This window comes from Lepidothrix coronata, unplaced genomic scaffold, assembly GCF_001604755.1.
Source record: "Lepidothrix coronata isolate B3197 unplaced genomic scaffold, Lepidothrix_coronata-1.0 Scaffold115, whole genome shotgun sequence".
NCBI lineage: Eukaryota > Metazoa > Chordata > Aves > Passeriformes > Pipridae > Lepidothrix > Lepidothrix coronata.
Window position 1 is genome coordinate 1377755 of NW_016690295.1, and position 288358 is coordinate 1666112.

The 288358-nt window shown below is 42.0% G+C and overlaps 2 protein-coding genes across 6 annotated transcripts; both read left to right on the top strand.

Moving 5' to 3' along the window:
• Window positions 1-27509: 27509 nt before the first annotated feature.
• Window positions 27510-184901, top strand: TEAD1 (TEA domain transcription factor 1). Of its 5 annotated transcripts, XM_017825021.1 has the most exons (14): window positions 27510-27621; window positions 80843-81096; window positions 138421-138485; window positions 141274-141336; window positions 141425-141487; window positions 149644-149655; window positions 150847-150981; window positions 151176-151222; window positions 152066-152127; window positions 154076-154200; window positions 165946-166119; window positions 177056-177196; window positions 178160-178312; window positions 179006-184901. In XM_017825021.1, the coding sequence occupies exons 2-14, from the start codon at window positions 80949-80951 to the stop codon at window positions 179117-179119; spliced, it is 1302 nt and encodes a 433-aa protein (XP_017680510.1). In that variant the 5' UTR covers window positions 27510-27621; window positions 80843-80948; the 3' UTR covers window positions 179120-184901. The 5 variants fall into 5 exon arrangements, with proteins under 5 accessions (XP_017680510.1, XP_017680508.1, XP_017680507.1 ...); XM_017825019.1 differs by lacking the exon at window positions 141425-141487; XM_017825018.1 differs by lacking the exon at window positions 141274-141336.
• A 42913-nt stretch (window positions 184902-227814) lies between these two features.
• Window positions 227815-229128, top strand: RASSF10 (Ras association domain family member 10). The gene has a single exon (XM_017824974.1). The coding sequence runs from the start codon at window positions 227815-227817 to the stop codon at window positions 229126-229128; it is 1314 nt and encodes a 437-aa protein (XP_017680463.1).
• The last annotated feature ends 59230 nt before the right edge of the window (window positions 229129-288358 follow it).

Here is a 288358-nt window from a genome sequence, read left to right on the forward strand (position 1 = left end):
GTTTGCAGCATGCTCATATAACACAAGGAGGGTGGGCCAGACTGATAAATTAATGAGGAGTATGTTCTGTGTGCCACCAATTGTCCAATGACTAATAGGTTAGTTTGCTGCTTTGGCAGGTTCCAGGTTACTTGCAGCATGGAGAGGAGAGCTGGAGGATAAAGGTCAGGTTTTAAAAGAGGCTTAGTTTGAGGGGCTCTGAAATGAAAACTTGCATATGGACCACTACTTCCTAGACTCCACAGTCCCACAGTTTAATTCCAGTGGCTCAAAGCACTTAATCGAGGTCTGCCTTCAGCTCTGCCTGCTGCCAGTTAGTCCTGATAAAGCCCTAACTCACCTCCTCATTGCCTAAGTGGTGACATTAGGACTTTCATAAGGGCGAAGAAATTAAAGGCACGTAGCAGACTCAGCTTCATTGAACCAGAGCTCCGTGTCCAGATTCAGAGATTTTTCTGTCTTAGAGGGACACTGTCCTCCCATGCAAGAAAGGCAGTGTAACAATAAATTTACAATACACGCTTCCCAATCACTGTAGAAACCTATCCAGTTGGTAGGAAGCCACTTTAGGGCACAGATTTATCTGCTGATATTTTGAACAGTTACTCTGCTTTTCAGGAACATGCGTATTCCTCACTTGGAAGTTTTGAGCATTAACTCCTAAAATCCCATTGCTGATAACTAGACCTTGCTTTTTATTTTTCCTTTGCCTCAGTGGATTTTTTTTATGTCTTCATTGATTGAGGTTGGACTACCAAATCTGTCTGGATTCCTGTTTTATGCTTACAATAATGTCCCTCCATTGGGCAGAGCTCCTTTGTATAATCATCTGCAAGCATTGTAGAGGTTCAGAGGATGATATGAAGGTAGGATACTAATGGGCAAGTTTCTCTGAGTCAGCTCTTCTCCTTTGGGAATATATATGTACAAGGAAACCTGCATCAAACCTCAGGATGTCCCTGTCACCATGTGTGCTCAGAAAAGGAAAAGATCCAGGGCTCTCCTTTGCTTTGTGGTTAGGGAAGTTATGTGTAGTTATACTGCTAGAAGGGAAAAGAAGCATTTGTACTCTGATGTGAGACAGAGGATGGATCTTACTGGGCAGTACAGTCCCAGCACCTTTATTAAAATCTTTCCTAGCAAACTTGTAACTTGTATTCTGAGCACTTTCAGGAAATCAACTGAACCATCTTGTGCTGCTGGGACTTTTGTATGCACCTCAACACTTGAACCCCAGAAGTCTCGTGATGCTCTGTCCTCTCCTCTAGTATGACACAACCTCACCCAGTAATTTTGGTGTCAAGACCGTTAACTTTTGCTGCTTCTAAGGCTTCTTTCCCAATTGCTCAGCTACCCAGGCAGACCTCTGGGGTAGGGAGTGAAACCGCAGTGAGTAACACCAACAGAAAACTGCTGTCTTAAGACAGACAAAATTTTCCACTAGGTGAATTCCCCCAATTAAAAATCAGAAGATTTGTTCCAAGGAATCAAGACACGCCTGTTATTTAAATGCAATTTCTCCTTTATTACTGGCTTATTAAAACTTACCATTCTCTATTAATCAGCATTTCTTAATTAACATAAAATTCCCAGGGTCTGGTACAATTCCACCACCCGCAATCCAGTTCTATCCTGTTGGTTTCTATTTAGACCACATATTGCTAGAGTATGCAGGATTATATTGCATGCTGCAATTATTTTCAGGGAGGACTGTGACACTTGGCCTTGATCTTGGCTTTCTCTATTACAGAGTGCTGTAAATATTCTATATTTATTTATAACTTGTTGAGGGGAACAACGGAGGCTGCCTGACACTGTGCACTCTCTTCTTTACATTATAATTCTTGGATGGGTCTCTCAGGATTTACAGGGAGGACAGCTTTGCCATTTGGAGAAAAGGTCTTAAAATTTAATCAGAATACAATTTTAGCCAACCAGCCAGTTCAATCAGCCAGTCCAATTATTGTGGGTTGAGCAAGACTCTGTGTTCAGGACTCCCTTGAGTTGTTTTTAGTTATGAAATAAAAATAAGAAATTAGGTCAGTTATACTCTATTGATTTCTAGTCATACAGCTTTCAAGAGTATATAGCAGCATAGTTTTGCCTCAGTTTATATTTGGCATCTCACTGCCATGACTAGGCTTTGCCACCACTTGAAAGTTAAACTGGGAGTGCTCATTCCAAATGGCAAATTAAATATGTGCTTGTCTCTGGACTGGCACATGTGGACATAAGTCATATGGACTTGCCTCTGGTTTTAATCCCTGCAGCACTGCAGGGGAGTGCTCTCGGTCCAGTGCTAAAAGAGCTGCATCAGCTCTCCCATCGCCATCTAAGAACAACAGATACTTTACTGAGTGCCTTGTCCTCTCCACTGGTTATTTCCTCCTTGACAGACTCTCCTGAGATCTTGTAGCCTTCGTACCAAATTTTTCTTAACTACTGTTGCCCTTCAAAAGTTCCCAGCTCCCAAATCCCCCTTCATCTGATTGTACCTTATGACCTACCTCATCTTCAAGCTGTCCCTTCTCCCTAGTTAAAGCAGCTGTTTAAGCCATCAAAATCATGCAGCTGTCCATGCCATTGTTTTACCAAAACCCCATTCTTTCCAAACTGTTTTTAAAAACTATGTCATTCCTGTTTCTTTTCTCCAAGCCACATTAAAGACTTTGAATGGTTTCTTTATCTGACTCTGTGTAACAACTGATGGAGCTTCTTCTTTCTATTATCAACCTCTTGTGTTCTATGGCCACACTCAAAACAATCTCTCACTCATCCTCCTGCTGTAATTTTAAAAGGTAGGATTGAAAGAACTGTACCAATCACTTCCTGCCACAACCCAGCACATTCTGCAACATGATTTGCAATACCTTCTTCTTTTCTCCTAAGGATTATTCTAAGAAAAAAAAATCTAAATTCTAACACAGCAAACAGCCTGTGGTCATTGCTTCTTTCATGGCTGGTCAAATAGGTGTCTGCTCATACAGACTGCAGTTTAGTGACTGCACAATATGAAGAGAATGGCTCCATGTCTCTGCAGAGCAATATTAAGCCAGAAATGTGCCAGGAAATCCTCAAAAGTGCCTGAGTTTGGATTCATCCCAAATGTTTTGGTTTCTTGTGTGCACTTACAGAAGTCAGAAGAGAAAACAGAAAGACCTATAAATGTGCTATTGTTCATTCCCTTCCCTTTAATTTTCTGATCCCGTCCTTTTAAGTGGCTGCAGTCTTTATTCACTCTTTACCCTTCACCCCTCCATTGCTGATGTTGCACTACTTTGCATACAGTGCCATGGAAGCAAATTGTTGAAAACAGCCACACTGCAAAGGGAACATGGGATTTGAGGAATTTCATATATATTAGCTTAAAAAAAAGAAAGAAACAAACAAACCCAAAATGCATGGACTTGACACATATGAAGGTTTGCAAGTTAGGAAATGAAGATATTACACTTCTCACATGAAGGTGAGTTGCATCTGCATATCTGTCTGTGTGATACTGTTGGTTTTTAAGCCCAGGTGAAACTAAGTTATAAAACTTGCTTCTTTACCATTAGTGTTCTGTGCACCCAAGGACAGCTTTATCCACTGATACCACTCTGAAGCTTCCCATTTTATGAAATAGAAGTTGTGTATTTGTATATATGGAATTAATTTCCCCTGCTCTGTGGAAGCAGAAGATGAATCTGCTTTTCTCTAAATCATTTTTCTTCTCACCAGCAAGTCGTGTGCTTTGAAAGCTTTGCAGGGTAACAGACTCTTCATCCTTATTGCAAAGCCAATGATTGTCCTTCCTCAGCACCACTGGACACAGGTCAGGCCAAGCTTCCTGAAAACAGAAATAATATTTTCTGTTGAGTTATCCTGTGAAGGAAGTAGATTATATGGTATGGTCTGAATTATTAAAAAACTCAGAGATATTTGTGTAGTGTAATGAAATAAAACTGTATCTAAAGAGGTACTTTGCTAAGTTTTAGTTAGATCTTAACATTTGAGAGTGATTTGGCATTTAGGATAGCATGAGAATTAATTCCAGAGACAAGATATAATCAGTTTACCTTTCTTGGCACTGTATCTTGCTAAATGTAAAAAAAAACTCTTTTAATTTACTATATAATTATCCTTGTGTATTCTTGAATGAAAGCATAGCAAAGATCACATTTCTGGCACATTTGGGAGCAAAACAGTTAAATTGCTAACAAATAATGTTTTGTAGTTTGTATGAGAGCCAAGAAGATTAATGAAATGTTCATGAGAGAGTCTGGCAAGTGGCCACATTCCTATGGGAACATTGCTGTAGTGAGGTTTAACGGAGCATGAGGGACATTAAGAACCAAATGTGTGGGAGTTTTAGGGTGAACTGTAAATGATAAGAATCTAGTAAAACTAGATATCGTGTATTTTGCCTTTGAGGCTTTCCAGTGGATCTCTGTAACATTTCTCATCCTTATCTAAAGCCTGTGAGGAAGAAGAGCAAAGTGCACCCTCCTTGGGTTTTTCAAGAGCAGCTGTCAAACACTTGAGCTCTGCTGACTTCTTTGAATGTTACAGCAGATGTAAACTCATTAAACAAATGGCTACAAAAAATAAGTCTTTTAGCCTGACTAGAGTTTTTGTATAGAAGCTCCTCAATTTAATGCTTAATCCGCCAGCCTTCCCAAAACTTCCGTAGGCTTTTAATTGCAAAGAGCTGTGGTAATTTCATTCTTTTAGACAAGCCAAGGGGAAGCTGCATTGCTGCAGTGTTATTTCTATTTCTGTTGTATCACCACCTCCCCTTTCACAGCAGTTGTCTCTGAAATACGTCCTTACTGACCATGGGTATCCACTAACATGCTGTATTTATATTAAGTTATTTAATGTTACATTTAATCAAAGGTAAGAGAACAAGCTAAATTTCCTCTGTTTCAGAAAAAAACCTCTTTTCAGTAGATTGCTAACAGCAGTCAAAACACCTCTCTTTATCATACCAAAAGATAAGTTAAACAGGAAGCTATTGATTTCCCTGAGAGCAGGGCAAGCATTGAGAGATGTGTGGACTCTAACAGTATGATTTCTAGAAGTTGTCCAAATTAGCTAAAATAATCTTAGATGATCATCATGGATAGCTATTTAAGTGAAGAAAACCTGTGTTCTTACTTACCTTTCCACTAGATGGCAATGGTACATGGTAGTTATGTGTACTTTAGTACAGGAAACCTTTAAAAACGAAAATTTTATTAGAGGTTTGAATAACTCTTTAAATGAAGTCTGTTGGACTATTAACATATGCTGAAACTCAGCTGTCTCAGCAGTGCCTGTCTCAAGTAGTAAAACTAATTTTCTTTTTTGCATAACAAATGCAATATCCTGATTCAGAAGTAACAGATATGGATAATAAGCCTATTCAAAAGCAAATACAGTGCTGTGATGAAGAGGCTGTCTAACACACCGAAGTTTGTGTTAAGTTTCTGCTTTATTGCTGGATGAGGCACTTTTCTGGTATTAAAACCAACAGACAAACCAAATCTTGAAGTCATTTCATTGACTTCAGAAGAGTTGCATTAGGGACGCATTTGGTTCAGGGATTTTGTATTACAAAATTAGGAGTGCACACCACTGTGTGAGGAGGAGAAAAGACTTTTTTTTAGTATCCAAAATTGGACTCCTCTGCAAAAGCTGCCCCCAAAGCCATTTGGAGGCTTAACATCCTAAAGGAGGTAATGTTGGAGGAGGGATGTGAGAGGGCGAAGAGAGGCAACAAAAAATACTTTTTTTTTAATGCACCCAAAGATCTGAAGAAATGCAGCAGACATTCAGAGAGATGGGATATCTGACCCAGGCTGCTGGTGAGTTGGCATCTGGACACCATTTGAGGCCTGCCTGTAATTCAGTCACGTTTTTCCTAAAACGTTTGTTGTGATGTGGATTAACCACGTTGTTATGAAAAGGCCCAGAGTGGTCCACCTGACCCCACAGGACCTGCTTTCCAATGGCTAGATAGAGAACGTGTGCATATTAAAGTGTTTTAGCTTCAGGAAGATCTTTGACGTGATCACAAATGCATATCAATGTAGAACATTTGTCCTATGCTAATCATGTGCTTCAGACTGAAAGGTTTTTAATAGATACCACCTACAGAACTTTCAAATTCATTTCATGACAAAACAAGATCAAATTCAAAATACAGAAGTTTAACTGCCTCCTAGCCAAAATGTTATCCCAGCAAGATTAACAACCAACCTTACATTGCTATATAGAGTTTTGTGTTTAATTACTGTTGTGACTTCATTTTGTACCAACAATTCATCATACGACTATTCTTATTTACATCTGTTTCTGGTTGCAGCAAGGAACCAGCCACTCACATTGTTATCAGTGAAACATTTTGAGATTTTTATTGGTTTAGTTCTTCCATTATGACTGCTTGTGACTTCTGAAATTAAGTACATTACTGCAGTTTAGGCATTGAACCATATCTCTGGCAAGAAGATGATTTCCTTTCCTTACTCTGTCACCCTCTTTCCCTGTGGAAAAGGCTGTGGCTAATTTACTTGGACATGTCAGATATGTCCACCTCACTTCCAGTGACAAGCATTCCTTACTGTCTGGCTTCAAATCACAGTCAAGCAGGAGCTTGAAGCAGTAGGATTGTGGTGGTCACTGGTCAAAGCAAATCTGCACCGCTGTTCTACATCTTTAAAGGCCTTGTGCCTGCCAATAAAAATAGGATTTAGGTGCCCCAATATCATGAAGAATTAGACTTTTGTTTGTCCATAGCCCTATAGATTGTTACTTTAGTGTCTATGGTGGTCAAACCCTTGGATATCCACATCTTCTAACATTTAATTCTTCACAAGTTTTATAGGATGTTCAGCAAAAACCTTGTCCTTTCACCCCTCTCCCAACCACACAACTCTGTTAGTATTCACCCTGGTAAATACCTGGTAAACACAGGGATACCCAGGGATGCCAACAGCCTGTAAGACACCACAGCAGCCTCACAACAACAGGGTATCTGTCAAGGAAAGGGGCTGCCCTCTTCCTCGGTACAGAGGAGCTCAGCAGCAAGCTTTGAAGATGCCAGTTGTGCTTCCATGGCAGGGAACTCAGAGCCATTCACATGATCCATGGTGGGTGTGCAACCAAACAGAGCAAAACATGCCACATTCCCAGTGGTACTGGCTCTTGCAGGGATAGCTGTGGTGTTTCCTGTATTGGTCCTGGTGGATGTTCTTTTGCTCTGTGTAGGTGTATTAGCAGCCTCTTCAGACCAGCTCCGGTATTTTGGAGGACCCTAAAAATGCTACATCAGAATCTTTCAGACTTGGAAGGTCTTCACAGGTTCCTTTTTTCCCTGGAGTGGTGGTTTTAGTCCTAAGAGAGAAATCTGGACACAGAGGCTTGTAGAGTCCCAGAGGTCCCATTGTGCTTTTCAGAAGCTTCATGGTTACAGCTGCATTACATCAATCCTTATAGCTGATGAAAAGTCATGTCTGCAGTTAGTGGACATGGCAAAGCCTCGTATTCTGATACATTTAGGAAAAAAATAGGGTTTTTTTACAGCTCAGCTCTAGTTGAAGAGACTTTGCAGAAGTCCCAAAATACTGTCAAACAGAACTAATATTATTAATGTTGTCAAGTTCAGAGACACAACTTCTTCAGGAAAGAGAAACAAGCAATTAAATCATGTGATCAGGTCCCACTTTGTCAGGTGAAGAGAAGTGGATTTCATTACCTGGTGTAATAGACCCAATTGCTCTTGTCTAATTGGAAGCTCTGGCAGTGCTTTAAGAATGATGTTGCTGGATTCTTTCACTTCTTGTTTTATTGTATTTTTTTGCATCTATTGACCTCTGATGGCAAATGAAAGATGCTGTTTGGCCGTGAGGAAATGACAATTTCCAACATGTTACTTTGACATTACCTAGATTGGTGCACATTGGGTACACAAAAAAAACCCCCAATTTTTCAATGTGTTACTAATGACTAGACACTTAGGCAAAGGAAGAAATCCTTTCTTCAGTAACTTCAGAGTGGAAGAGTGCCCCAAAACATGGGAGTTTTGTTTTCTGTCTCAGAAAAAAGATTGATACCTCTTGCAGGACCTGTGTTCTGTTCTTAATTCTGAGCATTGCTCTGACATGCACAGTCAGCCCAGAAAGCCAGAGAGCAAAGCTTAGAGCTACAGCCTTGCAAGGAAATCAGGAGACCTTTTGTAGCCCCACAGCTCAATCAAACATCTGAGGTGGCTGTTTGTAGTGTGGCCATTCCAGCCAAGCTCAGCCACTGGGCAGTGATGCTGAGGAACAAGAAAAACCTCTTTCTCCTTGTGTTGGGAAGTTTATTTCAGTATTTCCTCATGCTTTTTTCATAAAGTCTGTTTTTCTGCCTCACAGCCTGACAGTTTTACCTACTGGACTACAAAAACACTCCAGCAAATGATCTGTAGGAAATGCTGTGGCCAGGCCTTATTCTTGGACACATGTAAAGAACTCTGGAGTATAAAAAAAAATAATCACAAATGTAAGTCAACATCATTCATTTTTAAGGTCTGAGTCATTATTTTGCATACATGTCAACAACAGTCCTGCTTTTGATTTACTGAGAACTGTAGATTCAGATCTCTGTGTTTGATTTTGTCTTGTCTCAGCCTTACTGGAAGTGATTTCTAGTGTCAATACCTTCGTGTATTGATGGTGTAATACAGAGTGAAAACATAGTACCACACATAGTGATAGTTTTCTTCTTAAACTTCCTAGCTGAACAAACTATGGAAGCAAGCTTTCAGTGTTTTTAAGATTCAGGCACATTCTGTTTATCTTCTGTGTGTGTTTCTGTGCCAATTCATTGAGTTAAAGGAAATAAACTTACAGGCTTTTGGAGGAATATGAGCTAATTAATTCTCAGCAAACTGGCTGCACCTGGCCATAGCACGGAGAAGGAAAGACATGGAACTGATTCTGGCATCGTGTCTGGTATTTTCCAGCTCATCTTCCTGTCACTTTACTTCCAGAATTTGGGGCACAGGTATATTCCATACTCTGACTGGTGCATAAGTAGAGCATTCACTCAACTGCCCCTGAAGACTTCCTGGCACAGCTCCAGCACAGGGTTACACTTGGTTAGTCCCCCTTTGTAGAAGCTCTTAGGTACTGTGGTGATGAAGTCGGTAAGAGGGCGCCTGTGAGAGGGAATAACAGGTTTGCTCCCGGCGTGGCTGAGACTCGAGTTGCTGCAGGAGGGCGGCAGCCACAGCACCAACTCCTCGAGGCTCCGGGTCTGCTGTCCCAGAACTACCTGACACTGCTCTCCAGCAATGGTGCTCTGGTTGTTAATCCCCACTGTGAAGAAGAGGTGGGTGATACTTCTACAACTAAATCATTTTTACTAATTAGTCAAGAACAATGAATAAGAAATATGTTCTTCCCCTCAGAAGGCTGTAATCCCACTTGACTGAGCAGTATTAAGCAATCCTATCAAAGAGAATGTATTTTTGAAGCAGTCCTTAGGGCAAAATTAGAGCTTCAAGAATAAGAAATAATGAGTTGTAACGGGGAGAGGCTTTTTTTATTTTTGGAACAAATATTAAAGAAGAGCCTTTGCTTCTGAGTCAAGTTCCCATGCTTTTTCATTATGTTCTTTGGCTGAAGTGGTCTTTAGATAACAAATGTGTCAAGCTGTTCTGTCTCACTAAGTTAGAATTAGGTTATGTCTGTACAGAAGAAAGTTTTGGAATAGCTGCAAAAACAATTACAATGCTGCTTGATTCACTGATGATGTTAATTGTAAATCCATATTAATCTAGGGCTGGGCAGGAGTTGCCAGAAGGATTCATTTGCTATGTACCATGACAGATGCTTGTCTCCCTTTCCTTTTTTCTGGTGCCTCAGACCTTAGATATCTCCAGTATTTTCTGAAAGCATAAACAGTAGCCTTAAGCAAAGTTGCAGTTGATAGGAAGGTTGCAATAGCCTATATAAATCTCCTTACATGACTTCAGCTCTCATAAAAGCAGCTCATAATATTTTAATCATAATCTGGAAGTACTCGAATACTAACACAGGAAATATTGTACCAACAGCTAGTTTCTTACTTAGGAAACTTTAAGATGAGTATTTCTTTTTTTTTATGTGATTCTTAATAAGGAGCAAATGAAAACGGAAGATAATTTTTTTTTTTTAATCCATTTTAAATTTAAGGTAGAAAGTTGCTCTTTCCAGTCAGATGCCATGTCTCTTTCTGTTTGCAGGAGTCTTCAAACTCCTTGTCTCCTGCTGAGCTATGACAGGCTATTTGTGTGGGAAGTATTCCTGTTGGGAGCCGTGCGTTTGCAAAAGCTTGTCGATGCGTGTGCTACGGTGTGCGACTGTTAAAAGCTGCTCAGATTTTTACAAGTTGTTCTGGTGACAAAAAGAGCACGAAAAAAATACAGCATACTGCTTGATTTTGCCCCTTATAGATAGATGACTTGGCAGTTTGTCACGTGATAGTACCAATTTATAAGCAAGCTTGAAGATACTGAGGCACGGTGTGGGTGCCAGGAGCTGTAACTGTGGTGTGGGTTCCAGGTTGCTGGTGTCACTTCAGCGTGGCCACACTACCAGGGGTTGAGCCAGAGGTGGGTTATACAGCTGCCTAACTGAATGGAGAGAGTGGGAGTGATGTACCACAATCCCACAGATTCCTGCTTCTGGGGAGACCGCTGAGACGGAAAGAGCTACCGTGAGATTCCTGCAGAGTATAGAAACAAAGTGTAAAGTCCTGTGTCTGTGGCAAAGCCCACATGAAAAATTCGATTAATTTTGGTATATTGTTTAGAAATGAGTGGTTCCATGGCTGCAAGAGCAATGAAGGTACTGATCAATATGAACAGGGCAGTTCATATTCACAAGCCTCTTGTTAGGCTCTCCACAGACTCAGGAAGATCTTGCAGTTTCAAAATATGTTTGAATCACATTTTCTCCCCAGGCATAAGAGCTAGAAAGTTGGGGGAGGGGAGGGAAGTGGTTAATGAACAGCAAAGATGGGTGCAAATTCATGTCACTGCAGTTGAATAGAGATCACAGATCTTCCAGGCTCTTCTGTAGCTGGCACAAACAAAGGAACCACTAAATTGTTCCTGTGACAGAGACTGCACAGCCCGTGAAAGGGTCCTATTAAGTGTGCTTTTACCCAGAACATTTATGACTGTAATTGCTGATGCAAGTTACTTGGCACAGCAACTGACAGTTCATTCATAACTTGGTGGTTTCTCCGTTAATAACTTACCCCCTAATTAGTTCCTGTGAAGGTACTTTATGAAATCATAAAGTCATATTCTTGTAACTTCTCCAGTATCACATCTGCCCCATGCTAGCCACAAAGGACTGGAATTCACCAGTCTGCTGAGCTAGAGTTGGAAGCTGTCTGGAGATGGGAGAAGAAGGTGTCAACTGCTCTCTGTTCTTCTCAGTCCTAAAGTTAAGGGTTGAGCCAGGAACTGCATCAACCAAGGCATTTAGGCCCCTCCAGCACCCAGGTGGTTGGTGGGGGAGTGGAATGCATCACTGCAGTGAAGAATGACATAAAGACCATTAATTATGGTGATACAGTATCCTCTGTGGTTCCCCATACTCAGGTAAGATCCACATCTGTGGAGGTCCAAGGCTCTGACCATGATTTCTTTTGGTGGCTTATGTTTCCATCTAGTTCTTGTCAAAGAAATCAAACACATTTTCTACAGCTAATCCAAGGATAAACTGGCCTTCATTTTCTGCTGTGCTTCTTTAGCCCTCTTCTCCATATTCAAAGATAATAATGGGTTATTGATATCATTCCTTTGCTTTTGTTTTGGGTTGTTTAAATGAATTTCCAAGTCTATGGCCTTCTGCATTAACAGTAGCATCTGCTTGAGAGTGACAATTTCCTCATCTTGACAACCAAAGACCAAGAGTTACAGCTCTTTGCACTTCCTGTTACTGTGCAGCAAAAAGAGCCTCTTGGAGCAGAAAAAACCCAAACCATGTTTTTACTTATTGTAGTCACAATAATCCTTGATAGTGCAATGATATCCAGTGCTATCATCCAGTCCTAACTCACCTTTCAGAATAAATTCAGAGCTGACCATTATCTGCACTGAGACCACTTAAGCAGCATAGTGTCCTACAGGGACTGCACCATTTGAAATCAGTTAAATGGTGGTCTTTAGTCAGGCATTTTGCATGGGCTTTTTTCTTTCTCTGGAGTTAGGAATCTGAATTTCAAATCCAGTTAGGTCTGAAGTTATCTAAAGGCTCATCTCTGGCCCACCAAGTCCTACGAGAAATTTCTGAAGTTTGGGTAAGTAAATGGTTAGTAAAGATCTCTCATCACTGTAAAATGTATCCAAGTGTCAACATAAACCCAGAAATCTTTTGGCTGGGTCTTTTTTTTTTTTTCAGTCTCAGTCACAAACTTCCAGGAAATGCATTTTTCTAATGCTTTTCAGCTAAAGGTCCCATTTAGCCAAGTGCTTTGTACCTAAATATTTCTGTAATGACTAACTTAAACAGATGCACTACTACTACAGCTAGGTCTCCTTTAGTTAACCCAAGTTTCCTGCTGTCATGTTATTTATTAAGATGGTTATTTCTTGAATTGAAATTTGAGATACCTATTAACACATATTATGAGCTGAACAGATGGCTATATACTTCTAACTCAAAAATATGTTATGCAGCCAATACAGCTGTCCTGCCATCCAGAGGAGTCATAAAAATTAAAATCAACTAAACTTTACCTAACAGATTTATATTTTTCTTCAGTATTTATTCAGAATTTTCTGAAATGCAAATTTTATTGTCCTAGAAAAATGCTAACTTTCATAATACTTCACATGCTATAAAAGGTGATCCCAAGATAAGACATAACTGCAGATCAAATCTAATGACTGACTTGCAGAGCAGCAGTTTAAAAAATAGGATCTTGGCTTACACCAAATGATCAGATATGGCCATTACATTGACAGAGCATTGCATGAAGTCATGGCAAAGAGTAAAATGTCTTTTGCCTCATCAAGTGAAATTTCTGAACTTGAGTTGAGCAGCACAACCCAGAGGCACTTTTACAGCTATTGAAGGAGCCTCAGTTGAGAGTGGAAGAAGGGCTGGCTGAGAATTTCTCCTGGAAGGTGTGTGCTGAGGGACACAAGAGATCTGTCCAGCGTGGCCTAAGCCTCTTGATGAGCAGAAGGAGCATTAGTAATTTTGCTGTTTGTGACACTACACCTTTGGCAGTGCCAACTTGGCGCTTAGTATCAAAGTAACTGTTTCTGTAACATTAAATATTTTTATTATTTTTTACAACCTCAAGTTTCATGGGATTTCTGTCAACCAGCTGCAATCATAACGACAAAAAAATACATGTTTGTTTAGTGAATAGGGTGCTGGTAAAGGTCCTGTATTGGCTGCCGTTGGAGCTGATGCTCTCCATCTATCCAGGGAAGAGGTGTTGCAGGTCAGCAGTGGCCTGGCCAGCCTTGCTCCCAGGATAAGCTCAGCCCGTGCCGGCATGGCAGGAGCATAGAGGGGTTCAGTATCCCACTTCTGCAGCTGAAGGGAATTGAAACACAAAGGGGGTAAAAGATTCATTTGAAGTCAACCCTCCAACTAGTCCCAAAGCCCACATTTCACAGGAGTAAAGCCCACACTTCTGCAGGCTCCACCAGTGTGTTTCACAATCAGGCTGAGTTTTTTTTCTAATATCTACCGCTGAGAAATGCACTGAGACCTATTTGTGTGTGATTTCAATAAACCAGCCGCGCGACTCCTCGGGGAGGAAATGCACAGTGAAAAGTTATGGACTGCAGAACCTCATTACTTCAGTCACCCAGAGTGCAGCTCTGACCAAGGGCTGCTCCGCTGACTCCGGGGAAGGGAAATGCCAACTCTACTCCGATTCCTTTGGGACCGTTGTCTCTAGCACGGATGTGACACTACAAAAGGCTGACGGTGAAGTGTACACAAACTGAAGTTTCTTTTTCATCGTGGAAACTTGGGAGCCGGGCTACACTGCCACTGTAGAGGTCCCTGATATTGCAGGGGGTGGCAGGGCTTGTTTGAGTACCACATCCAGCCTGGACACAGCAACCCAAACTACCACATGGGGTAGTTACCCTGCAAAGCAGCTTCGTGGGATGACAGTGAAGCATTACCCGAGCCAGATTGCTCACCTGGCTCTCTCTGCTGCACTGCAGGTTGCAGCAAGAGCATTCTCATACTTCTTCTGTGGGGCAGCATGAGGACATTTGAACAGCTTTGGTTTAAAGCTGGCCACACTTCCATAGAGAAGGGACAGGAGAACTGTGGATGAACACTTGGCATGAACTCTGATTTTGGTTCTAGATGTTATGGCTGTTAAATCTGGAGCTCCACTGAGAAGCATCGTGAAGGTTCCTTCCCAACAGTTGTTGCTGTGAACCAACTAGAGATGTGAAACAAATAGGGGCTATTGTGCTCAGAAACAAAGGTAGCAGCCTCAGTTTAAAACTGACGTCTTTTGAGGAAAAAAAAAGTCTGCCATGTAGGCAGAGCTGGACTTGAAGCAGTTTTGGGGGAACTAATAGATGAAAGGAGGAAGCTTTAATTATATTTTTAAAAGCCCAGTAGAGGGATGTCCTTAGAATCACAGTTCTCAACTCAGCTAGGCTGGACAGGCTGGGGTAGCAGGAAGGGAAAATATGTTCACACTGTAGCAAACACAGAAGAAGAAATCTTAACCAAATAATGTGTGATATCTTTTCTGTTTGCTTTTCTTGTTGTTAGGAAATGGGCCAGTTTGAGGAATGTAGTTTTTAATTTTCACTACTATGGTGGGTAAACTGATAGCCTTTGCAAAAATATGGAGCAACGTTCTGGGGATAAAACCAGACCACACTGACTGACACACAAAGAAATTGTCTCTTTAGAAAACAGAAAGCTTTAGAACTGCAGGACTGTGAGGGATTTCAGAAAATCAATCTAGCCTTGCACTGAGGTGGGATGAAAGACTCCCAGACCACCCTGGCACACACACATCCTAGCTTCCCAAACACCTTCAACGACTGAGGCTCCTCTGGCCCACCAGCTGGTCTGTGCTGGTGTCTCACCATTACAATACAACATAACATAGCAGAGATTCAGAGCATGGCTGTGTTATGTTCATAGTCGGGACAAATGTTCACTGCTATGACTATGTAACTAATGGACTAAATGATTCTTGTGTGTCCCTTCCGGCTCATAATATTTTGTGACATCTGTGAAATTGGTTAAAGTGAGTTTTTAACTTAAACTTTAGGACCTTTTTACATTGCTGGAGCAATATAAAAGGCCCACAAATATAAGTGAAAGCAGGGCTCTCAGGTTCTGATGACCTTTCTAAGGCTATAGACTAGAAAAACTCCCCAGGACAATGACGGTATTGGCTGCATAAAGAAAAGTAGATCTTACATTTCATCTTTTCCTGATAGTGTTGTACACTGCCAAAATTTGAATTGTCTGGAAGTAATAAAAAGAATTGCATTGATAACAAGAGAGGGTGCAAGATTCTGAAACCATCTGTCATATATTTTAACACATATACAATAGACTTTTGATGTAATATAATAGGGGTTTTTTCCCATGCTTTCTGTATTCCATCTTCCTTAGTTTAACATAGAAGGAGTGTTTTCAGATACACCTATTGTGTGGTACATCCCACATCCAGATGAAGCTGCGCAGGACACTCCACCAGGTAAGCCTGCAGTAAATCACAGATTGCATTCCCTCTCTCTCTTGCTGAAAACAGCACAGCTCTTCTCCATTTCTCTCCCTGCTTGAAATCACCTGTTGATCTGCAGGCAGCTCCGGACCTGCATCTCGGGCGTTCGCGGAGCGGCCCTGCAGCTTCCCCTCCTGCGTGACCCCGCGGGCTGGAGGCAGCTGGTCGGTCTGATCCGTGATGTATTAACCAGCTGCGCTTGGCACACGGCGTTCTGGAGGCGAGGAGAGGCTGCAGGTGAGGGTGTGCCCCTGAGTGTAGCCCCAGGGCTGGGAGCAAGGCAGCTCTTCAGCTGCAGCACAGCGCTGGGTGGCCTCAGCTGTGCGTAACCGTATGCGGTGTCTCGCTCAGCGCGGCAGCAAAAGCTGAGGGGCCTGAAAATCTGTTTTGTTGCACGATGTACCATAATTGACAGCGAGGTATCTGGTCTTCTTCTAGAATGCCTATTTTTAAGGATGTTTTCTCGCTCGGCGGATTGAATAAACCAGTTTTGCAATTCGCTACAGGCCCCACCCTGCCTAACCCTGGCTAGTTAACCTGTAACAGATTGCAAAACTGGTTTGAGTCACACACTGAAGAAAGAGACATAAGTGAGGTTTTTGATGGTTTAACTCTCATCCTCACCAATAACATAAGCCATCAGTTGTTGACAGTGGTGCCATAGAAGAAGCACAGCACGTGTCATCCAGTCACTCCTTTGCCACACTGTAATGGATTTTTCATGGGTTTGGAGATTAAAAACCAGGCAGAAATAAAGGTCCCTCCCCAGTGCTGCAGCCTGGATGCCAAATTCATGATCTATCTGTAGGATTCATATAAATTCCGTGAAAAGCTCTGACAAAACTGAGCAGCCATATTTCAACTGATTATGCCTTGCCTTGCTAAGCCACTGCAACTGGCTTGTGTCTGAGCCAGTGCTCAGGAGATGGAGGTAAATAGCTACAAACCCTTTGAACCTGGGCAGCAGAACAAACCCACATCTCAAACAAACAGTTTTTATTTATTGTTTTTCACTGGCCTGAGTTAATGAGACATGTACAGGTTAGACAACAGTCACCTAGAGAAAAGAAAACAGAACAAAGAGGTATAGACAATGTTTTATATACGTAGGATGCTAATATTGATATGTTACTAAAACAACTTGATCCCACGCAAGTTTCTTTTCCCTGTTGGTTTTCCATGACGTGTGGTCAGAAGGAGCATGCATGCCCAGCTAGTGACTTGACATCTGAAGTCAATGAATGCTCCTTCTGAGCAGTTGTCCCTTCCAATTGGCTTTAGATTTCCTATTGCCTCTTTTATTGCAAAGAGGAGCAGAGTGAGGAGAAGTTATAAAGCAGAGATACCTTAATGCCTAATTCCAGTCCAGGTGAAACCAAGTAAGTTTTGCCCAGGTAACACTGAGGCCACACAATTGATGAAGCCCTCTTATCTGTGTGAGAAGGTATATGAGTGGCCATGCTCCTGGTCTCATGGAAAGGGGAGAGGACATGCCATTTCAGTTCTCAGTCTGGAGGGGAATAGCCACTACCGGCTTGCCCAGAAATGCTGGAAGAGACCCACATAAGGAACATAGTAAAATGCAATTAATAGCTCTGAAGGAGAACCCACCATTCTGCAACAGAGCTGCCTCCTCCTAGACAGTGCTCTCTCCATGGGGCTTGGAGGAGTGGATTTATCTTAGGCAGAGAATGACGCTAAACTTGAATTTCCTTCAGTCCTGAGTGGACCGAAGCTTAACCACTTCGCTATAAGGGAGGGAATTGCAACATGACCTTCTTCATCTGGCTGTAAAGTACAGAGGCCAGCTGTTAGTTTGAAAAGCAAGAGCAGAAACACCCACTCTCAGCAGAGGCCACTGGGGTCCAAATTGCAGGAGAACACCTCCTGTTATGTCAGACAAGGTGTTTTTATGCTGACAGAAGGCAGACTTCTAACTGCTTTCCTAGGGATTTCCATTTTAGCTGGTACTGGGTACCTCTGACTTACCTGTGCTGAGTGTTATTCTCAGGCATTGTCTTTCCCCATGCATTGTCCACTGCTTCCCACATGAAAGCAAACATGTAAGTCAGGAGTTGCAACACTGACTGTTGGGGAGGTTTATCCTTAAGAGCATCAGGTCTGGGGCCACCTGTTTATGCCACTACAGGGAAAACATTAAGGATGAAAAGACATTATCATGAGCAAAACTGAGGTATTTAAACCTAGCTGAGGTTTTATTCAGGTAATTTTTTTGTGTGAATGGTATGACTCAAATGAGCAGGGGGCTCATAGAGCATTTTTGTGCTGAGGGGCTGGCAGGTGGTGATGTTCTAGCAGAGTTCAGCTGTATACTACTTCTCTTTGCTAGTATGGACGAGATTAGTGGAGGAAACACTGCCCAAGGAAGGGGTTACAGGCTTCTAATTTTGTGTAACTACTACCCAGTTGTTCTTCTTTACTTGCCTTTGGCTGTTAGAAGTGACTCAAAAGTCTTCTCCTGCCTACAGCTCTGTATGTAAGGCCATTATTATTAATAAATCAAACTGCTTCCCTTTGTATGTGGTTGGAAGGAGTTTAGCATTGCTGAATGCTCTAGTGCAGCTGAGAACTCAGCCCTTCTGAGTTTTGGTTCTTTCCAAAAGTTACTGATGTCAGTTTTGAAATACCTCTATTTTACAAGCCATTTAATTGCTTACTTTAAAAATTCACCAAAGCTCAGCTGGGGCTTGATTTTCAGTGAACTTCAGTTCTGTACCCACAAGGAATTTAGATGACTCTGTGACCTCATATTAAGTGAAGAAATTAGAAAGATGATTTTTTAAAACTGTTGGTTGTACCTAACAGACATTTGAAATAAAAATATCTTAAGGCACAAAAGTTGCACTCATCTGTTTTTAGAGTATTTTGGAAGTTGATTTCTGGATAAATTGGGAGTTTGGCTCTTCAACTATACCAGAGACCAAAAAGTTGCAAGAACTAACCAAGCTGAGGAGAGGATTTTCATATGTAAATAAGACAGAAAAAAGAACTACTGGAGGGCAGTGTGGTATATGTGTTTGCATTAGGAAAGCCTGATGTGCTACAGGTGTAATTGGATGGCACTGAATCTTGCTGTTACCTTAGCTACTGTGAGGATTGCTTTGACTTCCCATTACAATTTCCAGTTGGCAAGAAGGAAATACTAATGCTTAGGGCATAGGGGTGGTGTGAGGATTGACTGCTTAGTGTTAATAAAGTGCTTTGAAAATGATAAATGTTATGTACATTGGGAAATGCTGACAGTCATCACCCATCTGAGACTGATTGTGAAAAATAAGAAATGAACTAATTTCTTCAGGATCTAGAGGGTAAAAGAAACATAAAACTCACAAAGGTGTGCAGGTGGTAGAGTAACTGCATTTGTGAGATCACCAAAGATGAAACCGTGTGTGAAATGAGGTCAGGATTCTCAATGTTTATGATAAACATTTGTCCCTTACATCATCTCATTGTTTGACACTCTTCTACCCAACTATTTAATGACCATTTACAGGCCCTGTGACTCACAGGTGTGAATGTGTCCCACTTCCCTGTGACACCCACTGCGGGCAGAGCACGTTGCCCCGTGTGCTCTGTGTCACACAGCCCTGAGCTGGGAACACTGGCTGGCCAGTAGGGCTTGTGGTCAGCCCTGTTTGTCCTCTGACAAAATCTGCTTGTTAAGACTGTACAGCTAATCCCCCCCATTTGGGAGGCATTGTTCTTCCTGCAGGATACTGGCTTGAGGTGTCCTCCGTTTCCATGGACCACTTCAAGCACTGGCAATGTGTCCCGACTGGCCCTCTATGGGTTGCAGCACATCATGAACATATGAGCAGAAAAGCCAGAACAAAGAGAGCATTTGCAGTCAGGATTAAACTTCATAGCAGCCAGACCATCCTCTGGAGCTTGCAAAAAAACCTGCAAAACTCTGATTTCAAACTCATTAAACAGTTGGTTTAATTTCAAGTAAGTAGCACTGTCAGTTCAGTTACTCTTTGTTATTTCTGGAACATGGCAGAAAGAGCAGTAAGAGCAGTCCAACATTAAAAGTGAGGATCTTATTCTGATGGGCTAGAGCACCAGCTTGTCTCAGTGGCATCTACATCTTGGGCTGACTTTTCTTTTTCCCCTGTTTCTGAACTGTCTTCCTAAATATGGGCTAGATGAAAAGCATTTGTGGTTTCCCCCTGGGAAGGATGAGGAAAGGTCAGAATTTACATGGTGATATTTACGACTACAAATTCTGTAATGGCCATTCCAGAAACTTGATTCAGTAGTTCTCATCCCTGTGAACTGAGTCCATCTAAATACATACCCATACACCATTATGATTTCCCAGCAGCTTTAGGCAATTTTTTCTTCTTTCATTACCCAATCAACTGCAAATTACTCTTTGTAATTTTCCTACTGAAAAGCCATGTAAACCTGGCCTTCAAGGATTACTCTCAGTAAGGAATGCATTAGCTCTCTTTAGATTTCCTGTTATACTCATTTGAACATCCAAATAGGCAAGTTTAACAGGAAATAGGTATATATTCTTCTAAGAGTCCCTTTCCTTCAACTCTCCTCTCCCACTTTTCCCCCTTCAAAAGCAGAAAAACTGAATCCTGCTAGTTTTGAATTGCCTTAGAACTAGTACTGTGCTCTCTCAGTTCCTCTGTTCTGTTCTGAACAAGCCCTGAGCTTTGCAGGTGGCTGGAACAAGTTTCTATGTCATGCCAGAAGAATATGCACAGAGAAAATGATGAAGCAAGAGGAACTCAGGTACTTTTTGCAAGTCTCATTATGTAGATCACATAGCAGAGCATGTGACAAGAGGACTTATCTCTTCTGACTTTTCCCTTTCTGAGCAATGTTGCCCTTAACACCTCTGCAGAGCTCAGACTTTCTCACTTCTCTTTTCTCCCAATTTTATTTCCCATGTGCAACTCTACCGGCATTACAAATGGAGAAATGGAAAAATCAGTGTAATATAAGAGTAATTATTCTAGTTGGGCCTTCAGTGTGCAATCTGTCCTACCTGCCTTGATCATATATCAGGTATCCCTTCCATTCTCGTGAAGTTCAGGTTTGTATTTATCAGAACCTCCACTGATACTTTGCATTTTGTGTGGATAAGGGATGTTAAAAAAGTCTTCCATGTCTGGGACAGTTTGTTTTCACTTTAGACACTGTCATTCATAGTTCACTGGTTTTGGTAAACTTTCCCATATCTGGCAAATTCTCCCTTACCATATGGCTTTCCAGGGATTAGGTGAGACAGCAGTCAGGGAAGTCTAAGTCTGCTGCTCTTGGTGTGACAGGGGAAGTGTCCTTGACACTCCTGACCTGGCGCTGAGGAGCCTCAGCTCAGCTTTTTGCCCAGATCAGGCAGGGAGATGGATCTGTGGGGCCCCCTGCCTTAGTGGTGGTGACAAGGTGGCCAGTTTGGGCTAACTTGGAAGCAGCAGTGTTAAGGAGAACAAAAGCAAGGCTTTCCCACATGAAAGGACACACCGCAGCCCCTGAGACAGAGGCAGGTGGTGCAGAGCTGGATGGGCTGCCACAGGGGCATGCTGGGACAAACTGACATGAGGAATGGTGTTTGTGTGTCCTTGGTGACTGGAAAAGGCCTCCTTAGAAATAATTCATTTTGGAAAGAGAGAAGTCTGGCCCCTTCCTCTCCCTGCAGAAGTCACCTGTGGAGTCATTTTAGTGAGATAAGTGGATGCTTGTGAAGGACCTAGTGCAACAGATCTTGCAGCAGATGGTGCTTTAAAGTGCTTTGAAATGTTCCTTGGATGTAGATTTTGAGCATGATCCAAAGGAAGCCTCTAACAGTACTTAGGTAGTTAAGATATCTTTTATTATTATTGTTACTGTTATTTTTATTACTATTATTATTATTATTCATATGTCTCGATAAGCATTAAGATTTCCCAGAATAGATACCCACCTAAAAAAACACTGAAATCAAAAGAAATTGGGTACTTAGATACTGAAGAGAATTAAAAATACCTGCACCTAACATCAAGCATCTAAATACTTCTAAAGAAGCCTAGGCCAAAATGAAGAAAGGGAACAAAATACACCATTTGCACATTAAGGAGTCTGAGAAATGCTCACAAACCTGAAATTTTTATGAATGAAAGAGATTCTTAGGGAATTTAAATGGGCAATTTTTTTTCTCCTTTTTTCTCCCAGCGGAAAATGATGGTAACACCACAAAATTTGTAGTGCAAAATATATTTTTAAAAGCCCAGCCACACAAGTGGTTTTGACAGCAATTTGTTTCAATCAGTGGTGCTAGGAATTATTGCTATCAGTAGAAGGAATAGGCTGCTGTGCCTATATTATTTGCTCTAAGGCAGGACAAGAGCCACACCATTTTGATGTTAGTGATTTCATCAATGGGGGAAATACTGGACTCTGGTCGTGTAATTTTAAAGGACTCTCAGTTCACCTTTCAAAATAAGCACCTGGGATTGTCTGAAATTATATATTTCCACTCTCTGTACTATTTTAACTCAGTTGGGCTCTGAGGCCGTGGTTCATGTCCTGGCTTCCTTTTGACTCAATTATTGTAATTCATTATTAAACTGTTATTTGTTTTCATTCTTTACACTGTCTGCTGCTTTACAAAGTTCGGCAGCTAGATTTATAATATGGAGAGCTCTGTTCCATTACATTACAGCATCCCCATAGTATTTTTGTTGGCGTGTTCAACGGCACATTGATTTGGGTATTCTTTGCACACTATAGATTAACCCAAATCTGTGCACTGCTTTTAAGCATTTCCTGAGATTAGCGGTTTTCCTAATCTGAACTGCAATCCAAATATGTAGTTTTAAAATTCTTTCAGTGTTTGTAACGAAAACGCCGATTCCAAGTGTTGTCGAGCTTTGAGGTTCATTCCAAGTCCAAAATGGGGCTCTGGATCTAGAATTTCAGAAGACCATCTTGTTTTCATCTGCCAGTACTCTCTGGACAGAGTTTACTTATTCCTAGAGTTTGTGAGGAATTCTGTTAACCCTGTGTCTTTGGGTACTTTTTCATCTCTTAGAGACTTTAAAGCGTCATCTGGTTTTGGGAGGCTGGGATAAAATGTGTAAGTTATGTGCCCTGTAACTAATGCCCCCTGCTATCAGTGGTCACATTAACGAAGACAAAAGTGGTTCCAATATGTAAACCACAGTCCAGCCTCCATCTTAAGTATGTTCACACTTGCCTGCACACCAGTCTCAATAGGACTTGCACTCAAAAGAGTATTTCACTGACAAATCAAGACTTGATAGTACTACAGACCTTTATTCTCTAATTGTGTTCTTTTGCTTGCTCTTTCTATCCTTCCTTACCTTACTCCTTTTGTGGTTAAGCTAATTCCCCTTCCTCACTGCCGCCTCCTGTTTCTACTACTTCTTATTTTTCTTCTCCTAAACTACGGTCTCCCTTGTTCTCCCAGCTCATTTCTCTTCAGCTGTTCTTTCTGCCCCACCAATTCTTTTTCTTTCTCCCTTCTCCATTTCTATCACCCTTTTTAAACTTTCTTTTCATTTTTCCTGCCTTCTTTCTGTAATCTCAAAAATTTCCTTCACTTTCCATTCTCTCCTCATTTCTGTGTCTCTCCTCTTTCCCAATCTCTCCCCCCTCCCCAAGTCTTTTTATCAGCATCCATCGCTTGAATCTCATTCTTTCTCTTTCTTAACACATTTTCCCATATTCCCCACTTGTATGTCTCCTTTCTAGCTGAGATAAGCATTTGTCCCCAGGAAATGCCCCTGTCTGGGCTTGTCCCAATGTCCCTTTGTTTTCTTCAGCTTCTGTAGTTCTCTGCGCACCTGTGTGCCTGGAGAAGCCATTCATCAATAAACAGAGGGCAGGCAATTCATCAGAGAAATTTCTGTCTGTGAATGTACCTTCCTGCTTTATCCACAGGGCCTCCAAAGCCTATCCTTGCATGGAGGCAGTGGCTGGACTCACAGGCTGGATGACAGTGATTCTGTTTTTTCCTCATCTTTACCCCATGTCGAAATGCACAGACCTCTCTCTCCCCCCAGCACACCATTTTTTCCTGCCAGAACTTCATGGGGATTCCAGGCATGTATTTTTTTAAGTGACTGCCAATAAGGGATGGCATGCCATGGCATGACATGACAACCTACAGGATATATGAGCCAAGAGGCAAGAAATACTTGATGGAGTTTCCCTACCTCAGTGTTCAGAGGATATTGGTTTTGTCTGGAGCTCTCTGGCCCACAGATCTGTGCTCAGCAAGGGCCATGGTTTAGTCACCACACTAGTTTGCTGTTCATGTTGGCCTCGGTTTTGGTAGTTTAATTGGTACGTACAGTTGCTTGTGAGCAAGATATTGTCAGGACTCAGCCTTGAGCTGAAAACTGTGGATTGTGGATGAACTTTTACACTGTGCTGATGGAAGACCTTCAGTCCTCCCCAGGCATTTGTTTTTGCATTTCTCCACAGATGCACAGGGAGCATTTCTTCCTGTGAAGAACACCACTGTAAAAACTTTCAGAACCTGAGAAACAGTCTGAATTTTGTGAGCCTCCCCTGCTGCTAGCAGTTAACAGCAAAATATGCAGGTATCAGGTAAATTCAATTATTCTTCTAGAAAGTTCTGAATAGCAAAAGAACTACTGAACTGTCTGTCTGCAGATAGAAGCAAACAGCTGCAGCCTGGTTTGAGTCTGATTTGTGTTCATCCACAGCGATGACTGCAGAAAAAATCCTCTTTTTTTTTTTTCTTTTCCACTAGGAGAGCATAATCCTACAAAATTTTCATCACTTCCATTTGTGAGAACTGCTCTAGGTAAGAAGTTTACAAACTCTATTTATCTATTCTCCAAAGATTTGCTACTCTCCCTCCACATGTGCAGAGCTATGATACCTTTTGGGCCCTGCACAGGCATAGAAGTTAGAATCAGTATTCTTCGTACTTTCTCTGCAAGCCTTAAGGAAAAAAAATCACATTCATTTAAAGACATTTCACATTTCTGTGCGTGCAGTGAACATAGTGGAATAAGTTTAAGCCTAGTGACTAAAAAATCTATGGTATAGATGTTAGGGGGCAATGTTTTTTCCCATTTTTCTCTTCCAGCTTTGGAAAAGAGTCGGTAAACTTTAAGTGCACTCAAGAGACTATGGCTTTTGTGTAGACATCTGCAAAGTGATTGAATTTTACAAATTGTGCAGGCACTCAGACACTTATTAGACAATATTACTAGAGCTATTTGGAAAGAAAGAGTGGAGGAGAAAAGAAATTATGCATGTGTGAAGGGGTTCCTTTAACCTACTTTGAGGAAGAAATTTTCCAGCCAGTGTGGAATGGTGTGGGGGAAAAAAATATCCTAAAATATGTTCATTTTTGCATTTTCGCAACCCTTTGACCAAGACCTGATCAAACTTTGGCTTTGTTTGATATTGTTGCTTCTCGCAGACTTTTTCTGTAGGGTTGAGTTTTAGCAGATTTCAGTCGATGTCATGTGAGTGACCAGTGGGAACCCTGCATCTGCTCACACTGCCTGTCACACACACACTGTGCCTGGCCCACAAACTTGCAGCCTCTGTGTAAACTGCAGTGTGAGCTTTAAGTGGCTAGTTTTCAAGAGGCTCTTGGGTCAGTCACAGGCTACAACGATGTCTGTTAACAGCATAGCTGTCTTACAAGACTGGTACTGGGAAAGCACCAGGGTGAGCTTGTTTCTGGTATTCGCAGAATGACATGCTCAGCATCCTCTCTCTAATGTCACACAAAGTGATATACAGGGCATTTATTGTGAATTCCACCAGCATATCATGAACTCACACGCGGTGTGAGCATGTTAATGCTGTCTGATGACACCGACATGTGGTTCTCCTGAGGTTGTAACGTGATTTTCCTGACATCTCCAGAAGCGACAGCCCTGCTGGGCAAACTTTCAAAGGTGGATAGAAATGTGTGTTTGCACATCAAAATAGGCAATTTATTTCACAAACAGGCACCAAGGTGTCCAGTTATCCATTTTGCTTATGCAAATACGAATTTTCACAAGCACAACAGCTGTGCCTGCCCTGACAGTATTTCCATAAGGTAGCGGATTGTTAACTGAAGGAGACGTGCCTTGTGATGCTGCTTGGGGAGCGCTTCTGGGGGATGGGTTGTGCCAGTACAAGAAGGGTAAAGACAGTCCAAGGGCACTTCAGCTCACAACTGGAATGGTGCAAAACTGGCATTGTGAAATCTGAAGCAGGGGACAGTTTTGTGAGAAAGGTCATGATCTGGATTCAGGGTGAAGAGTGTGGACCCCTGGGCCATGCTATGTGTATGTCGATTTGATGTGTAATGTACACAAAGCCTTCCTGCTCATCCCATGCCCCAGAGCTCCCTTGGGCCCTGGGGTGCCGCAGTGGCCTTCTGGGCACACATCTGCGTTTCCTAAGGACTGGTGGGCGTTTGCACAGGGCTTTGCCGGGGCACCCAAGGGGTTGGATGTGCGAGCGTGGGAACGCTGGGCTTCCCAGGGGAGCCTCACGATCCAGCAGCGTCCAGTGCCCAGCTGGATGCCGTGGCCCATCGCAGACCCCTACTGCCGCAACTCCGCTGCAAAGCATCTCACGCCCTGTTGCGGACCCCGCTGCCGGTCCGTCGCAGGGCGCTGCAGACCCCGCCGCGGGACCCCGCCACGCAGCTCGGGCAGCCACCCCGGAGCGCGGTCCCGGTCCCGCTCCTGCACACCGTCCCCGCTCCCTGGCCGCGGGGCCCCCTCCCGCGGGCTCCCCTATGAGGTCAGCGCGGCGCGGAGGCCCCGCCCGCCGCCCCGCCCGCCCGCCCGCGGCCGCAGGGGGCGGCGGGCCGCGCTCCGCCCCGCGGCCGCCCCGCTCCCGCGTTCATTTCATTCCTCCCCTCATTCCGCGCATTCCTCGCATCGCTGGCGCCGCGCAGCCCGGCCGGGAGCCCGGCCCGCCCCGCCGCCGGCCGGGCAGCAAACTCATCCTCCGAAGGGCTCCGTCCGCCGGCCCGCGGCAACCTACGGCCGCGGTATAAATAGCCCGAGCGGCGGATTAAAAATAGGCGCGGGGCCATAAATAGCCGGGGCGGCCCGGGGGGCGGCGGGCGAAGTTTGCCGTCGGAGCGCGGCGCGCTGGCGGTGCGCGGAGGGGGCCGCGGCGCGGAGGTAAGAGAGGGGCCCGCGGGCGCGCTTTGTGCGGCGGGGCGGGGGGGACGGTCCCGGCCCCGGGGGTCGGCCCGAGGGGCCCCGCAGGTGCCGGGGGCAGGCGGGACTGGGGGCCGCGGCGGGGGCGGAGAGGGGGGGAGAAGTTGTTTCCCGCGGAGTTCCTGCCGCTGCGGGGCCGCGGCCGGAGCTGCAACAGGCGGCTGCCGCCCGCCCGCCCGCCCCGCTCCGCTCCCCCGCGCCGCCGCTCGCACTTAGTTGCCTGAGTCACCGCTCGGCAGCCGGGCGCGCACACACCGCGCACACACACACACAACACACGCACACAGAAGACTCTCTCTCTCTCCCTCTCGCACACGCACGCACCGATCCTTGGCATTTTTCACATTTTTTTCCCGCGAGCCGGCAGCAGCCCCGCGCTGGGCGCACAGGCTCGCAGCCCTCCGGAGCCATCCCCGGGCCTTGGCGCGGAGCTCCCGCTGGCCGCCGAGTTTCGCCTCCCTTTCCCTCTTTTTATTTTCCTCTTAAAAGATGAAAGAAGGAATGTCCCTTTTCGCTGCTTCTTCTCCTTCTCCAGAGCTGCTGCTGCTGCTGCTGCTGCTGCCGCCGCCGCTGCTGGTTAATTGCACATTCAAGTGGAAAATTTTCGGGAGTCAGCAGAAACATTGTATCCAAAAAAGACAAAGTCGCAGTTGCAGCAACACCGAGGAGCTTGTCCCTGGAAAACTTCCTTTCGGTAGGAACCGCAGAGGTTTTTGTTTTTTTTTTTTTCATTTCTCGGCGAGGTTTTGAAGAGCTCTATCGCACAGCTGTCCCCGGCGCTAGTGCGGAGGGCCGGTGGCAGCCTTTGTTCGCAGAGGAGCGCTTTCAAAGGAAGTACACTTCCAAGGGGGAGGGAAAAGTTATACAGTGCGGCTTTTGTACCCAAATTAAAACAAAGCGGCCCCCCCTTCACACAGCCAAACAAAACCAGCTAGGAGATATAAAGCGAGAGGAGAGGAGAGGGGGGGGGAATATCTCTTATATTCACCAAGTTAAAAAAAAGTTTGCGCTGCTGCCTCTGCTGAACATAATCCTGGTCGTGATTTTTCTCCTCTTGAAATCTGTTTTAAGTTGAATGGTGTTACCAGTATAAAAATATTTATGAAACAATGAAATACCAGCCACCCACGTTTCTCAGGAGAGTTGTTAACTTATTAGAAACAAGTGCCTGCCTTTGATATGAAGAAATGAAAAGTGACCTCCAGAAGTGCTGGAAAGTTAGGGAGCAGTTCTGCCCTGCGCTTTCTGAATGTAAATGGCTCCCAGTATTTTTTAACTGTTCCTTGTTGAACACCATCTAGGAAATAAAGGCCAAGAATCATCAGATTACCCTGGCGTTTTCTGATGTAAAATAGCATACATAAGAAATGTAAGCTGAAATGGCAGAGCCTCAGGGAAAAAAGTACCTATGCAGTTGTATTCCTGTATTAAGTGAAGCATATTTGCTTTCCCTTCGTGCTGATAAAGTTTAGAAGCACAATATGGGCAGTTAGCGGTTTTACAGAGCTGTCGAACCTGAATAATGGCAAACTTTGGAGCTGTATGGATAACATACTCTTTTCTCTAGCTGCATGTTCAGTTATTATGCAGTACATCTAATATGGAAATCTCTGTGGGAATGCCTCTTAGGAAAATTCATGTAAATAACTAAGTGCTACCTGCAATTGAATATGAAAACAAAAATGATTATAATTACATTAGGACTTAATTTAAAATTATGTAGGATTCTTCTTACAACCCTAGATTGGGAATGTGTGTCTGTAATGTATGATGTATTCTATCTCTATAAATAGTTGGGGAATACCATTACAGGATATTAGATTGTACTGATGGTAAGATGGTGCTATTAAAAATGACACAGACCTGTATATTAAATTACTTCTGGGGCTGGGGGAGAAGCTTGCATGTTTGTTTGTATATGTGTGTTTATATATTTTTATACACATGCACACATATGCATCCTTTATTTGGGAATAGAAATACAGAAATTAATACAGTGGATGTTCCTAAAACACAGAATTGAAGTATTATATTTGAGTCACATTATGAACTTGCAAGTTTTCAAAATCAACTTCTTGAAATTATTTTCGTTAAGGGTAAACTTTTTTGAGGTGCATTTATTTTCACCTTCATGGTAAAACACATCTTTTCAACACTGCACTGGTTTTTAATGAGGTCATAAGGCGTTTTTCTATGCCAGTAGGGCTAATTCTGCATTTCATTTGCTCCAGGTTTTTATCAGCTGACCAAGCAGAAATTTTGGATGCAAGGGATTTATTCCAATTTTTGTTGTTAGTAACCTAGAAATACCTTTGGAAAGTACTTTATCGCTAAACACTTTAGGTGTATTTCGAGCATCAATTTTGCGTACGCTGCTTTGGTGAAGTAAATATTATTAGCCTTTTAACCCAGGAGAGTGTAACAACAGCTCTTGAGATTCAAATTGTGGTTTTATATTCTCTACAGTTTCTTAGTCGGTGCTGAGTGGAGTGTACACGAGCAGTGAAGCAGAGGAAGAATTTTGATTTGACAGGAGTCTTAGTAAAGACAGACTGTGCTTAAAGGAGTTTTAATTAAACAGCTAGAAAAGAACAACAGAAACTTAATTATGAACTAGACCCGCCGTGAGTTTCCAGCTGAGAAATGATAGCGTATTGTGATGTGTGGAGATGTGTGAGCATGTGTGTAGCATGTTGGGTGTAATTTGTAGCTAGTTTTTTGTTGTTGTTGTTGCTGCTGGACGGTGTAGTGGTTTTGGATATCATTAAAAGTGGTTTTTAGGCTTTGTTTGTCCATGCCTGAAAAAGTTAAGCTCAGCTGAGTCACATGCAGAGGAAAAAAAAAGATTTCTTCCATCTTTCTGTTGTAGATAATATTGTGAGCAAACTTTTAAGATATAGTACAGGCAATACTCTAATAAAAACTTCTGGAGCCACAGAGAAATTCTGGTGTCTTTCACTTCAAAAAAAGTGAAAGGTAAAAATATGTAGTTGTGTATTATGATATAGCTGTCAGTTTTCAGTCTATAAAGTAGGATAGTTACACTGTTGGAAGGATTTCACTAGAAGTAATCTGATTTTATTAGAAGGTGCCTAAGACCATTTCCAAAACATGAAGATTTTGTGTACAGTTCTGAATGTGTGTATTTGGGAGAAGGTTACCTTCAAACACGTTATGAACTCACGTCCTCTGACTGTGTATACACATGCATACATCCCTCTTTCTATCTGGTATTTCTTCATAACTCTAATATTAATGCTATACCTTTCCAGAGGTGGTTTAAAATCTGTCTTTCTATAGTGATTCCTTTATTTAAGGAGAAAATGTTTGCTGGATCCAATCCTTACTCAGGTTAAAGTGACCGGGATGACTCATAGGAATAAACATTTGCTGGATCAAATACTAAGATATTTACAGCATAGGCTTTATGTACATGGTTAGAATGATATCTGATGTCTAAAGAAGGACATCTTTGATTAAAATGATTGTCAGTTTGACACACATACTTTTTCGAATTTTTGCACAGGGCTTATGTTCTGATTTGCTTGTAATCTCTCTAAAACTTGAAGGCAAATTTCTCTTAACAGTTGATCACTCATTCCATTTGTGCCCTTATTCATAGCATGTGTAAATATGAAGTGAGGGCTGACTTTGTAGAAATCTGGTCTGAATTCAGGTTAATTCCATCAGCTTCATATGGCCTGTTGCAAGGTGGCATATTACGTTGGCTGTAATGAGGGCGCAAATTGGCCCTTTAGAAATGATTTTGAAGTCCCCAGTTGATCAAAGGGACCTACTTTTTCATGGGAGAAATAGTACTTATTTCTGGGATTTGAGATTTAATTATGGTTTTGCCACCATGTTGCACTTTGCCATTAGCGCTTGCCACAAGTAGGAATGTTTTGTATTCCTAAACTGCAGTCATTTACTATTAAAAAATAATTTAAATGGGTCTCAACAAAATTTTAGAACTTTGAAGAGGGAAATCGTCTCCCTGAAAGCAAGGGCTGCTAGAGGGTTTGTGATAGTTTATGCAAGTACTCTATAATTTAAATTGCATCCTGTGATATATGAACTGATTAATGGCATTATTTATTGTAAAGCCAACCGACTCTAAGCCATGATGAAGACACATTTTTAGAAGAAAAATCTCTGCAATAAATTCCCACTTTATGACCATATCTTGCTCTCTGTTCTTGCACAAAACTCTTTTTGACTTTTGCAAGTGGAACAAGGATGGAATAATATTTCCTGGAATAATTTTGTGCTTGGTTTTAACGATTGCTCATTTCCAAAACAGAAGAGAGTGAAAAGTTGCAGACTTCAGTCCTTTGAGGCAGCATCTTCAAATCTAATCCTCAGATCTGTCACGTAAAATTCAGCTACAAGTTTTCTGATTTAATACACCAAACTTCTCCTGTTTTTGTATGAAATCCTGATCCCGCTGCTGTCACTGTTTTATCTCATTATTGGTAAAGCCAAAATTTCTCACTGTGTTGATGCAGATTCAGCAACTTTTATACTCTATCAGCTTATTAACGTTCCACCAGAATTATATTAATTTTAAAATAGAGGGATTGAAGTCAAAATCTGTCTCGTAACAACTCATTTGAGACGCTCTACCCAGGAAGCCTGTGAATGTCTCAAAGAGTAACACATCATGTGCTACATACCCTTATTTGTTAGATGAATTTTTGTACATACGTCGAGAACGCGATGAAAATCCGCGGAGCGCCTAAAGGGTTTACAGACACTTGCCCGGTTGGCGCAGGGCTGTGACCTCTTTTCCTCGTCCCTCCAGCCTGTGCCTGGTTTGTCAGAGCCAGCCCCGTTTGAGTTTGGCTCCCGTCCAGCCGAAGGTATCACCTACAACTTTTTGTTCATTGTCTTCTACTCATTGTTTACCGGAACAACGTGATTATTCCCTCAGCATCCTGTTGTACCTTTGCAAATGGCCTTCTTGGGTTTCCAGCTCCTAGTAGCTTTTCACTAAACTTTCGGGTCGGAGTCAGTCTGGGCAGCAGCAGGAGCGTGTGAGCACAGAATACAAGTTTATTTGCTAGCAGGTCAGGAGGTAGAATGTGAAATCTCAGCGTGCTGGGAGGGGGAAGGGAAGGAAAGTCTAGGATTATGTGTAAAACTATTAAAATGCTATTGACTGGGAATCTAAAACAATGACGAGTGCTGTTGTTTTTACAGATACATGAACTGAAAACTGCTGCTAATGATGGGAAATGTTAATTATGTGAGAACATATTGAACTTATATTCTCTGGCATGAACTTTTTTAAATGCATCAACTGTGCTGCCTTTTATGCGCACAGCTTTCTAATTATCATAATTCAGTACAGCTCTGGCTTTTGGAAAGAGTTCAAGTGCAATCTCAACTTAACATGAAAGGAGGTTGTTTTTTTTTTTCTTTCTTTTTTAACTGAGAATGTTCAAGAACAATTTGAAAAGATAATCTAAAAATGCTACATATTTAGCTGGGTATAAGTCAGAAAATAAATATGTTCCCATAGCTGCCTATCAAAGGAGAACAGATTATTAGAACAGAAACTTGTCTGTTTTTCTTATTATGTCTTTCACACTCCTATAGAACACAGCCAAAAGCACATTTTCATAATTGAATACCATAGACACATCTACTATATATTGATTGACAGTAGTTTTTTATTTTGTCAATTTTTTTAAATGATTGAGTGGATTACTGTGTTGTTATGAAAAGATTTTTTTTCTCAAATACTAAGTAAAAAAGATTTCATTTTCTTAAATGAAGCAGGAAGACAACTTTCTTGGTTCTTTTGGAATTAACCAATCATGTTTCTGTAACATATTCAAGTCCCATTCTAAATGGTCCTTACTGGTCAGTATTCACACCTGGTCTTGGTGGAGCTTGAGGGGGTTGTAAATATCAGGTCTTTCTAAAGCTCTCAGAAGTGGTTTGGTTTTATTTTTTTTCGTTGTTTTGGTTGTTGGGTTTTTTGTTTGTTTGTTTGTTTTTTTCGAGGGGAAAAGAAATTTCATTTAACTTGCACTTGAATTATCCTTTCACAGATTTTTTTTTTCCCCTGTATGTGATCAAATTGCTAGTTTCCACATCACACCCCCCACAATTTTTTGTCTTTTCCGTTACTACAGTACATGCTACATTTCTGAAATGCAGAGAAAGCCTCAGTGAAACAAAATGACTTCATTTGAGCTGGCACTTAAGAGCAGAATTCACTTCCATAGTGCTGAAATAAAAGAAGCCAAGTGTTTTAAATAGCCACTCCCCTAGGCCAGAGTGTTTTTAGAAAAGCTCATTGTCTAGATTTGAGCTGTAGCAGTATGCCTGCCTCTGTTAAATCTCCTGATCCAGACAGCTCGATTTCTAAAGTTGACATCTGGTTTACTCTTTGTTCACCTGTTTAAAAAAAAAAAAATGCAAATAGGCGAGTGTGCCATTGCCCTAGAGCTCTGCAAAAAAATAAAAATGCTGTTGACAGTTTGTCAAATAGTGCTTCCAGTCTAAGACTGCAGTAGCCTATTGTTATGCCAGCAACAGGCAACAGAAGTTGTGGCACCATATGGCTAGTATATGCTTCAGATAAGCTATCTGTTAATTTAGCTTATCAGCAGCGTTTTGATATGCTTCGTGTTTGAATCGCCAACCGGTATGGCCTTGGGTATTTTTGGTGCCAAATTATTCCTTAACATTATAGACATCACAATTATTCCCTTGGTGGAATCTCTCACCAATCAGTCACCTCATGGTGCTGTGAACAGTGGTGCTTATTTTTGGAATTAGCTCGCATGGTTTTTTTACATGGTTGTCTTTCTGTTGGGAGATTATAATTCAGGAATGACATTTTGGTTTTGAGGGGAGAAAATGTCAGAACAGACTTTGGAAGAAAAGGTGAATTCATAGAGGTTTAGTGGATTAAAGCCTCTATTATGTGTATCTCAATTAAAAAAATATGGTGATTGAGGACTTTTAATTAATGAGAGGGAGGAAATTTTATTCACAATCTATCACCACCATGCATACATACCTTTTCATCCTAAAGCTGGCTTACAGTTTAAAATAAAAGGCAAACCCCTGTAAACAGTTTCATTTTCCACATCCTTGGTTTTACCTTTATTCTTTCAAAAAATTAACCTTTAACCACAGTTGTGTCCCTATACCTGCTGTCAGCCGATCTTTCAAGATTTTTTTTTTTTCCTGCTTTTTCCACAATCAACTGAAAGCCTTGTAGAAGACTTGAAGATTCAATGGAAGTTCCTTCATCTTCCCCTTACCCCTGCCTTTCTTTGGCTGTAATTATTTTGTAGCAGGAAAAGTCTCAAGCCATAAATACAGTCTTCCATTCAATGCCTCAGTGGTGTCCTGAGGGTTGGGTCTGCCCGCATTGCTCTCTGACCTTGCAGCACATTCCGCTGTGTCTTCTGCCCTACAGGCTCTGTCTTGCTGTTCCTTACAGGGCACCACAGCTGTCCCTGGTTGCCTGGACCTTCCTCTTTCCTTAGATATGCACAGAGTTGCTCTTGGGCAGCACTTAATTTGGCTCTGCTTCCTTTGGACCGTGGTGACTTTCTGTTTCCCTCCTTTTGCAATCCATCTTGCCAGGTCCTCCTTATCCTGTCTCTTGTGCTGCTGCTCACGGATGTGGTGTCACTGTTGGGTCCCTTTACCCATTGCTGTTGCCTGCTGCGTCCTTGCCCTGGCTATTGGAAAGAAAGGAACAGTTGTTCTTGTCATGTCTTTCATGTCCAGGATCCTTAATGGCCAATAGAAGGACCAGATTCTCTCTCAAAGAAATTTACAGTCATCTTCTAAATCTATTTGCTGACACCACTTTTTTAGTAATGAAAGGAGGTCAAAGAGAAGTAAATTTTTCTCCTGTCTCTTTGGAACAGAGAAATATGACAGTCTGAACAGTGGCCATTCTTTAACATCCCACTGAAGTCCACCCAGATGAACTGCCTGGAAAAAGGCAGGAGCTGATGGAGCACTCAGGGGCCAGCCAGGTGGGCAGTGAAGTGAGAGGTGATGTTCCCACCTTGCTGCTCTGCCTGATTTTACATTGACCTGCAGAAAACAAGAAATGCTTCCTGCCCTTGCCTCGGCATCTGAGGCTGCTAACAGGCTTCCAGTTTCTCTACAGGGATATGAAATGTGAGCATCTGTCCACTTACACCTGGTTTGGGGGTCACCTCAAATTTTAAATCTGTTTTAAATTCAGATTTAGAGTTCAGGTCTGTGGTGTGACTCATACAGTTTGATGATAATAACCTTTTTTTGGCTTCTGGCTCATTGCAGATTAGACCTGTAATCTCTCAATCTGTTGTGATTAGGGGGAAGGTAAGCAAAGGAGCTGGCAAAGGACAGGTGTTCAGACTTCCAGTTCTCTAAGGCATGTGTGCATCTTTCTTATAAGTAATTTCTAAGTGCTTAACTGTGAGAAGCAATTTTCAGTCCACTAATGTATCTAGTTATCACCCATAATGAGTATGGTTGTCTTCAGATTGATGGGTCCATTTAAACATGACAAATCTGTTTATTTGGTACAATAAGATGCATCTTTCAAATGGTTGGGGGGAGCTGATTGAACTTCAGAACCTGTGAAGTTTTAGTTTATTTGGTATCTGCTTGACTTGGCTTTACTAGTGTTTCATTGGTTCCAGTCATTGCTTTGTGATAGGAAATCCATGGTTCTGAATAATGTGCATTTTGCTCTTTAAATTGACTGTTACTTATGCATAGCAATTTCTTGCTGTGTTTCTTGGCATATTTACTATATGCTTACTGACCAGTTGTAGATAAGCTGCTGAAGGGGCACGTTTGAAAGACAGTTTTAAATGTGTGGTTTCCTATGCAGATTCACTTTAACCTCTAGTGTTAATAATAATTTTTGCCAGTGAAACAATGACCCATAAATAACTTTATCATCCAAAATCTCTAAAAACAATGCAAAGAAATCCAAAGGGTAGTATAATTATCATAGCTCTTGGTTGCTTGGAAAATTAACTAATATTCTGGCCTCTGAGATTTTGGAAAAAAATTAAAGAACCCTTTTTAAGGTAGCAGGCTGCTTTTAATGGTTCTTCTGTATTAAGGAGAGTACAGTATTGTAGGTTATTTATTTCTGGGCATGCAGTACAGGGTGAAGAGCCTGCAATTCAGCTAGCAATGCCTCTGTGCCCTGAGGTAAACTCTATTTCACAAAGGGAATTTTGATTATGGTCTACTGCTCTGTAGCATAGTGGAGGCTTCAAGAGGCAAGTGGTAAATGCTACCAAAGAAAAGCTGGATTGGAGCCACTGACGTCATCTAAGTAAATCTGCTGTAGGACTATAGCCATAAAATGACTGCCAGCCACTGAGCGCACTTTGGCCTTTTCTTGTCAAGTGTTTTAACTGCTGGTTTTTTCTTTTCCTTTTTTTTTTTTCTTTTTTTTCTTTTTTTTTTCCCCTCCGAGCAAGATGCATTTTGTTTTCTTTTTTTCCTTGTGCCAGTTGTGCACACGGTGAAATATAGAAACGCCAACGTCCCCCTCCGTCCCCACAACACTGCGCAGAGCGGGTGAGTGGCTGCAGCTCGCAGTTCAGAAATTAAAAAGTAAACCAGTACTTTTCCATACGTGAGCCTAGCAGAATTCAGCCTCCATCACAAGCTAATTTTTTTAGGTGCAAGAGCCTGGCAGTTCAAGTTACAGCATACTGATGAGATTTGTGTGGTGGGCAAAAAGCATTTTGATGCACTGGAAAGGCGTGCTTCCCTCTGGAAGAGCTAAATGCATAAAAAATGGCTGGGTTGGAATTCTGAATTAGCACAAAATGCAGGTGTGTGTGTGTGAGCAGTGTTAGTCATTGCTTTAGGATTGACCTCGGCAGTTTCAGTCACTCCTGAAACAAAACTTTCCAGTTGTTTCAAACACCCGAATATATTGTTACCGTCTTTGATGGTACTTTTGTACACAACTAAAGAAACCAGGTGCATTAACAATAGCAGCTCAAGGATTCATTGATTAGTACATAGCAGTCCTACGTGTACCTAAGGGCATATCTAAAATATCCCAGCTGTCCTCCACTCGAATTTCAGCTGTATCAGGGTTGCAACAAAAGTACTCCAGTTTTTGACAGTGGATTTTTAATTCATTGTCAACATTCTCTTGAAATGAATTTCCAGGAAGTTTAACATGCCTTTTTTTTTTTTTTTTAAACAGAGTTCACTGTAAAACACATTTATAATTATTAACCAGAGTGTCCCACGAGAATATTCGTTTACTTGATTTATGTACTTTTTCTTTTTTACTTTAAAATAGAAATTAAGCATCACTGTTTTTGAAGTTTGAGTCTTATGATCAGAAATATATTAAAACCAGTATCTTATCCATGAATCATTAGATGAGTCAGTTCCTGAAACCACTACAAGCCTCACAGTTCTTGGCTTCGGCTGAAAGCAGGAAATCCAGGCTTCAATAACTTCCTTTCCCAGTACTGGCTATAGCAGCGTTAGTGGTTAGTATATGCTGCTTTTGTAAGCAATAGGAAGATGTATGTCTGAGGAACAAAGGCACTCAAGTCAATTTGCTGAAACTGTTTATAATTTGTGGTCTTGATTTGAATGTCAGGATACATTGGCATATACTACATTCTGTGCTGCAGTACATTTTCCAGCAGTGATATTCAGAATATGAAATAGAGGGAGCACATTATGGCACAATTCTTGGACAAAACCCATCTAATCAGTTTTCCAGAGAACAGGAAGATATTTTAGTGAAGTCATCCAGCTCCTAAAGACTAATGGGAACGAGAGCTGAACACATAGGAGTGAATTTAAAATGTTTATTTAGCAGTTAGTTTGTCTTATGCTTGTGCAACAAACTATTTTTATTCTGTTTCAGTGCTCCAAAAGGGCTTGAAAAAAAAAAAAACCCAACCCAAACTTGGAACTTGTAAAATAAAAACACATGATTTGTTTTTCAGTCTCCTTTTTTGTAGTGAAAACTTTTTGCCTCCTCATAATCAAGGACACATTGATTGTCTCTATGTCAGTGGAGCACTGTTGGCTGGAGAATCTGTCCTTTAAATGTGGAGTGCCTGTACACTGTGACATCTGTGCAAGAGGATGCACTATTTACCTTTTTGAGCTAATGGGGCCAGACTCAGGCTTGGTACAATGTTGATCTTACTGTGTTTACACCTGGAAAGTTTACAACCCTTTATTTTTCTTAAATATTTTGAAAGATAGTTTGGTATCTTATTTGGTTAAATTAACTCTCTTAATTAATTAGCAGCACACAAAAGCCAAACCCACCTTCTTTAATAACTTAATTAAAATTCTTTTTATTCTTCCCTCCAAAACATCTTTTGTTTTTAACAAACTAGGAAGAGCAGGAATATCAAGAGCAATACATTAGTAGACACCACATTTTAAAAAAAAAAAAATCTTCTTTTGACAGCACTGGTTAAACTGTATATACAGTATTGATAAAAAACAAGTACAGAGCTCTCCATTTAAACAGGCAGAATGATTATTGCACATTAGGCAACAACACTTTTTGTAATAGATAAGATGTGAAATTGCTTTAATAAAGCAAGCTACAAGTTGGATTCTCTCTTATCTGGTGCAGTTCAGTGTGGTAAGTTGACCTCAGTGTAATGGTGGGCCCCTACATTGTGGAGACTGGTATCCATAACAGAGACTTTTGCCACCCCCTCCCCCTTTCTGTGCAACTCCATGCCTGTGGAAAGACCTAGAGAGGGTCAATGCCTTGCTCAGGCAAAGACATTTGAGCCTATTTTGAGTTGTGGGTGAGGTTGCCCGTCGGGGAGATGAAGAGGCTCTCTCCTGATTGTCAGGCTGGCATCAGCACGGTTTTCATGGGCTCTTCTTCCCCACAGTAGGGCTGGTAACATCCATCCAGGGAGAGGCCACTGGAAGTGTTTTGTCATAATGGCACAGTGCTTGAGGTGGGTTGCTGAGACTTTTGGCGTGACAGTGAGCATCCAAGCAAGCTGCTTTGTGAATTCTGTGGGATCAGGGTTTCCCTTAGAATATTTATTGGGATGCTAGTGGACCATAAAGGTGCAGAGAGCATTTAAAAAAAATCAAAACCAGCATAACTGGTCCATAACTGCAATTCTCACAGCACCAGCTTCTGTGGTAGAGGAAGTTTGTAGAGATCTCCAGGTACTTCCTGCTCTGCTTCTGAGGGCAAGTCTGTATCAGGCTGTGGAGCTCAGTACAGAGTCACATCACAGACAACCAGAGATCTGTGCCATCAAGCTTGTGCAGTGCAGAGCATCATGTGAGCAGAGTGGCTTGGGCTTAGCACGGGGTAGCTATATAAACAGTGAGACTGTTTTGGAGGCAAGCTGGCTTGTGTCACCCTGCCTCCTCTGTCACGTATGAAGAAGGAGCATCTTCTCCTTTGGAAGAAGAGCTGAATGCTTAGGAGACTCCCGGGAAGGCATGCATCATTTCTTCCTTTCTCTTGGCTAGTTTAAGTGGTGCTTGATTCACAGATGCTGTGCTGGAGCACCAGCTGTTTATGCACACAGGAGAAGAAGCCTCAGTCAGGTGTGTTCCCTCTGCTCTGGAGAGCCAGATGCTGATGCTTTAGGGATTGCAGTGTTCAGCATCACACCACCTATTGTGGATTTAACTTACTACATTGTAATTAACTTCTTGTAATAACAATAATTATAATAATTAACTTACTAAAATAACAAGGATGTTCTTCATGCTGCTTCTGCATGCTGATTCTGGGACAGAAATCTTTCTTCTTTCTTGTTTTCTGTGTAAGGCAAAACGTAAGGACTTGAGCAGTGGAGAATAGCAGTGGCTTTTCACGGGATCAAAGCATATGTAAAAGGCATTGTTCCTGTTTGAGATCATATGAAGTGCAATTTTCTATTAATTAACGTTAAACAACGGATTGTTTAAGAACAAAGGAAAAAAACCTTCAAGTGGAATAAGCATCTAAAGTTTAGAAGCAGGTTATAGTTGGGCTTGATTTAATTTTTTTTTTTCCCTTGCAAAGAAATGTAAATGATTTAATATTGCCTTTCTAGTTGAACAGTCCTGAATATAGGAATTGTAATGCATAAGATCTGGAGATACATTTTGATCAAGTTCATACACTTTAAATGTGTATGAACTGAACATCTTTGTGTTGCTATCGATCAGAGAGATGTCCTGTTGCTCTAATGTGGATTTTGGTTTGGGATTAGAGGCCTGGGGCTTTGAATTGCTTGCTGTCTGTAGACCAAGTCATCAGTGGCTAGTGATTGATTCATTAATTAAAATCAATTTAAATGGATTTGTAAGCCTCATGTAACAGATTATCTTATTAACAGCATGAGAAAGGCACTGTGATCTGCAAGGAATGTGTAGCTTTAGACAAAATATAGCACGATTTTATGGGAGAATTTAATGAATTGCTGTTGCTGTAAGTGATCTATGCAAATGGAAGAGCCTTGCTTAAATTCTACATTAAACAGACTCTTCCTGTTGAACATGTTTTTTTTTTTTTATTTTTTTGAGCCTCCTCCAAAAGACTTGACTTTAATTGCATGTGTGTGTGCATGCCTGTGTGTGTGTTTCTGTACATATTCATGGTCACAATGACACGTTAAGTATTGTCGAGTTTCTGATATATTCTGGTTTTGGAGATTTTTTTTTGTTTTGTTTTCTGTAGCATCTCCCTGACCCTATTCAAAAATATCCACGACGGGGAAAATAATTTTCTAAATTACTGAAAACAAAATGACAGAAAGAACATTTAATGCTCTTTAATCCACGGCCTGCTCAGCCGTGCTGTCTGGAGGAGACACTTTGGACAGCTGGAGGGGCCAGGCGGGCAGAGGGGAGTTCTGGCAGAAGTGAAAGTGTTGAAGAGGTGGCAATAAAAGCTTTCCTGGCCAGGAGAAGGGAGGCTTGTCTGTCATCCTTGCATTCGTTTTGTAACTTCTTTTTATACCAAGATGTAAGTGGATCCAAGTCATTGCAGGCATCTGTATGTGTATTATTAGGCTCTGTGATCAGGCCTCAAGAATATCTAAGCCAAGGTATCAGTAAAATCAATGGGAATTTTGAATTTATTTTCAAACAGAGCAGGGTTGTTGCCTCCAAATCATAGCCTTGCCCACAACTTTTCAGTAATCTCAATAACATGTGTGCTCCATTGTGATTTATTACTCAGATTTCTACAGGAGAGGATTTTAATTGTGGGTGCTACATTGTAGCATCACTTTACACCCTTCTTCCCTCATTTGTGCTCCCTGTGCATTTGTGATTAGGGAGCACAGTGAATTAAATTATGAGATCACTTTTCCGTTTCAATTAATCTAGTTTCACTTCATTTCCTCTGCTGTATTGAAGAAATGGAAGAATATCAACTGAAAAATTGTAATGAACTTCTTAAAAAAAAAACCCTGACAAAGCAAAATCACAACTGTCATGTAGCCCTGAATTGCCTTTGAGACATCATCCATTCAATGTGTGAGAAATTCTTCAAAGCAAAGCACTGTTGATGAGCTTTGTTTGTTAAATAATCTTACTGTCATTGGCAGTATAGATTACAAATCTTTAACCAAAAAAGGGTTCAAAACTGCATTAACATGGTAAAGGCAGTTGTAACTGCATTTTGGTGAAATTAAATGGACTGCCTGAGATGTGAGGAACTTGCCATGGTAGAAGCCTTTTTTTCTGCCATGGTAAAAGGCTTTTTTCATCGCTTGTGGAAAATCAAACAAGGTGTTTGGGAGATGCAAATCAAACAAAGTCCTACTCTTATTTTAAAATATTGCAAGCAAGCTGGGTAATGATGTCCAGTTTGCTCCATAGTTATCTCTTGGTATTCTTTGAGTCCTGACTGTAGGGGACAGGTGATTTGCCTCACCATGCATGTGGGCATGTTGCCAGCCTGTTGCCTGCTAATGACTCCAGTAAGAAATTTGGAGAACAACTTATAAGTGCGCAAGGAAAGTGCAAACTCTCAAAACAGCAGCTCTCGGCGCTCCTTTTGGTGTATACCTTCCACAGAGCCTGTGATGGCTTCTGCACTGTCCCTTTCCTTCTCTGAGTCTGTGGTAGGTGCAGATGTGTAAGTGTGGAGGTTTGTGGCTGTGTCCTGCTGGGTCACTTGAGCCTGGGAACTTGGAAGCCAGCACTGAAATTCTGGGCGTGATGAGTTATTTCGTCCTGGACACAGCCCTTGAAACCAGGGAGAAAGTCTTCTTGCCCTGGCTTACATTAGCCCTTACATTAGTGTGCCAATTTGAAATTAGAGTAGTCACATAATGATTACTTGTTTTGTGAACCCCTTGGTTTGGAAAGGAGCAAGGAGACTCTTGAACTTAAAAGAAATATGCTGAGTTGCAGCATTTTCTTGAGAAAGAGAGAAGAGAGTAAGGCTGGTGTGTTGCTTTTGGCTGGGATAGAGTTAATTTTCTTTATAGTAGCTGGTGTGGGGCTGTGTTTTGGATTTGTTGGCTGGGGTTAAACCACAACAGCAGGACATAGGCAGCATATAGACCCCTCAAAGCAGCAAACTTGCAGAGAGGTAGTTCCAAGGTGGCAGATACAGGCCATGACTAGTACCCCTCTCCACTAGTACTGAGTAGTATGTGCAAGTATAGTTCTTTCCTTCAGCTGCTTCATCTTACATATCCAATCCCTCAGTTGTAGAACCACAATTTCAATTAATTGACTTTCTTCAATTGAATTTCTACCATAGAGTTCTGGCTAAAAGGAAGAGGACATTGGTGACTAGCTTTTAAATAGCATACTGCATAACCCTGCCATTATGACTTCAGGGAATATTTTCCATTCTGCTTTTGTCTATAATGTGAATCTTAGTAACATTTGTCTTGTATTAAGGCTGCAAAGTTGTTTTTTTTTTTTTTTATGTATTTTACAAACCTTGTGAAATGTTTTTTATTCTTCCAAATTATAAATAGTTCAGTTGGCTCATCTATCCCTTTTGTAAGCACATGATTTTTTTGTAATAAGACATAGTTCTGGGGCAGTGTTGTACGAATGCAATTGAATTGTACAGGAATAAAATTTCCATGGTGTTCCATGAAGGTCAGTGGTATGCAATTAATTGGTGGACCGATGACAGGTGCTGGGTGGGAAGTGTTGCTGCCCTAAACACTAAATATAATAATTAAGCTCAGGGGCTAGTATTAAAAGCATGGAAGAGACATGACTCTCATTAACACAGAATTTGTGCTGTTATTTGTTATGACAAAACTATGGTAGATATAGATTCGTGGCTTAATGTTATGGTTGCGATTTATAGCTTGTGACAGACACAAGGGAAGTGTCTGTTCTGCAGCTTGGAGGTCCTAAGTAAGAGGACCATGTACTTAATTTGTGGCTAAATTTTTGGTGCATGGTAAGCCAGTCTTACTAAAGAAAGTTTCTGGTTATCTGTATATTCAGAGGAGAGAGCAGTGTGCCTTTGAAGGCTTCCTGAGGGAGGTCCTGGCCATCCACCCTCCGTGCCTGAGTTAAGGTGGATGGCATCTACCTTAGTAGGTGTAGTAGTTTCCTTGGGTGGGGGTAAAGCTGTCATTAGGTATGGAAATTCAGGGGTGGATTTGAGCATCTCAGTCTTTTGAATGCCCAGGTTATCTCTGGCTGTTTTATACAGTAGCTGCCCTTTGCTGGCCTGATGGAAGTATCGCTGGGCAAAGAAGAGGGGAAACCTTTGCAGAGTAAGGAAGAATGTGTGTTTGAAAGCTGCCTAGTTTAACTGCACCTGCAAGCTCTTTGGTTTTTCAGGCTCAGCAAAGTATTTTCTGTTTTACCTGAGGATATTTAGAAAAACTATAAGAAACAATCAAAACGTTAATGTTTATTTTCCCCCTCTTCTAAAATGCAGTCCTGTGAGAGCAGCCTGCCAGATCCCATTGTATTTAATTCTGCTGCCATGCCATGAGGCTCTCTTGGGGAACTGGAGAGCATTTAAAAATAAACTGTGGGAGATTGTGGTGCGTGAAACTCTTGTAGCACGTGTGTTATGGTGTGATGCAAACAAGGCATAATTGAGAGGAGCACAGGCTGAATATTCTGCTGGAATAGGCCAGATTGAACACAAGATGTCACAACTGTGAAGACTGGGGGGAAATCTTGGCTCCAAAGAAGTCAAAGTCATAAATGAATGGAGTCTCCTCCACTTATATTTACACCTTTATTCATAGAGTCTTTTATAGAAGCCTTCACTCACTGGCAAAAAAAGCGAAGAAATTAGGGAAAATTCTGATATTTGTCAGTTCAATGTCTCTCCCCAATTTTAATCAAGTTGACTTACTTGAACTCATAGCCCTCTTTAGACAAACTGCAAAAAATGATAATTGCTTGTTTCTCCTCTGATTTCAAATGTGCACATTTTATGGGAGGATCAGTTGGTATTAATGTGAAAAGGCCAGTTTGCCTTGGCTTAGTCCATCTTTGTAAGAACCATGACTTGGAAACTGGAGAATGGTTCCCTGTGGAATGCTGCTGCTGTTGAAGGCATTGAAACGTGTTGTGAATCCCTGTGGCTAAGTGGTGTGGGAAATCATGAATTAATGTTTCAACAGAGGATGTTCGTAGATACTTCAGTGGAACTAAAACTTTTAAAGTGATGTTTTAGGGGATTTACCATTCCTCTTGCAGGATGAACTTCAGTAAATAAAATTGCTAGAGATTCAAAATAAATAAAAAGCTAAAAATAGTTTGCAACACCTATCTATCTGTGTCTGTCTGTCTATCTATCTATCTATTTATCTCATATACTGATTCTGACCAACCCACATTCAAACTCATTGGACTAGAGCTCTTCTGATCTGGTGATTTTAGCGTGCCTGGGGATTTTTTTGCTGCTTCTGGGCAGGAAGGTGATCATGTGATTAAGGCACAAGTCAGGGAGCAGAGATTTGCATTTGGTTTCTGGGGCAGAGTTGAGAGAGGAAGCTGGGAGAAATGTTCATTGCTCAGATTACTGGTGTAGGGGCAGTAGGGGAAAATCAGAGAAAAATCCATCCCGTTACATTGAGAGTGCGGTTTAATATTTGCAAAGTCCTTTTACATACCTATGTGGAAAGTGCTGTCAGTGTAAGTGATTGTTTCTGAGATAGAGATTTCCCTACTTTTTCACTTTACCCAATTTTCTGTAATTGGCTTGGAGTGGTGAGATTGAGTGTAATTAAGTCTCATAACTAATTAATATGAGAAAGCCTACGCAAAAGCCGAGTAAGTATTTCAGATTCCATGATTTGTTCCTTCTGTAAAATTGGAGTAATAATACCTTGTTACTTAATGCTCTAAGCAATAATTGGCTAACAGTTATAAAGTGCTTTATTATGAAAATGTATGTGAAGAACCATTTTTAATTGGAGAAACAAATGCATAGGTCTCAGTCCTTGCAGACAAGCTGATTCTCCTCTGAAGTAACATGCTGAAACTGGTGTATCTCAGGACCAGAGGAAATATCAAGTTCGTATTTAAGGCTGCTCAAAGAATGATCACAGCTTTTTTGAAATACCTTTTTTTCTGAGAACTTGTCCTTTTTTTTTTCTTTTTAATTAAAATAATAGTTAAAAAATCCTTAGTTAGCGGTATAATAATAGTGATTTAGACTTCCCACTACAGTAAGTCACCAAACAGGCCAAACAATCATATACATAATTTAGGACATAAAATCTCAGAGCATGTTTTATGATGAACTGTTAATAGACTGCTTTCATCGCATGCAGTAATTCCAGATCCATGAAAACAAGGGAAGTTACAGAGCCCCTGGATCTCTTCTGAGAATGACCCACCAGCAGCTTTTCTTTTTTCTTTTGCATTTGTAGAATTGAGTACTGAGAACTGACCTGGGAATTCGCTCCACTGATTAGACACCAAGTGTAAACTGAGGGCTGCCTGCAAATGTCTGTCTGTCAGGCTGTGTAGAGGAAAAACCACTTGTGCTGCCTGTTGGGCAGATTTGTCTACAGGTGAACAAAACAAGGAACAAGCCAAAATCAGCTGCCCTGGTGGGACTGAGGAAACTAAGCAAAGGTCAATAGGTCTGTGCTGGCTGGTGCATTTCTGGGAATAATGCTTGGACTAGGGATGGGCCATCAACAACTCATTCTGATTGCTCCCTGGAAAGGTACTGAAAGCCATGAAACTTGGCCAGGACAGTCAGAGCCGAAGCTTTTCAGTGAAACCACAAATGATACGGTCGCTAAGCCAAGAGAAGGCAAGAGGTTCAGAGCCGTGCCCAGACCATACTTCTATCAGCTCTTTGGCTTTACAGTTCCAGCTTTGCAAAACTGAAGAAGTGCAGGGAAACCCCAGAGGAGGAAGGACGAACCTTAAGTAATTAGCCTTCCAACGGCACAGCAAAGAGTATTTGTGCCTGGCGTGAGGCCAGGCCATCAATACTGCGGGTGAGGACCTGGTGAATGAAGCTGCTTGAAGCAGTCCCTGACAGCCTTGCCTGACTGGCTCTTGGAGGTGTTCCCTGATCACTCATGGCACTGGTCAGGCAGTGGTGGGGCACTTCACTTTGTAACTCCCGGCACGCCGGTAGTGTCCTGGGTTAAGTGAGGTAGAGATACATTTGCCTATTGCTAATCTCAATAAGAAACCTCCAGAACTGACTTACCATGGGGAATATAGGAAGGGTATTTTGGAATATGCCTCCTGTAGATGTAGCACTACCGAAATTTAACTGGTATAAATGTAAGTTTTGGAAATGCATAATCTTGTATGATAAAGTTTGGCAGAAAAATGCAGTATTCTCTTTTATTGTTAGCTGCATCCTTTTTCCTGTGAGGGCTCATGAGAATATTTTCGTACTTAACATGTTTCCTCTCCTCACTATAGTTCATCTGCCAATCTGACCCTCCCAAGGAAAGTAAGCTGGCTCTGATTGCCAGATAGATGAAGGGAGTGTCATCAGGAAAAGATCAGGCAAATTTAAGGTCTAACCCTTTCTGTGGAACGGGGTTTGGCTCGGTGTGATGCAGAAGGTGAAAGTCAAAGGCCATCTGTGTGTCTCCACATCACTGTAACAGACGTCAGATAAATACACTGTCCCTTTTGTAAACTACTTAAGAGAACTTCAGAGCGAGCTGTTGTTTATAATGAAGCAGCGGCAGCTGCTGCATAGCTAAATCTGCAATTGAATTGCCAGAGTATATGAGCCTCTTGCTGTGCCCCTCATAAAACTGCCCTGAAAGAAAGTCATATTTATCTCAAAAGTGGCAGGCTTGGCATGGTGCCCTGGTAACTTTTTGCCAAGCAATCCTGAAGTGAAACCAGCTCACCCTAACCCCGCTAGATTTGGGTTCACCTAACCTCTTTTTGAGAGAGGCTGAAAGAAAGGAGGGGTGGGGACAGAGGATTACATACAGTTCTTTTAGATTTCCCTGGCACATTTCCACTACCCAACATGAAAGTTCTTTTTAAAATCACAGTGAAGCTTGAAATATATTTAATAATTAAATTAAGATTGTTCCTATTCAGTTTTGGCTTTGCTGAGTTTAATGCAGGAGTCAAATAACTACTGCAGACAGAAGAAAAACAAATGCTTGGCACTTTTCCCTACAAGGCTGAAAGTGAGTCAGTATCTAAGAAGGCTTCCCAATGGAAAAATGAGAAAATAATGTTAATAAAAAATTCAAATTATTCAGATGAGCTGCTTGTAAATTATGCACATAAATATAGGAGTTGCCACAATGAGAAACTTCTGTAACATTTTTGGCAGACATTACCTTGAAAATAAAGAGTGAGAGATAATTATTATTATTATTGCTACTACTGTCATTTTGGTTTGTGCTGCATTAGCATTAAGAGCCCCAAATGAGCATCCAAAATCCACTGTTCCAGGCTCTGCTCTACTGTAAAGACATATTCCCAGCTCAGGAAGACTTAGTTTTTAAATGCACAACACAGGCACAAGATAGGGTTTAGGCAACGGAATTTGGGAATCTTGCTCAAGCAGCACAGAAACTTGTGGAAAGATCAGGGTTTAATCCTGATCTACTAAATTCTAGTCCAGCCTTCTAACCAAAAGCTGCAGCCCTCATGTAAGCCTTTTGAATTCCTGAACAGGATGAGGCTTTACATTTCTTTAACATCAAGATAAGGTATTGACATCTTCTTAGGGAGGTTATGCCAGACTCCAGTTAAACAGATCTTTAGGAGCAGGTTGTGGGACATCAGGACGCTTCATGATTTTTTTATTTCTTTTCCCCCCTTTTCTTTCCCTTACTTTTTTTTTTTTTTTAATAATATCCACCAGTTTACTTTCTATTTTCTTTTCTGAGAGACTGCACCTCCCTCTCACAACTTGTCCCACATCGTGGAGTGTGGAGGTGCAGCATCCAGAACCAAAAGAGGAAATGTGCTGATTTTGGCAGTTGACCAAAATGACCTCATTTCTTTGCTATTGGAAGTTTGTGCACTTTTCTGGCAGGCAGCACAGTTGAAAATATGATTGCCTAGTTCATAGCATGTCTTCATTGAAGAAAATGCTTGCCAGACACTTAAATGCTTTCTTCAAATCCCTTCTGGTAGCAGAGTATACCTGATAGGCACAGGCAGCTGGACAGCCTGGTCAGAGGGAGCACGGATGGGATGATTGGATTTAGAGGGCAGAGGAAATGGGACAAACTTTCCATGCCTTGTGGATGAAGTCTGGTGCTTTTAGGGCTCTGCAGATGTGTGTGAGAGAGAAGCAGCATAATGGAACACCTGTGACCTTGCACCTGGGGCTTGTGTGCCATCTCTGCTCCTGCCAGGTTTCGGGAATGTTCCCTGCCTCCCCGTGGTGCATGGTCTGGCATCCCAGCAGCTGGGCTGCTGGTGAGCCATCACCCAGCATGAAACTCTGTGAGGAACTGTCTTTCATCAGAGCATTACTGCCTTCCTCTCCCCAAATGAAGCCTGAGACTGTGGAAACTTCTGGTGAGTGATGCAGGTGTATCACTAAATGAGAGATTGTTGTAGGAATGTGCTTTGGCTTTGGCTTGCCCAGAGGCTCTGGTGGGAACAAAACCTATCAGTGCAAAAGGACACAGCAGCCTGATAGACTGATGTAAAGCTGGCCTGAAAGAAAAATGGGAATTATTCAGAATTGTAATTGAAGAGTCAGGTGAAAATTAAGTCATCTCTTAAGTTAAAAAACTCCTGAAAGTGGTCAATTATTCTGGGAAGAGAAAGTAATAAAAATCTGCATGGAAAAATAGCTGTCTAGATCTAAATGGTGATTATGTGATTGTATCAGAGGCACAGATGTGTGTGTACATTATAGTCTCCTAGAAATATGTAATCTTCCCAGAAGAACCTGACTGCAAATCACAGAAATCTTCTTTTACTACTTTCCACCCCTCCTGAAAATGTTTCGGGTGTGTCTTGTGCATCAGAAGGGGATGAGGTTGTTGTTTGAAGGTTTGGCCTGGGAGAATGTAAAGGCCACTAAAATAGTTTGGCAAAGGAGTTGAGCAACAGCAAGCAGCCTATTTCCCTCCACCAGGTTAGTTGTGTAAGAGCTTTCTTTTGCCCAGCATGATTGATTCTTCTTCTTTGATTTATTTTGTGAGGATTCAACTTTTGGCAGCTCACTAACTATTTTGGAGACTGAAAATAAAGTGACAAAAGCAAACCTGCTGCAAACCTGCAGATGTATTGATGGACTTTTATCTTGCAAGGAGCTCTTTCTGGGTAGACTCCCAGAATCTACTTGAAATACTTGAGACTCTTCCTAGTAAAGACACTGCAATAAGACATTGCTGCTTTTGAGACATAGAACAGCTTTGTCATGATATTTGTTCCACTGTAGATGCAAAACTTTGACTTCCAATAACAGCTTCTTAAAGGTTGGTTAGATGCTAGCTATTTAATCATACAATTTTAGGTGTAACTGTAAATAGTTAAAAACCACAGCGAGGGACTCAGATATTTGAAATAACAATCAAAAAAGAACCCTGCTCAAAGCTGCTTTTGGGTTAACTGAGAGTGACTGTGGATTTGTAAACTGTGCAGAAACAGCATATTTAAATGAGTCATTTATCATATTGCATGCACCATATGATGCAGCTATGTGATGTTTTTAAAAGACAAAAATCAGATTATCTTTGGCTGTGTCACCAGATGGTATGTAATGGGCAACAGAATTGCGGATTATGAGACATAACTTTCACTGCTAGGTAACCTGACTGTCAGAACCTTTCTGCCTTGTAAAAACAAGACACTCAAGGACTGAGTGGATGGCAGAATTATTTTTTCCTACCCGCAAAAATTCCCCTTGACCAGGAAACAAGTTCCTACGTGTAGCCAGAGAAAGAAACAAGCAATCAAATGAAAATATTTCTACCTTACTCTTATTACTGCATTTTTTTAACATTAAAACCAAAATTGCTCTTAAAAAGGCTCTCTCCCTATTAATGTAGTTAAATTTCATTAATTGCTGTAACTTGAACCTTGCGGTGTTCTTTGTACAAATATAAACCTGGGGGAAAAAAAAACCTGTAATCTTAAAATGGAAGGCCAAGCTGTAAGTGATTTGGAAAAGGCTCTGGTTACCTGCATGTACTGGTGTAAATTCTGATTTAGCAGAAGCACTCGCAAGGACAGCATGAGCCAGAGCCAGCAGCAGGGAAGCTGAGTGGAAGGGTTTCTTTCTCTGGGTCCAGTCACAAAGTGGTCAGGTGCTCATCCCGAATCAGGAGAATTGCCAGCATCAATGGTTTGAAATGCCAGCGTGTTGGATTTCAATATCTGCATCAGGTCAGAGATCAGGGTCAACTCCCCCACCTGCCTGACACGAAGGTACAGGGGTGAAGTATGACACCCTGGCAACAGTGGGAATGGCAGCCTTATCCCCTTTTTTCCTGACAACCAGGAGACCTAGGAATAGGCATATTTTTGAAATGCACGCAAATTTAAATACTGAAGAGATACATTTTGTCACCAGAGAAGAGCTGCCTGCCCGGAGCACTGGCAGCACTGTGCCTTTTAAATTGATGCATTCACATTAAAGAGAGACATTTAAATAATGCAAAGGGGTAAACTAGCTTGAGTTATGTGTGGTTTGAGCTGGGTGACTCTTACTGCCTTTTATGGAAATCTCTCATCTAAAGTCCTGCACAATTATCCCCAAGGGCAAGTATTAACCCCATAAAAGAGAGGATATCTACAGTTATACATCAGACATTGTGTATCTGTGTGATGGCTGTGGTTGACTTTGGCCAAAGATGGTGCTTTATTAGAGCTGATGCTGGTAGCTGGATAACGGGAAGCTGGGTTGGCTTCCTTCATTCATGAAAGTGAGGGAAACTCTTTGGGCAGAATGATTAACCCACAGCACTAATTAAGCACTCCCATCATTCTGCAATAATGAGGCGCTGTTCATAAAGGAAGGGGGAAAAAAAAATGGGGACATATAGTGGCCTCAGTTTTGAGGGCCACGAGCCTGGCTGTGCTCTAGTGGGATGGAGGGGCTCAGGAGGGCTCCCCTGTGTTCAGGCCTCTGTTCCAGGAGGCAGAGTTGCAATCCCAGGGCTCTTTGTCACCTCCTGGTCGTGGTACTGCCATTGCTACCACGAGGATAATGTCCTTGACACCCTGCATGTCCCCCTGGCTGGGGGGCAGGAGCAGGAGCTCCAACACCTCCACGGTGGCCATCAGGGTTTGGTCTTTTCTTCAGTGGGGGCCTCGGGGCTTGCAGAAGTGCCTGTATGAACGGATGGTGTTCTTTGTACAGTGGGCTCGTTGGAAAGTTGTTTATTGGTCGAAGCAGCGCACAGAGCAGTGAGTTAGCATTGCATTATCTGGTACCGCGTGGCTGCCGTTCTCCCGCGGGCTGGCTGCCCATAGCCAGAGCTGCCAAACCCTCCTTGGATTTATTAATCAGGTGATGTCATGAGTCCGGGCCAGTATGTCTGCACTGGCCTCAGTGCCTGTCAAAACTGATCTCTGGAAAAAAACAAAGTACATGTGCAACGGGAGCAGTAAGCCACAGTCTGCTCTAAGGTGCGCATCCGTGTCTTGGGTCACACTTCAGGAAAAACAGTGGCCTCTGTGAACGTAGTTTGGAGCTTGTTGGGGAGCCCGCTGAGGCTGTGTCCACATGTGTAACACCACAGAACAGCTACTAACATCAGATAGCAGCAGTGTGCTTTCCTGAGGTAGGAAGAGAAGAAATACACTGTACTGGGATCACTGAGGCTTTGGACAGGTGGGAGCTGCTGGCCTTTGGCTACCAGGAGTTCTTTGCCTTGCCTTTCTCTCTGGCTTTTCCCAGCCCTGGGGTCAGAGGCCAAAGAGGTAGAGTAGCAATAACATACACTGCAGATATTTTTGAACCCTCACGTTTTACATTCACTCACTGTGTTCTCATTAATTAACAAGTTGCTTTCTACGATAGACTGAACTCAGTCCCTCTCATCTGTTCTTTTTCCTGTATTCTTTCTCCAGCTTTTCGATTTTCAGGAGGCAAAAACAAATACATAATTACAGAAAAAATTCTTTGAACTTATAAAATGCAGGTTGCTTAAATTATGCAGTTAAAGGATAAAGAAAATCACAGAGCAATTTTAACAAATTGCCCTTAACTGGATTGCACAAACAAACCTCTCATAAGAAATCTTAGAAAGGTGTGTTTGAGGGTGTAATCTTAGCTTGTGGCTAAATAGAGTTAAACTTGTTTTTCAAGTTGGTTGTGTATAACTTTCTCATGCTAAAGATTGTGAGCATTCCAGAAGGAAAACAGTTCATCTGTAGCAGGAGTTTGATGGTAAATGTTGATTATTTCCAGTTATTCTGGCCCCTGGTCCACGTACAGTACTTTACACGGTGACTTTCCTTTTGATCTGTATTCCCATTGGCCAAGTTGTAAAATATACCTGTGTACATTTTTAAGAAATAACCTTAATGTTTGCAGACAGTGCAGTTTTCAAATGAACCTGAATATAGCAGAGTGGACACAGTCCACTCACACTTCCAAATACACTTGCCTTTCTTGTCAAATGCAGGACAATTTGTGCATTTTGCATGCGTGGAATAGCGTCATACCCAAAATTCTCTTTTTAGTAAACACCACTACCTCAGTCTTGTGTTCCAAAATCCTACACAGTTTCTGAATAGTTTTGTAGGATGGCCAACATCCTACACACTCACTCCAACTTGTCTAATTTTTGGTGTTTATGTAGTGTGTACAAACTCATGTAAATATCCAAAGAATTACCACGCATGTATGTAAGGAACCATGATACCTGCAAAACCTTTCTGTGCAACAGCCAAGCTTATGTACATAAGAGAACTGTTGATGCTCTATTACAGTTTAATTTGTTAATGAAACAAGATGGACTGAGCTCCTACTACACCTCTTTGGATGTTTGAGGCTAGGCACAATTAATTTATTTGTACTGTCTGTGTAGGCGTATGCCAGCTAATGTACTGTAAGAGCTTTTATCTTTATGTTCATAATGAAGAGGGGCAGGTTTTTGGCAACCAGACAAGGATTTTCTGATGACTCATCCTCTCTGGATTGTAAAACACTTTCTTGTAAAATCAAAGAAGAAAAGTAGTTCCTATTAGAAGTAAGCTCAACCAGAGTAGTTTGTCCTTCAAAATGTAGCTGCAAAGAAGAAAGACTTACCTGCTTTCATTTAGCTGTAATTTGACCTCTGCTGAAAATTAAAGCATATTATTTGAGAGGATGTTCTCATACAAGATGTTAAAGCGCTCTTGGAGTAAATGGGCTGTAGGTTGCATTGTCAAGTAGCTTAGTTTATGCTCCATTGTCATTATACTGGTATTTTGATCACCTTGGCAATGCATTGGGCTTTTAGCTAAGTTGGAGTAGATCTCCTTCAATAGTTTGTGCTGTTTGCTTCCCTGCTATCTAGGAAGAAATATTGAGTCCGGGATTTGGTAGAAGCTGGAACAGGAGCTGGGTGTGAGTATCTGAGCGCAGAGCTAAATCCTTTTCAGTATAATATTTAGTATTGCTTTCAGTTTAAATGACACATTAATTAAATGTCAGTATCAGGTAAACAGGGAGTATGATTCATGTTCCTGCTAATGGAGGAGAAGCATGAATATAGGCTGTCCTAGGGACCTTGGGAGTAGAACAAGTAAGAATGCATGAGTAATTGCTCTGTTATGTGTGAGGAGAGAAATCCTGCTTTTAATGAAAAATTGTCATCACTATTTTACCTCATCATACCTGTGCATGTTTTTCTGTATCCACGCTCCTGTAAACACTTCCTCCCACTCAGGCATTTGCTCTCTCTCTCTGTGGGAGAATGAGAGAGAGTTTGGGCAGCAGAAGGATGTCCAGTAATGAACCTCCTCAGTCCTCCTTTGCACTCCATCACAGTGTTCTTCCTGAATGACTTCTTGGGTGATGAAGCTACTGCCCCCTCTTATTAAGGTGGTGTTTATGCAATCCAGAGTGGATTAATTTAAATCCCCGATTTTAATCACAATTTAAATCAACAAGCAGAGCACTTTGATTTAAATAATTAAGTGTAATCTTGTTTTGCATTTTTGCTTTCCAGTTACTTTCCTAAACAAAGGCTCAGTTTTATTGGTCAATATAATTTGCTAACCAGAGCTGTTTGGTGTACACAGTTGGGTTTCTCTAAATACACTTGTACTGCATGCATACATTTACTCATATTCTACATTTTTACACTCTACTTTTGCCAGAAAATAGTGAATCACATTCCTTGTTAGAAATAAGAGATCTTTTAATCTCATGTGATTCATGTGTAGTGAAATACTGTAGTTTGAATTAAGTTAAAATACATAAAAGTGATGTTTCAAGAACTGCTTTAGTAGTTTAACTATGTTTGATCTTGCATACAAGGAAAAAAATTATATTGGAACATGTTGTGCTTTTAAAACTGATCTGTTGCACACAGCTAATATCTACAGCTAGTGCACAGTGCTGATTAGTTCTGGAGACCAAGTACTTCAAAATTTGTGAGCCAAGTAGGCTATCATTGCACATCTGAATTTTATTCATGAATGCAAAGAGGAAAACAAACTTTTCTGCTTTCTGAATTTCTAACTGTTTCCCCAACTTACAATGAACATTACAATTATAAGCTGAACTGGCTGAAAATGAAGAAAACTGTTGCTGTAACTTGCAGAAAAAAATAATGTTGGAACAAAACCCCTGCATAAAGCTTTAACAAACTGTTTTGGATACCTAGACAGTGAAAGCTATCCATTCAGTGGTTAGCTTTCTCCAGAAAAGTTAGCAAATTGAATAGTGACACACATATAAAGTCACGTTTTTAGAATAAGATAAAATATGTTATCATAACTTAATGGTTTAATTTGGAAATACAGAAAATGCACTCAATAGAAGGGTTTGTGTTTTAGTAATATGCATTTAAACTTCTTTTGATATAGGCTTTTATATTCATGCTGGAGCACTCCTCATCCATAAGTGGGAAGTTAAGATTCCTGCTGTAGGTACCTTCACACCTACTTTCATAGCAGCACTTTTGGCACCAGATCACTGGCTGTGACAGCCTATCTTCCTCTAATGCTTTGCTCATTAGAAACATCATGGTCTGTATTCTTAAATTAGTGCCAGAGAGTTGTGGGTGGAGTCACAGAACAAAAGATTAAAGGATTATGTATTCCTAGCTGCTATATTGGAGCACATGGATCATAGCTACCACATAAGCATTAACAGCTCCATTCACAGAATGAGAAGGGCGATTTAAGGATTTGATATCAAGTATTTAAATTTTAAATTTAGATCCATCTTGCTCTAAATGAGAGAACAACAGCCAAACATAGATAGTATGCACTTGAAAACATTATTTAAATGTTCCCTTCCCTTATGATTACTCATAAAAGGACTAAGACAGCAAGTCTGTAATACTGCACTTGGGAATTGCAGTATTTAGTATCATCAAGGAAGTTGCACAGCAGAGATGGAAGCTCGCTCAGTTTAAGATGTCTGAATTTCCTTCTGTTTCTTTCCTAATTGTAGATTTTTCTCCTCTGATTGTGTAGCTAGGGAGTGGGAGGTTGATTAAATTTAATTCCGATTTATCTGAGTTCAGTCATGTTATCTCTTAAAATGTGTCTCTAAAGGTTAACAGTCCTTTGGCATTTTCATCTCTGCTTTCCTACCCCGAAGGAAAACTTAGTGGCTTGCATGTCTAGGAAGTCGAAGATAGCTGGTTGTATTTTTCCATATCTACAAAGGGATATTATATCTGGATTCATATCTGCTCCTGGAAAAATTTTTAGGCTTAATGTTTAATTTCCATATGCTTAAAAGGGAAAGTTGTTAAATCCCAAGGGTTTCATTTCGCTTTGCCTCCAGGCAGCCTTTCAGTCAAGGGAAAGGTCCAAAGTGCTGCACAACCAACCCCGTTTTGTGTTTTGCTTCCTGCCCCACGCAGTGTGGAATAAAAGCTCGGGACAAAAGGGAGCCTTGAGGGTGCACGTGGTGCCTTTGTGGTGAGGCCGAGGGGGACGGTGAGGGATGCACGTGGGGATGCTGGTGCTGCCCACACCAGCCCTGCAAGGTCCCCATTGTGGCTCTGCCTGGGGCTTGCTGGGCAAAGTCTCCTCATGACTCTCTACTGCAGTCAAGCAGTAGCAAGCCTTAGTAGTCCCACCACCTCTGAGCTTCCAGTAAGTAAAATTAACCACTGAAACTCTACTTTGGGACTTAATACCCCAATATCTCCATCAGAGGCAACTTGGGGCTTCACCCTGTAGTGGACTGTGCTTTCCCAGTCTGTGAGTTCTGCAAAAATACTAGACATCTGTAACATATTTTGAATAGATTTTTTACTTGTAAAGGGGTTTTCTTTCACCTGAAAAGAAAGAAAAGGCAAGTGAACTGATTTTGGGGTGTGCTTTTTTTTTGTCCCAGATGAGAGGGTCTGGTTTCCTTCATGATGATTTTTTTTTTTAAGTAAAATTCCAGCAGTCTTCTATAAGAAGACAAAATATTTCTGGAATGCAACACCTGCACAAAGAAAATGAATTACCATGTGCCAAAATCCTTCAGTAAATGCTGTGTTGTGTGGGTAACTTGACAAAAGTTTTGCAGCAAACCATAAGCATCTGCAAAACATTTGAAAATCTGGCCCAGACTTGGGGCTGCTTGAATTCTATGGCATTTGTAATAATTTACTGTTCCACAATATGTAATTATTTGTGTGCACCTTAGGACTAATTTTCTTGGCAAGAGTAGAAAAAGGTCTGTTTTATTAAAGATGTAAGAATGATATTCTTTACCTGTGGAACTCCAGGATCCATGCTTATCTTTTACCTCTGTAGTGCATTTACTTGTCCCTGTACACTTGTCTATGCAGCGTGGTTAGAAATGGGAAAGGGGCAACAGGTCCAGTCCAAACTATAGACATATGCTGCTTTTTTTTTTTTTCCTTAGGGAAACACTGAGAGGATTGAAGTCATTCAGCTAGCTTTGTTCAGCTGAGCTGAACTTTGAAAAAAACACACCATGTGTGCTTTTAGTGAACTCTGGGCCTAATCCTAAATCTTTTGAGTTCAGTGACAGGTTAGAGTGTCCAAGGAGTGAATCATCGGCTGTGCACTATCCGCGCTCTGTGTCCTCCTCGGCCCACTCGTGTGAATAATTACCTACAGTCTCATGCAGGGGTTTCAGCTGGGGCAGGTTCAGCCATGCACAGAGCAAAGAGACCAGGAGAGTCTCTCTCTTTTTTTTTTTTTTTTGGCACTTTTCTTCTGGGGGAACACCCAGATAGGTGGTTTCATCACGCAGTTCTTGCCTGCCCCAGCTTCCCGAAATGCTCGGTATCTGTGCTCGTTGCCAGATTGCTAAAGACCTCAGCTTCCTGGAAGGCACCTAAATAAGGGTCAGATTTTGAAAAGAGCTTAGCACCCAGCCTGCCCAGCTTTTCAGAAAATCTGGCACCAAGAGTCGGAGCTGAGCCTCTGTGGAGATGCTGGGAAGAACGCTGCCTTCCCACACGCCGCGCCGGCATAGTGCGGTTCGCTTTACAGGGCTCACAAAACATTGTTAAAGAGAACAAATAGCAACAGGGAAAAGAACCCCCCCACACACACTCTGTTTTAACAGATCCTGGGAGGAGGGGAGGGGGGAGAGGGTCCTTTCCCTTTTTAAAGATTCAGTTCAGGCATTGTCAAAAGAAATAAATAAAGCAACATCATTTAAAAGCTTTTGGAACAATAGTCTCTTCCACTTCCCTTCCTCATTGTGGAGCCCTGGGCCCAGCTTTTGTTTATTTTGTACTGCCAGGCTCATGGTGCCGGATTGGTCGGTGTCTGATTTCATTCCTATGGGTGATGTCAAAAGCTGACCCAGAAGTTCTCGGCAAGTTTGCTTTTAGCTTTCAGTTGTTGTTTTTGTGCGTGTATCCGTGTGCACAAGAGTACTTTTCAGTCCTAGGAGGATTCTGTTACAGGCTGAATATTATTCAGCTGCAAAACTAATAAGGAATAATATTTGTGTCAGGAACTGCACGGCTTGTTTCCTAAAATACTAGGAATAGCAAGCAATTCAGGCACTGTGAAATTATGGAAGTTGTAATTAATATTAATGACAGTTCTGGTGTTACTCTGGGACGTAAAAGGAAATTCACAATCCGTATGAGAATTTCCTAACACATAACTGAAAACTGGGATGATTTCACATTCATATTTAACACTACTACTGATTTTCTTTTTATAGAAAGGTAATGCTGTAATGCTGATATTTTTTTTTACTATTGTTTTTATTGGTTGTCAAACTGACAGTTTAAATATCAGTTTCTCACAGAGGTGTGCATGCCACTGACAACACTATTGCACGTTTGTTTTTATAGAAAAATAAGCTGTGTTTGGGGGGGGGGGTTGTGTGCTCTATCTGCAAATACTCCTGTCTTTGTTAAACTTTGTTTTCCATTTCTTTGGCCTTAACACTTGGGTATTTTTCCTTCAGCAGCCTCTGACCCTCTCCTGTGTTTCTTTTTGTTAGATAAGTAAAAGATGAGCATTACTTTATAAGGACATAGTTTCATACCCTTGTCCTCTCTTAGAGTACAGTCAAGTTGCTTGTATAAACATGAACAGTTTTGCTTACTTTTCAGTTTATTCGAATGCCAGTGTGAGGTTCTTGAGTTGTGTGTGTCCCCACTCAGCCCCAGTCTTGTCACCTCCTCATCCCCTTGCCTCTAGGGAACTGCTTTGTACAACATCTTACACACATGTAGTAGTAGTAGTAGTAGTATGTAACTAGCTCCTTGGGGCGGCTGTATTGATGCTTCCTACTGCATGAGAAAGTGTGTTTATCCTCTCTCATTACAGAAAATACTATGTTATGGTCTCTGGGAGACTGTTGTCAAACTGCCTTCTCTGTCTCTCTCTCTCTCCATATATTTATATATCTATATGGACTTGACAAAGGTTCATTATTGTGTCAGATTTCACAGCAAAATATGTTGATCAGAATTTTATTTAAAGAAAATGAAACATCCCTCCAGCTCTGCAATACTGCATCCAGCAAAACATCCCTTGTTTTCCTGCCCATGGTCTTTTTTTTTTTTTTTTTGAATTGTCAAGGCAAACAGAATTCTTGCCCTGAGTTTGCTTGGAAGCAGGACACTTGGAGAAATTTGGAGGCCTCAGGAATAGTCCAATAAAGAAGCAAAGTGCTTTTCACCTAAAGATAACTCATTGCACAGATTCAAGCATGTTATTTCAATGCCTGCAGCTTCTGTTCATGGTCATGAAGGATGCCATCCATTTAGGGAAGGCTGTACAAAGCCCACCAAAGCATCCAAGGGCTGAGATTTCAGAAGCTGGCCACTGGATCACGTTGTGTCCTTGTTGGGTCTCCTTTCCCCTGGTTGGGAGCAGCTTGCATCCAGGGCCCAGGGATGGCCTTGTTCCTCCCTCCGGTGCCTGCCTGGCCCAGCTCCAGCTGCATCCCAGCTCTGCCTCCCAGGTGCTCTGTTGTTTTAGGAGTGGCTACTTTTAGGGACAGCCTCCCTCATCATCCCTTTCTTTCCCTGAGCAAACACTGCAGTACAAGGGACATAAGCTTTATGAAGAATTTGTTAGCTGATGGTGCCCCCAGCTCTGGTGGAAATGTTAAGAAGGAAAAATGATTTTTATCTGCACTCTGAATCTGTTTTAAATACTGCACTTTTTATGATTTCCATATGATTCTTGGGGATTTTAACATCAAAAGACCCAGATTATCCTAATTGGTGTAAGAGGTTGGAAAGGTTTTCTTCATGCTGAACTTAAATAGGGTTCCTGCTTGGCTGCTTTTGCACTGACTTAGTCCTTTTGTGACATGAAAGCCAATTGCAGCCAAGCAGATTCCCTCTTTTTTCTTGTTTAATAAACTGAAATAACCATACTGTTAAGTATTAAAATGCAGAAGCATCATGCATTTTTAAACCTTCCAGAAATAGCCTACAACGCACTGCAGAAATTAGTGAAGCCATACATGTAATAAAAAACATTTGGTAATGGACTCTGGATCAGTTAGTAAGCTGATTTACTGCCTGCCCTGTGTTTTCTCTCCTCTCCATAAACTATCATTTACAGATAGTAACAGCTAGGATTTTTTTTGGAAACTTTTTTTTGAGGAGGGAGGAAAACCCCTTAGATTTAAACAGCGCGAGTAAATAGCTTTGTACGGCTTTGCTCCCGATGATTACTTTCCCTGTTTAGCAGAAAAACCAGCCTTTTTTTGTTGACGGTAGTTTTCCTACGGAGAAGGATCACGCCTGGGTCGCTGCTCCCGTACAATGGGTGTATCTTCCCCGCACAGATGGCTCGGCTCGGGTTGGTACCTGGCCCGGGCTCAACCCCCGCCCGGTGCCGGGAGCGCTCCCGCTGCAGAGCCCTGCCAGCCCCTCGCCCCCTCCCTGGGCTTCAGAGCCAGGCTCTGGAGGTGCACCCTGTGCTGTGGGATGTGCTGTGCTGGCAGAACGTCCCCCGCTCCTGGGGGAAGAACGAAACAGATGGGAGAAGAGTCCAGCTTTGCTGCACCTCTCCGTGTTTTTGGCTCTGTGGATTTGTGCCTCGAACAGCGTGTACTCCTTCCTCTGTGAAGTGGATTAGAAATCTCCCCTCCCCCTCTGATAGTTTGATGTCTGGGCATAAATGTCCATTTGAGAGGTCATAATTTCTATTTACTTCCTGGTGAATTATTGGGTAAACACTTGAGGTAAAAGTATGCTCTGCTGTTCCAGCAGTTGCCAAGAGTCTAAGACACAGATTTTTCCCCTTACTCCCTTTTTACACTCTGCCACGCTTGCTGAAGGCAGTTTCAGTAAACTTTGTTTAGCCTGCTCACTACTGGCAACACCCTCTTGAAAACCTGGGCACCAGAACTTGTTTTGGGACTGAAAAATTTGCTTTGCTCCCAATATATTTCTTTGTGGTTTTGAATAAATTTTCAAGCGAAAGAATAGAAGACAAAAAAGAAGCTGAGGGGGAGACATAAGGGGCATCTATGCACACAGGTTAGATTTTCAGCATTTAACTAACTACTTGCTTTGTTGTACTGTAGCTTCTAAACTATCTCTGTAAAACATTTACCTGTTTGGCTTTAATCGCACCCTTCCCTAAATGTTTGCTTTGCACATGAAACAAAACCATCCTTAAGACTGCAATGAAACCATTAGTTAGTGTTCATTAAAAAAAAAAAAGAAGCAACAGCCAAAATTAAGTTAAACATTCAAACATCAGTCAAGAATTAAAATAATAGCAGAGTTTCTAATGTGGAGATCTCAGTCTAAATCTTAAATAGAGTCTGCAATGTTCTCTGCAGGTTTTAACTGATTTTGGCTTCTGTGACCACAGGTCTGAGGTCACAGCAGACTCCTGATGTGTCTAACAAGTGACAGTTTCTATTATCTGCATAATATTCTCTTTATTTCTGATCTCCATCTCATTGTGTGTAGTTACCTGACTATTTCTGCAGTTATGTAGGTGTTTACTTTCATATTTGAAACTTGCTTTTGCCTTCCCCCTCCTTCACAGGAAAGTAAATCATTGAAAGGAAAAGAGTACCAAAGAGAAATAGATAATTTATATAGCAGAAAAAGAAGAAAAATAATAATAAAAAAATAAATAGAATCCTACAGAGTCCTTTATGCAACAACAATCCTCAAGAATGGAAAAAAGAATGGAGTGGAAAAGCAATTGGAATTTATGTGGAACTCTCAGTGGGCTCATAGACACAGATAAAGATTCAGTGCTAAATGCCTGGAAAGAACATTTCCTAATTTTTGCCCAAAGAATTGTTGTTTGCAGAACTTATGACATTAAAATGGTGAGAAAAAGACTCTAGAAAGTTGAAATAGAAGATACAGGGAACCAGATACTCTGATTTTGGCATATTTTTTCTATAGAGAAAGGTTTTCACTTCGTGGTGAAAACTGTGTGCACAGTTCCAAGTCCCTGGGAAAGAAATCTGGAAGTTTTACTGTGAGACAGAAAAGACTGACACAATTTGAGAAGTCTTAGTGAGCTTATAAAGCATGCCTGGGAAAGTCCCTCATGCAAATCATTCATAATCACGTTCATCCAATTGTAAAAGCCAAACTCCCTGAAAATCGGAGCAACTTTGTTGGAATAGGATACAGAAATTAAACATTCTGTGCTCCACTGTGAGTATGAAGTCACAGACAAGATCTGACACTTTCTTCACTTTGCAAGATTAAACTCATATTTTCCAGCTGTGCGTGAACGTCTGTGTGTATTTGTTTTTCCTTTGTTCCTTAATATTCCTGTGGAATCAGGCCACATATTAAGGAAGACTTTTGTGTGTTGCCAGTGCTGTGTGTGCCTCGGTAGCTGTGTCCCAGGTTAAGTGGGGGTGTGGGGTCCCTGATACTAAGGCCGTTCTTAGGGGGTATTGTGTCTGTCTTGGGCTGCCTTTCAGTCCTGTCAGATCAACTGTAAAATTCACACTGAAACTGGTAGGAATCATTAAGGATCAACTTTCCCTGACCCAAAACGCCTAGTGACAGGCATCTCAGGTCCAGATTCTTCTGCTGTTGATGCTGTTAGTCCTGACTCGTAGTCCTTTAGAAGCTTCATTACCTGAGTGAGAAGAGAGAGGAGGCCAGGCGTGTGCTACTGCAAGCCAAGGTGCCCTTCCCCTACTTGGAATATGCTGAAAGCCTGAGAAAGCCAGAGGGGAAGGTTTTTTGCCAGCTCCTAACTGATGTAGTGGAGGGTGCAGGGCAACAAGAAACCACTTGTGGCTTCCTTAATCTGCATCACCAAGTCCTACTGTGCAGCTCTGCTTTATGGTTTTGGTGAGAAATCCCTCTGAGCTCACGGCTGCTGGAGCGAAGTTACACTGCCTCTGGATCAGTCCTGGTGATGGGCTGGACTGCCAGGAGCTGCCCTGCGTGTCACAGCAGAGGCAGGAGCCCCCCAGACAATCTAGTTCATAATTACACTGTGGGAGACAGAAAGCACCCTCTTTGTCTCTCAGATTTCACCCTGTTTCTGGTACTGATTTGCTGGGCAGCCAGCTTTGGAGTCACCAGCACCCATGTATCCTGCTAGACTATCTGAAATCACTTGAAGTAAGACCTAGAAGATTAAAAGATGGCTTGAGGATTTTTTCAAAATATACTATAAATTTACTATAGTAAATCTCAAGCCTTTCTCAGATCTGCTTTCTGCATCACTTGTCTAACCCTGATGCTGCCTGGGAGGAGGGACCTGTAATTCAAATTATTATGCTGTCTTCTAAGGGTATAAACATTTTTTCTCTTCATAGTATCTAGGAAGGAGTGTACTCTGGACATGCAGCTACCTCCTCCTCAAATTTCTTATTTACCTGATCCATAGTGGTTTCTCTGAGGGAGAATCATAGAAGGATACTCAAAAGTGTTCAGAGTTTCTGCAGTCTCTGAACATCATTCTTATGAGTCTGGCTGGGGTTAAGAACATTGCTTTTCAGGAAGGAGAAGTCTGAAATACAATGTGTTATTCCCCGAGTTGTCATTTTTTGTGGCCGGGGCATAAAGAAGGTTGCAGAATATCTATAAGACACAGAGACTATTTTTGACTCTACTGAATCCGAGAAGATTAATTGTCCAATTCTGCCCTAAGTAAATTTTTTTGTTTTTTTCAGTAGCAAAATGGTTTTCAGACCCTTCTTGTGAAATGTATCCCGCACTTTTACTATTACTTTAGAACAATAGCTCGGCTCCCCATTTGGAATCCACGACAGCAAGCCTGAGTGTGAGAGCCAACCCTCCATGCATGCAGAGGGCTGAGCCCAGGAAGGTGCAGTGCTCCAACCTGTGTGAACACCAAACTCCTCTCCACCTGCATCTGCAGTGTGGGAAGTCGGGACTCCTGGAGAGACCTGCAGATCTTCCTGTGTGAACCTCTGTCTGTTTGAGAATAGAGAATGATGACCAGAAAGAATTTGATTCCTGCAGTATGGCTTAGCTGCCATAGATGTGTTGCAGCTGTACTTTTCCTGGAGAGAGAGAGATCTCTTCTGGCAACATGTGATTTAGAGGGCTCTCATTGCATGGAGAAGGGTCAGAGGAGCCTTAGGTGTCTTAACTGTGGAAAGCGGACAAAGGTAGCCTGGGGTGGCCTTGGAAATGTGGGGGCCATAAAGACCTTTGCTCCTGTTCTGTGAGTTGTTTGTGAAGTTGCTAGTGGGAACAGAATGATTTTTAAGCCCAGGACTCTTAGCTGATGTGGTGCAATGAATAACCCTTCTTCTACATGGACGTGGCTGGTAATCAGTAGCTTGCAAGGTACTTCTGGCTTCCTGAAACAGAGGCATGCACTTGTGGGAGTCTGAACTGTACATGCCCATGTTTTGTCCAATCTGGGAGTGGTGCCTGTGATTCTGTACCTCACATTAGCAAACTGAGTTCTTGTCCTGGAGGGGTTTTGAGTCCCCTGTGATACGAGTTGGCTTCAGTGGAACATGTGGTGCTTGGCACCTCCTGCACTTGCGGGTCAGTTGTTTGCGAACAAAGGCGAGCATGAGGTTCTGCACAAGAGGTCGTCCTGGGGCCCTGGGAAGGGCTCAGCAAGTCACCAGTCCTACAGGACAGTCTGCAGAGTTCAGAGCCCAAATCTTATTGTAAAGCAGTAGGAAATACAGCAGATGAAGTCTCAGCATGACATTAATCTCTTATATCTAAAGCACAGCTGGTAGGTCTCTGGTGCTCTTCAGTACTGAGCTATGGCCTCCAAGAGGGCTGAATGCAAAAACATCCTGCTCAGGCCACCCCAGTGAGAGGAGAGCTGTGTTTGCCACCTAGGATGCAAAGTTCATTTGTGGTCTAGGAGATAGAGGGCTCCTTGCTCACTTGAACCCAGTACTAAAGCTACAGCCTCAGGGCCTCTCTGTGGAATATTAGCCTACTCCCCATGTTTGGGCTTTCCATGGAAGCTGTTCCCCCATGTACTGTGGTTACCTCAGCTCAGCCCCCAGTGCTCTCCTACATGATGGCTGTTGAGGGGGTCCTCAAATGGCAGTGTGCAGCTCATACCCAGCTGCACAGAGCTTGATGCCTCTCATATGGGTCTGCAGATTGTGCTAACAGAGCAAGGGGGGATGCAAAGTTTCAAGATGTGTAAAACAGATAAGGCCATGGTGTCCTTGTGAATGTCCAGTATAGTCCTCAGGTAGACAGAATTTATCAGCTATGACCTCAAAATCCTTTTTTTGTAGACATCTGTAACAGTCACTTTTGACTTTTACCACCTCACAGCTGATTAATAAGAAGTTACACAGGCAGCTAATTTATGGTGGACTTAGGAATGAAACTTAAAAGTTGAAGAAGTGCAAAATGCCATCAGATGCATGTTCTGGGCTTAATTCATATTAAGTCCTTTGCTGAACAGATGTGGATTTAAATACATGCTTACATGTAAGCGTGAGTGTGACTTACTTGAACAAAACTAGGTAAAGCCCCGAATCTTCTGTGACCTTGGTTATCTGTCTTGGAAGTGGCCAGTGTCACTCACTGTAGAAGACTGACTAGGATATGTCTGCAGCCTAGCCTGTGGTACATGATATAATGCATAATTGTTTCTATCTGGTTAAAAATTGTTACCTGAGTTAAATTTCCTGATGAAAAGCAGAACAGCTCATAATGTTTGCCCTCCACTTGCTGTCATTTATAATTAGACTGTAAACTCCTCAGAGCAAGAATTTGCTGCCCTTCTGTGCACCTCTAGTGCCCAACACACTGGGGTCTTGATATGAGTTGAGTTGCCATTAATAATAAATAGAGAGTAAAAGGAGAATGTGTAAATGCATTCAAACGTGTAGTGAGGCTTTTAAGTATAATTGTTATCGCTGCAAATCTCTGCGTGGTTGGCAGCTGGGCTGCCCTGGAAGTGCAGTGTCCCTGTAATTGAAGTCTGCACACTTTTCTGGTCTGTCAGAGCCTGCCTCTGATGGGCAGTGTCTGGAATATCCATAAGGAAGGACCCATGGCAGGGCTGCTCGGCAGTAAAGACAAGCCAGTTTGTCTTCAGCTCCTTTTCCGAGACTTAAGGATGCCCAAGCTCATTACATTAGGATATGGCTCAAGGTTAAGTAACTTTTCAGTAATTAATACATAAACACAGGACTAGAGTTTCATGCTGGGCTCTGCCCTTTTGAATCCCTGTGTAACACTATGGAAGGGAAACTCTCTGCTGGATGAGACACGGCACCCAGGTCTCCTTCACAGCTGTAGTGCTGTGGAGGCGTCTCACAGGGGAAGGAGCTGAGAGCAGGCTCCTTCAGTTTTCATCATTGTTTTACCTATTAATTTCATTTTGTTGGCCCTCAGTGTTCGCTTGTTCTCTGCTTTGTTTCGATCTGGTTTTCATTATTTATTTGGATTGGTTTGTATTTTGGATCATATCTGTGCTACTAAGGTTTTCTGGTGCCAGTTTTAACAGCAGCAGTGCCGATTTTGAGAGAGGAATATTTGGGGCTATATTTATGTAACTCCAGCAATTACTGCTTAAGGTGGCTAGTGCTGTAAATACCTGAGATGGGTAAATTCCTTAGAAGCTCTGGGAGAGTTATTGTTGTGCTGTAGTGACTACTGATGGTGGAATCCAAACTGAGAATTTTTTAGCTTTTCCAGATTTGAACCTCAGGTTGTTTCCCCCACCCCCTGGTAAAGTGTACCCTTCAGTTCTGGACATTGTATTCTTGCTGTGAGAGTTTTTTTAATTTCATATATCCAGAAAATTTGTGTTTTAGTTTGGATCAGCTGCAGGAAGAGGTGGAAAAGTGTGGAGAGCAAGAATCATTTGGTAGGCGCAGCTGTGAAACAGAAATAAATCAAGGTGGCAGAAAGGTGGGCTAGAGAAAGAATGAAAATTGAAGAGTTTGTTACTGTAAATCCACATGGTTAGTAAATCCAATCATCAAATTGCAGCTGCAGCGTCAGAAAATTCGAATTACATTCCATTTTAAGAAGAAAAGTGTATTAATAAAACAGTGTGCAATACATCTTCCATGCACAGCAGAAATAAAACCACTTTTGAGCTCTGACTCCAAATGTATTCATTGTAAAAGTAACACTCTTGTTGATCTAAAATCTCATGCACTTATCTGCTGTCATATCTATCTGTGGTGCAGTGACATTGAGCCAGGAAATGCTGTTCAAAAAATAATGCACATGTGAAAAATAAAAGTCCTTGGCTCTAAGTCACAATGTTTCTCTATAAAGAGCCAAACTTGCTTCTACTGTAATGTTCATCAGCATTTTTTTAGTACTTTCAAATAAAATTTAAGAAATGTCATTTGAGGAAAGCAACAGCTATTCTGAGGAAGGAAGCCAAAATACTTTCTTTTCTCTGGGTCACTTGCTGGCTCATTCTCTTTCTGGGTCATTCTTTTTTGCCTGGGTCACTTTCTCCTTCTAATTCATATTCATTTAATGATAATAACTCAAATAATCAAATGCAATGTATTTGTCTAGGATTTCCAAGGATTTGACTAGCAGTAACTTGAAAAAGGCTTGTTTGGTTTTGAGGGCACTGGATCGCAACCTGATTGAGCTCAGTGAACAGGATATGACAAATGGTAAAGCACAGGAAGGTTTAAAGAATCATACAGCAAGTCAATGGCTAAGTAGGAGAAGAACCAAGCGCACTCTAATGCTTTTCTTCAAGTGTTAGATTCACTAGAAACACCACTAGATACTTAAAGATTCATGGTCCGATCTCCTGTAGACTTGCCATTCTGACATTTGCTTTTCATACAAGTCAGACATTGTTCTAGCTTAAAAAGAGACCTACCCTTCAAGGACTGAAAAGCCTGCAACCTGGAATTTAAAAAGAAAAAAGCCCAGGGTTTTAATGGTGTTTTGTGGTGGTGAATGAAATTGTGAAACTTGAAGTCTCAGCTATCAACATGAAGCCACCCTTAGCCTCTAACTGGAAACATACTGGAGAAGCCATGCTACAAGTGTTCAGTTTTCCCTACAATAAAAGCATCCATTGAGTTAAGGGAACATTTGTGCATAGACATTATGAAAAACAGAGGTAATTTCAGAGAGCTAATGTGATTTAAGATAATTTAAAAGTATAAATAATTGAGGCTATTTGTCTTTTTCTGAGCTTGACTAAATATTTTATATAGGACTGTGTGCTTGCATGAGCATTAACAGTTCTTCATAAACAGATTTTGGTACTGCCTAACCTTCAGATACTAAATAATACTTGTGTTAGAGGCATTGTATTTATAGCAGAAATTGCAACTATTGGCTGGTTTTAGCGAGGTCCTCTTGACTACTGTGGGCAGAGACGCTTATCTTTTGTCATTTGAAAACATAGTTGGCATTTTATTGTATATTCTCCTTCCCTTGGGGATTCTGTGGAATGTAATACGTTTTCATATTACTACAAAACTATCTTGTTGAGACCCCAGTTAGGATGGCAAAACTGTATCAAAAACTTTGAAAAAACCACCTTCTATCTCCTTCAGAGACCTTGCAGTCTAAATAACAGCATTGTCCTGGGAAGGTGTTTCTGCCCACACTGGTCAGAGAACCAAGCTGGACTCTGCAGTGTTTGAGCCATTTCAGGAGCTGTACACGCAACATGTGGCTGACACAACCACTCCAGGTCTGCTGGAACCCCATCAGACCAATGGAGAAAACATACAGGGGAATTAGTTACACTAGCCAGTTCCCCCCTGAAATCAGCCTTGCAAGGGTACACTCCCCTTTTGTGTCCCTCCTGTCAAATGGAGGAGATTGACAGACAGAGAAGAAGTGGAAGGTCCTGACTGAAACAGGATAAGGGACAACATATGTCCGTGTGTTTGCTCTGTCTCTGTAATAAATTCGATGGGTTTTCCTCATTGCTTTGGAAAGGCTCCTTTCTGTAAGGATTTCTGTTGGTGCTCACTTCCCATCCCACCCCCTCTTCCACATGTGGCAGGGACAGATGTCAGTCCCTGGCATGAGCGAACAGACAGCAGTGCAAATCCCCAGTACAGAGCTCCATGTCTGTGGAGTGGGACAAGTTCAGCGCTCCCCTCCCAAGAAGTGGCTCCAGCTGCGGTGCGGCAGAGGGGTGACTCAGGAGGGGGGAGGATGGCTGGGGTTTGCTAAGCTTAGGCATGGACCTGCTCCCACACAGCAGCTTGTGAGAGGGGGCACTTGGGCCTGGAGTTGGAGCTGGAAATAAGAGGTGAGGTCTTGGACAAGGGGAACTGTCCTTCAGGCAGATGGAGAGGCAGGTGATGATTGCCCATGGAACTGTGAATGGTGAGCACAGGGGAGGAAGGGGTGCTGTGGCAGAAATGAGTGTGCTGTGAAATCGGTACTTTTGTTAAATTCAAGATTTTTAAAGCCCAGGAGAATTATCAGGATTAGTTCCTAGGCTTGTACTTTTTGTTTGGGTTTTTAATGTTTTGTTTTCTGCTGCCTGAACCACACCATCTCTTCTTTAGCTCTGCCAGCGTCCAGTGAACTCACAATTCTAATGGTTGCCAGCAAAGTTATTTTTGTGGAAAATTGACACCTCCTGAAGCAGGATTAAACTACAGTGAACAAGGAGTTGAAATAGACTGGAAATATAAGTCAGAGCTTAAGACAGAAATTGCTTCCTCAACAGGCGGTAACTACAAGAGAAGTGCAGAATAACTGCATAACTATTATATTGAGTTCTGAAAATGCTATAGCTAGTTATTGTAGGGTTTACTTGTGTCCAGCAATTAAAGATTGCCACAGTTTGGGATTGTTTCAGAATCTCAGCAGGAGAGCGTTTTCTACTACTCCCTTGTAGAAGATGTAAGTCCTGCTGCATAAAAGCATCTTCAGTCCTCAGGGGAATCTTATATGAGATGTCAGAAATAAATTTTCCATTATGGACAGCGTGCAAGCTGTAGACCTGCCATTATCTGTATGAGACAGTCATATGGACAAAGTGAGGCCACTGCCAATGCATTCACCACCTGTGAGGGACAGGTGTTGGAGGCAAGAGTGAGATGGAAGAAAGAAGTTGGTTTATAAGTGCTGTATAAGTAACACTCATTTCCTTACACAGAAGGCTTCCTTTGTAATAGATAAACAACTCAGACTTAAAATTTAATTTGGCAGGTAATTTACCCATAACACTACTGCTAGCAGCTGGAAAACAGAATGAGTTAAAATATTTTTATTTGACAGCTACTGCATTTGCAAACAGAACTGTTGCTTTGATTTTTCTCTATACACAAAAACACGAGGTGGGGTTTCCAGTGTTGGCATGCGATGAAGACACTAGACATGTTGTGACTAGTCTACATGGACCCCAAGTCCTATCTGATCTCATATGCTGATTTCTGAAATCTCTTTCTGTTTAGAGTTGGTGAGAACAAGGCCAGAAAACTGGGATCAAATCTCAGCCCTGCTGAGGACTGTGGCGCTGTGATTTCACCCCTTCCTTTTTTTTTTTTTTTTTTGTTGTCTTGCAGTTCTGTGTCCTATCACCAGAAAACCACAGCCTTTCCCAAAGTGAGCCTCCCGGTATTATCACTTCTCTGTTTCCAGGCTCCTTCAGGGTTGATAGGCAGGGCCTTTTTCCAGCCAAAACAATTGCTAATGGAGATGTGAGGAGCTTCATTAAAATTGGAGTGATTATTCATATGTATAAAATGGCTCTGTGTTGGCAGAATCAGAGCCCGGGGCGGTAGCTCAAGTAGTAACACCAAAGCAGAATAAAGCTGTTTTCTCCTGGTTTTGCCTGGTACAAAACCAGCACATTCAGGTGAGCATGAGACATTCATAACAAGTCTGTAGCAACTTTAGAGGGATAGAGCTCATAGATAGTGTTTGGTAGTTTTTTAACTTGTAAAATGAATTTTAGCTGCAATTTAGCTCTTTCAACAAATGTTTGAGAAAGTCTGTATGTGCATGTGTGTGTGTGTGTGTGTTTGCTCTTGCACAAAGGAGTGTTTGTATAACATCTGCAAAGCAGAGAACAAGTGGGCTTGAGGGATAAAAGGTGCCAGTGCTGGATTCCAGGGGTGGCTTTGGCCAACTGGAAGTTGCACTTTGTCCAAAACTTGCTTTTCTCCTGCTTCATAAAAGAAGGGTCCTTCTTCAGCTTGGAATGGGGAAAGGGTTAATCTTGTGGCTGCTTCTTGTTTAAACAAATGCACCTGAGTAAATGAACGAACCTTTTACTCCACTGTGCCTTCTTTGTACCTTTTTAACAGAATACTTAAATCATTATATAAAATATTTTTTATATAGGCAAAAGTTTTATGTTACATATGAACCAGTAAGACGTTGGACCACCCTTCAAATAGCATTGGTTTTCCCTTTCCTGAGTGAACTTACATAAAGTTGTTCAAGCAGGTGGTTTTCTGTCCCTTTTCCCACCTCACTCAGAGCTGTTAGAGTGAACACTGATGTTTTTGCAGCCACTGTGGAAAAAAAAACTTTCATCCTGAAAACAAGTTATTAAAAAAAAAAAAGAGAGAGAGAGAAAAATCTAATACTGGAGTACAAAAGCAGTTAGTCATATGCCAGGAATAGAATAAGAGAGCTATGAACGTGAAGGATTGCATCTGGTTTTGCACATGTCTGTGTGACATGGGAACTCCAATAAAATTAGGGAGGCTTAGGAAACTGGGGAAACAAACGAATTCAGAGCTACATCTAGACAGAATGACTTGCCAGGTCCATCATATGTGTGAGCAGTGGATCATATGTGGTCCCAGCAGGAAGCTAGTAACACACCAGAGATCAAGGATGTACCTAATTCTGGTATTTATAACACTTGGTATGTGGTATTAATAGTTCCAGCTTGTCTTCTGAGGTACAAAATTACTAGTCATGCTCAGTGGTGCTGTGGGAAACAGGGCAGTTACAGCAAACTACAAAGAAGAGATCGTCTGTCTGCACATGGGAAAGTCATTTACATCATTCCCACAGCCCTAGGTAGATGGGACTGAAACAGTGGGAAAACCACCAGTAGATGCAGAAGATGGATAGCTCCAAAGGTATTCAGTGTGTTTGTGTCTGTATCCAGATCCAGATCCCAAAGCTATGTATATGGAGAGGTAGGGAGAGATGAACAGCACTGGAGCTGAAGGAGGGCCAGTGTCTGTTTTCTTAGGGCATTTATACTGTAATTAATAATTTGTGGAGTCACTGGGAAGGCACAGAGCCTCTGTGCAGAAGGAATCCCTGTCTCAGCTTCCTCTGGGTGACTGAACTTAAGGCACTCAAGGAACAGACAGTTATTGCGCGTAAGCAAGAACTGCATCTATTTTTGTGTCCCTTTTTCCAGTCTTGTATGTCAAAAAACCTATTGCCCTGACAGCCACATGTACTAGTTTTTGTTTTCTGTTTACATGTGTTGGCAGCAGAATGAATTATAGTGACCTGCCAAACACGTGCTCCATGAACACGGCCCAAGCAAAGCAGTGGCTGCAGATCTGGCCCTGAGGGACCTTCTGCGGCCTCTACGTACAGGCCTTGGGGTTGGGAAACATTTCTTACAGACCTGCAGTGCGGTAGTTTGGGCACTGACATTTTTAGTGCCAAAGAACAGTTCTCTAGCTAGCCCAAGCCATTTCACTCTCTCTGGGAGCGGAGCCTCCCCTCCCTGTAAGGACAGACCCGCCTTGGCCACCGACCATTCCTCTAAAAGCTGAATAACTGGCGATTGAGCGAAATATTAATAATCCCCACTTCACAATATATAGCAACTTTTGCCGTAGAAAAGTCACAGCTGGAGCACAGCTGGGGCAAGCACAGCATGGCATTATACTGGTAATAGATGCTGCCGTTGCCATTCACAAACCATGTCCCCGTTGGGTGACAGGAGAGGCACGGTCAGCTCCCGCTGCACAGCACAGCGGCTGGGTTGTTGCACAGTCTCTTCCTGCAGTGGCAGAAAGAATGGCTTCTCCTTCTGAGGGCTGGTAAATATTTTATCCTTTCCTTCGCTTCGTGTTGGCAATTAGCAAAAGCAAGTCAGACACGGCGCTCAACGTTCTTCATCCTGCCGAGTGCCAAGTCGTAGTTAGGACAATCTTTGTTGGTTACCACCACGATGCAGGACTGGAGCTGGGTGAAATCCCAGGAACACCCTTATAATTGAAGCCAGCTGGGTGTAAATGAGCGCTAGCACCTAGGATGAGTGTGGCTGCTTCGGTATCGCAGGGGAAGGAATCGTATCTCCAGCAGCTGTGACTGTAATGAGATAGGCATTCACAACGGGTATGTTGAGATTCACCTACCCGGTGATAACTCGGTAATCCGTGCAGACCATGGCCCTCGAGTGGTGTGTTGCCCCTTAGAAAGCAGTTTTTCAAGCTGGATTGCTGACCGCTAGCTGGTTATTACCTATGCTTTTGAAACTGTAGCCGCTTGCAGAAGGTGTCCTGGTGAGCCAGCACAAAGCTGACAGAGCCCGGGAGTGTGGTGTAGTCACAGTCAGAATCCAGTCGTTTCCCCACTGAGAAGATGAACTATTTTATTAACAGTATGAAATTAAAACTAATGGAAAAGAAAACTGGGTTGGAGTCAATGACTCAGTATCCTTACAACAATAATCATATATCAACAAAAGCAGCTTTTGGAAAAATAAATAAATGAGGCCCTCAGAGTGGTACCAAATAGTCTTTTCACTTGCATAAAGAATGCAGAGATGAAAGCTGTTTGCAAAGGGAAGAATTCCCATGTATTAGCATCAACCCACTCTTTGCTGAGTAATCTGTTTCTATAAGCAAAAAAAAAAAAAGGCAATTCAAGGAGAATGCATTGTTTCTTTTTATAAATAGTTCATATAATCCTAATTTCGCATTTAGGCCTATATGCTGCCTACTCTTGCAGATCTAAGTCATTCTTTGTTCAGTAAGTTTCCTCAGAGTTTGTGAAAATACACATGTAAATCTTCTCAGATGATCAGGGTGCAGAGTTCTGTTGGAAGAAAACTATCACTACACTGATGTTATGTTACATGGTTTTGGTATTTTACACACTGACATGGCACTATCTGTCTTTCTGCTACTTTTATGTTTACCCTGAGTGCTGTAGTTGAGGAGAAGAAAGTGTGCCTGAATTCACTGCATAATGCACTTGCTTCAGAAAAAAACATCATGTGCTCTTCACAGGTGTTCTGTAGCTGCAGTTGAACTGATCATGTTATTCCTGCACAGATCCCAACGACAAATCTGAAATAGGTAGCTTGCAGTTAATACATAGCTTGAATCCCAAGCAAGAAATGGTAACTTCTATCTTAGGGCAACAAAGGTAGTTTATATGAACGATAGAAAGTACATGGAAGCATCACTGCATGCAACTATGTGATCACTGAAAAAGCACAGCATCAAAATTTCTTCCTGAAGTGTTCATGCAATCAGAGAAAAACTTGTTTTATTTCATTTCAGTGGCAAATGTGAAGGGCTGAATTAGTTCGACTGAGTTTTAAAGGAAAACTTTATCCTACAAATGGGCTGCTTCTGTCTCCTGGTGCTCTTTCTTCTTAGAGGGAATAACTGCTGATAAGTAGAACTTGTAACAGAAATACAATATAAAGTCATTTTAATCTAATGGTTTCACCACTGAATGCTCTGTAAATTATTTACATTTTTATTCTTCATACTGTGTTATATCCTTTCCTCATAAAAAGAAATTATATATAAAATGGCTTGAATATATATAGTGTTTTCCTGAAAGTAATGCCTGAAGAACGCCTCAGTGAATCAGGAAAATCCATACATACTTACCCATCACAGCTAGAAAATCCATAGTGTGAATTTCTTTTTAAATAAAAAAGTAATTTTTTTATATGCTTGACTTGCATAAACACTTTAAAGATACTTTTACTGGCAACACAGAAACATAAAATCCTAGTAAAATTCAAGCTTTCCACCAGTTCCATATTTAATTTAATCAATGCAGAAAGAGCTTGAGAAATCTGGATATGATGGCAAGAGTTGTGCAGTTCAACAGATATCTGGAAGCACTGGGGGGTGGCTGGGGGATGAGGCAGTCTCATCTCCCAAAACTCCCATGGAGAGTACCAGCAGGAGATGGAGCCTTCTCCTCCCCAGCCTGGTGGTTTGGTCTTCCCCCAGCCTGGCTGCCTTGATGAGCTACTTCACGGGTGGCTTTTGCCAGTGATGCTCATGCAGGAGGATGCCCAGCAGGATGCCCAGCTCCTGTGCAAGGAGACTGCGCTGAGTGAAGGAGCGTGGAGCTCCACAGGCACCTGCAGTAGGAAGCCTGGTTTTGTCTGGATTCCTGCCCTGCAGCTGACAAAGCTGTCTGGTCACTAGGACATGTGTGAAGTCTCTTGGGCACCTGGATTCCCCCATGCCTAGTCAAGGATGTGCTCCCAGGGCAGGTTTCCTCTTGTTGGGGCTGAGTCTCACGGCATCATGTAGTTCATTTCTCTACCTCAGACAGGGTTGAGCATTGATCCTGAGAAACATTTGTGTCACCTCCTCTGAACAACCTCTCTTCTCCAGCAGTTCCCCCGTGCCCTCAGATGCTTCCAGGATGTGACTTGGTAGGGTCAGAACAGTCTTCCAAATGACCAACCTAGAGTTTTCTTGCTGCAGCTTAAGTTCTTTGCTTCCTATCCTATCCTTGGTAGAAATGGCCAAGAGTTACTTCTCTGCTTTGCTTTTACCTTTTCCTTATTTGAAAGTGGTTATCTTCTCACATCAGCCTTCTCTAAATTTAAACAAACCTAATTCCTTTCCTGGTAGGTCATGTTTTCTAGATCTGATAACTTTCTTCCTCTGGATTCTCTCCAGAGCTTTAGCACTCCAGCTGTGGATTTGCACTGCTGAACAAAGCAAAAGGAAAATCCCATGGGCCTGCAACATTTCAAGCCTTCAGAGAAAATTTGCCATCTGCAAATTTAGAATTAGTTGGTTTTTACTCATCTGCTCATTATCATCTTGATGTTTATAAAAAACTTGTTGAATTCTCGATCCCATTGTTTTTATATAATTGAAGCTGAGTTTGTTCACAAATTAAAAATAAAATGTATCTTTAAAAGTGTAATTTACCCCTTCAACACTAAAAATCTTTACCTCTAGAACTAAAGTTTTTCTGAAAGAGAGGTTTTAGGAATATTGGTCTGGTTGAAAGAATGATTTGGTAGCCACCTACAGCTATTCATAGCCAGAAGATCAGTGTGGATAACAACACTGGTGCTTTCTCACCTGCCAATTCTTGCAGGTGCCATTGTAGATTATCTCAAAAATACCTACACTTCATCCCCTTCAAGCAGACACAATTTAGAAGACTTGGGAGATATAATGTTTTCTTTCTCGGACACGTCTCAGAATCAAGGCATGTTTTCAGTCATTCTCGTGTTCCTGCACCAATATCTGCAGAGTATTAATCCTCTTCCAGTGGTTATGTGACACCACAGTGGAGGCACCATTTGGCACCTGTACACTGAAATCCAAGAAAGTAAATGAATTAAACAAACAGAGAAAATGGTTTAACTTTTGCAAGATATTATGAAATAAGATTCGTCCCTAATGACTTTTGAAAGACAGTGTTTTCATGTTGGTTCATTGTGCAAATATTGAAGGGTATGAAACATATCAAGGCCTTAAATCTGCGCTTGTCCTACGCTCCTGTGAGGAGCTATTGATCTCAGTTGTTGGTCTGTGAGCAGCAGCTTTCTGAGCAAGTCCAGGTTTGCATTGCTCATAAAGTGAAGGCATAAGAGAATGTTTTGTGCAAGTAAAGAAACCATTCCCTTGATAAGAAGTTGCGGACTATCATTTGGTTTTAGTTAAATACATTGGTTTGATCAGCTCTGACAATGGCTAGTCTTGTTTCTCTGCGTTTTTAAAGTAATTTTTCAAGTTACTCTACTAAGGAAACATAATGATAATAAGTCCTGTCTTGTACCTCATCGAGCTGTCTTGAATGGATTGGCGATAAAACCTGTTTATAAAATCCTTTATTGCTCCTACTAATTTCTCCATTCCAAAATGTAACATTGCGTTGTTTGGGGGGGGTGGGGGAGATGCCTCCATTGTGCAGAGAAAAAGTGTCTTAATAACTGAAAAACAAAAGATATACTTAGAAGTGACTTAATTGGAGAGAATGGAAAGCAACTGCAGGAAGGATGCATTCGGGTTTGCAGCTAAAGGAGTTTTATGCACAGGGGAAGCTGTCTTGAAATATGTAAGACTGGTGTTGGAAGGAAAACTCTAGTTAGGAGAAACCTCCTAAACTGCAGTAGTGTGCTTTAAATAATCCTAGAATGATCTGTCATGTGTATAAGCTCTGATTTTGGTGAAGGGAGGTGGGGTTGATTACCCCCAGGAGCTTAACTCTTTGTCTGCTGGAAGTTGGTATTGCAAGATTTGTAGTTTGCTAATAAAAATAAGGCTTGCTTTTAAAAACAATTTTTATAAATTTAAATTGGATTGTAAATCCACATGTTTCACAAGAGATTCATAGCTCATTAGAAACGTGAAACAAAGTTCATCTGTCAACTGCTTGTATTATTTTTGATAATCACGTAGAACTTCAGCATAACAAGTCTGAAATTTTTCGTCACAGTTGGGTCCTTAGAATTCAAGCTAAGAAGGACGTGGAATTGCCTTTTGATATGCAGAGGTGAGCTGGAAGTGATTAACCGAGTTAGCTCATTATTTTCCTGAAATAAGAGGGAGTCATTTAGCAGTTGTAATACAAGGGTTTTTTTCTCCTTGGTCCTCTAGATTGATCTCTAGTGTCAGCATTCACCAAAACAGAAATCACTGAAAATAACCTTTAGTGTGAGAGGTTTTCTTCCAGCAGGTTCCTTCCTGCCCCAGTTGTACAGATGTTCTGGAAGAAACATTTGGTTGTCTTACATTTTAGAGTCTGGAATAGTAGCTACTAATGCCTCAAGATGATATCCAAGTATGTAAAAAGGAATGGGAAGGGAGATAGCACCTTAGTGAAAATTCACCAGTAAACACAATGCAAGATATAACATGAATATCAAGTAACATTAAGTACTTTAGAGCCTCACTGTGATCCTTGTGCTTTTTAATTATTTCGGCATAATGTAATAACAAGGGCTGGTTTATAGGGCGATAATAAGACTTGAGGCTATGACTGTGACAGATTTTGTAAGCAGAGGGTGGTTGGGCTGAGCAAAAGCTGCCTGTGGCCGTGCTGTGCATTGCATGCTGTTGGGCCTGGGATCAGGGAGGGGAAGGATTTCCTCCTGTAGTCACCTTTGAAGAACAGACCCAGGAAGCAGTCCCGTTTGGTGCTGTCTTCTGGTGAAATGCTCAATCATGGCCTCCATCATGTTAAGTCAATGAATCCTCCAGTAGCCATTTTCCCCTGCACTATGGCAATAAAACTGAAACCTCCCTAATTATCCCTGTTAACATTCAATTACCTCTTGTTTACCTAAACTTCCCCCTGTATGTGAAGGCTTAAGTGGACATGATTGTTTCCTGCCAGTACTTTCCCAGTATTGCTGTGTTTATGCTTTGGCTTTAATCTTACATACAAGTTTCAACTCTTGCAGGGGTTGAATCAACCATTCAACCTTCTGAGGATGAGGAAGGATGGTGTGTTTCACTGTTTTACCAAGGTTTACATCTCCCTTCATGTGATGAGAATTTAAAAATTTTGTATATTCTGGATTTCCCAGATAATAAGTGGTGCATTTGGCCAGACTTCTCACCCACTTACCATTTGTGTGTGGTTCCCTGCGAATCCATCTGCTCCCTCATTATCAGTTATTAAAAAGCGTTTGAGGCAGTGATTAGCCTGGCGATTGCTGTGCTGAAATGTTCAAACCAATGTGAAGTTAAGAAATGCCTCATTTATGGAAACAGAGGGGCAAGTAAGGAAAATCAAGTTCTTGGGAGTCCATTTCACATGTGCTGATCCCTCTGAGCTCCTGTTAAGAGCCTGGAGAAGTGGAAATACCCCATACTTTGGACGTCAGACGGGTAATGTTGGTCTGTGAGACTGAGAGGCTGCTCCCTGTTTCCTCGGTTTCAGCTCTGGTTTTTTTTTTTGCAAGACACCGTAGCCTCCGAGGGACCGGACTGTCAGGTTTTGGTTATCTCTAGCGATTGGTTGATTGGTGAGTTTGAGTGAGGGCTGCTGAAAATATTTCCTCTTTCAGGGAGTTCTCCAGCCCAAAGCTGTTTCATCAGAGGTGTCATGGCCTTCCATGTACAACCTCCCCTTTCTTTCTCCGTGCGGTAAATGCCGTTCTGCCACTTTTCACCTGTTGTTTTATGGGCATCCTGTGAGATCCCAGTGAGAGGTGTATCAGCATAAGCATGGAGGTGTGCAGAAGGGGAAGCCCCTCTCTTCTGCCCCAGCAGAGTAAAACTGTTACAGTTTGGGGATTTTGAGTGTTTACACAGCGAACTGGATTTTTAAGTGCGTTTGCAGCTCATGTGTGCATGTTTGAACACTCCCATCCACTTAGATTAGTTAGAGTCACCAAACTTCTTCGTTTTTCAAAATAAAACTGCATTATGCCTAGACACGTTGAGCCAAATCTGTTCTTGGTGTTATTTCACTGACTTCTTGAAGAATTACACCAGAGGTGAATGTGGTCTGGTATAGCAGCTTTTTTGCCTGGAGCAAGTCTTTATAGCAGAGTTGTATTTCTCTCAAAAATATAAAAGGAACACTGACAGATCTGCAGCTCTGCTGGTGTGAGCAGGTGCAGCTATATTAAATTATTTCTTATTAAATTGATTCAGCAACTTGAAGCTTGTAATTTTTGTTCTGCTATGGTTCTGTGACAGAGACCTTTTAAATCAAGCAGAGCATATATCTTTTCTTGTAATTCCTTTCTCTGATATTATCATTTAAAAAATTTCTTCTCGTATGTAGCTCAGCTTCTTATTGTATTATTTATTTGGGTAAGATCTCAAAGTTACAGCCTTTTCCACTTCATTGCATTGAGCTGTGTCATCACTAGTGTAATTCCATTTACTCCACTGACATCCGGATGAATGCGAACAATAGTTTTTGCTTTTGTTTTTAGGTTCAAGTGGGTTTAGGCTCTGGTGGTCACTGTGACATAAATTGGTGTGCTTCCCTTCCAGCCAGTGGAAGTACGCTGATTTACTCCTGCCTGAGGGTCTGGCTCGTTATTTTAAGGGTGCCAGTCTTCAGCCAGATGAAATGTGGCTGGAGAGTTTTTCCAAGACCCACTTTGTCTATCTGTGAAAAATAACCTGATGCTCTATGCCTTCATGTAATTGCACACAGAAAATGTGGTAGAGTTCCCCTTCTGACGGCCTTGTTGCTCCACCTGTGCTCATTTGAGGTAGAATGGTTATTAGTTTTTCACTTTTCCTGGGTGCACCCCATGCTCGTGTTACGGCCATTCCTGCTCAACTATAGTTAACTTAGCATCAGAAGTAGACAGAAATGTTTGCCTGGAGTTCCATGTCTTTAATGCCTTTTGGGGTTGTTTGTTTGTTTGTTTTGCAGGTTTATTTCCTTGAAGACTCCAGGCTTAGGCTTGGAGACCCCAGCCATCACCATTGAGCCCAGCAGCTGGAGCGGCAGCGAGAGTCCTGCCGAAGATATTGAAAGAATGAGTGATTCTGCAGATAAACCTATTGACAATGATGCAGAAGGTGTCTGGAGCCCTGACATTGAACAGAGCTTTCAGGAGGCTCTAGCTATCTATCCACCATGTGGGAGGAGGAAAATCATCTTATCAGATGAAGGCAAAATGTATGGTAAGTGGTACACGTTTTAGCCTTTGGAAATAATTGTGCCAATGAGAACTGTGAAGCTCAGCTTGTTTTCACACAAAATTCCTAGTTCTGATTTTGATACTTTTGGAGTAAACCTGGAAGAAACCTGTGAAGTTGACAGAGCTCAGCTGGGCTGATGTGGTGGTCAGGACTGTCTGAGCCAGTTCCTTCACGACTGGCACTAGGAAGCAATATTGATACAGAATTGTGCCTCTAACAAGTGCTGTGCTGTGGCTGAATGTGAATGTTTAAAAGAAACTTCTAAATGTGTTACTCCTTGGGCATAGAAGAAGTAAGCGTTTTTCTTTATTTTTTAATAAATGGTGAAGACAGGGAAATGGGAAGCATTGTCTGCGTGGTGGTGTGGCAGATTTTGCAATACCGAACTGAAAAGTGATAAAGTTCTTGTTGTGTTCAGAAGCCTCTCGATGAAAGAGGAAAGTTAGGGGTGCCTTGGCATCTCTTTTCTTTTTTTTTTTTTCCCTTTTCCCTTCCCTCCGTGCGAACTGCTACAAATCAGATGACGTGCTGACAGCATTCCATAAATACGGGCTCCGCGGAGGGACACTGACATCTGCACGCACCATCGGGGCTCTGTAGCTTTCGTCCCCGCTCTCGTTTTTTCACTTTTCCGTTTTGCAAACCCCTCTTGGGGACCGGCAGAGCCCCTCCCTGGGGTGCCCGTGCTGTGGGTGGCTGTGCCCCTGGGGACGCTCAAACACTGGCTCTGGCTGTACCTGGCCGGGCAGCCCCAGGCAGGGGCGGGGGCCCAGCCCCGAGCAGATGGTGCTGCAGCTGCCACCAGCTGTGCCCCCCGCCTGAGGTCATGGAAACAGGGACTCTGCTGCCGCTGCTGCCGGGACCAGGGCCCCCGGCCCCCTCCGCAGCTGCCGTGTGACCCCGGCAGCCACACCAAACAGTCGCGTCTGGGAAAAAGAAAAAAAAAAAAAAGGGTTGGGATGAAGCATCTCAGCTGCCCTTGGCAGAAAGTTGCTGGGGCCGGGTTTCCTGCCTGGGTGTTTGCTTTTTTTCCTCCCCCCCTTCTCCCGCCCTCCTGTTCTGCCACTGCCCAAGGGAATATAATCTCTCTTGTCCTCTCCTTCTCGCCCCTTTCCGCCTGTTTTGATTGCATTTTGATGCTGTTATTTTCCCTTGGAAAGGGGAGATGATTTGCCTAATTAGAAGGTTGTGCTCCTTCTAGGAGTACATAAGCATGTATATACAAACAAGCTTATTGTGTACTTATGCTCAAAAGCTCTACTTAGGCTTGAACAGCCTCATCAGCCAAAATAACTGTGGCTGCATTTTTTTTAATCAGGATCCCTACAACCACACTAGTCACCCCTGAAATCCGATTTTTGCTGTTCTGAAGCATTTTTTGTGCCATTATATAAATTAAAGAAATTAACTTATTTATCCATTCATTTTGACAGTCACTGACTTCATTTGATGGTTCTCTAATCCCGAATGTTAAGACTTGTTGAATTATATATGTATAAAGCTATTTGTGCATATCTAATTGCTGATTAATACTGGTAGCTAGTAGTACCATAAGCATATGCACATCTCACATTTGTACGAATCCTAAGTCAAATATAGTTTATTTTCAATCAAAAAAGGATCTAAGTGTGCTTGATGCTGAAAACCTGACTTAAAGCGTTGCCCTGATTGAGAAGAAAAAAAAATGTGTTAGGAAGTGCAAGGGTACTCTATGAGCAGAATTTACATCCTGACTTTGCAGTGGATGAACTCATGTTTTCATTCTTCAAGCTGAGTAACTGCTTTGTAGTGTTTGAGGATTTATTGAAACCATGCTAGGTTTCTGAGGACTTTTCTAATAGAGTCTTATGGCCCTGAGAGCATAATTGTTCTCAAAGGATTTTGAAATCAAAACAGTGTAAGTGTTTTAGATTCTGTGTGGCATAATGAAAATAATTTAATGCCTTTTAGTGGCATACCAAGTTTATTTCACTTACAAGAGAGACACTGCAGTATCTCTAAGCTTCCACAGTGTTGGGGGATATTGTAATGTGTCGGTAATTCATGAACCTTGTAAGACAAAAGGTCGAGAGAGCACCATTTCATTTTCTGTCTGAAATTACCTTTAGATATAGGCACAAGAACAAATATGATTTTTATAGAGGCAAATATAATGATCACTCTGTGTGGATTAAGTTAAGCAATTGTAGTTTTTGATCTTTGGAGGGAGACTTTGAGAAGAGCAGGGATTTTGCTTGAAGAAATATTTTAAGTCTCTGCCTTTGATTTAATGAGAGCTTTGCGACATTTGTGTAAGCAGAAACCAGAGTTTCTTCACTGTTCTTTGTGGTGGTCTAAAACCATCCTTAAACTCGTGTTCCTATGAGCTCTGTGTAGAGACTCTTGGTCAGCTGGCTCAGGGGGACTTGGTGGATTGCTCAAGGAGGACTGGGGGGCATGAAATCTGGGGGGTGGGGGTGGCAGAGGGGTGCCTGCCCCTGGTGCCACCTGGGCAGGAGCAGCGTGTCCCACTGGTACTGAGGGACATCTGTGACCTCTCTGGGCAGCCTGAATCACTTCAGCTGTTCCTCTACAGCTGAAATCTCAAATGAAGGAGGGAAGGGAAGGGGAGGGTGTTTTCCTCTCCCCTTGCCTTCCCAAAAAAGTAACTTAAGGCACAAGAGGATGACAAGAACAAAAAACTTCTGATCCTATACCCACAGAAAAGGGTTGCAGGGCCCCATGGCTGGGAAGGGAAAGAGGATGTCTAGACATTTTTTTTTTTTTGCCTTAGGGCATCCTCAGGCTATAAAGGCAAAGCTATAAATGCTCCTGTGCAAGACCAGGAGCGTTTCAGGCTGCTGCTGGCCCAGGGTTGTGGCTCCTTGAAGAAACCTTCAGAAAAAAAAATGAAAGCTTAATGAAACTCTCGTTTTTAAATTAATAGGAAATGGTTGGATAAGAAGCAAAGACACTTGTTTTGGTTCAGATGGGTAAATTCCAGGAACTGTAGTTTGGAAATTCTTGAGAGAGGGGGAATGCAGGGTGAGGCCAAGGGAACAGGGATAAGCTTTCTGCAGGAAAGCACTATCCATCACTTCTTTTCCTCTTTCCATTGTGCATGCGGTTCTGAAGGTCTTAGAGTGTTGGTTTTGTTCCTAGTGCAGTATTGACTAAAAGTAAATAAAATTAAAGAAAGGTGAGGATGGTATAAGTATGAAGGCTTGAAGGAGGACAGAGGAACACATCTATAAGTTGATGCTCACACTCTTTGTGGAAGCAGGCAAGCATAGCCCATAGAGGAAAGACAGAGTTCTTAGACCTGTTTTCATTTGTCTTGCAAGGTATTCGTAAGATTTTTTTCATCTGTACCATTTCAAAAGAAAAATTGATCAAACAAAAATACCATCCACTGGTACAAAGTGGGACACCCTATAATTTGCCTTTCCTCTCAGAGATCCATTCCCATGAATTTCCATGTCCTTGTTTATCCAGCACATAGCAAAACTCAAGCCCATTAGAGGGCATTGGCTGTCCTGTATTTGTACTTTCTTCCGATTGTTGGTCTTTTACTGCTGACAGTTTAGTTGCTTGTAGCAATTCCTGTGAACTCACTTATTGGCAGGATATTTGCCTGTGCTTGTCTTTGCTCCTGGGAGAGTGTTTTGGAAAAGATTACAAGAACGAAAGCTGCTGTGAAATGCAGCCCTACTGTTATCCCTGGTGTAACACTGAAGTGAGTGGAATTGCCATGAGAATGGTTTTGGCCCTGCGTGCACATTTTCATCTTTTTTTTTTAATTTAACTATAGAGAGAAGTAGCTTTAGTGCAGTTCTAATGACAATGCCAAAGTGCCATAAGCTGCTAGGAAGTGTAATATGCCTGCAGGCATGTTGCTATCAGCACTTCTAACTTAGCCTCAAGGTAGCAGAGGTGGCTTTTGCCTTTAAGACATGAACATAATTTGATCTTAAATTTTGAGACCTGTAAACAGCTCTTCAATTATAAATTTGCATTGGAGGTGTTCTTCTCTGCAACAAAACAGCTTGAAAGCATGTAGTGATTATTTAGAAAGCAAGTTTTGTAGCATCTTTAGTTGTTTTACAGAGAAGAACAAGTACTAATTAATGTGAGGAGGTGTATAGCAGCCATTCAGAACTGTTGTATATGTTTATTAGGTTATACATAAAATCTTTTGCTATGCACTGCCGTGACAGTAAAGGGAAAATGATACTTTCATAAAAATTTCATCTCAGGTAATAGAATTTTTGCATGATGAGCAATAATAGTCTTCATTTCCAAAGCACCTTGTATAACCCGAATATTAAAATTGAACTTTGAACTAGTACATTGACAAAAGAAATCCTATTCTGTAGGCTTGTGTGATTCTGTAGCTAACTGCTATTATTTGGTGTTTTTCTGGGTTTCTAATGGGAAACTGCGAGGTAAATAGCTTTATGAAGAATATGGTAACATGGTATAAATTATTTTTACTACTGCTTTTAATTTTAAAAGTCCCATGCAAGTTACTGCCTCTATAAAGCCATTGCTACCTTATAAACTTTCCACAGTATTAAATATATTTGAATGTGAATAAGGTATTTGGAGTGATGAAATACCAGATGTGCAGTATCAGGTTGCATGTTTATTCATCTGTTACTGCAATCACTGTACAAAGATACGCTCCTGTATTTTTTCCCCCCCCTTTTTTTTTCTTTTTTCTTTTTTTTTCTTTTTGGTCTCACAGCAACAGGCACCAACTGCACTAGGAGATGGGACTCCTATTATGAAAGTTGCTGTTTGGGTTTCTTAGGTTGTAAACAAATGTGTCTAGAAACACTCTCGCAGGGCTGGGCTTGCTCGGGGCGTTACATCACGGCAGGGCGCACGCGTGACGCCAGGCTGTGCACGCCTGTGCCGAGCCACTGGCCAGCAGGGAAAGGGGACCAAGGGCCAGGGATATGCTGTCTGTTTGAAAAGTTACTGCTTGGAAGTACTTGAATGATGAGCGAACCTGCCTGTGAACGTTTTTGCAATCTGTTGATGTTCTTGCAGGATCAGCGCGCTGTGCTTGCGAGGAGGCGATCTGGTTTTGTGAGCTGAGCAACAGGCACTGCTGTCAATGGAAACGAGGGGTTATTGGCCTTACTTCTTGTTGAGGATTTCTGAAATGTGAGGGGACAGAGTCTCATCTTTCTGCTTGGGCTTTCAAGAGTAAATTGTTCAATGGCTTGAGATAAAGTGGCAGAGCCTTCATAAGAGAGTTTTTTTCTTTTTCTTTTTTTTCCCTCTGTCATAACCTGTCATCCTCAAGAGAAAATATAAGTGGGACAGTGAGAGTTGTGTGCGATAAGGGTATTGGCTCCTTATGGGGGAGCAGGCAGAAGAGAGCAGGCTGTGAGGAAGCACCACACATGAAAGTGTTGGTAATAATGTGGAAGCTCATACATGGCACAGCAACCGACTATTCCATTTGGCTGTGCTGGGTTAGGAGGGTGATGTGTTCCAGAGGAACTGGGAAAATATATTAGAAGGTTTTGCTGAAAAATTAGGTATCAGAAAGAGGAGGGCATCCTTTGAAAGTGATTTTTAGCACTTCAGTTTTGTCCTCTATCTACTAAACATGTTCTCTTCAGTCGTCCCTATAAAGGAGAACTCATAGAAAGTTGTTTATAGCCTGTTTGTGGGAAACAGTGTCAAGAAAATGGTGTGGCTGCTGCCCAAGTGTTCCAGTGTTTAGTAGGCACCCTTGCACGGAGGAGTTACTAGCAACATCAGTTCTTGCCTAACCAAGTGGAAGCTACCAGGGCAGGTTCTGATCAGGCATTTGACCACTTCAGTGTCATTTAATGGCTAATCCTTTTCAAATGGCCATACAGAGCAAGAGGGTGTTTCTCCTTTATGACATTGTTCCTTTAGTAATACCCTTGTTTAGAACCGACACGTGTTAGCATGAGAGCACTGAAGTGATGCAACCTCACTGGAACATCCAGGATACATTTAGGTGATTGTTGTCTAGTGTGATTTATATTAGCTTGTTTTTCTTCCAGCACTGGTTTCTCAAGATGAACTTGTGATCCTGTAATTGCAGAAGGCATAGTTTTGCAGCCTTAAGAAACAGAGTTGTCGCACTGGGAGGTAGTTAAAACAGTCTTGATCAGGCTGATGTAGTGTGTTAGTTGGTTGCACAGTACTGAGAGATCAAGATAATTTAATACCCTGCATGTAGATAGCATAAAAGAAAATGGACTTAATTGTAATTGATCTCATTCCTTGTGGAACTGGGATTCCTCCTAGAAGCATGTTAGGGCAAACATCTTCTGATTTGGACAACCTGGGAACAACTTGAGTTAGACAAGTAAGGCCCACATTCTCTTGGGGTGGGCTGTCAGGTTTGATTTCCTCTTCATGAGACCAGTATAAGATTATGGTAGAAGTGTCTCCACTTCAAATACCGGGTAAGTTATCTCACACAATCATAGCAGCAGACCACTGACCCGCATCCCCAGTAAAGTTCTTATGTGGAGATGCAGAAGGTAAATTATGTTCATGTTGACACTCTTGCTCTCGGCTTCCTTATGGAAGCAGAAGAGGTAAGAAAACATAGAAACTGGTGTTTGGTAAAGACAGAGACTTGGACAGTGCAAAAATTGACCCTTTAACTGCTGGCATCACAACCCTCACCATGGCTTGTACCAGTCTCTAAAAGCCTGGAATTGGGAGTCACTTTGAGTCAGAGTAGGGGCCAGTGAGATGAGCGGTGAAAACCACATATCTGAACCATGCTGGGAGGGAAACTTCATCCTAATGTTCCCGCTGTTCCCTTAGTGGATTTTCTCAATGTGGGTGTGACAACAAATAACACTGTGGGGAACAAGGAGCGATGGGAACACAACAAAATTTTACAGCATCTTTGGTTTTCTGGGCACATGCAATGTCCTGAGAAGTAGGTTGGTATCCCACCCCACACCTCACAGGACTGAGACCGGGCTAACTGTTGGAGAGTAAATGCTGTAGTTGTTGTGACATGAGTCTTACACAATTCCCTGAGGGCCATGCTATTCAAAATTAATATGGATCTTAACTGTGTCTTACAGGGATTTCCTCACAGATGCATTCAGGATTTTTTTTTTTTTTTTTTTTTGGTGGTGCCCTTGAGAAGTTGCAGTAATACCATTGTATTAATATTTTCCTATCCTACAAACAATTTCATGTGAGGCACTTGGTCTGGAACATCAGAGAGAAACACTCCAGGCTCTAGGCATCCAGATGATTTGAGTCTGGAATTTAAGTTTAAGGAATTGGACACTAGTGGATTAACAGTTTACAGACTTTCAGTAGGAGAAATGGTTTAGCTACTAGCAAAAGGCTCCTCTGAAGTTTTTCCTCATTTTTTTCTAGGCATACTCAGTGTTTACACTGTATGATTAAGGAACATGTCTTTCTAAGCAAAAAAAAATATGAATTGGGGACATAAATGTGCTAATTCCATTTCATGAGTGCTCTTTTAAACATAGAGAAGTGACATGCCTTGTTGGACCTATTGTAAAAGGGACAACAAAGTATCCCAAATTCACGGCTGAACTGGAACCCTGAGAAAGCATAGCACACTGCAGGAGCTGCTGGGAAAACACCATTATAATTTTACCTACAGAGGACTCAAACACTGTTAACAGAAACTGTGATCAACACACACGTTTTCTGGTGTGAGAAGTCAGCATCACTGTCATAACTCTTTAATTACAGCCTTCCTACAACAGCCACCTCCTGCTAGGTCAAGCCTCCTGAGGATTTTCTGGATGTAGGCAGATTTCATGCTTTTGTTGAGATCTCTTTGTATCTTGAATGGGACAGTAAGCTTGACAGAGGTTACCGTGTGTATGAACCATCAAAAAAGATCAGGTCATCATCCCAGTTCCTGGTTTGGTTGCCCTCCTTGGAGGGGATGCACCGGAGATCCAACAGGCAGTGATGGATTTGGCTTGGGCCGAGTCTTGGTTTGTCTGTAGGCAAACGTACCAGACTTGATGTCTGATGGTTTTGGGGGCAGTGGCACAGAATACATGCCTGGAGGTGTTAGGGAGCATATTCCAGTAATCTGTGTGGAAGTAGAAGAGGTAGGTTATGCTAAGTTTGCGTAAGTTTTCAGTATGCCTCGTCGTTGCAGCAAAGCTAAAACAGCTCAAGCTTATTTGCCTGAAGCTGCTTCACTTTTGGTTTCTTCTGCCTTAACATCAACTGGTGTTTGGTTAGCATGGAAAAGAAAAGCATTAATTAAATAGAAATCACTGTTTAAATAGCATTCTATACCATGCTTGTAATGCAAGTGAGTAGGGAACACAGATGAAAAATGCATCTTCAACCACTTGTATTCAGCACCAGTTTTACCCCTAAACTAGGGAGTAACACTACTGTCTTAAACATTGGGAAAAAGAAAATGTCAGCCCAAATGGTTCCAACTCCAGGGATTTGGGGACAGCAGGATTACTATGTTTATGAATATAGTTGACAACTAATAATTTTACATGGTGAAAGTAGTCTTTGTATCATTTTAACAAATGCCTTCATGTGGTCTGGTAACTTCAGCATTTAATTCTTTGAACAAGAAATGCATTTTCATTTGTTTAATTCCTCCTGTTGGCAATAAAACTTTTAGTACAATTAATGGTGAAATAAATATTTACTAATAGCTACGTACATATATGCACATACATATATGTGCAAATACGCGTGTTTGTGTGTGTGAATAAAATGTGTTCTACCCAATTCAAATGTACTTAGGAGACCTCAATAAGAAGGTTTGTACTCAACAAATTGGCTGCCTCTTGACTGGGACCTTCCTTCTTTGCTTTGGCAACTGAATGCAACCTGCTGTGAGAGCAGTCTGCAAAGATATAGCATGATTCATATTTGTAGTTGTTATTAGATAGGTATGTAAGCATATATTTAGATAGGTGAGGTATGCAGGCATATATTGTCTGTTACATATTTAGACTGCATGGTGTATTTTTAGCTATAAGAGGCCCAATCACCAGAGGTTGGGAGAATTACTGTAAGGGATAGTGTACGGAGGAGCCGCCCGCAGAATTTTCCATCCTGCGAGGCAGGGAAAAGAGTCTATTGGAGCTACATAGCTGGGTGTCCAGAGGAGTGTCATTAACAGGTGGGACAGTTCAGAAAGCCCTTTGGCCTGGCTGCCCCAAAGTCTGTTGATCTCTCTCAGCCCCCATTTGGAAGCAGTTTTCCCAGGTTTCAGCCTCCCACTGACCTCTGCGAGTGTGACACACACAGAGCTGGGGACAGCGTGGACTCTGGCATATGAGGTTAGCAAAGTAGGAGGTAATAGGAGAGATGCATTAGGACTGGAAATACTGAGCAGAAATAAAAATGAGGTAAAATGGCCCATAAAAAAACCCACTTCTATTAAAATTATGAGACAGGAAATTATACAAGTTGCCTTTGCCCAAGGAAGAAGTCTAGAGAGACTAAATAACTTGTCTGATGTCATCAAGGGTTGGGAATTGAGGCCTCTTGCCCCACAGTACCATCTAAGTTTTAATGCTGAAGGGGGCCCTTTCACAGCTTATCCAGTGACCCTTGGGGAGCTTAGGGCAGCTGTGGCAAAACCATGTTCCTGCACCACATCCTGTGTGTGGGGAGAGCAGGCTGCATCTTCTGAAAAGGGCAATCTCTGCATAATGTGACCACAGGATGCCTTTCTCCTCTGATAGGGGAGTTGACTAAATGCCATTTTATTATTATTAGCCATTTGCTTAATATAGTAGTTCCTTGAAACCAAACAAGAAAAGGTCCTCAAGGTGCTTTATACTGTGTACAAATAATGGAGAGCTATAAGGAGTCTGATATTTATATGGAGAAGAGAGAGAAAATGGATGGGAAAGTGAGGTGATATTTAGCCCCATATTGATGCTCCATGAGATGATGTGGTCCTTCCACAGAGTAATAGAGAAGCTGCTGAAAATAAGATGATTTAATTTGCTCATAACATCATTATTCAAGGAACAAAAAAGTATGTAGCCTTATCCAAAGACGTAATCTAAGAGGTCTTTACTCTGTGCCAAACTAAAATTCTGCTATTTAATTACCGATTTAGAAAATATCTTGGGCTCAATTTCCTCCTCAGTTACACTGTTATAAATCTAATGGAATTGTTAAAGATTTATGGCAGTGTAACTGAAGGCAGAATTGGGTCCCTTATGTTTAAAACTTAGTTTGCCACATAAGTAATAATTCCTGTTTTCTAGGCAAGAGTTTAAGAATTTTGCAGACCTCTGTTTCTGTAAAAGAAATATGAACTTCAGTAGTGTGGGTGAGTGATTAATGCTGGAGGGGATGTCTAGGGGCAGTCTGAATTGGCTGGTGTGGAAAATCCATGTGCAATTCAGATTTAGGATCTGTTTGCAGATGCCTCGTAATTTAAAATGTCAAAAAAACCCCAAACCTTAGGCCTTCTTGTAGTAAATTAATATACTGCTTGTTCAGTGTGCAGCAAGCTTTGCTGAAGTAATACCCTCATATGAGGTGTGAACTCATCCCATTCCCCTTAGTAAGGACTTAACTTCAGAATTGATTATGACCCTTTAAATCCCAACAGTACCTAAATCACGTTAAAAAAAATTCCCAGTTTTGTTTTTATTTAAATCATATGTTTAATGACTTAAAAAGGGAAAACATTGCCTTATTTATCCAGACCTAAAGAAATCTGGTGTTAGCACAGATGTATTTTATCCACTGGCTTTTCATCTCTAAAGGAAGGGTCTTTCTAATGAGCAACTGGCTCTTTACTGGTTTTCTCCGCTCTCACTTAGGAAAAGAGGTCAACTTCTGCAAAGTGAGTTGGGATCTGCCCATATGCTGTATGGAGGTGCCTGGTCTGGCCTGGGCACATCCTGTGCAGGTCTTACCCCCCAGACAGGGTCAGGGGGTCTCTGAGAGGGTCCTGGCCCTTGAGGCTGCAGGAGGATGCTGTGAGCACAGGCAGTTTCCTCAGGAACACACTGGGATTCTGTAAGATGGAAATATGCTGCTGTGGGATTTATGTCACCTCTGACAAGTCTATGCTTTTTCGAAAGTGGTACAGGCCTACAGGGTATGGTAGAAATAGCAGAGAGTCATAATACAAAACTCAAGCACAACATAAGCCCTTTAAAAGAATGTAATTCAATGTCTGTTCAGAATAGCTAATTTTGATTCAAATGCAGTATTTAGGTCCAAGGTATATTTTTAGGAACTTCATTTAAGAATTAATTGAAGAATTAATTATTTTAACATTACTCCCAATTTGTCTACTTCCTCCCTCTCAGTAGTGCAGAGAGATGGGGAATGGGGGTTGCAGTTCATCACATATTGTCTCTGTTTCTCCTTCCTCCTCAAGGGGAGGACTCCTCACACACTTCCTGTTCTCCAGCATGGGGTCCCTCCCACGGGATACAATTCTCCATGAACTTCTCCAATGTGAGTCCTTCCCATGGGCTGCAGTTGTTCCCTAACTGCTGCAGAACCTGGAGCACCTCCTCCTCCTCTTCCTTCTGCACTGACCTGGCTGTCTGCAGGGCTGTTCCTCTCACATATTCTCACTCCTCTTTGGCTACAGCTGCCCAGTTTTTTTTTCCTCCCTCCTAAATTTGTTATCCCAGAGGCACTACCACTGTCACTGATGGACTCAGCCTTGGCCAGCAGCGGATCTGTCTTGGAGCTGACTGGCACTGGCTCTGTCGGACACGAGAAGTTTCTGGCAGCTTCTCAAAGTAGCCACCCCTGTAGCCCCTCACTACCAAAACCTTGCTATGCAAACCCTCTGTGAAAACAGTAACTCTGAGTGAACATAAAACATTTCAATGTTTAATACAGTCCTGACTCGACGCATTGATTCATGATACACCTGTGACTTTTAAGTATGGATTTTGTTCGTTTTTTAAAAACTGATAAGTCATTAATTACCTAAAAATTAGTTCAAATTTGAAGGAGTAAACCACCCTGTTGTCATTGAGGTATTTTCCAACCTAAGCAAAGGCTCAGGTATTCCAGATATGATAGATGTGCAGATTGCATAAGACATTATGCATTGCTCACTCTAAGATACAGAGTCCTGTCTGCCCTTAAACCCTTTGTTCTCTTGGCTGAATGCAGTTAATTAGCAACCGTCTCCATAGCAACTGCCTCATAGTCCAAAAACATTGTCTCGTTTTTGCAGTTTAGCTTATCACACTGTTTACCTGAAGGGCTTTTCACTGCGTTGAGTCTCATTTAAGTTGGCTACGTGCCTGCTCGCGGAAGTGAATTGTCAAGATAGAAAAACACCACCATGGTAGCAAGATGCTGAACAGGGCCCTGTGTGTGGAACCAAAAACATTAGAAAAGTTCCGTTGAAACAAAAGTTGAAGTTTGCAATGATTTACATCCAGTTTTAAAGCACATGACTTGCCAGGAGTACGGTGCCTTTTAAAATGCTGCTGTACTTCTGGGCCTTTTTTTACAGCATCTCGCAGCCTGCCCCAAACAGTGTTGCCTCGCCTGTAGCACACTCTCAAACCCATGACCTTTGCAGGCACAGACCTTCGTCTGGGGCTGTCAGGAGGCTTTGCCTCCCTCTAAACCTGGGCTGTTTCAGGCAGCTCCAGCTTGTTCTTTAAGAGGATGCTGCTGTACGCTGGTCAGCTGTGTCGATGATTGTAAACCTATTAATTTTCCTTTACATTAGTATCATTTCAAGGGAAATCTGCGAGTTGGTTCCATATGATAAATTAGCTAGGAAGGGAAGGAGAAGAGCTATTGTGGTCATATAAATCATAGTATGCTGGAGATTTAGGCTTGTTTATGTCAGCCATCAAAGTGGTGTTAAAATATCTGCCGTGTACTCGTATGACTCAGTCACAATAGGCTCAGATTTGTTCTAATACGACTTTGTCGGTGTAGGATGACATATTTAAATCATGTTTGAACTTTATACAGAGGCGTGTCCAGATATGCACACACCTTTATAGAGGCTGACTTGAAGGTGTGTGTTATTGAAATGACAGTGAAATCTCACTGGTGTCTCAATATAACCTTTATGTCTGGCGTGAAACCAGGATTGTCCTGGCGTGAGAAGTGATGTGAGAAGAACCTTTTTTCTTACACATTAATGCTTGGTTTCTTTTTTTTTGTTTGTTTGTTTGCTTTTGGGTTTTGTTTTGATTTTTTTTAATTTTTATTTTTTTGCTTGTTTTGTTTTGTTGTTTGGTTTTTTTTTAGTGGGCAGTACGATGGATGAGAGGCTGATTTAGACTGGGGTAATTTTGATTTTATCCTAGGCAGACCACACACCAGAGCTTATCGTCCAGCCGTGCCACTACACACTGGCCTCCGTTCCCTTTTCCAGTAACAGTTTCAGCTGGCAAAGGTTATTTTCCTTATTAGCCCCGAATGGCATGTGGGGCTGCTGCATAAAAAGGCTTCATTCAATATGACGTGTTTGCAACAGTCTTTCCACAGATTTGAGAAGGTGTTTTGGGCTCTGTCAGGGTTAAAAAGCAGGATGCATGGAAACCCTGCAAGTATTGCTGGTGTAGTCCATTATTCCTATAGAGCTTCTTGTTGATAGAGGGTTATTCTCTGTTCATGTTAATGTCTCACTCATACTATTTCACATTCACTATCATTATTAGTAGTATTTGAATTATAGCAGTGCTGAAAGTCTGCAGGCAGGATAAAGGCTCCATTGTAGTAGGTCTTGTGCACACAAGATGAGACAATCTCTGCTCCGGCTGTTTACAGTCTGTTTTAAGACCAGTAGCATAAGTGGGTTTATCATATGAATAGCAGAGAGGGGAGAGAAAATGCTACAAATGATAGCAAACCCATGGCTACATGAAGCAACTGTTCATTTAGGTATCTGGGAGGCATTCAGTGTTTGCTACACTTGTGGTCGAGAGTAGAAGGTAAATAAAATGCTTTTATTTTTCGCAGTGGGCAGTGCTCATCTCCGTGGCCACTGGGGCACTGTGAGGAGTGAGGAGGGCTTGTGGGGGGAAGGGGCAGTAGGTAGAGCAACTTGTGGAGGTGGTAGACTGAAGGGTAGGTGAGGCTGGCAACAAAAGGACTGCTGAAGTCGGAAAAATAATTCAACGTGATAAATAGTTTCACTGTTTATCAGGAGCAAGCTGCTTCACCCTTTGGTCTGCCACAGGGCGTTACACAGGCTGTCCCGTGCTATCCTACTTAGTGATTTATGCCTTTGAAACCACAGATGCTTGAAGTCAATCCCCCAGTAGCTTCAAGCATATAAGACTGTTTGCTCACATTCACAGATCTTCCACAAACTCGCTTTGTAGGGAAACCACAGAGAGTGTCCAAACTGTCAGGATATTTTCCAGCTTTTAAAAAGGTGTTTAGCGTTGTCAGCACCTTCGAATCTACATCTCAGTTCTCCTGAAGGCAGATTTGCTAGGTACCCTTAGGGGTCCAGAAATGGAAAACTCTAATGGCCTGAAAACGCCTGCTAGAACTTGACGTTATTTAATTAGCTTAAAGTAGAGCTTGGCAGATGGCAAAACAGTGGAAAGGACCTCCCTTTATAAAAATATGGGCCACATCCTCAGCTTGTATAAACTGGCAGAGCTCCACTGAAATAGATGTTCAGCTTCTGTCAATTAGCAAGGAAGAGAAAAACTTCTGAAAACAGGAAAAAAAGCTGTAAGGCCACATAAATTATCAACGCAGTTCAGGTACAGAAATTGGTTTTAACACTTTAAAGACTGTTCCATTTCCAAAGCAACTGTATCTTTTACAGTCTTGTTTTCATTGATGTGCAGTTCAGAGAAAGAATTTGGCTCACTTTCCCAGAGCTACATTAATCTGCAGACCTCGCAGCAGTGAGATGAAGCACTCTTTGCTGGTTTTTGCAAGTCATTCACTTATGAAAGTAAGATATCAATAATTCATTCTAGTAAAGCCAGTCTTTAAAGTTGTGTAAATTTGTCTATTATGTGATAGCCCAAATCAACTTTAACTAAGTTTTTTAGAAATAGAGAACTTTGATTGAAAGTTGTGAGCTCACCTCAGCCTTTTCCAGTGAAAATTCTTGCTCAGATGAAAGCTCCCATATGTTTAAAAGCTGTTGTGTTCTTACATTTTAATGTTTCCCATTAATTGCTTGGACTTTTTTATTTTTAATTGGAAACATGAAAACAAAGCCTGAACAACAAAGCTGACTGCTCACTTGTCCCACTGCTTGGTAAGAACCTGACAGATTCATTAAATCTATAAAGGAATCAGGTCAGAATTGGAAGTGAATTGAACTTGCTGAAAGCAATGCAATGTTCACAATCTGCTTTCAGACTGGCTTTTCTGTACCTGCTCATTTTTCTTTGTATTAAACCATCTGTGTAATTTAAGGAGCTACTGCAGCTTAACCCCATACTATAGCACATTGTAAGGCTTCAGAGTTCTCTGGCTCCAAGCTGCAGATTAGCTGCTTAAAAGCAGTAAGAAGGAAAGCTAACTTTAAACACAGCAGTAAGAGGGATTTGAGATATTGTTACAGGTTGCTAAACTTGGGCCATGCAAACAGTTGTGAAGTCACATTTCTAGGGTGGGTGCTGAGCTATGCATGGGCAGCCTGTCCCTGCTCCCACCCACCGGGACATGTGGTGGTTTAAGCACTAGGTGAAGGAGGAGAAAGTGGGAGAGCAGTTGTGTCTGGTGGTGCAGCACATCCAGCAATCACTGCAGCCGGGTCAGAGGGCTCTCTGGTCTGACAGAGCTGGGTGGCTGCCTCTTAATTGTTTTCTGTTTATTTTAGATTTATTTTATGATGTCATGTAATCATGTGACATTTTATAAATTCTTCCCGTTCCATAAATCTCATGATTTATGATCAGTTATGATTTATGTTACTTTTCATGCCGCCACCTGCAGCATCATTGCTGCTGGGAGCCCTGGTCCTGCCGGGGACACCTGGGCACCCCATCCCATCAGCTGGGGCACAGCACCTCCTCCCCAGTTCCCAGCAGGAGCTGGGGCTTGCTGCCCTGCCATGGTGACTCATGCCCTAGGCATTCCTGCAGTTGATGCCCCCTCCCGCTTCCTGGCCCACTTTTGCCCTCAGGAAGTTATTTTCTCAGCAGTGGATGTGCACAAGACATGCTGTGACCAGTCCGCTCCAGAAGCTGGTGACAAGTGTCTGAACCTCAGGCAAAGGGTTGGAGTGGATGACCATGGTAGTGGCTTTCCAGCCTGTGCTGGTGTTCAAGTCCAGGATAGCGAAACAAGAGGCCTTTCTCATACAGGGAGGAAAGGCAGGACACCCCTCTTCTCACCTGCTGGTGACAGAAGTCACCAGGAGCAGAATCCAGCTCTGCCAAGTTCACCCAGGTTTCTCCTGTCTTTCCCCTCAAGGAAGATTCATATATCCCCTATTAATAAATTACGAACCATAGTAAATGACTTGAGAGCACTATTTAGTGGCTCTAGGGCTCTGCTGTTTATGAAACCATCCATTAAAAATAATGTATTTTGCTTGTGTGTCCTGTGAGTTAAGGAAGGTTTGATGAGAGTCAGAGAGTTGGCATGTGTGCAAGCTAGAGGACAGGCATGTGACATTTTTGTGATAAGAGTAATATGACAGGTTGGCCTATAGTATGCCTGTTATTGAAACATCTAAATTACCTGAAAATTCATGGTTAAATGAGTAGACTTTCAATGCTGTGTGTAATTCCAGATCTTATTATTTTTGCAGCACTAGACTTCATAATATGCAGTGCAAAATACTTGCAATTGTCAAATTGCTTTTGAGAATTGGAAGTTGTACTGGACAATCAAATGAATTGATGGGCTGGCTACTACAGGCAAAGCTTGATTTCTAAGGTTGTGTAGATTAAACTAAAAAAGATAACCTAAGGTCATAGACATAAAGCCTAATATGAGATTTCTTTGTAGAAAATTGTCCTCCAGGTTGTTTAGAAGAATGATGTAAAATACAGAACAAAATTCTCTGGACAAAAATGTGATAGCAGGTTGCACATAAAAAGGCAGATTCACCTGTGCAGTTCCCCAGAGTTTCTTCAGCACAGATGAGGTGAAACTCTGGCCAGAAAACCAACTCCTCTGGGAAATTGCATCATGAAAAATCTGGCCCATAGCCACTGCAGTTGGGAGAGTGCTGACAAGGAATTTTTTGCATATATTCTTACTGTTCCATTCTGGTTTATCACAAGCCAGGATTTCACATTGCACTGAAAATTGCTGGGGTGGTTTATTTTATTTCACACATAGAATATAAGTAAAAGATCACTCTCAGGCAAAACTGTGTGGCCATAGAAGGCTGAACTGAAGTGATAGGTTTTTGGTTTTAATGGCATTCCCTCCAAATTAGGTTTGTGGATATGAGGGTGCTGCATGCCTGAGAACCCCAGCCCGCACTGCACAATTCACCCAGTAATCCCGTGACTGGGGTGCTGCTGCTCTTCTGGAGGTCCCTTCAGGCAGGTGGGACTGAGCACCTGTGCCATGCATGGTTTAACCTGAATACCCCCAGAGAACCCACATGAAATCGGGAACTTGTTGAAAATGGAGGCCCAAATGAATTTCTTGCCAAAGAAATAATTGTTTAATACAGGAGCTCAAGATTCTGTTCAGGGCTCTTGACATGCTACCTTAAATATAAAGCCACTGTACCTAATAAATGGGGGTGTGCATGTGTGTGTGACTGTGTGTGCCTGACCACTTTGTGTGTGTTTGAACATAATGGGTTTTATTAGGAGCTCTGGGAGAAGTCAGCAAGGAAGAGGCACATGACCAGTAAGTTTATTTTACGGCATCACCCTCTTGATTCATAAACTTAAGACACCCAGACTGTGGCGGAGGCTGAAGTGTGGTGGGACCAAAAGCAAACCCCTGGGTCTGCAAATGTGCTTAGCCTGGGACAAGAGGAGCTGGTACCCAGAGGGATAAATGAAAACCTGGGCAGAGACATAGTTTTGGGGTTTTTTTGATCAAAGTTGGTGCACTGATGTCTCAGAGGGAAATGCAAGGCCTGTGTGTAGAAACAGTGAGGCCGTATATCAGTTAGTACCAGTATCTCGTTAAGTGCCTGAGTTCTCCACAGCATGGGCAGCTTCACAGATTTCTGAGTCATGAGTGGGATTTTAGGCTTCATGGCTGTTTTCTGAAAGGATATTCAAGGGGAAGACTTTGCCCCTTCAGGACAGCACTGTCCTCTTCAGCTTCCTGTCATATCTGTGGCAGCAGAGAGGTCACCTCCTTCTGTGGGACATCTACGTTGGGCAAGGTGACACAGGTGCCTGCAGAAAGCCCTGTGACAGCTCACAGGTCACATCCCTCACTTATCCAGCCAGGAGCACTGAGGGCAAAGGCTTGTGGAGTTTGGATGGCAGGGCTTTAACAGAAGCAGTCAGGGAGGGCTAAATAGGAATGGCTGCTTTGTCAGGTGTGGAACACAGGAACAAACTGAAAAAAATCCACTGTAGAAAGAAAGAGGCAACTGGGGAAGGAAATTTCAGAAACTGAGGTGAACTTGGATTTTGACTTTGTGTTTGTGCTGTAAGTAGAAGACAGGGAGCGAAATGACCATGAGAGAAATGTAAAGCATTTGGAGCTTAAGCAATGGAAACTTGGTGTAAGGATTCTTGACTGCAGGTTGATACTAAACAGACAGAGGGAAGAGATCCATAACACACAGAGTTTATAGGTAGGGAGACATAAGAGTATTTGTAAGGAGTTGAGTACTTCATATATAAAAACTAAGTTATAGTTAGATTTTTCATGTGCTGTATTTCTTAACACTTTAAATCACAGTGAATATTTGCAATAGCAGCTAAATTCAGACCCAAAGGCAAAATATAAAATTGATAGCTTAAATCTAGACTTCTAAATCCATAAACAGGCAAGACGTAAAAAGGACCTGCCTGACAGAGATGCTCACAGAGTGTTGCTGTGCCACCTCAGTAATTGCTACGTATGGGGTTGTAGCTGAGGACATTTCACATCCCAAAAGCCAGCCAGAAAACCTCCAAGCAACTAATGCTGGATGTGTTCTAGCATACTTTGCTGAAAAGCAGCCTATCAAAATTAACCGCTATTGGTGAGCTCCTGGTTTTATTTTATTGAAATCTGTAGACTTCGGAGGAAGTTTCTTGTGTATGTATAAAAACTGAGCGACGTTTGGTGTATGCTTAAAGGGTGACACAAGATGGGCACTTGTTTCTGTAGCTGAGATCAGTGGAAACTCATCAGTGTCTTTGGTGGGACATGAGCTTCTCCGGCTCCTCCTGACCCAGCTCCTCCTGACTCAAATCAGTGCGAAAACTTCTCTGGATTTCTGAGAGTGCAATGGTGGTCTTCATGGCAAGCTTTTGAAAACTTACAGTAATATATTCTTTACTCATGTTTGTACTAAGAAGTAAGAAATGCTGTGTAGTGGTGAAAGCTCGGCAGAGTTTACCATCCAAGTCTCTTCAGCTGAATTGTCTTTCAAAAGGCAGTGGTGGTGGTGGGAGCCTGTGCTGCAGCCCCTGCTCAGGCCAGGGTCCCCTTTTGTGGGAGCTGCAGAAGGACTGACACGAACAAGGGAACTTTTGCTCATCTTGTGGAAGGAAAGCAAGCAACTTTATTAAAGCTGAAACGTTTGTTTTAAAGATAATAAGTTTATATAATTACTTTGTCGCACAAGTGGCTTTTTCTTTGAATCCCTCCACTGTGGTTTCTATAATTATGGCTCTGAAGTTCAGTCAAGCCACTTTTCAAGAGCTACTCCCAGAGAAAGTCTGTTGCTGCTGGTGATGTTGACGAGGTAAAGTGTTCTATCACTTCGCACATTTTTATTGAGCAGTGGGTTGAAAGGCATCATAATTGGAAAGCCCTGTCATATCTTTGATGAATGCTTTCTAACATTGCTGTGTTTTGCCCAGTTGTGACAGAACCCATTAGAATGACATGTATTTCAGCTGTTGCTGGTTTGGATCTGCATATGCTTCAGGAAAAAGGAGAGTTTCCTCAAGGGAGAGACCTGTGTTGCTGGTGGGGAAGACCCTCAAGTCTTTGGTAGACCCTCTAGGCTTTGGCCGCACATGGCAGACCCTGACAGCATTTTTTTGCCTTGTTTTCAGCGTGGGCTTTTTTATTCTATAGCCGTGGCAGAAGTAGGAGGCAGTTATCCCTGCTGGCCCTGCCAACTGGACCTGCTGCAGTGTATTTATTCATTTATTTATTCTTTTTTTTTTTTTTTTTTAAATCTAGCACAACGAGGTACTGCTCTTGGATTTGAAATGGAGGGTGCTACTCAATATAAATAATAATAATCAGATAGGTATGTAACAGGTTTCTCAATGCTAACATTCAGTGTAATGCAGCATTTTTTATGAATCATTTCCACAGCTCCTCTACCAAGGAGAATTTATGTACCAGGTTTCTTTTGACAAATACAGAGGCTGACTGAATTTAAATGTAGGCATTATTTGAAAGTATAGTGCTGGCTGCAGGACTCTATTGTGTAAAAATTATAATGGATAGTTAAAAGAACATTATTTTCCTCTCAAAATTATTAATTTCAAAACTCCTAATAGTATTTATTTGTCACTTTTGGGGGAAGACAGACAGCAACTGCACTGTTTCTCCTCTGCACAGTCGATTTCTTATGGAAAGAGCTTTTTACATAAGAAGAAACAGATTCAGATACACTTACAAATAAAACCAGGGTAAGTCTGAAGTCTGAAAATAATAATGATCAGAAACTGGATTTAATAAATGAAAGGGGTTGGTTAAAAAATAAAATGGATTTTGTCCCCTTAATTATAAGCAAAAAGTACAGTGTGAAATGCCATTGTAACTAGAGTTCACAGTAAATTCAGCCCTGGATCAAACCTCACATTGCTGGAAGTAAAGCAGAGATAGTACTCTGACTAATTTTGCATTGTAATAATTATTTAATACTCACAATGAAGCCTTGTCCTTAGAGTTTTATGCTTTAGCTGTTTCTTACCCACGCCTTGTAGTTATTAAGTACAGACAAAGCTGCCATTTTTTCAAATGGCATAAAGTATATCAGTGTGTGTCAATGAAAAACATTAGAAATAGGCATTTTCTGGTATAATAGATTAACTGTATGAAATCTGGAACATTTTCTCCATCTTTGGAAGTTTCCTAAAGCAGTGTATAAGCCATAAATAGATTTCTATAAGTACTAATGGCTGTAATTTCAAAAACTGACAGATCTTAATTTTTAGGGAAATAGAGTTTGCCCCATTTCTGTTCTGTCATATGCTTTCAGTTAATTCCCAGCTTGTTCTTCTCATATTAACATACTAATTTCATCCTATTGATCAGGAAGCACTTTGAAATGATTTTCTTGGTTTTATTAAACTAGTCAAAATGCATATATTTTGCATTTCAATACACTTGAGTTTTCTTGCTGCTGTGATGTTGGATTTAGACACCTTTTGCAAGTGATGAAGGGCTTAATGCAGTATTGAAAATGAATTTTGGGTGGTTGGGGTGTTTTTTTATATCAGGACTGCAGAATTAGACCTAAGCACTGTGTGTATCCTGGTGATCATGTAATGGGAGTAGCAAGACTGGTCACAATAAATGTGTGAAAATTCAGAACTCCTAATGCTCTAACTGGGCATTGATGGTACAGTAGCAGTGCTCTGGGCCCCAACTGGGGGCCTGAACATTTTATAGCCAAGGTAATTTTGATCTGAATAATTTCATTTGAAGTTAAGGTCAGAATCATTCCTTCCTGAGGGTGGGAGAAGCCACGTGGGACTTACCCGGTAATAATGCAGGGAAAATCATGTGCCCATGTGAAATAACGTCATGGGCTGTTTCTTGCCCTTGGGCAGTAAGTCCTTACCCTTGGAAAAGAGCCAGATGCTCACATCATGTAAGTCAGCACGATTTTCGCTGGCATGAGTGAGTGTGTGCTCATTTACACCACATGAGGATATAAGTGTTGGTTGGGGTTTTTTTCTGAAGCTCTTTCTAGTTCTGTTTCTTGACATATACTTAGATGTCATCTAAGTGCCGGCGCTGTCAAACATTGTATTGAATATCAAAAGGCTTCTCCATCTCAGATGGCAACTGTGAGACAGAACAGAGTAGTTTAGGCTGTTGGGAGCCCTGTGTGTGGATGCAATTCGTGCATGCAGAACAAATACTTCTGACCTTTTCTGTGCTAACTTCTTGCAATTAGGAAAGCTGTGTGACTCAGGAAGTTTAGCACTGTGTTTGGCCAATATTTAATACCTGACTTATAGATGGTCAAGCAAATGAAGAATTAATTTGAGGAAAATCTTCACAAATATGTGTAAGGTGGCACTAGTATGCAAAAAAACCCCCAGCCTATAGACTGTCACTGATTTGTTTGTTTTTCTAGCATTAGTATTAAAACTAGCACAGTAAACTGGGCTGAAAGAGGAAAATCCTCAGATGTTATTTAAAAAGACCAGTTCTAAGATCATATGTACTGCATGTTTTTATGAAGTTCGCAAAAGAAATCAATCCATAAACCTCTTCCCTGGGGGTTTCCCATCCGCATGTTCCGTCTAAAATGTTCCTGTGTACTCATATCACACTCACCAATTTTAATGTAATATTGCCATGGAGGTGAGTCCTTAATTTTAACTGTTCAATTTTCACATCAGATTATCTATCCTGGGCTAATTATAAGGGCTATGTACTACTTTTCTGCACAAGAAACTCCTAATAGGAAAGGTTGCTCTGACAGATTGCCATTAATCTGTCAATAATGAGATTTTTCCATTTTATGCTTAGATGTAAGCTCTTTGGGGAAAGGATCATCTCTTTGCTCTGTATTGTACAGTGCTTAGCACAGTGGGGTTTTGGTCCGTGTTGGGGGCTGCTCGCTCCCCCTGTCATACGTACCACTCTGATGAATAATCGTGTTTGACGTGAAGACGAGAGGAATTCTTTGTGTGAGGAGGATAATTCTTTAAAACCCAAACAGCCAGCTGAATTGCTGGAGTTTTCTTCTCCTTCAGGGGACTGTCCATTTTCCCTTCTGGCCCGGAGCTGGCTGGTGACACGGAGGGGCATGGCAGAGCCTCGTGCATGGGGAGCCAGCCCTGTGGCACCGCCGTGCTCTTCCCCAGGCACGCAGGGCCCGGCCGGCGACCGGCAGCGCTGGGAGCGGGGCTATTTTCAGGGCACTGGTTGACTCTCCTTTCCCCAGCATGCCAGCTGAGTTCATAACACTTAGGCAGATTTTTCTGGCTAGCCCAGAAAGGTGATCACTCTGCACCAGGCAGCTGTTCCCCCAACGCCCCCGCGCGCTTTTCAGTGCTGCCGGCATGGACCCGCTCCCGCAGCGACGTGCTGGAAAGCTGAGAATGGTGTGGCCTCCCACAGCCCCAGGAACTCGAGGATGCCTATGAAAGAACAGCCAGCCTGGTGCACTAAAACAAGGTAGAGCTCCACTTCTGGGCCCAGGAAGACAAAGGCTTTGAAAGGAGCTGGTTGGAAAAGAGGTAGTGGTTTTAAACCAAAGGACGGTTGATTTAGACTAGATAAAAAGTAGAAGTTCTTTACCATGAGGGTGGAAATACACTGGAACATATTGCCTAGAGAGGCTGTAGGTGCCCCATCCCTAGAAAAATTCAAGGACCAGGTTGGATGGGGCTCTGAGAAATCTGATCTAGTTTAAGACACCTCTGCTTATTGCAGGGGGGTTGGGCTAAAGATGAGCTTTAAAGTCTCCTTCCAACCTAAACTGTTCTATGATCCTTATACAGAGCTGTGACTTTGGCCCAGCCCGGGAGCACAGTGAGCTTGGTAGGCACAAGAGGGTCTGAAAGCACTTATCGAAATAGGGAATGCTTAGAGTCAGGTTTAGGTAGCCATTAACAGCCAGCATTATGTCATGTCTGTGTTACTGCTGCCAGGCCAGGTTGCTTTTAGAAAATAACTTTAAAGTTCAGAAAAGTAAAAAGAAAAAACAACCAACACCCAAACCTGAAAACAAAAACAAAAAACCACAAAGAAAACCCCCAACAGTTGGGCTCATTTGCAATCACAAAGAAAGATGTATTTGCTTTAAATTACACAAAGATTGAAAGTGCTGATAGTGGAAAAAATCTTTACCTATGGCACTTTCAGTTAACTGAGAAAGTTCAGCCAGCGATTAAACTGCTGAGAGGGAGGAGAGCACAGATTGCATTTCAAAGGAAAATTCAAGCAATGCATTAACGATTATTAATGTGTGTTATTGTTAAAATAATCATATTTATTATGGTCTAGCCTAGGGAGAACCAGCAAAAATGGAAGTCTTGTTCCGGAGACTGTAGAAACATGCACGCAGTAGGTGGTCCCTGGCCTGAAGAGCCTGCAGTCTAAATAGTCGTAGATGGAGTGGATAAAGCACCAGCCCAGTTAAGGAAAGAACAGCAAGAAACGCTGTTGGTTTGGATCTGCTTTGCAAGGGCCTGGATAATATCTGTTGCCTGGTTCTCCTTCCAGCGTTTGCCATAGGTATGTGAGGGCTTCTGCATGATCCTGATTTAAAAACAAACAAATAAAAGCCCAGATGTGAAGAGTAGAGAGTTACTGATGTATTGCTGGTATTGGCTCTCATGGATGTAGCAGAGGCCAAGGATGGGAGACAGGATAACGTGCTTGCCGTTGCAGAGTGAGCCACAGGCTTGGCTGCTCATTGCTTTGCCTTAATAACAAGAAGAATTTTACACCCACTTGCACAGATATAAACATCACCCATGATTAAAAGCAGCAGTTGTTTAGTTGCCACTCAAATATTTTTATTTGTGTTCTGCCTATTTTAATCAGCCTGTTCTTCTTGGATGCTTGTGTCCACGAATGCTTGATGGAGTAAAGGGTTACAGTAGGGGGTACCAATTTCCTAGATGGAATAATAAGTATACTGTTTGGAAAAGCAACCAGACAAAACCAAACCAAGCTTGTACAAGGGCATTCGTCCCTGTGCATCCCTCCATGCCTCCATTACAAGCAGCTGTTTTTTCCTTGTCTTACAAATTGACATTTCTAAATATCAGTTCCTCCTGTACTTTTTGTTATGCAATCAGGATCAGTGACCCCTAATGAAGAATAAATTTGATGGAAGAGGTGTTGAACAGCCTGGCTAGAAGCGACTCTCTCAGTCTGTGCATACCAGGAGAGGTTTTCTGGTGCAGCTGTGCTGACAAGCCCTCCATGGGAAGTGCAGGTTTTTCAGGCAAAAGAGAACGTTTGCTGACGGATTTTTGGTTTTTTGGGGGGGTGTTTTGGTTTTGGGTGGGTTTTTTTGTTTGTTTTGGTTTGGGTTTTTGTTGTTGTTGGGTTTTTTTTTGTGCTAGTAGTTATGGCTTCATTAGATCCAATGTTGAGTCCAGTGTAGTTATGCAAAGTTGATGTTTCTCCCTCCTGTCCCCACTGCAGCCTCTTCCCAACCTCCCCTGATCCCCTGAAGCTGATCCTGGAAGCTGAGACCACGTGTCAGCATGGTACAGAAAGTATAATATTTTTAGGCAGGGAGCTCCTTGCTGCAGAGTGTGCTCCTGTGGCAGCTCAATTCCAGCAGACTGTTATGGTGGCTTTGTGAGCATAAGGCCAAGTCCAGGACCAGTGATGGTGCCTAATGTGGCCCTATAGGAAAAGGGCAGCAGGGAGATCTGGTGGCTCCTGCCTGAGGAATAAATACCAGTCACGCACACTTGGAGGGGGCTGTGGCTTAGGAAATCCTGTTTTTCATTGTGCTTTGGTGATGAGGAGCTGCCTTTACCTGCAGAGGGATGTAGCTGTGCTGGGTGGGGCATTGCCAAAAATCTTGGGAGGCTCTTCCTGGTTTCCCAGCCGGTGAGGAGGGGAGGAAAACCAGACCTGTAGCTCCTGCCTCCTCCTTTGTGCTGTGATTGCACTACAGAGAGCAGAGGCCCCTTATCCTGCCTGTCTTCTTTGACTTACAATTCAGCCAGCTCTAATTATTAAAAAATAAACAAGCCTGTAACTGCTTAAGAGCCTTAAATCCCCTGAATGACAGGGAAATAGCCCCTGAACACCACCGAAATAGTCTCTCCTATGTCTGCCTATCCTGGCAGCAGATACAAATCATCATTAGTGGGTCACTCTGACACAGATGCCTTAATGTAAGTGCTACATTACATTAACAAGCAAGTCAACAATAATATTAGCAATAAATGAGAAATTAAATTCCTAGTCATTCATCCCTTTGGGTTTCCCAGTGTGTCTCTTGTGTTTTTCTTGTTTTGATCCTAAGCATTTCGAAACAAGAAGTGTCTTTATTTTGTGTCTTGTGGCGTGATCCCAGCCCATTAAAATGGATGACAGTACTGCTGTTGACTTCAGTTAGCAATTACTGTAGGAAAGAGCACATGGTGTGATTCAGAAATTAATAATAACCATATACACTAATTTTAAAGAGGGGATATAAAATTGAACTTTCCTGCTGAACTGATTTTAATTCAAACTGGTTTTTTCCAACAGTTTTTCCAAAAAAAACCCCCAACAAAACCCAGATAAAAAACTAATTTGCATTAAATTGGAATACTTTTACTTTTCTGAACCAAGACTGGTAGTGAGGGAGCCACCACTGCTAAGCAACACTAAAAGATGATGTTTTGTACACACTAAGAAAACTCTAAATGAGAAGACTCCAAAGCAGAACTGGAGTTTTTGGCTGCTAATTTTAATGGAAGGTGTGACTAGACCCTCAAATGGCTCTACAGCCAAAATATTTAAGTTGGTTTGTCTGTGTTTCCTGTTGCTAGATGTAGACTGGAGCATTGTTCTGTTTGTTGTTGGGGTTTTTTTTCAGATTGCAGCAGTAGTTTAGTTCCAGTATGTGATGGAAAATTGCATATTGGACTCTCCTGATCAGAAAGCACTGATTATGGGATATTAACTGTAGTGCTTTTATGATGAAGACTATTAAAGACTGAACCAAAACCACAGCCTCATTCCTTTCAGAATTAATGCTCAGAGTAAACCTGCCTTGTTCCTGAAGGGTTGGTCTCCAGTGCATTAATTCTTTGGTTCTGTCTTGGCAAACGTATTCACTGAATTGCACTGGTGGTCTGAGCATTTCTGATGTTGCTGCCTCTTCCTCCACAGCGGGCCTGCAGAACCTTGTACCTACAGCTGGTACGGATGGCACATAATCAATTATGTAACATTAAGTATCACAAATATGACAAGGCAAGAAAGGGGAGAACAAAATGCTGAACTCTCCCCTGGCACATGCCTGTAATCAAACATCTTTAAACCCTTCTGGAAGGGGAGGGGGGTGCTCAGCCCTGCAGTGAGGGCTGGGGGCAGGTGTGCTTGTGGAGACTCTCAGCACTGTTGAGGTGTAGGCTGGGTGTTCTTGCTCTGGTAGGAGCAAGTGGGACACTGTTCCCTTCTCACCCTCTTCTGTGCACATCCAGGAGCTTGTGAGAATGCTTCTGTCCCCCAGTCTCCAAAAACAATTCTGATGGTGGTTGATAAATAATTAATTTGTCATTTGGGGTGGCTGCTTTGTTACTGGATGGCATCTGTGTTCTCACTGATTTGAAGTATCACCCCTATTTATGGCTTGATGGTTGTTGGTGTGCACTGGGAATAAAGTGCCTACAGTGGCAGTGCTATGTGGCTTCCTGGGGTGGAAAGTCTTTGTAGTCTCCTTCCCACTCCTTGTGGTGCTCTGAAGAAGGACTAAAGGGTGTTCAGGCATGACTGAGCACCTTCACCCATTTTCTCACCCATGTGCCTCTGGGACAGACAGAACAGAATAGATCAGATATGGATAGTAAGAATGTACAACTATGTTAGAGGAAATAAACATTTTATAAGGAATATAAACTTATATTCTTTATGTTAGAAACTGACAATAAGCTGTGGGCAAGTTATTCTGTCATGGTTTTGAAAAGTTCATAACTATAAGAAACAGAGTATTCAACTAGGGCAGCTACTGATTGAGGCAGACCAGGAGATCCTAAGTTTCCAAAAGACTACATGATATCAAATGCTAAAAATCTTCCTCCATTATAGAGTTTGGGGATTTTGTTTGGATTGTTTTCTTTCACCCGACTTTCTCTCGGTATAAACTTCTTCTTTGCAGCTTCCTTAGATCTACAAACAAGACTAAATAATATAAAATAAATATTTATAAAGCTGGATGTGTAGATTGTAAGTATCTTATTCAGTCTCTGCAGCCTTTCTCCCGAGGAGCTGTTATCCCATTGTATTTGTCCACAACATATAGACTCAATCTAACTTTTTTTTATATTTTCCATAACTTGAGAATTTACTCATACTAGTTTTTCAAATAGTAGAATCCATCTAAAAGCCATTGCTAAAATACTGATAACTCTTTGTCTTCTAGGTTTTAGCACTGCTGTTGCAGTGAGGTCAGCATAACATTTCCCCTGTGGGTCATAGCTTGCTGACCAGTGTGGAAATTTATGAATTGCTGAAATTGTGATGTCAGTTAGTAATAAATTCAAACAAATGTGAAATTTTCCTTCTTTCAATCATAAAAGAAATTCAACAGAAATTGTTCCAGTTTATGATATGGAAACTTAGACAGGGCTGGTTAGAAGCAATAAAATGGTTAAATCCATAGGAATATATTGACTTTGTCTCTTGTCCAGTGATTCCATCTTCATGGGTGATCCTTTGCAACAGCAGCCTCAAGCCTTCCATTATGGGCATCTCATGCAATTTATCACTCAGGTTTGTAATGTTTTGTTTCAGTACAATTGCTGATCCACTCTGGTCTTGCTTAAATTTACTGACTGTTTCTTACAGCTGTTCCAAGTTTTCCATGAGTCATAAAATACTGCACGTAGGTCAGCTACTGTGAGAAAAGAGCTGATGTTTGTTAGCATTTGCCCTAAAAACACAGGCACGATGTCTCTCACAGGGTTTTGGCCATATTCTTCATGATGTGTCTGGGGGTTCATCGTGAGTTCAGCGATGAACCCCGTGGTTCTTGGGTTCACCTCCTTGTGACGCCACATCCTCGCAAGCAAGCACTAATCTCTCTCGTGCCTCAGGTCTAAAACAGTGAGCCACACTTGAGCATACACGTGTGAATTACAGCATGGGAAATGAGCATCAGATTGTGTGTAAGTGGTTTTGAATATATACAGAAAATTCCTGAGCAGTTAGTTGTGCCGTGGAGGGCAGTTTGAGTCAAACTTGTTTTGTCCCCTCAACTCCCGTTTGGCTGTTTGTTAAAGCACTGAACAGCAGTGTTACTCAGCATGTGGTCTGTGGATGTCTGGCAGTCCATAAAACTTCAAAAGATATTGTGAGAGGAGGACACATTTCAAAACCTGAAACAGTGCAGTCCATGCTAATGTTCCCATACTTGCAAGTAAACAGAAAAAAAAAAAAAAAGAAGTGAAGAAATAAAAGTGGCAAGTGATTATTTGATTTTTAAATTTAATTAGGTGGTAGAAATTAGAATCTTTATGGCGAAACTGCACAAAGCACTGCAGAATTTTGTTCAAGAAGTCTGGCTTTTCCTTGGTGCTGCAGGATTGAGGGAGTTTGCTGTGTCTGGAAGTCGAGGCATCCTCGAATAACTCTGTGCACTTCAGTTCCTTTGCTCAATAAGGAGAGCAGCAGACCTGGATAAGGTTCAAAGAGGGTAACAAGGAGGATCAAAGAATTTTCCTGTGAAGTTCTTCAACACAAGCAGTGACTCAGTGGACTGCACCCCTTTGGCCCAGGAGAGGTGACTCATGGGGGACAGGGTTGAAGTCTGTAGAACTGAGTTGCACAAAGAGGGTGAATGAGGAGCAGCTGCTCACTGCTTCTCCTGCAGCAATTTCAAATTTAGATGAGAAGCTCAAAACAAACAAAAGGCACTAACTCCCAGTACAAGCTAGATCTAGTTTAGCTATCAGTCCCTTTGGAAGATATAGTGGAAGCTACATGCTTACAATAGTCAAAGCAAAATCCCATGTTATATCCAGGGGGCACTGCTTCTGAATCAGGACATGGTTGAGCTGCAACTTATTTGAATTTGCAAGGACTCTCTTGAGCTGTCCCTGCCTTTGCCCTCCTTTAGTCAGGGGTGAGATGCTGGCTTCACCAGGCTTTGGTCAGGCCTGGCACCTCATCTCACGTGTCTGGGACCATATTGCTCTTCAGTGCTTTTTATCATTCAAAGAAGGTCTCTTTGCTGTTCTGTTCCTGATCATCCACCTGTTTATCTTTCCTCGGATCCACTCCTTTCTCAATGCTTTTCTCCCAGCCCATACTTCCTGCATTTGTTAGAGATGAGGGAGGGTGATGCTGGGGCACGTTCCCTGTCCTTGGAGGCTGTGGAGTGTTTCAGAGGAAATTCAGTTTTTTCATAGAGAAGCAGCACACTGTATAGATGTCAATAGGACTCTGGCAGCGTTTGAATTGCTTTGATTTGCCTTCCCCTACGTGTGCCAAAATTTATTTGAAAAGAGGAAAATACCGGTTACTTTATCTGGCGCAGCTGTCGGGCTGCTCTTACCTCTCTGCTGTGCCTTTCACCAGCCCATTACATCTACCTGTTGTCTCTGATTTTCTGTGCTAAGCAAGCTCTTGGAGAAACTGTGTTTTTAAACAGGCGGTACCATGGAACGGACACTTTGAAGTAACTGCAAATCTTGCAAATAATAAATATTATTATAGCTGTGTAATTATAATGTGATACTAATTCCTTTTAAGAGTGCCTTTGGGTCAACCTGAGAATGTGCTGTGATTAGAACAGTTCATTTTGCAACTGCTGTGTCATCAGAAGCTTTTGCTGTTGTGTTTACAGCAAAAGGAAACACAACCATGAAACAAACTGGCAATTATTGTGTATGCTAATTATTGCGTATGCTAATTTATGCCTTCTATTTCCAGCAGACTGACTGCAGTATTGATCTGAGCCTTTCCAAACCATTTGTTTTGGGCTCAGTTTTGCCATTTTTGCTCAGTGTACTCTCAAGGCCATTCATATGAATGGTAGTATGTGCAACCAAAGCAGAATTACCTCAGGCCTGTGAAGAGAGGTGCCGTGCTCTGGTGGCTCCTTGCCTAGCTGAACACTGAAAATATGATTGTCTTACAGTACTCTAAGCTTTATTTTTCGTTACACTTATCACTGCACATCACAGGTAGGAGATGGTGTTCGTCTGAAAGAACTCACCGGTGCAGAAAAGAGAACAGGTTTATATTGCAGAAAAAATAAGGGGAGCCAGAAGGGTTTGATGATCCAGAGGCTCAACACACGAGCCGCCTTCCTGTTGTGAGGGGCTGGTTACTCAGCAGAGATCCCGTGGAGCTGGACTCAGTGCAGCATCCTCAGCTCAGCAGCAGCAGGAGAACAGTGGCAAAGTCATGTTGCTGGAGCAAGTCCCTGAAGAAAGACTTTACTTCAGCCTTCACTGCAGGTCTGTTAGAGTAAGTACAGCAATTATGGTCTGGAGCAGGGCCTTTCAGGAGCTATTTTGACATTGCCCCCTCCTGTATGTTGAATTTCAGTTTCATCCCGATAAAATCATAGAGGCTCTTGAGAACTGGCGTGTTACATTTGTGGGGCACGAAAGGACAAGGGGACCTGTCAAAAAAAGTGATGTTGCCTCCTCGAAATGGTGGTTGCTGCCCAGCAGAGGCTCAGCAAGATAAAGCCAGCGTTAGCAAATCAAAGATCTGCAGGGAACATATCTGCAAACACAGTCATAAAATCTGCTGTAATGGTTCTTGGAAAACATGCTTGTCTGGTTTCTCTTACTTTTCACCTGACGTTGGCTCTCACAGCAGCTGAGAGGTGGCAAAATTTCATCCGTCTTGAAAATTAGAATGTGCTTTGCTGTGACTTGCAATTGATCCGATTAGCTAAGTGCGTTTAGGGTTTATAATTAAATTTGAAAAGCTGTGTTCTTCAGCGAATGATATTGCACCTATAATTATGGATTATGGAAATCACTTCTTCTGTATAAACATAAAATCTGCATGAGTCCAAAAGTGGTTGGACATATTTCTGTGAATAAGTGCAGGGATATAACTTCATTGCCTTAGATAGAATTAGGATAGGTTTCACTGATTTACTGTGATCTAACATAAAAACACAGTGTTTATTATGCTAAGCCTAAATCATTCAGGCTATACACAACATCATCAGCATGATGCAGCAATTCAACATCTTCATCAACATCATGAAATAATTTGCAGCCCATTTGCTTGTCTGATGCTGCCTTGTGAATAAAATAATTATTAACCAGCATTTCTATGCTGAGTGCCTTTGTTCAGTGTATCTGCTTGAATTACACTATACAGGGTTCAGAATCAGCTATGCAGGAGCACGAGTAACTTCTCAACTGATTTCAAAACTACAGCAGTCTCCTTTTCTTTCTTTAAGCAGAATTGGGGATGCACTGGCTTCCATTTTGACCTTGCATGCTAGATTTGAATCGTAAATAATCAGATACATTTTTATGACTATTCTAATTAAATGTACAACACAAAATTGATCACGAAATGTTTGTGCTGATTTTTGTATTGTTACTTAGCTGCAATGATTTTCCTTGTTCTGGTGTCTTTTTTGAGTGATGATCAGGATTACTGAGGCACTCCATTTTGGCTAACAGCAGCACCACATCCAAGCAGAACATGAACAGGTCATGGTAAAATGCCAGTCTCCACAGCACTCTGGGAGAGAAATTCTAGTTGAATAAGAGTGTACAGAGTTTTGATTCTGCTTTTCAAAGCAAGTAATTTTGGAAAGAAAACATTTAAATCTATTTATTCCTGTGTATTTTTTACATTACAGAAATATAATGGTAACACAATGAAAACAATAGTAGTAATAATAATAAATATGAGAAATAATAGATTATGTGGAGCAGCAGACTTGAGAATCTTGTTCTTCTGGGTGTTACTGTGGAGACCTATTTGCTGGGTATTGTGATGAGGGGGGCCTGCTCTCCCAGCTCCCCTGAGGGGTGAGAGGTGATTGCCTCATCCCCTTTGAAGGTGAAGGTGAGGGCTGGTATGCCACATTCCAGCCTTGGAGAGAAATCCTGCTTTCTGCCTTTTCTCCCCCCTAGACTCATTATTCTATAAATGCTCTACTAAGATCAAGATGGATCATATTGATATCAGAGAAGCAGAAAAGAAGGAAGGAGAAGCCTTGTTCTGAAACATTGCAAAGTCAGTCATAAAATGGGGGATGGGAGGAGAGTCAGACCTCAGGTATGTTAAAGACAGGGAATTCAAAAGGAGAGAGCATTTCTAGCAGATCAGAATCAAAATCTTGAACCGAGTGTATGGCTGACTGTATGGGTCATTATCTCTTGTTACCGTAGGGCATGGGGCTTGAGCAAGGATGTAAGGAAAGGAAAGGAAAAACACCAAAATATCGCTAAGTCCTTTGAATTCAGTGAACTCAAACCAACCAGCTGCAACATGTAAATATTTCCTCCTGTGATGTGATCCACAAACCCTGCCTTTATTCCAGAAAGAATTTGTCTGAATTTAATTGTGTGCAAGAATTTTACTGAATTGGATCATGACATTGCTGATGACTTCAGGAGAAGTCACTCATTTCTGGGACAGGGACAACTGAGAGCCTGAGGTGAAATCCTGCCTTGAAGTCCGTGGGGACACCTGGACAGAAACTGCTTCTGTTAGAAAGCAGAGGGCATGATGTTCATGTTTCTTATCGTCTTTATTTTGCTAAATTTATCTAGCCAAGACCTGGAAACTAAATTCTAGCTTGACCAAAACCATAGCTCCTGTTTACCTGTTAGAGAACTTCTGGTTCCCTATTAACTTTTATTCATTTGCATTACAAGTTATGTGTCCAAAATCTGATAATATTGTGAAGTCTGATGAATAGTGATAAATAAATACAGACAGACCAGAGTTTTACATCAATTTGACGTTGTTACTGTGTTTGGTGAAATTGCTCCATGTTTAAACCAGAAGAACTGATATGAAAATTTCAATGACTGTGTAAAGTGGCGTGGAATTATCTTCCTGCTGTATGTGTTTTTCCTAGATTTTCAGAATTTTCAAAATGGTTTTTCATACTGAAATTAAGTACATATTCTAAATTTCTGTTCATATTATTATTTCTGGAGGAAAAAACCCAACATTTCAAAGGTATCATGAGCCTTGTGTTTTTAGGCTTATTTAATATCCAGCTTTATATAGTTCATTCTTAATTAACAGTGAGTTCTGTTGTGTTTGAGATCCAAGAGCAGTGTTTGAATTCAGTGTTTGCAGAATGGGCTCTGACATAAATTTCTCCCTTTCATCATTAGTCGAATTGATCAATGTCTTTGCTTAGCACAAAAATTGCCACATGAATACAAAGATAGCATGTTTTTTGCTCTGCTTGAAGTGCATGTCATGCCAATTTGCTTTTAAGCATATAGTTCAGAGGAACTGGAATGGTAGAGCCCTTGCATCTGTCACCTCAGGCCAAGTACAGCAGAGGTATTCTCCTTATGTTTCTGTGGCACATGACTCTCCCCTCGCACTGCTGGGAACTTTCATGTAGATCCAGTGTCAGAGTTTCCCTCCAGCCTGGTGAGTTTGACTGGGTCAGAACCAGAAATGCTGTAAAAGAAATCACATGGAGGTACTGAGTAGTGTATCAGTTTCAGTCTGAAAAGATTGACTTTGTTTTCTCTGGGGTTTCTGCCTGACTGTGGAAACCTTCAACTCAGAGGCTGTTACAGAGGAAGTTAATGAATGTAACTTCTAGATGGAAAAAAAATGCTGCTTTGTGAAGGTGAAAATCTGTTGCTGCATGAAGGGAGAAGAGACTTTCTGGCAGGTGTGCAGGCTGGTGGCAGGGGAAGGACCAACCCCACTCCTATAATGTCTCAGTAGCTCCATAGATGGCAGAGAAAAACGTCCACAATAGCTGAACTTAAAGCCGGTTTGCCGTTCTGCTGCCAATATACCCTGCAGTTGGACACACAGGCACTGAAATTATGCATTCTGGGTCCCGTGGCGTCTGGCTGGAACAATTGGGGCGCTTGTTCTGTGATCAGCACGTTGTTAGACAGCAGAGTCTTTTAACGTGGTCAGCTGAGCTGTGTGTCCGCTCTGTCCTTTATGCACTTTATTTTATAGTTGCGCACACACAGAGGACGATGGAATCAATTAGTTCCTTGTCTTGCAAACAGGGCCCAGCTTTCCAGAAGAGCTGCAAGGGTGTGTCTGAGAGCCAGACAAGCTGGAGATTTCTCTTGGGCAGCTCGTGGGCTGGTTTCAAGTTACTCCATGTTTTATTGTCTCCTATTTGCTGAACCTTGGGTTTCAAATGATTGCGCCGGTTCCCTGTGCTTCTTAAAGGCGCAGGTTCTTCCAGCTTCCCAGGCCAACACAAGGAAATACACGTACACTGTATCCTCCATAGAGCCAGGTAGTGGTTTCACCTGAGGGTGTGTACAGGGAGCCAAAAACACACTTTGTTACTGGTACAGAGTGCACGGGTAGAGGGGCCAGGCAAGGAAAATATCTGTTGGCTGTGTATCTTGGATTAAAGGGCTTATCTTCCCTGCGCTACTCTTCAAAGAATAATTATATCATTACTATAGTGAGTTCTCTCTCTTGTTTTTCTTGTAATTAATGGAGGAATTTCGTGTTCCCTTGGTTGTACTGTACTTGATGCCCTGTGGTGTGGAGCATCCCCCATGTCGTGCTAAATGCATCTCCAGAAAAAGGTCTTCTTGACAAATGTATTGCACAAATCAGACAAAGCTGCAGTGAGTTAGACACTGACAATAGATTATCTGGGCCAGCCCTGAAATACGGAAATCCATTTTGATTTTTTTTTATTATTATTTCATTTGACTTGGCACCCTTGTTTTCCTGTGAAAATGCTGAGAAAGAAGAAATATCTCCTTTTTCATCGACAGCATCTAATGTTAAGCTTTAAAAGGGTTTGCAGTTTCTTGAAGTTCACGTGCTCTTTTTTTTTTTGGCCTGTATCAATGAAGGCTGCAACTATGATTTTAAAACAGCAGCTAGAGAGTTGTTGCTGGTGACTTTCTGTAGCAGTGAATTCACAGGTTAACCATATGCTGAGTGAGGGATCGTTTCCCTGCTCTGGTGCTTAGAGTGCTCTGAGATCCTTTGGATGAAAGGCACTCTAGTCAGTTTTTCCAATGTTGTAATTGTTGTTATCTTCACAGTTGAAGAACGTCAACAAAGAGCATTAAAAAGACTGTTACTATCCCTGACAATTGTGAAAGAGGAGCTTCACCTACCTATTCACTTGTCTGTGCCCATGAGCTGAAGTCCAAACACTGAAGACAATACAAAAAACTCCTATACCAGCCCAGCATGCAGAGAAATGTATTCATGCTTGAAGCATAGGTGTTTTCTTCAGGCATTTGTGTTTCAAAACTGTGTTTTGTTGTGTTTTCCTCTTTTTAATTAACCATCAGAGCATTCTTTTTGCTTTCCTAATAAAAATTTCTTCAGTTTTATAGCATGAAAAATGGTTCATGTTTTTGATCTGCTTGAAATAGTGGGCTTAAGGAGTTGGGTGTGCATCATGGAAACAGCTTTCCCTGTCAGCACATGGTTTTTTTCCAGGTACAATGGTGTCACTTGCCAGTTTTCTGCTTCCAAATTCCAGAGATTTTACTGTACCCTGTCTAAGGTGTCATTTTAAAGGTGTGTTTCCCTAAGTCAAAATAAGGTATATTATCCAAACCTTGATTGTCAAGTTAGCTGGAGACATCTTTTTGTAAAACAATACTAGGATGTAACAGTTCATTTTTACACCTTTGTGTTAAAATGAAAGAATATGATGCCAATGCTTTAGATCCTGCTATAGGCATCTTTAAACCCAGCAGTGACAAATGAAATCAATTTGTAAGGTCACTTTTTTCTTTCTTATTTAATTGGTAAAGGATCCCTCCATGATCCAAAGGTTCTCCCGTGTAAAACAGAATAAATGTGAAGTTGTGCCAGAGATGTCAGGCTGCATTCCTGGTGAGACTTTTCTGAAGTGATCAAGGTTTCTTCTGCTTCTTGCGCTAATCGTTAATAACTATGCTGTTGTCACAGCTCAAAAACTTTCCTATTGACACTTCAATCATTTTTAAAGATCCTGAATGTTCGGCATGTATTAAAGTAACCTTTTGCACTCTATTAAAGTTTAAGCACTGCTAGATTTTTAGTGAATGCCCAAGCAACTGGATCATGAAAGCATTACCTTGTGCCAAGGGCATGATGCAGAGCACTGATTCCTGTTTAGCAAATAATAAGAAGTTTGACTTTTCATTTACACATTCTGCCAATTGCTAACAAGTTTCCATCTTGTTCAAACACTGGATTGATCCTAAGAAATTGAAAATATTGATTTAACCCTCTGCCTGATTTGTGCTGTGGGCACCTGCTAGTACAGTCTTAGCACATTACAATTGCTTGACCGTAATTCCTCAGGGGACCACTAATAACTACCACATTTGTCTTTTCATCTTCTGAAATTATGCTAGCAGTTGTCCAAGTCAATTGTGATTCATTTGATACTGCTCTCCTTCAAGACATATTGCAACCAAATAGACTTGCTCACCAGTAATATATCTGATGACATAGTTAGTTCTAGTTAATTGACAGAATGATTCAGGCTTTTATGGATGGCATTAATTGGTCCCTGGTGTCCATGCAATAATTGACCAGACAGTGTAGGCTACATTAGCTTCTCATCCAGTCAGAACAGTGGTAAGATGAGGTAAATGTGGTACAAATGATAAAATGGCTATATTTTAAATCAAACATTTATAAACTATAGAAGTGGGAGATTGTGGCATCAAGAGGGTCTGAATAATGGGAATACATAAATGTCCACGTTCGAGGGTTGTATTTTGTTGGTTTTTTTTTTTCCCCACACAATTAACACATGTGGTAAGTCATATTTAGATGCCTTAATGGACTCTGTTTGAATCGTGGTTTAATGTGTAAAGCAAAGTAGATGGAAGGGCTGCTCGTGGTTTTTTCAGCTTCTGTGTGTTTATATGCTACAATTTTAAGCCTGGTTTAAGCCTGGTGTTAAGCATTAGCAGGAAGTTAAAGGTGGGACAGCCCCTTGCATTGACAGGAGGTTCTTATTTTATTTTTCCCTGAAAGAAAAGGAGATGACTTGTGGAATTATTTTAACATATTCCATGTGTTAATGCAAAGCCTATGCTTAAATAAAAAGTGTAATTTGTTAGAAAAATTGAGATAAACAAGAAAAGTTATGTCAATACAATACTAACTTGCTGCAGCTATTTTTGAAGAGTAAGCATTCGGTGATTTATCACCTCCTACTCTTCTTACCCTCTGCTTTGTGTAAGAAAAGCAGAAAGATAAGCAAGGAGAGTCTGCTGGATGTGGCTGTCAGATGCTCAGGTTTAGAGGAATGTAACTAAAAAGAATCATAGAATCACAGAATATCATGAGTTGTGAGGAATCTCTAAGGATCATTGAGTCAAAATCCATGTTTCTCACAGGACTACCTAAAGCTAAACCATCTGAGTCAAAGCAAAGAACAGCACTGGTACCGTAGGGTTTTTGAGTTTGGGGTGGGTCAGGGATATTTGTCTTGCAGGCCTATCACATGGTTTATGGTGTGCCTATCACCCAGGGCTCTGTTATTACAGGTGCAGATTTTTAGGTCATAGAGAAAGAAAATATTAAATATACATCTAGCAGGGGAAGAAAAGGAATTGGTGAAAGGTTCCTCCTCTCGGTGTATTTTCTACTGCATTGCCAATTTAGTTTTGAGAGCTTCAACATGGGCCTTGGAAGCCTTTGGAGGTTTTTAAATCTGGAAGGTATTGTCTTGCTTAAAATTTAAACTTTGCTTTTTTAAGATCATCCCTGTGTATATATTCTCACATATCAGGTTAAAAAAAAAAAAAGTCTGTTCCTCTTCTTTTTTTATGCAACTCAAATGTCTTCCTTCTCACTTCAGACCTACAGCACTCTTGCCTGTGCCCACGAGGCAGCCCCTGGCCCCCTGTGCTGCTCTCCCCAGTCCCATTTACCGGCCCCTTTCCCTCCCACCCGCGGTGGGTACGTCCTGCTGTGCGCTCCCCCCGGGAATGCAGTGCAGTGCCAGAGCTGGCCCACAAACCTCTCCGCATCCAATACCCACAGTCCTCCAGATTACAGCCCTCTGAAGCACGAGAGAAGCACTTCTGTGGTGATTTGTAGGAAATGAGGTTGTCAATAACAGGTAGGTTGAGCTGCTTTGGGAATAGTCTCTGCCCGTAACGCAGAGATTGTTGTATTAATAAAGAATGCCAGCCATCATCAGCTTTGATCACTTTATTCACTTGTTACACCCCTTTTCACTGCCCTATCCCTTTTGCTTAAATCTTTCTAAATTGCAGAGTTGTCACAACATAGATCATGCATTCCTTGAGCGTCGAGCTCTTAGAGTGTACTGCCAAGAACAAACAATAAAACCAGTCGCTGCCCTGCTTTAATTTTTATGAACTGTTGAATGTCCTGAACTCCCACTGATTTCAGTCTGCTAGTGGGAATTGAGGGCATTCAGAGATTGCTGGGAAACTCGGCCTTTACACCATGTACATGCTGCTTGCAATGTCTCCACTTCGTTGTAACTTCTTCACAAATCAATCTTTCCAATCTATGAGTAATTTACTGCTCTCCCAGATGCCTTCAGCATGCTGGTATTTTTTTTTTTTTTTTTTTGGAATTAAAACCTGCCTTTGTGTTGCAGGTTGAGTGGGTGGATGAAGGAAAAATGGGAAAATCTTGACCAAAGAAAGTCTTCTGGAAGTGGGTCCATTTCTTGTGAAATGGGTCTATTTCTCTGTTCTTACAGACTGAACTACATTTGAGACTGTTCCTAGATGAAGTGGCGTAATTTCTTTGTTCCTGAAAAAAACACTGGGTGTTTATACATGAGACCTGTTCCTACATGGTACATCTGCCTTGTTGGATGTAAGCACTTGCCACCCTTTAGTTCAGTGTAACCTTCTTGTGCAGACATGAGGTGTTATATTTCCATAGGTCACTTTAAGATTATGATCCTTCAAAATACTGGTTTTGTGCAAAGGGATGTTATTTCTGGATCAAGAACCCTGCCCACAGGTTAGGTCAAATTTAATGTAATCTGTTATTGGATGTATTGGATTTCATGTTGTAGAACTTTCGGGGCAATGATTTCTACTGAGCCTAGTATTGAATGCTAGCTGGTTTTATTTCCCACATTTTAGGAAAAAGACAAGACAATATGAAAGAAAACAGGTTTTTTTAAAGTGTATTTTATTTTATGACAACAATTAAAATTATGTTACATTTAAAATGTTTTTTGTTATATATACACCTTAAGATGTCACTGTCAACAACTTCAATGAAACCTTTCAAATTCCAAGGAACATAACTGACCTTAAAGGGGCTTAAGCACAAGGATTAAGTTTGCCTAATTTGTATAATTTGCACTGGTTTTAAGCTTCTCAAATTAGAATAAATTATAATAGTTAATATAACTGAATGCAGTTGACTAATTCCTGAAGCCAGGTAAACATTTATTTAACCTAATAAAGTCAACAGTTCTACCAACTCAGTCTTTTCACCCATAAATGTTTTAGTATTGTAAAATATTAATAATTTCCACTTAATCCTAAACCTTTTTAAACCCAAGTTTAATAAGAGGTATGTATTGAGTCTGTGAACCATCAGCTATATAAAAGATGATATAGGATCTGGGATTGAATTTGTTATTTTTGTCCATTAATGTCTCCAGCATATCTTGGGTTTCTGTTATGTTCTCTGTTCAAGCAAAACCATGAAACTACAAGTTTAGAAATCTTTTTGAAGAGGAAGACTTCTCGATCCACTTTAGTCTCTGTTGTTCTTTTCCTGTGATCTCTGCTGCTTACTACAGGGATTGAGGGTCTAGATGGCTGAGATGACACTTTGCAATTGTGTTGAAATGCAATAAGCAACTAAGCTCTAAATTCAGATTTGAATACAACAGTGAAACAGGACGCTCTTTCTTTAGTTTTTCTTTTGTCCACAGCTCCAAAGTGGTCCACCAGTGTTTGGCTGTCCGTTCTCCCCAGTCACTTCTGCAAATCCCTTACTCACTGTTAACTAAACTGGAGAAGTGATGATCGTATGAAACATCTTTTTCATCTCCTTCAAAACAGGAAAGCAGGCAGATGGGAGAGAGACCCTATGAGCATCTTGCTGGGGACAGACAGAGTGCAATCTTCAGGAGGCTGGGCACCAGGATGCATGCAAAAGCTCATTGTCAGGACCGAGAGCCACAAGAAACCAGGGCTCCTTCGTTCTGCAGCTTGCAGAAGTACTTGTTCAAAATTACTTTTGGCAGCAACACAAGGACAACTCTTAATTTAAGGGATAATGCTGGCAGGATGGGCTATGGGCAGGCAATGAGAGTCAGCAGCTCTTCAGAAAAGGCAGTGACTAAGAAAAGGCATTTTCAAGTGAGAGACCTTGATCCTGCCCCAGCATGGTTCCGTGCCTCCCTGCACAGTGAGTGCCTGCCTGGCCAACTGCATCCTCCCCTGTGCAAATATCTGCGTATTTACACCTCTCTCTTGACAGGCAAGTAGGTCTTACTTGGGAATATACAGAAAGAAAGCAGACTGAGATCTGATTTCCGTGGAGATTCACTTTCTCGGATGTGCAAGTCAAAGTATTTCCAGTGGTCATAGAATCAGCAAATAATTCAGGCATAAAAGTCTGTGATCTAATTTTCAGAGCTGCTGAGTATGTTTAGCTCATATTCACTCTTGAATGATCTTACTTATGTATATAGAAATGTCTGATGTCTTGACTTCTTTTTTTTTATCTGGAGAATAAAAAAGAGCCCTTTGTCCAGGTAAGAATGGGAAAAGATGCAAACAAAAGCCTGCCAGAGTGGCAGATGTTACAATGGAAAATAAATACTAGGATAGAAAGATCTGAGTTACTGAATTTTAAAAACTTTGATAAATTGGCTTACATTTTAATTGAAGTCTTTAATTAATCTAGTGGAAATGAAAAGATGAAGGAGAAGCCAGAATGATTGTTTTAGAAGCACTGTAATGACACTTTTGTTTTCGATGTATGAACTTGTTTTTTTAACAAGGCTGGAGTGTCAAGCACTGACAGGTGTGGAAGACACTGTGGATAAGTTTCTTTAGCTGGAAGTGAGTGCCATGAGGTCTCAGGCAGTTCAGCTTCCATCATCATGCTACAGCAAGGCAATAATTTGCCCTGTGTAGATTGGAAAGGGGATTTGTCCATAATGACTTATCTTGAGTTTATTGAAATATTTGCATTGTCTGTTTTCTGTTTCATCAAATATACATGCTGTGCACTGGAGTCTTCAGCTATTTGCACAGTTGCTGTAGCAGAAATTCTGTTCTTCTAAGGTATTAAGTGGAGCATGAGAGTTTCTGAGGGACCATTTTTGTTCCTCGGATCTATGTTTCTTTCAGAAAATGCTATATCATAACTTCAATCCAAGTGTCTGATGTGATTAAGGTGGCTTCAGGGATTTGCTTTAGTGCTTTTAAGAGTGTCCTTTTGATAGCTGAGGCTTATGTTGTATATACCTCCTTTGGGAGGACTACAAGAAAGAACTGAAGACATGGAAACTGTTTCTTGAAATAATGGACAAAAGCTTATGTCATAAAACTGGTGTCTAATCAGTTTGGTTGGCGCTGGAATAGGGCTCTCCTCAGCCTTCATTCTGCTAAACTACCTCAGAGACAGATGCCACTTTGTGCCAGTGGCCTTGTGGAAGTGGGGAAGTTCTCTGACTGCAGTGGGGGATGCTGGCATGCCCTGTTTCCAGACTTTCTGTTTCATTCTGAGTTTTGAGCAAAACTGTTTTTCTTGCTTCCACTCAGGATCTTGTGGCCCGTGTGTTTCCAGATGTGAGACAGAAGGGTCAGCTCTGCTTTGGACTCAACATCTCCCATTTAGTTCTCATCTTCAGCAAAAGATTCAAGTTAACATCGTTTAACAAAACACCTGCTTTGATTAAAAAAAACATGGGGACTACACGGCATCAGCCTTCTGATGGTTCCGCCCCTATCTTCTTTTCAGTACTGTCGTGATGGACCTTTGTGTAAATTCTGTGTTTCCTTTTTTAAAAACAAATCCAGTTGGGAACAAAAGTTCACTCATAAGATTTTCTAGCTTTAGTTCTTCTACCATTCTGCTAGTAAGAGTTGGAAAGGTAACCAACTGCAAGACATTCGATTGCACCCATTCCCCCTTCAGAGCCTCACGCCTGAGCGTGCAGCAATCCCTGACAGCCCTGAGAGAGGTCGTTCTGCTTCAGGCTTGCAGAAGACCTTTGAATTGCCCTTTTGGCATGGGGCTGCCATCTCTGTAAATGTGAGGGTGGTCTCTTGTGCCTGTTCAGGCAACTCTCTCAGCTGCCCACTGGGCAGGTCCCTCAGCTGCCTGCTGGTGCGGCAAGTTTGGTTTACAGGTACAGGAGAAACTTGAACATGTTTTTCCTTTTAAGTCTGTTTTCACACTCATAGCTGTTCTGAGAAGTGTCGTGGCAGCAATTCTTCCACTCCTTTGCCTGACTTCCTACAAGTGAAATGTTACTGTTAGGCAGAGCCAGGTTTCTCACTGACAGGGTGCAGCATGTACATCTCACTTCGGGTGCAGCCCAAAGTATTCCTGTCAACGTGAGTATGATCAGTACTAGGCCCCTGTGGAGTGCTGCAGTGCCCTCTCCCCCATCTGGCTTAAAAAGAAAGGAAAGGAAAAGAAAAAAACTCAAATCTCTTAAGTCCAGGCAAGGGGGCCACACATATTTTAATGACAGATACTTTTTAAAGCTTGTTTGCATTTGGGTGATAATGTACTTTAGTATAGTAGGGGAAATGAGAAACTTCACACATGGCATCTGGAAATCCTTGTGGCTCACTCCCCTCCTTGACAGCAATAATGTGGCTGTAAATTTCCCCCAACAGAAAACATATAACTGCATCAGCCAGACCAGAAACCACCTTTCGTTTTCTTATAAATGAATGTGTTGTTTTTAATCTCAGCTTTTTAATAGCTTCATATAAGCATTTGTGAGCCTCTGAGGTAAGTAAGTATATTTTTACTTCTTGTTCTTACGTCATAGAATCATGGAATCATTTAGGTTGGAAAAGATCCTTAAGATCATCGAATCCAACTGTTAAGCTAACACTACTAAGTCCACCAGTCCTTATGGAAAAGCAGTCTATGGCTCAATTTAATGTCTGGAAGGGTGAGTACTGATACATTCATATGCGTCTCACAAAAGATGAAAGGGATGTCCATCTTGCAAGCACTCTTGATAAGTCTCTGTAGCACTAATTTAATCTCTTTGTGCATGTGCTATAGCTAAGTCTGATGTCAGATGGAGTTTCTTTGGCTGACCCAATGACCATTTCTTTGTCTTTTAATAGCAAAAATGTAGTGTGTGCTAAAATATTGATACTGGCGTGATCACCAGCTTCGGGATGGAGTTGCCAGCTGCCTCAGTGAAAATGCCTTTATGACCAAGACATAAAAAGATCAAAATATAGTAGAGTGCTTTGAGGTTTGTAAAACTAAGAAATTTAGTGCCAGGTGGAGTTAGCAGAAGTTTAGGTACAGCGTAGTAGTCTGTACACTGCCTGTGCTTTAGCAATGCACCGAATCGCTATTTGTGAATTAGGGAGAGGGATGCTGAGTGCATTGCCACTGCTCTGAAATACCCTTTTGCCATGGGATGCATCTGAATTCATGCCAGTGTCAGAATGTTGAAACCAGCTACAGAGTATTTTAACACTTGAAACCCCTTTTTCATTTGTCGGTCTCAGCTGCACACCTGTGAAGCTCAGGACCACTCCCTCACTCCAAACTGATGTTCTCCATGTGTCAAGGTGCATCCAACCAGCCACTGTCCAAGTCAGAAGTAAGATGCAGGAGTCTTGTTCAGAACTTTGCCCAATAGGCAGTAACACCTGTAAAACAGCCTTCCTGTGGTGTGTGTGACAGCCTGCATGTTCAGTTGGGTACAATCTGTATGCTGTGGGCTGGGCAGAAGGGTACTGATCTTTAAAGATGAACCAATATGGGATGGAGGGTAATCCTGAAAACAACCAGGGAAGGGGAAGGATTGCTGTTGCTTGCTCTTACTGTTTGGGAAGGGTGGAGAGAGGAGAAGAAGAGAGGGAGAGAGTGGGAGAGAGAGCACATTGAAAGAAGGAAGAGAGAAGTGCATAAAGTAAAAATGAAATAATTTTATGCGCTGTAGACTGCTGATTGCCAAATCATCAGGTTAGACTGAACAGATGATAAAGTCACATGAGCAAATGGAGAACTTGGTAGAGGCAGAAATCTGTAAGCCACGTTGATTGCAGTTCCAGGTATGTGTGTATTTAAGCATTCCTCCTTTGCTGCATGGGGCTGCCGTGCTCATAGCTCCTGCCTGTGCACCCATCATGGGTCTGGTGGTGTTACTGTGGGGGACATGTCCCCACATCCTTGTCCTAATGGCAGCCCTGAGCCCTCAGCCCCTGGAAGCGTTCAAAAGGCACATGAATGTGGCACTTGGAGACATGGTTTAGTGGTGAACACGGTGGTGCTGAGTTGATGGTTGGACTCAATGATCTTGGAGATCTTTTCCAGCTTTAGTGAATCTGTGATTCCATGTTGGAACTGAGAGGCCAAGTCCTTCTGCTCCTTGTGAAATGTCTGTTGTTGCTGTCAGGACTAGAAGCCACGGGTGACTGGGTCTGCTCCGTATTATAACCGTGGCATGGATGTGGGTGGAGGGGAAGCATCTTTCATGAATCTGGGATATTTAGAGGACTGACATCTATTAACTGGTAGAACTGTGAAGGGAGCACAGGGACTCGACAGAGCTGCAGCTGGAAGCCCAGCCTCCTCTCCCAGTCTCATGTCAACGGTACTCAGGCACAAAGCAACCCGAGTGCAAAGTTTCTCTCCTACTGCGTCAGGCCTAAAGAAAGTGGGATTAAGAATTACGTGTGAAACTGTGTTTGCACTCCATTACTCATTTATCCAAAACAAACAAAGAAAAGGTTTCCAAATTTACACTTTTTAGATAAATGTTATGTAAAGTATAACCATGAGCTTGGAAGCAAAAGAAAGTAGTGATTTACTACAGAAACAAATAAGTGGTAAAAAGATTATAAATAACTGTAATTTTTTTTGGTTCTCTGGCATGTCCTACCCTTTAAATTATTTTTTCTTTACAGAACCCTCCCATCATTCAAAGCAACCACTTTAACTAAAATGATTTATAACAAAATTACAAATGTTTGGGCTCTAATGTATTTGGCGGATACACAAAGCAAAATTTTCTTATGATTCCCCAAGATAATCCTGCAGATTTTGAAAGGCACAAATGGGTGTTTTCAATGATAATGAAATCAGTGACATGGTATTTCTTGGGATGTACTGTGGGGTGCTGGAGGCCATGAAGCCTGGGGCAGAGGGGCAGGGAGAGCCAGGCAGGCATTTTTCACTCTGACAAATGGGTAGGTTATGAGGAGCACTTCCAAATTTAAGCAAAATACATTATGGTGCAGCAGTATTTGATTACTCAGCTCTTCATTGCTGTATCTCTTATCCAAGCTTCAAAATAAGCGGTGGTGTATTCTGTTCTTTAACAGCTTGTGGTGTTCTCATACCTGAGTTCATGATGACATTAAGGTTTCTCTTCCTCCCCTTGGGCTGGTATCTTGGGGATCCTCCAGAAGTGCAGGGATATTGTTTTCCTCCACTTCAGCTCGAACATCAGTGACAAAGACAGGATCTGCAGGGAGGCAGGAATGGGCAGCTGATCTGGACAGGTTCATATCACAACTGAAAATACGGATAGGTCTTTCTTTAGGCTGAAAAAAGAGTTAAAGGAATCTCAATTTTAAACATTTTGAGACTGGGTTTGCAAGAAATCACTTACCCTGTAGCCCAAGTATGTTGTGGGCCTCTCTTGTGGGTTCATAATTGGAGCAAAATATTTATTGTACTGTAGCTAGAATGATATTGTTAGCTATAAAATCTCCACAAAATGTTACTTTGTGCTTGTGAAATAACTTGGAAACCAAGGTTAGTGTTGGATGTATCCCAAGCTCTTTCATATGCCGGTCAAACGTTTCTCTTCTTGGCCCATCTGGTGTCAGAAGCTGTCATGTAACACAAACCAAGTCCAAATATTCTGGACATAATGCAAATTTAAATACCTCTTTGCACCTGCTGTGAAAATAAAACATCTTAACCGCACGGGACACCAAATAATTCATAAGCTAAACAAACAGTTTTTGCAAAGGGTTGTATGAAATGCCAGTGCAGGGTCTGTAGAGCTGAAAATGAAGGCAGCTCACCAGGTCCTCCCTTGCCTGTGGATGCATGCACCCTCCCTGGTATCCTTGTGGTGGGACCCTTGTGGCACCATCCCTGACTGCAGGCTCTGGCACTGACCTGTTTTAGACAACCCCTGGATCTGGCCAGAACCCTCCCATCACTGAGCGAGAGAAGTGACCTGCTCTCTTAAAATCTCGTTATAGTAAATGCTGAGTTGAGAAATCATGTCACAGCTTTTCCTGTTGGTAATGTCATCAGGGGGAGAAATCTACCTCCTTAATGCCTCAGCTTTGCTTTCTGCTCGTGCTGCTATAGGGCACAGTGCAACATCTCACTGGTCTGACGGCAGGTCGTGGAGTTCAGTAACGTGTTTGGCAGAACACACATGTGTTTTGAAAGGTGCTGGATTTTCTGGAGGCTGCATTGGATGTGCGAGCCTTGCAAAGAGCGGGACCTCCACGACTTTTACAACTCTTGTCTGACAGACAGACAAATCTTGGTTGCTCTCAGCAGGAGTGAGGGGAAATGGTCCATGGATGTTTCTGGAGTTTCTACATCTGTTTGCCTGCTTGTGTGCACTGATTTGTTCATACAGATTCCTTTCAGAGATATATTGTATAAACAATATAATGCTATTCTGTTAGGGGAGTCTTTCATTACGTTACTTTGTGCAGCCATCTCCGAGTCTTTTAAGTACCATCACTGTGTGCAATATGAATCTAGTCAAAAGAAACATGCTGTGATTCAAGCATCTGCCTTTTACAGTTCCTGAGTCACAGGCTTGTACTCAGAACCTCAGTGAAGCATCAATACACAATTTAATGTAATTTTTTGGTCTTTTTGATCATCTCTCTCTGAACTCAGACCACTTTTTTGGGGGCATATGCAGCTTAGAAACATATGAGCATTAAGGTATACATAGAGTTTATAGTGGTTAGAACATTGTGGTTGTGTAATGCTTTAATAATAAACATGGGGAGAAAAGGATAGTGTTGTGATAGTTAAAGTGTATTTCTTAAAGAATAAACAATAGAAAGCAAACCAGCATCCAGAATTTCTCCTCTGCAAATAGGCGTTACTTAAACAATTGTAATTCCTTCAAAAATGAACTTCATTTTGCCTAAGAGAACGAACAGAACTGAAGCCACCTACTGAGAAATTCTATTTTGCTAATTTTTATCTATTCTAATGCAAATATTGGTTTTAATCCCCTTAACTCATCCATCATGCATGACAGGTCAGCCAGCCCATTGTCTGTGTATTTGAAGGATTCCTGTCCAAATCAGACTTTCTGTCAGTAGCGTTGGGCAAGAGTCTGCTCCCTTCTAAACCGCTCATGTCACTGAAAAATTACGACTACCTTGGAAAACAACACGGAATTTGCGTGGAATTCGCACGGGGTCTTCGCAGATAGGTTACTAAGAGTTCCTATCATAGCAGGGGAAAAAAAACCAGAATGTCAGATTAAGGGCATCTAGGTTTTTGTATAATCTACTAAACATCTGTAGCTGATCCAGAGAGATGGCAAAGGTCAAGTTTGGGGATTTTTTTTTCCTGTGGGGATTTCTTTGTATATTCTGAAGCCTAAAAATCACTGCTTGTTTTGAAATGTGTTTTTGGTTGCAGTAAAGTACAATTTATAGTAAGTAGAAAATAATTACTAGGGGCAAAAAAAAAATCCATGTATTTTTGTAACATTTAAATTTTAATTAAATGGGGCTTAGAGTAAATTGTAAAACCTTCTTTTGTTGAGACAACCAACACTGACAAAATATTAATTAATGAATATTCAGAGAGCTCTCTGGATCACTCCTCTCTTTTTGAAATATGTTCTGTCTGTGTTTTTAAAAACTCAGAAGAAGGAAATTAATAAACATTGCTTATGTGGAATATTTCCCAGTATGAAGACCTGCCAAACAGAATCCAATGCATTGCATTAATGTCAATGAAGACTTTTGAACCAGATGTGTCTACGGGTCTTTTTCATTGTTTTCTCTAAATCTGAAGCTGGGATAAAAACCAAAAGGTTAAGACTTGACATGAGGAGAATATCTTTCTGTGCTACTATTAGGTCATTTCCCTTTTGCTGTGTAAATTAAATTGTGGTCTTCCTTCAATCTGGGATCATTTTATTGTTGTTGGTTTTAATACAATACACAGAAAGTTCTTTTCTTTGGAAGTATCATCATGATATAACTTCAATGAGTCACTGTAATTGTTTGCTCATTAGCATCCGAAGGGATTATATCAGTTATTTTGTTTCTGGGATCTTTTCCCTCTCCTCTCAGGCAACCCAGTTATGGTATACTTTGCAAGCAGTTAATTTGTGCATAATAATATTTTAAGTGCCTTATTGTAATTTTGTGTGTGTGTGTGTGCAAACACTGGGGCAGCCCTTAAAGCCCATTTTAGGAACCCTGCAGTCTTTGTCTCCTCACGGTCCTGCCCTTGCACGGCCACTTCTGTGCGTGGTCCCTATACCTAAATACAGAGCCAGGCCCTTGGCTCCCAAAGGGCTCAGTGCAGCAACAAGCTCCAACAACTCTAAGGCACTGGGTGAATTTTTTTGCCCCCACCCTGTTCCCTGGGGACTGTGGGACCTGCCTGTGTCCTTGGATGTGGGTGAGCTGTGTGGCCCCAGTCCTCCGACAGGTGCCCGTGCAGAGGGATGGAGATCCTGTGCTTGATGCAGATTTGAGACTGGTTATTTTCTCTACAAAGCAAATGAAAAGCAGCTCCCATTCTCTCCCACAGGACCAGCAAAGAAATCTCCTGCCTTATATTCCCATTATCTAAGGCTGCCTAAACTGAGTGTTCCCACAGATTGGCAGATTCAGGCCAGGAAGTAGTAAATTCCTTAGATAGGGTCTCCCCCCTTTACTTTAAGCATTACACATACTGCTGCTTAAAGAGGGGAAAAACAAAAAGGAAAAAAAAAGTGAAGGGGGATCAAGGGAGTGTTTGCATTGGCTCACTGGGCAATTAAAAATACATAAGTGAAAGAATTGCCATGAACTTGCCTGAAGGGCCATAATAAATAGCATCCTGCATAACCAGTACATAAAGCATGTTCTATGGTTTTGAGTGAAATGACTGTGTTTGTTTTGTTGGTTGTTTTTTTTTTCTCTTTCAGAATTGTAACAGTTGGAATACAAATAGGCTTATGTTTCTGTAATTGTGGTAAACATATTTTAAAAATCGCTGTTTGATCAACTGTAAATATTACCAGTTCAGAGGTTAAACGCTGTTGTTGAAGTCACTCAGGGAAATCCAGCAGAAGTGTAAATACGGCAGAAAAAGCTAAACAATATGGCAAAGGAATATTTGCTGACTTAAGAGTGCAGGATCAACACCAATATTTTTCCAGTGATGCTAAACCTCTTGTAACTGCTAAATTGGATTTGTAGTTGAATGAAGTATCAGCTGCTGTTGGACAAGCCCATAAAGGCCGGACGGCTGGCCTTTTGTAGGCAGGGCTTAAAGGACGATTGATATGTTTTAGCACTTTTGGGATTATTGTGATTAGGAGGAAGCTGTTCTGAATGATAGAGAAAAGGATGTAAAAAACACAGTCCACAGCTGGTAAGCAGCATGTGTTTGCTATAAGGAGAGGTCATGACTAGTTGATCCTGCTGGTTCGGGCATTGATTGACAGTCAAGAAAACTTGATATTATGAATCAGACCCTTCTTTTTTCTTCCTCTCCTTTTTTTTTTTTTTTTTACCTTTTAAAGAAATGATGCTTCCGTTGTGTTAAGTCAAAGTATTACAAAATCTGGAACGCTCACTGGTTGCAAGCTAAACGTTCAGAGACACAGCTGCAAATCTGAAGTTGTTAAAATATAATCTAGAAATTAGTATTCAACCCGTATCTGTGAGAACAGTAAATAGGAGTTACAGAATAAGCTCTGGTCTTTCTGTGTTTGCCTTTTTCATATGTGTAAGCCTTAAATAAAACCCTCTTTGCCATCTAGTAGAAAATTTATGCTAAGTAAGAGGAAATTTCAAGTCTGCTGAACTTGTTGACTATTATGTGCCTGGTATATCTAAGATATTTATCCAGGAATAATATGTGTACAAAATATTTTACTAGCCAGAAAACATTTTTTTATAATTTTATTTCTATTAACCACTTGCCTCAGAAGAAATGTAGGTTATTTCATCTTATCTCTGCTACCCACTTGGAAACGTAGTGGTTCTTTTTTTTCCTCTTTTTGTTTTCTTTTTTTTTTGGTTTTTTTTTTTTTCCTGTGAGCAGCCATCCGAAAGCTCGCAAATGCACATTTAAATAGTTGTATCTCTGACTCTTTTTAGTGGGGCTGTACCTCTTTCAAAATTTGAGTTTAGCATACCACACAGGAAAGAACACAAGCTTGCCAACTCCCGCTGAGCGTTTTTTCAAGCCTGTGAAAAGAATGAATTATTCAGCAGTAAGCATGCTTACAGCTGGCCATTTGGGAGCTTTGATGTGCGAATCAGGCGGTTGCATGAATGCCCTTATTGTCATGTTATGTGTACACAGTGTGTGAATTATTGAAAATAGTGAGGCCTGAGCCTCATCTGGTAGAGATTACAGTGCAGGCATGCTGGGTGAAGGTCTGTAATTGAAAATCCCCAGATGCTGTTTATTTGGCCTCTGTCACGTGGCCCCTTCTGCAGAAAGCTTGGCTGAACAAAATGCTGCCCGCCTGGGAAGCGGCGCCCAGCCCCCTCCCGGCCCCGCGCACAGCCCCAGTGTGCCCGCGACTTAAACACCTGCCCATAATATTTTTAAAAGCTTAAATTAGATTTGCCCATAACGTTTAAATAGAGGATGCCTTACTTAGAGGTTTAAACTGCTTAGCCAGTTGTTGACTTGCAGAGCTCTTTTATCTACAAGAGGCTTTTTGTTAGCCAATTTAGCTATAAGGCGTCTTCGGAAAGCGGCACCGGCGAATTTTAGGCGAGATCTCCCAAAGCCGGATATTCTGCCGGCAGAACGGAACAGAAGAGTGCTGGGGTTGAGCACCATGACTTTGTGGAGGCTTTTCCTCCAAAGGCTGTGAGCCCCACCACCCAAGGGCCCTGTGCCCACCTTCTGATGAGGAAAGTGTTCAAACCACATCCCTGCTGGCAGTGTCCATGCACGGACACCCACGGCCTGGGGTGGGATCTGGATCCAGCTTGTGCTCAGCAGACAAAGATCTAGGTGGTGCTCCCAGCACTCACAAGCCTGCTCCCTCATCCAGCAAAATTCCCGCTAGCTCTCCAAATCTGGCCCAGAGGCACATGTGCTGCACTTAACGATCACCAGGTCCTTGTAGCATCTCCAAGCAGAGGTGACCAGAAGTGGAGTTTACCAAAACTAGCTGGAAAAAGATTTGCTATGGTGAAAACATGGCCATGAGAATGATTTGGGAGATGAAATGGCTGTGCAGGTCTTTGCGGTCAGGATGTGAAATACTTGTTTTGAGCCACAGTCTTGTAGAATTTGGAGAAATTCATAGCACACGCCATTATGTGAAAAGAACAGGCTTTTCTGCTTGGCCATTGCTTCAGTTATTTCACTGAGTATGAAAACTTTTTTTGAAATTAGCTGTTCATTTTCAAGTTGCTAACCGGCTTTATTTCCCGCTCTTGCCTATTTTTATCACATTCGGATGGTGCCTATTACTGGGAGCTGGGAGGGCGGAGGTTTAATTTGTGTCATTAATGTTCTAAATAAAGACGCCCGCCCGCCACGCGGCTGCACAGGGACGTGATGCAGCGTCTTCACTGCCCTGCTGCTGGCGGGGACTGCGTTTGAGCAGTGATGCCTGTGGCCCAGCAAAAGGGACGTGGTGTGGCTGGGGGCACGTCCCCAGCTTGTGTAGGTCTTGGTAGAGCTGCCTGTGGTGGTCTGGTGGCTCCTGTGCAGAGGTGGTAGTGCCATTTTTGGCCCATAAAGGGGTTGCCAGTTACGACTTCCTCAGTCGGGGTTGATTTTCACCTTTGTGGGCCTTGCTCATGCTGGGTAAGTGGGAACCCTCATGAAGACCTTAGTGGGGGCTGATGCTTGGCTGCTTTAGGCTGTTCTTGAAAATAAAATGAGTAGAGGAGGCTCCCTGCACAAGGGCCCTCTGTTAGAGCAACAACTGCCTCCCCCAGGGAGAGGCGGGTGGGAGCCTCCCCACTTTGCAGCTGCTTCTACTTATTTTGAACAAGAAGAGCAGAAATGTCAGCCCTCCGTGCTGCCTGAGAGGTGTCTGGGATTAGCACACCCTCCCCTGTTTAGGGTGATGGCACTCAGGGAGGGGGCAGTAGTTAGGGAAGGTGGAGGAAGCCTGTGTCCCACTGCTTGGCAGGAGCAGGGCTGCCCGGGGGACTGGGCTGTTCCCCCAGAGGGGCTGCAGTGAGCCTCTGGCTCTCCACAAAACAGGTTTTTAGCATCTGCACTGTTTTCTAGCTGAACTCCCTTTTTACTCCATGCCATGATTAAAAAAGATGTTCTGTTGTGTAAAATGCCTCTCCCTCAGCATCGGTCCAGGGAGAATTACAGTTTGCAATTGCACTGACAGTGCAGAAGGATATGACAGATAAAGCCTGAATTAAAAGGGGAAAAAGCAAACCCCAGGAAGCAGCTTATGTAAAATATTTGTTGTGGTCCTCTCCTGATCTTTTCAAGATCCTTGGAAAAGATTCCTGTGCTGTGAAGATGTTTTATCTGACCAGGCACCTCCCCATGCCTCTCCCTGATACCTGAACCAAAACATTCAAAGTAGGAGACTGTCACAGCAAATGACAAGAAGAAGGAGATGAACATTTACAGTTCATAAACCTGACCTCTTCTCTTCTGCCAGGCAATTTCCCTGATATATATGACAAGGAGAGAGCGGGAGAGTGTGTATGGAAAGTGTTTCCACAGCTGAGATCTTCTTAGAGAGAACAGATCTTGCTTATTAATTATTTATTTATTTATTTATTAATTTTTCACCCTAAGGTTTCTAATGGCCAATTAAAGAAGTTCCTTGAGCCTCCTTTTGTTTCAGTCTCTTCTCATTCCCAAGAACAGGAAAGGATGCTTTTAGGATTATTAAGTCTGTCTTTCTTTAAAGTCCTGTTTGGGCTTTAGTTGATCTGGAGATAAGATCATTTCTGTTAGTGTCTGTCAGGACTGGTAAAGAAGAGCTCCAGTGTTTGGTAGATAACATTAAGGTTGTAAACTTTTAGTTGGGGGCATCTATCTTGCATGTGTCAGGCGGTGCTTATGTTTGTATTTATGGCTTTTGGTAGTCCAAAAAAGAATTTATGTCTTTTCAGATCATTGTGGCTGAGCAGAAGGTGTTCAGTGATCCTCATGAGGCTTCGGTGTCTCCTGCTCTGCCTAAACCTGACATGTTTCCTTGCTGTGTTGAAAACATGACAGTAAGGGAAACGTATGTAAGGCTTTTGCCTTGGCCACTTTTTGTGCTTCCTTGTAGAGTTCCTCCTCCCTGTAACTTAAAGCAACTTATTCCACCCTTTTGACTTTTCTGGAGGTAGGCTCTGGCTAGCCTTCGCCTTAAGGGAAGTGATCACTTGGCTAAACCACAATCTTGTTTGTCACACCCCTGCTGGGCTAGATAGTGGCCAGAGAGTATCCCCCCTCCCAACCTTGATTCATGCCAAAGCACTTTAGAGATGGACAGGGGCTCAACCAGAGACAGCACTTGACTGGTATTTTGGATAGTACAGTCTAGACTTTCAGTGCTTCAGTTTTGTTATGAAGCTGCTTTTCCTGTCAAAGGGCTGCCTGGGAACCTGAGCTTTCCTTTAACAGTGAATTTTGAAGTCTCTTGGCTGGGAAGAAAACTGTGAAACCTCAGCTGTGGCCGAGGGCTGCACGGGGCTGTCTTAATGGGCCAGAGGTGGGTGGAGTGACCTGTGCTGTGCCCATGTGTTTGAAACGTCTTCAGCACAGTTGGAGGGACAAGAGATGGCAACGCATCCTTTACACCTATAGTGTCATTGGCCTTATAGAGTCACCAGCTGCTGATAAGGACAACCTGACAACAGAAACCACCCTGGGTATTAATGTATGCACGTACTTGAACATGTGCAAAGCAGGTACTTTCTGGAGGGGGGGGCACTCCCCAACTAAATCAAAATGTGCATTTAGAAATACGAAAATACCACCTGTCACAGTGGTGATTGCAGGAATGTGGTGATCTCTGAATCTCACCGGGTCGGAGAAGGCTCTTGCAGGATATTGTCTGAATTATGAGAAGGAACATGAGACTAGAGAGATACAGAGGATGAATATTCCCTGGTTTCACCCCATGAACACAAAGGCACTTGTTTGCTGCAGATGGCAAGTATCTTGTGAGCACAAGAGGCTGCAGAACTTCTGTTCAGCGTAAAGACAAGGTCTTTGCATGAAATCAGGTAACTAGCTGCTCCTCTGTTTGCATACGGAAATCCCTCATTTGTGTGCAGAAATGTTGCTGGTTTGTGTAACTGTTTGCTCACGCAAAATTTACATCTTGAAGTTTGTCCTGAAGAGACCTGCCGAAGAGTTACAAACCTCACATCCCCGTTACAGTGGCACGTTGTGGGAAACGTGGCACACAGTCCAGACTAAAACAAAATGGGAATCAGAGAAAACACAGCTCTACTCTGAAACATGTTGATATTTCATGTTCTAATACCCATTTAGCAAACATGGAGGAGACAGGAACGATGAGACATTTGATACAAGGGTTGTAAAATAAGGCTCAAAGGGGGAGACAGAAGGAAAGAGAAAAACAAAGTTTTTTAGTTTGACTAAACGTGCTCAGGCTTTTAGTCAATCAAATGCCCTTCAGATATAGGCAGGCTACTTCAAAACTTCCCCATCTCTCCCCCACAGCATCAAACTGGAAGAGGTTGAAGCTCTGGCTGACAATAATCTTCTGCATTCCCCAGTTACGTACTCATCCACTTTAAAATAACTTGGTGGGTGACAAGTTATTTTCTTAACCTCCCCATTTTCAGCTTGCTGCTAAATCAGTTTTCTCATTTTCTACGCACGAGCTTCTTATCCCCTGTGCTGAATGCAAATAGCTCTGTAACTTAGGACTTGTTGAACAAGTATATTTAAGTTATTACAGCTCATGGAGAAGTAACATAATATGCAGTGAAAATAAACAGGGCACTACATAAAACTTGTGTTATCTTCCATGTCAGCAATATTTAGGAAGGAAGTTATTTGGAAAGAAGATGTTAGTTTGCATTAGGTAGCATAATGTGTGACTGAAGAAGAGTCAAACAGTTGTTTTAGAGACTTGGAAATACTTTACAATTCCAAGGGAAATAGAGCCCTGAATAACAAACCACGGTGTTGATTGGCCCCACTGCCACAAGAACTTCGCAGGGCCACCAGTCTTGTGTGTGGAGTTAAGGGTGTGATTGATAACCTGCTGAACTGGGACAGTGGTTTCCGTCACTGGAGGAGGCAGAGTGCTTCCTGGCAGGAAGGGCAGATTCTGCTGTCCTCCTTGTAGAAGTAAAACATGGAGAAGGGCTGTAGCATCTGGGTGATTGGTTCTTTGGCTTGGGTGGCACACGACCCTCTCAAGAGCAGCTGCTCCTCCCAACAGGGGTCCAGGTGGGCCAGGGGGGCAAATACCACCCAGAGCAGTTGGAAGCAAAACCAGAGGGGCCCAGACCCCTCTGTGTCAGCCCCCAGCATGGGAGGTTCTCCAGTGAGAGATCATCCTGTGCTCCACTGCTGGCCAAAAAGGTGCCTCTCTGCCTGCAAACAGCTGCAGGACTTCGGTGGGGAAACACTGAACTCATAACCCTCTGTACAGTTCCTGTGGCACTTACAATGCTTGTCAAAGAGATGGAAGAGAAATACTGTTTAACAATGAGAAATACTGATAAATTTTTTGCAAAGGAAAAATGGAGTGTGTGTAAAAAAAAACATTACCTCATCTGCACACAGGTCATATGTTAAAATGTGTTATTTTGATGGTATTTATGGATGTGATGCTGCTTGTCCCTTATCATGAATTTTTCTTTGTTTCAGGTAGGAATGAATTGATAGCCAGATACATCAAACTTAGAACTGGGAAGACACGGACCAGGAAGCAGGTAAAATAACCCAGTGGGGAAGTATGCATGTCAGTGAATGACAAAACATGGCATTTTTGGCTGCAGTGGCTGTCTGTGCTTCAGCTCTGATGAGATGATGTATTTACTTCACTGTTCAGATTAAATACATGCTGTTTAGAGAATATTTAAAACTCTGGGGTTGTGCATCATCATTTCAGGGGTGGTTTGAGGACGAATTTTTTATTAGTCTGTGTGTACATGAACCTGTTATTCCCCTGTATTTGGGGAAAAAAAATCAGAAGTTGAAGCAAAAGCATAAAGCATTATGCCTTATTTCTCTATAATATAGTATAACTACAGAATATAATGATTATTTTTAGATGGTGAATAATGGAACTTCTTAAAAGTCAAGAGAATTTGCTAATATAATAGAAATCATGATTCTTGGATATGAGAGGTAAATAAATAAAAACGATCTAGCAGAACTGATCGTAATCATGCTGTCAGCTCATGGCCAGTTAGTTGCCAGAGAATGAAAAAATAATAAAAAAAGTCCCCAAAGAGCCTTCAGGCTCCTGGTCTGTGACCACGGTAAGATTTCATTCATCAAAGAGACGGAATAAACCTCAAACCAGTCTTAAAATTTTTTTCAGACGATTATCAGATAACCATTAATTCACCTCATGTGACTAAATCCCTTAATTTGTAATATTCCTGGCGCTCAGCAGCCTCGCAGAAGGCACACGCTCCGTGTAGTTTATGCACTGGTTACTAAACCCTTGTGCTGTCTAAAAACACCTCACAAATTGCGGAGTCCCCTCGCTTCCTCTAACGCCAGGAGCAAGATTCCACCTCTCACCAACATGTGTGACAAAGGGGATGGCAGGGGCTTGCACACTTGCATGATGTACCTGTTCTGTAGTGCAGGGAAAGGTGACTCTGAGTCAGCAGACTCTGCTGCCAGCACTCGGACTTAAGGCACTTTGGGTGCTGGTTTGCCCTGAGTGGTGTCCCTTGTCAGTTAGGAAGAAAAACACGTGTACGAGGGATGAAAAAAAGGCACGAGAAGGGAGAGAAACTGCAGCATGTGGAAAAGGAACAAACCAAAGATTGGCAAAGAAATCTGAAAGAAAAGGACGAGTCCCAAGCTCTGCCTGCCATGCCCGTGCAAGCTCCAAAAGTTGGGGGTTGTGCTGGGATCGTAAAGTTGCATCAGCAGTCAAAATGCAGACCTTGGAGCTAGATCCTTGGCCAGCATGTGCCGAGAAACCAAGGGGGTTGTGATGGCTTACATGTGGTGATGTCTGCCTCCATACTTGTACCTCCCTCTATAGGGATTCATAAATCACTTTAGACTGACTGTTTAGAAAAGTTTTTTTGTCATTACTTTGGAGTTTTAACTGAGCAATTAAATGTTACGATTGTGCTTCTTGTATAACCTTTAACATCGCTAATACTCCACTGAAAGCAAAACAAATGGACATGTGTGAAAACTTGGTCTATGTGCTGGACTACAAAATTGCTTAGTAAGCAGCAGTATAACTCTGAATTACTGCAAGCTGGTTCCTGAGCTGCTTCTCAAAGAAGTCTCTGAAGGTGGCCTTCAGGGACTGTGGGCATTGATCCACTACTATCCTCTTCCCTACCAAAATACAGGCTTTTTGATACTATTGTCATGGAACAGTCTTACAGAGGGAGGAAAGCATTGTTTCTCCTTTTCTTTTGCTTTGTTCTTTCCCAGACAGGAATTGTAACTAACTTAGGAAAAATGAGCACCACCTGATATGGTATGTCCTGGGTCAAACAAGAATAAGAGATTTCCCTTTAGTGTTTTTTACTGTCACTGCAGGTTTTAAACCTTCACACAGAAGGCCATAGGATGCTGAGCACTACTGAGTGATGCTGGGCAGCATCGTTAAACCCTCATCAGCAATAGCATGGATTTCAGTATGTCCCTGGGTAAACAGGAATGTGAATTTTTGTTCCCAGGCCCTACAGTGCACAGACAACAACTTCTGTACAATAACTGGTCTAGTGCAGGTCTGGGTTTACACAAATTTCTGAACAAAATGTGATGGCCACGGTCCAAACCTGGGCATCACTCAAGCTGATGGATGTCAAGTTACTGGTCCCCACTTACATAGGTGTTATGTGGGCAGACTTGATGCTGAGATTACAGAGGAAGCCAGCACGTGTTCAGGGACCTGTGTTGTGCCAGTATTTTATTGTTTGTGCCAGAATTTAAAGCATTTCAGTGGAGTCAAAATGCAGCCCGAGTCTTCTCATTGGAGCTGCAGAGCACAATAAATAATGGATAAAGTTTTCTTGGTGCCAAGTAGTGTCTCAAGCCTAATGGCAAATGGTCAGAGCGGGCATCTGCATCCACAGCAGATGGGGTAGAAATCCTGTGGGCTCCCCGTGCGAGAGCGCCGGGCCTGGGCATGGACGGGATAGGTACCAAAGCACATGGGCTGCGTCCAGCTGTGAGCTGTGTCTTCTATCTTGTAGCTGAATGCACAACCTGGTGGGTTACATGTTTTTTTTTTTTCTTTCTTTCTTTCTTTCTTTTTTTTTTTTTCCTTAATCAAGTCACTGCAGTGATGACCTGTATTGTTAAGCCTCAGTGCTAAGAGCTTGGTATCTGGCTGGGAATGTGGTATCTTTAACAGCAGAGCTTACTGAAGATGCAAATAACTTTCTCCCCTCAGAAAAGTTTCTTTTTTTTTTTTTAAGATTAAAAAATAGACATTTAAAATTTGATTTGCTTTTTGTTTTTCTTTTGTTTGTTGTTTTTTTTTTTCCCCCCCTATAAACCTGAACAATGTAGGTGTCTAGTCACATACAGGTCTTAGCAAGAAAGAAAGTTCGAGAAATTCAAGCCGCCATTAAGGTACGTTTGGCTTGCCCAGTTGTAGGGGGCTTTTCATCTCCATGGTTACAGGCTTTTCCTTTGTTTCCTCCCTTCCCCTACCCTGCAGGTGTCTAGTCACATTCAGGTTCTTGCCAGAAGGAAATCTCGTGATTTTCATTCCAAGCTGAAGGTATGCGCTTTTCTGCTTTTGGGCTTGTGGTTGCTATGCCTGTCCCTTCCTCCTCCCCGCGGTGATGGGCGAGCGCTGGGGCTGCTGTGCCTGTAACCTCCTTTTCCTGCATGTGGGAGCTGTCTGCGTCAATTTGTGTTTAATCTCCGGTTTCTGCACTAGCATCCACATTAAAAACGTTGTTTTAACACTGTCCAAATGCAAAGTGAACTACTCTTTGTAACAGCTCAGCACCTAAACCTGATTTTTTAACCCGTTAGTCCATTTTTTATTTCACTTTTTAACAGCTGAGTGGTTAGAAGTGTGTTTAAATACACGGGTTTTACGCAGTTGTGTAGATGCTTTTTCTCCTTTTTTTGTGGTTTTTTTTTTTCTTTTTTCAGAGGGGTAATTGGGGTTGTTGTTTTCCATTCCCAAATGTTTTTTGTGCTTCTGAAATGCTATCAGGAATTCTTAAAACAGATCATTTATTCCAAGTGCCAGAGAGCACAGCTTATCTAGATTGCTCTAACTGTATGGTGTTTCTAGAGTACAATCTAGTATCACCTCAAGTTACCCACTATTTACAAGATTCCCTGAAATATAATGTTTTTGAAGTAAATTATTGACATTTAGTCTTTGGAGAGCCTCAGTCAGAGTCCTGTTCAGGGAATATTAAGTATGTTTGCTTAATCTGACATGATGAATTGTACATGTCCCTATTTCCCATGCTTTCAATAAAATATATTCTAAGGCTAAAAAGAAACTCTTGGAAATGTTTGATAGGGGTTTCTTGAATTGCTTGTTTTTTCAAGTTTTCCAACAGAGATCTTTGAGACCTGTTTTGTTTTCACACTATTTAAAAGTGGAAGAGGGGGTTTTACAGTTTTTGCCGTTGATTTTTTTCTTCTTTTTTTTTTTTTTTAATAAAAAGCGAAGGAACTTGTAAATCTTTTTCTTCCCTTTTTTTTTTTTTTTTTTTTTTTTTTTTTTTTTGTGGGTTTGGTTTTTTTTTTTTTTTCCCCCTCCTTCGCCCGGATGAGAACAAATCACGTTTTTGTTCTAGCTGAAAAGCAAAAGGTTTCAGAAAGTAATTTCACAGCACTGAGCGGTGAGCACTGCAGATGCTTACCCCCATCCTTGAACTGCAGCGTGTAAATAACAGCCTGGCTTTGTAACAGGCCTCCTTGACAGAAGCACTGGGTTTTTCGTCCGCAGTGGGCAGCATGCTGGCAAGCTTGTCTGGCTGTTGGTGGCTGGCTTTTTAGCTGCACTGGCTGAGCAGTTGGGGTTCGTAAAGAACAAACTAAGACAACTTAAACGTACTGCTTTTTAACCGAGGGTGCAATAATACAGAGATATGTAGCATTTTAAGCCTCAAATTGTCAAGCCTTGATGCCTAAAATTAAGTACGTTAAATAGGTGGCCTTGCTTTCAGAGGTGCCAAGCACCAGCAGCTCTTGGAGTTTTAGACGACTGGTGAGAGCTGCAAAAATCAGGAAGCCCGCTTAGGTGCCAAATGCAGGCCTAGGAGCCGAACACAAATATTGGATTTACTGCTCTAAAATATTTCCCTTTCTGAACGACCAAAATAGCTTAAAATATGAAGACACTTATAAAGCAAAAAACATTTTTCAGTACTGCACCTGCTGTCCAATTTTTATTGAAACTTTCCAAAGAAGAAAGGATTAGTCAAACCCTAAGAATATTTGAGACCCCTATCTTAGATGACATTTGCAGTAAATAAAGATCTGGAGGGAATTTTTGTTTTAAGGAGTTGCCTGAAGAAGGAAAGATCTGTTTGGACAACAAAATATTTTGTAAGGGCTCCAGACCTTACTGTCCATGGGCTGCAGCTCCCCCAGTGTTGAGTAGAAAGTGGGGGAGCTGCCATTTTACTGCTAGGAACTGATGGCTTCAGGAAGATTCCCTGCCTTCGTGCCCCGACACTCTGCAGGGACATTTGCTTCAAGTCTCTGCGGCACCATGGTGGGGACAGAGTGCACACCGGTGACAGAGGTTTGCTGGCCCCTGGCCTTGCTGTCCTCCTGCATCACTGATGGCAAAAGCTACCCCAGCCCTTCCCCAGCAGGTCTTGCTGGCTGATGGGTCCAGGCTGCTTGTCCTACCCCTGCTCCCAGGATTAGCTCCCTCAGGAACCCTGACGCAGCCCTGGTTACTCCTCCAGAGCCCCAAGCCTGAGGGGTGCTCAGGAAGGGTGAAGGAACCAGGCTCTCCACACCTCCCTCATCTTTTCGTTGCCATTCTTGGTCCCAGCGAAGAAGGAGCCATGGCATGACACTTGCCCCCTTGCACACATCCCTTCTGGAGAAGGGGCAGCCTCCCACAGAGCTTTTCCTCCCCACATGGAAGAGATGAAAGTTGCAGGTAAGAAGGTGCCATAAGGGAGCTGCCTTATGAAGAAGAGAGCTCTTGCTCTTCCTCCTGGGGAGCTCCAGTTACTCCCTGCAAGTGGTAGAAGCTGCTGGTTTTGAACCTGAGGTGGAACCTTGCTCCTCCAGATATTTTGTTAGTGCTACCGCCCATTTCTCACATTGTTCCTGTATTGAACCGCCTGCATGGTTCAGTGTCACACAGAATCATGGACTGGCTGGGATCAGAAAGAGCCTCTGGAGATCATTTAGTCCAATCGCTCCTGCTAAAGCAGTTTCACATAGAGCAGGTTGCAGAGGACTTTGAAAACTGCCTGAGAAGGACATCACTGATGCAAAAGGAAGACAAGGTGAACGAACACGTTGCAGCACCTCTAAGTGCCGACTGTTTCAGCAAGGACCATTTTGGCAGCAGCCTGGGCTGCCCCATCAACCTTTTCAGGAAGATAATGGGCTCTTGCTCTCATGCAGCAGATGCTGCCCACATTTCCTGGCGAAGGAGTGACCAAGAGGAAGACAGGAAGTGCTCCTTTTTACACAAGTGACTTTTTACATGAGCATGTACAGGACAAAGGGAATGGATTCAAACTGAGAGTAGGTTTAGATTAGATATTAGGAAAAAATTCTTTCCTGTGAGGGTGGTGAGGCACTGGAACAGATTGCCCAGAGAAGCTGTGGCTGCCCCATCCCTGGAGGTGTTCAAGGCCAGGCTGGATGGGGCTCTGAGCAACCTGGTCTAATGGACCTGGTCCCAGCCCACGGCATAGGGGTTAGGACTAGATGATATTTAAGGTCCCTTCCAACCCAAACCACTCTATGATTCTATGCTTCCTACCCAGGCCAACTCACCCTTTTAACAATGAGCTGGCACTTGCAATTACTCTGTAAAATCAGTGATCAGTGGCATCCAGGGTAGTAGTTACTACTTAAAAGAACCCTCACGTGCATCTGATGCCAATTTTCTTTTAAGATGTGGCCGATCTGATCTGTCCCACTGACCTGGGCCTCTTAGTCCCATTGTTCCTGGCCTCTTAGCTTGATGAAGCGTAAATACAAATAACCCTCATTCCCCAGGTGCCAGCTGAGTTTATTTTATACCAAGAGATCTTACTGTCTTGCCTTGGTCTGAAACCTGCTCATGGCGAGGAGAGGATTTGGACAACTCTTCTTGTGTTTATCTTCTGCAAAAATCCAAAGGGATGGAAGGATTTCGGAGCTATCCACACCTATGGCATTGGAGAGACTCTTGCTGAAACTTACCTAATAGGTTGAAATCTCACCTGCTTGCCATAAAGTCTGTTTGGTCCAGCAGAGTCCCTTGTCTTTGATGAGAAGTGCCTGCAGTTGCTGTGGATGGATGGATCCTTATCCTGCAAGAGAGCAAAGTTGTGCCCACGAATGCTATTGCTGCGTTTCAAGACCGCCAGAAAAGAATGTCCCCTCAGCCCTTCCAGGGATGTCATATATTTTAATTTTTTTTTACAGCTGGAAAATACTCCTATTTTAGAGATTTTAATCTTAATTTACTGAGGTTATTAAAATCTTCCTGAAGTTAAGAGAAATTTAATCTCATGAAAACGGGAAGAGAGGCTGAGATAAAGTTGTCCTTGGAGGCAGATCTGAAAGGCGGCTCCTCTTCATGGCATTTCCTCTCATGCAGAGACTGGAGGAGGCAAAGCAGAATTTTTACACTCTTATGCTGTATTTCCCTGTCAAATACACCAGTCCATAGTGTTAGGTTGCAGCATTTCCCACTTTTGCACTGACAGGGAGCCAAAATCATCTCTGCCCATTCAGGAGAAAGGATGGATTGGACATTGTACATAAACAGAGAGTAAAGGTGTTCACAGCAGGATATACATCTGTCTTAGGCTTTCATATCAGATATTTTTTTTCATAGTGCAAGATTAATTAGACAGAAACAAAAAGAAACATTAAAATGCCTACAGTTCACATGTATTACATGTTTAAAACTCCATTATTCTACATCCTGCATTGAGGGATAAAAAGAAAAATATTGTTGTCAATTATAAAATGCTAAAGATAGCTCTATACTTTTTAAATGAACAATGATAAAAGCCTTGAAAAATTCCCTTTGATGTGAATGGAGTCTTCAGCATTTTGAAATACAATAAGATGGATTAATTGCTACTCATTAGGCAGCAAGTTGGGACAGCTTTGAATGCGCATTCTCTTCTTGGCATTAGCTATTGCCTGGCTGAAATAGCCAGCTTTTGTATTTACTCCTGTCTTCTCTAATAATAAGCAAATTGGAGATCAGGGCTAGAAACACTGAAGTGCTCTCTATCTTTTGTCCAGAACAATTGTATATTGTCATGATTTGTTTATCTTTTTTGAGCTACAGCTAATTATTGCAAAGGTTATTTGAATCAATACGAGATCTGAGCAGAAATAACATCTGCAAAATTGCTTATTAGGAATCTATTTTATGTTAGTGTTACTGTAACATCCATTTTGTGAGCAAATTGTTGTTTCTTCTCTTATGTCTTTTTTTTTTTTCTTTACATGAAAAGTTTTGTATTTTACATATGGGTACAGGTTTTAGGGCTTCTTGAATTAATACTATTCTATTGTGCTTACTTTTCCTCATACTGTCTTAGATTTTTTTTTTCTTCCTAAAGTCATAGATAACATGGTATTCAAAGCCCCATTTATCATGCTAGGATAACAGGTTTTATTTTTTGCTATAGAACTTGTTTGAACTGATTGATTGAATTATTCTTCTGTTTATGTTGGATTAAAAGAAAGTCAAGCACAAATCCTTTTGTGCTTGTCATGTAGAACTCTTGTTTCATGTGGGGCTTTTATAGATATTAAGATTTATAATTGGATGATACTGGGGAATTATTGTTATCTAATTTGACTATGTTTTTTTGCATTCCAAAACTAATCAGTGAAAAGTAAACCTTAAGGGCCTGATTCATTAAAAGTTATAGTCTCCTTGCATTAGATTCTTAGAGCTTACATCTTTCAAAAACAAAGTGTGTGCAACTGCAGCCAGAAGCGATTGGCTAAAACAAGAGGCAGACCTTGATCTCCATTACAGAGATGATATTTTAGGGATTTAGTGGGACTAGAACAGTTTTCCACTGATTATACTCTAAATCCACCTTGGAACATTCATTACTAATTATTTAGCACAGTACAGGAGAGGACTTTTATAAGGGGAAGGGAAGGCAGGAGTCTGGGTGTGCAGCCTGTTGCTTTCTGTGTCATTCCTGGGCAGCAGCAATCCCATCTACCTCATAAATTACATAGGGTCAAACCAGGTCAGGGCCAGATGGGACCTATCCAAGGAATACCTTAAGCTCCAGCAGTATTTAATGATTTAATAGGAGATACTGTCCCCCCAAGCCTCTGCTGAACTTCAGCACGGGACTGCAGCACACTGGGCCAAACTTCTATTTTACTGCATCAGTTTAAACCTCATTAACCTGAAAGAATTTCTTCCAGTTTTACACAGCAGCACAAGTGAGAGCAAACCCAACCCCCTTCTGTCTTGGACAAGATAGGAAATCAAAATCTTAACTATTTGCAGTCATTAAAAATCTCACAACGTTCCTGTTTAGAGTAGGGGTGTTAACCCATTTGTCCTGGCCAAATTCCAACCTGGGTAATTACTGTAATCTGCCTGTTTAAATTACCCCTGCCATTTTAATTGGATATATTACTTCTCTTGCTGCCTAAACTGTGATGTAATACCACTGTGTGTTATTAATCAGTTACCAAGTTTCATCCCAGAAGCGGCCGCCGTGCAGCGATAGGTAGAAAGACTCATTCCCTCCTGGTTACAAGTGCTCTCCATTACAGCATAAAAAAACCCAACATATACTTGTTTTTAAGTGGCAGACAAGCTAATATTGCAATCTAAATAAGCAGCTTTAAAATGTGGTTGTCTCATTTGTTTCTGAAGACTATGAAGCCTGCCCAGTTACATAAGCATGGTCCATCACCTTGCAGCTCTCCAAAATGTAGCTGAAGGTGCTCTTTTGCCAAGGGAAGTTGGGATCTCTTATATATTTGTATCTGACTTCGATTTGTTTCATGTTTGAATGTGAAGTTGCAGTTACTTTGAGAAAAACTGATCTTCCAACTGTGCAGAGATTCCTAAACCTACAAAAGGTGAAATTTCCCGTTGATGTTTGTTGGCCTGTGTGTTCATGTCCCGTGGAGCTGGCAGATTTGTCACCAGTGGGAAACTTTGTAGGAGTTGTTGAAACTCCTCAAAACTGGCCCAACTGCAAGGACTGTATTTCTGAGCTGTCATTCCAAATGTTTTTTTTCTTTGTCTCCATCCTCCTAATAATGCAGTCGATCAAAAGAGGATGAAATGAATGGCCACCACAAAATGCAGAACATTCTAGGGTGAAAACCAGCAACTGGCAAAAAGGAACGCACATCCCATTTCACGTCATGAAAGAAAAAACCTCCCAGGAATGGACTTTTCTATCCCTTAATAAAGCTTTTACTTTCAAATGCTTCTTAAGTTTAGACCCATCCAATAGTAAGGCCATTTTAGCAGCAGAAGAGCATGAGTCTGGGAACTTGGCAGGAGCACAGGCACTGGCTGCACCTTCGTGTGATGGCACTGGCACAGCTGGTGGCAGGGCAGGAGGCAGTGCAGGAGAGGAGCCTATAGTGCCCACAGCACTTCTGGAAAATAACAAGGTAGTCACAAAAGCAGGGCTCATGCAGTTTTGGTAGTTACTAGGACCCAGAGACACACACAAGGTATCGATCCCCTGTACATTTGGTTTTGCTATGATTCAGCAGGCTGTGTGTGAGACTTACATAGCTGGGCATTTCCAAGCCAGTTCCCCTTACAAAAAAAGGGGAGAAATAGAACAGGGAAGTCTGGTGGAGCTAGATCTCCAAATTGCTTAAGGACATCTCATTTTCATGATGGAGGGTCCGTCCTTACTGTACAAGAAGGTAGAGGGGTCTGGAGAGCTGCATGAATCTCAGGACACTGCCACCTCTTGACACCCACCAAAGCACTTTTTTAGCCCAGTGGCCTGCAGACATCCAAAACACGCCATGCACAAACCTCCCGTGCACATCCTCCCACCCTGGGGCAGGCAGAGGTGAGTGCCAGTAGCTGACAGAGCCAGGTCTGACTTCCAGCTCTTAACCAGCAAGTTGGTTGTGGTTATATATGGGAAAGCTGCAAGCTGGAGAAATGGCCGAGCTTTGTCCACACGCTGGTGGATGTCAGTGACGGGAGAGAAGCTGCCCTGAGCTCTGGGGAGGGGATCCCAAGGCTCAGACAGGTCGGAAGGTGGTGCCTGGGAGTGCAGTGCTGGCACAGGAGGCAGCACAGGTGAACCCGCGGGTGTCAGAGCTTCTCAGGCATCCGAGGGCTACCTTCAGGCTCACATCCTTCGAGGTGCAGAGGGGAATGATGTTGGAGCAGCCACTGCCCTGCTCCACCTGCTGCTTTCCCGGGCTGTGTCCCGCAGGGGCTCCTCACACAGCTCAGGGAAACACACACACTCAGCAACAATCCCCCTCATTCAGCACCCGCAGCTTCCTCACAGGGAGCTGTGGGTTATTTCTCCCCAGTGTTTTGCTGTTATTTTCTTAATCCTTCCCCCCCCCTTTTAATGAATCAGTCCCTAGGTGAAAATAATGCATTTGTTTAAAGCTGATATTTAATATTGAGCACACTGCTCTTCCTTTGTCTCTTACTATTTTGTTCATATTTTGCTAAGAATCTGCTATTCTACACAAGCATTTTAATAAACTGTTTGTTGTTGTATCCAGGTAACAAGCATGGTAAGTATTTTGACTAAACCAAGTATTATGTACCTTAGCTGTGCTTGGCAGAATTTTTGGCTAGCTTTTCCTGTACTTTCAGCCTGTGCTGTTTCTAAAGGAGCTATTCAAAGGAAGAAACTGCTCACCTATAGTACTACTACATACAAGCTTTAGAGGGAGCATATGTGCAAAGTCATATATCATACATAAAAGCATGCATCTCTTGCCAGCATGCTTGCTACTTTGCTTGTAAAATAAAACCAGAAAAAAAAAAATCCTTGCCTAATATTGCTTGTGTTCCTTCATTTTAAGTCACATACCTAAATATTAGTACTTATTAATACAGTACTTTTGAGTGAGGAACCCCACTTTACCAGATAGTAACAGTCTGTTGTTTACTTGTTTTGCCTGACCTAAGATATGCCCTTGGTTAACTCTGTTGCATTAAGAGGCTTTCCCTTTCTATTCTGTGATCATACATGATTGGCAGTGACTAGGACTCCAAGCGCTGCTCTAACACAAGTAACAACTCATCTTTTCCTAAACTCATTCCTGTGTGCTTGAAAACAGCAGGAATTTTATAGCTGATAGTTTTCTTTGGGAACACTGTACAATCAGTAAAATACCGCAACTGAAAATTTAAAATGTTACTTACATGTTTGTGATCTAAATTTTAAACTAGCTGTCATAAAACCGAATCCAAAATGTCTCTATACCTGTGAGCATGAAGGAAAATCTGTCACTGTTTGCGAGTCAGTCGCAGTTCCGTGCTCTCATTTTACAGTGTAAAACGAAAGGCAAACTTCTCTTAGATCAAAATGATAGAGCTCAAATCTCAGTGCTCCCTGTCCTGCAGGCAGAGCTGAGCCTTAGCAGCACGCCCTGTTTAGTCGAGCCTGATTTAAAATCAAGAGAATTTGCCCAGATAAACAAGTGGGCAGTAGTTTGCTCTCCCAGAGCTTCCTGTATGTTGGCAGAGCAGACTGTGAGAATTCAGGTCTACCATGCATGTCTGAGAGGAGGTTTTGCCTTGAGGTAGTTTGAGTGTTAGCCTCCGTGCTGTATTTTTTTTTTTTCCTGCATGGTTTGCTATTTTTGCATTTTCTGTGTGGCTTTTTAAGTTTTTAGTTATGTGCTTGTAGCTGCAGTTATTTAACATCATTTGTTGTGCCAAATGTTTTAAGACTCCATGTAATTGTCATATTAAAGGATCAGACAGCAAAGGACAAAGCACTCCAGCACATGGCAGCAATGTCATCAGCTCAGATAGTCTCAGCTACTGCTATTCACAACAAGCTGGGCCTGCCAGGAATTCCCCGTCCTACATTTCCTGGGGCACCTGGGGTAAGTTGTTAGCCGAGTCCCAAAAAAATCCCTGTGTTCTCTAATAATGTTCAGTAGAAAACTAAGGCGGAATGAATGGATTAATGCTTTCACTTATGTTTGCAAAAGGAATCATGCTTGTTCAAAAATATCCCAAACATATTTCTATCAAAGAGAACAACTGTGGGTCTGTTTGTTTGTTTTTCCTCTTTCAGTTTTGGCCGGGCATGATTCAAACGGGGCAGCCTGGATCCTCACAAGAGTAAGTCTGAAAATTAAAATATGCTTCTTTATGCAGTGCGAGGCTGGCTTGTGCACTTTGCCAGAAGATATCAGGGAAGCAAGAACTTGCAAATTTTTTCCAAAAAGGAGGTAAAGATAGTTGTAGGGAAAGAAAGAATCTTTACAGTGATGCGAACTCACATTCAGAAAATTGTAAGATGGGCACCCTCCTTTTTTTCCTGTTGCACCATGAGATGCAATGATAATGCCAGGGAAGCAGTTAGCGTTTTTTGTCTGTGAATATATTTCCAGTACAAATGCTTCCATCCACTTTTAAACATGTCAGCAGTGCTGGAGGCAAGGGGGACCTATTTTCCTGCATGAGGCCCATTAGTGGGGTTTCAGCACTGTGGTAGCAACAGCACCATATGGAGGAGGAGGCCTTGTCCCCTCTGGCCAGTGTTACGTTTTCTGCCCTACCGTGGTCTCTGGAGCAATGTTTTCCAGCCTTACTTTTCAGCTTCTGCTCACCTCATTCCACGAAGGTCCCTGAGAGTGTTTGTGCCCCTGTAGTTCAGTGTCCTCTGGATTTACTGGGAGTCAAAGCAGTCACCATCCATGGCTACTGTGACACTTGTGGAGGACAGGTCAGGTTTCCTGCTGCGTGACTCAGTGCAGATGAGCCCCTCGCTTTAAGGTGTAATCCTCATTCCACCCCCTCTCTATTATCTCTTTGCTGGCTGTCTGTTAAATATGCTATGCAAGGAAGAGAGATGTTTGTGGGTAAAGGTCATTACCCACTTATGTTGTTACACTATGTGACTCTACTGGAATTTACTGTGGATGGCATGGTGTATGATTTCTGTGTAACTCTTTATTCCAGCGTAAAGCCATTCGTTCAGCAGGCCTATCCTATACAGCCATCAGTCACAGCTCCCATTTCAGGTAATCCTTCCATTTATCCTCTCCCTTAAAAATACTTGAATTTTGTACTGAACGTGATGTGTTAATTTCTGACGCGGGCAGGGCCACTACTTCTGATCTCACATTCCCTCTAGCCAAACCAAACACCAATCCCAGTGTCCTATTATCTGATTATATCTTAGAGAAAATCATTGAGTTTGGGTTTTTTTAGGTAGGAAGCACTAATACATGTGCAAAGAGTTGTGATACATGATAGCCAGTCAGCATTCCGTACTGTAGGAATTATTGTAAAAAATTAGTAATAGGATGCATGTTTCTTTTTTAATGGCTATTTGACAAGAATACACCTTAGTTTATTTTAAACTGAGCCTAAAAACCCTTCCAAAGTCATATATGTTTAGCCTTAAGTATGAAACATCTCTATGTATCTGCTTTTTTATAACTCTTGCCCTCCTGAAGGTCCTGCTTTGCCTCGTGCCACTTTAAAAAGTACCTAATGTTTAGTCTGACTTCTGTTGCTCAAACCGATCAAGCCCTTCCCATGGCTACTTCTCTGCTCCTTTTCCCAAGTCGGTTTCATGTCTAATTTCAGGAAAGATCATTATTTCTTTGCAGATGATGTCTCATTTTACATCTCCCTTGCCAAATGTCACCATCTTTCTGTCTCTGTGCTGCAGTTTTTTGACTCTTACCCAGTTTTTTATGATTTTCTAACGTGCTATTTAATGCTTGAAAACTACAGCTATCTTTCTGCATTCATGATTATGTCCTTTTTCCTGATATTCCTAATTTATAACATTATTTTCTAAGGCAATGTATGGTCTTCCTGTATTCTTTAATGTTTTCTCTGAGAATAGGATTATTAGTATTTCCAAATCAGTCAAAACTGGTGCATGAGTTTTTGCTTCATTAGAATCCTGTTCATCTCTAACTAGTCCAATTCATAATTCCCTGTTTTGTACAAGCCTCTCACCTTCACTGCCTAAATTTGAGGGTTGGGATCAGGTACCACACTCCCATTATGGGATATGGGCACATGCTACCTCTGGCCTCTCCCTGGTTCTCAACCTAGTTCAGGATTATCTTTGTTCTCTTACCTTTAGTCCCTCTCCCCTGCCTTCCTTGTGCTCGTGTCTCTCCCAAGATGAGTTTTGCCTTTGAACTGCTGCCTTTCCCTCTTCCTTTGCTGTTTTCTTTCCTTCTCATCTAATTTTCTACAATGAGGACCAAAAGATAGCATTTATTCCTTCTCTTGAGGTGAATTAGAGATGCTGGTTAACATCCCTTCTCTATCTAGATCATGCCATTCTCTCTTTATTATCAATTTTAAAACCTTCTTTTTCTTTTTAGGGTATGATTCAGCTCTCTACAGTAATTATTTATTATTAACTGTAATATAATGCTGCCTAAAAGCTCCAAAAGAAGTCAAGACCCAATGTGCAAATACGTACTAAGAGACAGTCCCTGCTTTGGAAAGCTTGTACTTCAAATAGGAGAGGGGAATTGAGAGTGGCAGAAGAAATAGGCAAAAAGGGAGGTGATTTACTTGTAACATGTGGCACATTAGGAGCCAGAAATGGAGGCCAGTCCTCTTGACTCACAAGGCAGTAATATCTCCTGTGAGTCTTGATGCCAGTTTCCAAGGAAGAGTCGGTCAGCTGTAAGTCTAGGTGAAGTCTCCATAAATCTCTATAATCTAGTATATAATTTAAACAAAAATTCTGTGGTAAGTTACAGCCCAAAGGAAACAAAGTAGTAGATCTTTTCATTATTAGCTTGCTGGATTGGAACCTCTATTTCTACATTTTGTTCTGAGATTTTCCAATTTTAGCTCATTTTGATTTAATTATTTGCTAAAATTAATATAAATATCCAAGGGCTACACGCATAATTCCCAATTATATTTAACTGAGAAAATATAAACTGAGAAGTTGTCAACTTCTTCATGAAAATGGTTCCTTTATTTCAGGATTTGAGCCTACATCAGCTCCAGCTCCCTCAGTCCCTGCGTGGCAGGGCCGATCAATTGGTACGACCAAGCTCAGGCTGGTGGAGTTTTCGGCTTTCCTTGAACAGCAGAGGGATCCTGAATCAGTAAGTGTTGCCCTCGTGTCCACTGATCTCCAGCTGTGCTCCTTTGCTCCCCACCCTGTGAGGATGCTTTCCAGGGTTAAGTCTGATGGAATACACCCAGTGTTTCTGCGTTCACTGCTGCTCAGTGTAATATTTCTTTCACTGCAGGACTGTATTTTCCTTTCTTGCCCTCTTTTTCCCTGTTTGCAGCAGTGAGAGGCCTCTGTGAAAGCAGGCAGGGTTCGCTGTGGCGCTTGTCTCACTGCTGACCTAGTTTAGCAGGTGTACCAAATTGCATGGTGTTCTTGGCAAGAATTCAGTACTCGAACTCTAAGTTAAAGCCTAATCTATTTCCCAACAGAAAGAAAACTAAGGACTTGCATAGAAACTGTGCATATTGGATTTTTTTTTTAATCTTTTTTGAGGAAGTTTTTCATTTTGTTTCAATTTTTAGTCTGCACACTATACCTGCAAGAGTAGTTTTATGAAGTTGGCTGTAATGTTGCATTTGCTCCAGTAGGGCTTGAACCTTGATATTAATCATCATATATTTACCAAGAACATTTGTTAGTAACCTAGCACTGTCTCTACTGCATCACAAATAAATCAAAAGAACTTCTTTCAGCTCGAACCTGAGAATTTTTGCTGAGATAACTTCAGAAAAGCAAATACTGTCATGAACGTGTGATACAGACAGGCCATGCTTGTTCAAATTCCTGGTAAAATACAGTAGCTTGGAGCAAAGAGAAGCTGTCATTTTCTCTTTATAATTCAGCACTGGAAACCATAGCATTTATGGGCTCTGGCCAGGGGTGTTATCCAGGGTGTGTTTACCCTGCATAATGGGGATTGGAGACATAGCCCAGAAACCTTACAACAGAGGAATGCTCCTGGCAGAGAAATATCCCAGTGAAAATACACTGTATCTCAGCTATTCATACGCTAAATGCGTGGCAGTGTTGGTTTGCTAAATGTCACATTTTGCCCAGTTGAATTAACTTCGAGGTGGAGGAAATGTTTGGCAGCAGGTATGGTTATCTCATCACTTACCTGACTGTTAGGTATTGCATGGTTTCCCTGGAATCCCCTTGCCTTCCCCTGGCCCTGACTCCCATGGTCTCATGGCAATCCTGGCTCTGGTGGGCTAAAGTTCCATCTTAGTCTCCTCCAGACTAATCCAGAACACCTTCTCCATCCCAAACCCCGAGTTCATCCAGACAGAAGTTTATATTTCTGATGCAGAAACACAACATCCACGTTTTCTCATCAGTCAGCCTTATCAATATGCAGCTTTCGGAGTCCTTGGCTCGCTGACCCCGTGTAACATGTCCTGCTGATTTATGGGCTCTGCCATATCCAGACTGCTGCACTCCAGGATGTATGTGTGTGCCTTGGGAAAACAGGATGTGGCCGTGTAATGCTCAGCGTTACTGTGCTCTGTGTGAATGAGATGGCATTTCAGTGCAGTTTGAGTTACTGTTTTGCCAGTGTACCACCTAATTATCCCTTTTCCATAGGTTTTATAACACAAAACTGTATGCAAAACCTGTGGGCTTATATGATCTAGAGCCTCCTGTGTATCTTCGGGGCTTTACGTAAAGAGAGTAAACAGGAGTTCAGCAACTGAGCAGCTTCTATGTCTTTCTCCCTATGAAAACTCCCCCTCAGACCAAGCACACTCACAGCAGATCACATGTGGCCGGTCACATCACTGGTGTCTGCGGCGTGGAACCAGCTGAGTGACGTGAACGTATTTGCAACACGACTGACAGACCAAAAGGGGGAAGGTGCTGCGTGTCCCGCTCTGCCGGGGTGGGAAGGCCCGGAGCTGGCTGGGCTCACACACGGTGTGTGGGCCGGCAGCCCGGGGACATGAGGGGGCTCCCATTTCTCAGGCAGGTGCAGGCTCTGAGGAATGTGACACATCCACTGGCATTGCAGGGAAAGAGTGGAGGCCTGAAGAGAAACACGGTTACCCAGGATGGCCCCACAAATACCGTAAAGCCTTTTTTTTATTTTGGAGTAAACTAACATTATTTGGAATTCCTGAGGGTGCAGAGGCCCACTGGAGCTTGTCCCAGCTTGCAAGAACACTGCTGAGAAACCCACTTTTTAAATGCAAAGCGTTTATGCGCGAGGTTTACGAGACAAGCAAGAGCATCAAACTACCCGGACTTGTTTTTAAAAGGACAGTTACTCATGTGCTGTAACGCTGCAAAAATTGGACACAAAGAAAAGTCAATTCCCAGTTTAGATCATTCTTAACACCCATGCTGCAAGTGCAGTGGGGCAGCACTATGTGAGGGCTGTGTGGGGACAGCTTGGACCGTGCAGGCGGGTGCCGTGGGGAGCCAAGGGATGAGCCCCCATGGGCACTGTGTCACCATCACTGCCTGGGAGAGGGGAGTCAGGAGAAGGGGAAGTGTCGTTTGGATCAAATTAAGTAAATCTGATTCTTTGGCACTTAAACAAAGACCTGGAAGAAAACCCCAAGGCAGTGTGACCAGTTCCCAGGGCAAAGGCAGTAGGATATTTGCTGGAGGGCACTGGGCAGAGGCACTGGTGCACGACTGTTTGCAGGGACAGCTCTGTGCCTTCTGCCTGGCTTACCCATGTCCAACGCACAGACTTTTCCAACAAGCCTTAAAAGTGTTCCTTGGAGGTGAGAGCAAACCCCCAGCCTCATTTAGTGCCCTTGCAGTGTCTGCAATTTTGCACATCTTTGTGTTGGTGAGACATTTTATTGCAGATGTTTTATTACTTTTTAAATAACAAAATCAAGGCAGGTGAGATGTGAATTTGCACAATGTGCATATGAAGTCGTGTAGGCATGTGCTGTAGTTGCAGCATCTCCTTTGTGCCTTTGCTGACCTCAGAAATTAATATATGTATGTGCTGCTACACAAGAGCCATGTAAGAGTTCTCTTGTATCTTCTGAAAAAAAAACCCAGTCATATGTTCATTACACTGCTGACTTTTTAAAGAAAATGACATAAAGTATTATTTTGATCAAATGTACTTCCAACATTTTATCAAAAAAAGGTGATCCTACATCCTTCTCTCCTCCAACCCAAAGTCGTAGTAGTGGGGGCAAATAGAGCAATTCCACCTTAAAATGTAACCTGAAAGTTTATTGAAAAAAGCTTATTTGACATGGCACCTGGGGCCAGGACTCGATGATCCTGGGAGGCCCTTTGCAGTCTATATTCCTGTACAGCAATTAGAAATTTAGGTTTGTCTGCCTGTGGTGACTCCCAGAGACTGCAGTGGGGCTGTGCACGGGCACAAAGGTCCACCCTCAGGGAATTCATTGTAGGAGTGGGGCCTTAAACATATCTGGGGTTCTTCCAATGGCAATTGGTGATTAAAAGTACAAAAGCCCCTCAATGTCAGGCAGTTATTTTGGTTTAGAGTGGGCATTCTGTTGAGTCCAAAATCTGCTCCATAGAGTCCTGTCGCTTGTGGGGGGCTGTTGACTTTTTTCCCTTATCTAGCCACAAAATTGTTCCATTTATAAAAGAAAAAAATTATAGAAAGGAAACAATAAGCAACCCTCACTGTAACTCTGCATGGCAGAAGACAGTCTGGCAGACATAAGATGGCAGAGTTGCAAAATACTGGAATAGTGACTCTGCGGTTAAGGATGGGTAAAATTGCCCCTCCTTTTACATGAAAATCGATTCAGTTTACAAATGTCAACTTGTATTTTCCTTTTGTGGCATTTTGTGCTGGAGTACGATTCCTAAGTGGTGCATAGAAGTTACCCTTGTAGGTCCAGTCATCAGCATTTCAGTCACCTTTAGTTGTTGCCTGCCCTATATAACTATATTCTCAACAGATGAAGCAGTTTATGTGCCCAACTGTTGCTTCCAAGACAGGTTTTTCTTAATGGGGGCTTTCCATTTTTACTGTAGTGGTTCTGTGGTTCTGCCTAAACCAAGTAATTTGTTCCCTAACAAATATAAACTGAGCATGCTAGCTGATTAGAAAGGATCTAAGCAATTGACTGGTACACAAGTAGATATAAAATTCAAAGACTATAACACTGAAATGAGAATATTATATATACATATATATATATTCAAGCTTGATTTTCAGTCAGAGAAAAAAGCCCTACCACCAGCCAACAACAAAAAAAAGCCCTTTCTTCTCTTCCTTTTTGGGGTTTCTCACTCTTACTGTCACATTAATTTCAATTGTGAGCACTTCAGAAAGCTTTATATTTAAAGTATCTATATAGGGCTATAAAGAACATGTCTGATGGGCATTTTTATTATTAGTCTGCCTATCCAAACTGTCAGGTCGTGTTAGGTCCAAATTTCAAAATGTATTTTAAAAAGTGGTGAAGAAATAAAATATTCTTTATGTTTTAATTCAGGTTTTATTGTTGTTGTAAAAGGACTTTGTGAGCCCAGGGAGAATTGTGCCTGAGAACCAGAAAGGGAAAGCAATTGCTCAAGGGGCCATAAAACCAGCCTGCCATCATTAGCCAAATGCAGTAAAATTCACCAAAGTTAATCAAACCACCTAAGTGATGAAAAATAAATGAGATCTTTTCAAAAGAAGCCCTCCATCCTTGAACAATATCCATTGTTACCAGCATTGTTTATCCTTTCTCTACTCCCTGTAAACAGTTTAAAAAGCAGTTCAGCATTTCAGTCATAAGGAAGTCCTTGGTTTAGCATCTTTGTGATGTGAGAGGACAAGAAATCAAACCCACATTAAGATGAATGTCTTGGAGAGACAGACTCGGGATTTGAGGTCATTTCAGTCTGAAATCAGATGTAGTTTTACTGAGCTCAAGGGTCATTTATTTTGCAGTGCTGAAGAGCTACATGCTGGCCCTGGGACGTGAATGTCATACTCTGTAAAATGTTCATTTTCAAGTGTCTATGGTTAGAAGTGCCAAGAAATCACTTTAAAGGGGTCCAGCAGACTTCCCATCCAGCAGCTTTCCCCAGGATCCCATGGAGACGTGATGGGAGTCCTGGGCCAGCTTCCCTAGCCCAGTTGTAGGGCCAGGACATGGACTTTTCAGGGAGGGGCCTGGGGTCAGAATGCAGTTAAGTGGGGAGGGAGACGGAGCACCATTTATTGTTTGGCCCACTGGTGGAAAGACTGCAGGGGCCTGGCTGTGCTCTCACTGCTGCCTTCCTGCACACTCTCTCCCTTTTCTCAAAACCCACCATTGCTGTCAGAAATTTCCCAGCAAAAATAAAAGTGCATCTTTTGCATAGCTGAGGAGGAGCAGTGGCAGCAATGGGGGCTCCCTCAGTGAGTCCCCATGCTGCCACTGCCCAGCCCTGGGGGATCCCAGCTCAGTGCCCAAAGTATCCAGAGTGGTGTTACACAGGGCACTGGGACTGCCCAGAGAGCCATGACATCAGGGAGGAGGGACAGAGCGAGTTGTGGGGCAGCTGGAGCAGAGCCCACACACACAGCTCCTGTGATGAACTTAGGAGAGCCATAAAATCAGGGGGGTCATCACAGTGGGGAGGTGTCTGCCTGCCACGGCCCAGCACGGTGTGGTGCTATTCCTGCTGGGAGGAGGAGCAGGAGCTGCTGGGTTGGGCTGGCACTGGCAGTGTGGTGGGCTGTGGCTCCTCATGCCCTGCTGAGCCCCAAGGGTTTTGCTTCTGGCTGTGCCTCTGCCCCACGTCTTTCCAGCTCGTCCCACTGCAGCTCCCCCACCCCTACACCCGCCCCAAAACCCGCTCAGCCCGGCTGCAAAGTCAGGCTCTCAGGAGTTGGGAAATGTCTCCGTGTGCCTTCTCCAAAGCAGTAGATAATGACATGCTCACGTGTTTATTTGTTCCTGCTGCATTCAGTGTAGATGTAGATGGCCCTTCTTTGATAAGCAACTATTCAGTAGTTTGTTTTCTGCCGTTGTTGAAATGCGTGGCCCCGTGCCCTGCTGGCTGTGCACTGTCTAACCTCCCCTCCAAACGGAATTAGTAATTCCCTCCATTTGCATTTCACAGATGTGCTGGTGCAGCCTTTCTAGATGAAGGAGCATTATTACTCACGATTGACAAACCAAGAAGTTCAGGTGCAAAAGAATGAATGGGACGCTGATTTTGAGGGTCCCCTTTGATTTGTCACGAGCCTGATTTTGCAGAATACTTAGCGTTATTGAGAGCTTCCTATAGTCAGGCATAATTTTCCCATCTGAGCACTCAGCACTTCTGGAACTGGGACCACAGGGTCCCAAACCAGACAGGCCAGAACTGAAGGATGCATCTTCACTGTTGCAGGAAAGCTGATGAAAACGTTGTGTGAGCACCTTGCCCAGCCAGCAAGTCCCAGTTTCACGCCAGGACTCCTGTGGCAGTAGCTGGGAAGTGCTGGACAACATTAAGGTGTCAGGGCTGGGAACTCCCCTCCCCAGTCACCTGCCTCTCCATTTCTGCAGCCACAAAGTAGCCAAAGATCTCCCTTTAATTCACATTTCTGACTTAATCCCTGTTCAGATCTAAGCAGGAGTCTGAATGTGTGGAAGTCCATGAAAGACTAGGTTGACCATGCAGTTGTATTGTGGCATACTAGCTCAGAAAGTTCAATTAACATTCACATGAAAGTGTTAAAAACCTTAACAACGGGAGTTGGTACAGACTCCAGTTATAGCATTAAAATGTCATGTTTATAACTCCCAGTCTGCTTCACTGGAGGATAACAGCAACAGGAATTAAATATTCAGTTACTAGTGTTTTGGTAGAAATAAGAAAACTTGTTGGCAGACCAAGTGATTTTCTTACATCAGCAGGAAATTAAAGAGTGTCAGATTTACGAGATACAGCGAGGCAGCTGAGCTGAGGCTGGGCAGGGTGCAGGTTAGAGCTGCATGCAGACTGCTGATATGCCGGGGATTGGTTTTCAGATTGGTTTTCAGCCACGTGGCTCCTTTTCCCCCCAGAAGCACAGTTGCTGCACAGTCAGAGGTACATTTTTAAAAGATGTACTCCAGTCTGTGGAGGTACAGAGAGAATCACTGCACAGTGCCAGGCAGTGCTGTTTGCTCTCATTTCAGCAAGAGCTCAGGCTGTTCCACCTGCCTTCCGCTGACCTGTCCCTCTGGGCTTCAGTGCTCATCCTTGTGACCTCCAGTAGGGAATATATCCAGTCCAAAGAGAACCGAGAGGCTGTCCCTCTGTGTCAGGAGGAGAGAAGACCTGCAGCAGAGCCTTCTTAATGTGCTTCTTCTCTGGGTAGTGGAGTTTCTTTGGGCACAGAAGACTACGATCCATTCAAGTTGCCAGCCTCTCCCAGTGGTATTTTCTCACAGGGATTTGTTGCTCCAAGTAATGATACAGATGGCCTTGTTGTGCTAGCAATTTGCAGGAACCCGCTGATCCCACGAAGCAGCCCAGCTGACAGGGTGGTATTATGAAGCTGTGCAGTGCAGACAAGGTGGTGGGTTGCTGCAACCTCCTCGTCCTGCTCCTTCACCCCATGGGTGCACAAGGTCCAACATCCCACCAGCTCAGTCCCGCTGCCGGGAAAGGGGAGTTTGCAGGGGAGCTCACACCCATGTGGGGGTGACTCCCGGGTGTGAGAAGTGAGATTTGGGAGGGTTAAATCATGGCTGTGGTTCTGGGTGCAGCACCCTTGCAGTCAGATGCTGTGTCCACGAGCAAGGTCATCCCCTCAGAAACAGCTGGTCTCTCTCAGGCCACCTCCCTGCATCCACATCACCCAGCCTCAGCAGGGAGCCATCACCCCCTGTGTGCTGACCCGTGTGGTTGTGCAGCCTCACTGGACAGGAGCAGCAGCTCTCCTGCCCCAGGAACATGTGAGGGTTGACTTCATTGCCATCTGCATCTTGGCCACTCCCTTTTAATAAAAACCTTGGTCCTATACAGGCTTGTCAAGCCTTGGTGTTAGTTCCACAGGTGTGGGGAAGCACAGGGACACAGCAGAGAGATCTGTAACAATTTGCAAGCCTGCTTTTCGTGGACCAAAAAGGCTGTCGCTTTAGACTGTAACTGCAAGATTGGTGAGGAGCTGTTACGAATATATATGCTGGCTGATAAAACAGATGTAGGTGGTTTGCCTTTGTTCTGCACCAGCTTAAATTCTTGCATCCCCTGCCATTGGCAATTTGTCTTGGTTCTTTTAAATTCCTAAGTGGATTATAATTTTTCTCGTGGTATTATTTGACAACAGTCATATTTCATGGCTTTACTGCATTCTTTGGATAGTTGGAATTTTTTTAAGGAAAGGAGCTCAGTAAGAGGCGGCCATCTCCAGGGCATGTCGTGTAATGCAGACATAGAAGAGAGCTGAAAATGTTCTTTGTGTTTTTGTATAGTTTTTCTCCTCAGAAAATACAGGATTTGACCTATCATGGTCTACAGCATCTAAAGCACCTTACTGCCCTGATGCCAGATGCAAATCCTTTAAATGCTGTAGCATGAGTAAATTCTTCAGTCTCTATTTTACTTCATTGACTCTGGAATACTCAGTCTAAAACAACGGTGAATTCTCAATATAATGAGCATGGTTTTAAGCTTTTCAGACATTAATGGGCTCAAAAATACAGGCATAAAACTTAGCTTATTTGCTTTTATCTGTGCATCAATTCCTGTCACGGGGCATGTTTGTATAAAAACGATAGAGATCATTTCAGTATCGATTTACCGTGCTCCAAATATCACATTATTGTTTGTTAGTTCGTAGGAATATGCCATGTCTAATTAGGTTAGTAATGATTGTACTTAGCATAGGAATTGCAGCAACATAAGGAGACAGTAATCACACATTGCAGTACCAAAATAAACATTTCTGTCCTAAGAATGTTGTCAGGTGATGTCATACCATCTGTCCCACTGTACCCCCTCAAAAATTTTGCTGCAGCAGCATCTGGTACTTTGGCGAGCTCTGCAGACAACTGTGGTAGCTTTGCAGCTGCCTTTAACTTTCCTTTTGTATTTAAAGAGTATTAAGACTTCATGCTCCATGTCCCTATAAATATGTTTTCCTTTACTGAAGTTTGGATACTGAGCAATTTGTAGGTTTTCCTGGTTTGCAAAATAAGTTACAGTGTATGAATTGCCTTGGGAACTTGCAGTTGCCAAACTGTAAAATGCAGCTCCCCCCTTCCCCCTTCACTCCATAGCCACTTTTGGGCCTGGGAGAGAGACACCCTTCTGGGGAGGAGGACGCTTTCCTGGTCGCAGGAGAATCTGAGCCCTCAATTCTATAAAAATGTGGTTATTTGTACAACGTGGAACAACTCCAGCAGGAAAGACTGAGAGGAAACAACCCCAAAATAAATAATGGCCCGGCCTCTAATGGTGGGGGTGGTTTTTCAAGCCCTTACTCTGAATGAGAGAGACCAGAGAGATGCTTGGGGGCATCTCACATCCCCAGGGAGAGCACAACTGCTGGGCATGCCTAGGCAGGCTGTGGGGGTGCTGGGAAGGGAAAGGCTTCAGTTTAATTTTTCTGAGTAGGCTGAAGTGCTTGTCTCTGCTGGGGAATTCTCATCATTCTCCTTGAAAAATGGAGATGTTTGCCTGAATGCAGATAGACTTCCATCGATAGCCTTGTTCAGGGACCCAGCCCATGCCCTGTCCTACCGCACTTCACCCCTGGTAGCTCAGGAAAGCAAGAGGAGCAGACTCCCTTTCTAGTGGTTCTGGCAGTTCCAAGGTACATGGGGTGCTGATACATTTTACTGAGATCTAAGTTTTTCAGTAGTGAGCAAGACAATTAAGAAATGCTCAATATGACTTTTTAAGTTCTATACTCGCAGCACTGCAAGCTGAATATGTGTCAAAACCCCGAAACTTGGAACCATGATGCTTTCCTCATATTACTTTGCATTTATTTGGCTTTTTTTGTTTTCTCATGTTAAAATCTCTCCTTAGTCCACTTTTGCCACTGCTGGCTGAAGTGACCTGCTAGAACTGACCAGGAGCACTGTTGTGGTAGGCACTTGTGGTTGCCAACTAGTACAGTGAGCTCCTGTGTCCTGTTTAGTTTGCAAGCAAAACCAGTGCTGGGGGAGGATGTGCTGGCACACTCTCCCCTATGAACATACATCCAGCTCCCAGTCACCTGCTATTTCTCTGCCATGCCTGTTCTGTTCTCTTCAAGGGAGAAACAGCTTCTTCAGGTCAGCTCTGCCCCTTTGGGGCTCCACATGCACTGACTAAAAGCTGGGCACATTTTCCACTTGTGCACAGAGGAAGCTGGGATGGCATTCTCTGAAAGAGGCTGCAAGGGAAATCCATGGAATCAGTGATCTCAGATTTCGACTTGCTTGTGCAAACACCTTAATAGGATGTTACACTTTCCTTTTTCCTTCCACAAAATTAAAAAAGAAATACAGCCCTGTAAAAAACCATGGACTGTATCTCATTTTTGGCATACACAGATGAGTGTTCTCTGGTTCTAAATTCAGATTTTACTGTGCTAGATGATTTTTTAATAGATTTCAATTTCATTTCCTAAGTGCAGAAATCTAGCCAGTCCATTTCCTTTTCCCTAGAGTTTTGGACATCTGCTAGAGAAGACTCTGCTCACACTGAAGGAAGGCTCTGAGTGGTTGTCCAATTCATTTAGATTTGTCATTTCAATTTGTTCATTCGGCAGGTACACTGTAAACAAAATGGCTTAAATGAGGTTTGCTTTGGGGTTTTAAATATTTTATTTGTGCTTAGCTTTTGGGAATTGCCCCTTATGTACAGCATCTGTTCAATGTGACAGGGTTTCTTGGTGTTTCTTGACTGCATATCAGCTTTCCTTTAACTGAGTTAGCGAAATGTTTTGTAATCTGCATAGTTAAAACCCTCAGTGTTCAATCCTGTCACTCTCGAGCTCCTTCACTCTGCACACTTGACCAAGGGAGGTGCTGATTGACTGGTGGAGGGTCTTCAGGGGGTTCATCCTTCCACTTTCATTTTGGTTGGAGAAATGGCTGCTCTTAAAGGACCATACTGGACTCCTTAGGAGGCTGCTGTTGACTTCACTGGGCCAAGGATTTCCCTCAGGCAGGAAAGGCATTGCCAAGGTGATTCCTGTGATTGTAATGAGGTGCGATGGGATAAAGTTTAGAAATGGGAAATTGAAGTTGAATGTATTTTGGCAGAGATGGTCATCTATGGAGCAAGCTCCCGAGGGAAGGGGTAAAAGTTTGGCTCTTTAATATTACATAGGTCGAAATACTGGAGGACATACAATGAGGACCATGTCCATAGGAACAGCAACACAGAGTAACTGGCCTTCTTGTTGCTGTCATTCGGGAGTGAAAAGAAAATCCCTTTCATCTCTTTTAGTTGGCTGGCATTAGCATATGCTATAGATAGAGGTTTGGGGTTTTATAATAGATAAACAGGAGGTGTGTACGTGTGGACTCCGTGGCACAAGCAGAAATTCAGGCTCTGAGGTCACAGGACATTAAAAGCCACTGTTTAAAGAGGCAGAAATAGGCTTTCCTCATGAGCATGTTCATCTTGTTATGCTCGGCGAAGCGCTCTTTATCACCGTGCTGCCCCTGGGTCTTTCAGTGTAAATTACCCCCCTGAAGACGGTCGTGCTTTGGGGTTTGCAGCAGGGACACAGGTTTTTTTGATGCTGACCCTTGTTCACAAGGGTCTGTGACACAATCACTGAAGTTGTTCACGGAAATCATACTGCAGAAAATCACAGTCCCGGGAGTAATGTGTGAGTCACTTAATCCGTCAAAGAGCACACACAGACCTCTGCCATAACAAACCTCTGTTCTTTTCCTGCAGCACTGATTTTCCTGTTTCTTTCTTGCAGTACAATAAACACCTCTTCGTACACATTGGACACGCTAACCATTCTTACAGTGACCCGTTGCTCGAGTCGGTGGACATACGTCAGATTTATGACAAATTTCCTGAAAAGAAGGGCGGTCTAAAGGAACTCTTTGGGAAGGGGCCTCAGAACGCTTTCTTCCTCGTAAAATTCTGGGTGAGTAAGACACGACTGTGGAGGACCTCTCTTGTCGGTGAGGCCTGTGTTTGGTGTTTAGTTTTGTGGAAGATTTTCCCGCTGTCATGCACGAGGGCAAAGCTGTTTACCCTTCAGGTGGGACGCTGGCCCGGAGCCACTCTTGTTGACAGCTCCCCGCAAGCGTGTGCAGCAAAGGCAGATGTGCCTCCACTCTGCTTGACACAGCTGCTGGGCAGGAGCCAACAGGTACCAAGAGCCCCCGTTTGGAAATGGGGAACTGCCATCTAGTGGTCCAAGGAAAAGCGGGGAAGGCGTAGGAACGGGGCCTGCTTTTTTAGCATTTCAGATGTTCAACTCCAAACGCAAGTAGTGCAAGTATCAGTCCTACCACCAGCCCACACTTAAGCAAAGAGGACCAAGCAGGATTTGAACTGAGCCTGGAAGGATGCCAGGGGTTTTCTTAAACCTCTTATTTGTTTGTTTGCTACAGCTCATCTGCTTTCCCCTTGCCTTTTTGTTAGTCAGCCACGGGACTCTGCTCCAAAGCTTATATCTGTTCATGTCAGCTGTGAGAAAGAGTGAAAAAATAATACCAATGGAGGGCTGACATGTTGTATATTGATCTAGTTGTGATGAACTTCATTGATATGTCAGATTTTTCTTCATGTATTTACAAAACTCATGTTAGTGATACAGTCATAGAGTCATAAAATCATTTAGTTGGAAGAGGCCTCTAAGATCATTGAGTCCAACCAGTAGCTTAACGTGGCCAAGTCCACCACTAAACTACTAAAAGTTTCACCCAAAAGGATCAGCAAATCTGTAGACTGAACCTTATGCTTATGCTGAAGCTTTTTCTACTCACTAATTTGTTGGGGTATCTTTTTGTGGTATACTCCTTTTCATAGCAACAATTATCATCTAAGCATTTTAAATTTGTCTTGTAAAGCCTCAGTCAAAGGGACGTATTCAGGGTTTAATTGCAAGGTGGACAGGTTGAGGCTGAAACCAGAAAAGGTTGATCTGGAGCCACTGCTTATGATCAGAGTTCCTGGTGTTTATCCATGTGATTTGAAATACTCTGCACCTTGTAAATATCCCAGACTTCACATCTTTCCAAGAGTTTCTGTGGGACAAGATTTAGAACTGGAAACTGGACTGAGGGAGACTCTTTTCTCAAATCTGGGTGTAGAATGGCTAAACCAATGAGTAGGGGCTGTGCTGGACTGCAGAAGAAACCCGCTGAGGAATTCATGGACTTAAAACTGGGCATGGGAGCTGTAGACCAAGTATTTGAGGGCTGGCTGAGCAAAGAGGCCAGGACAAGGAGACAGCAGAGAAGTGGGAGCTGAAATACATCAGGCATCAGTGACCTGGAACAGGCAGATGAGAATGCAGGGTCATAAAGTGGGAGGCAATGGGAAGAGAGAGCATTGGGATAACGATCCTTCAGGGAAACATAGGGATGAAGTCACACAGCAGAAACAGGTATGTAAGAGGTGGGAACAGGACAAGCATAAAGGCAGAAGAAATCTGGCCACAGAGGAATAGAGCTTGGAGTAAAGGGTCTGTGACCAGTAAATACATTTCCTTGCAAAACTTTGGCTTGAACTGAGGGCCATCATCTCACCCATCCACCTTGCATGATAAATACTTGTGAAACCTGCTGGTAAAAACTGAATGTCACCTCACTTGCCTGTTCTCATTTCCCACAGAGAATGATAAGCCTCAGACTTTATACTAGATGTGGATGCAGCAGAGATTTGTGATATGGTAATTGATGTATTCTACTTTTTCTCCATCTGGAAACTGATTTTCAGGCATGCTGAATGCTCAAAGATTAGTATCTAAAGCCAGTAGAGATCTTCTTTGGATCATTAAGGTCTGTGTTGTACTCCTGACTTTGACAATTCAAATGCCAGCCTTCTCTGCTTCATCTCCTACAAGCAGTGCACACCTTTAACACTCCTGTCTCGGTTTCTCATCTGTAATGTGGGGGTGATAGCACCCATTCACCTCAGGTGGTCACTAACAAATCAGACTCATGGCTGTTTATGAGGAATCAAGAGAATGCCATGCAAAAAAGACCTTTATAAAATGAATAATTCTGTGTTCAGCACAGGTTTTGAGTGGTATTCAGGAAACAGGGGCTGGGCTACAGTGAATAACAAAGACAAAGAAATGTTGCATAGATGCTCAGAGGGCATCTATGTGCAGTTGTGTAGCTAAAGACTATGACATGATACAGTTCAGCAGTCAGGATGTGCAGGCAACTTCAATCCAACATTTCCTAACCTCACTGTGCCTTCCAACATAATGGTCTTTTAATACAATTTTGTGTTGTATTAACTTAAAGATTAAAAAACATACAGTGCTAACATCCTTCTGAGTTATACATTAAAAATGTGGTGAGAATGCCTTCCTGAGCCATGACCTTACAATAGGCTGGTGGATTTTCTCTCTCATCAAGTGAGTGAGGCAGAGAGAGTTGCCTGGGGTAGTGTTTGAGTGTAGCAAGAGTCATGATGAATAATCTTCCAGGAATAAACTTCGCACGAGTGCCCCCCAAGTCCTACACATATCTAGAAACAGAGGATGGCTGTGTAATTAGTCATGAGAGTTAGATCCTAAAGTGTCAGCTCACTGTCCTTTATTTCTTTCACCTCAATAGGACTTTTGCATCCTGCAAAAAGGATGCTGTTCCCATTTTTATGGGGACTATTGAAAAACTGTTCTAAACAGTTATATATCAGCAGGGTAAAGCTGGCACAGATTTCTGACAATGTTTTTGACCCCGTTAGTAACTTCAAGTTTATTCATATGAAAAGAGACTAATTTTTGGTTGAATGAAGCATCCTCTTCTGAATAAGTATCAACTCTGAAAGTTCATCTTCTCCCATTTTCTGTTCATGATACGTGGTTATTTCTTAGCCCAAATACTCTCTCTCACCATTTATTTTACCATTTCCCCCTCCCCATCCTTTCTGTTGTTTTCCTCCTTCACTATCATTTAGCCATCAATAGTTTGCTCAGCAGTGTAAGCTTGTGCATCCTGGCACCAGTGACAGTGATAGTCCAGGTTTTGGTGGAATCTAATTGTAACATGGGTGAAAAAGGAAGTGTATTTTGGTTGGGCAAAATAGTACAGGTGTGAAAGCTCTCTGAGGAGAATCAATGCAAGGAAAACAGGGTCTGAGTGAAAGAAGTTGAGGCAAACCAGAGAAGGGAAACAGGAGAGTGTTGTGGCATGAGAAGCTTGAAAGTGAAGGTGAGAGTTCGATGCCAGAAGGGATGGTGACCCTGCAAATGGATTTAAGAGAAGCTGATATGTCTCTGGAGGCAGCACAAAGGGTATTTTGCTCAGACATTAAACCTAGTGGGGAATGGAAAGATGGGAAACAGGAAGACCACAGATGAGTACATGCACTGAAGATGACTAAAGCAGATAGCAGATGAGCTCTGGTATCTGGAAAGAGCTAGTACCCTTGCTCTTTCCCATTTAGTTCTGCTTGAGGCTTCTCAGCAGCATGGTTTTCCCTTTTTTCTTGGTTTCGGTAATAATGTTTGATTACAAAAAAAAAGTGAGAGGGAAAGGTCTGAGGTCTTGCAAGAAGACATTTGGCACTTTTGTAGTTGACTTTGCAAGGCAGCACCAGAATGGAGTACAAAACAAAGTGTGCTTTGCTTTGCAGAGCTTTATAGGTTCATACAGATTGTATCTCACGTGAAATACAACCTGGTGTTGGGAATGGGTGAGCTGGCCTCGGTCTTGTGACCCACACCTGTGGTCCTCTTCCTACCTAACAGTGCAGGAGGTCCTTATACACCACCTCAAACACCCAACCTTACAGCCCTGCAATGCAATTGATCCTTGTCTTGCACCTTGAATGGAGTGACTCCGTTCCTCTGTCCTACCCCAGGTAGTCACTGGGAACTACAGAGCTCGGGGAAATCACTGCAGAGACAGACAATTACATTAATAGATAGTGGGAGCTTTATGTGGTATATTGTGCACTCAGCATAATAAGGAACAACATCCTAATGATATGGCACAGGAAGTTTGTGTGACAGTGATATGAAACTGGAGATTACAGGGCTATAAAATTAAAACGAAAATAAATATTCCTGAATTAATGTAAAAGTTATGTCCTAGAACACTGATGATGCGGAATTCAGAGAAGGCTAGTGAATATCCACAGATGAAACCTTTCCCTGGGTGCAGGCTGAGTGCACAGTGCTGCTTCTCTCCCCATAGTCACTACCAAAATAAGCCCAATCTATGTAAAACAACCAGGTATGACCCATGCAGTTACCTTAGAGTAACATCAACAAACCTCTTGGTTAGTTCCTACTTAAACTGTTTTTGTGACTTGGGAATAGCCCCAAAGTTTTCTGGTCTTTGAAGTTCTGATTAGCCTGTCTAAAAGCTAAGTAAACACACTGTGCCTCTGTTGGTTTCTTTTATTGGTTAAAGTTCTACTCATGTTGATATCTAATGCTGGCCCCACTGATTACTCACTACTAATCTTAAATTCTCTAATGCTAAACAATACACTTAGGCCTCCTAAAGGAGTTCAAACGAAATGCTCAATTGCTTCTCCAGCTTTACCCCAAAATGTCTGTCTAAGACACTGTTGCTGGCCTTGTCTTTTTGGCCCATTGTGCTGATGCCCAGTGCTCTGCCCCTCAGAAATCCACCCTCCTGCTGATGGGCTGTTTGTCCCACTCACAACACCTCTCTTTTGAATCCAGTGCCTCTCAGCCACATCTCCAACAGACATCATCATTTTGACTCTGCTGTTATGCTCGCATCCATCTCCATGAATTCCAGCAGGCTCCGTACCTCCCTTTATGGCCCTGCAGCTTTGCTGGCTCTGTAACTTGCCCTGTCTAGTGCTAGTTCATCAGACATCTGAAAGGAGAAAGGGTGTTTTCTCATGGATGACATAAGAAAAAAACAACTGATATAAATTAATGTTGGGCTGTCAGGCTTTCTATGGATCTGATTCCACTGACAATTTCAAATGTTTGCAGTAGCTTGAACTGTTCTTCTAACTGAGGAAAGCTTAGTCAGAGCTCACCACAACTCTGAAATAAAGACTCAAACTCATGTGAAGATGCGTGGATGATATTAATTGATGTTTAAAATGAATGCCTCTATTTGCAGGAATCTGCAATGCAAACTAGGAGTTTTAGAAAGTAATGCATATTATAATTAGGGCAAGCTTTTAAAGATGCTTTGAAGTCCTAAACATTTTTGAAATTCAAATGTGGGATGGAAATAAAGGAATCTACACAATAAAGGGACATTAAATTATGTCTCCCAAAATTTCACTGTTTTATAGATGTAAATATATGCCACAATTAGTGGTAAGTAACATGAGGAGGATAGTTAAGTTTATTCCTATTCTTATTCAAAACAGCTGTGGCATGAAAAATAATGCTCCTTCTCTTTGTGATACACTGGAACAAACAATTTACCCATGTAATCAGTGTTCAGAATGGCTTGTGCCTGTGGTCTCCTCCCACCCCCTCCTGAATTTATCCCCATGTGCCTCCAGCCGTCTTAAAAGGTGCAGAGATTCTTTGTGCCCTTCGTTCACACACGCACAATTGTGGCTACTGCCTTTTTTTTTCCCCCTTTCTATTTTTACATGTAATTTATATTGCATAATCCAGAATCTTGGATTTCCCTCCGCACACAGACACACACACACACACTCTCACCAGCTTGACTGGCAAATGATCTGCAGCTCACAAATGGGCCCCGTGATGTGAATGGGTCTATGGCCAGCATGCAAATGTATGCAAAACAAATTAGATATGGGAGAAAGCAGACATCCATTTTCTTTTCCCCGTCGCAAAGCCTCTCTGCCACAGGGAGCTCACGTGGTGCTCGAGGAGGACCCCCTCACAAATTGATGCGAGGGCATTAAGCGCCGGGGGCCGGATAATGAGTGGAAGGGGCCGAGCAGCTGGGAAGCCGGAGCAGCTTGGCCTGTCCATCACGAGCCCAACCATGTGGCAGACCTGGCCGCAATTCCTGAGCTGCAGGGTAAAGCGCACGGAGGAGCGTGCCAACGGCCCAGATGCTCCCGCTGGAAAAAATTGCTTCACAATTTGGAATCCCTGCTCTTTGATCGCTCTTCGGAGAGGAGGAGGGGGAAGGCACGGCGCGGTCATATGAGTAACACACCTCCCCGCAGTCAGCAGTTGTTCAAACCTATAGGTTGTTAATAAGTGACCTTAACATGCTTAATGTTAACCACCGAGTGCCAGTGTAAATTGTCCCGGCCCTCCCCAAATCCCACTGTTTCCAGTAGGTGCTGTTTTCCTTCTACTCAGCAGGAAGGATTTAGACTCTCCTCAGCGGTTTTTGCTGGAGTTGCTCTTTTGTTAGCCAAAGCTGTTATTATTACACAAGTGCTCTACCCTCTGCCCCTGCCCGTAGCACAGAGCCTGAGATCCCTTGGGAGGGGAATGGGAAGATCTTTTGATTTATTATTTGAACTCTGTTTAGGTGCTTGCTCCAGCACACTGGCAGAGGCTTCTCCACGCAGCACGCTGAACACTTGGTGCTCTTAATATGTAATATTTCCAGTGCTACCCATTGACAAGCTGTGCTTTATTAATGAATTAATCATGCTGTTACACAAACGCTGCAGAGAGGATGCCAGAAAGCTGAGTGCCTCTCCCACCTCCAAATGCGTTCAGCTAATATAAAACTCAATGCTCAGAAATAAATCAAAATTAGAGTTTTACTCTTGGAAGCAAATTCCATTTGTGTTTTTAAGTTGTTGGGGTTTTTTCCCCTAAATTGTATTGATCTCATATTTTAAAACTCAATGAGTAAATGGACTCCTGTTCATCACACGTGCTCATAATGTTTGAAATGCCATAATGTTTGAAATCATGCCAGTGTAATTGAAGGCACCATTCAAAATGTTATTTATCCGTATATGCTGCAGCAGTGCTCACCAGCCCCAATTTCCAGAGCCAGAGAACAGTTGCATGAGAAGCTGTACAGAAGGAAAAGCCGGTTTACAGCCCAGGGAGACTTGCAACCTGAATCTGACATGCAAGAGAACAGCTAGAGGCAGAGCACCAAGGAAATAATGAGGCAGAGCTGGTAGCAGCACGAGAGGCTGCAAGCACAGCACTCCAGATGCTTGGCTGTTTTTCACAGGGATCATTAAAGAAGGAAAGTATGAGGAGAAGGCTAATAAGATACATTCCTGTGTTTCAATTTTGTTGTTATTATATTTATCTAGCCTTGCCTGTTCTGTAATACAGGCTGTGAGCCTCACTAAGTAATGCCTGCCTTTGGACAATAAGCCTACTTGAACTAGAGCATCCCTTTCAGTTAGATATTTAGTTGGTTAAAAAAGACCCCAAGTAGTGGTGATTCCCCCACATCTGAAATTATGCCAGCGTTCCATTGCCATGAGGGTTACCAGCCCCTGCCTTGTTTCTCATTTTACTCTTGCGTAGCTTTAGCTTTCTGCCTTTTAATGTCCTTTTCTGCAAGATTTAATCTATCAGAAGACTCTTCCCCATGTAGCAACTTGCAGGCTATGACAAAGTTGTGGAAAAACTTCCCTTGGAAAAAGTAAGTAGATGGAGTTTCATTAGTCATTCACTACAAAGGATGTTTTCCAGACCTGAAATCATTCTTGTAATGCTTTTCTGAACACTTTCCAATTTTCCAACATCCTTTCTAAAATGTAGACACAATCCCTGGAATCAATACTGTAGTAAAGAGCTAAAGCTGAAGACCAGGGTATTCATGTATAACACATCACCTTTTTCCCGCTCAAAGCTGCACCTACAACTCTCACAGCCACAGCAGTGCCTTTTTTGGGGGGGATGTGTGTCTCATAATCTCTTTCATCAGTTCAAGAAATATAATTCAGCTTTCAGATGGATGTGTTTAGATGAACTCCTTACTATTTAAGCCATAACAGTATAATTAAGTCCTTCACCATAATTTTTTAACCAAAGGTTTGTATTTTACCAGCAGTGACAGTCTGTCTTTCCTTCCTTTCTCATGGTATTCAGCATGGAACTAAGCTTTCAACACCTGGTCCAGAGTATTGCCTTGGTGTGACAATCCCCTCTTCACAGTGATACACACTCCTGCCCAGTGCTCATGTGCTCAGCCTCTAGTGAGAAAGTTTGAACCCAAACTGAGGGGAAAGATTTGCTTTAGTATGTAAGAATAGACAAAAATGTTTCAGTACTAAAAGAGGCTTTGGTGAAGCCTTCATTTAAGAGTATATGCTTGCCAACTCCTGTGATTTTTTTATGTTGGTGTTAGACTATTTTGAAGAGTCTTAAAGCTTCAGCTCTCAACAATCTGTAATTAGTTGATGATGAAAACTGTTGCTAACAAAATTCTGTCCTTCCTTGAAAACACTTTTATTGTGTGTTAGACTCAAAAAAAAAAAAATAAAATTGAAGAGCAAATAAGTAGATAAAGATAATACACATCTATATTACCATCATGGGACTTTTGCAACAGCATTGTGATTGCATAAGAGTAAATCATGACAATTGAGAGATAGTTTCAAGTGTTCTTCATTCAAACATCAGGGCCCCAGCCTGCATGTTTTGTGTACACAGGCCTCCTGGTGATTTCAGCAAGAGCTGGAAGAGCTGTGGGAGTAAACAACAGGGTGCCAGATGGCCACATATGTTACATTTCCAGGTTAAATGTCGGCACGTAAATACAACAATTAGATATTTTTTTCAGTGGGCTTCAAAATCAGAAGGCAGCAGATAAAATGTTATTCTTTTTTTTATTCTATAAACAGTTGTTATTGCAGCTTTAAGTGTAAGGTCTATGTGGTTGACTCTTTTGACAACATGAAATTATGAGGAGTGGTTTAGTTATGATTTCTTAAATATTTTGCTCATATCTGAAAGGAAAAAAAAGAAAATGTTTTGCTAGTAAAACTGTAATTTACTAGCTAGTAAAACTGTGGTAGCATCAGGAATAGCCCCATTTTAAGAGATTACTCCTATTATTATTATTATTATCAACTACAACAGTGCAGTTTTTTCAGCAGAAATCCCTATTCTTCAGAAATTCCAGTGGAGCAGCTGTGGCATGGCTGGTGGATGCTACAGTTTGTCGTGTTTAGATGTTTGTCATGTTTCAATTGCAAGCCAGCTGTGATGGCAAATTGTTTATTTACTGTCAGCTCGGAACAATTTCTTGCAGCTCGCTGTGAAAACACCGCTTTAGATGCACATTAAACATTAACTGCTGACCTCACGCAAAGCAGGTGCAAGAAACAAGGTGTAGCAGTGATAGGATTTCTTTCTGTTATGCAAAATACGTGACTATAGGGCTGTTTGTGTTACTGTGTGTAAACCTCAGGAGGCTGCTCCACTGATTAATTTACAAAGGCAGCCCCAAGTAATCTTAGACCTGTGTCTTCTGTGTACCACAAACTACCTCAGTATGTGCCATTATCAGAACGCGGTACCACAAATAAGGGCTGCAGACACTGAGTAGAATTAATGAGCCATTGCCGGGTTAAAAATTAAATAGCAGTTACAAATGACCTGAACTATACTGAATGCTCCGCTCTAGAATCATAGAATGGTTTGGGTCAGAAGAAACCTTAGAGATCATGTTCCAACCCCCCTGCCCTGGGCAAGGACATCTCCTACTAGACCAGGTTGCTCAAAGCCTCGTCCAACCTGGCCTTGAACACTTCCAGGGATGGGGCATACATAAACATACCTGTAAACTGTTTTTTTTAAATATTTTGAGGTAGACACGAAGGTACCTGTCAAGTATTTTGTGTTCCATTTCTATATTAGCAATAAAACCAAGCAGAGCAAGACACTTGCAAGTGAAACAGTCGCGAAAGTGTATTTCCCTGGTAAAATGCTCATCTTGGAGTAACTTAAAAATTCGGGCAATTCTTAGCTGTCACACTGCAGTAGCTGATCAGCTATTTCCACATAAAAAGAAAACCCTGCCCGTTCTCTCTTTGGGCACCAAAGATGTCAGCAGAGCTAATGCCTGAATCAACAAATCCAGCTGTGCATATCCCTGGACTCTGCCTGTATCCATATTAGCGCGCTTTTAAGTAGAGGACTTTTGAAAATGGATTGATGATGTCAAAAAGCACAGTGGCAGAACAGCTCCAGCGCTGCTGCAGGCCCAGGGAGGCCAGATTCAGCAGGTGACCTGTGTGGTTGCTTTGTAGCCAAATTAATCCCGCTGTGCGCAGGACTTGGGTTTGGGCGTAAATAATTAAAGGTAGTGCTGTTCCTCACTTGATCCTGCAAGTCTCGGTCCCTGTTGCTACATATCAAAGGCAGCTGGGTAGTTTCTGAGGCTGCAGAGAAATGCTGGAGGAAAGCAAACACTCCCAGCAGTATTTATTGGTGGGCAGGCACGGCTCTGCGCACACGGTTCACATGCGGCCGGCGGGTTGCGTCACACGGCTCCCTGAAGTCAAGTATTTTGCTGAATCAACGCCATATGGCCTGACAGTCTTATCAGAGATCGATCCTGTGTTGTGCAGCTGTCTCCCTTTGCCAGGAGGATTTCGTTGCTTTAAGAAAGGAAAAGGAGAAAGTGAGCTATGGCCTCTCCAGAGTGGGGTGGCTCGGTTGGATTTGAGACCGCAAGGGGTTGGCTCTGGAGCTTCAGGGATTTCCATCAGCTGTCTGCCAGACAAGAACATCACCTGTAGCCCAGAGAAATACTGGGTCATCTTTTATTGTGTAAAACTTGAATAAATCGCTGCTTTCCTATGGTTTTGCTGCAACAGTTAAGCAGGTACTTCCCTGACAGACTTTTTCCGCTGTTGCTGGTCACCACAAAACCACCCCCCTTATTTCTGAAAAGAACAGTGAACTAATGACAGCTTATGCTACCGACATTGTCAAGTGAAAAATAAAATCTTCACCATCTATCCCTTTTTCCCAACAGGCTGACTTAAACTGCAACATCCAGGATGATACAGGAGCATTTTACGGAGTCACTAGTCAGTACGAGAGCTCAGAAAACATGACAATCACCTGTTCCACCAAAGTCTGTTCATTTGGAAAGCAAGTAGTAGAAAAAGTAGAGGTGGGTGTTGTGATGAGATATGTGGGGTGATGCTCTGGTTCCCTTTTATTTTACTTGGGCTTTTCTCTCTCTTGTCTTTACTTGATCTTGCTTGGCTTTTCCTTCCTTCCTTCCTCTGATCCTTCCTGAAAGAATATTTTCCTTTCCAGCAGCGTTTGGGTTCATTTTAACCCATGTGTGAGTAGTAATAAGCTCCATACACACATCTGTTATCTGCAGTACAGTTTTTGTGTTGGAATTTTAGCCTAGAGCTGTAGGTTGAGCCTTTATAGATGTCCTGGTCGCTGTTCGTGTCCTTCTTACACGAAATATGTTTTCTAACCATGGTGACCATAAATAAGGTTTTAACCATTTCCATTATTCCAAGCTTAGAGAAAGCCAAAAACCCCCACAAGCCACTGAGTAGCTCATCTGAGCAATTGGTAGCTGGGCAGCCGGAGTCCAAGAGTCACAGCCTTACCCTCCTTCAGCCCTTTATGAGCCCCTGCAATCTAAGTCAGCCTGGTTTTCTTCCACCTGTAGTCTTGCATCTTTCTGTAGTTCATAAATTGCCTACTAAATCATGCAATAATATATCAATGTTTGTATGCGTATACTTAAGCATAAATATATAAACTTATTTTTGCTGTTCTCTTTGCAGACAGGTGCCTCATAACTCCTTTAAAATCATCTTACCACAAAGTTTTCTGCCTAATATGATTTTTACTCAACTTGGACTTTCCGTTCTGCAATCCTCATGTGTTCAGTTTGTCAATTCACAGGTTAGAGAACAAGTAGTGATATTGTAATTTTTAATAATTAAGGGCCCTTGAATTTTTAGCAGGGCACTGCACAGCTCAGGCAGGGAGTCAGCAAGTAGGCGTGTGTGTGTCTGAGCCACTTTCTCTTTTTTCTGTCTACACAAAGAAATTTAAAAAACAGATTTAGTGGTCACTTTCTAAATGCTCTTTCTTATTTTTTCAGACTGAATATGCAAGGTTTGAGAATGGCCGATTCGTGTACAGGATAAATCGCTCTCCAATGTGTGAATATATGATCAACTTCATACACAAGCTGAAACATTTACCCGAGAAATACATGATGAACAGCGTGTTGGAAAACTTTACAATTTTATTGGTATGGACTCACTTCTTACTTTTCCATTTCTAAAATACTCTCAGGCTTTGTACGTCTTGCTTAGCTTGTAATGTTGAGAACCAGTTTGCAGATCCCTTAGTCATGTTGCTTACTAGACAAGCCATCCCACTGACTTCAGAATGATACTCTTGGAATTGGGCACTATAGATGCTTGGGATGAAAAGGCTCAGCTGGCTGTGAACATGAACAAACATCTTTGTTATTTTCCACAAATTCAGCTTACTTCTCTCTTTTTTTTCTCCACACAAGTCTGGTGTCTGTAGGGAGCCTGAGGCAGTAACTTTGAACCATCCCATGTGTTCTTACTGAGACTGGGCTACAGTACCGCAAATATCAGTGGGGTTAATTAGATCTTGGGTGGGGAAAACAGGCAGTTAATGCCCAACAGGTGATTTAAAGCACAAAGAATGGTCGGTGTGGTGTCCTTTAAGCTGGTTTCCTCAGTTACCCAGCTTGCTTTCAGTGCAGTGGCACCTCAGCCAGGCTGAGGATTCACTCAGAACCGAGGGCTGGCAGCACAGGGAGGGTGTGGGGCTGCAAGCACAGAGCCGTGTTCTCCCTGCCCAGCTCCCTTTGGCAAGAGAACACAAGGCGATGAGGGTCGTTTCTTGTTTCAGCCCTGGTGTTTCCAAGTGTGTAATGTCCGGTCTCCCTCTTCCTTCCCCCAAACAGGTGGTAACAAACAGGGATACACAAGAAACCCTGCTCTGCATGGCTTGTGTATTCGAAGTGTCAAACAGCGAACATGGAGCACAGCATCATATCTACAGGCTTGTAAAGGACTGAGCAGTTATTTATATATACACTTCATTTCACTTCTTTATCAAAACACAGACTGTAAACCTCAAACACTAAGTGGCAGTGCCTCTGGCCCAACTTTCACCCACATTTTTCTAAATCCTGTTTTAGTGAAGTCATTTTTAATGTGTTCATATATAATTGTAGCTGTGAAATTCTGGTACAGTTGTAAAAATTATTTCTAAAACTAAGTGTTCTTCAAATTTGTAAACCACAGTTCTTTGGGAAGACTGTATTTAAGAACCTAATGCCTCTGTCTGTGGAGGCCTATTTTTAATTCTGATAGAAAAATGTATGACAGAGCATTTGCCATGGGGAAAAACTGACAGCGTTTATAAGAATTTATTTTGGGTTTTTTTCCAACATGAAATACTTGTTTTACAATGCAAGTGAAATTGAAATGAATCTTTAGCTATAACTGTAAATGAGTACGCAAAGTTAATAATCTTTATAGAATTATCTTTGTAACTAATTAGGGTGGAAGATATGGACGAATGTAATTCACTAAATTATTTTTTAAAATGAAACATTTTTCTGTTTGAAACCAAATGAAAAATATAGCCTTAAGAAATGCCTGATGGAAACAGACAGGTCCTAAAATTAGGCAAATTTTGTATTTTTTTCTCAACGCTAAAACTAATCTTCTAATCCATTAAACTTTCAAACAGGTATTGCAGAGAAAGAAAACATCATCCCTTACCCCTAACATATCTAGTGTATTTTAAAAGAGTATAAAGTTGTATTGTACTAATATGAAAATTTGATTATTTAATGAAAAAGATGGCTCATTTTGCAATAAGTAGGTAAATACTGAAGATTTAGACTTGCATTATATGTAGTCTTGTGTGTGCAGTTATATTTTATATGGACAACTATGTTTTCTAATAAGTTGAGCAAAAAACTTGCAACTCTGAAATGAACAGATGAACGGAAACAACTGACATTGTGACAGCATCAAGTAATTCGTAAACAGAAAGCAAAACACTAACGTGTTTGAAAGAAGAGTATGTACAACTCTGAAAGGATCAACAGCTTTAATATCTATGAGATGCTAGAAAATCACAACCAACAATCAGGCAAAGAAGATTGGAAAGTGGAGATTTTTTTTTTTTCTCCTTTTCCTCTCGGTCATGGTGCTCTTACACCTCCCCCAGTTGTCTCTCCAGTTCTGACTGGCCAAGACCTTTACACAAAACAGACACATACGTACCACGTGGGGTCTGCTGTCCTTTTGCATCCAGATGTGGTAGTATTCATCCTTCTGATATATTCAGGGAAGACTCCAGGAAGTGAAGTACAGCTGGAGATATTTTAATACTGTAAGGATTTGAACCATGGATGTGGGTGTGAGTGATTGTCTGAGGTAGCACGTGTGAGAGCAGTAGTCTCATTCCTCCTGGTCACATCAGAGAGTGTTGCTCCGTTTCTTCTTTCCTGCTGCAGCCCAGCACAGCCCCTCAGTTGCCCAAGCACTTGTTTGGGCAGGTGCTGGGCCAGCAGCGGGTTCTCATGTGAAACCTTTGTCTGAAAGGCTGAGGGCTGCCCGACCAAGCACAAGCCACCTTAGAGATCAGTCATGAGGTATCAGCAAAGAGGGTTCTTGGGAAGGTCTTCTGTAGTCCTTAATCAAAGAAGTTAACATTTAGCAGGTCCCTCCTCCCTACCCTTTTACAAACAGTGCCCACGCGCCATTTAAGTGTAGAATTTACTCCCAGTGCTGCAGTCATCAAAAAAGAAAGCTGTTTGGTTTGTTGGTTTTTTTTTTTTATATTATATGCCTGCATAGTACTGTCTGTTAGAATTGCCCATTGTTGAGTTATCCAGACTAGAACAGAGCCTAGATGAGGTAGTGGGTCGCTGTATGTCTGCGTCAGACCAGGTTCAGACTCAGCACTGGTGAGGCCTCGGGTTAGGGAGCGATGCAAACACCACCGAGGGGAAGGGCAACTGCTTTAGTTCCTCAGCCTGCCTCTGATCTGACTCTGGTAGGTGGATGATTGCTGTGATGTCTAGCTGTTACCTGCTTGTGGATATTAGGGCTGATGATCTTTCAGTTTTATATTCTGCGAACTGAACAGAGAAATATGTCCATGGTAAAGTCTCTTTTAATGCTCATTTTTAACACTAACAATCACATCAGGAAAAGCACTGCATTGTAACAGCCTAACGGTAGCCCTTTATTCTAAGCACTTGGTGTTACAAGTCAAAAACTACTTTGTTTTTTTGTTCTAAAGTTGTCTTTTATTTAGGGTTTGAATTGTGGGTTTGGTGATTTTTTTTTCTTTTTAATTTTTTTTGTTTGTTTGATAACAAGCAAACTCTTTAAGGCATATAAAGTATGTAAGTCAATTTTCAAAACCAGGTACAGGTTTTTTTAATAGAGTCTGACACACTACATATGCCATAACTCTAGGGTATAAACAGTCACAATGTTTATTGGTGTTCACATATGTAATATTAGGGAAACTACTTCCATCGTCTTTTCTTTACACTTCTGTAAATGATCCATACCCTGTATATGTTAATTCTTAAAAGCCTTAATCCTTCAATTGTTGAGTGTGGGGTGTGTAGTCCAACAGGCTGCCTGTAAACTGTGAGCTCTTTTGTAAGCTGGAAGTACTTATCTTGTTACTGTTACTTTTTTGTAGGAACCTTTTAATTGAGAGCTGCCAAAGCATTACAATATGCAGTGCCTTAGCATTATATTAGAAGAACCTTTAGCCTCTTAACATAAATTTTATATGTTGTTTTATTAATTGGTTCCATTTTTAAAATATCTGTATTTTTTCCCACAGAAAAAATATTACTCTTTGACTGCTTGGTCTAAACCAACCGTCTGTACAAGTCAGTCCCATTCCTACGCAGATAAATGCCTATACCAAAAGGAAAGGTTACAGATTCTTAGTTCTCCGTGAAAAAGTGAATTGTATTAATAAATGCTGCCTTTTTAAATTTCATGACCAAATAATTAATTGTGACTCTTCTGCACTCTAGCATGAAAGTGCCTTTGGTTTGAAATTCCAGCTTAGAAAAGTGCTGCCATAATAATGACAATTTGTAGAGAGACCAAAAATATTTAGTTATCACCGTAATGCCTTTGGTTTATTGGAATAAGTTGAATCTACAGGCCTCCATTCACAAAAGAGCACCATTCATAGCAAAGTGATTTTGCTAATGATCAGCCTGCTGAAGAATAACCTACTGTTTGCCATTTCTGACAGCATTGCAATCCAGCAACTGATTTGTCTGTGATATAAAAATGAAAATATTCACGTTTATATTCTCTTCATCCAGTCACGCATCTGCATAATGAGAGATCCATATACTGCAGAATTTCAGTGGACAGACATGACTTCACTGATCTCCTCTAATAATATTTCGGTATCTGTGAAGATTCTTTGTTTAGACACAAGATTTTGTTTACAAAGTTGTGCATGCTGAAAGTCAGCTGCATAAACCAAGATGAAAATGGAGAACCGAGAGCAGTTATAGGGAAAATGGAATTGTGTGTTTTTAAGCATTGAAATGTTGAGTGTGAGTGTTGTGGATGAAGGTGCTGTTAGAGAAACTCTGGCCAGCACGATTCAAAACACAGGGTTGTTTTGTTTATCTCCCAGATGATGTCTTGGAAAAACAAATTAACTCCTCTTAATAACGTGTCTGTATTTGATACCTTCTGTGAACGGGGGCCATACTGTACACTACAACTGAAACCGACGGGAAGAGGAGCAAGATTTTAAGAAAACAATGTTAGAAAGAACAAATATCAGCAAAACCAAAAGCTGTCAGAGGGATTATATAGTTGTGAATACAATTTTAACTTGATTTTTAAAGTATTTGATGAAAACTAAGATTAACTTTTTATATAGAGAAATATTGTGACACTGTGTGGTAAATATTGTGATAATTCAAGTTCCCTTTCTCTAAAATATTATTTTTGTTATTCCTTCAAGGTCTAAATCTCACTTACCTCTATAAGACAAGTAATCCTGTTGAACATAGTGAGACTGAGGTAGGGCAAAGACACTTTAGCCCCACAAGCAGAGCAAAACATTTTCAGTTATTGCCAAACGTTGCAGCTGTACTAGTCAATATTTGTGATAAACTACACCTCTGTCTCGTTGAAATAAGAATAATGGTACCATTTGGGGCTGTTAAAAATTACTACTAACAAGTGTAGTTTTACTTACTTGAATTCCAGACCGATTTTATTTAGGTACTGCACCACTATTTTGAAGGAATCGCAGACATAATGCCTGTTTCTCACTTTCCCTTTCTCCCGCAGCTACAGCTCAGTAAGTTTGGCAGTAGCTTCTTCCGTTAGACCTCCATGGGATGGGCTATTGGGAATAATGAAGGGTGTACATTAATGTTGAATGTAAGTAACTGGCCACTTCGGGGCAGATACGGCATTTGACGTACTAATCCATATCTATTTATTTTTCCACTGCGGGTCCCGGGGTGTACTTGCCTTCCTGAAGCAGTTCCCCTTGGAGTTTTCCTGGAGCACTCAGTCAGTCATGCTGAGAAACTCCTTTCCTTGACCCATACTGAATACACTGATACGCGTGCCCGGTCACACAGCAGATGTGTGTAATAGAATCCAGTTTTGTACTTTTCTCAGGATGATCTCTTTTCCCCCCCCCTCTTACCTTTCATAACAAGATGTTTAGCCCCCTAAAAAAAGATTGAGGCTGGATAAGTCAAAGTACAAGAAACACTTCGGACATCTTCATCTTTTAACTTTTCAGGTCATTCTTGCTGAGATCATGTCATTAGTTTCAGTGTGTAAATTAAATCTTAAATGCACTCAGTTGACTAGAAGGAGATGGATCCCTGTTACCTCCTTACAGAGTATATGTTTTTTGTTTTGTTTTGTTTTGTTCTATGGGCCTCTGATTCAGGCTCATGACTGCAGACAAAAAATACAATATGTGCCTGAAAAAAAAAAGACAAAAGAATTTTATAACATTGAAAACCTGAATAGCCTTTAATTCTTCAGTACATTTTATGTAAAACAGGTTGGGTTTTTGTTTTGTTTTGGGGTTTTTTTGCCATGTGCATTTGTTCACATTTGTAAATGACTTAATGGAATTCTCACTTTATGTTTATTTGTGTAATGTGTATAAAATGGGTTTGTGACTTAAGCATATTCATATATGGTCAGTGGTTACTTTAATATTGTACTGCTGCTGGTAACTTTTGATGTAGAACTTGCCTTTTGATGATAAAGTACCTCTAGGTTAGACAGTGAGGGAAGGCTCTTGGAAAAAAACTGAATGTTCTCCAATGTTTTCTTAACATATTTGCAGAAGCTTTCAAAAGGAGTTTCAGTCAAACCTCTTGGCAGTACAGTATTCTTGTATTTGTTATTGTCTGTGTGTAGGTACTGGTACCTTTTTTTTTTTTTGTTTAAAATGTTTTAAGTGTTGGCTTTAAAGTGAATTTATCTTTAGTATGATAGTAATATGAAAATTATAGGTTTTGTGTGCAGAGAATTTTTTTATAAAGTGCTTTGTAAAAAAAAAAAAAATGTATTCTAGCTTTCGCGGTACATATGTGTGATAACTTTAATATCCATGACAGTTAAGTGCAATTATTTCATCACTCTAAAAATGCTATTTTTGTGTCGGTTACTGCAGGTGTTTTCATGTCTTTGCAAAGTGACACATTTTGATGCCTTCTTGATAAAGTGGTAGAATTTTTGTAGCTTTCTAGAAACTTTGTATTCATACAGTATCGATTGAAAATAAAGACAATGAAAGTGTTTTGTGCATTTATCTTAATCTCTTACATCGATCTGTTTTTAGTGCCGGGTTTAACTTTCAAAACTATTTTCCAAAAGAGCACAAGGCCTGACTTGCAGCATCATCTCTGTACCTTCCTAAGGGTACAAAGGACATCCACCAGGGGTTTACAAAAACCTGTAGGGATGGCACTTGAGGAAGTGGCACATCTGGAAGCTCTGTTCAACCAGGAGTCCATAATCCTTCCTCCAGCTTGTGTGTCTTCCTAAAGAAACGGTGGTTTTGAAACAGCAGTTAAACTGCACTGTTAAAATGGGAAAAGCCACTCAGGCCCCTTTATTCCAGGAATGACCTGTTCAAAATCTTACATAATAAACGGTTCCAAATACATCGTTAACTTGGCAACTAGAGCTGAGTGAGGAGCATGGTAGTTACCTGAGGTTGAGGTGTTTCTTCCAGGACAGTGGGAACTGTCCTACTCTGCGGGAACTGAGGTCCTAAAAATGTGACATCCTTTCAAGAGATTGGTTTCTTGTTTTCCTTGAACCACTTGCCCCTCAACTACCCGCTGTACCCGGTATGATGAGAGGATGAAGCGTGGTCAAATAGTCTCCTTCATTCACGAAGTGTAATCACCTAGCTAGGAAAAAAAAAATAGAGAAAGGAAAAGAGAATAAGAGGGATATCCTGGATCAACTCAAATCAATGGGAAAATTACCAGGAATTGGCAGAGGGATAAAAAAAAAAAAGTACATCTGGCTCATCTCTTCTTCAAAAGGGGAGCAGTGGCTTTTGAATAAACCACATGCCCCTCCCATACTCCCCAATTCTCCTTTTGGGTGGCAGATGTTGCACTGCCATTTTTAAAATGCCAGCAGAGCACCCCCCCATGGGCAAGATGAATGGGTTGAGAACAATGCACAGATATGGTCTGTTTTGACCCTGTTTTCTCCTCTTTGTTCCCCATTAAGTATATGGCTTCAGCCCTTTGAAGTGGGTTAGCAGTTTCAGAAGCAACCTGCTTCTTAATTAAGGTTCTGCTTCTTAATTAATTTAGGTTAGAACCATAAATCTTCCACCTTTGGGAAAAGTGTCGTGCAGCATTTCAGGTTGGAAGTCCCCAGTGCAGTGTCACACCATTAGTTTATTAATGAGCTGGTTTCAGCAGAGGCAGCAGCCTCTCCCTGAGGAAGCCCGGCCTGGTTTGCACGGGCAGGGAACAAAGAAGACAGACCAGTTACTCCATGCACAGAAGGATGAGCTGCTTGTGGTCCATGGACTTTTCTGTGGATTTTAATGTGTTTTTTTTTTTTTTTAAAGATGCAGCCTATAGGACACTACAAATCCAGAACACATTTAATGCTCACAAACCCCAGGAGGAAAAGGAGGGTTCAGAGCTAAGCAGTGTGTTAGCAGATGTCTGTAGTTCCCCCACACAGCTCTAGCTGTTCATCCCAACCTTGACCTTTCGCAGCCTCACTATTGTTGTCTGGGGCCCTTTGAGCAGAAACAGCTGAACAATCTGTTACCCCAAACAGTGGCAGCTTAGCAGTGGTCATAAATAATTACCTGCCCTGTAGAGAGGTGTGACACTTAACTGGTTAATGGTTCTAAATTGTTATATGATTGCTGATGTTTTGGGAGAGCTAGAGCTGTGCTGGAAATGCTAGAAAGCTGGTGAAGGTGGGAATGGCAGGAGGGAGTGGGTAGAGAGACACTGTACTAGGAGTATAAGGAAAAGGAAAACTGTAGAGACCTAGAGAGCAAGTGACTGTGAGGAAATGAGTAGCAGGGTGTTGCTTTTCAAAGAAAATCAAAAGCTGAGGACAGGACAAAATAGGAAGAAGGGAGAAAAAAAGATGATTTGAAGACCAACATCACCAATAAAAATTCATCAGAAGGAAGGAGGGAGAATTCAGACTAAGAAAAAAGCTACAACAAAACAAACATTCACCTTCTAGGTCAGTAAATATAAATATAATTGCTGCTTTTTTTTTTTTCCCTCCTGTATTTTTTGTTATAAGCCCTTTCTAGGTTGGGACATATCCTCTTTAAGCTTGAGGGAAAGGGCTGCTTTAGGCTTCCATTCTTGTGTGCCTCACTGGGGAGAGCTGATAAAGCCTGAAAACTTTAGCAGCAAAGCACCCTGTAGCTGCTCTGACAGATGAGGAGCTGTCAGCTTGGTTTCGATTAGAAAAGAGGGAGAAAGAGAACCATGAGCAACAGCCAGAAGAAAATCTGAAACAATCAGCTGAGCAAAGACACTTGAGTGAAAGTGACTGATCTCAGTTTATCCAGCACTAGTGATTTCTCAAGCCACCTTCTTTCCACAGATGTGTGGGTTTGGGTGCATGCACGGAGTCCATTAGAGCTTGATGTTTTTCAAAAATATTGCTTTTTGTGCCCCTCACTCTATTCCTAGAGCTCAGAGCATAGCAGGTAACGTTGATGTTACTAAACTGGAGCAGAAAGCCAAAAAACAAATGTTTTTCATAAATCTGCTTCCAAACATCTTTTATCATCTTTGAGAGGTGTCCACACACATAGAAGAGTTTTGGAACCTTAGGCATTATAGCTGTTCCCTAACTCTGGCAAAAACAATGTCCCATGAAGGGTTGTGTTTGGGGCCATCAGAGCAAACAGTGCAGGAGCTGTGATTAATATGTATATATATCCCTTTTCATTCCTCTTACTTATACAGTTCAATGAGAGAATTAGCTCACAACTCATCCTTACCTTGCAATGCATCTCAATGCTCTGTTTTCTGGACCTCCAGCACAGAGAGATTATGGCAGCAGCTTTCAGACTTACTCTCTGTTTGAACAGAGCACTGAGCTGTATGTGCAGCTGCCTTTGCCAGGGGGTTAACAAACTACAAACTGATTTTTTTTCCTGCCCCAAGCATGTAAGTTTATTATACATATTTAAAGATACTTCTCCATTTCTTTTTCTGTTGGCAGAGCCCAGAGAATAAGTGTTTTTTTTCCAGACTTCTAAAAATTCCTTTCTGCTTAGCTCAGATGTTCTCTGCAGTGTTATCAGAGATTTAATTTTTTTCAAAGATACTTGTCTTTTCTTACCCTTTCACCTGTGATGTTGAACTAGTGAGCATTATACTTGGCAAAATGTACAAGAACAGCATTCAATTTATAACTATTCCCTTCAGTTCCCTATAAGAACATTTCCTTTTTGACACAGCTCTATATGAGTTGAAGGGGATGGAGGGGGGAATGTCTGTGTCTTCATGATGTTTGGCTTTTTGACCTGAAGCCACATATGACAAACTCAGGCAATGAAATACTAGATTGAACCCCATTGCACACATATCACAGCATTCCACAGCACAGAGAATCTAATGGCTTCACTGTAAAATATATGTATTGCTTTTACTTTGACTGTATTATATTTTTAACAGAGTTTAATCTAAGCTTTATCATGAGAACACCATGATGAGTGGAAACTGGACATTGCAGTTCACCTCCAGAGTTTACAGCAATAACGTGGGAGACAGAACACTGGTCCCAGCAGAGTTTGTGCTCCCTATCTCCTCCAATGATCTCCTGTTCTGAGGGAGGTGGTGGTGAGTAATATTTGGGAGGTGCCCCAAGGCTTGCCAGCGATAGGCTCTGGATAAGCACGAAGGAACAGGTAGATGTGGTGCAGTGACAAGCAAACTCTAAACTTCTTGGCTTTCCTGTCCACTTTCACACATCTCCCAGATAACAAAAGGACATAGTATCATGTGAGCAGTGAACACGAAAAGTGTCTTGAGATCGGAGACCCCCACACACCATTTTTGCAGTCTTTCTCTGCAACTGCTCCCTTCTCTAGAAGGCTATTGCTTGAGACCAGGATCCCCGGGCCCCACAATTCCTCTTCATTCTGGGTGAGGCACTGCAGGGCATGCAGAACACTCAGACGTAGCTCTGGCATCAGCTTAGCGCTTTTTTTGCACGTGAAGAAAATATCTTCCCATTAAGAACTTCAGTGCTGGAAGTGGTAACAGCAGAGGTAACAGCAGCTCTGAGAGAGCAAGGCTAAGGGCTCAGGAGCCACTGAGAGGAGACACAGGACAGACATGGGCGGTCAGACTGGCTGTCTCCATGTGTCCTGCTCTAGGCCACTGTGGTTTCTCAGCTGGGAAGGAGGTGGAAAGAGAACTCTCTACCCCTGCATACTGTAGCACCAAGAAGCACAGTGAAGGAAGTTGGCTTGAAGGTACCTGAATACCAATGGAAAGGAAGAATTAGCCATGATTTGAAGATGAAGCTGATGAAGCAGGAAATAGGGGAAAGGCTCTTTCAGAGAACTGCAGAGGAGAAGGATTTTCCACTACCTCTGGTCAGACACGTAAAAAAGCAGAGCAAAAGTCAGTGTTGGTCAGCTGGAGGCAGCTGGAAAAGTAGCAAAGAGAAATGAACCCAGAGGACCAGCCTGAGGAAAGAGTGCAGAGTGCTCATTATAATGAATTAATATGAATATGGCCAATAACCTGGTAGGGAACCACTGAGTGGTGGAAGAACATCAGATAATACCTGAAATACTGAAAGAACAGATGCAGAGCTCTGTGTGTTCAAGTGGGTAGATAGTTGTGAGTGACCACTGCCAACGTCAGAAGTTTCTGCACAAATTAGGCTTTTTTGGGTGTGTCTGTCCATGGGAAAGCTGTGGATGCAGCAGTAGACAGATTTACAGACAAGAAAGATCTGGGAGGGGGTGGAGAGTTCAAGATCAGGGCTGCCCACGGGTTCCCTGTGAAGGAGGTAGGTAGGAGGTTAGGGAGAGCAAGGAGATAAAAGCCATGGAGACAGAGCTGCACAGCACAGACCTGTGCAGTGGTCTGTCAGCTCCAGCAACCAGCTCTTCCTTACTAGGAGTGTGTGGTGATGTGCTTGTGTCTGCAAAACAGGGGGAACAGGGAAGTGGTGAGGCTAACAGCTCTTCAAACACACAGTCAGGGCTGAAAAAAAAAACAACACGTCACCTGGAGCTCATTTTCGGCTGCCTGTTGACAAGACAAGTCTTTATGCGTAAGAGATGGTCACGATTACAAGGGAGATCTATGGACACTGATACCTGCACAATTAAAAAAAATTTGTGCAGTGTGGGTGGTTTGTTCCCCTCATGGTACCCAAATAACAGGCATGTAATCAGGCAATGGGGGGTACGGAGTGTCCAGTTTCTTTAACAAACAGAAAAAGAGGAAAGCTGGAACTCTGGGCTCAGAGTGTGTGCTGCTCAGATCTGCTAAAAGGGGGAAACAGGCTCAGTGCTGAGAGTGTTAACAGCCCCACATCATATAGGAAATGCCAGGGAGGCAAACAGGGAGGCCATGGCAAGAGGCAAAAGAGTAGAATCTTCTCTGTCAGCAAGTGAACAAAAAAGCTTGAAAGTCAGACCAAGAAACAACCCAAAATGTCTTTAAAAGAAACATTCATTCTTTTACCCTTCTATTTCAATCAATCCCTACAATAACTACTTGCATCTCCATATGATAACAAAGTTGGGTTTGGTGCTTATATGAAAGATTACTTTGCGATCTGAGCATCTGAGAGAGTTCCTCAACCAGGAGCCCAGAGGGCTGCTGCATTTTCCAGATTTTCTCCTCGGACCTTTCACTGGAGAGACCCAAATATTTGGGGTTGCCCAAGGAAAGGATATGGTTTAAGACAACAGCTTGAAGGATCCTGGTGTGTGCTGTTGCAATGCAATCTTACGTGGAATATGGGGTGGCAGAGAGTCTCATCAGGCCTTGCTGGAGTCATTTCACGAGTGCAGCATGTCTCAATCTGTTTACCTGCAAGTACCAGGTATAACCAGGTTAGATAAGACCATTACCACGATGTGTAACCTTTGGACTTTGGCTTGAGGCTTCTACTTTCCCTTCTGGAAAGAACACATCATATTTCACTGTCTGTTTTATTTCTTTCTCCTTTATTACAGTTGTGCTCAGTACCCTACACAGATTGATTTTCCTGGAGGCACAAACAAGCAGATAGAATCTAGAGGATGTTTAAATAAAGGGAATCATTGTAAATGGTCTTTGAATTAATAAATATATATAAAGATGAAGAAACATAGAGATATATAGGACATATAGATGGTACAAACAAATCATGACCCATCTGTTCAGTGTGCTCTGTTTATGTGTGCCTTCAATGCTAGGATATCCTGGAAAGCAAAAGGGTTTTCTGGACACACTTGTGATCCCAGCTGGGATACAGGAAATTTGCCACCATTTCAAGTGAGTGAACAATGGATCCCAAGATAATAAATCAAGCCTAATAGGAAGAGTTTACCCTAAACAGAATACCTAAAAGGCACAGTCTACCTTCTCAACTAACTAAATTTAAGCTGACAGAATATGCAGTTCCACTGTAGCCCCCACTAATTAGCAGAAGAGAAAAGAACTACCAATTTAAAGATGCTGGTGACCTGTAGGCAGAGGTGGTCACTGATTTTTAACAGAAGCTTCTCACCTATCCTTACCCTCCCTTCCCATAGTCCTGCCAGCCACTGACCTTCCCTTGATCTGCTGTAAATCTTGAAGGTTGTGTCCCTTCTACTCTCTGGATCTGTGTTCAGGAAGAACAACTTCAGCATTCATCATGAATAACTGTGCACAGCAACTCCTTCTGAGTCTCCTTTGGAGATAGACTGACCCCTTCATGCCTAATTAACAGAATATTGAGTAGGACCCTCAACAAAAGGTGAGCAGAATTTGGTAAGATGTTTGGACTTCTCAGTCTTCTCACAGTCTGAATAGGTAATGTAGAAATACATCCATCAATATAAATTAGGCACCAAGGTTGAAAATATTTGATCCACCTGAACAACTACTACAGAAATGCCTGTTTGTTCTCCTCCCCTTTCTCACTGTAGTCTAGTTCAGCAACACAGCTTGGTACTTGGGAACAGCTTGTATCTACTGTCTCAGTTTATATGTATTTTTAGGAAACTACTGGTATAAGCAAATGCCTTGTCTGTCCATCCTCTTCCAAAGCTTTCCCCTGCACCAGCAGCCTCCTCCCTGTCACTTTTAGTTACTGAATCAATTAAACATTCAATTCTGCTGAAAAGAAAGAAAACTGTACCAGTTACCATAACATCCTGACTTCTTGACTTCTATTTCAGGTAAATTGCTTATTTCTCTGTATTTCTCCACTGCCAATACGGTAAGCCATGTACTGTCCTGGCTTCTATCCAAATTCTCTATCACCTGGCCTGTGTGAAACCCTGTGTGCCATGGCACATAAAATAGCAAAGGTTTTGTCTCTCCTGGACCTTTGTCTGTCTATGTACCTTTGGAGTAATACAAACAGGAATTTAAAGCCCAAATTTACTTCCAGCTTTACTTCCAGCTACTGCTGAAGGTAGGTCATTGGAGTAAACCGACCTGGATTTTACCCAGACTATCCTTGTATTCCTTCAAAGAAGATCAAGGCCAAACGCTGCAGATACTGTCCCTGCAAGAGATGCTCAGTAGCTTTGCCAGTCTGGGAATACATTGGCATGAGATGGCTTAAAAGCTGAGTGAGGTGCCTCAATTGAATTACACAGTTCAAGGGAAACTAAGACTTCTAAGCATATAGAAACCATCTGACTCTCCACAGAAAAGTTATTACTCAAAAGGTTTTTCTGCTTACCAAATAATCTCATCTCTGGTTACTGCAAAATGCTTTTCCTTTCTCTTTGAACTGAATTTCAATGTGTCCTTGCACGAAGAACATAATGAAGTACATGCCTACGGCAAGTGCTGTTTGAAGCACTGTCCTTTATTCCTAGAGTCATTTCCAGGAAAGGTGAAGCTGCAGTGCAAAGCACCTCTGGTTTTATCATAGACTCCCTCTTCTGTGTCGCTTTTTGCTCAGGGGATAACACTTGGCCAGGCAGGTTTTAGCACAAACACCCCAGCAGATCTCCCCCTCTCTCAGCCAGGCAGGTGGGAGTTGTGCCTCACAACATGACAGGGCCTGTAACCTGAAGGCAGCATTTTAGGAGAACTGTGAGGCACAAATCCAAAGATCAATTCCTTCACCTCCCAAAGGTGTGCCTTTGAACAGGCAAAGATTAACACCTAAGAGACAGATCCTGCTGTTGGGGTCAATGCTGCAGAAATGTAACTGTCTAATTTTAAACCACAAAATCTTATTGGGAGTTCTATTCCTGTTCAAAAAATCCCACCCTCAGGGAAGTGGGACATTTGAAAGTGATTATCAGGCATACAGCTCATTTTCAGTGGCTGGTGACTCAGCCTGGACATTCCTTGTGCAGCCGGAAAAGAGCCTTACAAGCAAAATACAAAGTGGCATTTTGTCTTTTTCTGGAGTGCCATCCAGGAAGGGCCCCTCGTGTTACACACCTTCCAAATTACTGACTGGTTGGATGTAGAAAGCTTTCCAGGCTCAGTAGCTACCAGGCCACTCAAGACAGGGTGGCAGCAGTGTGGGGCAGGTTGCTCAAGGGGCCAGACTCTCATTAGCATCAGTTAGTCAGAGTGTGAGATCTCTCTCTGCCACTCCACCCTGAGGCCCAGGGAAGCATCACTGTTTTTCCAGCTCTGCCTTTACTGAATAACTCAGTTAATAGCATCAGATGAAGCAGTGATTTTCTGATGTTTGGCCAAGCTGTTAACATTGTCATTCTAGCACATTTTAACAAGTACAGGCAGGTCTGGGCATTAGTCATATTTCTACAGACACGCTGGATATTTTTTTTCCTCTTTTTCTTCTCTATTTTACTGGGCTTCAAAGCCATCAGTGGAAACAGATGTGTGAATGTTATAAAATTACACTGCTAAATCAGGGCTTTTTTATAACTTGGTATAAGTTGTATGTCAAAAGACACTACAGGCAGGAGAGCCAACTGCTCTGCATTGAGGAAAGCTACAATAAGGAGTTACAGCCTGTGAACCAAGCACCCAGTGTTACAGCATGCCTAAAATAAAACTGTCTACCCGGATCTACCTTAGTTTCCATGTATATACACATTATTCTACAGTCTTCAAATGGATGCTAGTGGGTTTGATGTTACAGCTGAAAGCACAAGGTTTCAATACTTTATCACATCCTCCCTGCTCAACAGGTGGCCCTGGTATCATTATCTGTATCCTGGAGAAGGTCTTTACGGTATGTGAATCCTTCAGGAGCATGTGTTTATTTTCCTGGGGCTCCTGGGAGCAGAAGCTCAATCTGCAGTCCTCAGCAAGGCTGTGCCACTCAAAGGTTTGTTTCAGTGCAGTTCACTGTGCAAATGCCTTTTATGTCTCCTAGACTTGAACTGAAGGGTGGTACACACAGAGTTTCCGAAGAAACTCTTGCAGTGAGCTGTTTCTTGGGAAAGTATTGCGCCACCACTGTGCCTCACCTGTACCAGCTGTTTGTGTAAGTGCTTCAAGTAGCACAAGGAGACATTTCATCCCTCTGTGCATGGTTATGCATGAAGCAAACACAAACAAAAATAGTTAAGGAATGGGAATGATTAGTTATGGACCCTAGAGCTGCGCGGCTTGTAACCAGCCACTCCTGCTACGAGACCGATCCTTGCCGAGCATCCCAGACACGGCGCGGGGCTGCCCCGCTCCGAGACAGCAGCTGAGCACAGAGCGCATCCCTGCCCGCATCCCGCCTGCTCCTTTGTGGCCTCACAAGGAAAACGTGACAGCGGGGCCCGCACTCCCAGAGCAACAGATTGCAGAGCATCCGGCGATACCGGGGCCACGCTCATGTGGCAAAATGCGGCACGACACGGAGAGCTGCCTGCTGCACCGCGGGCGAGCAGATTGCGGAGCATTAGCACCAGTGACAACAGGGCGCTCATTGTGTGGGACAACAAGTCACACAGGGAATGTGCAAATGCGATTGGTTGGGCCCACTTAACATATGCAGAGCAGAGTGACATATGGCAATTGGTGACTTTCCTGCCGCAGATGCTGGAAGGCTTTGTTTCGGAACAGTGCGTGGTGCGGATCCAGCACAGCCTTCCCGCTTTGGTGGGAGCAGTGTGAGCGCCAGCAGCGCTCTCCCCCGCCTCCAGGCGCCGAGTATTCCTGGTGCCGCCAGAGCTTCTGGCTGTGCTGAGCAGCCTTTCTGTCACCGAAACCCTTCCCACCAGCCAGAGCCTTGGGCACGCTGAGAAATGGGGTTAATTTAAAAACCCCGTGACGGAGATGGGCTCCTGTTTCAACTCCTTATGCCCTTCGCATTTGGGTTTCTATTCACATATATATGAAACAAACTATTTCTAGAAGTCTCTACTTTTCCATTAAACCCTTTGTTTTCAATAGTTTCTCTCTATTAATGATATAAACAGAAAACTAGATTATGATAAACAGTGGAAAAATAGATTATTTTTTCAACTCTTTTAAGCAAAAGTTTAAATGTAAGTTAAAAAGAACAAAGCAGAATGATATTTTCCTGGTCATGGGATTGAGACAAAACAGAAAAGAGGTTCTATCATCTTGCTCATGCAGGAAAAAACATGGAGGAAGATTTTGAAATCCCAGTATCCAGTATGTGTTGTAGCTGTGCTCACCTGTACAGAGCCATGAGATACAGAAATCTGCTCTCATCTTTGCCACTGACAACCTGCAACTCAACATGCCTCAGGAATAAAGACACGATACTCCTCCCAGTTCACTGCTTTGGGAAGGCCTGCTGGCTGTGGAGCAGAGCACAACCTTACAACACTGAATCACTTCACATGGGTCACAGAAACCTCACCAAACAGCATCCGCCAAGCCGAGGACACGGGGGTCAAAAAATGTTTGCATCTTATTCCCTACTGCTGGCACTACCAGCCTTTGCTTGCTGGTCATTTTACATGTTTCCGTGATGAAGAGGAATCCAGATCCACAGAGTTTTAAAACACTTTGCATACAGACACACAGGCAGGGGCCAAGCGACCAAAGAGAGATGAAAACCAAGTGCTGCCTCCTGCCATGGGATGGGAACTGACACAGACTCTTTCTCCTCCACAGATTTCTGCTTGATCAGACCTCAAAATGCAGAACTAAATTAGGACATGGAGCTGGCAGCCAACACCATCTCCCATAAGAGAGCAGCTTGAGAGCTGCCCAGCTGAGAGCAGCTTTCTTCACTTTATGTTCCTTTTGCTTTTAAGAGCTAGTGGAGCAAACGTTGCTTTGAACTGGGGCTGTGGAGTAGCCATGCTCTAAGTCAAGGGACACAAAGTAAGTTGCTACTACCATGTTGTAGAAGCAAGAGGCAAAGCAGAAACCATGAGTGCTGAGAGCCCTTTGACTATAACTGGCTTTACAACCACAAATCTCAGTTGTACCCAGGCCACCCAGAGATCACCCGAGAGCTGAGCCATGCTGACTCTACGGCCCTCTAATTTGTCACTGTGGTCCTCAGTGGATCTCCGAGTTGCTGTATTTCCATGCAGAAATACGAGCACATGCAGTAGGTCTGAGTAGTTCTGACTGCATCATATTTACTCTGCAAGCACCAACCATCTGTGCAGCAACTGTCCAACACATCCAAGGCTGCACCAGCCCCTCTGGACCTGCACTGTGCTGTTGGTGCACACATTTGCAGTACTCAGTCAATACCTCTGGCTGACCACAAAATTCCTGTTTCACCCATTTTTTTTTTTTTTTTTTTTTTTTTAATGAAATCCCAGACAGACAGCCTTGGCCTGGAAAACAGTCATGCTGGGGAACAACACAAGATACATTCTGGAAAAACTGGATTTTCAGTAGTCCTATCTCTGTGACACTGAGAACATCCTGAGGTGATTACACGGATTGACAGGGAAAGGGTGTACGGAGGAAGACTTTTACCTTGAGACTAGCTCCCTCTGCAGCCTGACTGTCAGGACCCAGAACATGGCATGTCATTTTAGACATTTGTTTAACTGCTACTCACAGGTGGAAAAACCTTCTGGGAGAGAATGGACTAAGCGTGGGAAATCTGTGCTCCCCATCCTCATCAGGTTATTAGCTTGTCTTATGCTTTACAATATCACAGGGATGATGGATAACTACCCCAGTGACCCAGACTGAAGAGCACGTGGACTTTCAAGTCGAAATTACGCCACCGGAAGAAATGTCACATCAAAAGCTTCTGACAAGGTGGTAAACAAAGAGAAAATTTCCGATTTTCCTGAAACAGCGGGGAGCAGAATCTGGCCCTCACGACCGGACCGTGCAAATTCTCTGCGGCTCTTCACATTTGTTCCCTCCAGCGGGGTAAAACCCTTCCCGGTGGGCGCTTCTCCAGCTCGGTGACGGGAGGGCGGAGCGGAGCGATCGCAGCCGCGCATCTCCCGCAGCCCCGCAGCGACACCGCGCGGTCCCGGCGGCTCCCGGGGACAGAACCCCGCACACCCAGCCCGGGACCCTGCGGCGGGATGCCCAGGGCAGGAGCCGGCCATTCCTAGCTCCTTCTCTCGCCGATGGCGAGGCTGGAGGCCCCCCGCTCTGCCCGCCCCGCACACGACTGACGAGATCTACAAGGGAGCTGCCGCCACTGGAAGTGTGGAAATTACAACCGGACACATCTCTAATAAGCGCGTTCTCGCTGGCGTACGGGGTGAGCACGAAGCAGGAATTAAGCCAGGGAAATTCCACAATTTATATTACGCAGGAAATCAGATTAGATTATCACCGTGGACGCTACAGGGTTTAAACCTGCAAATCCACCGGCAGGTTAATAGCTTCTCTATCTCCCCTCACGACAGTAAAAACCTCCCTGCGTGGCTGAAAGACCTGTTTTTAAGTGTTCACTATCTTTATTACACAAGACTCCGTACCCGCTGGCCACCTTCCTCAGCCCTTGTGTGTCTGGCACAAATTAGAGCTGTGGGAGGCACTTAACAAACTCCCTGCGAGTGCGGCTGTGCATCGTCCCCTAGGTCAGCGTCCCCCTGTGGCCTTTCTGCCCCCAAAGCCACCGCATCCAGTAGCATCGTTTGTGCTGAGCATGAGCTGCAGCCGCTCTGTGATGGGGTCAGTGCAAGCCATTTGCCAAGCCAGCAAGCCCAAAGCACCATGAAGTGACATTGTGCTGCTAAATCTGTGCTGCATCAGCTCAGAGCTGCAGGCACTGCCAAGGCAGACTCTGACTTTACCACGGTTCCACTGAAAACAGATGAGTGCAGCATTGTCAACTTCAGCCAGCCAGAAACCCTCTCACACACCCAAAAAAACATCTGATAGAGTTTTTAAAAAGAACAACTTCAAGGAAAACTTTGCTTTTACTTGGCGTTTCCAATCTGCTGCACTGAAGAGAATGGAAAACATCCCATTTCGTATTTATAACCGTAAGACCTCTACACATCTCACACAATGCCCGAGGTCTGGCTCTTAGGCTGGTGCTAAATATTGAGCCATATCATAAAACTGTGGGAATTGTCAGCACTGAATAGAGAGCACATTTACAGAGACAAATAACCCCATGCAGGCAGACACAAATAACCCCCTTTCTTTGCTGGACAGCAGCCATTTCATTGGGGAGTGCCTCTTCCAAGCTCTAGACTCAGTGCTGAGAGCCCAAACAACCATCAACCCAGAGCAACAGTCAAAGCAGAGGATGTGAATGCAACCAATAAAGCCAGAGCATTTAAAAGGAGATGGCACATTTACCTGGCTGTGTGAAGAGTTCAGGGCTAATCATACACTAAGAGAGCTCGTTTTCCTTTGTTTACTCTCTTCACGATTTGTGGCTGGGTATTTCAACAGCCAGTCCTGGGGGCTGGAGGAATGGGTATTTATATTATATACAGAAATCTTTAGCTAGCTAAGAGTCAGAAGAAAACCTGAGTAATTGTTCTGAATGTTCAAAACACCGTCCACCTAGTGAAAAACCTGCATTATGTCCCCACAAAAGGAAAAATACTGCCTGGTAGCATAACTTGCTTGTTTGCTATAGAAGAATTAAATCCAAACCTGTATCATATAAAGACTTGTCCTGAACCTGTAAATTGGTTTAAGCAATCACACCTCTCATCTGCGTTTCATCTGTAGATGCTTTCATTAAAGCCAGGTGAAAACACACCATTTCAGTGCCTCCCACTGAAGTAAAAGCTCATTAGCAACATTGTGACAATTACAGTTTGCACAGACTACCTTTTCCAGGTACAGAGGAAGGCTGTAGGAAGGCTAAAGGCCAAGCTGAATTTGGCCACCAAGCCGCAAATTGGTACAAGCAAACTCAAAGTAACCCCACAAATGGACAGTTAGAAGATTCCAATATAGGCTTCCTGTGTTGCAACTACTTGCCAGAAGATCCCATTCTCCTATAGTCCACCTTCAAAGGACAGTTGGAAGGAGGCCTGACCATCTGGAGAAATTGTTCATAAAGTTCTATGACATGAAAAAATAAAGCAAACAGCCTGGAAAAATATAAGCCTACTATTGTGCTAATTCCCATTTGTTTTCCCTTTTGTCTCTCGTGGAGCTGCACATGAGCCTCCAAAAACTTAGGGATAAAGCTGCAAGTTTGGCTCCTCCAGACAGGCCATCCCCAGCTACAGGTGGCCAGCTGGGAATTCTCAGCCAACTGGCTTCGCTGCTTGATTTGCTCCAAGGACAGACCCATCTACTGGCTCTGGTGGGCAGCCTTGTCCTGCCACAAAAGTCTCATCTCCAGCACACAGGGAACACCAGCACCTGGGCTGGCAGCAGATTCCTGACTCCAGGCAGCTCCAGCACACGGCTCTGCCACACAGTGGGAAGCACAGAACTGGCATCATGGGTGTGGTGCAAAGCAGCAATTAAACTGCTTGGACCTCCGACACTGTATACACAGGCCTGAGATTTTGGGCAGTTCAAGCAGCTTGACTGCCTATCCTTGACAATTACAACTATCCACAGTCCTTATTAACAGCCTTGGCCTCTCCTGCAGAGTGATAAACTCCACACGGGAAAATGCCACAATGCTCCTAGCACTCACTTTCAGCTTCCCACTCCTGCTATCACTTTTCTTTCCTCCTGGCTACCCTCATTCTGTGCAACACAAAATAGGAGGCTTTCACATCACAAACGTAAGTGAGTTGTGGTCCAGACTGAAAGGTGTTGCTATAGAAGCCACACCAGTATGTTTGTAAGAAATTTAAATATGGAAAGGAAGCATCTAATATTATGAAAAAGTAATTAATGTTTTTGCAAGAGTTCCATGGAATGATGGCACCATCTCAGGTAAGGGTTTGACCATGTAGGCAGCAGAATTCAAACTAGTTTATCCTAAAAGGTTGGTTTCCAAAGAAAGCATTCTGTTCGCTGAATTGTAGATTTATGTCCTTCCCTGCTCACAGGATCACACTTCTGTTAACAGGGATCCAAGTGCCTCCATGAAACAGAATTATATGCAGAAGATGCAGTGACGAAAGGTTATTTTCACTGTTTCCTTCCCAGCCTCATTCTTTGAAGTTTATGTATCCTCTATTGTCTGTGAATCTTTTGAAGGGATCCTCCTGTCCTGCAAACAATTTATCTTCATGCAGACAGAGCAGCAGACCACCTTCAACAAAGAAGGTATCTAAACATGTTGATAACTGTTTTACTATTTTATTACAGAGATAGATTCAAATAAAATCATCAGGTTGGACTTCAAGTGTGGATCACAGCTCTGCTGTTCTCAAGAGTGGGCTAAATCCAAACATGAACACAAACATCCAAATAATCTTGCTTTTGGGTCTGAAGTTTGCTATTTCGATTCAGGTGTGTTTTGATTGGGAATTTTGATATGCTTCAAAGAAAAACTGAGCTGCTGGCTGGAAAACACTCTAAAACAAACCAGAAGTCTAAACAATCCCCTGAATAAACCTCATGAGTGAATACTAAGTGTATTTTTAGGAACTGTTTCACTCCTTGTAGCCATGCCCTTCCACGTACCACAAGCAAGTATAATTGTAAGGGGTTTTCCCCCCATAATATGTCATGAGGAAGTGCAACAAAACAGAGAAAAGATTCAGCAAGTATGACTTCAGACTGTGACCTGAGATGCAAATTTATATTTCCAAATCAGTTTCCTGCCAGGTCCTACTAGATCAAAATAGAGCTGACAGAGTAGAGTAGAGCTGTGGTAAACAGAAAAGACACACAGCACTTGAACAAAAAATGCAAAAGAGCTTCAAAGAAAAAGGAGGGAACAGTAGGGCATCAATCTCTTGCCTTTCCCCAGGGCTTCCTTGCATCTCCTGATTTTATTGACAGTATCATCTCTTTCTGTACTCTTAAAGCTCAGCTGTGGTGGGAGGCAGGTTCAGCAGTAATGTCAATGCAGTGAACTAAACTAAGCAGTTCTAGCAGGATTGGCCTGGGGCCATTGATCTCAATGGGAGCTGCTGGATGCTCAGCATGACTGACAGTTAGGCTCTTTGTGGATCAAAAATCAGAATAATTTTGTTCCATCTGGCATTTTTCATGATCCCCGCCGTGCCCAATATTGCAGTCACAACACCTCGCTTTTTCAAAGTCACACTTCAGCCAAAGGCATAAAAATTTAACAAGCAATTGAACAAGTAAAATGGTAGCAACAACAAAATTCTTGCATATTGCCATTCTTTTGTAAGCAGATAGGAAAATCCTTAAACAAAACTACTTGATCAGGAAGCGAATACTTCAACTACTCTTTGAGGTACTTCATTTTTAGCCCCCAGATCACTGGTAACTAGAAAATGTAGATGGGTGTCAAGCTGCTAAACTCTTTTCTAGGTGTTTTCTAAGTCTCACAGTAAAGATCTGCTGGAGGCCAAACAACCTCTGAAGAGGACCCAAAGAAAGCAGAAAATACCAGAGGTAGTTAAAGTAGCAAAGCACATGGCTTGATAGATGAAAAAACTGAAAAGAGTGGTAGAAACAGCAGAAGACAGAAAAGAAGCTAACTTGAAGGAAATGAAGTTTTAGACTAGAAACATAAGAATCGCGGGACTTTACAGCACAGTACAGCCCAGTATCCTGACAGTCTCAGCAGTGCTGAATGGCAGTGCTGATGGAAGAGTAAGAGAACAGAAAAAGCTTATATGCCTTTTCCCTCACAAACTCTTTCAGCTTTCAGATACACAGGGATATTCTCCCAGAACTAGAGATGGTAACAAGTGTGTTTGATAGCTTTTGGTGAAGCTTTCTCCCATGAATGGGCCGAGTCTGGATCCAGGTAAACTTTCTGCATTGATGGCACCCTCTGAGAGTAAAGCTCATGGTGTGCCTACATTGTGCTTGAAGAAGTGTATCTTAATTTCTTTCAGATCTGCCACTTATTTCTTGAGATATGGGAAAAGATAAATTATGCTTTCTTCATCACACTCTCCACTCCATGCACAATTTTTATACTATTCTATCTCTCCCCTATTCGATTGTGGTTTTTTAAGATAGAGACCTCATGTAACGCTCAACAAAACCTCAAGTCGTGCTCAACACAGAGGGGGGTCCATATCTTTTACTACCCTGCCTGCCTTTCTCTTTATCTTTTCTAGCTCTATGATTTTTCTTTGGAGGTGTAGTCATGTCAATAATACAGCAGCAGAGGTAAAGGAACCTGGATTTATTTCTTCAAATTCCTTTGAATTCCTCTGAAAGCAACTCCTTGAAAACAAATAGTAAAATACTTAATGCTTTTGTGCTTTTCTGTTTCTAGGAGTGTTCTCAGAGGCATGATGACCTCCTCCCCATACCACATGCAAACTGGTATAACTAGTATAAGCACTGGGTCCCAAGAGTGTATAAACAAAATGTGGATGTCAACATAGAAATTATCTTATTGCATATGAATATGGTACAATGCAGTGAGCACTACAGAGTGTGCATTGCACAAACATTGTTCTTTCATGTGGGTGAAGTTAACCTTTTTATTAGCTCTGAACTATTTGGGGCAAACAACAAGCCCTATCAAGGTTGGTGTGTGGTTAAAAAAAAAAGCGCAAATTGAAGATATTCCAAAGTTACAAGGAAAATACTGAAAATTCAGAAATAGACAAAAATGAGAAGAGTCTGGAATAAGAAAACAATCTCCAGATGGAGGACAAGGGAATGCCAAGAGTCTTGAAGATGTTTTATTTTAATCCCAATTCCCTAAACATTGGATGTTGTTTATAACACAAAATTGCTTGTATTGTTTGTATGTTACTGCCTGATTTCCAAAGCGATGAAACAAGCTGTGGAAGCCACAGCAGGGTTCCCTTTTAAACATTAAATCAATGCACTACATCTGTTGAAATCCTGGAGAGCCCAAGGCAGCAATGCCAGATTCCAGAGTCTGTACTCAGCAGGAGCCGTGTGGTAAACGTCTGCATTTGGGTTCAAAGTTTGGCCTGTGAGCTGTCATCCTCCGAAAACCCTTTGGAGGCTCTTCAGTCAAAGTGCTGGAACTGAGACTTCTTCCCTCCCACCTTCAGTAACTCTTCTGATACAGCAGAGGCTGTCGAGACCTTGAACCATACAAGGGAGGACAGTGAGAGGAACTGAGCTGAGCCCCATGGGAACTTCAAGACTTGATGAAGGCACCGTCAAAGATGGTGTTTTAGTGTTTTTTTTTCAGAGAAAAGTTTATGCCTTTTTCTCTGTGCTGAAAGATGAGAAGTTCTATGAGCTAACCAAAGTGTACCAACACAGCAAACTTCAATGGAGTTAAGAAGCCATGAAAAGCTCCCAACACCCACATAACAGATACATCTAATGTTCAAAAATTAAAAAAAAAAAGTTAAGAATTTACTAAACTCTCCAAATGCCAGAGGTCGGTCTGTCCTCCCACTGTTTGTGCACACAGGAATCAATCAAGCTGGGAACAAAAAACCTATTAAAATACCATGGAAGGTCTGTGTAAGACTATGTTCAGTCCCATGTGACTCTGAGGCTGCTCCCACTGCTGCCCACACAGAACTCTCAGCAACACACTTCAGCCTATTCATTCCATATGTCTGCTTACGTGCAATTAAACCCTCAGATTTGAGCCTCATGGTAAAACAAATACCCTGTCCCATCTGCAAATTGTCTGGGTGAGCACAGAGAAGGGTTAAAAGGACATTCCTGGTTTCCTAACCTGAGATGCTGCAGGCTTTCAGTGGGCAGTATCCTCTGACATGTTGCAGCCTGCCTATCTACCTCAGTGTCTTTGTGTCCAAGATGGAAAGGATTCCTGCTTGAGTGGGTTTGATGAAAGAATCTATAGCTAGTCGTTGCCCTGTTCTGGGAATTAATAGTGAAAACCACATCAGAAGGAGTCCTCACTTAATGATTGTGACGCAGTGCTATGTTTTTTTTCTGAAGTGGTGATGACGACTGTCAGTAGCACGAAGCAGTGGGCAAGACATGCACACTCCTGCAGGTGCCAATATTCAGCTTGGACAGTTTAAAATGAGTGTATGACCCACTGCATGGGTTATCAGACACCTCACATGACATTGCATTTTCGTTCTCGGACGTGAAATCCTAAGTCTGACCTTAAATGTCGAACAGGACACATTCTTCTTTCTTTTTCACAGCAATTGCCTCCTTTGGTGGATACTCAGTTTCCTGGCTTGCCAAGCACCTGGCACAAACACATATATTCAGGGATAAAGTGCACGAACACACTGCTCAGGTACTTCTGTCTTGAGCTTTTGGATCATCCTCGCAACTGCACATGTGACCTGTTCACGAGAGATTTGCCTGCCTGTGACTGGAGAGGTGGTGCACCCAGAGCTTCCAAAAAACTTTACAGCCAGCATGCCTGAGGTATTACACAGAAAAATTTGGCTCAGAATTAAATCTAACTTCATATTAGGTGTTGGAACATGGTTGTACCACCCAAGAGTTTTACTGGTTGAGTCCAAATGTTACAGACAGTAGATTTCATTCTGAGAAACAGTGAAATTGAAAATGATGTGGGGTGTGATGGGGGATTAGTTAAATGCAAGCTGTTATTTCTTTCACACTAGAAACACGTTACAGTTTTCTAAAAAAAGTTTAAACCTTTGAAAAAGCATACTAGGATTTATGATTTTACCTCATTACACATTTTAAATTAAAAATCGGTTGCATTTTCTAAAAGAGATGCTTTAATTCAAACAAATTAAAACCTTGGGCTCTGATGATCTGCTTAAATGGGAACCTGAAATCTGTGGTTAGAATTGCCTCTTCCAGTCTGATCTGTGAACGCAGCCTTTTTATTATTTGTCTTAGTTTTGAATTCTCCTTTCTTACTTCTACTATGTTTTACAGATTAAAAAAAATGAAAAAAGTGAATCTCTAAATTTGCAGGTGAAACCATTGAGATTTTGCTAAAATACATCCCCCCCCCAAAAAAAAAAAAAAATCAAAGAAAGAAACCAAAAAACCCAAACCATAATTTTGGCCAATATTCACCTTGGACAGCCTCTTCAGCATCTTTTGCTGCCTGTTCTGAATAAAGGGATAAAAGGCTCACTTCTCTCACAGCTTTTCACACCTACACATGGCAAACTGCTGAAGGAACAACTGAAATTCCTCCTTCTCTTCTAGCGGGCTGTCATCCCTCCTCTGGCTGACACGGGGACACTGAGTGCTGCCCCTCAGGAGGACATGGCTGGCACAGAACTGACACTGCTGTGTCTGACTCCTCTCTGGTGGGAAAAGCCACACTCCAGCCACTGCTGGGCTTTGCAACAAGACTTAGGTGAGGACCAGCTAATTGCCACTCACTGCTGTCCTGAAGGTTTATGTGACACAAAATTACCCTACGGTCAAACAGTCACTTAACATGGCAGGTGACCGGGGAGAATGTCTTACTTATTTCAGTCTTGACACCGAGTTACCTCCGGCCTCACACAGTACAGGTGATAACCATAACATAGCAGCCAGCTGCTCACATTTTAGACATCAAATGCTTCCTCATATACAGGAAGTGTCATGCAAAAATGTCACTGCATTACTGGGCTAGAATTTCGGATTTTTACAGGGTTTTTAGGCAGAGCTTATTGAGAATGCTGTATTTTAAGGCAAACGTTGACACTGTGAAAAAAAGTTAGCTTGTATGAGCTTGTAGAGAAAAAAAATAAATTCTAAAATATTCCAGTTAGGAAACATTTCCATCGCATCTCCTAGTGATGGTGGTACCACTCTCTTCCCTAATCTGCACTATCCAGGTGCCTGCTCACAATGCACAAGAGCAGCTGCCTCAGAGACATCCCTGGCTATGACATACTGCTGTTGATGTCCTCTGACAGAGAGAGCAGGAAATCCCCAGCTCCAGCCCTGGTAAGGTACAATGTCAGAACCAACACATAGGAAATATTTTTCCTTTAGGATAATTAGGTCTTTTATGACAACATTAACTTTTTTTTCAAGAAAGGAGATGTTATTTTTACACAAGTTTAGTTTAGCAATGCCAGATTTCTACTTAAAAAAAACCCAAATCCAACAAACAAAACAGAAAAAGGATTTCTACATTGACATGTGGCAGCACCAATTCAGCCACGATGAAACTGGATCTGCCTTAAGATACAACCTGAGCCATTCACTTCCATGGAATTATGATTGCCTGCACGAAGGCAGAATTTGGTTCTGAAGTTAACATTTCACAGCATTAGGGCTGGTGTTTTTTGTTTTTTTCTTTGTAAAATAATGCCTAATCTACTTCTACTTTCTATAGTATAATTTACTCAGTGTGAACAAATACGTGGTACAGAACAAACACACACACTCAAACACACATAGCACTGTTCAGAACCCTGCTGTGTTCTATATGCTGGTATTCCCACCTAGTGGGATGTCTGTATTTCATGGGAGCCTTTAAACAAGCACTACCATGGGAGCCTTTAAACAAGCCCAGCCAGTACCTGGAGGCTGCACTCTCAGTCAATAATTCTTCTTCTTCTTCTTCTCCTCCTTCTTCTTCTTCTCCTTCTCTTGCTGCTCATAATGCCAATAACTGTTACCTGAACTGAAATCAAAGATGCGGCTGCTTCCAAAGGCAAAGCTCTGCCTTTGTACTCCTAACACAGGGAACTGAAGAGGTGATTCACCTGTGTATTTCACACAGGTGTGTTTGGTCAGGGGGTAGAATACACTCAAGTTAACAAAGTCTTCCCAAAACAAGCACCATAATCAACCAAATGAATCAGTCTAACAGAAGACAACCAGATTTTTACAAGGTGCTTCCATATACTTGACTGATATATTTTTTAACATTTTAAAATATGCACATTTTTAATTGAAAATGTAATTTCCAAAACTCAGTCTGAAATCTCTTGCTTCTTTGCCATTAAAGAGAGAGAACCAGCCCTCAAGGGCTGTGCTTATTAGACTTTTCTCTGGTGACACCAAGCCGGTGTAACTTATACTCAGTCCTGTAACCTCTGTACCTTGAATACCAAGAAAAGGGTGGGCGGCTTTTTTGGCAGAGCAGACTGGTCTGTCATGCAAATATTTTGATTGCTTAGTCACTGCAGCTCCTATTCTAGTGAAGTGTCTAGAGACTGATCCCTGTGTCTTGGAAGGTGGAGAGAAGAAGGGATTTGGAATAGAAAAAAATTAGATTGCTTACTGGTAATAGGAATTAATGTTTATAAAGTGCTTTGGGATGAAAAGCAGTGCATGAACCTAAATACTATTAAATAATTGAACCTCTCCAAGTAGGGGGATTTTTGTTGTCTTTGTGTCTGACTATTAAGCTTGTTTTGCCTATATCTGACCATTTCTGAAAAAGTCATGAAAAACCAGCCAAGAGAGTAACCAACAAACCAGTGAATAAGAACTGTTGATAAGGCTGTAGACGTGAGCGTGGGAGTTCTACCTCAAGTACAAAGCTATTTTGGGTCAAACATACTGTAAAATACACAGGAAATAAACACTCGTGCACTAGGGGATTGAATTCTGACCTCCCATAATTGTCAGTTCCCAAAAACACCGCCAGCCCTGGAGTACATCACTGTGAATCTCACTGGAATATCACTAAAGAAATTACCTTCACTGCAGTACCTGCCACAGAGGAACAAAGTAAGTACAGCACCAGCCCCCTCAATTACTTCAGACACCTGTAAAGCCTTAACAATACCTAGGGCCAAAATTCACAAATCCTGTACCAGAGACTGCTTTGAGCAATAAACAACGTGCAATTGTGAAGAAAGACTGCTGCACAATCTTCAATTCTACTGGACTGCAAAATTCGAGAGTGCAAAGAGTACGACAGGGTTTTGCTGTGGGGATTTTATTAAGGCATTTGCTGCAGCAGGTCCCTCTTGTACTTGGTTCAAATTGCCTCAGACATAAGCAGTTACAGGATGGAAAACTGGCAGAAGGTCTATAAACAAAGGATAATGATCAGCAGCGAAGTGTTAAAGGAGGTGAGAGTCTAATAGAGCACCTCAGGGACTGCTAGTGCCTGTCTCATTTAGAAAATCTAAATAAAATTATTAGAAGTACAAGGCAGGGAAAGGGCCAGTTAAAGGAAGGGGCACTCCCTGGCCATGTGGAGCACTACATCTCAACGGTTACCACAAAACTTGCTCAGTTCTGTGGTTCTCCACGTGATGACGAGTCCACTGTCAGGTCTTATATACTGCCACAAAATAAGATGGATTTGGAGGCAGGTGAAAGTCTGTGTGCCTGAAGGAAATAATCCACACCACAGATAATGAATGTGACAGAAAAATTCCAGTATTTGGGAGAGATAATAGAGTCTAAGTCTTTGACTGCAGGCAGTAAGTCACTTGCTTGATACATTTTGCAGATACCAACACTTGTCATTTTCTGAGTTGAGACCCTAAGTAGGGGTATTTAGAAAGTCGTGTTTGATTTGAAGAAGGAGTAAGGAATAGTAGGAAACCTCACCTGTTCTGTAAAAAAAGAAAGATTTTTCTAATTCTTCTCCATTAAACAGAAGCATCCTATCATCACTTTGCTGTACCCAGCTTTTACACAGTTAGACTGTATGAGGGAGAAATCTTAAACATTTTGAATCTTATATAGGACTCCCTAGAGACAGAGAACTTGGAGCTACATAAAGATTATTGTCCCTGTGCTAGATGTCAGACAGGCTAAGAAGTATGGATAATGGTGCTCCTTGACACTCTGGTGTTAGAGTTGCTGGTTACTACTGCAGCTAGAGTTCATCTCTGGCCTTAATCATAGAGTCATTTAGGTTGGAAAAGACCTCATTGAATCCAACTGTTGACCCAGCATCGCTGACTCCACCAGCAAACCATGTCCCAAAGCACCACATCTACACATCTTATGAATACCTCCAGGGACAGCGACTCTACCACTTCCCCGGGCAACCTGTTCCAATGCTCAACAATGCTTTTAGTGAAGAGATTTTCCTAATATCCAATCTAAGCCTCCCCTGACACAACCTGATACCATTTCCCCTTGTGCTATCTCTTGTTATTTGTGAAGAGAGGCCTAACACCTATCTTGCTATAACCTCCTTTCAGGTAATTGTAGAGAGTGATAAGATCCCCTCTGACCCTCCTTTTCTCCAGGTTAAACACCTCCAGTTCCCTCAGCTGCTCCTTATAGGACTTGTGCTCCAGACCCTTTACGAGCTCTGGTGCCCTTCTCTGGACACACTCCAGCACCTCAATGTCTTTCTTGTAGTGAGGGGCCCAAAACTGAACACAAGACTTGAGATGTGACTGCAGATGGAGGGGGGAAAACCCAGCAACTTGGAGGCTGCTTGTTCACTTTCAACACATAGAAAACACCCACTGATGCTGAACAGAAAACAATAAAAATTGGCTTGCTGTCAAAATATTTGACCAAATCCTTAATTTTAAATATGTAATTCACTAATTCCAAGAGCTTACTTTGATTTACAGGTGACACATTGCTAAGTGAGAATGAGCTTACCATCAAAGCAGTCTGCAACTGAATTGATCATCCTCATAGCAAAGCACAAAGAAAATTACTGTAAATGAGAAATGAATTTGCCTCACTTCTCTACTTACATGAATAAATTCTTTCTTGCAATCATATTTACCACACTTAATTACTTTTCCTGTTTTTTACATTGCATTTTATTTCACTTCATTACCAGCAACATTTATGCAAATCTCTCCACTGCCATTGTGTGTATGTGTGTGATGGAGCTGTGGGAACCTGCTGGGTATGGGTGGACCCTGGTGCTGGGATCTGGCAGAGCTGGGCTCCCATGCTGTAACAAGTGTCTTGACCTTTCCTTGTCACATGAAGCCCCATAGCCAGTTATCCATCTTTACAAGATCTCAAAATAAACTTCTCTGGTAAAGAGGTACAAGTTCAGATCAAAATGCGTAGACTACGCTCTTTCAGGTAACACTTGTTCTAGCTTACAAACTGTCTTCTGCTGCCAGATGATGATATGGTTGTGTTAAAACTTTCTTTTCAGTAGCGTGAAGATACACTGAAGACAAAACATAGCACTCGACTACCATAGCTTTCTCCAGTCTGGGTTACAAAGGAAAACTCTAACAGAGAGCCTCTCAAGCTGACATGATCCCTGTTGGGGTCCTGTAATAAGATTGTCTTTGGAACTCTTCTGTGGAACTCTTCCAGAAGGTCTGGAATTGTTCTGTGACCTCCCAGCACAAGCAGGAGCTGTTCCTGACAAGTCTTCTCTCCCCTTGGCTGTCAGCTGATTCTCTGCCTTTCTCAGCCCTGAAAACAAAGTCAGGGACCCACCATCCTGAGGGAATCTGTTAGAAAAACCTGATCGAGGGGGGAAATGTCACATCAGGGTGCTATTTCTCCTGTTGTCTTTGTCCAGCCTGTGACTGCTGGAAAGGCTCAGGCTGGCATAGACTGGGCAGGGCGGGCACAGCGCACACCGAGGGACAGCACAGCCCCCGGGCAGGGTGTGGGCAAGCGGGAGGGTTTCCTGCCGGGCACTGTGCGACGGAGCGCTCCGATTTTAGGGAAACTGGCCGGGTTTTGTCTCCCCGAGTGGACGCGGAGGACGCGGCGGCCTCTGCCCGCCGGCAGGGGGCGCCAGAGACCGCCCGGCCCGGCCCGGCCCGGCCTGGCCCGGCCCGCTCCGTGAGGCGACATCGCGACACACGCCCTGTCGCGACACACGCCCTGTCGCGACTGTCGCGCCGGCACACAGCAGCTGAGCCACAGCAGTGCCGGCGCCTGAGAGGGCGCGGAGCACCAGAGTCACAGAATGGCTTGGGTTGGAAGGGACATCTCCCACATGCAGCCCCTCTGCCGCGGGCAGGGACACCTCCCGCTGGACCGGGTTGCTCCAAGCCCCGTCCAACCTGTTCTTTGAACACTTCCAGGGTTGGGGCGGCCACGGCTCTGTGGGCAACCTGGTCCAGTGCCTCACAGTAAAGAATTTTCCCTCAATGTCTAATCTAACCCTGCCAACCCCTGAGGAACATGGTGGTGACCATAAGGAGTCACATATGGACACAGTCAGAGACCATTCGGGAACCTGGCAAGGGGCTGCAGGCGGGAGACACAGAACTCCGGCAGGAATCTGAAATTAGAGATGCAGTGCTGCATCCAGCCATCTACAGCAGGTGATGCTCAAGGCATCAGAAGTACCAAAGGACAGTGATGAGTTAAAGCTCCCACACCTCCCAGGAAGGCGGTTCCCACACACACATGTCTGCAAGGAACATATTTCACTAAATCAGCGAAATTCCCTCTGAGCAGAAAGTCAGGAGTGCCTGCTGGCTGGTGGCGTTAGCAGTGGCTGGAGAACAGCAGCAACCAGAACTGCTGCCCACTGTCCTGGGAGGGAGACATGCCAATGCCACCTACGCTGCTGTGGGGCTAGGTAGGGGCTTACCCTAGGTCTGGCTGGGAGAAAACTAGAAAATTAGTGGGACTAAGGTACATTTGGAGTCATTCCAGTATGGTTTATAATATACAATTAAACCCCTCTCATATACTTTGCAACACAAGCCTCAGAACTGATGTGTTAATTCTGTAGTGACAGGAGGATTATGGATTGGACCCAACCACCACCAGACTCCCTGGGCTTTGGAGTAGGCTTGGTCAGGGGTCAGTATCAGAAGTCATGGAGTGACACTTTTCTCTCTCTGACACTGTATGAACTTATTCTGATACCTGGAATGGAACAGATTGCTGTCTATTTTTAACCCATACTAAGCCAACGTGAAAAAGCATCAGTAAGACAACAGGGCATCAACAAATTGCAGAAGAAGCCAAACAATGCAGAGCAGAGTAAGCTGGGATGAAGGTGCCAGGTCAAACAGAGTGGAGGGGAAGAAGGAGGAAAACCTCTTCCCCAGTTCTATTACTGTGGGCCTAAATCTTAGCCCAACCAGTGTGAGCTGCTATTCAAATTAGAAGGAGCTCTAATGATGGAACAGACCTGCAGAAAAATTACTTCTACACAAAACGGTGGCAGCAGAAGTACTGATGGAAAGTGAAATAAGAAAATCAGCAGTGGGATTCTCTTTCCAGGAGGAAGCACTGTTAAGTTACATTGCCATGTTTTATTGGTACAGATGCATTTGGCAAAACTAATCGGAAAAGTCAAATAACCCATGCAAAAGTAGTTAAATGACAGTGCACGCACCCCACTCAGCAAGACTGTGCCCACAGAGTAATATCATTAGCAATATCCCTTTCTCCCCCATTTTTTCTCTTCATGGACCTTTCACTTTTGTCTTACGACTATACCAAAATCACAGAAACAGCATCACATCGTGCTGAGCAGACAGCAAACTGTTCATTCCCTGAATGGCCATGTCTTTCACACACACAGCTCTTCTAGGCCCTGTCACATTGCTCTTCACACAGCCAAATCTGACCTCAGCCTTCTTGCTGTGCTGGCAGACAAAGCCCAGAGGAGAGCACACTGCTAAGAGCAGAGAGGTAAGGGCAGCAGAGGGAGTGTCTGAGAAGGGAGGGAAAAGGCAGAATAGCAAACATGCTCTGTGCCTCACTTGATCACTGTTGCTCCCTGTTACTTTATCTCTAAAGAGGTTTCCACCATCTTAAGGAAATTAAAGAGGACTCACAATCACAGTGCTTGAAGATTGGACTCACAATCACAGTGCTTGAAGATTGGCCATAGCTCTGCAGACTTACACTATGCAGAACAAACGAGATCCAGCTAAGTACTGAATATCAGGAAAGTTTTAGCTTGAAGCTACAACTACATAACAGTGTCCCAGGCACTGATTGTCCAAAGAACATATCGAATGAGCACAGAAAACCACTGTTACATTTACCAGGCTGCAGTTATTTGGTTTACAACAAATGTCAGCTCAAGACACTGACTCTTGAGACTGCTCAGTTACTCCTGATGGGAACTAATGACAGATAAACCAAAAAATGATATATTTTATTGTAGCAGTCTGCTGATGAGCCATTCTCTTCAAGGATATAAATAAGGCTGCTGCTCCATGACTGTCCCATCATGCTCTACTCTCCACCACTCACGACTCCTTGTGTGCTACCTTCCCACATTTTCTTACTTCTTACCTCATGCTACATACCAAGATCCTTGTGCTTCTCATTTCACCTAATATTCCAAGTCAGGAATCCTTTCCTCCCAAAATTCATACCGCCCACAGTACTCCCAGCCCATTTTGCTATCTCCTCTCCCAAATATCCTGGGCCTACTCATGCCTAGCATTCCCACCTGGAAATGCAGGTCCTAGTGTTGTCTTGGACACTGCAGGCTATAGAAGGTGGGAACAGCTGCTTCCCATGGGAGCAAGTCAGTTCATGTCATCTGCTCTTCAGTAACAGGAGGTGGCTAACTTTTCTGTGGAAGAGGTAACCTTGGCTTTGCCACACAGACAGACCCTGTTGCACAGGTGTCTCACAGTTTGTCATAGCTGCCATTTGGTCTATTTTCAGTTTATATAAAATGTTGCAGAAATCCCTTTTTTTTTTTTCCAATCTGAAATTGTAAGAAGCAACATCATACATGCGTTCTTGTGATACACTTTTCACCATAGCTACAACCAGTCAAACTGTCTGTGGGACTTAATCACTTCAGCATTCTCCAACCCCCTGGGAAATGAGAGCATTCACCAGCCTATCCACACTTGTGGATTACAAGATCCACTTTTGACAGGAAAATGCTGCAATCATGTCGGCAGGATCTCTTAAAGAATTCTCCCTTCAAATCAGTGGGGATCTTCTCTCTCAAGAAGTGAAACATTGGTGAAGAGGAAACGATTGAGATGGTCCCTGGGTCTGAGATTTGCTTTTTGCCTCCACTGTCCCCTTTGGTCCTATGGAAACGGTGACTAAATCTGCATCAACTTTCCAGTTCCTGTAGTCTGTAAATCAGACAGAACTCCTCTTGACCTTGGTGGGAGGTTTCCATGATTAAAGCCAGCAGAAGAGACAGCAATGAAAAATTGCACACAAGAGCCTTTCTTTTCTTTCTTATTTTTTTTGAAGAAAAAGAAGTATTTCTAGCAATGAAAACTCCCTTCTGCTCCCAAGGGCAAACTTTGAAAGTGAAATAACTGTTACACGAGTATATCCTATTATTTGTTAACAGGTTTCACACAAGTAACTTGCTCAAATCACTTTGAAAACATTTCCTTTAATATAGGAACACAGGAGATAGATTAAAAGCATGCAAGTCTCCTGCTGAATGCCAGAGGCTCTGGAACACTGAACTCAGCACTTTGTAAAATTATCTCCCTTCAAACGAATTTTCTACTGTACTGATTGAAAAGGAAAAGGGAGGCAGGAGCCAAATGCTGTTAGAGAGAATTCAAATCAATTCCATTACACAGCCATAGTCATCCTTCATCCTGCACACACCACCCTCCACCCATCAAACAGAGTCAGGTTTCAAACACATTCAGCCACACCTGGCTCTGTGCTGGACACCAGCTATGGAAGATTCTGCAGCACCGTGGAAAGAGGCCACTAAAGGGCAATAGGCCCCAAAGGAATAGCAGTGGGAGTCATTTCCTCGTTGTTAGCTGGCCAGCACCAGCTTGTCCAAGCTGGCTGTGGTGCAGTGAGGGCAGCAGTGAGGAAGGAGATGGCACCTCTGGTGTCAGGGCACAAAGCTGTTCTCTGTGCCCTGGGCTGCGGATGCCCCCTCAACACCCCCCAAGTGGGGTGAGTCTACCACTGAAAAGCTGGTTTTCAAAGGCAAAAGTGAGACTTGGAAATGCAGAGACAGTACACTTTCAAACATACCTGCTCTATTTCTGCATCCTCATTCTCCCCCTGTAAAACAGAGGTGCTCTCTTCCCTAACATGCCTTTAGCTAATCCCACTCCCAAAGGACATACATCTCTAACCACCTGCTGTACAGTGACCAGCCTGACAGGACCTGGCCCTGCCTGTGACCTTTCCAGAGCTCTATTTACCTGAAGGCCTCCAACCTGCCATTTGGAAACCACAATAAGCCCTATGCATAAAGAAAACTATCTATAACAGAAAGACTATATATGAGCAAACTCTGCACTCAGGTTTCGATTCAATCTTCTGATTAAAAGTTTTCATACAAATCCACTCTAGTTAAAGATGGTGGGAGCTTTGTAGGTATCCAGATATTTGTATCACACCAACCAGCTGCAGGTAGGCTCCACCTCTCAGGATTTAGTCTGCTGTATTTTAAGACCCTCACTGTCAAACACACTGATATAGGATTTCAGCTTCCTTTCAACTTCCAGCCAAAAGCATCACTGACTTGGGCTGCAGTATGAGTAAGCTGGTATTCTAATAAGGGAAAGATGAGACTTAAACTTCTCCTGGGCTATGAAGACTGAAGGATTGTGCCATATAGCTGTGAGCATCTCCAGCTTTCCTTGAAGCCTGTGGCAGCAACCCAAGATCAAGCCTTCACTCACTCAGAATGAAATTCTCACGGGGTTTTCAATAAGGTCTATTTTTCACTCCTGACACTGCTTCTATGCTATTAATGTTAGGGTTTCTGCCAAATATGCAAGGCTTCCATTTTTTTATCCATTTTTTCTTTTCAAAAAACCCAAACCCTACAGTGATGGATTCATTTTCCTTTTTTTTTCTTTTTCTTTAATTAGTTGGTTTGCTTTGTTATTTTTATATAACACCTTTCATAGTCCACAGTAGGAGTGCTTCAGTAGAGCTGGATCATGCACAGCACTGGCCAAGCAGCATGTTGGGAGACTGGACAGCCAAAGCACAGAGCTCTAAGCAGTAAGCAACTTGACAAGTCTGAGGCTCTGTCTCTGAGTAGTACACTGAATTCTGACAAGTTCCTTAGGAAAAAGAGACCTCAAGCTGTCAAGAGTGCTAAAACTCCAGGATGGAGAAAAGGCATTTAACTTTTCTCGCTCAAAGGTTTAGAAATACTGCCAAAACCAATGACTGATGCTGGTACAAGCAGGATAGAAATGAAATAGAGGAATAAAAGACTGAAAAGAATAGAGGGCTTGTCACAACAGTGGGCAATTTAAATTTTGTAATTAAGATTTTTTTAGTTCAATTAGTATCAATTTATCCAGTGCCTTCTGCTTAAAAACAACTAGCTGAACAAGTTTTGGAGTTAAAAGTGCATTTTCTCATGATAAATGAAATCAAGTTATTTTTCCTTGCTAAAACAAAGTACCCAGGATTCAAAGTTTGCCATGAACTACAACAAGAAACTGTAGGTAACACAGCTTCAAAAAGGTGTCTGGACCAAAGCTTAGGCTGATGCAAGTCATCATAACTTTAAGAAGTTAATTAAGCTACTAAAAATCTGATTTATGTGAATTTTCCTAGCAGAAATAACAGACTCATTTGTTTTCTGCATATAAAACACACCCAAATTAACTTTATTTATTATTTTATGTACTAATTAGTGACACATAAGTCTCAAGTCCACACTAGATGTAAAATATGTATGTGCCATTACAACAGCAGCCTTTGCAGATGGCAAATATTAAATCATTAAAAAATTATGACTCTTCAGTCATTAATGGCCAGTCAACAGGAAACACTGTAAATGTGGCCTTCTGGTGCTATTTTTTCCCACTGAAGAGTCAGCTTTTGACAACTGACTTTATAAGCACTCAGCAGAAATGCATGCAAGGCATCCAGAGCAATCAGCTGCCAGCAGGATCTACACCCACCTCAGAAGCCCCATGGGACTCCCTGGGAATTGTTTATAAAGCAAAGGGTAAGACTGGAGGCTCTTTACAATAACAAGGGAATTACAATGCAGTGGCCACTGCAGCACAAGGAGCTGGTGATGGATGGAGTATCATTCTTTCCCCAGTGACAAGTAAATGAGGCAGACACAATCTTACTTTTAATTCAGCTGTCAATTTTTAAGCTAACCTGAAAAATCTCTTGTGCACAAAGCACAGCAGGTACATTAATAATCAGTCTTTCACTTGCTGCATGTAATACCTGCATGGTTCTATGAGGATTTAGGTGTTGCAATAACTTGGTTGCCACTACAGAGGCTCTGGCTATACAGTTCCCAATTCTGCCAGGATCATTCACCGCGTTTTACAGTGCTGTGTCAATTCTTGTTTGTATCAATGTTGCTGTCACTTTCTTTAAAACAAAGCTCTAGAAACTGTCAGATCAAACTGATTTTCTTGACATCCCCTGAATTTTCCTTTTCTTATTTTCCTTGCACTGCACTTGCTGTTGTCTCTTCTCTGTTTTCATTGCAATCTCATACTTATCCCTTTGCTAGGGTTCACTCTCTCTAATTAAGCTGAGGAAAATGAGAAAGCAAAATATTTTTTTTTAAAATAGCTATGTAGCAAGTGCTAAACTATTCAGGTGTCTCCTACAATATTATTGTTCAGACCTGTGCTGGGCCATCCTGATGGAAACCCACCATTTCCTTGGATCTCACCGTCTTCCCGGAGCTCCCAAGAAACAGATGCTTCAAAGAATAACACACCCTATTTCCCTGCTGCAGACACCCAACTCCAGGGCTTTTCCCACATTACTTTAACTTAGGTTCCTTTCTCACACTCTATATTACCACTCACATTTTTCCAACAGCTTAAGTTGCACATCATTTGATTTTCTGCCATCCAGGACTTGTTAGCTGAAGGGAAAGAACAGCATCATTGAAAGCTTCTTGTTTTCTAAAGAGACTTCTGGTCTCTGGACCTAACCCTGTTGCCAGTGTTACTGTCAGCATGTGGTCAGGGGTTACGTGAAGATACACTGTCTATACCCAGTTCACATTCTCTATAAGTCCTTTTCATTATCTTTTGTTGAAATCATTTTTAAAGCATCCCTATTTATTAATCTATAAATTTTATTTACTCACTTTAACTCCTCACAAAGGCTTGATTCAAGTTAGGCCACTATTATGATGATCTATCAAGAATACAAAAGAAAAATGTTTAGAAATGGGACAAAGATACAAATTTCCCGAGGAAATAAAACAAAAGTGCAGAAAAAAAAGCTTTGGGAATGTTTTCTGCAAAGAGTTAGAACACAACCAGACAGAATGGGGCTGGAGAATATAATAACCTCACGGTCTTAATTCAGTAGGGATTTCATTATAGTTGAAAAGTAAATCACAGCTCTTACATATGTATTCATAGCTACATATTTAAACCTTACCCCAATACAAATCTGTGCTATAAAAACCTGAAATAAACTATTGATCCTACAAACAAAATAGGCAAAACAGGTCACCTGGTCAGTACATTTATAGGGCAGACTTCAAAATCAAACAATTTCATGATAGTACCGGATAATGAAAGTTCTGTTCAGTCAAACACTGAGAATTCATTTGTCACCATTTTAATCTGCCAAAACGTCGTACTGCAATCATACACCCTGATTTTAACATCTCTATTTTAGCATCCTGATTTTAGGGTGGTTTCTGACACTTTTAGAACACTCCCTGAGATGTATTTCACTGGAGAAAAGGACGTGACTAATCTAAACACAAAAGAGATCTGCACGCAATATACAGACGGTGCCTATGTTTGCACACAAAACTTTTGATTCTTATGAATTCCCAAGTGACTGTGTTTGTAGAGTGGTAGAATGAGAGCACACACTTCATAGCCACAGACAGGAATGCACATCACGAACTGTTCTCCGGCTCAAACAACGTATAATTAAATTCTTTGTACCTGCAAGAGTTGCCTTACGGAAATGCAGCGCGCACACACAGCCTGCCTGTGAGCACATGCGAGTCAGACGTGTTTGCCAAAACCTAACGCTAAGGTTGGTCTCTTTCCTCACAGCAGTTATGCTGGGGAACCATATTACTCACATTGCCAGCATGAAAACAGATGTTTGCTTTGTGCCCAACTCATGTTTCCAACTATCAGCACTCCAGGGCCAGCTCCCAGCGAAGCCTGTCAAGAGTTTTGTCATTGGTCTCAGCAGACAGAGAGAAGTTTCTCTACCCGGCCTGTACAGAAAAAATAACAGGAGAACTTTTCACTAGCCATCACCTCCATTAAGGCCAGAAAACTACAAGCCCTTCCCTGTAAAAGTGACCTGAAAAAGAGGTCATCTGAGTACTTACATGGGAAACTCTGTATCCTCTGTGTTACTGCAGTGACAGTGCTTACTTACTCCTAAATAAGCAAATAAATATTCTAAAGGATATTCACAAGTTGGGCTGGGAAGGGGAGGAATCAGCAAGAATATTTGGAGTAGTTAAAAGCCTTCATGATAAATCTCAATATGATAATGAATGACCTAGTACATCTGGTTTGAGTTTAATTGTCAAAACTGAAGAAACAATCCCCATGAGACCCTCAAATATGTTCTCAAGGGATAAGAGAACTGATAAATGTGAAAGTAAAGAAGTGCTAAATAATTAAAATTATTCTATCTGCACAGAAGATTATAGAATCATAGAATGTTTTGGGTTGGAAAGGACCTTGAAGAGTATGTAATTCCAACCCCTCTGCCATGGGCAGAGACACCTTCCACTAGACCAGGTTGCCCAAAGCCTCATCTAACCTGGCCTTGAACACTTCCAGTGATGGTGCACCCACAGCTTCTCTGAGCAACCTGTTCCACAGCCTCACCACTCTCATAGTGAAGAATCTCTAATATCTAAATCTATCTCTTTCAGTTTAAAGTCATTACCCTTTGTCCTATCACTGCATGACCTTGTAAAAAGTCCCTCCCCAGATCTCTTGTAGCCCCTCTAGGTACTCGAAGGTGCTATAAGGTCTCCCCAGAACCTTTTTCAGCCTGAACAACCCCAACTCTCTCAGCCTGTCTTCATAGAGGAGACCCTCCTCTGGACTTGCTCCAACAGGTCCATGTCCTGCCCCAGAACTGTGCACAGGACTCCAGGTGGGTCTCACAAGAGCGGAGTAGAGGGACAGAATCTCCTTCCTTGACCTGTTGGCCAGGCTGCTTTAGATACAGACCAGGCTATGGTTGTTTTTCTGGGCTGTCCATTCACCTTTCCTGGTCATGTTGAGCTTCTCATCCACCAACATCTTTGTTTAGTACAGAACCCTGAGGAACCCCACTCCTCACTTGGACATTGAGCCATTCACATTGTCTCCAGTTGGACACTGAGCCATTCACCACAACCCTTCAAGTGCAATCATCCAGCCAAGACATTATCCACAAAGTGATCCACCCATCAAACCCATGCTTCTCCAGTTTAGAGACAATGATATTGTGTGGGACAGTGTCAAATGCTTTGCACAAGCTCAGGTAGATTATGTCAGTCACTCTTCCCTTGTCCATGACTGCTGTAAGCCCGTTGCAGAAGGCCACCAAATTTGTCAGGCATGATTTGCAGTAAAATATGGGGGTTATATTTCCTGTTTTTCAGTCAGTGGGAACTTCACCTGACTAACCACAAATTCTCAAATACGATGGATGGCGGATTAGCAACTTCATCTGCCAGTTCCCTCAGGACCTGCAGATGTGTCTCATCAGGTCCCGTGGACTTGTGCACCTTCAGGTTCTTTAGATGGTCTTGAACCCAGTCTGCTACAGTGGGGGGTTCTACATTCTCTCCGTCCCTGCCTCTGCCTTCTAAATCTCAGGGGATGTGGCTGGAACTCTTGCTGGTGAAGACTGAGGCAAAAAAGTCATTGAATACCTCAGCCCTCTCCATATCCAGGGTAACCAGGTGTCCTTTTTCCTTATGGAGAGGACCCACATTTTACCTAGCCTTCCTTTTATCACCAATATACCTATAGAAACGTTTCTTGTTGTTCTTAACATCCCTGGCCATATTTTGTTCCATCAGGGCTTTAGCTTTTCTAACCTGATCCCTGGATGTTTGGACAATGTCTCTGGTATTTGAGTTTGTCCAGGGTCTCCTTGTTCATCCATGCAGGTGTGCTGGTATTTTTGCCTTCCTTTTAACTTGTTGGGATGCATCACTTCTGAGCTTGGAGAAAGTGATCCTTCAATATTAAACAGCTTTACTGGGCCCCTCTTCACTCCAGGGCTTTTTCCCATGGTTCTTTACCAAGCAGATCCCTGAAGAGGACAAAGGCTGCTCTCCTGAAGTCCAGGGCTGTGAATTTGCTGCACACCCTTCTTGCTGCCTTTCACCATTTCCCAGGATCACAGAATCATCAGGATTGGAAGGGACCTCTGGAGATCATGCAGTCCAATCCCCTGCCAAGGCAGAGTCACCCAGAGCAGGTGACACAGGAATGCATCCAGGTGTGTTTTGAATGTCTCCAGAGAGGGAGACTCCCCAGCTTCCCTGGGCAGCCTGTTCCAGTGCTCTGCTACCCTTGACACAAAGTTGTTCCTCATATTGAGGTGGAATTTAACTTGTGTTTTAGTTTGTGGCTATTGCTCCTTGTCCTGTTGCTGGGCACCACTGAAAAGAGCTGACACCATCCTCTTGACACCCCTTTGAGATATTTATATGCATTAAGGAGATGCCCTCTCAGTCTTTTCTTCTCCAGATTAAACAGGCCCAGCTCCCACAGTCTCTCCTCAAAAGAGAGATGCTTCAGACCCCCAGTCATCTTTGTGACCTTTGCTGGACCCTCTCCAGTAGCTCCTTGTCTTTCTTGTACTGAGGAGCTCAGAACTGGACACAATACCCATTTAATGATCATTGCAGCCAAGGCTTCCCTTGAGCTTCAAGTTCTCCACCAGCACCTCCTTGTTGGTGAGAACAAGGTCCAGCACAGCACCATCCCTCATTGACTCCTGTGGCACTTAGAGAAGGAAGTTACTGTCAAGGCATTCCACGAACCTCCTGGATTGCCCATGCCCTGCTCTGTTGCCCCTCCAATAAATATCAGGGTGGTTGAAGTCCCCTATGAGGACCTGGGCTTGTGAACATGAGGCTGCTCCTGTTTGTCCGTAGAGGGTCTCATCCACTCAGTCTTCCTGGCTGGGTGTCACCTGTCCCCGCCCTCCCTTTAATCCTGGCCCATAAGCTCTCAATCAGCTCCTCATTCATTCTCAGGCAGAGTTTCATGCACACCAGTTGGTCATTGACACAGAGCAGCAGCAGTCAATAGAGAACTGGGTGAGGCTTGGCAGCCTCTCGGTGACACCCCAATATGAGCCCCAGTAAGCAGCACCCCTCTCTAGAGGAAAGGAATGTCACTATACTTAGTTCTTCATTCCTTTTTTGATCAATGAGGACTAAGTATTCAAGCTAAGACTAATCTATTAGAGTACATTTAACGTTTTTTGGAGAAGGAAGGTTATAGCCATCGTTCGAGTCTGATCTTTCTTGTATTTTCCCCCAAAGCTTAGTAGTGCAGCTCCACTGACTTGCATAGAATCAAAAGTTTGTATATCTGTTATGCACATGATAAAGACAAAAGCTGAATTCTGCTTTGGTCAGCTTCTTCTGTTCTTCTTCATTTATACTAAAAGCATTCAGTAAGAAAAGAAAATCTGAAACATGAGGTTTAAAGGGAGAGGGATTCTTTTCCATCCTAGGAGTCAGAGGCACATAACAAACAAACAAAACCAAATTGTTAGAGACAGCTCAAAGATTCTTAGCACTGATCTTTGCTGTGCCCCTAACCTGCTGCACGGCATTGGTTAGGCCTTCAAAGTAGAGCTAGTCTCTTCTTCCTGTGCATTTACATCTGGCACATCAAGATTTCCAAGGCTGTACTTAAATATAAATATATGTCTTCATAATTTTCTTTAATGGCAGTCTATAGACATACCTGCAGTTTGAAAGCACTGCAGAGGGATTTACCCAGGCAGCCCCCACTGATTTCACTGGAAGACAGTTTCCTCCTGACATACCCGTTTGTAGTCTGGGTGTGTGCACATTAAAAAAGAAGAAGTTGGATTGGATGAAGTAGTCAAAGCAGTATAACCCAGTATTGGCAGCTATTATGCAAACAGACCACACCACAGTCTTCCCAAATGGATCCCATAAGCATATAAGTATCATGTAAGATGTGAAGCAAGGAATTACTCCAGATTTCCAGATATCTCAACCATACTAATTGCATAGATGGCACTCAGAAGTGAGATAGTACCCATCAGATGCAAGAGACTGAAGGAAATGGATCAAGAGTTCAGAGACCTCATTGCTTACAGAAGCAGTTCAAGAGTTCCTTATGCTCCTTACAAGTCATCTTTATCAAAAGTGCCAGTTCCTTCAGTGGCTTTAACAGAATATCTGAAAGTAAGAAGCATTCTCTCAGGTCTAAAGCTGCTCAGATATAAACTGAACAACGTCCTTTCAAATGAAAGTCTAAGACCACAAACTGTTTTGACTGAAGTCTGCATACTGCTGCTAATAGAGAGGTAGTTTTTCAAGTGCTTTATTCAATGCATGCTAAACTATGGATGATTTGGTTATTCCAACATGATTTGGTTATTCAGCTCTATACTATCAGGAAAAACTAGGTACTAAAGGAAAAAGCACCCGTGAGAGAGTGACCTGTAAGCTCAAGTAGCCCGTTCCCCATTCATTTGTCTGTAAAGGTGAGCAACCATTGCAGCAGTCTGTAACACTACAGTAAAGTTATGTCCCAGGGCTTCATCCAAGTTTGTTGAGGCAAAGTGTTAGAAAGCAGCAAGTATAAGGGACCAAGTTCTAAACATCACAAAATCAGATTAACAGGAATGTAGGAAGAGGAGCTGGGAAAGCAGCCTTGCTGTTCAGCATCACAACAAAGAGTAACCTCTCCAGACAGTGATGGCTCAATAGATTACCAGTTGCAGCCTGCCTTTACTCATCTCACATAGGCTGTATTCTTTTGAACTGTAACCTCAGGAAAAATAAATAAATTGTCCTGAGAGTGATCTAAAAAGTAAAAGCAACTTCACTGTGGAAAAAAAGAAAAATACCCTGAATCCGACTCTGTATACTTTTTCCATTTAAATGTTTTTGAAAGAAATTAATTTTGTGTCTCAACCACAGTGTTCTAGGACTTCCCCCACATTCCTGCTATATGAAGTGCAGAAGCAGAAAGCACATTTGTATTTACTTGGTTTAGATTCAAAGGATTTAAGATGAAGACTTGCATCATTTTACTTATTAAAAATATCAGGGCTGCAATTTCATTCTGGTAGTTCAGCTCAAACAAACAAACAAAAAAAGAGAGACACTTCACTATCCAACCCTGTAATAGGAAAGCTGTTCTTATCACAAAAGACTTGTAATTTATTTGCACGCCTCAATGAAAAAGAAGGAAGAAATAGAACTTCATGTGAAATGCCAAAATATATCTGATTTCCCATCACTTGGCCTTGTAATTCTCCTGCAGTGGATAAAAATAAACTAGTCTATACCTGGGCTTGAACTTTTCAATACAGCCTAAAATATTAAGCTCATAAATCTCCTTTTGGGGCTTAGGCAGCTGTTAGGAGTATCATCAACTTTGAATTTTTGCAATTTATAAAACAAACCAAAGAAATGTAGGCCATGCAGTGTTTTTTTGGAATGCATTCTGTCCAGGAAGTTTGTGCCTCAGAAAAAGAGCGCGCTGTCAGCTGTGTATTGATATGGCAGTATAGAAACAGCCTCTGCATTCCAACAGACCATTTACTACATTTTAAGCTTTAAATTATGTGATATGCTTGTTTCAGAAATTACAGAAGACCTCACACATCACTGCTCTGTGGACAAGGGGGTGAAGAGAGGAACGAACAGGTGTCCTTCCCTCCAAATTGATATTTTAATGACACCCTCTCTGCACATCACTTGAGGACAGTGAACTGAAGGAGGTTTGCCTTCACCAGGGAGGAGATGCCTGAAGAAGCCCGTATGGCACTGCCTCCTATTGCTTCACCGGAGGTACATGTTGTCTGCTGAGCTTGCACTTTCGTTTTATCACCATCTGCAGTTGTTGGACTAATGTATTCTTCCTCATCTCCCTTTCTCATGGAATAATTAAAAGAAGGAGAGAAGGAGAGGATGGAGGCGGAGCACTAGGCAGTCGAGTTCAGTGACTAATGGTACCAGAGTGAAGGAACCTGATCTGTTTTGTGACACTGCTACTGCCTCACTACATAACCTTAGGCAAGACACCGGATTCCTTTATACCATAGCATTCTTATCTTTAAAATAAGATAAAACCATCCTCTGTAGGATGCTTTAAGATCCTGAGAGGAAAGGCAAAGGGTTGCCTGCATTCATTTGCCTTTTGGGATTCAGCACAGCAGGGCCCAAACTTTGCTTCAGGTGGAGTTCAAGCATATAAGCATTTCAAACTTTTGAAGCTTTGCTGGCAGGTTCCTGAGTTTGCAGAGAGACTAAAACAAAATTCCTGAGGGTTAAACTTGAGATCCAACAATGTGAATTTCTAATGCCATCTTTTTAACCATAGATCTACCACGCATATCCTACCTACCAAAATCAAGTGTTTGCTTCTCTGATCTTGCTCTTACAATTACTGCCTCAGACCAAACTGCCAACATCTTCATTCTCTCTCTGGCAATGTTGCCTTGGGGGTGTCACTGGGTAGGCAGAGTCAGTTTTCCATACACAGAGATGTGGTCAAGGAAAGATGGAACGATCATCTTCCAATTTCATTGCACAAAGCCAGGCTTGGATGCTGAGTAGATATAGGCAGTCAGACAAGTTGGAGCAGCTTGACCTGTGGCGAGCATAAGATGTTTCTTCACATCACACCCTGCTCTTCCTGTACTGTTCTTTGCCAGAAGAAAGTAGGTACAGACATTCTCATAGGAAACACATGTAAAACAAGATCAAAACTAAATGGGAAAGGCAAGGAATCACCATTAAAGGTGTTGGACAGTTTCTCACTGCTTCATTACCCCTTATGCTGCACCTGATTCTGCAAAAGACAATGAGGAATGGTCTTAATTTCCAAGTTTCTGCCAGCTTGATGAGAGCAACAAGGCTTTTCTTTTCCTACTCTTCTGAAGGTTTTTTTTAAATCTTGAGCCTTCCAGAGGCAAAGCTAAATCATATGGTTACATTTCACATCCCGTTCCTGTTCAACATCCTATCATTCTGGAGCAGTGTGAGCTGTCAGGTTTGCCCCAGAGTCCTGAAGACCCCCTTGGTTAAGACCATTTTGTTCTCTCACAGGACTGCCCCTGCTGGACCCACCTTCCTCTGCCCTGGAGTGAATGATGCTTTCAGGCATAATCAACGCACCGAACAAAAAGCCCACACACCTCGGAATAACCTTCCGTCAGCAAACGCTTTCTCTACACAAAGCACAGCAATCTAGCACTTCTGATACATCAGGAGAGCAAAATGCCTTGCCTCTGGAATTGGCAGTGCCAGACTACCGTTGGACAGGAACACGCAACATTAACGTAAGGCGGCTGTGGTCAGGGAGCAAAACCCAGCCTGTTACCAACACCCCCGTCTTGTGTGCCCTTGTTGCAACACGCAGCGGCCACCTCGGTTTGGAATCATTTAACCTGCAATAACACAGGAAAGGGACGTTAGCGGCAGGCGCACGATCCGTGTGATCTGCAGCTCCAGGAATGCTGGCGTTCGGTGGTCCCTCTGCCCACTTCCTCACGGGACAGGAGGCTGCACGTCAGAAACCACCACCGTAATTAGCTGCCTTACGCAGCCCGGGCAGAAGGCAGGCTTCCTTCCCCAGGACTAGTCTTTCCACGTAAATACGGGAGAAGCCGGCGCAGCAGCTGCCCACACCGAGCCTGTTACTTTAGGGAAGAACAGGACGTTAGGCTGCATAATTGTTAACTCGCTATTTTGTGTGCCCCAGCGTCACTGTTTCAAACAGCAGAATTACAGTAGTTAGGCTACAATGCCACTACGCTGTTCTATTCCACTGACTGGAACACAAAACTTATTCACACAAAAACCCTCTCCGCACGGCACACCAGTTTTATTGGCTCTAAAACTCATCAGCCTCCAGGTCTGAGAGAGATTTCCCCCTTTACCCACTATAATACTCTTCTAACCATGTAGAAAAGCCCAGGTCCGTGAACCCTGCAATGCAATCGCACCATGAAAATCAGTGCCGCAACCCTGTGTTTTATTACCATTTTTTACATCTTCTCATTTTAATCCGCACTCGGAGACCGATCCTGTTCCCATCAAAGTACACAGCAAGCTCCCATTAAAATCTGGCTCAGCTAGTATTTTAATAACACTTAGACATTCCCGTCCTTTGCATATTTCATCTGCGAAGTGCTTTGCAAACATGAATTTCCTAATTACAGGCGGATGATTTACTAAAACTGGAAATTCCTCACTAGTTCTGGCTCTCCCTTTGAAGCTCCAGGATTCGCTCTTGTCCCTCGGCACTTTGGAAGATCCCCCGACGCCGCTCGCTCGCTCGTTCCCGGCAGCGGCGGGGCGAGGGGAAAGAAGACACGGAGACGACGGTGACCTGCTCCCAAGTTTCCGCGCCGGCGGATCTCGGGGTGTGATCCGCGGGGGCGCCCACGTGGGGAGAGGAAAGCCGGGAGGCGGCGGGACGCGGCGGAGCGCAGGCAGCGGACGGGACCGCGACGGGTCCGCAGCGCACCGGGCCGGCCCCCCCGCCCCCGGCGGCCCCGCACCGGGCAGGAAGGGGTGGAGCGGCCGGGCGGGGTGCCGCGGGCGGGGAGGGGAGGGCCGGCATCCCGGCCGCGCTGAAGCCGGGCGGACGGGCTGCGCCGCGCCTCCCGTGAGCGCTGCCCATGGAGCGGCTGCTCGGCCAGCCTTGAGCCCGCGGCCCCGGTCGCCCGCCCCGCAGCCGCCCCCGATGGAGCCCGAGGAGCGGAAGATCTCGGTGTGGATCTGCCAGGAGGAGAAGCTGATCTCGGGGCTCTCCCGGCGGACCACCTGCTCGGACGTGGTGCGGGTGCTGCTGGAGGACAGCCACCACCGGCGGCAGTGCCCGGCGCCGCCCGAGCCCGGCGGCGGGATGCTGTCGGGGCCGCCGCACTCCTACTGCATCGTGGAGAAGTGGCGCGGCTTCGAGAGGATCCTGCCCAACAAGACGAAGATCCTGCGGCTCTGGGTGGCGTGGGGGGACGAGCAGGAGAACGTGCGCTTCGTGCTGGTGCGCAGCGAGGCCTCGCTGCCCAACGCGGGTCCGCGCAGCGCCGAGGCGCGGGTGGTGCTGAGCAAGGAGCGCCCCGGCCGCGGCCTGGGGGCGGCCCGAGCCAGCCTGGCACTCACGCAGGAGCGGCAGCGCCGGGTGGTGCGGAAAGCCTTCCGCAAGCTGGCCAAGATCAACAAGAAGCGGCAGCAGCCGCTGGCCCGGGAAGCCTCGTCGGCGGAGAGGATGGAGACGCTGGTGCACCTGGTGCTCTCGCAGGACCACACCATCCGGCAGCAGATCCAGCGGCTCCGCGAGCTGGACCGGGAGATCGACAGGTACGAGGCTAAGATCCACCTGGACCGCATGAAGCGGCACGGCGTCAACTACGTGCAGGACACCTACCTGGTGGGCGCCGGGGAGCCGGAGCCTGGCCAGCCCCCCGCCGGCCGCCCCGAGGAGGACTATGCCAGGAAGTGCGAGGAGGTGCTGCAGCTGCAGGAGCAGCGGGCGCAGCAGGAGGAGCTGCTGGAGCACCTGGCCGCCGAGATCCAGGAGGAGCTCAACGAGCGCTGGATGAAGCGGCGGCGGGAGGAGCTGGAGCTGGCGGCGGGACCCGGCCTGGCCGACACGGACTGCGACACCACGGAGCTGAGCGGCGGCGGCGAGGGCGAGCTGCACCTGGAACACGAGCGGGTCAAGACCCAGCTGAGCACCAGCCTCTACATCGGCCTCAAGCTGAGCACGGACCTGGAGGCCGTCAAGACCGACCTGGACTGTACGCAGCGGGCGTGGGAGGACAAGGAACGGGAGCTGCAGCGCCTGCTGGAGACGCTGGGCACCCTGGACGTGGCGGAGGCGCCGGCGGAGCCCCGCGGGGCAGCGGGCGGGGGGCGGCCGGCGGCGACCCCGGGGGGCGGCTGGGTGGAGCTGCGCAAGGACCGCGCCGACAACGACGAGGACTCGGACACGGGGCTGAGCTCCATGCACAGCCAGGACTCGGACTCGGTGCCCGTCTGCGAGTCCCTCGTGTAGCGCCCGCCCGGCCGCGGCCCCTGCCGGGCAGCGAGGCACAAGCGGAGCGGGGCTGCCGAGGCACAGGGCGCTGTGGGGCTGCGGGCAGGTGTGGGGCAGGCGAGGAAACTCCCGGCGCAGGAGGCAGTCGCGCAGAGGAAACATTTTAATTTGAGCTCTGGAGTTTGGGCTTGTTCTGACTAGTCGTCCGCGGGCAGCGTTTAGGCTGGCTCGCAGGTACTTTTATCTGAGGAAGAGAGAAACCCACAGCGGGTTTGCGTTTCGTACACGTCTGGGGTTGCTCTCTCCTTAAATCCTGCCGCTTGCTTCCCTCCGAAGCTTTTCTTGCCGGGCCTTTTAATCCCAGGGCTCCCCACGAACTCCCCACTGTAGCACAGACTGCTCTGGGTAAGCTCTTCACGAGCAAAATGCCGGGATGTGAGCTCTGGGGCGGGAATCTGGATTTCCCGAACAGGTTCTTGGCAGTGCAGAGGCAGATGGTGGGTTATACTGCCTGTCATTTACAAACACACCCGGCTCCTTTACAGGCAAAAAGTCACTGAGACTAAAGCTGCTGATCATGTAAACACCACGGAGGAAAAGAGGTGTTAGTACCACTGACACTGGGATCTCCCAGGGCGCAAGCTTTTGGAAGGTACTGCAGTTCCTTTTGGCAACAGAAAGGGGTGATAAATCACTTCCTTTTTTTTTTTTTTTTAAAGAACAAACTAAATCAAAATATAGGTTGACATGTTGTATTAACTCTGCTCTGTGTAGTGCTTTTTCTTATGCATAGATAACAGTGCTTTGTTTAAAGGCATACTAAGAAATCTGTTAGTATCAATGTTCATTTGACAGTCATTGAAAGTAATTAGCAGTGCCTGTATGTACACAGCCTTCAACTACATTTTTTCACTAGGCTAGCTGATCTTTGGCTGAGCTTGGTTGTAGATAAACAAAGTACAGAATCAGCTTGAGCTACCATTTATAATAATATAGTTCATATCAGGCCAAGAGATGCAACGATAAAAGCATGACTCAAGCCCTACCTGCACTACAGCTTAATCTTTTCAGTTATTCCAATAACAATAATAAAAAAAGGCAGCATCAGCTGTAACATGCATTTCACTTAACTGCCAAATCTTCCTCTGCAGCTTAACTCTTGCCGAAAATATATGATCTGCTCTTACAATAAGAGACATTAAGGATTCTTTTATTCCAGAGTAATTGCAGAAACAGTTTAAGCAGTGAGAGACCAGAGAATGTTGAGTTAGGTCTGACTGATGGTGTGAACTTTTTAAAACTTCTGAGGTTATTATTTATGTAAGGTTATTTATAAAAGTTTTCATTTAACAATAAGAAAGTATAAAAAAGGGTTACACCAATAGACCAGTTCTTTATTTTCATTAAGAACCTTGCAGCCTGCTCACCCAAAGACCATGTTCCACTTTTGCAGTGTTCTTGCTGGTAGGAATTCTGATGGACATCAGAAAACTAAACTCAGCAACGACTCAGTTTGAAAGCAATGGGAGAAATACCATCTGGGGATTTGCAGAGGCTGTACAGTTTTCTATATGCTATGATTCTTGATAAATGTTATTCCACTGAATGGGTCTCAGTTATAACAAACTGTGGTTTATTTTAAACACTGATTATATAATTGTTTTTCACATTTTAGTCAACCTTGGAAAATATTTAAGAACCTATTTTTAGAGCTAATAAAACACTTAATAAGGCTAAACAAGTGTTCCCAATTGAGTGTGATTTAAAAAAAAAAAAATCTATCAGGACTGGGATTCTGTTGTGTTATCTAGTGTGCAAAGCAAGTAGAAAGTAGAGCTCTCCAGCCTGTTCCATGACAGCATTATCCCCTCACTTTCTGGTGGCATGAGGGGTCCCCTGAGGTACCAGTAGCAGTGCACAGCCCTCAGATCTAGTCACTGCAGGGGTAGTTAGTGGCATTTAGAAGCATGAGCCCATGCCCAGAGTGAGGAATTTCAATTTTCATGGGAGAGGAGCTGAAGAATAAGCTGGGGGTGCAGGAGTTGGTGGTTGCCCTGCACTATTGTTAACCAGTGCAGAGGTAACGGAGGGTGATGCCACTACCTGGTGACAGCTTCCCCAGGGACCGATGGGAGCAACACACCTGGATTTGTTATGTATGCTCTCTCATTAGCCACACAAAGCAAATAAAAAGTAAGCACATTACAGAAATAAGCTGCAACGGGCCGTACATCATCAGACTACTGATAGAGGTGTCATGTATTTCGTGAAGTATGAGGTGAAGGAAGCCTGGAAATTCAAAGTTGCAAAGTCTGCCTAGTCATCCTCAGCCAGGAAAACCTTAAAAACAGGACAAGCCCACTTTTGCTCCAGGTTGCAGGGCACCATGCAATGCTTGCTCTTGGCTTCTCAAATTAGATGCAGTAGATCACAACCCTGCTGAGTTGCCGGCCCCTGTCCCACAAGGACAGGGGTGAGAACGCTGCAGGTGGCACTGTAGTCTCAAGACTTTTTGTGGGATCTACAGTGAATTCCTAGGAGCACATATCTGATCGTGTTCCTATACTGTGCAGGTGAAATTGGGTGAATTTATTTGACATTCCAGCTGCTACAAATGCAATTGCAACAGGCTCACAGACTGAATTCAAACATCTTCACAAATCCCTATCACTCTCAAACCATTATTAAAACATTAGTATGGAAGAGGAAATCACTATTTGCATTGGACCAGGTACTTCTCCCTTCCCTTCTTCTGGGCTTGTATATCCTCACTTAGATAATAGAGACAAGCCACAGGATGCTTGGCTTTGACAGGGAATTTGGCTCTGGGGTTTTGCTGGGCACATAGCCAAGGGTTAGGAGAGCTGATTCAGAATTACAGGTAGAAGGGCAGGATTTTTATCTCCTTTCCAGTTCTGAGAGAATGGTAGAGAGAGATAGCAGCAGAAAAAAGCCCTGACCAACATCATGACAGAAGTCTACCTTCCGGCACCACCAAGAGCGAGGTGAAAGCTCCAACAAACACAGGGCTGTGGTTTGTTTTTGTTGGTTTTTTTTTTTATACCTTTCTCTTCTGTCTTTCAGAGTCAACTCCAGTCTAATGATGAGTCTTTCTCTCATCCTAAGAACAGACAGATACAGATAGCCATGAATTAAATAAAAAACTAATAGCATTATGAACTGTTTATACAAATTTGTCTATAGTACCAGGTTACCCTATTAATGCAAAACCCTAACTGCTTCTCCAAGGAACCATCAAGGACCAAGGTCACCAGGCCTTTCTCAGACATAATACCTACAAAAATCAAAGAGTTTTGTCCAGGAGATATAATCAGAGTAGCATCAGGCCTTAGTTTCAGGCACTCTTTACACAAAGCACTGCTACACAAGTGCTGTCTGTTGCTGCCCTTGGACACGTTTTTTCTGACCCTTCATGGCACTTTGTTTTGTGCCTATACAGGAGTTTGTGGGACTAGGTAGTGAACCAGGGTCAGAAAAAAACTGATGAGCTTCAATTTAGGTGAGCCTGAAGTGGCTCAACGTACAGTCACACAATTGCTTCTGCTTATGACAAGGTACAGTGCTGAAAATGAGAAATGGAAGGCCCTTGGAAAGGTGGAAGTGATTCTTTCAGCAATGGGCACTGTTTTATGCTGACTTACATGCTGGCAAAAGCTTTGTTCAGGCTGTAAATATCCCCCCACTCACAGTCTAAAAGAAGGCTGAGGAGTGGAAAACTAAGGCTGGAGCTGAAGCTTCCTTGACATCAATTACACTCACCTATATTAAACCCAAAATAAGTCAAATAGTCCAGCTTTTAGCCTTGACCTTGTTTCAGAAACCCACTATCAAGCAATATTATCAGAATGAAAACTGTGTCAAATTTGATATATTTCTACTTCTTAGCACGTATAAGAGATCTGCCAGTTTGAATAAGCACTTTGTAGGGATATCATTTGATACCTTAAATGGGGAGGGAAGAGAAAAGGCAAATACATTCACTATAATGAACACCACTGACATGCAAAATAAATGACCTAATAATTATTGCCATATATTCTGAAACAGCATGTAGGAAGCCAAATCAGAGTCTGGCTGATTTATAGTGACAGATCCTTTTCCAAAGAACCTTCAGTCTTGGTTTCAGACAAGACATAGTCAAAGGAGGGAAGCAAGTAAGTGGGTGTGAGAGAAGGAAAACATGTCATCAAGCTTTATTATTGACTGCTTGCATGAAACATATGTTCCAGGTTTACTTTAAAAATAGTCTGTGTGCCTATGTCTGCAGACACATGTGCAGGGATTGACCTCCTTACCAAATTCTACACAACTTTGCTTTTTTTTCCCCCCCCCCTTTTATTTGCACTGAGCTGGGACTGTAGCTCAATACATGAAAAGAGTAGCAGAGGCCTTGAAATAAAATAACAGGTCTGGTGAGCTCTGCTGGTTAACGAGTTGAAATACAAGCCACTGTGGATTGTTGGGAGCAGTTGTCCTTTGAAGTCACTTGATATTATTGCTCCTGAGCTGGCACACAAGGTTTAAAGAAACGAGCATCGTTTAAAGTGCAGGGAGCCTACATGGATGTTACTCCTTTTATACAAACTCTCACTGCTAAATGAACTCGAAAGCTTAACAGAAAAGGAAAATTCAATAAACTCAGAGCAAATTTTGGCTCTATACACAAATTAGCCAACTATCTTCAAGCAGAATTGTAAAATAATATTTTTAAAAAGTACTGCTTGCATAATTTAATACACTACTTGTGTAGATGCATCAGAGCAGAACTTCCCATGCAAGGTGGATTGTCACACCCTTTCACATGCTGCATAACTGGCCATTGATTTCTGAGAGTATTACAGCACCAACTCTGCCAGGGCATTAGAGTGTACCCTTAAAATACAACTTCTGCAGGCTTTACACACCTACATATCAGCTTTTTACACTTTGGGGTTTATTTGGAAAGTTTTGAAAATATTCTAGGAACTTACTGATGTTCCACAAAAAAATAGTTTCCATTGCCAATAACATTTTTCCTCTTTCCAGCCAACCTGCTCCTCCCCTATTCATCAGCACCTGCTCTGAGTTTCACGAACAGCCTTGTTCAAATTGGTGGGACTCCACAGGTTCAGTGTTAGGATCCTACTTGGTAAGAAAGCTGAAGAAAGAGTCTTTCCAGGTCTTGGCAAAACCTCCATATTTGTGTAGTACATGGCAATCTCAGCAGTACTTTTGTAGTTCTTAATGTAATGACATGCCATATGGATTAAGGACGTCCTCTCACAAGCTGTTTTTTGATGCTGCTGTTGCTCAACTCCCTTGCCCCTTTTCCCCTCTTTTTTTTTTCCTCTTTTAACATGTTTCTAAGCTACCTTCTGAATTTTTCCCCTCCTCCTACTTTGAGGGAAGCACTTCTAACAGGAGGAGGGAGCACATCTCAGATGCTATTCTGGAGGGGAACGTTGCTGTGGAGCATTGGGGTAAGGGAGATACAGTGAAGGGAGATTCCTGGTTTGAAGAATAACGACTAGTATCTTATTTCCCCAGGAGCATAAGCTTTTGATGAAGACATCTTCTGTGTGGTTGCACACCATCTGGCAGAAGGAGGCCTGATCTACTCAAGCTTCCTATAATGAAAACACTAAATTTCACTCTTCTGTGCCTCAGTTCCCCCCACATTGCAGTGTGTGTGCTCCCCTTTTCTGAATGGTTACAAGTAGTCTTTCCCTTTTACTAGCCTGATGAAACCACTGCAAAGTGATCTCAGAACACAATCCTGCTAAGCCAGTCTTGGGATTTTATAGGGTTTACTGGGGAAAAAGAAACAAAACAAGAAAAAACTAACAAAAAATCTCTGACTCATAGAAAGAGCTCTTACATATCTGAAATATACTATCATCAGCTTACTAGCACTGCACTTCACATGGCTTAATTATGTGATTATTTAGTCTATTATATCCAAAAGAAATTCTTTTCATCAGTCAAATTGTGCTCATAAGAAGGTCTTTGAAAAATGTGTTAAAAGCCTTTAGGAAAAATATTTAATCCTTGTTTCAGTTTAATGTAATCCCCTTGTTTTAATCTCTTACAGTGTACTTTTTAACATGTAATCAGGCTATTAGTTTATACATTTAATTATCAGTGGAGCCTAATATTTTTTTTTCCCTTCCTTCCAATGAGTCTCCACTTGATAGACATATCTTAAGAACAGATGAAAAGAGACTTTGGAAACTAAGAGAGACATGGATCAGCTTTTGAAAACATTGGTCCTTGTTCTTCTTACCCTTAGCATAGAAGCAAATGACTTGCTTTCAGCTGCAGCTGTCTAGCATTTTTGTTTCCCTTTCTTTCACAGTTGCTTTTCACTTTCTCACTGAAAAGTATCTCCATAATTCTATTACAGGTTTCCTTTTTGGAATGACTGATGACTCATGAATCACCAGTAGGTTAAAAGTTTAAAGCCAGAGTTGTATATTTTTATTTTTTTTAATTCTGTCCCTGCACATTTTCTGTGTCTCCTGCTTTCTGTCCTTGCTTTCAAAAAAATATTACCCTGGCCAGATAATAGAGGGTCAGGCATTTAAATTTTGCCATTCTTCAAAGAAAGATCCAGCACACAGAGCTCCAGGTGTCCTGTAACACACAGAACAGCACATAGAGCTGTGCCCATCCACAAGAGTGAGCTGATTAGAAATGTCTTTCCTTGGCTAACAGAAGAAAAGACATGTTTTAAGCCACTATAGTATAAATCACTTATTCTTAGCCCTGACAGGAGTGACTAATGATCTTCAGCAGGTGATTCCAATGTGAAATAAAATAACCTGATAATCTGAGTATTTTGAATTAATTTTGACTTATTTCCTGACTTCAGGGTGCGGATTTTTGAAAACAGTATCTCCTGCTCCCTACCTGTCAGGTGTAGTTAGGAAAGAAAATGGCCTTTTAGCTTTGAGGAGTTTATAAACCAGTCAGGGTAGTAATGAGCACAGACCTTGCTGCTTTCTGTTCTGGTGGGGAAGGAAAATTTTCCTGCCTCGACAGTGCCTAAATGAAGTGGAGATGGACAGGAACAAGAGTGTGGAGAACGAAACCATGTCGGAAGAAGAAGGGAACTGAGCCCAAGAAATACAAACTGGAGAGGAGGCAGCTGAAGGGAACAAACAAGAAAGGACAAAAAACCAGCAAGAAGCCTGGACACTAGGAAAGTAGCAGGCGGCAGGAATCAACTCCTACACAGTAACAAGGGAGGAAACTCAGCCTGTGATAACCAGCACACACCTTGTGGTTATCGGGCTGTTCCACTGTAACCATGTAACAAAGAGCTGCCCGGCAGGGACAGGAGATCCCGCCACAGCATCTCCACAGCACATCAACACTGTAGCCAGGTGAACCAGAGGAAAGAGAGATCAGTGAAAATCCTTTCCTGAGGCTTTGTTAACCCAGCTGTAAAGGCCAGTGACTGCAGAATTTGCAACAGGCAAGCGTGCTGGGAATTTGAGGAAGAAATGACGCTGTCAAGTGTTATTTTTGCTCTACTTTCAACTTATACTTGGTAAATATGGAGGAATGAGTGTTTCCCTAGATGATACATAGTTTATATCATCAGTTTCTCTGCAATACACTCCTTTCCTAGAACATTAAGGTTTAGCTGCTGCTTTTATAATCTGAGGCATTTTCATGTTATTGTGTTTACCTACATGACTCGCCAAAAAGCAATGGCACAAAGTAAACTGGGTATTTTAGCTTAATTTAACAGGCAAACTTAAGGAAAAAAGCAAATCCAGACCTATTACTCCAGTTTACACAAGCCAGATTGCAAAACATGTGTAATGGACTTTTAAAGTATGGTTTGCAAACTAGTTTGTGTAAAACAAGCCAGCTGAGCCAGATTTAAATTTCAGTTGTTTAAAGTCTCTCATCATGTGTCACTGAAGTGATTCACATGTAGATCACTTAATCTAGCTAATGAACACAATTACCATTTTTGAAAATATTAATTGGACCTGTATTTATACTCCTTTCTGCATTTTACCTTCATAACCACCTCCATAATTATCAGCTCCTATAGCCTTATATGCCTAAAGGAATAGTTTACCTTTATAGAACACATATTTGATTATTAACTTCTCTTTAATTTCCCCTCCCTTCAATACTTTCCCCCACAGAATTTCCAAGCCTTTTTCTTTCCCTCCAGTCATTAGCAATTGGGCCAATGAAATCTGGGCTAATGCATCTTTGCAAATACCAAGAGTGAGACACCAGCCTGCTCAGAAATCGTCTGCCACACGCTTTCAGCTCAAGGCTCATAACTGCTAAGTCACAGTAATTCCAGCTGAGTTCCTGGGATTTCTTTTACTTGTAAAACTGAAGAATAGAAAGAACACATGCTTTCCTAGTTCAAAGATGGATAAGGCAACCAGCTTATGCAAAAGGTCACAAGCTGCACTGTTCTGCACAAGGCATCAGAGTCTGCAGGTGAAAGGAGACAGGTTGGAAACGCAGAAGATGTACCCAGTTAACCCACTGATTTGCACATTTTCAGCTAGAGCTAAGCAATATTTGCGTTAGCATTGGTATAGCAATAGGACCACACAACATAGAAAGTACTAGACAAGGTATTTTTAAAAGTCACAGAACAAGGCAGCCCTTGCTCTGATGGCATCACAGTACAGGCAGACAAGATAAACATCAGTGGAGGGGACAGGCACAGGAGCTGCAGTGACTGAAACTGGGTGGGAACAGAAGCCAGCTCTCCCAATTCCCAATCCATTTCCCCCTCTGCTAGACCCACACTTCCAGCCCATGGTGTGGCACAGACCATGGAGGAGGTATACATTTATGTCCACCCCTTACTGCCACAGCAGCTGTACACGAGGTAATATTTGAGATTTATTCAAGCTAGTGAATAAATACAGGAGGTCAAAGAGTATCAGAAAGCATTGCACCAGACTACTGCATTTCATATCCATGTTCCTTAGTAGTCCCAAGTCCATAATTTTATAGCCTGAGAATTTATGGATTCAGGAAGATTTTTGATCCATTTACATGTTAGTAGCATAAATCACTGCTATTTCTATAAACAGGTTTCCTTCTCCATTTCCTGGATATCTGCATTTCTTTCTCCAATAAAGAGAACCACACATACTGTAAAGATCTGTCCATAAGTAAAATTTTCCAAGAAAATTTTTTCCAATGTTTCTTAGTAATATATATCTTGCAAATCTATGGTTTCAAGACTTCATAAAAAAAAAAAAGTATTTCACTTAGGGCTTCAGATCTACCAATTATCTTTTTCTCTATGTACAACTGTTACATATTTATGTTACAGACTATCAAAGTCATTAGTCTGTAGAGTTATGTCAGATTTGTTTATCATGAAAGCCCAAACTTTGTCATTAGTTCTGATGACACCGACAAACCTTCAGTAGTTCCATGGAAACACAAACAGAAGTTTGACCTAACATTTGAGACACCTACCACGATATACCAGAAATTGGGATACTCAGATCAAAACAAGCAAATCGGTGCACTAAAACATGCCTTAGTGAAAACTGGATTAATTTTCAAATGATGCACAGTGGAGGACAGATCTGGCCAGGAAAGTTCAGACAAGGCTGCTGTATTTTAATTTTCCTACTTAAAGACCAGCTCTGACAAAGGTGGTTCACCCAGTGAGGAGGTATCACTCCAAAACCTGCCTGGCTTCCTCCCAGACAAGCTCTCTGACTATTGCTGTCTGCCTGGGATGTGGCTGCCAACATGAAAGTTCCTTCTTTTCCATCACCCATACCTGGCAATTTCAGGTGAGGAGGACTACGAGAATCAGTTGCAGTGGCTGTGGCACTTGAGACAAGATTATTTTCTTCAGACAGAAGAAAGTGAGCTCAGCCCCCGAGGTTCTCATCTTTACTTAAAAAAAACCCATAAACAGAATATTTCAGGTTCCTGAAGGGCAGTGCTATGGAGACCTGAATTGCCACAAAATGCTTTATTACACAAATATATACTGCTAAGAAAGATTGCATCAAAAGGTTCAAAAGGAACAACTCCAAACATTTTATTGTGTATCTTTTGATCTGTCTAGATGAAAGGCTTAGTTATGTAATACAAATGAACCTTATGGCTGGTTCTGTTGTCTAGAAACTCACTGTGATTAGTGCTCTACAAGTTCCAAACAGTTTGGTCCCTCACCAAAAGCTTGTCTGTGGGAAGGTTGCTGTGATGCACAGCATTTTATTCAATTTGCTAATGAACAAAATAATATGAGACACAAGAATGGAAAGTACTAAATCTACTGTCTGAGTCTGAAAGTATCTTAGATATTGAACTATGAGCTTTAATGAGAGCAGGCCCTGAGTAGTTACTGACTAGATTTCATATGACATTATAAATATTTAGTACATGACATGCATATGCCCTGTTCCTACTACTTTGTGTCTCTGATTACGGCTGTCAGAACCACTGTTTAAAACAGATCAGTCTTGCAAAATCTTTCTGAAAAATTAGCCACAAATACAATAGATGTATTTCAACATTGATTGACCATAATCATTAATATAACTATTCATATTAATAATTATGTAGTCAATTATTGAGCAAAATAACTAAATTCCTGCTCAATCACAAGATTAAATGCAATGTAAATAGGTCTTCTTCCTATCCTTTGCTTTAAATATGAGAAGTAGTCAAAGACTCCCTTAGAAATAAAGAATCACTTTGTGTGTCAACATACATTTCAAATTGCAGAAAGAGGCTTCAAAAGTACCTCATAATTCTCAACAAATTCTTTCAATATTGTAATGTTTGCAAAAACTCAGAACTCATGTTCATAAGCTACTCAGTTAAACACAGGATGACTAAGGTTAATTTGATTTTTCTTCCTGATGTCATATTTAAAGTATGAATATCATTTAGACATTAGGAGATAAAAAGTATGTCAATGAAGGACAAGTAAAAATTCAAATTACTAAGGAGCAAAATTAAGTTAATTTCAATGTGGAATGTTTGCAAGCAGTGTGTAATCAGTCTTCAGTTTAAATGACTCTTAATTAAATAATCTATTATTATGTGCACTGGCAAATCGAGCCTAAACATGTACAAGTGAAAAAGCTAAAAGATTCAGCTACAGTCAGCATTCAAATATAAAGAACTTTCAGTACAGTAACGTTGGCCAAAAATGTATTTTTATCCGAGGTTTTTTTTTGGGGGAGGGTGTTTTATTTTTTTTTAAAAAATCCTTCAGGGCATGAAATGCAGCTGAACAGCCCATTGCATGTTTTACTAGGTGTAATAAGGGTCAAGTTCCAGCTCAGGGTACAAACCTCAAAATTTCCATGACATCCATGGGTGTCATGCATTCACATCTGAGTGCAGTCTATCCATAAACAAACACAAGCCCACAACGAGACATTCTCCGATGCTCTTGGAGAAGTCTGTTGCTCACTTGTCACTCGGGCACACCCATGCCTAATTTTCTTTTCAGCAAATAGCATTATCCTCTATACCCCCCACTCTGAAGCAATTACTCATTTCAAAAAATAATAGAACAGTAGTCCCCAAGCGAGTGCATTCAACCATCTCCCTTGATGCTGAGCAAACATCGTGTCATTTCGAGTATCATGCCTAAGCTTGGCCCTGTTTCTGAAACAGGATTAGCGCCAGCCAACCAGTCTGGCAGGACTGACAGTCATTGACTTCAAATCAAACATCACCTCCACCCCAGAACGTGCCCACAGGGGCTTCCTTTGCAGGATTTGCTGGGCGGAGAGAGGGTGTGGATAAGGCACCAAAAGCCAGCTCCTGGCTTGGGAACCCAAGTCCCACTTTCAGAAGAGGTACAGGTTTTAGTGTCTGTGACTTCCAGTGAGACCTGTCCTCCAGAAGGATGCTGCTTTTGAAAATCACGTGAACACAGTCCAAAAAAAATCCCTTAGACCTTTTCTGAAAATCGTAGCCCTGCTACACAATTCAAATGTTATGCCTTTGATAATTAAAGCTGTGAACTAATAAGAAGGGAAGAATATTGGTTTAGATCAGGACAAAATACAGTTTCATACATTGAAACTTGTCTAGAGTTGCCACTGCTGACTTTCTTGAAATTCCAAAGAACTGTGCCCAGTTCTTCTTAAAACACAGACTGAGGACAAACATGCAAATATTTAGGTTCTTTCCTTAAGCCCAGCTTTTCTAGGTCATAGTAATATATGGGTAGGAAGTGAATTAACTCAGTATTGTCCCATTGAACTGTTTTTTTAAAAGCTCACATTCATAACACTGTAGTGCTTTCCCTGCTGAGCATCTGAGCATCTCAGTGCCACATCTGAGCAGGTCCACTGAGTAAATGAGCAAGACAATCATAAAGACTTATACTGAAAGCCTAAATTTCCACAAATCCAACTGCCTGACTTAGCTGATGCTCAGCTCATGTCACATCTGCAGAAAGGAAAAAACCCAGCAATTGTCACAGCTCCCGATCTCTTTCTAAGAGGTGATACCACATCCAATTTGTTTTCACAGAACGAAATCCAAATCAAGAGCTGTCACTAGTGATGGCATAAGCTTAGCTCTACTACTCCACCAGGATGCTAAGGACATGAGACATATCCAAAGGTACCTGGAAGAAGCAACACCGCACATTAACAGTTGATTGTTGGTTCCCTGGCTTTGGAAACCTATCACTGTCTCTGATCAAGGAAAAAGAAAAAACCTCAGCACTGCAATCTTGTTTTCAGGCTTGCTATGGTTTTAACCTACTGTAATTAACATTATTGAGTGCTGGTGTTGATAAGAGTTGCTTCTGCAGCATAGGGAGATTCATCCACCTTGAACAAGTGAGATCATGGACAGATCCCCATGGCAGCCCCACATCATTGATACAGAGAGGCAGAGCATCCAGGCTCTACCACCAGAGCTCATACACTCCTGACACCACATCACAGATCCACTGCTAGTGGACCCAAGAATGCTGATTCAGCAGGTGATCCTGCTGCTGTTCATCCCAGTCTTTCCCTACTGGCATAAACTGATCAAGTATGGTGTCACTGAATAAAACTTAACCATCAATAACTGTAATACAGGACAGACCAAGCTCATAGTTGAGGTTCCTGCTTCAAACTCTGGCCAAGGGAGTGAATAATCATGATGTATTTATTTTTTTAGACTACAAGCCTACCCAGCAAGAGAACTAGAACCTGTAACTCCATCGACTTCAAGGGGTTTAATGTGAGACAAGATGCATCCATGCAAAGAGTGGACTTGAACAGCAATCTGACTTTGGAGAATCATACCATGTGGTGTACCATTTTTGACTCTCTCATCACTTTTGTCCCTATTTTACTACACTGCATAAAACTGGGAAGGAGAGATGCACACACAGATCCCTCAGATGCGCTACACTGATGGTTTTGAGATGTTTATGGAGCTAAATTGCATGAAAAAATATGTTTATAGTAAGCCTTGACATTAATCCCATGCTGGTAAATTAATCTAGAGGGAAGAAATCTCCTTGTACAAAAATGTAAGGCATTGATATCAATCTCCCTTTTTTTCCCCTATCATTTGGCAAAGGCAAGAGAATTCTAGTCATTACTGTTTGTTGGAATTCTAGCCAGAACGGATTCCTAGAGACATTAAAAAAACCTTCTTAGCCCAGAAAATACTTCACAGAAAAAAAAGAAAATAGGTCAAAAGGTTATGTCAGCAAGTTAAAAGAGGCAAGACTACATATTCATGTGCAAAAAACCAGTCACTTTTGTATATACCGAAAATTCACACATCCTTCTCCTCAGCACGAGCAGCAAACATTCATAGCCTGAAAACAAACATCCAGGGAATGCCCAGACTGGCCTTCCTAAACAGCAAACAATTAACTCAAGGTGAAACTGCGCTGCAGACATGTCCAAATCCAGGCTGCGTTTCATTCCCGCTGGCTGAAAGGAGAACTGAGGTCAAGCACAGAAAAATCTGGGAAGCCTGCAGGAGCTGTATGGCTCTGAAGAAAAGCCATGGGGGAAGAAATGGGTCTTAATAGCAGCAAAGCAAAAAGTAGCCGGCAGGTGACTGTGGCACTTGCAGTTCTCTTCCCATGCAACTAACTGCATGAGAGCATTTAAGGGAAGAAATGTGGAAAAGGAGCGTTACAGAACAGGATTGTGGCAGCAGTTTTAACATGTTTCAAAATAAGCCTTCCTTATTAAGCACCTCATCAAGCTAATTGTTCCAGTGCCTGAAAAAACATCCTGGTTTTTCTGACAAAAGAGAACTGCTGCTAACTAGAGTCCAACACAGCGTGCCCAAGGACATCTCCTCCTCCTTCCCAGCACGGAGCAGCCGAACGGGCCAACCATTCCATCACAAGTATGTTACAGTGACAGATACCCTCCTCCTCATCTTGCTTCAGTAGGGAAGCCAAAGCAAGACATGAAGGAGCTGCAGCATCTTGGCAAGGGCCCTTATTAGGCAAACAAAATGTATTAATCCTTTACATAAATCACCCGCTGTGTCGCAGGCAACTTGGACACGTTTTAGGAGTTGTGAGAGTTGCTACAAGATCTAATCTATACCTAACAACGGAATCCGCTCGTGCAACCCATGCCAGCAGTGATAACATCTGCTGGCTTCTCATGGCTGCATCTTCTCCTCACGGTTGCATTCCCTTGCATGCTCTCTCCCTGCTGCGTGTATTCCCTTTCTGTCTTTGCCTCCTGCTTTTCCAGACCTTATTACAGGGCTCCAGTTCCCTCAGAATGCCTCTTGCTCAAACTCCACTGGAGTGCCAGTGCTCTCAGGGGACTGGGAGCAGGGAGGAGGAGGCAGGAAGACTGGGGGAAGGTGAGAAGTAGGAAGGGGAACTCCTTCGACCAAAACACTGGGTTTCTTCAGGAATTCAAGGCCCTTGAATAGCACAGGTGAAGTGCCATAGCAATATTTCTTCTTCTCAATAGAGACTCTCCCCCCAGAAGATTCCACATTTATAGGAGTGTGTTAATTATTCATTCAGGTGCTTTTTAGCTCCACTTTGTTGCTGTTAAACCAGGAACAGAACCACATAACTGAGCAATTTACCAGGCACTTAATTGAGCTGCAGACCTGGAGCAGTGCTGTCTGCAACTTAGTCTCACGACTTAATTCCTACAAGGGTTGAGAAAGAAACCACAGGAAACTACAAGGATGACATATTATGTCTTGGTGAGCATTTTTCAAATACATCATCCTAGGAAAAGCAAGCATTAGGAGTATTATTGACTCTTCTAATGATCCCAAATGTTCAGCTTATGATATTGGCCAAAATTTCTTTTTTTTTTTACCTCCTGCACTGAAAAATTGTGAACCTTTCTTTCACATGATGAACAATGGGGGCTTACATGAAACAACATGTCACATGATACATAACACATGATACAAAGGTGGCAGCTCTTAGACCAATCATGAAAATTCACCTAAAAAAAGAACTAAGTAGCAAAGTGCTGTCGCTGGCACTACTCCCAGTCTATCTCTAGGATATATCTGAGGTAGAATTTATGGTCCATAAAACCAATCTATAATTCAAACTTGGTTTGATTTCAACAAAGTAGCTTAAAATTAAATATTTATGTAGCTTAAACAAAAGTGGCTAGTGGCTGGATATATCCTGGACTCTGGAACTGTCTTCCTTCCTTCCCCTAATACAGCTTTAATTGGTATATTGGGGGCATGCTATTTTGGAACCCATGAAAAGCAGAGAGTTGAAAAGAAAACAGGTGGACATTCAAGCCAGTTGTATTGGTTACAATCTTTCACAGTAATCTAGGCTAATATATTTTTATGCATTCAAGTCCAGAAATCTTTACAGCTCTTTTTTACGCTAGAGAGTATCAATAAACTCAGCTCCAAGGAAAAGGTCAGGAGAAGCCTCTCCCTCCCCTGCAGTTTTCTATAAAAACAAGCCCTGCCTCTCCCCTCCCTGACCATGGGTCAGGAATCAGTCTTTGGCCATTAGTGGGATGTAAGTGACAGTAAGTTTGCATACCAGCTACTTTAGTTGCTTTACACCAGACACACTTTGATCTTATGATCAAAACATGTTTTCATTTTGAACATTTGCATCCCTGCTCTACCCAGATGAGCTCCAGCCATGCAAACAGGCTGTGCTTGCAGGACTATGCAAAACATCACTGAGCTTTACACAGCAATTTCTCTGAGTTGAGAGAAGTAACAGCAAGAAGAGCTCAAGAAGGCACAACAACTCCTTTTATTGAGCAATTTATTGTGTTACTCTGCTTTCCCACAAACCTTGAGGAAAAGGGTGAGATACATGTTCATAAGGCCCAGCAGTGAATTAGATGCACCTTGTATGAAAAACACGTGGTTCTTGCCAATACAAATCAGTGTTCCACAGTTAACTGCCAACTTCTGATTTTAAGAAGATGGTTTTGCAGGAAAAAAAAATCCCTTACCTAACTACGTATTTCTTTTGTTTATTTAATTCTTTCAATATAAACAAAAATAGAACTTTGCTATGGTATCATTAAGGTTAGATGTTTAAACTATTTGCTAGAGAAAAATCCACTTTACTGCTGTTATTTCTTAAAAGGCTGCAATTCGAAATCTCTCAGGACATAGCAAAGTTCAAATAAATCACTGTTTGTCACACTTAGGTCTTCAGATGAAAAGACTACTAAGCGTATAATGTCTGCCAGAACAGCTGTGACTCGAGTTAAATATGTGGTTTAGTGAATTCTACTGGCATAAGTTTACATCCAGTGTCCCATCCAAAGAATTCAGCATTATGACCTACATTAACTTCATGATGAGAACAAAGTCCTAGATGTGTTTTCTTCCTCATACTGGCATCAATAGCCTTAGATTGCAATATTCCACTTGAAGAACAAGGCGCACACTAATCGAAGCCACATCCATATATGTACAAAAACGCCGAAAGTTAAAAGGCTTTGTATGCACTGGTGCTTCCCAACAAATGCCTAGCCTTTTGAGACCTTGGGGAGGGGGGAAGTTCCATTTGTTTCACGTCCTTTTCAATGCAAAAAAGATGCTTGAAGGACTCCTCCAACACTGTGCTGCTGGTAAGCAGGTTTTTTTCCAACATGTACATGCCCAGCTGCTGCGACTCCTATAGGCTGGCACCCTGCTTGGTCAGGCCAACTTTAACCATTAGAGTGGGACAGGGTCATCCTACAGCAAGGAACAGAAGCATAGGTCAGCTTCTGGTACTCACTGAAGGTATGGGAGAAAGGAAAGGGGGGGATGCTTTCGCGAGGACCTTGTGTGGGCACAACTAGAGCAGGAAGGGTGGGACTGCCACCCAAGAGGAGCCTATAGCATGAAGATTAAGGAGCTCCAAAAGGAGGTGGGAGCAGTGGGTTTGGATCCCCTTAGGCAAAGGAGGGACCTAAACCTGGGTAACCTGCTTTCTGGATGAGACTTCAAAGCTGGGACTACTCCTGCTCTCCCACTCACACGCCCTGAGGTGTGGTTTTACACACACCCCTCACGCAGTGCTTCCTAGTGGCTCTTCCTAAGGGCTGTGCACATGGACTGATCCATGGGGTGGGTTCTTTCGCTGAGCTCCAGGTCCCCACACACATTCTACTCCATGCAGGAGCTGCTCTCTGGATTCTGTAACTCACCTCATCGGTCCTTTCTTTGTGCCTCAGTTCCCCTCTGTTAAAGGAAATGGCACTTCACTAACTCTCTGAGGTTTTTTCAAGATAAAATACCTTACAGGCTAAACTGCATGAAAACAGACAATATTTGTAAGACTGGTGGACTGACAGACACAAGTGCCCAGAGTGCCTCATGTGGCACCTCTGAACCACCTCTGGCTCTGAGCAGAGGGGCCACAAGAGATGTGCCCACACGCTAAAGAAGCCTTGGAGCTCCAATCCTTGGAGGGTTCCGAGCCCACAGAGTTAATTGCATTAAGTCTTATAGGGGTCCTGTAGAGGGAAAAGCAAAGCATCTCTCGGGTTACTGAGAGGTTGCTGGGAGCACCTCTGAGGGCATCGAATTGCACAGGCTGATTATTCTCTGTGCCAACATGCTTTGCTGAATGTAAAATTAAGACAGCTAATTAGTATAAGTTCAGTGCTACATTAGCCATAATCTATTTAAGTGATATGAACGCAGTGAGGGAGCCCACAAACTGCTCAGAACAAGAAATTGTTCTGCTTGAAACAGAGAAGTTTTTCTTTGGTTATATTGCATTTCTTTTCTCCGATTTGTTTTGAAAAATTCTGGTGAAGGATTAAGTACCACTAATGGATTCAGTGTTTATCCTTTAGCCCTGCTTTACAACCATAATAAAATACAGGTATTATGAGATCTATTTTTTTTTATTTTTTTTTAAGCTTTTGAAAACTTCAGAAATATTTCACTGACTGAACTTCTTTTAGTTTAGTAACACCATAAAATCTACATAACTGCTCTAATAGTTACCAGTACTAATCTGTTCCCACCGAAGTCAATAGCAAAAATAGAATTGTTTTTACTTACTACAGGTTCAGGCCCATAAAAGTATAAAAACCTATCAAAAAAAATTTTTTAAAACCCCCTTTTGAATAAGATAAATCTCATTCTCAATACGATCCAATTTCTTGCAGTAATTTCAGTGCTTCTCCTTTCAAGGATTTGCATTCTGGAAATTAGAAGGCATTTTTTATTACTTTGGAGCACTCTTTTTTTTTTAATGCCCATAAACAAATATGTTAACAGGCTCAAAAGATTTATTACTCAGTCAGAATGACACAGTCAGTAGACGAACTCTCTATCAAGCTTCTTTCTTGCTATACTTAAAAGATTAGTAACAAAGGGTAAAACAGAAAATTTGAATTGCAAGAGCTTAGTGCGTTCCACCAGCTGACAAAAGAAGGAGGATGAATCCCTTTGCTCCCACCCAGGGAACAGATATTTCATTGTTCCTCTGCTTGGTAACTGTCCACAACTTGTCTGAATACCTTTCCCTTGGTAATGGCCAGGAACTGAAATCTTACCATCTGACATGGCAGAAGGACAAGGTGACTCTGAATAGAGCAGCACTGGAAGGGATTTTAAACAGACAACCATCCTTTCAACTACTACAATGAAACAGGTACAGAGACACAGACACGTCTTGCACAGGACACTGAGCTGACATTCAAATCCTAGAACAATCTGTATAATAAAGGAGCAGTGTAGTGAAGATCAGCTTCCAGTAGTTAGCATTCAAAAGCAGAGTAGTTCAGGCCTGCTTGAAAAAATTACCTCTAGAAGAGATCTGAAGCCTCGACAATTTATTCCCTTCCCATCTCCATTTTACAACCTTACGAAACCAGAGGCTTGAAATAACTCTCATCTAGAGATCAATGTTTTGTCATAGTGTGCTTGATTTTATCTTGCTCTCAAACTGCTTTGATTAATTATATCATTGAGTATTAATTATGAAGCATTTTAGATATTACACATCCAGATTTAATGCGCCTACTTTTCCAAAACACAGCAAAACTGTGCATGAGGGTTTCCAAAACATAAAGCAAATCTTTCAAATAATTTCTAAGCACCCGGTTCCCTTTCTTAAGGGGAGAAGGATTCACATCCATGTACAGAGGAACATCAGCCTGTGCACATACTGACATCTGAGCTCCCTGTTGCACAACTCCTTGGTTTTGGAGTTGCCTTGCCACATAAACATCATGTAACCCAAACGTCAGGGGAAAAGGTGCAGGATATCCTGAAGGGGCAAAACTAAAGCATTCTACACAGAAGCTCTCCTCTGAACCTGAAGGATGTATTTATTTGCATTTACATCATTGTCACAAAAATGCTTGTTTGCAGTGATTCTGAACTCACTGGCACAAACACATTGATGCATTTTATGTCTGTTCACATCAGATCACTTTCAAGCAGCATCTCCTGCTTGCATTCATATTCTTCATCTGTTTAAAATGCTTGCAGAGAAAAGACAAGCCTTGTAAAAAGTAGTAGAGGATACAAGAAGTTGAAGCAATGCAATCATAATATAGTTGCTGGAATGAGCAGGGTGTTGTCAACAGGGAAAACAGAAAGAAGAACAGAGATGAGTGGCTGCTGAGATAATTTAGGACCAGCAGACAGTGTCCCAGATTCCTTACTGGATCCATAGGTTTTTCCCTCATTACTCACTCTTTTATGGCTATAATCCCCCCACCCCCAACAGAATGTCTCCTTTGTACTAAATGAACCCCTTCCCACCCTGGAACTGGATATCTTCCCACAAAATAACTTCCAAGTCAGTTAAAAATAAAACCCCTTTCTTGTAGGTGTTTACATCTGCAGCACTAGCAGGTGTGTGAAACCAATGTTCTCCCAATTAAAGCACTTTGTACTAAGGAAGTTTAATAATTCAAGGAAAAATATCAGACACATGGTACACTCTCAGAGAAAAAAGCATCTCTCTTAAGGTGTGTTACTTGTCAACCCCCCAAAAGAACAACAACAAAATCCCTCCACAAATAAACAAAACCCTAAACCAAAAATAAACAAACAAAAAACGTGCCCAGAACCCAGGGAAACATTCTCCAGGAGCAAATCCAAGTTTCAGGATTTGCTGAAATCTCCTAAATCTCCTAAAATCTCCCAAAATGAATTCACTCAGTGCTGCACAGAACATTCTGCCCCCTACACTCTTCAATTGCAGCAGCTTTGATGCTACAGCATCCAGCAGACAGCAAAAACCTCCTTTTCACCTTGAGTTTCAGAAGAATGGATATGAAGGAATAAATGCTTGTACACTGATGTTAAGGAAAAGGTGATGGATAACATTTTGGCCCAGAATTTCTACAGATCCTGGAAATAAACAGATGACAAATGGCTGTAACTGTAATGAAAGAAACTGGGAAAAACAAAAGGAATGAATAAGTGAATAATGCCAAGTTACGTGGAAAAGAAACAAAAGGCCTGTTATACACAAAGCACAAATGCAAACTCTGAAACATTTATTCTGCTAATTTTGCTAGTTCTGATAAAAATATTCTATTTGAAAAACAAAACAAAAAACCCCATCCAGCTTGACAAAGTGATAGGTGGTTTTTTCAGTTCTGGGTTGAGTTTGTCATTTTGTTGGTTTTTTTTTCCCTAAGAACTTTCACACTAAAATGGAACTGTCATCATTTTTGAACTAGAAATTTCTTATTTATTTTCGGGGTAGAAAACAGCTACTTTTAACCCTTTCAGCGTAGTGAAATGTACAATATTGCAGTCTGATGAAAGAGGTCTTTGTAAGACCACAGTATGTATATTGTTCTTCTGCTGCCCTAATTATTACAAAAGATCCACTTTACATCGAGTGCCTCTGGGCACACCAGGAACGTGACACCAGTGGACTTGATGGTGGCAAGACTCACGTAGATAAAGTCTACTTTGCCTATTCCACTATGAAAAGTGTCCCAATTCTTGGCTGAGGTTAAATGGAAATAGCAATGGAGATGTCACAGTCAGTGATGTTATGAGGGTCATGACTGTGTGAAATGAAGAAGGAAATAATTTAATTAGACCATGACTCATTTTCATTGTTGTGAGATGTTTTCACAGACTGGTCCCTAATATTTTGGTTAAACGTTCAAAGGATTAATATTTTCTGTAAATATTAACATCCTTTGGATTTCAACAACTGTAAAGAAAATTGATAAACTTTCATTTGTTTATTGATCAGAGAAATTGCCTGAGAAAACTAGATAAAACTACTAAAACTACTTCTAGATAAAACTAGAAGTAGTGGCTGATTTCAAAATGTTAATCTTACTGGTTCTGTATGAAATAAACCCTATGAATCTGAAGGAGCATGGAAAAAGGCAATAAGCAAGAACACTAAAAAACATGTGCAAACACCTCAAGAAGAGAAAGTGAGATAAGACAGTTTTAATTACCACCATTCGGAAATTCTTCACGCACATATGCTAAGTTTGGTGGTTTTTTAGGTATCACTCAAATACAAATGGCAATAAATATAATCTAGAAGTTGAAAGCATCACAACCAACTGGTAACAAACAAGCTGGGAAATGCTTGGTTTCAGCAAAACATGAATAGGCTCTGGATGCCTCTGCTGAATGATTCGTATTATTGGACAATACTGGCATTTTAATATTGCTCAATAGAGCATTAAATGGCACACATGAGTACAAAGATGCAACAAAAGCTCAGCGTGAGACAGGAAACTTTGTATTATACACAAACAACATTAACCATATAATTTATGCATCATTTTTACATGTTCAAGAACCTTCTCTAACATATATAAGAGAGGCTCGGAGATAAGAATAGTGTTTGCAGGACCTTCAGGAACAGGTTAAGAGTTCACTAGCACACTGAATGGCATTTTAAGTGTAATATTTGCTAAAATTGATATAGTTGTTGGTGACTCTGAGTCTATAAACTGACCCCGTGGTTTCCTGCAGTTGGCGCCCCATTGTTCAGCAGCTGTACACAAGGGATGGCCATACAGACAGGAGTGAAAGCCCTGCACTGTCAGGAGGGCCGTGACTAACCCAAGAGTATGAATGGCACAGTTGTTGTAGACAGTGAGGATTAACAAACAATAGCATGAAGTACTTGTTGACTACCTAAGGAAGGTCACTACATGTCACATTTGATCATCTGCAAACAAATATTAGTTTAAAAGACCTACTTCAGACTCCAATCCATGTTTCTGCAGCAGGATAACAAGTTCTCTTCTCCTCTGCAGGTAACTAGCTGGCTGGTTTCACATTGTATGATTTGGGAAATCAAGTGCTGAAGGGAAGTTGTTGCACATCTTTGCATGCAGATCAGTAATGAAGTGGCAGAGAGATTCTGCCAGTTATAACAAAGGATTACTGGCAATAGCTTTCATAACTTATCAGTGGGGTTTGGAAGAGCTGGAACAGAGATCTCTGCCACAAGTATTTCCAAGTCAGACCAAAAAAGTGAACTAAGAGAAACCAATAGGTGCTATTTGATTCGACTTTTTCTTGTGTAGTCTACAGAAGAAAATGTTTGAAGCCCTACACACCAGTGTTAAGCCCTACACACATTTTAAGTGACATATTAGAATGATGATAAACTGATAAAATCTCATGCAGGTCTTATAAGCCTTTCATATTTTAGAGATTTGTCTTGGTAACATTGCAAATGGCTACTACACAACATCCTGCCTCTGGCTCTGCAGTAGCTGAGGGCCTGCAGCACTATCACTGAGGAAGAGCTAAAGAAATGAATTTAAGAGCCCAATTTTATAACAGAAAGGGTAGATCTTTGTTTTTTTCCAGTGTCTCTACTTCCAACTTGTCTCTGTCAAATATTGCTAACCTATGAAGGCAATTCCCCCACCACTGCCTCTGCTCACTTGTGGAGGGAGAACAGCAGCACCTACAGCATCACCTGCTCCTCTAGTTCATGGAGGAAAAAGTTGACTCCAAGCATACAGCAACTGGAAAAAAGGGGGTTAATTTTTAATTTATTCCTCTGTGTGCTCACATACCTAGAGGATAACAGTTACTTCACAGCAGTACCATCCATATTTTGGCATATATTATGGCACATTAGTATCCATAATGCCATGTGGATATACTGCTCCACAATACTCCTCAGTGTGTCTTGCGTGCTGCTCACAGATGAACATAAAATGCATTCCTGCCCAAAGGTCATTAAAATAACGACAAACTATTTTCCTCAGTTCCTCTCAGGACATCACAGCAGATTCTGCCAGTATCTCCTGTTTTGTTACTGGAAGCAGTAGGGACAGAGAGGTACCTGGCATTACTCTTGGGATTCCTTTGCCGAGCCCCTCAGGCTGCCCTGGCTGCAGATGCTCCAGAGGGAACAGATCCCATTTGCCTCCTACAGGAATTGCCTGAGACCCAGCGGAGAATTTGAAGAAGCCAAAGATGGGTTTCCTTTGGTGAGCCCTCCCCCAGATGCAGGAACTTACAATAACTTCTAAGAGGCTTCAAAACAAAACACTCCAAAGGCAGTATGTAGGAGTGGGGATGGGTTAAGCTTTATCATCCTAACAGTACACGAATACCATGGTGGTGATGAGCTAACAACCTACTTGAAGAGATTGCTTTTAAGATATACTCTATCTGACACTCCTTGTGCAACAAACACCACCCAGCCAACAAGCTCTGCACCTTTCTGGAAAGGAAAAACAAGAAATTCGGGCATATTTGTTTGCTGGGTTGCCATAACTATGCCAGTTTCTGCTGGTTCTTCTTGATGCTGCATTTCACTTGTCCTGTCAGGCAATAAACAACAGTTCCAGGCCAAGTTCTACATTGGGATATTGGCCCTATTAAAAAGGCCAGATTTGAAATTACAGTAATAGCCAAAGTTTAAAAAAACAAGTGAACTATTTTAAAATTGACTCATATATCTTAGAATGTGAAGATTTATTAATTTATATATTAATTTAATTCATCTGACTGAAACAGAGGAGGACTGCCTAATTTATAAAGGTTTTCAGACCATACTGTGTTTTCTCTACTGTTATTTTAAAAAATCCAGGATGGTGACAGAGATCACACATCAGGTCTCTAATCACCTAAAACTTACAGAGAACAATCCAAGTACTGAATTTGATTTAAAGAGGTAAAGAATGAGAAAGCTACGGACAGAGAGGACTTCTTGGTATGAAGAGATGGAATTTTCGTAGACGCTCCATAATTACTGTTCATGTAAACTAACTGCAGTTATGGCCATATGTTTTATTTCTCTTTAAAGCTAAGGCCAGGGTCTGGTTTTCTAATCTTAGTTTAAAAACACCCCAAAATGATCTTATGGTGATCTTATTATCTTCACTAGAATTAACTCAAAACACTTAATCAGAACAATCGCTACCTGTCTAACACTAATTTCTATCTTTTTACATAAAAGAGTAATATAAAAGAAATATTTGCACTGGGAGAAATATAATTAATATATTTAATATCAAAGACTTCCATTTCTGGAAAGATATTTAAACAGATGAACTACTTGGAGCAAAGACAACAAATCAATCAATGCTTTGCAAGCAAGAAGGACAATTTTTATACATAACCAAACATTCTACAGTCCTTATGCAGACAAGACTGCCTCCAAAGTCTTGAATTGAAAACACAGTATATGGCCAGAGATCTGTTTTCCACAGAACAATCCCTACATTTATTTTTATGTGAGAAAGAACAAACCAAACTTGGTAACTCTTTCCTAAAGTTAATGGCAATTGTTTTCCAAGACAGAGAAGCAAATAAACAAAGAGATGAAAATTATGTTCAAGGTCTTCTCACTCAGAACATATTAATCTGTGAATAAAATTAAATCAGAACATTAGCTGTGTGATAAAATTTTCAGTATTTTCTAATATCTTTAGCATGGGTTTATTAAAATGAAAATGCTTAAAAAGACTCCTCTATTTTCCATACACTCATTCCTTATTTTTGTACTTTATTCAGTTTAGATGATGAAACAAGTGTTTTCCTGTTCCCACATAGTAGACCAAAGATACAAAGTGTCAGCTTTTGTGACATATTTTACAGACATCAAAACTTTTCCACCTTCATTAAGAACTTATGAAAAATACTTTCAACACTAAGGGGAGAAATAACAAACAAACACACACTACCACCCCAAATATGCAAAATTCTTTTCATTAATAATGAAACTGTATTATTTAATAATTTTATTTAAGATTATATTTTATTATTGAATAGTATTTTTAATAACTAAATTAATTAAAATAGATTCAACCATGCCAAAGCCTAGTTTACAACAGGTAGTGTCCGACACATCCGTGTGCATACATTTATCAGCAGATGTGACAGCAATCAGTTTTTCCGGACTGATGCTCCTGGTTTTACCTCTCCATCCCCTCGACTGCTGGGACTTGCAGGTCCCTCTCCGAGGGTGGCAGGGCAGGCAGGGCTTCTTAACAGAGACCGGGCACAAAGACAGGAGGGGACGCCTTTGTTCGCCTGTCCTCCGGCAGCGGTGAAGCCACAACAGATCATTAGAGATGCACTGAGGAGGCCTCCACGCATTCTTTTGCCTTTTGTTTCCTCAAAAGTCATGTAATAAGAGAACAAAGCCCGAGCACTCGCAGGGGCAGAAGCCCAGTGACATTATTTTGTAAGTGGCCGCCTAATGCGCTTAAAGAGCGGCACAGAACAACACCCCACTGTGTAAGCAGCTGCAAAGCCTCCCTGCTCTACTGAGTCAGGGATTTTCAGTGCCACACACTTCTGGCTTTAAGACCACAACAGTCAGCACTTGATAATCCCTCTTCAGTTTATTTCTTTCAATATACATTCAACCAAAAGTAAACTTTGAGCAGACATCATTTATTAACCTTATCTTAGCTATTTGTATCTTCTTAGTAATTAAGGTATTGAAAGAATTCCTATCTATAAACATGCAATGATGGCTGGGCAAATTACAGTTCTATGCAAGTGGCACCGTCCAACCTTATTCTCAAATTATCAAGAAATACAGCTTGGCTGTAATACATGAGCCATAAAAAAAATGCCCTCAGCCATTCAGAAGAAAAATACAGGCTTTGCTCTTAACCTCCAGCTGCTACAGCCTTCAAAAGTAATGGAGATGGGAGGAACCTACATTTTTATCTAGATCTCTCGAAGCAATTTGTCCTTGGAGTTCAACCACAATATATTTTTGCTTATTTCCCTTTTAAGAGTGACTTTCACAGACTTCTAAGTCAATTCAGTCAGACTTAAAGGACTGACAGCTCTTCTTCAAGGCTTTCAAGAAGCTACTTAAAAGCTGTTTTGATTCAGTTTGGTCCTGCAAGCCTGGCTTTAACAGCAGAAACCAGAATCATGACAACAATAATTTATTCCCTTTTCATAAAGTCAAAATTGCGCTGTGCAAAAGCGTGCATGAAAGCCTAGTTTCAGTCAGATGGAAAATATCAGCTGCTTAATTCCTTCTAAAATAGAAAGGGAATGGAAAGAAACTAGGACCTCTGCCAATATTTCTCCACAGTCCTATAGCAGCTTATCTGCTCACAGCAATATAGTTCAACATCATTGATTGGGTACATCACTGACTCAAGGAAAGGATGCAAGGGAAACCAACTGAAACTTCATGTTAACGTTCAGATGTCCTGTTTCTGATAACAAGGTAAGGTCAGCAAACCATACCATTTTGTCTCTTGGAGGCAAAGCACCCTCTCCTTGAAGCCTTATGAAACATCTTCCACAGCTTCTAGTTGAAGCATACTTGAGTTATTTCAACCACACCGTCCTGTAAGAGGGATCCCTGTATATGGTGGAAATATAAAAGAAGAAAGCAGTACAATTTCACCTAACACCAGAGCACTTGACATCCAATAGCCTTGGAAGATCGTGTCAGATGCTGTGGGAAGCACAGTGAACAAAAATTCAGACCATTAGTAACCTGCAATTCTTCAGGCTGCTTCAGAATCAGACAACTAAAGCACCACTGGAGCTGAACAACTGCAGCTTGGTACTTTTTTTTTTTTCAAAGCACTGACATCCCTTATAGATTTCAATATTCCTGGTTTGGTCCAGACAACTCTGTTGCTGAAATCTGCGTTGCCTTTCTGGGAGCACATTATGGCTCCCAGCACATGAGGCATTTTTCCAGAACACTGAAGGAAATGTTAACTTTCCCACTTGTGCCTGCAAACATTTTGCTCCTTTCAAATAGGAATGTTGTATCCATCCATCTTGGCTGCAGTAATAGTTACAATGCTTGATATCAGCTGTGAGGAAACACTTCAGGTCTTTGGTTTCCTCAGTTTTCATTCTTAGCTATGGAAGTCAGAGGTCTGACAAATGCCTTTTTACAAGGTTTGAAGGGACCACATTAATATAGAAGCACTACATCTGCAATAACCTTGCACCAAAGGACATTAGTAATTTGTGTGTTTTTCTGTAGTATTTCAGGTTGTCCTTCCCTTCATTGGAAACAAGCACTGACAAGGATATGACAGAGTGAGAAGCACCTCTCCTAGGACCATACCACATGTGCATTAGAGCACAAGGCCATGGTGCCCTAACCAAGACCCACACAGATGCTTAGATATAGGATCTGTGTTTCTCAGCTTACAGCCACTCTGATTCTGTTTGAACACAGAGAGAAGAAAAAGATAGAAAATCTCAATATGTGTGACTTGACAGAGCACACAGGCCTGCTGGGATCCCACCACAGGAGGGGTATGGCTGCAGGGGACAGGCACACATTGTGGTGGTCACAGCTCGGTGCCACAGCAGGAGAAATCACCCCCCTGTGAGCTGTACCCGAAGGACTTAGTGCTCCTGACAGCTGAGGGGGCTGTGTGAGAGGTGTTGATTCAGCATTTGAGAGATTGTAGGTTGATTTCTTGCATTTCCCACTCCTCCTACCCACCAGTCTCATGAACTTTCATGTGAAAAGCTTGCATAGGAGCTACAGTACCTGACAGCCTGAGCACCCCATTAGAAAGGAGATTCACAACTCAGAGTAAGCACACGTAAGATGCTCCATATAAAATTACCGTGTTCCAAATATGGGGCATATGTTTTGCAGTGGGGGGCTCAGCAATCAAGACCTTCCACAGTTTGCCTACAAAGCCTGTAAATATTTTATTTTCTTTCAGGTAGCTTTTTACAAAGTGATGTACTCATCCAGATGTTTTACCTTCATCAGGTAAACATCCCGGTAAGAAGGGCAATGTTGAAATCTGGAGATGTCAACACTGCAAAGTATCAAATAAAACACCCTAGGGCTCCAAGAACAGTAAAAATTCCTTCCCACTTAGAAGAAAACAAGTTTTGTGTTTTTCCTATCTCCCCCCTTCCCCCATTCCAACTCCATTAATAACAAAGCATATAAGTTATTTACATGTAAACAGTTGGAGCAAGAACAACTTCAGCTTCAGGCAACAGAGGAATACTCAACTGGCAGCACTGGTCAGGAGAAGAAAGGGAAGGGTGCAGCCCCACTGCCCTTGCCCACGGAGGCAGAGGGGGCTGTACCTGCCGCCCCTGCAAGGGCTGCTCCATAAATCATCAGCTTAGAGGCACTGGGGCACACCAGCCACTGCAGAAAGAACTGGAATACAGATGTGCAAGAACACTCTGAGATGGGCTCTGTGTAAAGGAAATTGTCACTAACCTGGCACACGGTACAGAGGAAGCCATTACCTTATGGAAAGGCAATTGGAGGAATCTCAGGAAAGGAAAGGATTCAGCCTACAGGCAGTTACAGTGCCTAACCCACCTAAGCACTGTAGAAGGGCAGAATTGGTGCCACGCCTTACCTTACAAGATACACAATAGATTGAGAGTTTAAGAAACTTTGCTTAAAGTCAGTAATCGACTGCTGGTTTTCTGCTCTTCAAAACAAAGCATGGCTATTTTATATATTAGCTGAACAAGAGCACCATCACTCCTTGCTTAGTCAAAAATTAAGCTCCACCCCACACATTCATCCACTTGCTGTGCTTCAATGCAATCATTGGTTATTATTTTCTAAACAGTATTCAATATCTTTATTATAAAATAATTGTGTGTACAATAATTTGTTACATGGACTGAGTGCCTGTCCTCTGTACTCACACAGCCTGTCACATAGTCCAACTAAGCAGCAGCAGTGAAACCCACATCTTGCAGTTGTGGTGTCCTCTAAGACATGATAACTAGATAACAGTAAGAATCTGATTTCTATACACTTTTATTAAAGTTTGGGGTCAAATTACTTGGCTTTCAAAGGCTGCTGCCTTCTCCTGCTCCAGAAAACAAGAAATTAGTCACTAGATAAGGACAGAAATAGCCCTTATTAATGGGTTAAATGCTGCTTTTAAATACAGCCTCAGCAAGGAGTGCATTTCTTTGTCCTGGAAGACAGAGTCACGTACAGAAGGCAATACTGACCCTGCTGGCTGAGTTGTGAGAGTGCCCCAGCTTTGCTCCTCTGTCCCAGTTTGCTCAGGGACTGGGGGAAGCACATACCAATGGGCCTGATGCAGTTATGCAAGAACCAGAGGAACTCTTTATTCATCCTTTTCCCTGTGCTTCTCTACCACACTCAAAGACATCAGCCTGTCTGCACAAGTTCAGTCCTGTCACTTTTTACAGAGAGCTTGAAATCTGAAAGGGGGGGTAGGGGAAAAATCAAATTTTGGATGCTATTTCTCAGCTCTTTTATATTACCAGTTCTGCAGGTCATTCAACTAAAGTAGAGGTGGGTTCTGTGGTGAGTGCTTTTACCTAGCCACAGGAATTTTGAAAATCTTTAAATAGGTTGGGGGCATTACTGTGATGACTTATAAAAGATTAAAATGCCTACTTTACAGAAATATTCCTGACAGAAAAGATGTTACATTTCCAGCCTAAGAAACAGTTGTAAAACACACTTACACCATAGAGTCAACAAATGGAAAAAAACATGAACTAGTAAAACTTGGTCTGAAAAACAAAAGTTTATTGTTTTAATTTCTATCAGGTTTCAAAGCCTTTTCTTAAATATATTTAATTGGAATAATTTTCAGACATTGTTTGAGTAGCCACTACAGTCAAACTGGTGATGTTTTAAGACAAAAGGAAAGATAGATACTTTTTTTGTTTTTTTTTTTTTTGGTGGGGGGTGTTTGGTTTTTGTCCATTTGTTGTGGTGAGGTGTGTCTTGCTGGTTTGGTTTTGGGGGGTTTTTTTGGTTTGATTTTGGGCTTTTTTTTGCGGAGGAAGAGGGTTACTTGGTTGGGGTTTTTTTGTTTTTAAATAGGTATCAAATCAGGGCTGGTGGTTTTAATAACAGGAAAGAAGCCGTGGGAACCCAACCTTCCATTTTGTTTACAGAGTAAATGCTGTACATGGCCATCAGCAAAACACTTGAATTATCTACCTCAGCTTCTCTGTATTTGAAAGAGAAATAATTATAACATTTCTGAATGATACTGCAAGAATCAGTTAATGAAGTTTAATTTAGCTGATGAATTCATCAAGAATCACTTAATGAAGCATAACTGATAGTTAAGTAACTTTTTGATATTTGAAAATGTCTTTGCTAGCATGAAGTATTGTTACTTTAATTACTAGTGATAATTTCTCTGGGGCAGTTTGGTAAAAACTATTAATCTAAATTAAGTACCACTTGTTCAGAAAATCACCATTTCACATGCTACCTCAGTGGTTATTTAAACTGTGCAGTGGTGCACTCTGGAACACATATTCTAGTGTGGTTTAATATTGTATTTGAATTATACCTGTCTGGCATTGAAAAATACTAATAATTGTAAGGAAAACCTTTGGCTGGGTGCCATCATTGCTGAGGGGTGTTGTGAAGAGCCTAAATGATGATGCTTTTCTTTTTGTCCTGCTGTCCTTCCCCAGCATAATAAGAGTACCTGCACACCCTCATCTGGTGTTGCATTTCACTTAAAATACTAGGCAGGAAAAGGGAGGGAGTTTTATTTGTGTCATAGAAAACTACTTGGAATATTCCCCACCACCACCAGCGTCCACCTGTGTAGGGGAGAAACATGTTCTAATGCTCCAAGCATCACAAGCATAGAGATGGGCCATAAAACATCCAAATTACACTGTCAGTGCCTGGGATCTGAGCAGGGTCAAAGAAAACCCACCAGAAACGCAGGACAAATGATATAACAGAGGTCTCAACATCACAGATTTTGCTTCAGAGCTCTGCCAAGCCCCACCTCTCATAAAGGATGTTCCTCTTCCAGCAGTCATTAGCAGCACACAATCCTCTCTCAGTGTAAGGTAATGTCCTCAGGGGGGTAAGCTGTTACTTCACCAGCCCAGCTATAACTTTTGTGGCTTCAGACTTGCTTATTCTCAAAACTGTTTCTTTTAATCCAGCTCCTCACTGCTGCTCTCCATGTCCATATTCATTAAAGTGTGCTTATTCACTTGTTCAAAGTTTTGCTTGGATAAGTCACCACTAAAACCCGTGACCAGAACCACCACATTGTGTATATTATTAATTAAAAAAAAAAAAAAAAGGAAAACACTTGCTTTGAAAGTTACTTGATCTAGAAATTTCTGCTGGCAAAATGAAAAAAAAAAAAGAAACAAAGAAACTCAAATACCATATCTGTCAGCTTCTGTTGGGTTTTTCCCATTAGAAATTAACTACAGAGGACATAAGCCTCCCGTGTTTTGCACCCTTTAATAAGCATCAATAAACTAGGAGAAGTTTCTCTGTTGATTTTCCCTGATTAGCTTTTCTTTGGCTTTCCACACTGGAAATGGAGGCCACCACTGATTTCTACTGAGTGTAACCACAGCATCCCACAGCCCCACACAGCTCTACAGATGTCCTTAATCTAGTGGGACAACACACCAAATTCAATCACAAGCAAGAATACTCCCAGGCCTAGATTTCCAGCCCCACACAAGTGTCATTTTCTGTGATGAGACCACAAACCACAGATGAGCAGCAGAAGGGAACAGCTGTGATAGTTCCTCCTGCCATCAACCACCTACATGTCCCCAGGGACCATCACAGGCTGTCACAAAGGAGCACTGGCCAGAACACTCACCCAACCAACCTCATGCTAGACCCAGAACCAAAGGAGTGAGAAATCAGTTTGGAAGTGCTTTTACCTATTAATTTTTGAGCAGTGGTAGGAAAGTGTGAATTCTGAACTGGGAAGCAGTATTTAGCCTGTCTGCAAATTTAATTTATTTTTGTTAACATCCAGGAAACACAGCTATGGATAACCTGGGTCAAAAGGCAGCTTTGTTTACAGTATGATCATTTACTCAGTTCTACCAGAGTTTCAGTGGAGATAAAGATGATGAAATTTTACATTTTAAATGTTAGATATTATAAAAGTGAATGGACAAGAGGAACAAAAATAAAACCACTCAAAAATCTTCAATTTTTGTAGCAAAAGTGAAAAGGGAAACAGTTGAGTGGTTTAGAAATATCTTGCAAATATAATTTAAGCATAATTTAAGCAATTAGGTTTTGTTTTATCTCTTGCCAAAGAGCTGCATACCAGTTGAATATCCACTTTTGCTAGAGGAAATGTGTGGCCTTACACAGTAGTTCATTACTGTTTAAGTGCCCAAAAGTAAAGCTGATCGTACTGGTACAAGCATTTAATTTTATATCTCAACCCAAGCTTCTAATTAATCATTTAAACCCTAGGAAATGGTGTCATCCTAAGCTCCCTAAAAATTGACCTAATGCAACGAAATATTACCTTATGTAACCTGAATGAAAGCAGTCAAAAGGTCTGCTTTCTTCAGGTCATACCCAGGCAGTGGTTTTGTTAGAACTCAATATGTATCAGCATGTCTGCAGGTAATTATTAGGGGATAAGCAGTTCTTTGAAACAATGGCTATAAAATAATCTATAATTCATAGCCTGGATTATAGAGAAGGTTGGGAGAACACAGTAGGGACCCAATGACAAACTAGTTCATGCAACTCCACCTAAAAACCTGACGCACGGCTAGAGAAGAATTTTTGGCTTCTTGTTAAGCAAAATTTCTTAGCAGTTACCCTTCCCTGGCACAAGACAGAGCTCTAGAGACAGCTCTGGCAAGTCAGCTATCATCCAGCCAGCTTTTCATGTTTTGACCTTCCCTGTATTCTTTCTTTACAAGAGTCTTTGCTGGAGTTTCTTGGTTGATCTTAGAAATACCACATGAAAATACCTCAAAAGCTTTACATCATTTAAGTAGCTCTTTGAAATTACATCTCTTTCCCAGGATCACCCAGGAGACACGAAAGTACAGTTTAAAGCTACTACTTATTTGATGGTATTTCACAGAATCATCAGTGTTGGAAGAGACCTTCAATCATAGAATCATAAAGCCTGAGTTGGAAGGGTCCCACAAGGATCATCAAAGTCCAACTCGTGGCTCTGCATGGGACCATCCCCAAGAATCACTCCATGTGCCTGAGAATGTTCTCTAAACGCTTCTCAAACACTGTCAGGCTTGGTGCTGTGACCACTTCCATGGAGAGCCTATTCCAGTGCCCAACCACCCTCTGGGTGAAAAACCTTTTCCTAATACCCAACCTAAACCTCCCCTGACACAACTTCAGGCCATTCCCTTGATCCTGTCACTGGTCACCACAGAGCAGAGATTAGTGCCTGTCCCTCCTCTTCCCCTCACTGGGAAGTTGTAACTGCAGTGAGGTCTCCCCTCAGCCTCCTCCAGCTGAACACACCAAGTGCCCTCAGCTGCTCCTCACATGGCTTCCCCTCAAGGCCCTTCACCATCTTTGTTGCCCTCCTTTGGACACTCTCTAACAGCTTAGCGTCCAAAACTGCCACAGTATTCCAGGTGAGGCTGCCCCAGTGCGGAGCAGAGCGGGACAACCCCCTCCCTCAATGGGCTGGTGATGCTTTGCCTGATGCCCCCCAGGACAGGGTTGGCCCTCCTGGCTGCCAGGGCACTGCTGACTCACATTCAACTTGCCATCGACCAGGACCCCCAGGCCCCTTTCTGCAGCGCTGCTTTGTTCAAATACCTGAAAATTTACACTTGAGATTTACTCAAAAATGTAGGAAAACTTCCTTTCCACAGGAATGAGACACAAAACTATTCCCTCCTCAAAATGTAGTAGATCTTAGTTATCTGAAACATATTTCACTGTATTAAGAAAATCCCAACTTTAGACTTGATTTTGGCTCACTTCCAGTTTCTGCTAAACAAACATCACACCCCAGCAAAGCTGTGATTGTCGGTGGACTGGAGCAACGGAGGAGTCCCCTTAGCAAGTTCTTAGATGTCACAGAACCTAAAAATGAACTCTGTGTACCACAGTGAACTGAGCCACATACTAAACACATCCAGCTTGTACAATGAAGAGCCAGTAAGTTTACATGCTACCCAAGGTGTGTAGTTATTTCATTCCTCAGAAGATTCTCAGGCAGTGTTACTAAATGGAATTGTCAAAATCTCAGTCCCTTCTGGCAATGCATGCAGGATGCTCACTTTACATCCTGCTGAAATCACAAATCTCTGGGCTAAGCTGGCACAAGAGAACTCAACAGTAGGGTTTTCATACATGTGTATGAATGATACACAGAATCGGAGAAAAAAAGGGACGAAGGAGGTTTAAGAGTTCAATTGGGCTGCCCCCACCCTTTCTTTTCAGCTGCAGTCAACTCTCTCCTGACTAGTGAGGATTTAGAAACTTCCTGGAGATCTCCAGTGGAAGCTCTACAACCTAGCAGTCATTCTACCACCATACTACCCTTAGCATTAACAAAAATATTTCCTAATGTTTATCCTGCTACTCTCTGAACCACTTAAGGCCAATACCAGAAAACAGCAGCTCAGATGAAACAGTAAGAGCATTTAATGGAGTGGAGGATCATTTTACCTCTGCTATAAATGATACCTCTACCTAAACATCCTCACTAGTAATTTTTACAAAAAATCATGTTAACCACTATTTGCATCACAATCCACCAGAAGTCCTAGCAATTTTTAATGCATTTTTTTTCTTCAGAATAACCATCCAGCTAGTCCTTTCTGAGTGCATGATTTGACACTTTTTTCTTCATCATTTTCTTTTATTTTTCTCAATGTTATTTTACTACATAGTTTTCAAAGCTATTCCCAATTTTCCAATTGCTTATAGCACCGTGTCACCTCTCAATTCAGTATGCACCCTTTCTATGTTACCATCGCTATCATCAAGGAAAGGATGGAATTATACTTGACCCAAAAGGCAAATCCTGCATAAATGCAATTAGAAAAAACTTTCTCATTTGACAGAGGATCCCTGACAGCAATTTCTCCAATATGCTTTACCAGCTAACTACTATATGCATTTCAGAATCATCCCAGCAAGTCTATATAAGGAATGAGATGCTGCCTGATAAACATGTAAGATGGTATGAAAAACTTTACCTGGTATTCCCAGATCTCTGTTATCCATGTCACCTGCTACATTTTCCCAGAGAAAGTCAAACTGGTTTCAGATTCTTAGTTTTGGACACATCTGTCTGGATAATCACAGATTACCTCTTACCCTAACACAGCTGGGAGATTTTTCGAGGAGCTGATGTTGGTCTAACTAGTTTAGACTGTGCAAGTCAAAAGACCCTGCCACCTGGGGCAGGGAACAAGAGCTCATGAGAAGCTTACCCCTCTCAAAATTTGTGTTTCCTGACATCCCTACTCTCATCTTCCTATTCTCATCCTGGTCCGGAACCCCTGAGTGTCAACAGAATGACTGCCCTTGAAGAGATAAAGCAAAACAGAAAATAAAACGATTTCATTCTTGCAAACTTGTCTGCATTTTGTATTAACCTACTGCCTTGTTATCTTGCCTGTGGTTTGTCAGTCCACCTTTCAGCTTTAAGCTCCTCAAGGCAAAGGCTGTGCACTTTATCCTGTGTTTACTCACAATAATGTACCATGCCTCCTGCTTGACCACTAATTGAAGCTGTTGTCACAGAGGGAATGGAGGGCAATCCTTCTAAATCCAAATTGCTTTCAGTTGCTACACAGAGACATTACAAACGGTAGCCCATAGAGAAGACAGACTTCCTGTGAATTTAAAACTTCAATGACTTAGAGACCAGTTTTGTAAGGCAATCAGCAACACGCTTTCCTCATTAACTAAGAGACAGAAAGTCATGGAGAATATATGTTTTACCATCCTATTTTAATAATCTGTGTCAGCAACCCTTTCCCCCTGCACACAACATCTGTATTTAGCAAAGACCAAATAAATTTAACCCACTCTCTGCTGATGTAATGACTTCCTCTTATTTCATGCTTTGACCAAAGTACTACCTCAGTGACCATTTGGTTAAACACATGGGTTTGCATTTCAGCAGAATAGTTCATGGAGAAAAATTAAAAATCCCACCTGCTCTGACATTTTTTTAATTTGTTTTGGAGACCTCCAAATCCTAGTTTTCCTAGGAGGCCTGTTGCATTGTGATAAAACTACCCTCCCTTAAATTATGCCTCAACCTTGATCCCTCACTTCAGGAATTGTTTCAGGTGCAGAAAGTCAGCCTTGCAATTCAAATATTTCTGCATACAAAGCCTCAAAAGAACATTTTCTTCACATCCCCACCCATTATTTGTTCTCCTGTCAGACTGTACTCCTTCTGACAAACATATGTCCCAATTTGTTGGGACACATTTGCTTGTGCTCTCAAGATGACAAGCAAAAAAGATAGAAAATTTACACATAATTAAGTAAAAATATTTTGCCTATAGGGAGAAATTAAGTAAAACCTGCACTCACACCACACCTTAAAGCACGTGACAGCCATGAATTAGACCTACTTTGTAACGAAACAATTGTAAACTGACAAAAATACTCAATAATATCCTAAAGATGGTTTGTAATGATAATAATAATGATAATACAGTATATAGAGGGGGGACTTAATATTTAACCCTCTAAAACTGCAAATTAAATGCTACTCTGGCCTTTGAAAGCCAAACCCTCCTACTCTTTACACAGCAAGGGAATGCAGTGTGTTTCACTGCACAGCTCTGCTGGGATATCAGCAAAACTTTGTAGTCTAGGTGAATAATTAGGTGTATTTTTTAAACTTCCGTAGCATCTCTTCTCTGAGAACCTCAAGCCCATCAAATGCCTCCTAAGTAAGGTTCTTGGCCCATTCTGAAACCAGCATTTTACCCAGCTCGAATGAGTGGAATGAACAGCAGAGTTCTGTGGCTTTGCCCGGGGGGTTGATGGCAGAGCTGGTGCAGAGGTAGAGTTCCTGTTGCACTTGTATCCTCCTGTTTTGACCACGGGACCACACACTCCCAGCACCCCCCAGACCTGCTGCACTCAGAGCAAAGGAACAGGACTCGAATCAAAACGTATTTTCAGGGTAAGCTGATGTTATAACTTTTCCATACAACTGATACCACAGCCTGGAACAACTGTAAAAACCTCGTTTTTTTGCTCTGAAATTTACAGCCTTCACTAGAATTTTTGACCTCTTTGAATCTCTGGTAAAGATGCTATAATTGAAAACTGACATTCCCACCGAGATTTTTCGTGAATTATATGACTATGCAATGGTAGAGGCATGAAAGCAAGTGAGCTGGGGTCGGAAGGAGAGTTCACCAGCTTATTTTTTACACAAGTCACTTCTCACGGCTTTAAAAACCATTGCAGGAGAAATGCTGAATTCAATTTACTTTGTCTTTTGCTTGCGTGGGTGTTTCACAAGCAGCAATAAAAACAATCAAAGAACAAGAGACACCCCAAAACATTATTTTAAACAAACCTGAAACATTTTAAAATTAAATGGATGTGTAGGGAGCCATAGGGAGTAGTCAAATACTTGGAGCAGACAATATCCATTGTTTAAGAGCATAAGCTAGATCATTTAATCATTGCAATTCCTTTGGGGGTTTTGATTAAGCAGAAATTATATATTTACTCAGAGAATATGCAGTTCGAGGTTCACAAAAGGTCAGTCCATCAGTGGCCCTGAAATCCTGTTTCATATGGCTTGATGAAACTGCAAAATATTATGTTTCCAGTAACATGTAGGGTCACTTCTTTCCCCCTCTCTACAAAGGGCCTTACAAGACATCATTCAAATCCTACTTAAGACATTAAAACAGGATTTAAGTGGGATTTTAAAGATTAATAAACTTCATCTTTTAAACCAGGATGAAGTTAATCTGTATTTCCAGCAGCACATCAGGACAAGCCCACCGCAGTTTTTCTGTACGTGCCCCATGAGTAGAGAATACAAAAGGCACAGAGTGAAAACATCTGTGATTTCCACAACTACTAATTGAGCCACTGTCCAGACAACTAGGCAATCTAGTTATTTCCAGTCTGCTTCAGCACATTCATCAAATAGAGGGAAAAACCAAGCTGAAAGCACCAGGAAGCCAGCCTCCATCTACAGCATCCTAACAGAACGAGCTGTAACATCAGCAAGTATTTTAAGGTAAATGCATTCAATCCCTGGTATAACTTACACCTACTGAAATCGGGCTTGAGTTAAAAACAAAAGTGGGAACACTAACAATGTTGTGGTTCTCATGTTTGTTCACACAACCTCTGTGCTTCTGGTATCTATCAATTATTTTCTCTAAAGTTTACCAGGAACAAAAAAAAAAAATCCTACTGGGTGAGATTTGTACACGGGCAGTAGTAAGCACATTCAATTAAATTAGTGTTTTAATTAACTGAACAATGAAACATGGTCATTAAGCGAGTTTCTATCTTAAGGAAACACTTATAGAAAGAGTACACAGCTGCTCTTTCTCCTTGTTTTGGTGCTCACGTGTTAGAGAGTGAAGTGCAAAAAAGCAGACAAAACTGGCAGTAACTTTTGTCTCTTGGTGGCTCAGGAAATGTGGAACCTCATCTTACATAACGAATTGAGAATAAATTTAACTTGTCTATGTAAAGTAATCTGTAGGTATTCTTGCACTGACTGAGGGTCAGTTTTGTTTTTAATTTAACTACCCACCCAGGCTATATAATAAATCTTACATAAACAAACCCAGACAGTAGGATTAAAGGATAAACATAACTAATGCTCAGATTCAGAGTCTGTGATGAATGAGCAAAAAAAAAAGCCAAACAAAATGCAGAAGATGCACCATGCACACACACTGCCTTTAATTTTCCAACCTGTCCAAAATGTGTCTTTTTTCTCCCCTAAAAATTAACATGGATTTAAAGACGATTCATCTGATTTTCAACTCATTGGGTTTTTCCCATTATCACCTAATGGGCAAGTTTTTTTCATAATATACCTTTACTGAAGATTGGAAGCAGTAAATGGCTATGAGAATTCATGATTTTATAACTTCAAGATTGCAAGGAAAAAAACATTCTGATGTTTGCTGAGCACAATGAAAAGAGGAACTTCGTTGGAAGGCACTTGAAAAACATACACACTATTTTCAGCAGCCAATTTGTGAAAAACACTTACTATTTGGAAATGCTAAACAGAGAAAATAGTGAGAAAATCTAACCCCCAAAAAGTACATAGAGGAAGAGTATTACATGACCAACAGAATCTTGAATTGTCATTAAAAAGACTTCTCTCTCCTACAGAACACATTAGTAATCCATCTTTCACAACTGAAATAATATCAGAAAGTCCTGTATTTTTAATAAGTTATTAGTAAATATTAATCAAAATTATTAGTAGTTATACTTCATGATCAATTGCTTTTGCAATTGCATTTAACTGTCTTATTGATTATCTTATTACCATAATTTCTTTTTGTTTATACTGATGGAAGGTGCTTCTGTCACTGAAGCCCCAGCTGAATCTCCTTCCAACTCCCTACTTGATCGTTCTTCTCAAAGTAGTGTGAGTAACTTAAGGAAAGCATTTACATCACAGAACTGACAAGTTTCACAAGGGAAATGAAGTCATTAATTCCCTACTTTCCAAAATCCAATAATTTCCTCAATTATGAACTTATGGACCCCATATTTTCCCATATACTGACAAACACCAGAAACCATGATCTGAATGTCTATACAAACATCATTTACTGTTAAGAAGAACTAAAATATGTGACCTCCAGAGAAGAAGATGATAGTGAACAAATATAATTTTAAAAAGATATGAAAGAGCAGATTAAAATGTTTCCATATATGAGAAATAGTAAAACATTTCTGGGAACAAGCTAAAGTCTTAGCATGAGAAAAATCACAAGGACAGTACCAGTTTCCACATATTGCCTTCCAATATCTCACAGAAGAAAATCTGTACATTCAAATGACATTTTTTTATTTCCCAAATCCCCCAAATAACTTTTGAAATATCAAGTGACATTTTACTGACTAAAAGAAAATATATTGCCTATTTCAGATTTGATCCAATACATTAACTCTGGGAAAGCATTTTCTCAGGAGAGTAAAAAATGGAAACGAGTTGCAGCAACAGGACAGTGACTTCAGGTAGGGAATCACCTGCAGACTTCACATTAGCATTCCCTTCCCTTTCCTTTAAATCCCTTTTGATGTTTACTCCACTGCAAAGAAATTAGGAGCAGGCTTTTTTTGTCTCCTTTTAGAACAGCAGATCCACATTCAGAACACATGTACTTCTATTGAAATTACTGCTGTGAAGGCACCCAAAACCCACCCAATCCCAGAGCACAACTACAGGGCTGCAGGGACACTCTCCCACAGCTCCATACCTTGTGTACAGTGGCAAGTCACCAGTTACCCAGAAGCAAGTGAATTTACAGAGCACTACATCACACCACTTATCTTTAAGAGCAAGCCATTTGTTTGAAAACAACTCATTCACTTGATGCAAGAAAAACAACTTTTTTGCCAAAAATTCTCAGTTGCTGCAGACATGCAAGCCATGTATTTGTCTTTTGGAGAATAACCATCCAAGGGGCAGAGTATGAACATAGCTGGAAACACAACAAACAAAAACCTTTCAAAATCACTCTCATATAAAAAAAAATTATATGGTGCAATAGTTACTACCATAGTAAAACACCCTTTCAGAGTTATAAAAACTATCTTCTACCTCTCTGCCCAAGTGAGAGTGTCCAAGTTGGCCTTTTAGTACAAGGTCAAAATAGAATTATGACAGCACTCTTTTCTACTTGCTATTAACTTCTTTGTACCTCCCCAAAAACAAGGTTTTGGAAGCGTTTGATAAACAGCAGATGTTTTTGTTTAAATTCCCTTTGCTTCTATAAATTGAATTACACGATTCATTTTAACATAGAATTATAGACACATTTAGGTTGGAAAGGACCTCCAAGACCAGCGAGTCCAACCTTGAACATCAACAGATAGAAGTACTTTTGTCCATGGGATGCAAACGATAAGATAATGGAAGCAGTGCTTCATCTTATCATACTTGTATTTATTTTTTTAATAGTAATTGTAGCCAGCGATTTAATCCTTCTGTACCTTGTATACATCTTCATCCTGAGAGAAAACACTTATTTTTCACTAGTGTAAGCATTGTGGCATAAATACCTGGCTCATGGAGCATGAAGCTGTTGACATTTGTCTCAAATCCTGGGTACAATCATGCTTCTGTGTACCTCCCTCTTTCCCCCTGTACTTTTAAGATAGTTTTTGCCCTGGCCTCCAAAGCAATGCTGAAACACACCAAGGACTTCAGTGAATATGTTCTTTGAAAAGCTGAGATTTTTTTCTGTGGTTCATGTTACGTATGATTCAAGTGATAACAAAACAGGAACCCCCCAAGAGATCGCCTTGCGCGGTTTCTTATACAGTATATTGCTTAAAAGTGCAAGGGCCCATATTGATTTCAGCTTTACCAAGGACTAATGGAATGGCATGCATTGAAATTCCTATATACTGTACAGAGACAAGGTTATTGACCTGAAACTAGAATTCTCAGGCAACGTTATATCTACAGTTCAGCACAATTGCAACTACACCTGGCACAGCTCGACCCAAACCAGCCGAAATCTAAGCAGGGTTACATGCTTTAATTGTGCTCATCTAAATGATAAGGGTAGGTTTTTTTTTTACTTCAGTAGGTATTGAGTACGCTTTAGGCTGTTCCTCCTTTTTCCAACCACCTGCCCTATACAAAACATGCAAGATAAGCAGGAGCAAGAGGTGAGACCAGATCTGTGAAAGGATGGTACTGTTCTAACTCGAATCAGAGAATGGTAACCCGGCATTTACAGCCCACAGCTACTTCACTAAAAGGCTACTCCACAATCCAAGAGGAAGGACACGTGGAAAAGGCAAAGCTATTTTGCTACTAAATGACATAGACTAAACTCTGCTATCAGAATGTATACATCTTAAAACAAGGACAAGGTAAACTTTCAGATGTTCTCTCACTATTAGGTCGTGATATAAAGCCAAAGTTCAGAAAAATCAACTCATTAATACCCTTTGGATATATTCAGAAATCTATTATTGAAAAAATATTTCTTATACCTTTTTCCTTTACTCATGGTTGGTTTGTTTTTTTTGCTCCCTCAAGATTAAATAAATACGAAATTCAGCAAAATTTCTTTTAGGAATGAAGGCATCTCATATCCAGATTCTCCACAATGCAGGAAGAAAAATAATTGTCAATAATAGAGATGTAATGAAAATTCTGAAATCTTTTCAGCTTTGTGACTGGAGCTGAAGGACTATCATCTTTTAACTCTGAGATTCTAGAAAGAAGAGTCTGATATTTTACCTTAAGACTGATGTGGGTATTTGTGAGTGAGGAGAAACTTCCTTGAATATGTCAAAGTAGCAACCCATATTTTGCCCAAAATGAAACTACAGTCACCCAGGTGAAAAAGTATGAAGTTGAGCAGTTCTTAAAAAAAAAAAAAAAAATCTACAAAAAGCATGCATCATCTCTTCAAAAAAATCCTTAAAAAAGTGCAGTAATAAGAAAAAGTTTCTTCAAAACATCTATGATCAAAATGAATTGAAAAACTGCTCCAGCCAACAGACAGTTACAAGTTGAAGCCATTTCTCCATTGGTGAGAAATGTCCCCAGTGGTTTGGAGCATGTCTAAAACCTGGTATTTTTATTAATTTTAGTAAAAGAATAAAGGGGAATAAAGCATATGCTTTCTTTTCTACTCTAATGACCCTTTAACAGACAAATAAAGATACTGAGTAAGTGTTTGTGGGAGAAAGAGGAATAAATAACTTTAATTAAATTTATTTAATCACAAGTGTGAAATTATCTCAGTGTTCAATTTCTCACAGACAGCTCTCTCATATATGTACAAACAGCCCCAGAACGGAGGACAAGCTAAAACATCTACTTACCCTCTTCTAATTTTCCTCTCCCTTTAACAACCTTTCTGACAAGGTCTCCCCACATTTACACAACAGCCACCTGGATCTGCTTTCCTTACAACAAGTTTCCACTTGTGAAAGCTTTACCAGAAAGCAACTTCGTCAGGGCCTGAGAGGATCTGGAAGCCTTTCTCAAAAGGTCTTGGAACTCCATGAAGGTCTTGTCCTGCATCACTTGTGCACACAAACAGGCCTGGTATCACTATACCTGTGAACACCACCAGAAAAACCAACATGCTTTGCCAAAAGACAACAGTGAGGCTCCAATAACCACTTCTGTCAGCATTTGGCTTGTGAACAGCAACCAATTCAAATGAAAAATGAGCACTGGCACCTTTCTGAAACCAGCAAGCTGCGAGCCTATGAGAAACGCAGAGCAAATTAAGGATGAGATCAAACCCAATAATACCTCCAAAGAGAAATGAATCACTGAAAAACCTCAAAGTAGGAAGAAAAACAGAGCAACACTTTCTCATAAGAGTGAGTAACTGAGGGAAGTTTTTGATAGTGTTACCAACTTCTGCAGCAAGAAACGCTAGGTCATATTAGTAGAGCCCACTAAAGAGCCAACTGGATGCTGAAGCAGCAAAGGTATTTATCTAAATACAAAAAAAAAGTAAATCTGAAAGAGGAGGATAATTTCTGAGAAAAAACACTGTGAATTCTACTACTGAAAAATAACCAAATTTGGTTTACATACCCCTGTCTGCATCCTTACATGATATTTAGTAAAAATGGCAGCAGCAGTTTTTTGCACTACACAAAATGTTGGGTTATTGCTGTTTCATGGTGAGAATGTGGAGAATTTTTTTGGTTTTCAGCTCCTCATAGATCTGACTTCTTGTTCTCCTTGCATATAAAGAGGTTTGTTTCCTGAAAAGTCTTCAGAAAGAAGGCTAATTGAGAAGAGCTTGCATAAGTCCAAGGGAAACTACAGACAACTACAGAAAATTGTAGCTGGTCATTCAGTCCATAACAAAAATAGATATTAAAACAGTCAGCCCAAACCAGTTATTATCCCTCTTCTTGAAATAACCTGCAGCAAAGGCTATGAAATAATATTACATGGAAATATCCCTACTGGTGCCAGTACTGTATTATGCCACCTATAATTGTCCCTCACTTTCCAGGAAATCTATGTTACTAAAACAATACTAATACGTGAAATAGAAACAGAGAAGTGACACGTGAAAAGAAAAGTTGGGGAAGAAAGAAACGAGCAGAAAGATTTTGGGGGAAGACATTAAAAATTAAGACAGAACAGAGGAAAAAACCCAAAGTAAATGAGGAAAGGAACAGTAGGAATTAGAAAATGCATTGTGCTACAAGCAAGCCCAGCTAGTCTGTGAAAATGAAAGTTATATGTGTCCATGTCATTACAAGGGCAAGATTGAGTGACTTCTCAAAGGCCCTAAAGAAAGCAAAACACCATTATTCTCATTTTCTTCCACATTTTGACCAGTTTTCATCACTCTCAGAGATTTCTGCAGCAGCATCTTTACATCCTGTTTATAAATAGATAAAATTGTTTGTTGAGTTCAGTATGTAAATAAACTACATTGAAATGTTAGAAAGCTACTAAGACTGTATTTTTACTTATACTAGCAATGTATTTACTGAGTTTATATGTGGTTATTTCCAGCCTTTCAGGACTGCAAAATGAAGCAGACAGGATAGTATGTATTTATATTTATACATATTACCCCTGCTTGAAAACAGAGTCCTAAGAGACAGATTTGTTAGTTGTTTCTGGGATTCTTACAGCAGCCAAAGTGCTTCATGACAGGGACAGTCTACCTGTATCCTGGTGGGTTGTTTTAAGAAAGGTGTTGCACGGGTTAGAAGTGTTATCACTGGCTCCATACAAACAGAACTAACCCTTGAAACCAAAGACACTTATCTTTTCCTCAAGAGGCACGTGAGCCAATATTTTAAGTGAAAAAATGCAACCTTTCAAACTGGTACACAAAATAAAACTCACTACGCAGCAATAGAGTCCACAAAGTGGGAGTTTACACAGGACTTGACAAAACATTTACAGTCCTCTGCCTGCCAACTACTAAGATGTTACCTTGAAAACTTTTCACCGTCCCAAAAAAAAAAAAACCAACCAAAACATAGCCCCCCCAAAAACATCAAACCAAGAGCAAAATAAACCCCACAATCCCTGCTCTTTTTAAGTAGTGCTAACATCAATGTTTACTGCATTAGTGTGACTTGCCCAGTGATCAGTAGGTAGCAGCTACACAAATAATGTAACGGAAGTAAACAGAAGCTTTGCACAAAGCAAGATTAAGCAGAGTGACTAAAACTCGTGAGCTCTGCAATTAAAACGTTGACAGAGACCTAAATCCCCCTAGCACCTTTTTCTTTTCCCATATCACTCTTTCCCAACAGAAAACACTTTCTTCCAGTCATCAAAGAGATTTCAGTGTTAAGACTTCAGCTGTCATTTTAAAAGTTAAGCCTTTTCAACTTACTTCATGATGTCAGTGATATTCCAACAGAAACATGAAATGTGATAAATGCTAAGTGTAATCTCTTCACAAAACACACGAGCTAATCCTTGTTCCTACAATTGTTTTACTGCCAAACGAAAAACATTTACAAAGAATAAAAATGAATTAAATAATCTGAAAGGTCCCCATTAAAGCTAGTACTGAAATTCTAGATATCATCTATCCACTGAAGAAAAAGGAATTTTCACCTCAAAACTTGATTTGAAAATAGTGAAACTCCTTCTCTCTTAGCCAGTCAGCTTAAAAACCAGCATTTAATGTCATTGACACGTTTCCATTATCAAAAAAGCAGAAGACTGCTGCTGTTATATACAAATACACTTTGTTTTGGTAAATATACAACAAAGGTGCTTCGTTTTCACACCCTTCTTTAAGGTTTAGTTTCTTCTATGAAGATTCTGCTGCAAAGGCAGCTAGAGAGAAATACTGTAGGAAACCTATAACTACAACCTCTCAGGCCAGCTCATTGAGGAGCTCTTAAGTATTTAATATTAAAACTTCCTGACTGATCTTGCATGACTTATATTCAGTACCCAGTGCTAAAATCCAGAACTCTGTAATTTCTACTAGATCTCACTGTCCACAGTGCACATGCTGGAGCACCTGCCTGGAGAACCTCAGAGGTGGGAAGGACTTAAGTGAAGAGGCCTGATCCAGCATTCCCTGTGCTTAAAGTGTGTTTGTATGGCTGCACCAGTCTTTGAGTCAGTCCTGCACTCCTTCAAATATTTTTTTGTCAAATACCAATCAACCCAGCAAGTTCAGGCTTCCTAAAGCAGAACATTTCTACAGTTGCACTTCAGTATCAGATTGTTCCTTACAGTATTGAAGCTTCCCAAAGGTTTAAAAGATTTGTGGGATAATGTCTCTGTACTACCAGACATGCTGCACTTACTGTAGGAGCGGGTCACTATCACCCAAAGGTTTCAGTAGTGTCATGATGAGAAGCAGAGCTCTGGGTGTGAGACTGAGAAACAAGTGTCCACTAACAAACCCCAAAAGAGTATTCATGCAGTAGAAAACATACAAGATAAAGAGAGGAGGAGCAGATTTAAAATGGAATCTGTTGGCTACTAGAGCACACTAGCTCCTGTGTAACAGGCATCATTTTCTCTTGCCAGCTAATTCTGGCTCCAGTTAACTATCAAACAAACTGTTCTGATTAGTGCAGCTCTGAGCATCATGACAATGCTGTGCTAGAACACTTTTGGAAATATCGTGTAAACCAGGAGTTACTCAGTTTGCAGCTGAGGAGCAACTGTGTACACATGCTAGTTCCTGAATGGGAACTCTTTTTCCTTCAAGGAAAAAGCAGTCCCTGCTCTGAAAAGAACCTGATTGCAGCATACACAGATGATGGATGTGGTGCAACAATCCAGTCCTGAGCTTTTACACTGGACTTGCTATGCAGCCAGCCCCCAGTCTTTCAGACAACATCCAGGGAGACAATTTCCCAGTGGTATCTGAACTGCTTAAGAAGGTGCTACTTTTAGCACCCTACTTACACAATCACACTGTGGAGTCCAGATAGCCCAAGTATGGTGTGGGTAGAGACTACTCTTCATAAGGAGAGGAGCATTTCACAAACCCTGCCTTTTTGTATTACAATCTTAGCACAAACTAGCAAAAATTATAACTGCCTCTGATTAGGGACACAGAAACTGTGATGTTTCCAAATTATAGAAAATCGTTTTTGCTGTCCACTGATCTTTTGAGGCCAAAATACGTCATTTATTTAATTACTCCCAAGAGGTATCATACTTGGCACACGACCACACTAGAGTGGAAATTTCCCGACATACTAGATTGTATCAACACAATTTGTCATTGAGCAATAATTCTTTGCATGCAAATATCTGGATAGGCTCCAATAAAAACTGTGTAAAATGCTAAACTACAAACATTTTAATCTTGCAGACTGATGTGGAATGTTTAACTCCTGGCCTAGGCCTCCCTCAACAGCGTATGCATTGCAACCAGTTTGACTGTTAGCACGTTATGTTCATTATTATTGATGTAAAGAGGAAAAAAAACCAAACAGCTCAAACAAAAACTTTTATTAAAATCTGCTTATCTACAAGGAATAAAGAAAAAACAATCACCACCAACAAAACCAACCAGAAAAAACCACCCCAAAACAGAAACACTACTTGAAGTTTTTATGGCCATAGTCCTAAATATATGGCAAATCCACAGCTGCTGAATTTATCCCAGTATTCTTTCCAGCTGAACATGTGTTTTCAATCTGAATTTTAAACATTTCCTTTTTCTTTACAGCTGTAAAACAATACTTTCTAATCAGAAGATGGTAGTAGACAAGATATTCTATTTTTAAGACACTCTGGGAGAGGGAATTGGCTCAGTCATCTGCGAGGACTGCCAGTGGTGCAATCCAACATGACAAGTTCAGTGTCAAACTGTAAAAATGCTCACAACAATATTTAGCTATTAATCTAGTTTATACCATGATCTCAAAGTTTTCCATCCTTTTTTAGATGCTAGAATATCAATCATGACAACTTATTTAGAAAAAATTAGAGTTAAAACATTCAAAACTCTGTAAGTGTAGGAACATCACCAAGGAAAGAAAACATTTTTAGATAATACAGAATCATAGCATCCATCACTTTATTTAGCACTGCATCTTCTCATTAAAATCCTGCATACAAAACTACCACATGGTTGGCCTCATCTGAAGCCCTGAAAATTTGTAATTCCTTGCCTGTGAACTGAGGATTGGGTCACTGGGGAGTCTTCCTACAGCAGCTTTTAAATAAGGATATTAACTTCATGGACATCAAATTATATTAATGTCAAAGCAGAGCTGGGGTGATTTCTGCTACAGCTGGAATTGATTCATGTTAACATGGACAAAACTTAAATTTTCCAACCTAAACTAGGGGTGGTGAGATTCAGTGTTGCTCTACCAGCAATAGGAAGCAGAGCAGGCATGGGCAGTGTCACACAATGAAGGGAGAGATGTTGTGAAGTAGAAAGGGAAAGGACTCTCATCAGGCTTCTGGAGATCTGTGGGAGAGAAAAGGTGGAAATAGTAATTGAACATTTCATGTGCACGAGAGTGAAGACAGATTTGACTGAAGACCCAAGGACGTGTGTGGGTGGGGAAGGCATCTGGGTGGAAGCAGGAAAAGGTTCCTAGCAGAAAGGAGCCACACAGAAGAGCTGGGAGGTTGGTGGAAGAAGTGGTAGACAGGGAAGAAAGAAAAATTTCCCTTCCTCTAGCCTACTGTTTCATGGGATACTCTCAAAATTAAAGCAAGGAGAGAAAAAAAAATACTGAAACTATTAGGTGCTGCTCCAGTTCACTCACTTCCATATACCACTTAGATGGTATATAGAAGGTAGATATCAGATTCCTTAATATCCAAACTAATGAACATTTACAGTATTCACTACAGAGAGGATGAACATTTCTCACAACTAATTTTTAAAAATACCTGAAGTGCATGTTTAAATTGTTTTTTTTTTTGTTGTTGTTGTTGTTTTTTCTCTCATGCTCATTACATCTTTTCATGTAGATGCCCAAAGCCTTCCCAAGAAGAAAGAAAAAAATACACCCCACAAAGCTAATTCTCTTTCTTCAGCTGACACCCTCCTAAGATAAAACACATATTACCTTTTCCCCAAAATACATTTACACAAATTCCATTTTTTCCTCCCAGGAAAAACAGGTTTCAAGTAAGCATTAATACGTGCTAGCACTCATCCATCCCTTGCTGTACCCTCTCTGGGCTGTGCAGACATTCCTGGCAGTGCCATCACCCAAATGGCTGCATGACAGATGGCATGTCTGGCAGTTCACATGTCCCCCAGTCTGGCAGGCACAACTATCTGATAGGGAACAGCATTTTGTGTTTTGGGAGTATTTTTGTTATGGATTTCCAAGGGCTGGGGAATTTCTGGAGGGCCGCGTTTGTTGTCTTTGGTGCTTGGGGGTTTTTTGTTTGTTTGTTTTTCTGTTTTAACCTATCAGTATTTATTTAATATAAGCTCTAAATTGCTTGCTTCACCCCCCTCTCCTCCCCTTTTTAGTACATCTCCAGAGGCAACAAGCCAAAAAAGAACGATCGTTAACTGTGCAACACCGTCATGCCTTAACATGCTTCTCCATAATTTACAGTTGAACTAGCAGTCCTGTAGCCTATATTTTAAAATCAGCCTTCCCTGTGCCAAACAGAAAAAAAAAAAAAAAGAAAGAAAGAAGTGGGACATTTTTTAATTGCAAAATTTGAACTAATTTTTAATATCTGCTCAAGAAATTTATTAGATTCAGCTTTATCAAAGAAAACAAAAACACAGGAATGAAGGCACTTAGAAAGACTTCACTCACAAAATCCATAGTTACAAAGTATTTTTTATAAATTTTGACCTATTTTCAAGGGAACAATCAGAGGGTCAATAAGGAAAAAGAAATTCTAACTTCCTTGTCACTTTAGCTTAAAAGACAGAAGAGCTATTCTGAACTCAACTCAATGAGAATCTAAGTAGCAACACTCCACATGTTATTATAGCCAGGTTCAGAATTAAAGACTCCACAATTCTGTCCACAATCATCTTCTCCATTAACTTATATTTCTTGCATTAAAATAAATGTAATTTCCCTGTAGGGGAATCTAATATCTTTCATGTGCAGACTTCAATATTTTGTTTGGGGATGGATCACTGAAGAGGAGACAATCTCTTATGGTATCATGTCACTTAGTTTTACCCATCTAGTTTAAATTAATTACCTAAGCTCTCTCCAGTGCTCCTTCACAGGACACCAAGCAAGCTGTCCAGGCAAAGAGGATGCTAAACAAAAGTCAGTTTTCCTACACTGCAGCTTTGCAGGTCTCCAAGATTGGAAAGCTCCCAAAGCTGGCAGAAGACACTGCTTACATGCTGACAAAATATGCCTTGAAAATTGAATGAAGGGACTTGCCAGCCAACTGATGACAAGTGAAAAGGTACCCCGTGACCCTCTTAGGGAAGCTTGGTGACAGTAAGAGTTGGCCAAAGATGGCCATACAGCTTAGCAGAAAAGACCTGATATTGCTAAAATGCTAATGCAATAAAGTTCTCAAGATAGCTGAAATTCATAACTCCCCCCTGGCAAAGTCTATATGTAAGGATTAGTTTAACTGGTTCTTATTACTCACACTGTCATGGCCAAAGCAGTTTAATGAGTAAAGGACCCTCAAACTGAAAACCCAGAAAGCTTTATCTTTTGCAGAAAACCCCAACAAAACTAAACAAAAATCCAAGATAAAGCCCAAACAAACCCACCACGTTTTGGCTCCCTACACCTCTCATGGCAAGCTGTCAGCTCTGTTTAGTCACAGAGAGCCACCCCAAGAGAAGGTAATGGTTCTCTTCTTAGAGCTGTTCCATCACAAAAAAACTGTATTTAAACACATAATTAAGGAAGATGAAATAAGGTTTCAGATGGTCTTAATACAGAGAGAAGGAATCTTCTAGCATGGCAAGATACAAATTCCTCACAAGAAAGCAGCTATTAGAAGTGTCCTCTCCTTATTGATACGTTTGAAACAAATACAAGCAAGAGTCAGACTTACATTATGCAAAGCAAGAATAAAACTGCTTGTTACTTACTTCTCAAAAAAAGCATTTTGCTTGAAGCCTTGAATACAAGGCTTCTTTTAGGTTTACAGGCATCACGTCATGATTTCACCAACACAGTCTGTTTCTGGTGATGTCAGTGTCTTTGCAAGTGCTTATTAAGCAGGTTTTATCAATGGATTAAAAACCAGCTCAGCTGCCAAAAAGAGCAAAATAAATTTTAGATCAAAGCGTAGAATCAACAGACGTAACAGGTGACTAAGTACCATCTGTCAGCATGTTGTTCTATGACACAGAAGGGGTATATATACAAAAACAGTGCTGCAGAGATTATATACTTCCCCCCCTCTTTTTTGGGGGGGTGGAATAATCAGCTAGTGTCAGAGTTGAGCATGTGCCAGATAAATTAAACCAGCCAGGGGCTAATACATGATACAGGCCAATTTTGGCAGAATTTTCTTTTAAAATATTTGCGTTCACGAATGGCATAGTTTCTCTCAGTACATGGTGATGCTGACTTTTTTGAAATCCTTTGGGTTTGGCTTGTGCTGAATTGCTTCTTATTCCACCCTAAGTCAGTTGGTTTGATTTTTATAAATGCCAAGTTGTCCTCCTTTGTTTAAACTAGGGACAGAAGAGCACTTTAGTGTTTTCCAAAATAAATAACACGAAAAGTAAGCGTAGATTTTCAGGCTTTACCAGGTGATAAAGGTATATCACTCAGCACAAAGAGCTGACCTAAAGAAATTCTATAGTTGCATAAAGTCTTCCATTCATCTTGTCTTGCAGATTAGAAAATGTATTTAAAATGAGGAGCAATAACAACAGTGTAAGTGTGAATTTGGATCTGTAAGTGTGAAGCATGAGCTGTCTGCTCATTTTCTTACAGCAGGGCATTCACATCCAGAAGATTTCTCCCATGACATATTTCTTAGCAGTATCAGCCCTTAAACTCCACACTGCACCATCAGCTCTCTGGACTGGGCAAGTCTCCAATGCAGTTTTATTTCTGAAAACCCTCGATGTTATTTCAAAGGAGAGCGCAGTGCTTGTCTTGCTCAAATATATGTTGACTTACAGCCTCATCCCTGCTGTCCCCTGGAAATCCTGCTCAGAAGACCTTGCCTCCTTAACCCTAAACCTTGACCAGACGCAGGAAAGTGAGTCCAGCTGCAAGAGTTCACTGAGACACAGAGTTCACAGCAGACACATCCTGAGCTAACTTTCCCAGCTGAGTGGGGCTGCAGAGGAATTCCTGCTCTGAAGACTCTCACTTCTCCAACCCTCCCTTAAGTGCAAAATTCCTAAATCCACTATGGTTTACATTAATTTCCGCTTGCCTACAACCACACATCAGGATACATAGATACATACATACAGAGATTCATTGCCTCTGAAGTAACTACACTGAGGTTTTCCTACATTTTCCAGGAATACATTCTAATTCTCAATTTGCAGCACATCTGCACTGCAAGTCAGCACAAGACAAGCAGTATACATCAGCTCCTCCTTTCCCATGCTGTGCTTCACAGATGCAGGAAGCAGTATCCTAAACCCAGGCAGGTCACTTGTCATGTTCTACACAGAAACACCCCTCAAAAAATGAGGGGATCAGATTCTAAAGCATGTTGTGGCATAGACCTAATGGTAAGCCTAGATTCAGGCAACAGTAACAAAAATCCTATTAGCTTCACCCAAGATTGTACTTTATGAGAGAGATGCTCAGACAAGAAAATAGTAAGTCAATGTTTAGCACAGCAAAATGTTAAACTCCAAATGGCAACCTATAAAAGGGAAACTGAAACAAGAAAAAGCAGTATTAGCTTATACTTTACAGTAAGATCCTTTATGCCTCCAGGATCTTGTTCAGCCTAAGCTCTTGGCTATCTAGCTCTATTCATGAGGATTTTCCTGAACCATTTAGCCTCTCTGCCCTTTTGTGCAAGATCAATCTCTTTTTCCTCACCCTTCTCTCCAGCCTGACATTAAAATCAGGAGTCCTGTTCTGTTGGTATTCCTGTTACTGCATTTGTTTGATGACACACTTTATTGGAAATGGTTGAGATGATCACACCTCTATCTCCATTCCCATCTCCCACACCCTTCCACTTTATCTGAAGTTAAATGCCTTTCCCATTCCCCTTCCAACGTACCAAAGTTACCAGTGCCTAATGTAATGATACATCCATGGTTGTCTGGTGAGGAGATGTTTAAAACAGTTTCAACTCTGTTCTCAGCCTGTCACACAGGTCCAGATACTCACACCCAGAAACATGCTATCCTGCCCACTGAGCTGAGCCCACACAGCAAGTCTTAATAAACAGTCATGTTAGCTCAAGTGTTTTCTCCCAGCTACCTTTCCTCAATTTTCCGTTGTCCTTAGAGGCTCTTGGCATCACAGACAACAGCAGGCAAAATTTCACCAAGGCACACGAGAGTTTTACTCAAGGTTACGATCATGTCAAAAAAGACACCTGAAGTTTGAGTGGGAAGACAAAGATTGAGCTACTTTCAGTCTGCAGGGGAAAGCTGTCAGAGGACTCAGTTCCCTGTGCTTACAAGGTGGCTGGTTCTTAATAGGTTCACTTTTGGCTTTTGTGGGGAGGAAGGAAGACAGCAGAAAGAATGAAGACAGGAGTAGGTGTTTCATTGTTTTAAGACAAAAAAAATCAACACAGAAAAGTTCAAGAGCCTCTTACAAACACTGGCAAAAATTCAGAGCAGAATATTCCCATCAAAATGCAAAGCCATAACAGGAAGACTGGGGGAAGCTTTCTATTCAAATGCGAAAATCTCACTATAATTTTTGAAGCTCAGACCAGTCGAACTACAATCTTTTCCATATAACTGGCCATTTACTGTGGTTGATATGATAATACATGTTATTATCTCAATGAACTTTTTTTTTATTTTAATAAAACACTTTATTGCAGTTTTATTTCCAGAAAAGAAAACTTCATTTTCTTGGCACCAAGTTTACCAATAAACTTCCCAGTTACTTTCCAAAATTTACTCTATAATGAGCAACGTATTCTGCTCATTATAGATATTCTCCAAGAGTGCCTTTAAAAAAAACCCCACCTATTTTTAAAGCTAAAATACAGCAAAATTGTACAAGAATACAAAAAATATTTAAAATTTTTCAAATTTACTCTTTATCTACTCAGAAACCTTGATTACCAAAAGTTGAAAAACTCAGACTCCTGGCTCTGGGCATAAATATAGCAAGTCAAGTAATTTACATTTCTTATGGTCTATACTAATCTAAGATGATCTAGCTTGCTCCATATTCACTCAGGCTACTGATCTACTACAGAAGATTAAGATGTAAAAGTTGATCCTGCAAATTCAAAAACCGTATTTCATACCCATAAATTAACTCCCACTCTTACAGATCAGCTATCTGCCCCATTCAGGAGCACTTTAAACTGGTCCCTCCTCAGGCACAGAGGATATTTTAAACTCCAAAGTTAATCCTCTCTTGATCTGGATTAATTGCTGTCTTTCTGAATGCACTTGGCCAGCTGTTAAGACCCCAACAGTTTCCTTTATTTATTCCTTAAAATTAAAAATGCATTCCTGTCATGAATTAACCCTTTCCCTACTAAACCACATAAATAAGCAGCTCTGAGTTTTCACTGTTATGTTCATTCTGGTTGTATGCTTCATATAGGTATTGCCAAGGGGACAAGTAGGTGTTTGCACACAGGATGGGTGACACACCACATCAAACCAACTGTAAAATAAGGTTTGTGTATGCAAACTAAAAATTTTAGATGGATGGAGGTCTTAGTAACACATAAAAGAAGTGTCAGGTCTAAGAAACAGTCACAATGAAAGTGGTTGAAACATAGATTAAAATCAAGATCTCTAGCGTTACCTGCATTCCTTTAAATCAAAGTTACACCACAGAAGAACTCAAAACTTCAGTTTCTGAGGTAGTTTTATGATTATTTGGGAATACTTAAACTTAATATCTCAAGAGGTCTCATTTGCCCAGTATATGAAGGTTAAAATGCATGACTTGCCTACAGGCTCAGGCTGCAGGCACATGTCCCCCCTTGGTTCCAGACCACTCCTGATGTTATAAAGGCTTTGACAATTAAGTTTTCCCTCACTGTTCCTCAGTGTTTTAATGGAGATTATGCCTTCTCCCATCCTTCAATCAGTATAAATTACTTGATAAAAAAAGCAGCATCATCACTATCATTCCCGAGAAGGAGCAAAAAACAACAACCAAACCACAAGAGAGTTCTTTTCTAATATCACAAAAGACCAAATATATACACTTCTACAGGCTTCATGAAAACACTTTCTTTATAAAAGACTTCCAGGATGAAAACCTGCACACATACATGTATTAACTTCCCATCTATTCTGAGGTGCCTTATCACCTTCCTGTTACAACCAGACAAAGATTGTGGTTTGGGTTTGGTGTTTTGGTATTTTTTAAACATTTCTGTTGATTTCTGTCTGTAGGTCTCAAGCAGTTATTTTACCTTTTTAGGTATCTAATCTTACACAATGGACTAAATTTTCTATCCTTCAAAAGTTATTCCAGTTAAACAGCAGCTTAAAGAGGACAGGAGGATGCTCAACTGTCTTATAGAGCGTTATTACAAGGTGCTTCTGCCAGGAATTAGCACTTCCATCACTGTGCAATTGTGAAATCACTCCCTTAAAAGAACCAAAGTCTCAGAAATTATGGGTTTATAGCCTTTTCTTCTATTGTAGTCTTATTTGGTGTTTTGTTTTTTTGTTTGTTTGTTTGGTTGGTTGGTTTTTTTTGTTTGTTTGTTTGCGTGGTTTTTTTTTTGGTTTGTTTTTTTACTTGGCCAAAAGCATTAAAATCAGTTCATCTTCCCTTTGGTTTGTTGCAGAAGATTATTTCATCTGCCAACATGTGTAGACATCCTGCCTCACCTCCTGCAGCTGGCTCCTTGCCAACATGTACCTAACTGTGACACTAACCACTGTTCAATATTATACCACTGTAATTTAATTTTGAGGGCACACAGCGATGCAAAGATTTGCAAAGCAAACCAAGAACAGCTACAAGTAAAATGACAAGATTTCAAAGAGCTGAACTTGCCTGTTCCATTCTAATCAGAGAAGGCAGTAGCTGCAAACACCTTTCTCACACCAAAGCAATAACTGTTCATAAGATCAGATAGCCTTGCTATAATTTGAACTTGCAGTTCTCAGGGTAGTTGAAGACATACAGGTGCTCTTGTGAACATTTTCCCAGCTTTTTGTTTCTTGGGAACATGCCTATCATGTTTACAAAAACACTTCCTGCAGACACTTTGAGATGCCAGTAGATAGAAGGATTGCCTGGACAAAATATCTTAACAATAGGTGAAGATTATAATATTTTTATTTTTAATAATTAAAGCTATCATCTGTTAGAGAGTCACACCCTACTGTGCTGGAATTCTTAATAAATAATACCTTAAGAATAACTAGCAAAGGGAACATTTTGATCTTCTTAAAGGTTTGCCCGTGTGGTTTCTCAGTTGAAGCATTTTCACACTTAGAGCAATCAAAAATAAGATTTTTAGAAATCCATATTCAAAAAGGGTTATATTACCTTTTTTCTATACCAAGATTCAGCCTAGATGTTTGCACACTTCTGGTTTGATGATAACACATCTAGTTCATTTATCTATCACTCACATCTTCCATAGTCACTGAAAAGCAGGCAAATTAGCTGAACACTTAAAAATTAAGATTATGCTACTCTGTGCTGCCTTAGACCCTTGATTTTATCTATCAGAGCATCTCAGAAGCTTTATAGGCATAAATACTCTATTATTGACTTTTATTTTAATAACAGTCATTAACAAAATCAAAAAACACTTCCCTCAGCTTGTAATCTGGGAAACTCAAATACTTGGCAGGGTCCCCTTCTTTCCAGGGTTTCTACATGCACATAAAAATTCTCCCAACATTTTCAATCTTGATTATTCTTTTTTTTTTTTTTTTTTACTTTAACAATTACAAGTAAAATGGACATTTTTTACCTATCTATGGATAGGTCAAGATAAACACCTTTTAGTATTTGCAGGTATTACAAGACAGCACTCCTTTCTCTTTGTTTATCATGTGACTTAAGAAATAAAAAAACCTAGAACCCATTATTATCTTGACTAAACAAATAGGGACAGAAGGCAAACACGATTTTTCCCCTCTTTTCTATAACAATCAGAGGAACACACAGCAGGTATATTGTCTTTCAATGAAAATCTTCTTTTAATTCTCAGAACACTTCTATCTTCCAAACACCAAAATAAAAAGTAAATCTTGTACAAGAAAAATTGCAAATAATCCTGTATGAATATTCTAGAAAAGAACATTTTAACCCAAATGCATTTTGATGCAATATAATTGAAAAGCAGAGCATGCTGATTTTGTCTATTAAAAACATCCCATACAACATGCAGGGTAATTGGAAGGCACTTGCAAGGCTTTCTGTTGGTGTAAATACAACTTAAAAAAAATAAATAGAGCACTCTTTTTAAAAATAAATAATAATATTAGATAAATTAATAATCTCCAAGTGCCAGCATTTGAAATGAATGCTCATCTCTGCTGGATTTTTCAGATCTTGTGTTGCCAACTGTTACTTTTAAACCAGAGAGTGTCTTTGTAAGATTCGTTTGCCTTGATGGTACGGTGCCTACAGCTACTGTGTCATGGAAGTGCTGCTTTAAATAAGAAATATGCAAGATCTCTCATGGCCTTTTTGATCTTGCAAATGTCAGACTTCAGGGCTGTTTGTTTTATCGTCCTGCAATTATAATTTCTTTGAGGTTTTAATATTACTTATCAGTTAAACAACGGAAACCCGATCATAATTATGTTCTCGGCAATACTATCTCGACATTGTGTTGCTCCAACTGCTGCTTTCATTGTCTGCAAAACCACAATTCTTCCAAAATTTGTAACATCATTTGCCAGCTTCCTTAACTGGATAATAACAAATGCACCGGCTCCAAGGAATTTCAGTTCCTGCTTCCATTAGAGCCAGGGAGCATTCTAAGCAGATCTGCATGGCCTTGATTTAGTCAAGAAACGGACAATAATTATAAAAAAGCAACACTCTAAAATGAAAATTTAAGCAGACAACTTTATTCTAAAGGGGCAAAAAAGAATTTTTAAAGTTTTTTTTAAATAAAGTCAGCACACTATTTTTATTTAGCCTGCAAGTCAAATTTCACGTATTCCTATTTCAGAATACTTGAACTTTCCATTTTGATTTAGCCCTGTAGTGAATGCTAGTCCACAAATGAGAAGACACTGCCCAAAAATAAGCACAATAGACAGCGGTGTATCCCGTGTTCTTGGCAGTGTTGACCCCAAGGACAATTTCACTGCTGAGTTACCCTAAGCTCCTATTTGGCTGCTGCCCTTTCTCACCCACAAATACAAAATTTCTTCTTTCATA

What these genes read in the sequence shown, in the direction of transcription:
- TEAD1 (XM_017825021.1), top strand. Translation starts at nt 80,949, where the DNA reads ATGAGTGATTCTGCAGATAAACCTATTGACAATGATGCAGAAGGTGTC. An exon ending in AGATGAAGGCAAAATGTATG is followed by an intron (nt 81,097 to 138,420) that starts GTAAGTGGTACA and finishes TCTTTGTTTCAG; the next exon opens with GTAGGAATGAATTGATAGCC. An exon ending in CAGCCTGGATCCTCACAAGA is followed by an intron (nt 151,223 to 152,065) that starts GTAAGTCTGAAA and finishes TCTTTATTCCAG; the next exon opens with CGTAAAGCCATTCGTTCAGC.
- RASSF10 (XM_017824974.1), top strand. Translation starts at nt 227,815, where the DNA reads ATGGAGCCCGAGGAGCGGAAGATCTCGGTGTGGATCTGCCAGGAGGAG.